Source organism: Balaenoptera musculus, chromosome 1 (assembly GCF_009873245.2).
Source record: "Balaenoptera musculus isolate JJ_BM4_2016_0621 chromosome 1, mBalMus1.pri.v3, whole genome shotgun sequence".
NCBI lineage: Eukaryota > Metazoa > Chordata > Mammalia > Artiodactyla > Balaenopteridae > Balaenoptera > Balaenoptera musculus.
The window spans coordinates 73,346,374-73,602,390 of NC_045785.1; the positions used below are offsets into that span (position 1 = coordinate 73,346,374).

A 256,017-nucleotide genomic window follows, 5' to 3' on the forward strand; every position below is an offset into this window, starting at 1 on the left:
TCTTTTGTGTTTCCATACAAATTGTGAAATTTTTTGTTCTACCTTTGTGAAAAATGCCATTGGTAGTTGGATAAGGATTGCATTGAATCTGTAGATTGCTTTGGGTAGTAGAGTCATTTTGACAATGTTGATTCTTCCAATCCAAGAACATGGTATATCTCTCCATCTGTTTGTATTATCTTTAATTTTTTCATCAGTGTCTTACAGTTTTCTGCATACAGGTCTTTTGTCTCCTTACGTAGGTTTATTCCTAGGTATTTTATTCTTTTTATTGCAATAGTAAATGGGAATGTTTCCTTAAATTCTCTTTCAGATTTTTCATCACTACTGTATAGGAATGCAACAGGTTTCTGTGCATTAATTTTGTATCCTGCTACTTTACCAAATTCATTGATTAGCTCTAGTAGTTTTCTGGTAGCTTCTTTAGGATTCTCTGTATAGTATCATGTCATCGGCAAACAGTGAGAGTTTTACTTCTTCTTTTCCAATTTGGATTCCTTTTATTTATTTTTCTTCTCTGATTGCCATGGCTAAAACTTCCAAAACTATGTTGAACAAGGGTGGTGAGAGTGACCCTCTTGACTTGTTCCTGATCTTAGAGGAAATGCTTTCAGTGTTTCACCATTGAGAATGATGTTGGCTGTGTGTTTGTCATATATAGCCTGTATTATGTTGAGGTAGGTTCCCTCTATGCCCACTTTCTGGATAGTTTTTAGCATAAATGGGTGTTGAATTTTGTCAAAAGCTTTTTCTGCATCTATTGAAATTATCATATGGTTTTTATCCTTCCATTTGTTAATATATGGTGTATCGCATTGATTGATTTGCATATATTGAAGAATCCTTGAATTCCTGGGATAAACTTCACTTGATCATGGTACATGATCCTTTTAACATGCTGTTGGATTCTGTTTGCTAGTATTTGGTTGAGGATTTTTGCATCTATGTTCATCAGTGATACTGGTCTGTAGTTTTCGTTTTTTGTGACATCTTTGCCTGGTTTTGGTATCAGCATGATGGTGGCCTAGTAGAATGAGTTTGGGAGTATTCCTCCCTCTGCTATATTTTGGAAAAGTTTGAGAAATATGTGTTAGCTCTTCTCTAAATGTTTGACAGAATTAGCCTGTTAAGCCATCTGGTCCTGGACTTTTGCTTGTTGGAAGATTTTTAATCACAGTTTCAATTTCAGTGCTTGTGACTGGTCTGTTTGTATTTTCTATTTCTTCCTGGTTCAGTCTCAGAAGGTTGTGCTGTTCTAAGAATTTGTCCATTTCTTCCAGGTTGTCCATTTTATTGGCATAGTGTTGCTTGTAGTAATCTCTCATGATCCTTTGTATTTCTTCAGTGTCAGTAGTTACTTCTACTTTTTCATTTCTATTTCTGTTGATTTGCGTCTTCTACCTTTTTCTCTTGATGAGTCTGGCTAATGGTTTATCAATTTTGTTTATCTTCTCAAACAACTAGCTTTTAGTTTTATTGATCTTTGCTCTCATTTCCTTCATTTCTTTTTCATTTATTTCTGATCTGATCTTTATGATTTCTTTCCTTCTGCTAACTTTGGAGGGGTTTTTTTTGTTCTTCTTTCTCTAATTGCTTTAGGTATAAGGTTAGGTTGTTTATTTGAGATTTTTCTTGTTTCTTGATGAAGGATTGTATTGCTATAAACTTCCCTCTTGGAACTGCTTTTGCTGTATCATAAAGGTTTTGGGTCATTGTGTTTTCATCATCGTTTGTTTCTAGGTATTTTTTGATTACCTCTTTGATTTCTTCAGTGATCTCTTGGTTATTTAGTAGCGTATTGTTTAGCCTCCATGTATTTATATTTTTTACATTTTTTTTTCCTGTAATTGATATGTAGTCTCATAGTGTTGTGGTCGGAAAAGATGCTTGGTATAATTTCAATTTTCTTAAATTTACCGAGGCTTGATTTGTGGCCCAAGATATGATCAATCCTGGAGAATGTTCCATGTGCACTAAAGAAGAAAGCGCATTCTGTTGTTTTTGGATGGAATGTCCTATAAATATCAATTAAGTCCATTTGGTCTAATGTGTCATATAAAGCTTGTGTTTACTTATTTATTTTCATTTTGGATGATCTGTCCATTGGTGAAAGTGGGGTGTTGAAGTCCACTACTGTTATTGTGTTACTGTCGATTTCCCCTTTTATGGCTGTTAGCATTTGCCTTATGTATTGAGGTGCTCCTATGTTGGGTGCATATATATTTACAATTGTTCTATCTTCTCTTTGGATTGATCCCTTGGTCACTATGTAGTGTCCTTCTTTGTCTCTTGTAATAGTCTTTATTTTAAAGTCTATTTTGTCTGATATGAGTATTGCTACACCAGGCTTTCTTTTGATTTCCATTTGCATTGAATATCTTTTTCCATCCCCTCACTTTCAGTCTGTATGTGTCCCTAGGTCTGAAGTGGGTCTCTTGTAGACAGCATATATACAGGTCTTGTTTTTGCATCCATTCAGCCAGTCTGTGTCTTTTGGTTGGAGTATTTAATCCATTTACATTTAAGGTAATTATCAATATGTATATTCATATTACCATTTTCTTAATTGTTTTGGGTTTGTTTTTGTAGGTCTTTTCCATCTCTTGTGTTTCCTGCCTAGAGAGGCTCCTGTAGCATTTGTTGTAAAGCTGGTTTGGTTGTGCTGAATTCTCTTCTTTTGCTTCTCTGTAAAGGTTTTAATTTCTCCATCGAATCTGAATGAGATCCTTGCTGGGTAGAGTAATGTTGGTTGTAGGTCTTTCCCTTTCATCACTTTAAATATGTCCTGCCACCCCCTTCTGGCTTGCAGAGTTTCTGCTGAAAGGTCAGCTGTTAACCTTATGGGAATTCCCTTGTATGTTATTTGTTGCTTTTCCCTTGCTGCTTTTAATATTTTTTCTTTGTATTTAATTTTTGGTAGTTTGATTAATATGTGTCTGGGCATGTTTCTCCTTGGATTTATCCTGTATGGGACTCTCTGTGCTTCCTGGACTTGATTGACTATTTCCTTTCCCATGTTAGGGAAGTTTTTGACTATAATCTCTTCAAATATTTTCTCAGTCCCTTTCTTTTTCTCTTCTTCTTCTGAGACTCCTATAATTCGAATATTGGTGTGTTTAATGTTGTCCCAGAGGTCTCTGAGACTGTCCTCAATTCTTTTCGTTCTTTTTTCTTTATTCTGCTCCCTGGCAGTTATTTCCACTATTCTATCTTCCAGGTCACTTATCCTTTCTTCTGCCTCAGTTATTCTGCTATTGATTCCTTCTAGAGTGTTTTTAATTTCATTTATTGTGTTGTTCATCACTGTTTGTTTGCTCTTTAGTTCTCCTAGGTCCTTGTTAAACGTTTCTTGTATTTTCTCCATTCTATTTCTGAGATTTTGGATCATCTTTACTATCATTACTCTGAATTCTTTTTCAGGTAGACTGCCTATTTCCTCTTCATTTGTTTGGTCTGGTGGGTTTTTACCTTGCTCCTTCATCTGCTGCATATTCCTCTGTCTTCTTATTTTGTTTAACTTACTGTGTTTGGTGTCTCCTTTTTGCAGGCTGCTGGTTTGTAGTTCCTGTTATTTTTTGTGTCTGCCCCCAGTGGTTGAGGTTGGTTCAGTTGTTGTTGTGTAGGCTTCCTGGTTGAGGGGACTGGTTCCTGTGTTCTGGTGCGTGGGGCTGGATCTTGTCCTTCTGGTGGGCAGGGCTGCTTCTGGTGGTGCGTTTCAGAGTGTCTGTGAACTTAGTGTGCCTTTAGGCAGCCTCTCTGCTAATTGATGGGGTTGTGTTCCTGTCTTGCTAGTTGTTTGGCATGGGGCATCAAGCACTGGCACTTGCTGGCTGTTGGGTGGAGCTGAGTCTTAGGGTTGAGATGGAGATCTCTGGGAGAGCTCTCAACAATTAATATTACGTGGGGCCAGAAGGTCTCTGGTGGTCCAATGTCCTGGAATCGGCTCTCCCATCTCAGCGGCTCAGGCCCAACACCCAGCGGGAGCACCAAGACCCTGCCAGCCGCATGGCTCAGAAGTTAAGGAAGAAAAAAAAAAAAAGAACAGATAGAACACCAAAACAAATGGTAAAAGCAAAACTAAACAGACAAAATCACACAAAGAAACATACACACAAACCGTCATAAAAAGAAAACAAACAAACAAACAAAACAAACAAAAATGAACAGGCAGAACCATAGGACAAATGGTAGAAGTAAACCTAAACATACACACACACACACAGAAAAAGATCAAAAGGAAAAAATAAAAGGGAGAGAGCAACCAAACCAATAAACAAATCCACCAATGATAACAAGCACTACAAACTAAACTAAGATAAACATAAAACCAAAAACAAATCAGATGCAGAAAGCAAACCCCAAGTCTACATTTGTTCCCAATGTCCACCGCCTCAATTTTGGGAACTTTTGTTGTCTATTCAGGTACTCCACAGATGCAGGGTTTATTAAGTTGATTGCGGAAATTTAATCTGCTGCTCTTGGGGCTGCACAGAGAAATTTCCCTTTCTCTTCTTTGTTCGCACAGCTCCTGGGGTTCAGCTTTGGTTTTGGCCCTGCCTCTGCATGTAGGCCACCCTCAGGCATCTGTTCCCTGCCCAGACAGGAGGGGGTTAAAGCAGCAGCTGATTAGGGTTCTCTTGCTCACTCAGGCCAGGGAGAGGGAGGCATATGGTAGCCATAATTGGAATGTGGGGTGAGCCTGTGGCTACAGAGGCCAGTGTGACATTGCAACAGCCTGAGGCACACTGTGTGTTCTCCCCGGGAAGTTGTCCCTGGATCACAGGACCCTGGCAGTGGCAGGCTGCATAGGTTCCCATGGGGAGTGTGGGTAGTGACCTGTGCTTGCACACAGGATTCTTGGTGGCAGCAGCGACAGTGTTAGTGGTCCATACCTGCCTCTGGGGTTTGAGATGATAGCTGCAGCTCGCGCCCGTCTCTGGATCTCACTTAAGCCAACTGTGGGCACACAGAGCAGGAAGCCCCTCTCCGCGTGCACCCCAAAACAATGGTCTCTTGCCTCTTAGGCAGATCCAGACTTTTTCCTGGACTCCCTCCTGGCTAGCTGTGGTGCACAAGCTTCCTTCAGGCTGTCTTCACGTAGCCAAACCCAGTCCTCTCCCTGGGATCTGACCTCCAAAGCCTGAGCCTCAGCTCCCAGCCCCCACCCATTCCGGCCGGCGGGTGAGCAGACAAGCCTCTCAGGCTGGTGAATGCTGGTCGGCACCAATCCTCTGTGCAGAAATCTCTCCGTTTTGCCCTCTACACCCCTGTTGCTGCATTCTCCTCTGTGGCTCTGAAGCTTCCCCCACCACCTACCCCCTGTCTCCACCAGTGAAGGGGCTCCCTAGTGTGTGGAAACTTTTCCTCCTTCACAGCTCCCTCCCAGAGGTACAGGTCCCATCCCTATTCTTTTGTCTCTGTTTTTTCTTTTTTCTTTTGCCCTACCTAGGTACGTGAGGATTTTCTTGCCTTTTGGGAAGTCTGAGGTCTCTTCCAGTGTTCAGTAGATGTTCGGTAGGAGTTGTTCCACAGGTAGATGTATTTTTGATGTATTTGTGGAGAGGAAGGTGATCTCCACATCTTACTCCTCCACCATCTTGAAGGTCTCTCCTCCTCTGCTTTTTAAAACAGAATTATGGGAGTCATTTTTGTGAGTTTTACTATTGAAGGATTGCAGTTTTCCTTTGAAAAAGAATCCCTATTTAAAATAAAGGAATGAATAGCATTTATATATTTAGATCTTAATGTCAGAAAATGGAATCCTCAAGTGTGCAAAATTTTATGAAGATTCCGATCAAACTGGTAGACTTAATTAAAACTATGTTTTGTATCTTTTAAAGTTGTTGTGTCTCCCCCCATTTAAAGAGGAAAATATCATACTATTCTTTTAATCATGAGTTGGTAAACATGATTACCAATATTCACTTACTTATTATCTACTGAGCACCTATCTTATGCCAGACACGATCCCTTTCCTAAGGAGTTCACAGCCTGATAGAAGCGATAAGATATATTCATATATAACCTTATTGCATGGTAAAAGGTGATGATCCATCCATGAATTATAGGTAAATTATTCTGGAGCTTGAGGCAGGATTATCATCTCAGTCTCATTCACTGGAGGAGTCTGGGTTTGGTCATGTGAGGAAGGAAGAGGGATGTGAGAAAGCTTTACATGACAGATTTTAATTGAGGTGGTCCTCCAAGGATGTCTAGGAATTGGCCATGTAGGGAAGTAGGATACTGGATGTTGCAAAAAGAAGGTAGTGGCACATTAAAGCCACAGGGGCAGAGAAGGGACTTATGGGAAGCACTAACAGTAGCTGGTAGACATTCAGGTTTACAAGGTGGTTAGACTGGATCATAACTACTAGTAAAAGGAAGTAGGAGAGAAGTCAAAGGCAGACCAATCAGTGCCGCTATTTGCAAATTTGGTTAATCCTCAGTTTTAAGAAATTCCGACTGAGGTGGCCTGGGGTACAGCATTTGAATCTATAGCTATAATGATCCACAAGTGATCCAATACTCAACCAAGTTGGGAGCCACTGGCTACTTTCAATTTCCTCTCATTCAATATGTCTCTTCCTTTCATACCCACCCCCACTGCCCACCTCAGGTCCTCGTTATTTCTCACCTGGACGACTGTAATAGCCTCCTGCCTCACTTTCTCATTACTGCTAGGATCATATTCCTAAATTGTGTGTATACTCCTCACCACCCTACTTCAACACCGCTGATGGCTCCATATTGCCTATTAAACAAAGGACATGGTATGTACTTGGTTAGCCAGAAGCAGACCCATAATCTACCTTTTATCTGCTTCCAACACAAAAGTGCACACACACACACACACACCCCCTCCCAACATTTCCTAAAGCCCATTCAGCCTCTGTTGCAATGTGCTGTGCTCCCCTTCTCTCCCAGCAGAAATACTAATGACATTTATCATTTTGTTCCAGGGAATCTATTCTAAAGGAATAGCCTAAAATATTAAACTGTCTCTCTTTAGCCCTACCTCTGTCACTTCCCACAGCACTCTCTAGCTCCAGCTGTAAGGAACTACTGGCAATTCTCATTGTCTTTTGTTAACAGTCTCCCTCTACTTAATGGCTTCCGGCTGGCTGACTTTCCCCCTTGCTTTTCACTTCTCTGTATTTCATCCTTAAAGAACAGTTCCAATGCCCCTCCCCTGACGAGTCTTCTCCATTCCGCTAAGCAGTTAGCTCTTCCCCAGACTCCATAGCAGCTTGTGTGTCTCCACTTGTGTGTCTCCACTGTGTCTCCACTATCACACTCATCCCATTGCATTGCAATGATTTACTGATGAGTCCATTGCTCTCTAAACCACAAGGGCCCAGAGAACTAGTAGCATTTCTTATCTAGCTGGGTAGGCTTTATCACAGGCCTTTCTACATTTGTGAATAAATCAATAAATGGTTCAACTCAGGAGTAATAAAGTCTTAAACTAGGGGTGTTTTGGAGGCTGTTGCATAGGCTTGTTGCCTGTTAAACATGAATGATACAGCTATGAAGGGTGTCAAATACAAGGTCAAGCCTAGGTGATGGTGAGGATGATCTTGCAAAAGAAATCAGAAAACACGGGTTAGGATGAGTAAGAAAGTAAAAGAAAAATGTTAACGATTTCAGGCTGGGGCTTGAAGAAGACGAGGAGAGAGAGAGTTCAGGGTTCCAGGCACAGACACAATGGACATGCATGTCAGCCCATGCATACCTCTCTGTGAGCTGGGGAATCGGAGCCTCTCCATGTTCTGCTTGGGATCCTCCGTCTTCTGGCTTTCATGCTCGGGATGCAGTGTGGGTTGCTATTAGTCATTGTATGACTACATGAGAATCAATAGATGTGTAACCAGTCTATTGAAAGGACTGAACATACTGAGTACAAACAGGAAGCAGCTGTATCTTCCTCCTACCACTGCCTTTCAACATGCCAGATTCCCCTCTCCCATACCTGAATGACATTTTAGGCAGCTTCATTACTTTCTAGTCATTTTCAATAACAACAACAAAAAAAATAGTCCCATTTCAGTAATTATGACACACTTCCAGATAGTAAAAGGTTCTCTTAAATTTGAAACTTGAGGCCTTTCTCACCTTCTGAGATGGTCCACACTCTGTCTGTGGAGTGTGCTTCTCTCTAAATAAACCCACTTCTTACCTATCACCTTGTCTCTCACTGAATTCTTTCTGCGCTGAGACATCAAGAGCCTGAGCTTCATTAAGTCCTGAAACCAGATACTGAAACCCCCACCAGGTGGGAGAGGTTAACTGTGTGCTGCCCACAGGCACATAGACCCCAGGCCGGCTGGAACCAGCAGGCTGATGATGTTGACTCCTGCTTACCTCCCCACCAACCAATCAGAAGAGTGTCCACCAGCTGATCATGCCCTCCTCTTTGTACAATTACTAGGAAACTCCTCACTACCCCCTCCAGGTTGGGACACACAGTTTTGAGGGCATGAGCCTGCTATGGCCCCCTTTGCCTGGCAAAGCAATAAAGCTATGCTTTTCTACTTCACCCCAAAAAAAAGAAAAAAAAAATGAAACTTTAACCTCACATCTCATTCAAAGCTTCTCTTCTCCCCCCAGTACGGTTCAGGCCCAACCTGAGTCCAGGATCCTGTAGCAGAAAAGCTGGGCATTGTCTGTTCCTCTCTCCCACTCTCTCCCCCACCAGCTACTCTGGCTTTTCTAGAGTCAGGACAGGGAGAAGGCGTGTCCGGAGAAAGGGACAAAATATTGTTACTTAGACAATAATGCTTATAGTTCTATACTGGCTGTTCCTGATGCTTTACATGCCATCTGTGTATTCACATGTTAGCTTTTCTGTGGGGGCCATTTGTGGGTACATCATACCCCCTATTTAGCTGATGTGAGCATGCCCCACCTAACTTCTTATGACACACACACACACGCACACACACACACACACACACACACACACACACCAGGGTCTCATCAAAGCAGATGGAGCCCAGTTACATTAAGAACTTGCTCTATGGAAAATACATATCTGTGTGACCCCAGCTGATGGGAGCAGAGACCTGCCTTAATGCTGCCACTTCTCCCTGCACAGGTGGCTCCATAAGCCCCACAAACTCTTGATGAACTCATCACTCAATAATGAATAGCCTTCTTTGTCTCTGGGAGATCAGCCTTGTTATAACAGGAATGAAAAGAGAGAGAGAAGAGAAACAGGCAGTGCTCAGTTTTTATTTTTTATTTTTTTATTTTTTAACATCTTTATTGGAGTATAATTGCTTTACAATGGTGTGTTAGTTTCTGCTTTATAACAAAGTGAATCTGCTATACGTATACATATATCCCCACATCTCCTCCCTCTTGTGTCTCCCTCCCACCCTCCCTCTCCCACCCCTCTAGGTGGTCACAAAGCACTGAGCTGATCTCCCTGTGCTGTGCGGCTGCTTCCCACTAGCTATCTAGAGTCTGTCATACAGAGTGAAGTAAGTCAGAAAGAGGAAAACAACTACTGTATGCTAACACATATATATGGAATCTTTAAAATAAAAAAAAGAGGTTCTGAAGAACCTAGGGGCAGGATAGGAATAAAGACGCAGACGTAGAGAATGGACTTGAGGACACGGGGAGGGGGAAGGGTAAGCTGGGACGAAGTGAGAGAGTGCTCAGTTTTTAAATTTTAAAGTAGATTTGCGAAACTGATAGCAGAGAGCAAAGTGTGAACGCTGAAGTTTTTCCTTGCAAGAACCAGGTTATTTTGCAAGAAAGATTTTTTTTAATTCGAAAGCATGGTTTGGGGAATTGGGTAAGAAATAAAAAGGCAAATCACTGTAAGAACTTGGGACATAAAGTTTATGCCATAAACACTAATTGGAAAGACCAAAAGAGAGCCAGGTTACTGCACTCCAGAGGAGATAAAGATTCAGGGGGCTGGAAGAGGAAAGACAATAATGAAAGAGGATGTGACTAGGGGAAGAGGTCCCTGAGGCCCAAGATGGGGGCCTGAGCCTGGAAGAAAAACAAAATGCACCCAGAAACTGCCCAGCCTTTGCCAGAGCAATAGGTACGTGTTACGAGCATCAGAGAGGCATAGAAAACCGTCTCATTGTCCCATGTCCATTCTAAGAGCATCCAATGGACCAGTACACATCATTGATGCTAAGAAATTCCATCAGCTTTTCTTTTTATTACCATCCAGGAATTTACTATTCACTGCAGTCTACTTATCACCTGGTGATCATGCCTATCTGTTTCAGTCCTATCTGAATCGTCCTTTATGGACAATCTACTTCCTCCTACTGACTCTCTGGAAGCTCAGGACACTTGAAAGTCTCCAACAGAGTGCACTGGAGTCTTAGTGTGGTGGTATCACAGTAGAAGGAGAGGCCACCAGCCCCCAGCTTCTGTACATGGGTTATGTTGAGTGATTACTCCCACCCAATGCCCCTAGCAGCCCCCATGCCAAAACACCACAGTTATCATTGTTTCTCCTAGGATAAGGTCTAAACATGCCAAGGTTTACCTAGGAGAAAAGCATAACAACAACAGTAAAACCTGACAATCTGAAAAAAGCAGAATACAGCAAAGCAAGTTTCCATCTTACTACAAGTTATCACACCAGCTATTCTTACTTTCTCAACTAGAATATGTGGGAAAAATGGGCTTTCCTGGATAGCAGGGCTTCAAACCACTTTCTCCCATGGTCTCATATATTAAGAGCAATATAACAAGAATATTTTATTCTTTTCTAAAAACTCTAAGTTATGTCAAATAAGTTTCTTATTAAAAGAAAACAGAGAGGAAGGAACATATGCAGAGGTGGTATGGCTATGAGGAATTCTAAAGTCAAATCAACACAGGCATTTAAAGACACTCTACGCTGAATTCGAATATTTAATTTTGAAAACTGTATACTCAGTTTTCAAAATTAAATACCTAAAATGTATCAGGTCATAAAAAATGTTCGTGGTGCATTCCACATTTCTCTAGATATTCACAAGCAAGTATTTCTTTCAACTTCTTAGAAATTTTTTTGGTGTCTTTTGAAATGTATTTGTATTGACCATTTCAGAACATATCAGTGTTGACCTCAACAATTATAAGTCATGACTCCTTCCTTCCATTGCTTTCCATATCAATAGGCTAAAGCATAATGGAAAACCTTCAATATTCAGTGAATCTCTTACAGTCCTTGGATGAGTGACTACAGTTTATATATTCTGTTCATGCCTGGAGTTGCAAAGTACCTTTGTAGGCTACAGGATGAGCTATTACTCAATAAGAAATTGTTTTCTCTGTTTTTTCAACATTTTAACAAACATTTACTAAGAACCTACTTTGGTGTACTAGGAGCTGAAGACACAAAGATAAATGAGAAACAAGCCTTGCCTTTAGGGAGTTCATAATCTCTTTTATTTAGTGTATTTATATGGTGTTCTCTTCTTTTTTTCTATTCAATTTATCTAGATAAATGGGGGGTGCCTGTTAAACTTTGTTTTCCTACTTGTGTTGCTGTGTTTGAGGGGAAGTCTGATTCTCCTTCCCTCTCTTGGTAGCTGTCCACACGAATGTCAGAAGTCTCTTTCTTTTTCTGGTCCTCTCCCTCCTTCCACCTCAAACTTCCTTATATTTCTTCTCCCTTCCTTAGTGAGTTAAGTGACAGTATACTTTATTTTATATTTGTTAGATTTGTTAGATTTTTATGTTCCCTGATCTCAAATCCTAATTTTTACACTTAAAATGTCTCTTTACTACTTAGGTAGCCTATATTTCTCCCTATATATGTCAGTAGAACTCAACAGCAAAACAAGTTCTTGACCTTCTGAGCTGACAACTTTGAGGTTCTTTTCATATCTAGATGCTTCGATTATATCCCAAAACAGTTCCTCATGAAATATCATGATAATAATAAAAACCCGTAAATGATAGAAGGTGATTACATTCATTTCTCATTTCTACTCATTGTCTGATACCAAGTGTCTCACTCTATGATTTTCATTAGACTTGACCTCATTTCTTTTATGTTCTTAGTATGTGGGCCAGAATAAAGCTATTTAATTTGAGAGCAATAAGAAGTGCCCTTAAAAGAAATCCAAAAATGAACAGATTACGAGAAAGAAGAAAAATTCCGTCACACCTAGAAAGTAACATATGAACAAACCTGGCTCAATCATCATTTTACTTTATTTCATGCCCTTACATAATCAACTCCCCCGTACAAAACAAGATCAAGTTTACTTGTATATTAAGTAAACAACATTTTGTGAAACTCCAACATTCTAAAGTCAGATTATTCACCTTATTTATTCTTATTTGGGGACTCTTTATTATTAAGCCTTACCCTTAATCTTAGCTCAAAGTACTGAGTGAATATATCATCAACTGTTTTCTCCTGAAAACTTTGCCTCCGCCAGTCCGCTTTATGAACTCCTGGCCACAGCTGTAGACTGCTGCAGCTCCCTGTCTCTCTAACACTGCACAACAAACATGTCTGAGTTCTCTCTGTAGGGACCTTGGATCCTTTGTTCTGACAGCTGCCTTCTCTCTATGTTGTGTGATGGGAGAAGTTTTAAATCTCTTTGGTCACGTGTCTGCATTTGGCGTTTAAACTGAAAGTGGATTGCACCACTGCACTGCTGCCTAAAGCATCTGTGTAGCCCCAGTGTTCCCTGCCCTCTCCTTCCCCCCACAGCAGTCCTCACTGGCTTCATGCTCCACTCACACCGTGGGACTAAAGTAATTCAACTCGGTCAAAATGTTTGGGATACGTACTCTATGCTGCACAATCTGATCGGTGTTTAGAGATAAAAAATGAAAAGACAGGAACCCTATTTTAATTAATTGGCACACAATTTACTAGGAGGGAAAAATGTGAGTAATCACAAAAAAAAGTTTTAATGCAACTTTCGAAATGCATATAAGCCTTAACATAAAGGACCGGGGCAGTTAGTAATGAGGACGTTAGGGGCAGGTGGAGATTTCAACCGATTTCAAGTAAAGGGAATAGCATTTTACAAAAGGAAAAGCAAGGAGGTAACCAGCAGAGCCTCTTCCAAGAATTGCATGAAACAAACATTATGGATAAACAAAGAGCCTCAGAGAAGCTTAAGATAAAAGAGGCTTAAAAGCTCTTGTAAAAGTCTTAAGATGACAGAACTAGTATCAGATTTAGAATTAATACTCAGGTCTGACTCCAGAGCCCATGCTCTCCACATTATTGACCCAAACAGAATGCAATTCACTGTCCAGATTACACATATGTCACATATGTAGCAACATGAGATACCTTCTTAATTCCTAATTCCGTGTCGGTATTGTGCTTCCCATAATATGGTCAACCTAATTTAAACTGGCTTCCTTCCCTACCGCTCTATTGAAAGAGCTCTTGTGAAGGTCACAACCTGTCCCATGTTGACCAATTCACCTCTTTCCTCATCTCACTCAATGTCCATGCATCTTTCATCTGCTTGAAACAATTTCTCCTCTTGGCTCCTATGACCCTTCCTACCTCTGGTTTTCCTCAGACCTCAGTGGTGGCTCTTTTTCAGTCTCCCTTGCTATCTTCTCATCTCCTTCAACACCTCTAATGCAGGAGTGTACAGGCATGGCTGGGAGTCTTTCTACTCCCTATCTATCTACCTTCTCTTCCAGAGGGAGCTCCTTCCAACACCATGATTTTAAAAATCTCCAACCCTGAATGCCAAAATGACAGAGCAGTGGCTTAAAGAGTAGACTCTGGAGCCAGACTTCCTGGATGGTAACCCTAGCTCCACTGACGAAACTAAGCTGGATGATCTTGGGTTAGTTGCTTAACCTTTCTGTGCCTCAGTACTCTCATTTGAAAATGGATATGAGAATAGTAGCTATTTTTATATACAACTATCTTCCTAATAATTCCACTTGGATATCAAATTTAACACATCAAAAGCGAATTCTATATTCCCCAGCCCCTCACAAACCTTTCCTCCTCATGTCAATAAATGTCAATAAACCATACACTCAGGTGTTCACGTCAAAAAATCTAAAAACATCCTTGATTCTTTCCCTTTACTGACCCCCAATACCAGCAAGTCTTATGCTCTACCTCCCCAATATTTTAATTTCTCCTTTCTTCATCTTCATCGTCTCTTTCACCCTCATCAAAGCTACTAACATTAGTAGCCTCCCAAATGACGTTATATTCACTCCTTCCACCCTACGATCTGTCTTCTGCATAGGAGTAAGAAAGGTCTTTCTTCAAAGATATAGCAGCGTCTCACTCTTCTGCTTAAGAGTGTGCAGTGGCTTTCCACGGAACTTAAAAAATCCAGCCTCCACACCATGGCCTAGCAAGCCCATGTGAGTAGCTCCTTCGTCTCCATCCTCATCTGTGCCGCCCTCCCTGACCTACCACAGGCCACCCCTCCCTCTTGTCACAGCCTCTCTCTGTTCCCTAAACTTGCCATCTTGTACTTTTCAAGGACTTTGAGCTTTGGTGGGATGTCCTTCCACTGGCAGAGATATTTTACCTCTGGATCTCTAGTACTCATCAGACTGCCTGGAACATAGTGTGTGTTCTGTAAATATCAATAGCTTTTTGATTGATTGATGGCCCTTTAAAGTCTACAAGTCAAAATTTTATTCATTTAATTTGTATTTTAAACTCTTTAGGGGAATTTTCTATATAAAGAAACCGGAAGTAAAATATTATTAAATGTGCAGAATAATTCCTAAGTTACAACTTTAAAATTGAGATCTTGCAGTTATAAGTATACGAGTGTGTGTGTGTGTGTGTGTGTGTGTGTGTGTGTGTGTGTGTGTACGTATACATGATCTGAGGATTTTTTTGCAAAGTAGGTGGCTCACTGAATACATGAAATTTGTTATATTCTGAGGTAACTATGTCTAGTATAGAGTTAGACCCAGGATGTTAAATATAATTACTGTTTTTTCAAAACTAAGTAAAATATGAAAGGACAAGAGCAGGACCAGACCTCAAGGGTACAGGGCAACGCCTCCTTGTGGCATTAACATTCCTAACACACGCCTGTCAACATTCCCAGCAGCAAGCTACAGAAACCATGCAAATATTTACACAGAATTTTTTAAAGCCACAAGCTTCTTCCTATAAAGACTTCTAAAAGTAAATCTTTTAAAAATAAATGCTTTAGGTGTATTTTTATTTTTTCTGAATTTTCCTGAATTAAAGTAACATGAAAGTAACTTTCCTAAAAGCATAGATCTGATGAATTTATTTGCAGCCATGACCGTTTTTTTTTTCTTTTTCTGCCCTCACCTGGTAAATGCACTCCCAGAGGTTGACAAGTATCTAAAGATCCATAAAACTTGAATTTAAAAGTATAATAAATCACTTGTCACTGACATTTTTAAGATTCGGCCTTATCGAGTTTTAACTGATATGTTTTGCAGGTAGTCCTGCTGTTATATGGAAGCAATATAAGTTTAATATTTAGTTACTACAACCTAAAGACACTGTCTTACTAAAGTATGAAAACCTTAAGAGGAAATTTTGTCCCTGAAGTAATTAAGGCAAGACTTTGAGACACAAAATCCAGCAAAATGTCCAATTAAAGTGAATCACAATTAATTCTTTGAAAGTTCAAAATTTATTGGTGACATCTTCACACTTCCACTTTACGGTCAAGTGTCAGTTGTTTGTATTCAGAGTTGCCATTCCATTTAATAGAACTAAGATCTCCCTAAAGAAAATTTCCAGACATACCAGTTCTCTTAAAGTTGGATATTACACACCTTAATTATTTTCAAACAATACAAAAATTAAAAATCCACCACTCCCACATTGAAAACTCCTGCAGTTTTACTTAACTTCATTATATCAGATAGAGAAAATATATCTTGTTGAAAACCATTTCTGACAGGACAAACAGTGTCAATATTCAGAAACTTAAACATGCACGATAAATGAAATCGTAATGAAGAAACATATTGTGCATAGAAAAATATCTGAAGGCAAAAATATGATCTTTATAGAGATCGTCAACTGCCATAACCCTAACTAATCACTGCACCTCATCCATCATGTTCAGAGGCAGGTAAAGTAATAGGTTCCTAAGTAGAGCTCGGACACGGTTCTACCACTTACAGTGTAAAATGGCCACTTAATGTATTTTTGTAAAGTGTGCCTATGTTGCTCTCTCTTGGTGAAAAGGTAGTACTGTTCAGATTGATTGCCACCGATTTTTTAAAACTTTGTTTAAAGGTTTTCTTGTTAAGAGAAACAGTCTGTTTCAACACAGCATTTTCAGTGCCATTTGCACAAATTGAAGTGCTAATTGCTAACCTTAGAACAGCTAGAACTGCTTTAAATAATTCCGAGTTTCTAAATTGACATGAATTAAAAGCCAGTTGGAGCACACACTTAAACGTTTTCATTTATGGCCTGCCAGGAAATTTCACTTTGTAATAAACAAAGTACCAAAGAAAATGAACAGGAGGGTACTAACTACTTAAGAAATTCAGCTTTGAGAACCTGATTTACTGAAAGGTGAAAGTCTTTGCGGTTTCCTAAGTGCTCTATCCATTTACATATTTGCAGAAACAAATTATGAACCATTTGAAAAGAAAACTTACTGTATAAACATAAGTAGTAGCAAAAGTCCAAATGATTAATTAAAAAAAAATTGTGTGATTACCAATTTTAAAATCAGAGCCAGTGGTTTGCTGGAGCCAGCTATTACCAACTTGCAAAAGCTGACTGTGAAAATAATGTCCCAACTCCTCGTTCATGGACATAATTTTGATATTAGACATCTGTCATGTGGGAGTATTAACACTACAGAAATTGGCAAACACTGTAAATCAGGGTTTTGTTTTTCTGTATGTGTGTGTATTTACCAGCACACCACTAGAAATGTCAAAAAGCATGCCAAAAAGGTCTTTCCCACTGGTTAATGGCAATTGATATATAATTAACAAATTAACAAAAAACAAAATTTTTCCTATTTACAATGAATATAAATACTGAATAAAGAACCAGGGGAAGCCATTACCTACTAAACATTGTGTAAGTGAAAATACAACTAAACTGAGTGTAGAATCTTGGAATAAACAGGCATCTTTTCCTTTCTCTTTAATTCACTTATAATTCAAGCAACATATAGCATTTTATTGTCAGAACAGAAACTTCACAATTAACTTTTCCACATTTCCTCTCCTCCAAATCAAGAGTCTTTTCAGAGAGGCATTCCAGTCATACTTTAACCAGTTCTCTGCATTAGTCAAATAGACCTGACTAACTTTTGGGAAATTTAGCTTACCAAAATACCACACTCAACCAACAAAGTGAAAGACTGTTTTGTATGCTTTAGTATTTTAAATACGAGACTGAATAAAGTGTATGTTCAATCACATGAATGAAGACACGAAAGATGTAAGCAAAAGTTTCTTTGACAAAGACTTGAAAATGGTATTCCATAAGCCAAGCCCCTCCTGTGCTCACTGGGTCATCTTTGGAAGGCAAGACTCAGGGACTTTACAGAGTTTTCCTTTCCCTTGGAAGACCTACCCATAAGTTTAGAGAAATAACCTCAGGAAACAAGTGTTATGGTGTTTAAAACAGAGCAGGACCTTCTATTCTACAAGGTATGAAAACTTGACTTCTGAAGTGTCATAGTCTTCTGCAGCTCACAGATGTCAAAGGCAATGCAAGGAACTCACAGCGCACGGTCTGGTAGCTTGCATCTGCATTAAGGACAGCTCACTGTGTAGGGAGGATTATCGAGTAGAGGTTTAATTATTATTATTCCAGTTCTGCCTCTTCCCCCAGGATCTGCTTGAAGATGTTATACCACACGGTGACTATTTTATTGAAAGTAATATAATATTAATTAATTAATGATTCCATATAAATAATGGAAAGAGACTAACTGAGCAATAGTTCAGTTAAGTAGCTTAACAATGTCACTAAGAGTGACAGCAGAGCTGAGCAATTGATAAACAGTACCAGATACTGAGGGCAGAAACAGTGTCTTTTAAATTAATCTTTCCATGTATTTCCTCCTAATGAAAACCAATAACAAAAGCACATTTTAGATGAAAAGATGTTAGAGAATATATAATCACTAAAGCAGCAAGAGTTGTCTCTCTATCATTTAAACCTCAGAATAGAATATCTAGTGATATAAGGTTGTTGCTAATATTATTGACAGACAAACAGGAAGATCATCATATCAGTAACGTAGAAAGAAAGAATTATCACACTGCGAAGAACAATCAATGGGAATGCAATTTGCACTGTTATAAGTCATTCAGTTGAAGATATGTGAGAATCAAGTTTTAAATACAACATATAATCAGAATCTATTGTGAAACCATATAATAAAAATAACTTTAAAAACTGCATCAAATCAATAAGGTATTTACTTAATAAAATAAAAGCCTGACCTCTGGTACAGCTATTTTGAAGGCTATCTAGCATAAGGAATGAAATGCATCTCCTCATTGATGACTTCAGAAATGCACAAAAAATCTTCATAACCACCCTATCAACACTGTCATTATTATCCCCATTTTACACATAAGGAAAATGAGAAACAGGGTATTCAGGTCAGACTCTTAGGAGGTGGTAGGACTGGGATTCAAATCCTGACAGTTTCACTTCTGAGTCCTGCCTCCGAGCAGCCGCATTACACACCTCTCATCATTTGGACTAAAGCTGAAACTGTAGAAAATCCAGGAGTCCTTTCTGAAGAGAAAGTTTAACTGTTTTTTTTTTTTTTTTTTAACCTCTTCCTATTATGTGCTCCTATTTCTAATCTAAATATTAAGCATCAATTCCGCTTTCTGTTAAGCAAATTACTCATTGTACCTGGATGCCTATAAGGGCAATTCCATCTGGCAACCAGAGCTAAGCCCTCACATTATAGAGGTCCTCCATGTTACCAAGAAGAGAACATTTTACAGAGTTCCTTACATATCTCTCTGTTATTTATGTTTAGTATCTTTTACTATAGCGATCTGTGTAGATGACTTTTTCCTCTGCTGGAATTGCAGCTCATGGAAAGTGAGCATGTTGTCTTATGAATCATTTGTTTCTCTGGTATCTAGCACAGCTCCTGACATACAGCTGATACTTGATACATGTTTGTCAAAATGAAATTACATGCCTCAGCCAACAAAAGCAGGCTTGAAAGGAACAACTTCAGCCTGCATATTAAACACACATTTTTTACACTAAATTTTTCACAATAATTTTTTAAAAAGTAGACAATCCCTTGATCTCTCTCCTTCATTCCTCATATAAAATAGATCCAAAGGTCTGAAGGATTCTTCCTCAGAAATGTCTCTTGAGTCTGGATCCACCCACCTGAGTTGAGGCCCTGGTCCTAACTCCAGTCCTAACTAGCTTCCTGCCGCCAAGCCCAGTCTCCCTCCTCCTTCCACCAGGCCAGCATAGCCAACTCCATAAATCGCAGACCCCATCTCCTTATTACTTGATTTTTTTTAATGCCCATCGAGTCCAGTGTGTAAAGGGTCTAATCCAAACTCTTAACTGTAGCATCTAAGGATTTTGCAGTTTGGGCTCAACCTGCATCTCTTCATCCACTCCACACCCCAACCCACGCTGGGCCACACGGAGTTTCTCGGCTCTGTGAGTCGGGCCCTCTCACCTCTGATATTCCCTGTATCTGGAACCCTCTTCTTTTCTTTTGAAATCCTGCTCATATATCAAGACCTAACTCCACTGCTGTCTTGTGACACTGTTCCCAGTTCTCCCAAGCAGGATGCTCGTGGTTTCTGCTGTTCTCGCACAAAACCCTCATATTGGCTTCCCTGGAGGCGCAGTGGTTGAGAATCCACCTGCCAGTGCAGGGGACACGGGTTCGAGCCCTGGTCTGGGAAGATCCCACATGCCGCGGAGCAACTAGGCCCGTGAGCCACAACTACTGAGCCTGCGCGTCTGGAGCCTGTGCTCCGCAACGAGAGAGGCCGCGATAGTGAGAGGCCCGCGCACCGCGATGAAGAGTGGCCCCCGCTCGCCACAACTGGAGAAAGTCCTTGCACAGAAACGAAGACCCAACACAACCAAAAATAAAAATAAAAAAAAAAACAAAAAAAACCCTCATATCTCCATTGTGCCACCTGCCTGCATTACTGCTACCTAGCAGTGCCTATGTATCTCCCCACCCAGAATGTGAGGTCTGTATACCCCAGAGCTCCGTTCAGCAGTGCTTGGCAGGTAGGAGGCCTAGTGCTGTTTGTGGTGCTGACAGCGTACATCAAGCCCTGTTGAGCAAAACCAAGAGCAGCCCATAAAAAGTTTTCACTTATTATGATTTTTCTTTACACCTTCTTGTTTCAGAAAAGGCATGTGCATGGTAATTCTGTGATGTTTATACTTAGCATTTCCTAAGAACAAATACGTAAGTCTGTTCCTTACAGAACACTCTATTTTCCTTTCTATTCAGTGTATTCAGAGATCTTGATGGTTACAGGAAATTTTGGGGAATTGAACAGACACATTGTTCCCTTGACCAAAACTGACCTGCTTCAAGAGGAGGAACGAGCTAGACAGCAAGGCTGGAAATATGTGACGGGAGGACCTGGAGCATGGCCCAGAGTGCCGTGACGGTTTGGGGAGCTCTCAATCCTAAAATATCACCACAGAATTGTGCTTCTCTGGGATGGTGGAGAAAGGCATCACGTGGAAATAAAATAACAGCAACAAACATTTATTGGGAGGTACACACCAGGCTCAGAACCTTGCATAGAATAGTCCAATTAGTTCCAACACTATAGGGAATGCCCTATTCTACCATGAAGAAACTGAGGCTCAGAGTCATTGAAACCCAGGTCATCTGGCATCTGAGGCCACTCTTTCAACCAGCATCTTACTTTACTAAGAATAACAAAATCTACGAATTTTGGTTTTGCTTTGTCTAAAATCCCTGGCTGTGTAAATAACTTTTACTTGTGATCTTGAGACTGAATTTAGTGGGTATATGTAAGGTGTTTTTAGAGAATGGGTGAAGATGATCACCACCTGGTAACAAGTTTCCTTCGTCTCATTCTTACAGATCCTGACATCCTGATGATACCCCGACAGACTCAGAATCACAAAGAAGAGTCTTCTGATCATCGGTGAGATTTTTTTTTATATACAATGGGGAAATGACACTACTTTACTACAGAGACTAGTGCTTCCTATTTTCCTCACAACACAATTCTCATATAGACAAAGTTGGTATTTATTTTTAAGAAACGAAGACCCTGTCCCACCCAGGTAGTTCATAGCAGAACCAGGATTGGAACACACATCATCTGCTTCCTATTCCATTGGATGTTCTATTACATAAGAAAAGTAAAAAAGACAGTAGATGAGAGATAATAAGCTAAGGAAGGTAATAAAGCAGACTCCAATCTTTATAAAGAGCTTCCTTTTATTTTCCCAAAGCCTTGGGATTACTTAGCAAGGTGTTACGGTGCCATGGAGTTCTCTAGAAATCTGTAATCCCCTATTTAAGTACCTAGGTCAGATGTGCAAACTGGTGTGGAAATTTCTAGCATGTATAAGAAGCAAGATCGATATTAGAACATTTCAGCTCTAGAAGTGAGCTTCTCCTGGTTTATCAGGATGTACATTCTCAGGAGATTCTAAGCCACACAACTTAAGAGAAGTGAAACCATTTACCTGTTTCTCAGAAAAAATGGATACTATGTGGACCAAAATGCTGGAAAAAGTATTAATCCAAAAGTGTAGACAATAATGCAGAAGTGGAATCTGCCTTTGCACTTTGTATACATTTATAAGAACTCAATGTTTTAGTTAAAACAACCAAAATAGGCAATGATTATTTAGTATTTTTAGAGTGAGAATAATGTGGTAATGCTTCACATGGTAATAAGTGGAACCAGAGGAGATGAAATGCAGAAAATTAGAAATGGTCAGGAAAAAAATTCAAAAACACAAATATAAGTAATCTTTGGCTGAGAAACCTGAGGCTAAAATACAAAATCTAGCTAACTTCTGAGGAATCTACTTATTCTTTATTTGCAGTAAATGTTTCATGACAACAAGACTATTGCTTCAGTTTGGAAGAGTCAAAAACATAATGGGATTAGCTAAATTTGTTTTAAAAATAATCCCTTCATTTTCTTCCACAAATTTGAGTTTTCCTTTGTACATCACATTATGATGTAGAACATTTACTGAACAAATACCAATTTGAGTTTAAATGATATTAGGTTTTCATGATCTACCTATTTTTAGACTAAGGACTATGAGATTTTCTGAATTCACATTTTCATCATTTTAATGAAAATGAGGTAATATGTTGAAATTGTATTTTCTTAGATTGCATTAAGGTTTATATACTCTGTATTTTTCACACACACTGTCATATATTTTCCACAAAATCAGATATATTATAAACATGGCAATATATTAACGTTTTTACTGCTAACAGCACACTGTATTGCCATTTTAAAAAATAAATTTTATTATGTTTCTTGACCTTTTAAAAGTTATCTTATTCTATCACTAGCAACAGCAGCATCTGTAATAGAACAGAGCTTGGCTAAATTTACATAGTTTTGTTATTATCCTTGAAGGTTTTTGTTACAACGGTGCCAATTTATGTGGTTTATGTCTGCTTGTACCTGTTCTTAGGACAAAATTTGGAATTTGCTTACTTTCACTGTATATTTCTACTTCTATATAAAATATTGAAGGCTGCCTTGCTATAGTTATAAAAATGGTGTCATTTCTGCACAAAAGTCTAGACACTACTTTCCAAGCCAAAATTTTAGTATTTTTGATAACTATATAAAATAGTTCAGTTTAGGTCATTATAGTACCATTCAGTGTATAACTCCCTAAATATACTGAATAGCAGTATTTTTCCTATATTTTTAAAAAGGGAGACTAATTTGGCAATATTTCATAAGGACAAATAGAAATGAAAGACGAAACTTCTGAAGGCTCCCAAAGTGTCTAACATACTGCTTAAGGAAAACTTAACCACAGGAAAAAAATTGGCTCACTAGATTTTGTCTCTCACAAATACAACAAACTTTTAATAAATTCCAGCTTTGAAGGAAATTTATCAGCCACAAACAGGCCTTTTTGTTTATATAAGAAGAGTCTTTCAGATGGCCAGCAAGGGCATCTAGATATATTGTCTGTTATACAAAGCTCTTATCATCTGCTGATGGGTGACATTAGACTCTCATTAAAGACAAACTTTTATCATGTTAGACCCAATACATCATTAATAGTTTTTCATAAGGGCTTGAACCACATTCTGTCCACATCTTAAGCATTTTATATTACTTTGCATATCATGATTATGTTTCAAATATCTAATATAACTCATGTTTACCATTAAGACTATTTATCTGCGGTCATCCTTCTTGGGTCAAGACATTCCTGCTGAAACAGTTGTTCAAATATTCCTCTGGAAATGACCAAATTCTCAAGCAACAAGTGCAAGTAAATTCTTGCAATAGATTTGTCAGTGTTCATAATTATACCAGTTTATATTAAATTTATAAATACCTTGATTCCTTTATTAGTGAATGACTTGGTGTAGTTAGGTGTTTTCCAAACCTTAGTCAATAGAAGACTAGTCCTGGGAGATGCATTTCAATAAGATACCATAGTGAAATTAGTTTAGGAACTAGTGTTATTTCCCAGTCCCTCGCTGGGGACTCTCAAAGCATCTTAGAATACTAAAGACTCTTGATAGGTCCTGAAAGTTGAAGGAAACACATTCCAATTTATACATCCAATGTTTTCCACATTTACTTGACCGTGGTGATGGACATTTTCGTCACTATATTCTATATGTACATGAATAATCACTAAGAGATTACTCTCTGCAAATTAAAGATCTATTATCTTACTTTCTACAAAAGAGCTAAATGTTAATCTTGTTTTAAGGCACTACAAGAAGTTTTCTAACTCTTGAGATTATTTCAGGATGATTTATTTATAGTTTTAAAAGATTTTCAATCATTTACTATATGTATATTTATCTTACAAATTATTTGATAAAATAGGGAGATACTAAACTACCCACATTGGTCTCGTCTTTATCTGTCACTGAAAAACTTCAAAAATTCAAAGTTTAAAGCTTTTATAGAATATTTTTACTTTATAAAATAACAAATCTTTAAAAATACATTTAAAAAGTCAATATCTGTATCACTTGTTGCTGAGGTATAAGCTCCAAAGAGCTTCCTTCCTTTAAAGGAAAAATATTCAATTTCTTTATATACAATCATCTTATAGACAATGGTAATAGTGGCAATAAGACTAGGATATGCTTCTTATTGAGGTTTAGTATATTTTAATAGTGATAAAATTATAAATTCCTGAAAAAAATGTCATAGCTGAGATGCTGACATATTTCTATTCAGATTAGTAATACTACTGTTATAATGATGCTAGAAAGATATAAAAATGTCATTTCTAAATTTTAGACCAGTCTACCTTCCAGCTAACTAAGAGAGGAATTGACACCAATTCTGTTTACTCAACCTGACTTTAATAGCAGGTAAAGTTATCCCCACAGTTCTACTGCTGACTCTACAGCAGAAGAAAATTACTGTGAAAATATATTTCATCACCCTGAAAGCTTAATTGAGAGCCAGTCTCTTCTACTACTAAAAACAGTGTGTGTGTGTGTGTGTGTGTGTGTGTGTGTGTGTGTGCGGGGGGGGAGAACAGAAATAACCATTTGATGACATATGTAGCTTTCTTATATTAAACATCTTTTATTATAGTAACATATCTGAGTAATTGAAATAACTTCACCATACAGATATCACATGCTGAAGCATGACAATGCAATACTAATTGCACATTGTGTTGACATTTCAAGCATATTTTCTGTAACAACATTTGCATTCATATACAGGTAGCAAAACACATGGCGATAATTTGAGTCATGATTCATGGTAGCAAATGTATTGCTTTCAAGCTAATCCTCAAACCCAGAATCTTCAGCAAATCTATTAATACTCAATGTAGTAGCACATACATTAGTTATTGTATGAACCAACCAGCTCAGGACCAAAAACTGTCATTGTTAGCCTTTGAAAGCGAAATATCAGCATTATCTGATTATTTTTGTAAGGTAAGTCTTCTTACTAATTTAGAAAATATTAGTGCACTGAATGATGATTTTACCAATAGTTTTCAAATTAGCAGGTGGGGATAAAATAAAAACTTTATGTAGCTCTTTTTAGGTAATACAGCCCAGTTAATGCAGAATGTTTCACCTGAATAGTTTTCCTTCAATACCCATAACAAGGCAAAAAAGCACCAAAAAAGGGCAAGAATCGCAAAGTGTGCAATTAGTTTTAATTTAACAATTTTTGGTCGCAAGACTGTTATTTGTGGCCATTATCTTGGTTCATATGGATCCAGACAATTAATGCTTTTCAGACATTGAAACTTCAACCTTGTTCTTAAAAATCTCAGCAGAAAAACTGAACTTGATCCAATAACACATCTTATAAGTTTTATTGTTGCTGAAGCAAAAATACACCACCATAAACCAATGTTTAAAAGGCAGGATTTCTCTTTTCTTGAATTTGTCCATGCAAAGGTCAAAACTTCAAATGGAACTTAAAGTTTAAAAAAGAAGAAGAAAAGAAAGAAAAAACAGTTGTAAGGAGTAAAATTTTCATCATCAAAATACTTTCAAAATTTTAATTTATTGGTAAGTAGCATTAGTGCAAAATATTTAGATAATTAATTCAGTTCTTGAAAGCTTTATTAAATTTCTCAATTTAAAGAGAAAAGAAATTTTCAAAAATCATCAGGTCACAGGAACACAACTAATTGTACTTACACTTTTTATTATTTAACCCTTAGAACCAAGTAAACTGAGACTCAAAATGTAAAACAGCATTACAGAACAGAAAAGGAAAGTATTTATTGTCACTCTTCTCAAGGTATTTGCTATTATATTCTAAAGAATATACGTTTAAGAATGAATCAATGCTTTATAGAAAACTAGAAATAATAGAGTTTATGCAACTATCAATTTTTTGGTACTTTTGAAAATAAGTAATGTGGAAGTTTAGATTTAAAGAGAAGTTTTAAATGGAATGACTTTGTCATGCTAAAGAAGAAAGCATTTGGATTAATTTATATTAAAACGTGAAATTTAGAGTTAGATAACAAAATTCTATAATCATATACTTTCCAAATTAAAAAAAAGAATTAGAATGAAATCTTTTTCTTGATGTCTAGAAGCCACTATCATCTAGCTGTGTGTAAATGTTTAGATGAGAAGAAGATCGGGGTTTCTTGCTTGAGTTTGGTTCATTTTAGTTCTGCGGGGAGGAATTAGTAGAAAAATTGTGTGTATTTAGACCTAATTCAGATATATGAAAAAATCTGTATAGATCTTTGCATCTGATAGAGGTTACCATTGGCATTTCCATATTTGATCCTGTTATAATTTCATTTTTACACATGCAACATGAAATAAAATTTGTTGCTAATAATCATAATATGAATCACAAATAGTTCCTTCAACAGAATACATAAAGCAAATGGTAATTATTACAATGCTGGATTATTACAGTGAAAACTAATCTGCAATCTCATACAATGTTCATAGATGATAATTTAACATTAAAAGGTTACTTCTTGTACAATTCTGGAATCATTCCAAACATATACAGTTCTGGAAAGCATTAGTCACAGAATGAGCAGGGATATATTTTTTAATAACAGAATGAAAATATGCTTTCATCATAAGTAAACCAAATTCCCTATCAAAATCTCTTGGTAAGATTGAATAGCTTCTGAGTTTTTCAGATAGTTATTTTCTCTCCTAGAAGAGAGAGAGTCAGACCCATACTATCACTTATACTGTTACATTTTAACTCTATGAATAAAAAATTTATAATAAAAACTAAGGAATATTTTATATCACTAAAATATTTCTATGGCCTCTAAAGACTTCCACGGTTTATTACTGTATCTTCTTTTCTTAGTTTCTCTTTAGGGAATAAGCATTAACACAACCGTAGTCCACAGCATACCAGGTAGTATACATAAATAATGAGCACATGGCTTTTATTCACAACTTCATCATATCAGACTAGATCAGGATAAAGAGGCAAATGTGGGCAATAAAATTCTAGCACTCAAACAAAGGCAGACTTAGGTAGCTAGAGGAATGAAAATGAAATTTGCTCATCAGTAACTAACTGGGTAGTTTCATCCATTTAAATTTACTTTTTTTGTATTTATTTTTCCCCAGGGGGAGACATGTTGGACATTCTTTTTTTGTTTTAAATAAAATTTTCACTTTTATACAACTAAGAAAAGAACTTCCAAAGTACCCACTCTAGCAAATTAAGTCACCATTGTGATTTAAGCTAATGCAAGTGAGTGGCCAACAAACTGGGTTGATATCATATATCAGACACTTGAAATTGTGTCTCATTCATGAACAAATCATGAATTTCAATGAAAAATGACTAAAACTGCTCCATGAAAAGGCCTACTTGATGATCATTCTTATAATAATTTTGCTAATATCCCAATTTTTGCATTATTTATTCCAAAAAATTCTAAACATATTTAAGAATTCACAAAATGGCGTCATAAACACTCAGGGCTACACTGCAATTTCCTTCATCCTGACATCCTTATCCTCTTTTCCCACAAAGACAATAACAAACTCTTCTTTGGGATGCAATTAGCAAGGAAAAGTATCCACTGGAATACGGATGGTAGGTAGTCATAAAGGATCAAGTAGCCATCAATAATTTAGGGAAGGACCTATTTTATCCTAATACAGCCTCAGGACATGGCTTTAAAAGCACAATATATCAACTTACAACTTTGGGTTGCCAGTTATCCAGCTTGTGAATTAAAGCAGGCCAGTTTGCCCCTCTCAGTTCTCCTTCTGCTTTGGGACCATTTCTCGATTTACTGGAAATAGCTTTCAGGATAGTAAAAGGAGGTAAAACACTCATGAATGTTGCAAATAATTACCATCTGTGAGAAAATAAAACTACTGGGAGAAGTTTAAATAAAATTCTAAACGGTGAATATTGCAGTCTCTAAGGATATCCATGGTACTATTTATATTTGTATAGAAAACTGAAAGCTCACTCATTGTTTTTGAAACTGTAAGCAAAAAAAGGAAGTAAACTGCTATGAAACTTACACATAATAACTTTGGACAAGAAGAAAACTTCAAACTCTATTTTGATTTTTTTTAAATTCTCAAGGGCACATCGATGACTAATAATATTTAGTAATCAGAATCTTCTATTTGCAATAATTTAGATTATTTTCTATGGTGCAATATGAAACTCTGTATTAGTCTTTGCAATGTAAGTTGGTCTCAGCATTGAGAGACTTATAAAATAAGTGTGACACATCATTCTGTAACACTGAAATAAGTTTAAAATATCAGCTCTTTGAACAGAAGAAATTGTTTTTGACCATATGTACTCATCAGAGATATACTTTCCAAAAAAAAGTGAGTGGTAACAGTGGTAAGAGATACAAAAATCATATGGAACGATTTTGTCATTACCACCATTTTCTGTTCCCTTTATGTGACTCCCAATAAAAAGTAAAAATACAAGCTAGTAAGTTTTGTTTATTTTTAACCCACTGGATTGTCTTCCATTTTAGATCATAATATGACCTTACTAGATCCTTACTGAAAATTTACATTATCACTTTCACAAGTAGCTAAATTTCCACACTGAGAGATAAAAATCTTGGAGAATCTGGTTGGGATTTTTATAGTACTTTACAGTGTGCTATAGTAATGACAAACCTGTTTCATACTTAATCCTATCATCAAGCAACACCAGGCTTCTAATTTTTGTTTTCATTTTAAATAGCTACTATATATGAGAATTAATAAGGTAATTTACTATTAATGCTTTTTCAAGTCAAAAGACATATTACCTAGAAAATAATTTAAGACTGTAATGGGATCTTCAAGATCAATTCTGTTTTATATACTCTGCAGCAAAAATAACATTTCTAGTAGGAAGGTATTAATTATAAACCTAGCAAATTCTAGACATTCACATATTTGTGTAAACAATTTTAACATGGTTTATTACATTTCCAGAAAGGTTAACTCTTATATCCAGTTTCCTGCTAATTCTTCCTTCATATATTATAATAAATATATATGTTATTTGAGTGCATGTGTGAATATAGTTTCACACACATATGTGTCATATATACATAAAACAGCACTTAATGGTCACCGTCTTTGCAATGTTAAGTTGGGAAAAATATGAATTGCTATTATGCATAACCCATGGCGATCTTCCCTCTGTTTCACAAATGGCCATACCGGGATGTAAACAAAACATTGGAGCGAGCCATTCCAGGTGAACTGTATTTCAAGTCGTAGGTTGGCGTTCTCATGAAGAATTGTGTACTTCCTGGTAGTAAATACCTAAAAATGATAGTTAAAAAATTAGACTTTACAAACTAATATTAACATCTCTCACTAAAATATTATGTGGTTAATAATTTGTACATCTTACATGAGAAATGATACTATAACAATGCAACCCACATAAAAAGACTTCCTCTCCTGAGTTGAGGAGGGGAGGCAGGGAGAGGGTCATAAAGCCTCACCCAAAGAGTTGAATATAGATGTAACATGTGATCTTAGTGTCCCGAGACATCCCATAAAGAGCCATAAACTCACATGCTAGGAGACTGTTTATATGACTCATGTTAATTTGGAATTCATCATTCACCTCTGTAAATAATGTGTGTAACCAAATAATTCTTAAAAACATGTGACATGAGAATTTGGCTAACCAATTAAAATAATTGTTTCAAGGATGTTGAAACCATTGATTATAATTTAATAAATATATCATTGATGTGTTATGACTATAGGTAATCTAAAAGAAAAAGTTAAAGATTAACATTTATAACTAGATTGTAAATTTTATATTCTTGGACTACTGGGTGCTTGTGATTACAGAAAACCAAAAACAATCATAATTACAGGTTGCATGCAACCTTTGCAGCCAAATATATTTCAGAATACATAAATTTTCCAGATTTTAGGACACTATAGTATATATATTATATATAATGTAACATCATCAGGGTCTTGGGGCAGCATCCTGTAAACAAATCATTAATATTTCTGTAGTGAAATAGAGAAATATTCACAATAAATTGGATAAACAACTTCGTGTCAATTCAGATGTGCCAATAAATGGGTTACTTTTATTTTATTTTTATTCGTTTGAGTTTTCAGAGCTTTGGGATTCAGTAATTGCAAGTAGGAGTGTGTGCCTGTATAATCTATTTTCTCTGGAAAACCTCTGATTAGCATTAGGCCAGTCCAATCTATATGTAGAGAGAGAAATGATCAAGGAAATCCACATGAGCAAATGCAAATAAGCATCACTATTAAAAGCGTTAAGTCCTGGTAATGATGAGAAGGACATGCTAGAAAGTCAGGACAAAGCTATCTATAAAAAATTCCAAGAGCAGAAGTAGCAACAGAAGGAGATTTACAATTAGTCTTGAAAAAAGAAACGAAGGTAGAGCATCAAATCACTTATTTTCTTCACTTGACTTTAGCATCTTCCAGCCACCGTATCATACTTCCAAAGACACATGAAGAAATTGAAGGCCAAGGATTAGCTACCTATTCTATATGAAATAATGTTGGTAACTACTAACCTCTGTGTCAATGGGAAATTACATTTATAGTTGTGTTATATGAATTTTGTAGAAGAATATGAATTCATTATGATCAAACTGCATACAACATTCAGATTAAAATGGCAGAATTCTCCATAATATTCATAAACATCATTTCATCATGAATTATCTGATAATATCCCCTAAATCTATTACTTAATATCACGAACTATAAATAATTGCTCAAATCATTAAGTTAATAGAGCAGTTAAATAATATACAACAAGCTAAATTAAATCAAAATTGCCCAATGGGTGATGAATAATGAAACAATTGATTTCTCACATTACAGATTATATAAATTATTTTCTTGATATCACTTAGGTAATTTATATGGATTAATTATTATGTCAAGAGCTAGTGGAGTCATGATGATTGATCTGATATCTTCTGCCAGGAAAAGGCTACCCTTCCTATCTAGGGCAAAGGGGCAAAAGAAACTAAAGTGTTTGTTTGGTCAAAAATCACTATTCCATATTAGTTGAGAGTTATTCTATCTTCTACTGAAAATACATTCTGATTTCATTGATAATTATTATAGTAAACAGTAACTTTTGCCGACTTTCTTTTGAAGAATTTCCAAGCAGTAGTTACTACTGACATTACGATAACATTCACATAGCCTTCTGAGCTAAAGATCTCCATTTTCACAGATGAAAAAATAAAAGTACAAAGTCCAGGGTTACAGCTAACTTATACTATTTTCTTTAACACTATTTTGTATTTTAAAAGTGTTTTTGTGTGCCAGGACCATTATAATTGATTTAAAAATATTAGTTATTTCTAATGATTCTCTATGATATGTATTATTATCAGCTCCATTTTAAAGATGAAAACACCAGAGTGCACAGGAGTTAAATGCCTTGCCCACAGGCACGTAGCTAGTAAGTGGCAGAGCCAGGATTCAAATCCATTTGGTCTCACTCAAGAACCAGTGCTCCCAGCAACTATACTATACTGTCATTTCTGTGTGAATCTCAATTTTAAAACTAAAGGATATAATGATTATACTAATTTTTTTCAGAAATATAAAGTATAAAAAACCTAGAAAGTAGAAAAATATTATATATCCGCAAACGTAAACTTTTTAATAGAAGCAGAAAAGGCTAAAATAAAACTTTTTTAAAGACTTAGAAAGGAAAAGAAATTCAGTGTGAACTAGAAAAAGCATATAAAATCACATGGGAAGAAACACTTTGCTTCCCTAAAGCAAGTGCTGTGGGATATTTTAAAGCATTACAGGGAAACACAATGGATTATTTGCCTTAATATCTCCATTAGTATCTCTTGGGAGATCCCACACTAGCTGAACATCAAAGATTATTTTTGAAATGTTCTTTGCAATGAAGTTAAATAATACAATTTGATTTTTTTAGCAGGAAGAATCTCTAGAAAGTGGATCTATAGACTGTATCTAAAGAGTTTGTGCTAAAGCACCAAAATATGTGAAGTTTCCAGCTTTATTTTTATTGTAGCTTACCCTCAAAGTACAAAAATAGCTAACTCGTTGCTAACTCATCCCAAGGAGAAACACCTCAGACTACCCTATTGGCTTCACACACATACCCTTACTCCTCATCTCTGAGACTAGCTAGGCACATCTTCACATATCTATCATATAAATGTAAAACATGCATTTGTCTAATTCCTCCTTGAGATAGAATTGTTTGGTTTGTCATGTACCAACTTACTGCTGCCCATGGAGAATCTCTAGAACGTGAAGTATTTCGAGAGTGGTAAGTTAATTAGGCTTGAAAGAAGCTACACCCACCTCTGAGATCTTCCTGGAGGAAGACCAGGACCCCCAATCCTCCTAGAATAAACTCAGCTTCCTCGTTTGGGGAACACAAGGTAAATAAAGTTCATCGCCATATCTGGGCTGTGTTCTTTTTAATTTTTTTAAATTGTGGTAGAATATATATAACATGAAGCTCCTTACCGTTTTTAGGTATGCAAGTTCAGTGCATTAAATACATTCGCAATGGTTGTGTAACCGTAACTATGATCTGGTTCCAGATCTTTTTCATCATCTCAAACAGAAACTCTGTATCATTAAACACTACATCCCCATTTCCTCCTCCTCCAGTCCCTGGCAGTCTCTATTCTGCTTTCTAACTCTATGAATTTGTCTGTTCTAGGTACCTCATATAAGTAGAATCATACTGTATTTGTCCTTTTGTGTTTGGCTTATTTAACTTAGCATGTTTTCAAGGTTCACCCATGTTGTAGCATGTATCAGAATTTCATTCCTTTTTATATAGGCTGAATAATATTTTATATTTATAAATTTTATATAATATTATGTAACAGTATTATATTTATATTTATAATTTTATATAGGCTTAATAATATATGTATATACCACATTTTATTTATCCATTCATCTGTTGATGGACATTTGGGTGGTTGCCACCTTTTGACCTCTGTGAATAATGTTGCTATGAACATTGGTGTACAAGTATTGGTTTGAGTCCTTGTTTTCAATTCTTTGGGGCATGTACATAGGAGTGGAATTGCTGGGTCATATGGTAATTCTATATTTAACTTTTTGAGGAACTGCCACTGTTTTCTACCACAGTCACACCATTTTATATTCTGAACCAGTGCCAGCTTCTCAATGTCCTTACCAACACTTATTGTTTTGCATTTTAAATATAATAGCCAGCACATTGTATTGTGGTTTTAACTTTGATTTGGGGGGAAGCCCTAGTTTCAAGTCCCACCTCTTGTCATATGCTAGCAACGTGGATTTCGATGAGCCATTTAACCTCTTTGGGCCTCAGTTTTCTCACTGGTGAAAAGAGCCCAATAGTTTCTGCCATGCCTGTCTCACAGAGTATGGAACCAATTAAACAGTGCACATAGGTGGAATATTATTATTTATGTGTTATTAACATCAGCCTTATTAGCCACGCCATGCCTGTTTTAAGATAGATGTATCAAGCTATCTTAGCCTAAGATCAAAATGGTACCATGTATTTAACTTGACTTTTAAAACTTTTTAATCTTAAAATATAGCACACATTCAAAAAGTGCATAAAACATAAATGTCCAGTAAATGAATAGTATAAAGTGATTACTTATGTAACCGCTACCCAGGTTGAATGACTGAATATTGCTAGCACCCCAGAGCCCTGTATTACAGCACCCTCCCTCCCCATAAAGTTACCCACTATCCAGACTTCAGTGGTAATTACTTCCTGTTTACCACCTAAGTACACATTCTGTAAACACTATAATTCCGTTTTCCCTGTTTTTTTATTTAAAAATAAATAGAATGAAGTATGTATTCCTTTGGATCTGGCATCTTTTGCTCAACTTTCTGTTTGAGACTCATCCATATTGCTATGTTTACATGCAGTTTGTTCATTTTTGATGCTGTATAACATTTCATTGAGTGGATATTACAAAAAATGTGTCCACTCTTCCAGAATAGACATTTGGGTTATTTCCCATTTTTAGCAATTATAAGTAATGCTGTTATGAATAATTCTAATTATGCTCTTGATGCACATGGGCATACATTTCTGCTTAGAGTTACTGGGAATAGAAGAGCTGAGAAAATGGTAAACCTTAGTAGGTGATGCCAAACTTTTTTTAAAAGGTAACAATTTTCACTATCATCAGCAGTGTAAGAGAGTTCCCATTACTCTACATCCTGATCAACTCTTGGTCTGAAAGATGTGTTTCGCATTTCCCTGAATATGAGCTTAAACAGTTTTTCAAATATTTACTGTCTTTAAAAAAAACTCTTTTGTGAAGAGGCTCTTCAAGTATCTTCCCCATTTTTCCATAGTGTTCTATTTTCTTCTTAGAAATCCGTAGGAGTTCTTATACAGTCTGTATAACAATCTTTGGTAGGTTATATGGGTTGCAAAACCATATTCCATCTTGAGGCTTGCTTTTTCACCTTCTTAATGGGGTCTTCTGATGAACATATGCTCCTAATTTTAATATAGTAAAATTTATCTTCTCATTGATGATCTGTACTTTTCAGCCTGATATTTTATAATCTTTGCATACCTCAAGTCATGAAAATATTCTCCTATATTATCTTCTCAAATCTTTAGTTTTGCCTTTCACATCTGTGTACTCAATTCTTTGGAAATGATTTTGTATATGGCGTAGGTAAAAGCAAGTTTCTTTTTTTACTATTATTTGGAAACCCAATTGCCCCAGAACCATCTGCTTAAACAAACTTTTTTCCCATTTGTTATAAGTTAAGTGTCCTTTTGTCATAAATCAAGTCCCTACATATGCCTGTATCTATTTATGGCCTTTCTGAATGGTTCCATTGGTCTATTTGTCTATCCTTTTGGCACTATTACACTGTCTTAAATTACTATAGCTTTATTATAATTCTTAGTACACTGTAGTTAATAAATTCTACTGTTTTATTGTTCTAGTTCAAGAATGTCTTATCTATTGTTGACCCTTTGCTTTTCTGTATAAATGTTAGAACATGCTTTGATCAAATTCTGCACCCTCCAAAAAAAATTGTTGGAATTTATATGAGGATTACATTGAATTTATAGATGTGAAGAACTATTTGAGAAGAACTGACATATTCATATCGATTTCAATGATGAATAAGGTATAACTTTCCAACTTTTACATTTTCCTACTTAAAAGTCTTACACATTTTTGTTACATTTATTCCTAAGAATTAGTTATTCTTTGATGTTATTGAAAAACGATATTGTATCTAAAATGTCATATTCTAGCTGTTTGTTATTAATATAGAAAAAATACAATTGATTTTATCCCAACTTTGATTTCATCAAAATTGTTAAATTTACTTAATAATTTATCTGTAGATTTACTTAGATTCTGTGAAAACAATCATATTCTGTGAACACAATCATATCCATTAGTAATGAGTTTTAGTTCTTTCTCTCAAATCCAATGCCTTTTACTTCTTTGGCATGCTTCCTTGAACGAGCTAGGTCCAATACAATGGTAAATAGAAGTGGTAATAACAGGCAATCTTGTCTTGTTTCTCATCTCAGAAGGAAAGCCTTCAACATTTCACCATTAAGTATATGATTGTAGGGTTGTTGTAGTTATCCTTTATTAGATTAAGGAATTTCCCTTTTGTTTCTTACTTGCTAAGCATTTTTTAAGCATGAATGTAATATACTGAATTCTAACAAGTGACTTATCCATATATTTTTAAATGATTTTTTATTCTACTAAAATTACATTGGTCACTTTTTAATGTTATTGTACCATTAAGTTGATGCAATAAACAAAAGTTAGTCATGATACATTATCCTATTTAAGGTTTCTGGGTTTGTTTTGCTAATATTTTATGTAAGATTTTTCCATCTATGTACAGGAGTGAGACTAAACTGTCATTGTCCTTTGCCATAATGTCCTGGTCAGGTACCAAAGGTATGGTAGCCTCATAAAACAAGTTAGAGAACATTCCTTCCTTTTCTCTCTTCTCTGGGTGGGTTTAATTAGATAGAATTAGATAGTAATTCTCTCTTCTCTGGGTGGGTAGAATTAGATAGAATTAGATAGTAATTCTCTCTTCTCTGGGTGGGTAGAATTAGATAGTAAAGACGTATGAATCTGGACTTGTCTTTGTGGGAGGGTTTTTATTTATTGATTCAATTTTTTCAATAATTAAGAGTATATCTTCGGGCTTCCCTGGTGGCGCAGTGGTTGAGAATCTGCCTGCCAATGCAGGGGACATGGGTTCGAGCCCTGGTCTGGGAAGATCCCACATGCTGTGGAGCAACTGGGCCCGTGAGCCACAACTACTGAGCCTGAGCGTCTGGAGCCTGTGCTCCGCAACAAGGGAGGCCGCGATAGTGAGAGGCCCGCGCACCGCGATGAAGAGTGGCCCCCACTCGCCGCAACTGGAGAAAGTCCTCGCGCAGAAACGAAGACCCAACACAGCCAAAAATAAACATAATAAATAAATAATAAAAACTAAAAAAAAAAAAAAAAAGAGTATATCTTCTTCTCACTTTTGGTAATATGTGTTTTTCAAGGAATTTGTTAACAATCTAAATTACCATATTTATCAGCATGAAATTATTCATATTTCTTATAAAATTTTCAATATTTGTAATATCTGCAGTAACATCTCTATTTCTATTCTTGACATTAACTATTTTTGTCTTTTATATTTTGATCAGTCTCACCAGTTGTTTATCAATTTTATTAGCCTTTTAAAAAACCCACTTTTGCCATTTTGATCTTCTTTATTCCGTTTGCATCATTATATTAATTTCTGCTCTCATTTTTATTATTTCCTTTTTCTGTATTCTTTGGGTTTACTTTAATATCATTCTGTCACCATTCAGGATGGTTGCTTAGATCATTTAATTTTTGCCTTACCCCTCCTTAATATGTTCATTTAAGTCTATAAGTATCCCTATAATAATGATTTATGTACATACTGTGTTTTTATTTGTAATATTTTTGTTATCATTCAGTTAAAAATATTTTCTTACATTCATTATGATTTCTTCTTTGATTCATGGGTTATTTAAAGTGTATTTTTCAATCTTTCCAAAGTATGGATTTTCTGGATATTTTGTTATTTTTAATAGCATGTGATGAGAAACAATACTCTGTGTGATTTCAATTTTTCGAACTATGTTTTATTATTCCACTATATAGTTGATTTTTATAAAAGATTCAGATATGCTTCGTGTATGGTATTCTGAGGTCACTGAATTCACTATTATGTGACAGTTAAATCTGTTAATCATATTGTTAAAATATTCTTTGTCTCTAATTTTTTGAGAAGTATATATTAAAATCTCCCTCAATGGTTGTAGATTTGTCTATTTTTCCCTGTAATTCTGTCAACTTTTGCTTTGCAAAACATCTGGAACATTGTCACTTGAAGGAATCTATGGTGTTTTTCAAGGCCCCAATCTTTGACAGGCCCTGAACTCCTACGTTTTTCCCTTAGGGCCATGAGTCTGTCAAAAGCATTATTCAGTACTAACAAGTACTCACTAACAAGTACCTGGTTTTAACTCTCTGATGTCTTCAAGCAAATGTTTTGGTATTTTGTCCAGCTTTTCTTCTTGTCATCAGAGGGAGGATTTGTCCAAATACCTAGTGCTTGCTCTATTACCAAAGGCAGAAGCCCTAACTCAGTGGTTTTTAAAAAATGTTTTTAGCCACGGAAATGAGCTTACATGGAAGCTCAGTACATGAAAGATAGAAATACAGAGATGCTGAGACTGAAAATTGTTTGGTGATCCCAAAGCTTTCCATATAAGACTAGTTACAGTGAAATATTGAGCTGGTCCCAAAGACTCTAGTATCTTGGAGATATGGGTATAGATATAGATATAGATATGTATATAGAGACAGAGGTAGATGGAGATAGAGATAGAGAGAGATAGAGATGATAGAGATAGAGATAGAGATGACCATCTGGGTGTAAATATCAATTATATTTGCTTAGTTATGAGTCTACCTCTGAGAAATGGCTTCTCAGTTGGTGTGCCTATTAAATTGTTATTTCTGTGAGGCTGCAAGTTTGAAGGCCACTCTCTTCCATGTAATAGGTGACACATACACTTTTAAGCCTTTTAAGAAATATCCTGCAGATATGTGGTCAAAATAAAGATGGTACATGAACCTGACTGATGTTAGCTCTATTTTCTTCTCTTTTAATTTTACAGATAAATTAGCCAAATATATATCTCCTCATAAAATATTTAGGTATACCTTACACATTATTTATATTAGGCATATTTATATTTACTTATAAATATAAATTTATAAGTTACTAGGCATACTTCAAAAATGAAATTTATCAATCTATTAATAAATATGAAATTAATTGACTCCTACATATAAAGTAAAATGCTATAGGTTCCTAATCTACAAGGGAAAGAATATATGGCCACTTTTTCCATGCTTTTAAATTAATGTGACATTGACTTGGACTTTAATAGCTAGATATTAGGAGGACATGTTTCTCTCTCTTCTTTGTTTCCAAGTAAAACTTTCACCAATATAAACTTTCTGGCCTCTTACCAGAAGTGAGTTATCTAATTTGCAGGTTTAAAAGAAGGAACCAGGCAGGCTTGGCTCAGCCCCTTTCTCTTTTTGGGTCAGCCTATCTGCAGAAAGAATGCATTTTTACTTGCTCTCCTGCCAACATTAATAGAATTAGACTTCATGGGATAGTGCTAGTGGAAGGTTTGGGTTGATCCAGCTCTGTCTTTGACTGGACAGGTACATTTAATTCTGGAATTCAATATTAGAAAACTCACTTGGCTCACATCTACTCCATGTCCCTCAATAGCTTTCCTCAGTAATGAAGGTACATTTTGATGATCACCTGTCTGACTCCTACATTTCTCTCTCAAATGGTTCTGAACTTGGGAAGGAATGAAAGACTGGCCCACCCCTCCCCTAAAATGCTTATAATCACTACACTGGGGTCATAGTGAGTGTTTACCAGAGTCCGGAACTCAAAATTCCAAGCTGAGGAATATTTCTTCTGACCACTAGAAAGGGAAGAAAATAAAAAGGACTGAAGCAACTGTAAAGTATAATTTCTCCCTACAGAATAGCCAGGAAGACTCATCCTATTTTGCTCACCCACAAAAGTTACAAGATCCCTCAACAGAAAATGGGTTATGAAATCTGGAATTGCAAGAGGATATTAAAGAGTTTGAAACCATCCTTCCTAGACTGGAATTTAAGATTTTCCTGATCATGCTCCCAGAGTTTCATTCCTTGAAGAGAAGGCTCTTCATTTATATGTTGTAATGTCTTAAAGATGGCCATCATTCTTTTAAATCATATGAGAATATTAATGAAAGTAATGTAAGCTTTATTCAATAATTTGCTTCAGTCAAACCATTAAAACTGTAGAATACAGCTTTGGTATTTACATATTTTAAATATTAATGTCTAACTTTACCTCTACCATTTTTGTGATCAATCAGCTTCCGTTGGCAGGGGGAGAGTTGAAATAGGTTAAAGGTACTGCATTATACTACAATAGTATAATGACAGAATACAAGACAAACAAACATTAAAAATATATCTCTCAATACTTTTTGTGAAAAGTGTTCCAAACCATTCTGCTGTTGCAGGTCAATTTTGTAGAAAGTTAGCTATATTATAATCCCTGTGATCGTTTTAATAAACAGATCAATTTCTAGACGTTTCAAAAAGAAAATCCAAGTTATGGTAGTTTCATTTTCCTAACCGTCTATTCGACTGTTAGCAGATCCTATTATCTTTTGACTATCACTTAGTTTTTCAAAGTCATGGTTTATTCTCTTCTATCCTGAGAGTACTACAACTTACACATACTAAAAGTCACATATTCATCTTTAATTCTAAATGGAACTACGACTGTCTTGAGAAGTGCTAAAATGTACTTCCTGTTTATTCGTGTATCTTTGCAGCTTAAAAACAATATTTTCATACTTTTGGAAAGCTACCTATTTTAACTGGACAATATTTATAAAAATCCAGTTTTTAAATGGAATTTAAAATCCACCTCCCACAGATCTGTTTGGTGATGAAGGGAATAGTAGAGGCATACTGAACAATAAAAATTAAACTAAAGGCATCTTCTCAACTATATTAGGATAAAAGACAAATGTTGAAATACCCCTATTGGGGGAAAAATTAAATTTATTACCCTTCTGTATGCTCTTTCTTGGCTTTGAAAGCAAAAGTATATAAGTTAAATAATATCATCTCCATGTAGGTTATTTCTGTCACCTCCGGGTTTGTGATTGCTGTCCTTGTTCAGTCCTTTAAAGGTAAAGATTGTTCAAATTAAAAGAATCTTATAGGGCTTCCCTGGTGGCGCAGTGGTTGAGAGTCTGCCTGCTAATGCAGGGGACACGAGTTCGAGCCCTGGTCTGGGAAGATCCCACATGCCACGGAGCGGCTGGGCCCGTGAGCCACAACTACTGAGCCTGCGCGTCTGGAGCCTGTGCCCCGCAACGGGAGGGGCCGCGATAGTGAAAGGCCCGCGCACCGCGATGAAGAGCGGTCCCCGCACCGCGATGAAGAGTGGCCCCCACTTGCCTCAACTAGAGAAAGCCCTCGCATGAACCGAAGACCCAACACAACCAAAAATAAAAAAAAAAAAAAAAAAAAAAAAAAAAATAAAAAAAAAATAAAAAAAAAAAATAAAAAAAAAAAAAAAAAAAAAAAAAAAAAAAAGAATCTTATAGATAATAGCATGTATGAATTTTTAGTCTTTAGCTTTTCCTCTAGCCATAGAGACAAAAAGAGACTTTCAATTTCAAACTGCATTGTGGCATTACTTTATATAAAACTCATAGGGTCTAGGAAATGTAAGCAAGTACCTGGAATTACCCCAATTGGTACCAATGCCTGAGAGTGATCCTCTTGAGTCAGTTGCGTATTTGTAAACCACTAGCAGGCACTGTTTACAAAGCTCGACCAGGCGCTGGCAACATTGCAGCTGCAAAGGAGTCACCACCTCCGGGCTTTTACTGAAAATACTCTCCCAAGAGGATCTGTTGGCATGGAAACAGACATGACCTCATGTGGCTGTTAAAAATGGCAACCAACTATATCACTTACCTAGCAACAAGCCCATTAAAATAACGTAGAAATGGCCTCACACATTTGAAGTGACTACAGATGGTTGAGAGGTATAAAGTAAATATATAAATTTGGAAATTAATCTTTACATTAAAAAAAACACAACATAGAATTCATATCTTTAAAGACTTCACTGCTGCTAGCTCTAAGTAACAGGATGGTTTCCCAACACCTCCTAAAAATAGAGTTACTCTACATTAAAGTAATTGTAAAATACTGAGCTAATTTCTCACAAGTTAGGTATCCTAGGAATTTACGTTTTCTAGGAAGCTACATTTATTTTTATATTAATAATGATCCCACAAACAAATTAAAAAGTTGCAGCAACTTAATTTGTCATCTCTTAATTGTGATCTCTCAGATTCTCTCTGAGAATTTAAGTTAATCCTTTGCTTATGACCACCCCTTTCAAAACACTTTCATATGTAATTATGTCCATGATATTCCTAGAGCACAGGTTCTACACTGTAGAAGTAATGTAATCTCCACAAGTCCTGCCCTACTGCAGTTCCAAAGGCAGTGTCTTCCCTCCTTCAGTGCACTCAGCTTAGTGCACAGCAGGCAGTAGTACATACTGTCTTGGTAAATTTAAATGCGTGCATGCACGCGTGCGTGCGTGTGTGTGTGTGTGTACACATATATATGTATTCACAGTTTCTAAGCTGATTGTCATGGCCCAAATCAGGAAACATCTTATCACCCTACCACCATCGAGAAAGAGAGAGAGAGACAGAGAGAGAGAGAGACTTACTTATTTCCTTAGTGTAACTGAAACTCCTTTCAAGCCTCAAGGGGAAGGTTTGCTTTAAGACTTGGTAATGGTTCAAGTCTCATTTTACATAAACCAATTCGCTTAACCCACAGAGAGAGAAAAGACTAGATTTTCAGAAAGAAAAAAATATTAAGGAAAATATTTTTCTGAAGAAATGTACTTCCCAATGGGAAATTCAAAGATTCCATTTTCAATCTTCTGTGGATATTCGATATCTTTGGAATTTTAAAAAAATGCTTTAGAAACTCAGAAAGGTATTTTTTAGTAGAAAGACTACTGTTTATTTTTTCAGGAGAAACATGGGCCCAAAAAGACAGCATGTCATCAGTGAATGACAGATTTTCTTAAAGGGAATAAGATTCAAATAAGTAGATTGAAAGGAATAAATTTTCTTCCACGTTCTAAGATGTTGAGGGCTAAATACAATACTGTTTTTATTATGTAAAAAGGATTAAAAGTTACTTTCATTCAAGAAACAGTAATATGTTAGTTAAATTAACTCTAAAAATTTAAATTATTACTAAATATAAGAAAAACTAGATATGATATGCATGTGTTTATATCTCTATATTTGTGTGTATATAGATATATCTCCAATTTACTTAATGTAAGCAAGAAAAACAGGAGAACACCAATTAATAAGGGAATATGTTTATAACTAATAAGTCTTGATCTAGCAAGGCTTACATGCCTGGGCCCAGAGAAATCAAAATTTCATACAAACGTAAATACACAAAGAAAACAGTCTGACTCTCTGACTCTCAGCTGAGCACTTTTACTTTCTCTCCCCTGGGATTCTGGGTATTTCTGTAAAAGCCTACCTCCATCACCACCCTCCCCCCTGAATTTGAATATATTTATATTTTGATACTTTGGAGCCATCTGATTAGATTCACTATCAGGTTACTCACATCACAGTAATTTTTCTTTCGCTGACTTGGAGTACAGACGTAAGAAAAGAACACATAAAATGGAGGAAAGGCAAAGGACCTTCTTCAAATAACACCTTAATTTGATGTAACACTCTGAGTAATATGTGACTTATAATATGAGCAGCTTTGGCCTCTCATTCTCTCATTGTTCCTTAAATATTTAAAATAAACATATGAATCAAGATTCTCTACCTAATTTTGGTGTGTATGTTCACCACCACTGACCAAAGACCACATTCTACTCTATTAATCCCTATTTAAGTGTCAACACTCCAGAATCACTCATAAAGAAAAAAGAAAATGACCAGGACTTGCTTTGTTTGGTACTAGGCTAATGGCACCCCCTCTGCACAAAAGAAACCTATTCTTCAACCTGAATGTTTTTGAACCGTGTCCCCTCCCTCCTACCCACTACCTGGCACAGCTGAGTAATATGAAATGCCTCTAGAACACTACAGTATCTCAATTTTCAATACTAACACAAAAAATTTTAAGAAGCTGAAAGGATGGAGAAATAATTTAAAATACCAGTGCCTTTATCAAGGAACCCAGGGTCTTATCTGCCTGCTTTCTAAATCTAAATTCCAAGGAAATGGGAGGGCCAAAATCTATGAATTCAAAAACAAAAATTAAATGGTTAAAAAGTTCTCTCCAGTACTCCCTAATCCTCAGAGAAATATGAAAAGAAATGACTTCAAATGACATTTTTAATAATATAACAATAAGATACAGAATACTGAATAACCTCCCGGTAACAAAGGGGAATGATTAATGAAATCCAGAGACTTGAAAAGCCTCATATTATCCAGTAATCCAATAATTTTTACCAGCTTTTTCATCAAAATATTTAATAAAGCAGCTATCTAAAAAGTGAAACATTCATTTCTTTCTCCTCTGGTAGAAGCCCTAATGAATGACTGAGTAGCCCAAAGAAGAAAGGAAAGTAAAAAAAAAAAAAAAAAAAAATCTGGACTACACCAACTTGACAGTCAGCAACAGAAAGATTAATGAGCTGAAAAGTATGAACAACACAACATCCAGTTGAAAGTGATATGAGAACAGTAAGATTCACATCATTTTAAGTAGTCTATATGATATGCATACATTTTCAGGTAGGCATATAATTCAGCCTAGAAGCAGACTGCTGCCTTAGAATATTCCTTACAATTTCTTCTTTCCCCGAGATTGTAAAAGAAAAGCTTATCTATGACAAACTTCCATAGGAAAATGTCTTTGGCTAAAGGGTCTAAACTAGACTCTTTTCTTTGGGGTTTACATATCAGGAGTTTGAGTGGAAAGTGGGCTTTTCCAAATAATACATTCCTTCTCCCATAGTCCCCCTGCCTCCTCCTCTTTGCTTTACCCGGCAAATTCCTCTTCTTCCTCATCCTGCAAGTCTAAGCTGAAATGTTACTTCCCTTGGCCACCCTTCCTGAGCTCTGTGGCCTGAGTTTGAGTCCCATAACACCTAGGCTTACCCTAGCTCGGTAAAACATGGTGGATAATTTTATGCATGAAAATTCCAAGAGCTATTCCCCTGGAGAGGACACATTCAGAACGTGGAGCATCATTCTGAATAGCACTCCCAGGAGGCTGCATGTGATAAAAACGGTCACTGAGCATGGGCTTCAGCAGCCTGGAAGAGCAAGAGATGGCGGGGGGGGGGAGAGGGTGTTTTCTATCTGATGCATCAGCAAAACCCCGGGGCCAATTCTAGGAAAACCTATGACAAACATCTACAATATTCTTTGAAGTTTCTGGACGTGGACAAGGAATGGTTTATTCATTTTGTTTTATTATTGAGATGTTGACAGGCAGAGGCAGGAATCAAGGTGGCCCAGAGTTATTTGGAATATTTTTTCTAAGAGTTTTACACCTAACTGTGAAAGACAGCTGCACCTTTTATTAAAATCATTCCTTTAGAAATGAGCTAAGAGTAGATTTTTACCTAGACCGCTAGGCTGTTAGATCAAAGGTTAAAGGAGTATACATTGACTAGATATGATTGAAAGAATAAGCAGAACTATTCTGGGTCCAAAGTGACAATCAAACACACACAACACTATGTGACTTCACTAAATTGAAGAAGCCTAAGAATGCCATTTGTAGAGGTACAAAAAAAAAAAAAAAAAAAAAAAAACTGATGTAAAACTCATCTCTACAAGCCTCCAAGTTTTTAAAGAAATGGATGGAGAGTGGAGGTCAAATTGGACTCAAAGCTACTCCTGCAATGGGCTGGGGATTGGGCTAATGCCATGGGGCCTGCAGTATAGCAAGCTTGGCAACCGTGGGCAATGCCGCTTTGAGAGGACTGAATAAAGCATAGAGTTAAGAGCTTGGGCTCTTGACTCAGACAACCTGGGTTTAAATCCAGGCTCACTATGAAAACTTGGGCAACTTATATACTTTATGCTTCAATTTCCTTATCTATACAATGAGAATAATAACAATAGTTTACTCAAAATATTATAGTGGTAATTATAAAAATGTTTAATATGAAAAACAGTATCAGGCACTTAGTAATCTTTCAATAAATGTTATTTACATTCTTTATGATTACTAGTAGTAATAGATACCACCGGAGAAATCTGGGGGGGAGTAGTGTGCTAGGTACAAGAGAAAAGGATTCTGAATGGAGTCAGAGTAAATTACCAAAATAGTGTCATCAGCACCAATTTCAGTAGCAGACTATCTCACTGCCTTCCATTTGTGAAGAGTAGCTGAAATCCATGTTCAACATTCCAACCAATGGCTCAACAAACAGACAAAAATTCTAATTATGACTTTAGGTTAAGAGAACTTCTACAGACAGCCATCAACTAAGGGCCATGGAGTACAGTTCAAATGTTTCACTTAAGTCTCTGTAGAAATAATTTATGGCCAAGATTATTCTCAGATTTCATCACAACCCAGAGCACCTCATGAATTCTCCCTGTTGGTGAATGGTAGCTGAGGGAGATTATGGTGGTGAGAATAAGTCTGCAAATGGTATAAATGATTCAGTACTAGATGACTAGAATATTTAAATGGAAGACATTCAGAGATCATGTCAGACTAGAATAGTCTGTTAAGGTTTTACCAAAAAAAAGGGCATGGTCTGGGTCTTTACATAGGATTTAAATAATGGATTGGAGAAATGGGGTTGTAGAAGGCAGCCCAATCAGCTACTCATTGACACTAACAGTTCGGAGGCAGAAAAGGACAAATTTTTAAGATATTTGAAAAATAATGAATTTGGTTTTGGGGAGCAAAGTTTAAGTAGGAGAGTAATGAGAGAGAAGACTGGAGAAATATGAAAGAATCAGCATATTAGAGAGTCTTATATCTCTAGATAAAAAGTCTAGACTTTAATGATAAATGAGGGAAATCATTACAGATTTTAGGAAATGACTCTGACAGTAGGACGGATAAGGGAAACAAAAAACTGGAGGCAAAAATGCCTGGGAATCTGTTAATTTCACTTAGCCTTTCTACCAAAAAGGCTCCTCTTCTCTGAAATCCTACAATAACGTATCTGTCATCTCCTTCATAATCATGACTTTTGCATGTATCTTATTTTGTCTATTAGAGACAGCAGAGTTTTATTGGTTAAGAGCATGAAGTCTGGGGCCAGGTTGCTTAAGTTCAAATCCCAGTTGCACTAGGTCCTTAGCACCTATCTGTGCCTTGGTTTCCTTATCTATAAAATGGAAATTACCATAAAACCTGCTTCAAAGTGATGTTATGTGGATTAAATTACTTAATACATGTACAGTGCTTAGAACAATGCCTGGCACATAGTATAAGTGGTATAGTGTTAGCTATTATCATTTTTAAGTTTCTTCAGGGCAGGATCTATGTCAGATTCAGCTTTGTATCTCCAAAAGTATTTAAATTATCAAGTAAATACTCGATAATTGTGAAGAACAGTGAAGAACAATCTACAATTAAATAATTGATAATTGTTAAGAATAATGAAAAACAATCTAGAGTAGCCACAGTGGGGATGTGACAGAAAAACTAACAAGATTTAGCACATGACTGAATAAAGACGATGAAAGAGAACAAGGTTGCAGATGCCCCTGAGATATCAAACCCATATGATTGGGAGAATAACAATGGGATTTTGGGAAGTCCAGAAGGGAAGCCATTTCTGAAAAAAAGGGAGGTATGGAACATTTGGTTTTAGATATCTTGAAGACAAAATGACAGTGAGTCACAACAGCTTTGACAGGACTGAAAGTCTGGAGAGGAGCAGGAGTGTAGCCATGATTTTGGAAGTCTGCTACATAAAGGCAACAGCAGAAGAGCTGTAAGGATACAGATTTGTAACTGAGATTTTTCATTAATTAAGACTACTTTCTCTCCACTGAATTCAAATTTGTTGGGTGGTGTTGTGTTCATATCCATCATCTCATCTACATCAGCTTAAATGCTATAAATTATAGTTGAGTACTGAAACTTACATGCAGTTACAAATCCACATTTTAAGAGATTAAAGAAATTCAGCCATTTTATTGAACTAACTTTATAACTAAATAGTAAAATATTAAAAATGACAATAATAAAAGATAACTTAAAACTTACCCTGAATCACAGAAACAGTTCCACAGTCCTTGGCCATGACTCCAGAGTAAGCGATTAAAAACTCGGTTGAAAATCCGATATAAATTTACTTCCTCGACATCAGGTACCTTCCAGATGCGTGGAAGAACTGTACGGACACTTGTTTTTACTATGTCCAAAACCTAGTGGAAAAACCAAAATATTTCAAAATCTAGGTGTATACGTGTGTGTCTGAAATTCAAAGAGAACATATATAATTCAAAAATGAATACACACACACTCATACTCACTCACTCACTCACTAAATACATACTCACTCACTCACTCACTAAATGACAGCACAGAATAAAAAGTCCAGAAATAGATCCAGTATTTATGAAACTCTGGTATATGACACAGGTGGCAAACCTGACTCATTGGAGTAAGAAGAGATTAAATTTAAAAATTAAAGTTAAGTGAAATTTAAATTAAATCAATAAATGGAGATTTTTTAAATAGTAATCTTCATGGAAAAAACAGATGGAGTTGAATCACTCAATTCACAAAAATCGACTCTAGAGTGATTAAGGTTTTAAGTTTGAAAAATAAGCCATTAAATATCTTAGTGAAAAGTATTAGTGAATATCTTTTAGACCTTGGTTTAGAAAAAGGTTACTTAAGTAGCAAAAAAGTATAGAACATAAAAGATTAATAGGTTTCCCTTATATTAAAATTAAGAACTTCTGGCCATCAAAAGATACCTTAAAGGAAATAAAGATCAAGTTACAAACTGGGAAAATACATTCAAAACATACACATCTAACAAAAGATTAGTATCAGGAATATATAATGAATGCCTAACCAATTGTTAAATACACACCAACAAATTAACAGAAAAAAATGGACAAAAATACATGAACAGGAATTTCACAAAAGAGGAAATAAATATGCATGATAAACATAAAGAATAAAAATTAAGACTATAATAAGACATCATTTTCTATCCATTTAATTGATAAAAATGAAAAGTCTGACAATACCAAGTGCTGGAGAAATATGGATCTATAGCATCTCTTAGACATTGTTGGCAGGAGTACAAATTGGAAAATAGCTGGGCATTATCTCCTAAAGTTGAAAATGCATATACCCCAAGACCCAGCAAGTTTATTCCTAAGAGAAACTCTCTCACAGGTTAAAAACAAGAGCCATGTACAAGAATGTTCAAACAGCTGTTCACAATTACAGACACCTTGAAAAATCTAACTCTCCATCAATGGGAGAGTGAATAAATAGTCGTATACTCATTCCCTTGGACTTTTATACAGCAGTCAAAATGAATGAAATAAAAGGACACACAACAACATGGAGCATCTTAATTATTAATGGTTAAGTTTTTAAAAAATACATATCAGTCATTACATACAGTATGAAACTCTTTTAATAGAGGTAAAGACAATTAAATTTTAAAAATACTTAGGAGGAATACACATAGATATAATAAGAATATATAAAGAAAGAAAGCAAGGGACTGGGGAATACTGAATTTAAGAAAATGTCTACCTGAGACATGAAGGGCCAGGGGGATGGAAGGTAGTCATTTGATAAGATAATAGATTATTGCCAAGATACTTGATTTGGGTGTTGGGTTCACAAATGGTACAATAACTTAAAAACACGAACTAAATAAAAGCAGACCATATATGGACCAATAATGAGAAAGTATCATGAAACAAGGCCTAGGATTAATCTAATTCTGGGAAACTAAAATCCTAGAGGTTCTGAAAAATTTATAAATCCCAAAAAGCTACTTTGACTAATTCAATGGTTTTATTTATTTATTTATTTTTAATTAATTATTTATTATTTATTTATTTTTTGGCTGTGTTTGGTCTTCGTTTCTGTGCGAGGGCTTTCTCTAGTTGTGGCAAGCGGGGGCCACTCTTCATCGTGGTGCGCGGGCCTCTCACTATCGCGGCCTCTCTTGTTGCGGAGCACAGGCTCCAGACGCGCAGGCTCAGTAGTTGTGGCTCACAGGCCTAGTTGCTCTGCGGCATGTGGGATCTTCCCAGACCAGGGCTCGAACCCGTGTCCCCTGCATTGGCAGGCAGATTCTCAACCACTGCGCCACCAGGGAAGCCCAATTCAATGTTTTTAATACTTTTGCAATTCAGGTATTTGCAAGGAAACACTTTTTTAAAAAAGTAAATATGAACAAATACAGTTATCCTAATTTCAGTTCACCAAAGTAGATTTTTCACTTCTGATTTCATCTAATTAAAGGAACTCCTTGTAAAGATGAGAGTGAGAGACGAAAAGAGAAAGACTTTCAAACATAAAGACTGAATGAAGATACAATTTTTCTCCATAGGCACACACGTATAGAAAATTGGAGGCATATAAAAGAATAATTTAATTTGTTTTGCTTTAAAACAGCCATATTTAAAGAAGTGATATTAGTTCTCTCTGATAAAGGCAAATTTAGAATAAACATCTGTTTAAAAATCAATTTAGGGAAAAAATTTCAAAATAACATTTTATTTATAGAAGAATATCAACTACAGCTTCTCACAGTGAATTGTGTAAGCAGCATGATTCCTTCCTTTCCTGCACCAGCTTCTTTCACTGTGAAGTGGGAACAGTACGTAAACCCTACAGGCGTCAGGGGTGTGTGGGCTGAAGGGGAGGAGAATGAGGAGAGATAATGCAATCTGTTATAAAGTAGCTTGTGAAAAAAATTGTCCTGGAAAAGCTTGTTATTACAGATAATGAAAGCTTAATTATGAAGAGGGATTTAAAAATTTTTGATATGAGTTGTTCACAATAATACTGATATAATTTGGACATCAGACATTAATTCATACCTATTATTTTTTTCTGATTTTCAGTTAAGCTAATAGTTTAACCTTTTATATTTTTAATGTAGAAAACAGGACTCATAATTGATGTGATACAAGAATCAACACTAGCAGTAAACGGTAAATTTTAATCAATTCTCTTCTCAATTTCCCTTCCTCCTTTCTATGTATTAGTGAGTAATAACAGGCCAAAAGTCATAACGCAGGAAGAATTTAAAAAGCAGCAAAGATAACCCATAAATTGGTTTCAAGAATAAATACGAGTTCTACATAATAAATGAAATTAAAATGTTAACAATACTGGAAATTTTAACATTATCTTCATTACATATTCTATTATTAAATAATTATTCAGCTTTAAAGTGACACAGCATTTGAGATGATGGATTATTCGTTATTTCCTTCTGAATATGCGCACAGGGAAATGCATACGATGGGAAAGAACCAAAGAGGAGGGCAGCTCACATGAACTGGCTGCCTGCTCCGTGCCAAGCACTGCTCTCGGTACATCACTTAGAGAGGCTCTCTTGGCCGCTACTCTGTATATGCTTTATTCTTAATTTCGAGGGAATTTTAAAGCATGATGGTCTAATATACTAGCCTACACATGGCTAAAAGCAGCAACTTCGGAAAACGGCCCAGGAGTTAGGGATAGGGAATGCAGCTGCTCCACTCCTAATGTTTCCTCCAACATGGAGATGGATAAATCTTCAGGCCTCTTGCAACCCAGCAAACAATTCTGCCTGAGGAGTGATCTCCCAGATTGTGAGACCAGCATGGTCTGGGCAACCCAGAAACTTGCTCCTTCTTTGCCAGAGCACCTCCTGGGAAGATACATTCTCCTTTGCTTCCCTTCATCTTTCAATTTCAAGCTCTGGTCCTGGAGAAAGGAGTGGGTTAGAGAGACCTGTAATTTGGAGGGTACAAGGGCATATAAACCAAGGAAGCAAGAGCCCAAACCCTTCATCTCTCGTCTGAGTCTTCACATAGCCTCTCTCCTCTGCCTGGAACAGTCTTGCCCCATCTGTTCACCTGGTGAACTTCTATGTTTTACCTCAAACATCACTTCTTCAGGGAGACCTTTACCTGCCACTAAACTATTGTATGATCCCTTAACGCCCAACTCTTCCCCTATTAATAATTATCTCACTTTATGTTAATTTCCTGTTTAGTTAATGGAGACTGTTAGCTACATAAAAAGAGGAATTATACCAGTATACCTACCATGTCCCCAAGGCTCAAAAGAGGTCTAGCACTTAGTAGGTGTTTGTCTTAGTGAAAATGCTTCTTGCAAGAAAGTAAAACCTATGCAAACAAGGTAAAAATCAGAGCTAACACTTATTGAGGGCTTACAATGGACCAAGCACTGTTCTAATCACTTTTACATATAGCAATTCATTTAATCCTCAAAATAAAAACATTGAGATAGATAAAATTGGTCCACAGTCCCTTTCCAAAAATCTTCAGTCTAGATTTCATAATCATACACATTACTACTTCCACAGGAAAACATGTGAATATTCAAGCCAAGAGACAGACAAAAATAACAAATAACTTCCTGTAGGGTCATTGTCTCCAAATGAGTTCCAGTGGGTTAGGTTTTGCTGCCTAATGGTTATGAAAAATGTTTGGTTTTGAAAACATTTTGGATCTCATTTTATGGATGAGAAAACTCAGGCATAGGGCAGATAAGTAACTTACCCAAGATTGCACAGTTAGGTAATGGATAGCTACGTAGCCAGACCCATGATCTTAACCACTACCCGACAATGCCTCACAATTAATTTGATCTGTCCTGGTGCCAATAGCAAAATCCTAGAAGAAACTGTCTCTTCTTAGATTCAGATTTACCTCTAGTCAAGTAATACTTGGGAAAATGGGTGGAGTCACTGTGTACAAACAAGGTTGCCCAGGCACCCCCTCCAATAAGGCCACGCAGTCCATCAGGAACCAGTTTGCTTAAAAGGCCACGCAGATGGGGAGACAATGCCTGTACCTCTAGCAAAACACTGGCTGAGTAATTTTAGGAAGGCAGAAAACAGGCAAGAAATCAGACTGGGATGAGGTAAAGTAGTGTCAGTTCTATCTGCAATGCTATTTGTATTTCTGGGTGTTTTGGGGTTAGAAGTAAACGCATGGGAGATGAATAACCTGTGAAACACAAAAACAAATAGTCAGCAAGGTGCCCTTTGTGTTTATCTGTGGACTCACGTGAGGCTAACTTATACAATATGGGTATCCATTTCCTGACATTGTGACTTTTAAAAGCATCCCGAGCTTGATCCCAACATCAAGCTCTCCAAGGGAAAAAATAAATGGGATATTCAGTCAATGAAAGCATTAATAACATGAAAAGATTTATCTTTTCCATATGAAATATAGCACATTTGAAGGCATAAAGCACACAGACAAATTCATATTTTGCAAGAACATACAGATGCTGAATGACAAACTACTCCATGTGGCTGAACAGTTGGTCCTAAATTAAAATAATGGCATGAGGTGAGGGAGGTTTACAAATAACATTAAAATCACTACATGCTGTACTAATGATGCATGCAGCAGTCATGACTATAGGGCAAAGGCATCTTTGCTGATGGAAAATGAACAGCCCTGTACAGCATCTATGTCAGCCCAAATGAAAAAGAGATGGAAAATAATAACATCAAAATTCATGCAGAAGCAGCTACAGTAGGTATTTTAAAAACTGCTATTTAGAGAAGAAATACTTGATAAACAAGGATTTCTTAGAACCCTAAAATAAATGCAAATATTGTACAACCTTATTATCACCACTTATTTCTCTTCCTTCTTCAATCTTAGTTTATGCCTAGATATCAAAGAATAAGCTTTTCAGAAAATTTGGCATTCTTCACAGCCCACCATCGCTGCGATATTTTCATACTTCAAATATATTCCTTACAAACTATATAAAGCAACTGCATTCTTAGCAGAAAGCTGAATTATGCTAGTGTGGAGTTACCACAACATGACAGTAAGTAAGATTAGCTGATTCCATTTTCACCTGGTGAGGATTCCTTTCAGTAGTTCAGTCCTACATCGTTGACCTTTAAATTTTACACCCATCAAGGAAAATTTGAAATAAGACACGTGTAAGAGTTTGTGTGTGTGGCATTCTAATCTTAAGAGTTTTGCAACATTCAAATGAGCAACTAGCAAAAGCTTCGATACTGGAGCAGAAAAAGTGAGATACACATTTCAACAATGGTTTCTAAATGGAATTAAGAGATTTAAATGAGAGTCTTGTGCATTCCACATCTAGAATTCTGCTTGGGACGTGGTTGTCTCTCAATCAATATTGTTGAGTGCATGTTTTAATGAGCAAATAAATAAATGAATGAATAAACAACTCTCAAAATCCCCAATAGTGCCTAGTATAGTTCTTGTACAAAATTGGCAACCAATAAATGTTTGTCAAATTAAATTGTATCACACACAACCTTTGTGGTAGTCATGGAGACATGCTATTTGAATCAACCAGCTTCTAAGAGTGCAGTTAGCTGACAGCGTCCATCCCCATGCAGGATCCGTTACAACAGTCAAGCCAAGCTTATACTCTCCCCAGACTGCTCCCGGCCAAGGATTGAGCATGGTTGGGATACCAGAGGGGGGCTATTTCTGCCCAGTGTGATCCCTCTAACAGGCAATCTGTGTTCTGGGCTCCCCATCAGCCTGACAGGCCTTTCTCAGAACTTCACTAAAGTCTGAAGATCTTCCTCCCCAGTCCTCCTGCCTTCCATTCACTGGTGTTAGAGCAATATTGTAGGTGGAAGGCTCTTCTACCTGGTCAAACTCTCTCTCCCCTTTATCCTTCTTGGCTGTCTTCTCTCATAAATGTTTTTCACTTCTAATTCTGTCTTATGTCTGCTTCCCAGGGAACTGAACTGACATAGTCATCCAATGATTATTGACTATCATCATAGTCCAAAGGATAGATCTGATTAATCCACATCTAGATGTTAAATTAGTTAAGTTCTTGGCCTTCTAAATGGGTAACTTTTAATAATACCTAATTCTACATTCTAAAGCTGACCCACATTTCTAGGTTTCTTTTTTGTCTTGGAAGCAGTTTCTAGCTTAATAAAGCAATAGCACAGGTTTCAAACAGATAGTCAAATGAAGAGTCAACATGTTACAACCCAACAGAGAAATTTTTATACTTCATTTATACATATTCTACATAAAATAATTCTACACATGAAGAGTTCTTAGTAAAATAAAATACATCAGAGAAACAGCCTGGCATGAAGATCCTTAGAAGGAAAAAAAGTCACCTGCATTTTACACCTTCTAAGCCTAGAGCACCTTGCCATATGATGGCTTACCTCCTCACAAGAACTGTCCAATACTTAATGCTACGAACCTCAGAGAAGTTGTGAGAAGTTACCTGCCCCCGCAAAAAGGGCAAGGGCAGTACTCAACCCAAGTCCATATGACTACAAGTCCAGTTCCTCTTTCCACTACCTATTATTGCCCCTTTAGTTTAATATCAACATATAAAAGCTTTAAAAAATTTTTTCAATACACTTTGCAGCTAATTATTATATTGGCTCTCTTGTTGTCAAGAAAAAAAATATTCCAGTCAGTCAGTCATTCTCTGATCCCACTTTACCTCTGATTTCATCTGAAATAAACAAGGTAGGGAATAATGTATAATATATACATTATTATAAATATATAAGGACGTCTCATCCATCGCTATATATCTGGGAAATTAGAGTCTGTTTTGGGGGAAAAAAAAGCCTTTTAAAGAACAAAATGGTTGATGAAAGAACAGGAAACAGAGTAATCGTAACAACTGCAAGAGAAGTTGCTACAGATAAGTTGCACACTGTGTAAATACTGGGCTTCCTCTTCTCATCATAACCTACACCTAGCATCCCTCAGCCACCTTTCCGGACCCTCCATGAACCTGGGCAACTTAGCAAGATAAACTTATTCTTGTTAAGATCAGCCCTTATGCTTCTCTGAGAGTCAAAATTCAAGCTATGAAATAATGCCATTTGCAGCAACATGGATGGACCTAGAGATTGTCATACTGAGTGAAGTAAGTCAGACAGAGAAAGACAAATATTGGGTTGGCCAAAAAGTTCATCCGTAAAGTGTAATGGAAAAACACGAACAAACTTTTTGGCCAACCCAATATCATATGATATCGCTTATATATGGAATCAAAAAACAAAAGGGTACAAATGAACTTACCTAAAAACAGAAATAGAGGCACACATGTAGAAAACAAACTTATGGTTACCAGGGGGTAAGGGAGGAGGAGGGATAAATTGGGAGATTGGGATTGACATATACACACTACTATATATAAAATAGATAACTAATCAGGACCTACTATATAGCCCAGGGAACTCCACTCAATACTGTGTAATGACCTATATGGGAAAAGAATCTAATAAAGTGGATATGTGTATAACTGATTCACTTTGCTGTACAGCAGAAACTAACACAACATTGTAAATTAACTATACTCCAATACAATTTTTTTAAAAATTCAAGCTATGAATTCTTCTGCCCAAAATAGAACTGTCTATTAAATTACCTTGTAGAAGAATGACTGTAACTGCTTGGGTAGCTTTGTGTTGGAGATGGGACATCTTATCACTGATAACAAGCACAAAGGAAATATAGTAGCTTTGATTAATGCCAAAATGGAAGATGCAACAAAGGAGCTCAAAGAAAAGGTAAAAAGGTGTTTAAGTTGTAATAAAAAACATGCCCTCTCTCATCAGTGCTCTCATTCCCTTAACATAACAGGGTATGATGAATACAGAGATGTAGCTGCACATCTGAGAACTGGAGGGAAGGATTACACAAAGATGACTTACTCCACATATTCTTAGAGTAAATCAGTATAGCAGAAGTCACTATACTGACACAAGTACTTGCTAGTAAATTTATAAGCAAGTATTTACTTTTACTCGAAATTTATAAACACAATTGAGCATAACAACCCTAAAACATGAAATAGATTATTTCTTCTAATTGATAAACATTATTACTATGCATGCACATCATTTGATCACCCCATACAATGTTTTATCAGACCTTCTCATATCACATGTTAAAAAAAATAACAGCATTATCTTAATTTGTTGATGTTCAGATAAATACATAGCACTAGTAAAGAAACAAGGGTAAAGAAAGAAGAAGCTAACTTGCTCTTGACAGAATCCACAAAAGAGTCTAGATTTGAATCAACTGAACAATGTTTATAGAAAGCCTACAGCTGACTACAAAGTAAGACGCACCTACCCCCCTCACCCCTGGCTTTTAGAAAGGTGGAAAAATTAATACAGAAACCTCTCAAGTCAGATCATAAGTACAACTGAGTATGAAGTACTGGGAGGATTTAGAATAGGGAAAGATAATATCTAGTTATGGGGGAATACAGACAGGCCTCACAGAAACGCCTGTGTCTCCCTGTCATTCTTTCATTTCTAAAAACATTATGTTAACTTGAAAAAAACAGAGATATACAAAAACAAAAGGAAACATGACACCAAATATTACCACTTTCCTTCCTCTGGCTCAGTAAGTCTATCCTCCAGAAATAAAATATCTTAATAATTCGGTACTTTTATTTTTAAAATTTTTTAACACTAGATATATATTTTTAAAACAGTAAAAATCACAGTGGTGATTTAAAGTAGGGCAACACATATTACTGTATAACTTGTTTGTTTAATTTACTATCTTGGTATCTTTGTAAGATGGCATATGAAAAGGAAAAAGGCATTCTCTCTTTGAGATGCCCAAGGCAATGGTGACCTTAATGGACATTCTTGCAAACCCTCTGATAGAATTTCTCAGCAGGAAAATAACCGAGAAGGTTCTCATCTAAGAACTTAGAAGGCTACACGTGGTCTGCCTAGATCCACGCTCTTAAATGCAGTAGCCACTAGACACATTTGGCTATTTACATTTACGTTAATTAAAATTAAAAGTTCAGTTCCTTAGTTACAATAGCCACATTTCAAGATCTCACTCAATGGCCACATGCAGCTAGTGACCACCGTATTGGACATCACAGATACAGAACATATCCATCATTGCAGAAAGTTCTATGGGACAACACTCATAGTAAATAAACCTGGTATTTTTATTTCACCTGGCTAGAGAATGGATTGGTCACAAAGACTGCATGGGTAACTAATGAAGAATAAAGATGAAGGCCACCCAAATCTGGAAGGCTCCCTCAGTGCCAACGTGAACCACACTTAGTTGGCACTCATCACTCTGAACCAGAATGCTTCCCATATGTGAGAAGAGATGCCTGAGGGCTGATGGACTCATGGCCTCCCAGAAACCATGCACTTGGTGGCTGCTTATCGCTTATATTCTTCACTCATGATTAGTAAAGTCTGGCTAATTTTACCAATGTACATATGTTGCATACGTCACAAGTCATAATCTTGTGCTATATCTCAAGTTAAGGTCTATGATTCCAGAATAGTACTCAATTTAACACAACTGAATAGTATGGATGTACTATAATTTATTTAACCATAAATCTACTGATAGATATTTAGGCTGTTTCAAGTGTTTTGCTTGCACAAATACCACTGCAGTGAATGCTTATGTGCATAAATCTTTTACACATACGTTTTATACAGATTATTATTCTGTAGGACAGAATGCTGGAAGTGGTTTTGCTGAGTCATAAGGTTGTGAACATTTGTAACTTTAATAGATACAGCAAGCTACCTTTCTAAAGAGCTGTACCAATGTGTTCTCTCTCTAATAGTATAATAAAGCCCCTTTTATCCAGACTATTTCCATCACTGGATATTATGTCTTATTAATTTTTGCCGATATGATGTTTTTTACTTGCTTTTCCTTCAGCATTAGTGAGGACAAGATCTAGTTACATGCTAATTGGCTCTTTGAAGATCCATAAATTGTCTTTTCATGGCTTTTTTTATATGCTTTTCCATTTTATTTATTAACTTTACAAGATAGTATGTCTTCTGCTGATTGATTGGTAGGAAGTATTGGTTTACTTGTGCTAGTTTGTGTTTTATGTGCTGCAAACATCTGTCCTCTTCAACATCCACCCCTTTCCCCTGCCACCCAATTCTCCTCACCACTTCTGCCTTTTAACCTGGTTTAAGACACCCTTTGCCATCCATTAAGTTTTTATGTCATCAAATCTGTCGTTCTTCTCCCTTATGATTTCTGGGTTCTAAAACCTAAGTCTTCCTTAAGAAGTTGTTTCTTCATTCTAAGATTATAAACATAGCTTTCTGTATTTTCTTTTAAACTTTTAATATTTTTTTACATATAAAACTATCATCTATCTGGAATTTATTTCTGCATATGGTAAGAGGTAAGGCTGCAACCTAATTTTCTTACAAATAGGTAGTCAATTGTTTCAGTATCATTTAGGGGAAAAAATTATCTTTACTTCACTGATTTGAAATGTCACATTTATCAAGTATTAATATCTTATAAGCATTTTAATCTGTTTCTGGGTTATCTATTTTGTTTTAATTACCAATTTAGCTAAATTCTTCTATCTTCTAGGTTACAAAAAGTACACGGACTTGAAAAGATTCAGGGTTCCAATTCCACTAAGAGGTCCTTATTTTAATGAATAAGGCCACAGTTAGTGACTTGAGAAACAGGAGTTCTGAGCTTACAGTACGTTTTCAATCTACTTCTGTTACCAGCTTTGTTACACCCTCCTCAACAGCAGCACAGTGTTTGGCACATGACAGGACACTAAGTTGTCCTTTGTTGAATGAGTTAATGCTTAATAATGAGTTCAGTTTACTCAGAGGAAAGTACATAACTTCAAAGTCATTATCTGATCCGTGTCAACTTTCAGCTTACTAGCAATAAATCCTAGAAAGGGGAAGTAATAGTTTGCACTATTTAGGAATACAACAGCTTCACTAAAGCTACTAAAATAGCACATCTCCCCCCAGATAATGTTGCAATGCATCTATGGGCCCCTCGGGCTGCGGGCCACTCTCCTCTCCTACTCTCTGAGATGTTGTACTGTCTCTGCAAATCTCCAAAGCCCCTCCCCATTGGAGGAAAACCTTCACATCTTCCCACCACAATGCCACAGACTCTACCTTCCCTCCTATTAGAATAAGTGCTCCTGGTTAGGACAAACCTTCCCAGCTTACTTACTTCGAGGATTTTCTATCACCTCTCTTTCCTGTACCATTCCTCTCTTCTAGATCATTCTCATCAGCAACTAACAAGTGTAAATAGCTTCATGTTAAAAAAAAAAAAAAAAAAAAAAAACACCTTGTCCTTAACCCACATCCCTCTCCAGCTACCATCACATTTAACTTTCCCCTCTATAGCAAAATTCCTTGAAAAAGTGCCTGGACTAGCTGTGCTTTTTCCCATATCTTGAACCTACTCCATTCAAGTTTTACTCCCCACCATTCCCCTGAATTTGTTATGATCAGGTAACCATTAACCTCCAAGTTGTCAAAAACAACAGTCAGGTCTTGGTGTTCATCTTATAACTCCTATCAGCAACATCTGACTCAGTTGATCACTCCATCCCTGAAATAATTTCTTTACTTGGTCTCAAGGACCCCAAGTTCCCATGGTTTTTCATACTTAACTGGCTGCTCCTTCTCAGTCCCCTTAGATTAATCCCTCCGCCCCATCTCTCTGATTTCTATACATAGAAGTGGCCCAGGGCTCAGTCCTCAAAACTCTTCTCTTTTCTAACCACACTTACTCTCTAGGTAATCTCATCTAGTCCCAAGGCTTAAATATCCTAGTGACCCTTAAATTTTGTATCTCCATATGCAACCTTAGCTCTGAACTAAAAAACTCTACACCTACACACTCAATATCTTCAGTTGGATGTCTAACCAATATATCAACCTTAGCAGGTCCAAAATCAAAGTAAAACAAAACAACAGGAACAACAAAGCCCTGCTCTTTCTCCAGCATCCACCCAATTCAGTTACCACCCTAGCTAAGCAACCATGAGCTTTTGCCTCAGTTACTCTAAAAACCTTCTACCTGGTCTCTACTTCTTTTCTGCCACATTCCCTCTCCCCTAGTTCTATTCTTCACAAGTAGCTCTCATGAACCTTCTAAATTATAAACCAGACTATGTAACTCCTCTGCTCAAAGTTTTCCAGTGGTTTTTCATCACTTGGAATAAAACCCAAAGACTGTCCATGGCCTGTAAAGTTGTGATCTGACCCCTGCTTATCTATCCAACTGTCACCTCCACATCACTCACTCTTAACCAGCACAAACCAATTATCCTGTAAGTAAGGAAATAAATGGTGTCTCCTGTCTCATGGATACATCAAGCTAACTTCTACCCCAGGGCCTCTGTATCTGCTCTTCCCTCTGCCTGATGCATTGTACCTACAGATGTCTGCATAGTATTTTTCTCATTTCATTTAGGTCACCTTCTCTCAATTTTTTAATCCTGATTTATTTTTCTTCATAGTACTTAATACTACCTTACCTTCTAGTATATATTGGTTTATTGTCAAACACCTTAACTAGAATATAAGCTCTATGAGACCATGGAATTTTTTTTTAATCTACTTGTTTGCCCTCAGAAGCTAGAACAGTGCCTGAAACATAGTAGATACTCAATAAATATTTGTTGAGGAAATGAGTAAGCAGATGAGCATTTATATAGTTTGATTATGAATGTGGCTTAATGATCTTAGCTTAATACATAATCCAAAAGAGCAAACCTGTTTTTGGGTATTCATTACTCACTTTTCGTTGCTTTACAGAGTCCAATTTTATGAGCCAATATGAAGCCACTTTTGTTTTATGATACTTCCAGTTATCAATGATCTGTTTTGGGGGAGAAACATTAAGAAATTTAATCTAATTAATTTGTGAAATGAAAGCACTATAATACTATTTGCAATAAATGTCTACTTTCATAAAAAGACATGTGAAAAGACTTTCAATGTAATATAAAGAAGCCATCTGAATTTAAAGCTTTTCTCTTCTTGCTGTAAAAAGCACACAATCTCTAATGATTGAAAGTCAAATGTCTTCAGGAATATAAGGTTTGGAAAGAAGCCCAAAACATAGATTTTTCATTTTAATTCCAAGAACTGTATTTACAACATCATTCACAGTAACAAAATATTGAATAACACATTAGAAGATAGCCTATATTTAATTAGGATTCCATTATCCCCCTATTTTGTTTTTTGTGCAAATCTGCAAAATTACTGAATATATATTCTAGTTATATACGTTATAATAAATAGATTAAAATAGTTGCTGCATAAGTAAACATATAGTAAATAATCTAATGTCTTGTATAATTATTAATATCTTTTATCAATTATATAAGCCTATATACATGTTCTTTATAGAACAATCACAGTAGCCACAAATATTAGTTCTACTGTCAGATTATCTAATTTTTCATCTAGCTGATTCAGAAAGGTATTACATAATTTATATCTCTAAGAAACAGAAATAAAATGTCTGGTACAAAGACGTCCTACTTTATTGAATAAGATAACATACGTAAATAAAAATATATCTAGCATAATGCTTTATAACTAATGTTCATTTTTCTTCCTCTTCCCCTGATGTAACAAATAGCACCTCATTTGCAAACAAGATACCATTTCACTTTTTAAAAAATACATAACAAATGCAAAGCATAATATTTGGGGATTTTGGTTATAACTATGTTATGACTACTAAATACAAATTGCCATTACTGATTTGTTAACTAAGAAAGTCTTTTTTATTATTGTTTTTTGTTTGTTTTGTTTGTAGACAGCGCTTTAGACAGGTCTAAAGTAAAGCTAAAAAGTGAAAAAAGTCAAATGTATGGCTGTGGTTTTTATCCTACAACTGGCCACTAGATGGTGCCTTCTCCTCTGGATAAAAAAACACAAAAAACAGGGAAACCAGAAAACAACGTTCTATTCTGAGGAATTATCTAAGAATGACAATTTGAAAAGAATGCTTGAATGAAGAAATAGAACTTTGAGTGAAGAAATGCTCTTTCACCAAAAATATTCGAATAACTTGGACCTTCTTTCTAAATTAGGAGTAAGTCATTGACTTTAATGTGAATTTTAGGACTCTGACATTTTAGAACCTTCCACTGGGTGGTGCAAAGGCTTGTGTAACAAGAAAACACACACAACATAAGCCATTTCAAAATCTGACTAACACCATGCAAGGTGTCACATTCAAATAGTCCTGACACTTTATGCCCATGGCCCCACTTTTTTCCTTATTATCTCATTCCATATTAGATCTTTCTAAATAGTTATAGAAGCAGCCTTAACTCGATGTGTCTTTAATCATTAAGAACAATAATTATTTAACACTAATTATTTTCACTTGATGAAGCATCATTAAAATAGAACTATACACTAAAAGATATTTTGCATTGCTGATTATAAATGTGATCTCATTGCTCATGAATCATAACAATTAAAATAACCCCTGTATCTTCTAAAGCTCGTGGAGGTTGAAAAGAACATCAATTAAGTTTACTATGTCACTGAGGATAATGCCATCAAGCAATAAATTTTAATATTTTAAGAAGAAGAATAAAAAGGTATGAGCTCCTTGGTATTTTATATACATCAAATACTCACATCTTCTATCAGAAGTAATGATTCTGCATCTGATTTTCCTGGAAACCGGATCTTCATGTCCTTGAGAACAAATAAGGTCTGACTTGTTAGATCGTCTTCTTGTTCTTTTGGTCTCAGTTGCCGCAAAGACTCACTCTTAAATTTGAAAGAATACAGATATTTGGAGGGGGTCTTATTTCATTGTGCCACTATAATCTGAAAGATATTTCTAGGTAAAAATCATGCACTTTTAATTGGAAAAATAACAATGAAAAAGGAAGAAAATAATGTTTTTACATTTATTCTTAGCATTAAAATCTTAGGATTAAAAGGGTATGATTTCCCAAGAGTGTCTTTCACACTTCCACACAGTTGTATTTTATGTAGCTCAAAATACTAAAACAAAAATACAAGTGTTTAAAAAAGACTTCCTGGTCAGTTTCATTTTCTACATATACCTTAGGCAATTCTTGATTAGAAAAAAAAGCATTCATTGTTACCCAGTGAAATTCATTCACTTATATTCTTCAGACTCTTCCCTTTGGAAGCAACATCCACATTAAATAAACAAATTAAATAAGTCCCTGGTCTATGTGAAGGTACATGGAGATATCTATTTGAGCATTTACAAGTAAGCCTGGTTGCAAAATAAATTCACTGACTTCCTCAATACTGAATCTCTGGGATTTATGCTAAGACATATATATATATATATATATATATATACACACACACACACACACACATATAAACATAAAACTAATACTATATGTTAACTTAATATACAGAAAACATTATAAACAATGCCATACTTCAGTGCTCTAAGGATAATTTACCAATAGTTTATTTTTGTAACCTATTAATCAATAGTCCCATTAAGGAAAATTTTCCATACAACAAATTTCCCCAAATTTACAGATATACTGTACAGTACACTGCAAAATCACATATTTACTCAGATGATCTTCAACAAAATTATCCTACTCCATCAGCAAATGGAAAATAAAATACTATTCTCAGTGTTCATCCTCAAGTTCTGTGATACAGTGAAGTCTGCCTTTTAAGAGTCCATACTCAGTTATAGGTGAAGAAAGATGAATAAACCCAAATTCCAGGAGACCATGAGTTGAATTATAGAAAGGATCTAAAGTTCAATCTGTCCTCCTCCTAGCTAATCTCTTTGCCACTTAAATCCTAAGTACAGCGCTAATCTCAGAGGAGCAAAACAGAAGACTTACCATCGGAGAGTCAGTAGAGCTGGCATCATTACTTTGAGGCAGATGCCTCATGTAGGAGGAAGCACGGTTTAAAGAATGTGACCGAGACCCTGAAGCTGACCGGGATGATGATATCACTTGTTGAGCAGAAAAGGGGCGGTTGTCTGCACTGGATGATGATTGAGAAGAGATGGACCGAGGGCAACTGACTGAACGCCTTATGGAGCCTATGGATGATGGAGAGGAGGGATCGCACAGTAGCAGAGTTAGTAGAAGTTCTCCACTGTATTGGATCTATACAGAGTAATGAGTAGCAGGGTGGCAGTAAATGTCAAAGCATAGGCATCATCGTGAGAATATGAGTTTCGAGTTAATTCTTCAATTTAAGCAGTGAACTTGGTGCAGAACCCCTGTCATGTATAAAGAATGGCTATCATGAGAATAATACTTAAACGGTACTTGAATGTTCTATTCTCAAAACATGACATAAAAGGAACAAAAGAAAGGAATGCTAACATGTATGGAGCACCTTCTATAAACCAGGCATCATGCTAGGTGCTTCACTTTTATTTTTGTTCTCACAGAAACCCTCCGAAATACAAATCTCCATCACCTGGAGACTCAGAGAAAGAAATTTCTCAAGGTCACATGACAAGAAAGTTACCAAGTTCAGATTTAAATCCTGACTTAATGGCAGCAACCTCCCTCTTTCTATAATGTCATGATGCCACCTACTATCTTTGGACTAGACTGGTCACTTATTAGAATCTGTGTAGAGGTTAGAAATAGAATGTTTTACAGCAGGATTCATAAGGGGAAATGGATAGGAGTCTATAGAATGGCCAGGATAAATGGATGTTATAAAATTTAGGGCCCATGAGAATAAAATAATGATAATAAAACAGAAGAAAAACAAAGATTACCCTAATGAAGTTTAAATATGTAACTGGTTATTATAAGAGTAGTACTAGACAGATAAGTCTTCTTATTCACAGGACAGAAGAATTTTAAAAATTAGATTTACATTCCTATAGTAAAAGATTTAAGTGAAGAAAAATGTCTGGATCAAAAGGGTTGTTATCAGAACAACTAGGGAAAACCAAAGAACATCTTCCTCAGGGCATATTGAGAACATTTCAAAAAGAGAACCAACTATTCCAGATAAATTTTAATTCCTGACACAGAGAAATAGAATATCACTCAATATTATCAACATTTATATCTTTTTTAGTACATATATTCTATATACCCTCTGTTGTATATTCTCTCTCTGCTTGGGAAATATATCAATCACTCTTCATTAATTAAATAATTTAATAAAACTCACATGAAGGCAGGTTGAATACCCAAATATTTCTCTTCATTAGCTGTTGAAAAAATTTAAACCTTTATAAAGGCAATGGACATGAACCTTATATTTAGGGAAGTATTTCTAAAGAATATTTTGAATTGATGACAAGTCTAATAGTCCTCTTTTGGTTCTGGAGAGGACCAAAAAAGTATACTTATTCAAGCTATAAAAGATGTTAAAAAAAAAAAAAAAACCTTCCATTTGTTCCAACTATTAACCTCCTTCTGAACCTGAAAGTCACACTATTTTTTTAAAGAACGGTGCTTCCAAAAAGGGCTGTGTGGGGTACATAACACTGGTCAATCTTCTACTAAGAAATACCCATAAGCATGTACTAATACCTACACCTTGGCCCTGCTCTCTTCAAGGGCTTACGATGATGGGTTTGGACATATATAATCTGATCATAGCTGCAGAAAGAAATATCCTTTCTCTTGAGTCACCAGAGATTTCCATTTTTTCCTCTGCATACACTAGAATTCAGACAGAATAACTAAATAGCTACACATGCCAATGATACTTAGGTAGATTAACAAAAAATGGTTGAAACTTGCATACACAAATTATCTGAGAAAAAAATACTTCATATAGTTTTGCGTAGGACTACCATATATCAAATCTAAATATATCCTTTGGTACTGTAACAAGTTTAAATTGCCTAAATTAACTATCTACAGCAGAAAGCATTGTACATAATCTGGATTTTTGTCCTCGGTTATCAACATCCCTTTGTAGAGAAAACTCAAGGAGTGTTTGTGGCTAAAATATTCCTTAGTGTAAGATTAAAGAGGGAATATAAAACAAATTGAAACCCTTGCTGCAATTCTTAATGACTATAAAAACAAATAACCAATAAGGAAAAAGATATTAATTGAAATAGACTAGCTTTAAAATGTGAATTTATACTTAAAAACATTTCTAGTATACTCTTTGTCTGATCTCAATTTATTAACCTATTGGTCTGAGAAGAAAGAAGAATCTCAGAGCTATAGGAGCCCTAGCAATTTTTTCTCACCCCTACCCTTATCCTCTGTCAGTCCCTGCTGCTAAGGATACACACATTAGCCAGTAGGAAAGGGGCTCCAAAACTGACAAAATCTGGGCAGAACAATGTCAGCTTCCAAAAGAGAAACAGAGCCATACTTACACAGAGAGGCACTGAAAGTACTTAAGGAGTCTTTAAGAAAAAGGGAAATAATAGATAAAACAGCTTACAAACTCTGGAACAGGTGCTCAATAAACATATATTAAAGGAGTAAATAAACAAATGAAATGGAACATAATACATCGTTTCCCCTCCAAACACATAAGCCCTCAAAGACAGGAACTTTAGCACGTATCTTTATGGAATAATTTGGAAGTAAAAGAAAGACCATTAAAAATCTTCAACTATTATAGGTCTGCATTCCTTATGCATTTTCTCATAAGTCTGGAAGGCCAGGTTTAAAACATACATATTATCAGGTAACTATTAAACCATTGCTGGAGATAGAGCAATAAAGGCTCAGAAATGTGTTTATAGCGTGATTGGACCGGTCCCTTTGTGGAGCCCTAGGATGAGGGAGGACAAGGCAAACAGAGAGATGAGAAACAGAGGTTAAGAAAAGTCCTGCTTTGGAGGCAGCATCAGGAAGGGGTATCCGACTGAGCCTGGGCAACAGCAGTACCACACTGGACATCTGGGGATGAAAGAATAACAGACACAATAGTGGACATTTGGGATCGAAGAAGGAATGAAAGACAGGAGAATGGAAGAGAGAGAAAATGGGAAAAGGAATAAAAGATGAAAGAGGAAAAAGGCAGCAGGAAAGGAAGGAGACAGAGAAGCTGGTTGGTTCCTCTCCTGAATACTTCCTTCCTATACACCGAAGCCCTGACTGAAGTGCTTACCCGTGACGAAAATGGGAGGGAACAAAACTTCAACTATTTCACAATTGTGTGGCTCACAGATACATTCAAGTCAAATGCCTAGAGAGATACACACATTTTTAAAAACAGGCGAGAATATGAAACAAAATGAGTGCCAGAGTGGGGAATACAATGAGAGAATATTTGAGCTTAAAAGAGAATGCACTCATCAGATCAACCATGAGGCACATTTTATACAATTCATGCAGAAATCTAGGACTTAACAAAAACTTTGAAATATAGAAGAATGGACTGTAGAGATCCTTAAGTCAACTCTTTTGTTTTCTATTTGCAGACCCCGAAAAGGGTTGTGGGATCCAGACCTAATCAAGTTCTGGTTGGAGAAGGAAGTGGGAGAGAATCCAGGTCTCCTCACACACAAGGGTTCATTTGGCCCAAGATCTTTTTATTGAGTTCAGTAATTTCAGTTCCATAATTTTTCACATAACAACTAAATTAGAAGAAATTAACTTACTGGATGGTTGGATTAATCTGTAGTGGTTGGACTGTTTAAGATTATATGTAACTTGATTTTCTGTTTTCTTATTTTGGGACTCTTCTTTTTCATTTTCCTCTGATTCTGAGCTGCTGCTACTACCATAGCTGCTGTCACTGCTGTAGTACTTCTGTCTTTTTGTGATCTCGGTACTCTCGGGCATGGAAGACAGAGGCTAAAATGGAAGGAAATGTGATATTTTGTTAGAATTCAAAAAGGCTCATTCACATGATTAATTACTATTTTTAATTTCCCACTTATGATTGCTGCTTTTCACTTAAGCCTGAAAAATCCCCCCAAAGTACTATTGCTCTAATGCTATCCACTAATTGTTCTGTTTCTGTGAAATATTCTTTCTTAAATAATACAGTTCAGTCATAATGAGGAAAATGCTGTTTATGCACGATTCAAATGAAGGACCAAAATATCCACAAAGAATAACAGAATAAAGAAAAAACATTTGAGATAAAAACATAAAAATCAAACATAGCTTTTCTTCATTCCATGCAGAGTGATTACTCATTACTCATCAAGACTCAGAGGTATACCTCTGTTGTATCCCTAATGTTCAAAATCACTCAACAAATGCGTATTTGTGTGTGTGTGTGTGCACTTGTGAGAGAGAGAGAGAGAGAGGAGAGGAGGGGAAGGAGGGGCAAGAGAGGCAAAAGTAAAATAAAAAAAGGAAGCAGCAGCCAGATAAACCACTATAAGTAAAATAATCCACTATCAATAAAGTAGGCCACATCTTAAAACAGAGCCTACGAGCCTATGATGCACTCAGATAATATGCAACAAGAAGCAAGGTATTCCTCACATGTCTAATTTCTCTTTGGACATTTTTAGAAATAAAAATTTTTGTTAATTATCCACTTTTCCAAATTGGCCATGCACAAACTCACAGCTTTTCTTGGAGGATTCCTACCTCTGTTACATAGGATCTGGCCATAATGGAGCAACATTACTTTTCATTGCCCACACTACATTTTCAAAAAGGGATATAATGTAAAAATCAGTATGGCATAAATTTTTTAGAGGATAAGTGCCATGTAGAAGGGTAAATCTGTAAAGATTTAAAACGCCAGGCTATCATGTTCCAATATCTCCATCAGAATCACTTGTCTCCGAATCTCCCAATCAATGTGTTTCCAATGATGCCAGCTGAAGGAATAAAAGATAAGGAAAGTGGGACATCTTCACTTCAGAAAGAATGTGCACAACCAAGAGCACGACAGTTTTGTAACTTAGTTATTTTAAGAGACAATTACACATGCCACATGCCTCTTATTCCTCCTGGGGAAGGTTCCTGCAGTTGTATACTAGTTTCTTGTTCTCTGTTAAATCAAACAAAAATGCTTTGATGTTAGGATATACCATAATGAAATCCTTGGTTACCCTGAGATTTCACTGAAATAAGGTATATCCTCTCATGGAACAGTGTAGGATGAAAGACAAAGAAAGAAATAGCGTTTCACGAAGTGCCTGGAATACATAGTAAGCCAAAGCATAATGTTCTTAAAGTTACTGTCTTAGCAAAGGATGAAAAATAACCAAAGCAGAGAAGTAGTTTAATACACTAAGGTACCAACTTGTGTTTAAAAATATGTTCGCCTTTTGGTAGTCTAATATTTACTGAGCACTAACAATGTTCAAAGAGATATGCATAAAAACATTTACCAGTAACACAATCATCAAGCATTTTGATAGTCTTAGGGAATATGAATTCTAGAGGAAGGATGTTTCTTCAGAAGTCTAGCATACCCAGAAGAAACAGTGGCACAATCAGGCTTGCTAGTAGTGCCTTCCTTCAAGTAGGCAAACAGCTTTAAAGTTTCTTAAGGAGCTTGACTACATAATGAGTTACTCGATCCTATAAAGAATCACAAAGGGAAACGGATAGTTGAACCTTTGTGTCATATATGCATTTGGGATTTGTTAACCAATACACTGTTAAAGCAATAAGTAATAAGAAGTCACAGCAACATAAACTCCAAACAGTGCCGTAACTACAAAATGGAATTTGTAAACCGGTGTTGAGTTCTGACACAAACCATACCATCTATTTTTATGTCCAACTGTATTATGAACTGGTTTATATATTAAAATATATATAAATGGCACAAAGAATAATAAAACAAATACCAAGTACCTAGCACCTAGCTGAAGAACAATGTAATACTTTATGTGATATTATTTACATAGCTAATTAATACTTCTTAGATTCTCGAATAAGGGAAAGTTATTTCTCCCAAGTTTAATTTAACCTTGATAACCTTCAATTATTCTACCAGTTAAGACACTGGAAATCAGTGTTTGACATATGATAACAACCCTCTAAAAAGGAAAGGCTGCTTTGAAGTTTGGCTCACTCCAGACCCTCAGTATACCTAAGGTTAGAAGTTATAAAAATACTTTTACTTCAGACTGATCATGCAGTTTTCAACACTTCGAAATATTTCTGGTGTTAATAACTATAGGAACTAACCAATTCATTTCATTTCAACGAATACATTGTTAGTTCCTACTATTTGCCTGGAATAAGAGGGGTTGAAAAATACACAGTGTGAGTTCTGCCCTCTAGGAGGTTATATTTTTATTTGGATGATAAGCCTTATTTGATGAAGCAAAGGAAAATATAAGACAGTAGAAGACTGACTTAGAGCCTTTGCATTTGCCAATCTGCCATGAATATTGTGCCCACAGGTTGCCTCACATGTGGTTTGCCAAATTGCTAAATAATCAATATACAAAGTTTAGAGACTTTCCAATGTTTTCCAAAATGAAGCAATAACTCATGAAGGTATTCACTTTTACAGATACTCTAAAAAAATATTTGTTCCAAAGGAATTATCAACAACATCTTCTACAGTTCTTTGATATAGAATACATAATTCAGAAGAACAGTGCCTGACATTCAAGGTCTCTGGTCTTCATCAGATATGTATCTTTTACCAGGTTCATCTTGCACCAATTTACTCTCCAAGAACCTTCCACCTGAGTCATACCAAATTCCTTGTCATTTCTCCAACACCCTAGGCAGCATCATACCTCCATGTCTTTGCCTTTAATGTTCAATTCAAATGGCACTGCCTTTATGAAGCCATCCATAATCTACCAATCCCTTTCTTCTCTATGTTGCTGTAGCACTTCCCACTCCCTTAATTACAGTACTTGCCACAATATACCCTGGTTTTTGGTTCACCTATCTGCCCTTCCACTAGTCAGTGAGGTCCTTGTGGACACATTCAACAAATTTAACTAATGGTTTTGAGAACCTACTAAGTGCCAGATGCTGTGCTAGGTGCTAGAGATGTAAAGATGAAATACACCTCCTATCCTCAAGGAACTTACAAGCTCATACTAAGGCAAGCATGCAAACAATTATTTGTCACAGCTGCTCTATAAAAGTGTCATTTGTGGTACAGCAATAGAAGGAGGGGACAGAAGATCTATGTCCAACTAGGAGAATGAGGGAAGATTTCACAAAAGCAGCAATGGTTCAGCTGGATTAGGAGGGGGGTCTCTAATCAATCAAGTAATGAATCAATTATTCTTTTAATAGGCAAGCATTCCAGGCGTATAGAAAAAGCATGAAAGCATGACAGAGCATGATGTATGTGAGGACATAGTAATAGTTCAGTATTGCTGAAATGTAAAGTGAAAAAAAGCAGAATGAAAAAACTTTCCAAGACTTTACAAATTCAACTCTTTCCTACTCTACTAGCAAGGACTTTGACATATAACAAAAGAACATGTGGATGTCATCACCACAGAGCAGATGAAGGTAAAGCAAACACCTGCCTATTTTTGCCAGCATGACAGCTTTCTATGTCTTCCTAGAAACTGTAACTATTTTTCCTTACAAAATTTCAATATTGCCCTGCCATCAAAAGATGGGGCTCCCCATTAGGATCTCTGGAGTCATGATTTGCCTGATCTATAATGCTACTCTTCTCTGATAATCATATGTTTGGAGATAGGAAAACATAACACTGAGTAAAGAATGAGGGTACCAGTTCTAGGTTCTACTTGGCCCTGACTCACAAGGCTTTCACTAGATGAGGGAAAGAGTTAGAAAATGAGGAAAACTATCAAAACAAAACAAACTTCTCCTGAGTATAAGAAAACATGATCTTCCCAATTCTATCTTTACTGGAAACATAGTCCACAGAGTTCCTTGAAAGTGGCATCAGTCATTCTTACAGTGAGAAATACGAAGGGAAAATCAACTGTCCTTAGTAGAGTCTACTATGATATTAAGGAAGATAAAGGTACTGCACCTTTGGTCCTCGAGACTTGGCAGTTTTGCCCATCAACTTTTCGTCATCAATTTCACATTGTTCCAGAAGATCCAAAATATCTTCCTCCTTAAAAAATATTTAATTAAAATCGTGATCACTAATGGACTCCAGAATTAATTAAAAGATTATTAATCTTGTGTACAAGGATTCCGAACAGTATTTAACAAAGATTGCTCAGATCAAATGAGAAATAAAAGTTCATGGCAAACCCTCTTAAAGAAACTCTCACTAAAACCTGGCAATAAAAATAATACTTAGCTGAAATCTATTATGTATTGATTACCATAAACAAATATATCCTTATGTTCTAGTATACTATTAAAATCTTAGAATACAATACTTCAATAAATTAGCCTATTGGACACTTTAAAATTTCTAAAAGTTCACTCTAATTTTTCCAGACCACAATTTCATCAATCATTGCTGTATCAATTAGTGCAAAATAATATTACAACTGCAGACAGAACACTGATGATTGGCCTAATAGTTTCATTTAGAACAATCTAATGTTAGTATTTAGGTAATAGGCACAATTTAATAAAACTTTAAAATTTTTAACTATTGCACACAAGTATCTTTAGATCTTTATGAAAGGTTTTCACTCTATAGGCCTAACACCTTTTCTCATGCTCTTCTAGAGTCACTTTGAGGTCAAAGGGTAAAGTTATAAAAGCATACACCCAAGTGGATGTTGAGCAAACCAGAGCAATAGGAGTACAACAGCTTTACTAAACGAGGTAGAGTTAACTGCTTTCATTGTGTTATTTATTCAACCTATAAAAATATCACATCTTCATTTATATATTTATGATTTATATCTGTGTTTCTTTTTTTAAAACAAGGGTTTCAGAGAAACTAGAAATCTCACTATGCAGTGGAAATTGGTAAAATAGGTTACTCTTCATCCCAATCTAAGATTTAGCTATTAAAATATCAAAAGACTCTTAATATAAAGTTTGATTAATCAATAATCCTACAAAGGATTCCAAAGACAGCAGCACAAGACAGTTGAAAAGTAAGGAGTTTTGCTTCTGTTTAGGAGAAAGAAGGTCATATAGACAGCATTTTCATCCTAAGAGCTAAAAAAAGATAATCATATTTTTTAAGACATTAGGAAGCTGTGGATAAAAGTAGTGTAAAAGGAATTATACCAGAGAGGGAAAAGTTCTCCCTAGGTGAGCAGAGATAAGTGGCCACTTTCTACTTTACATTCATTTGTCAGGTCTGGACACATATGAGCAGAGATTATGTCTATAATAGAGAGATTCTGTGGGGGTAAAGAGAATCCAATGGAGTTTTCAAAGGTCACGTGGGCTACTGAGACATCTAGAAGAGCCCCACAGAGCTGGTTCTCTTTGCCTGCTGGGTCTTTCCAATAGCAATTTTAGGTGAGTATGTAGTAGAATAGGAGGATAGAAGCATGGATGGAAAACCAGAACTAAAGAGAAGCTCACGCGCTGCAACAAAGAGCTCCCGCTGCAACGAAAGATCCCGCATGCCTCAATGAAGACCCACGTGCTGCAACTAAGGCCCGCCGCAGCCAAAATAATTAATTAATTAATTAATTAAATATTTAAAAAGAAATTAAATAAATAAATAAAACTATAACCATCGCCTGTAGTGTACACATTATTTTCAAGTAGACTTGGACATTCACTAATATAAGTACCATATTGAGTTAAAGCAAGTCTCAATTTATTTTACAAGACTGAAATCAGAATATGTTTTCTAACACCAATGAACTACACTAGAAACTTTACCAAAAATAAAACTAGAACTTTTTAAATGTATGGAAATTAAGCAACAAACTTCTAAGTAACCAAAATAAAAATCAAAAAATAATTTGAAATGCAGTTAATAAAAATACAATATATAAAAATTATAGATATAAGGGTAATATACAAAAATAATCAGGTGTTTATATCCTGGCAACAAATTAAAAATAAAAAAATTTACAAACAATATTACCAACAACAGCAGCAAAAACATCAAATACTTAAAAATAAATTTAATGAAAGATGTGCAAAAACTATAAACTGAAAACTACCAACATAGCAGAGTTATTAAAGATCCAAGTAGATGGAGAGATATGCCATATTAATGGACCGGAAGACTCAGTATTGTTAATTCCCCAGAAGTTGTTTTGTAGATTCCTCAGTCCAAATTAAAATCCCAGCAGCCTTTTTTTGTAATTAAAAAATTAATCAAAATTTAGAATCAAACTGATTCTAAAATTTGTATGAAAGCATAAAAGGACCTAGAAAAGCCAAAAGAGTTTTAAAAAGAATAAATTTGAGGACTCACACTACCTAGTTTTGAGACTCATTATAAAACAACAGTAATGAAGACTGTGTGAGTGTTATATAAGAAGAGGCTCCCAGATCAATGGAATGGGGCAGGCAAAGTGGTGACATTTATACTAGATTTTGAAGAATCAAATTGAGACTTGAAGCCTATTTATTATGTGCCAACGTACTTTAAACAGACTATTTTAATTAACCTCAATTTTATTTTCACAACCTGTCAAGTATAATTTTAATACTACTATTTTAGTGATCTGACTGATCAAATAGGTTAATATAAGTTTACAAAATTAACATGTGGGGGAGCTGGAATTTGAATGTAGGTCTATCTGGCTCCAGAATCCTTAGGATTTCTAGGAGCAGAGTGATGGGAAGATGCAACAGAGGCTGCATCCAGAGGAGAGAGAAATGACATTGTAGAACAGGTAGAGGAAAAGGAACAAAGGTCTCTCACTGTCTGGGGTCAGGAAAAACAAAAAGACCACAGAATATAATTCTAATGGTGGAAATACTTGCATATGTCAAAAGAGGGAAATTTAAAGGAAAAGAGCATTGGGGTATATAATATTCCTTCTGCTTCTGTCCCTTAGGCCTAGCCAGCTTGAAAATGGCTTTATATCCTCCTGTTGCAGAATTTTAGTGAAAAGATCATAGCAAAATCTATCTATAATAAACTTTATCATGATTTTTGAATCACTCAATATAACAGGGTATCCAAGATACTGGAGGTATCACTCTAGGGAGATTTCCAGTAATATAAAATATAAACAATTTTAATAGGTCTGTGTGATGGAATGAAGAACACAAGAAAGGGTAAGTATGTGAGTAAATATGAATACTTAGAAAACTATTAAAGACCACTGACTGTTTAGACAACAAATAAAAACTTATTTGTCCAATGGAACATTAGCAAGCATGATGCTAGCAGAGGCTTGATTAGTTCCTGCACTCTGGGCTTGTCCTCTTGAAATGCTCCATTTTGGAACCCTGAGCTATCATATTAAGAGATCCAGTTACCCTCCTTACATGGTCATGTAGAGAGAAAGAGACACCCAGCCTGCTCCCCAGATGTTCCAGCTATCTCATCTGATGCACCAGACACAGGAGTGAAGCCTTCTTGGATTTCCATCCCCAGTTGAGTTGATAAATGCAAATATGTGATTCACACCAAGCTAGCTCAGCAGAAGAACCACTCAACTGAGCCCAGCCAAGACTGCGGAATAATGAGCACATAAACGCAATGGCTTATTATACTGCAAAAGATAACTAACAGACCTTTTAGTAAGGCAAATAGATTACCTTGTGTGTGTGTTTCAATTACTTCTCATATGCCAGGTCTATGCAGTATCAGGAAAAAATTATTGTATAACTTTAGTTACAATCTAACTATGTAACAATATAGTTACATAGTTAACTATATTGTTAACTATGTAACTCATAATTATATCTCATTCTCAAACAATGAGAACATCACAAACCACTAGGTTATTTCAATCTATTTTTTTATTCAGTTATGTATACATAACTGTAATAAAACATTTATTACAATAGATTACAACATAATATCAACATTCTCTACTGCTTAACTTGTCTTGTTAAAAGACATCTTATTTATGAAATCATTTGGTTGGTTATGAAACATTACCAACTGTTAAAATGGAAGGAAAGTGCATCTTAAAAGTAAAATGTTTTTATATGTGGAACTAAGATGGGTTGTTTATAAAGACATATTGTGTGGCTTCATTCTTTTATTTCTTTATAAACATTCATTCCTTTACCTTCATCCTTTTCAAAGGATTATTCAGCTCTCGCTGGAATGAAGCTGCTCTTCCTGAAAGGAAGGTCTGAAAGGCAACAGCCAACAAATTTTCATACTTTTCAAGTAGTGTTTCATCTTCAGGAGGATAAATTCGCCTACAATAAAATCAGATAAACCAGCTTGTTTAAAAAAAGCTACCATAGCACAAGAGTTAAGGTCAACTACATAGATAATTCTTGACCATCTACTCTGTCAGTCACTTTACTAGGTGCTAGAAATAAAGATGAATATAGTTACAAGAAATCCATAAATTTTCGTTTGTTACCAATACAAACTGAAGTTTATCTAGAGAATTATCATTAAACAATGCAGTTCCAGAAGGCACAGTATAAAGGTTTGGTCAAGGGCAGGTGGCTGAAGAAGAATTGCAATTGGGCATATTGAGAAATATAGAACTTTACTGGAGAGAATTTAGGTGATGAGGGATAATTTGAGAAGTTTTAGACTCAGTGTGATTATTGATGTATACAAGAATGTAGGGATTAATCCTAATGATCTTTTGAGGCGTGGTGGAATTTGTCTCTCTGGTGGAGAGAATTAGGTAGACGTAGGGTGAGAGGAATGTGTTCTCATCATCACTGTTGATAGTGTTAAGGCCGGAAAGAACATCTTACCAGGAGTGCGGGAAGCTCTATGACATCAAATCCTCCTAATTCTGCTGGGTCAATGTCAAAGCTTGGGAGGAGGGGCTGTCTTTCCAAGAACACAAAGAGCTTAGGGGGTCCCCTTTTCTCCTGTCAAAGGTGATACTGTGGAGGAGGTACAGTTCTGTACAGTCCAAACCCCTTTCTATTGTCTCACACCTGCCTCCTCCAAACATTTTCATTATTTGCCTGGTTCCTGATATATTTGAACTTAAAACAAAGTACAGCAACCACTCTGAACTGACAGAAAGAATACTAAGAGACCTGAAACCTGATTTTTTCAAAATAGTGCATTATAATTAAATAAGGTCACACGATAACATCAGCCTGAAAAGACTTCACACAGCCACCCCAGGAGCTCTCCCCAAATCTGAACCATCTACTTGCTAACTATCTTTTCTTTCTGGAAATAAATTAAACAAAAAGCACTTTCTCAGAATGAAATAAACAGTGCTTAAAATAAGCCTAAAAGTTAAAAAATGCAGACACTTCTGTTTTGACACTTCACTTCTTCAATCTATTAAAAAACAAAAGCACAGTTACCTGTAATTCCCCATGTGTCGATTTTCATGTTCTTCTTTCGAGATCTGCTTCCGTACCTGAGCGAGTCTCTCCTTCTAGAAATGAAGAGATTTTACAAATAAAACCTGAAAAATGAATTATGCAATTCAAATTGCAGGTACATTGTTAAATTTTCCATACCAACTCTTCTTTCCGCTTCTCCAACTGATGTCTCTGCTGTTCTGAGTCTGAGGAACCTGGTAAAAGCCTTTTGATTGAATTTTGACCATAAAGCCTCCTTTGAGCCTCAGCTTTTTGTTTAGCCAAGTTTCTCCTTTTATCACTGGTCCTAAAATATAGAACACAAGACCATATTCAAGAATTCAAATAAGCTCTAACCTTATCCCTGTGAGAATCAGCAGAAGAGGGGAGCCAGTGGGGATAAGAATCAGTGTTTATTAAATTTATATATTCACATACATTATATTCACCTAGTCATTCATCAAATATGGATCTCCATACAGTAAATAGAAGTTCTGAAGGTAACAAGATAAAATGGAGACAGTATAGCAACTTACTATCAATACAACCTTAGGTCAATTAACTGCTGGGTCTGTTTTCCCATCCATTAAATGCTAACAGTATCATTTCCCTCCTAGAGTTCTTATAGAGATTAACTTGGGGTAACATTAATAGGTCCTTAATAAATGTTGTTTCCTTTCCCTTCCTTCAACCAGTGCCCTTTATGTTTAAGCATTCTCATTTATACTGACCACTCTTCAGCACATTTTCAATTCAGATTGAAATCTCAGCTGAACAATCATTGCTTAATTGAAAGCATCTGCAAAGTCCTTCTCGTTTTTGCCCAACAATGCAAATTTACTCATAGCGGTCTGGTTTTTATTGGAAAATTCCTGTTGTGAGATTGCTTTCCTCTGAACTTGTTTTCTCTCTCTTCTCTCCCATGTAGCTGGTACGATCAGATAAGCCTGAGGTCTCCTCTCCTCTCTCCCTCCAACTTACACTCTTATATACCAATCTTAAAGATCTAGCAGGAACAGGGTGGACTCTAGAGAAAAAAGGAAAGGCAAAGCCAATTTTGCCCTCAGCCATAGGAAAAAATAGAGTTCTTATTCTTGAGCTTACATTTCCATGCCTTGCAATGTCATTAGCCTGGTAGGGCCCAGATGAAGGTGTAAACCAAAGGAAAGGGTACAAGAAGGCCAACTGGCCAGCTTCTAGTGTGCAGAGGTAAAACACACACTTAAGTTTACAGGTAGTCCCATTCTATTCAATAAGGGATTGCACTGAGAATACTGGGCCAAGGCCCTAGATAATAGAGAGTGTTCTTTTGCCTCAAGTATGTACCACCTCACAACTTGAACTTGCAAGGGTGTTAGGAAACTGATCTATTATCTTTCATAACAACATTAAGGTTTGAGTGGCAGGAGTTCAACAAGTGAACAGGATAGAAGGAATAATTTGAGAAAAGGAATAAACATGTCCAGAAAATTGTAAGTCATTTAGTATGTCTGGAGCTATGGGTGAATGCAAGAAACTCAGCTAATTAAAGCCTTCTAGCTTTAATACTATGTTACTGAGTCTCAAATTGAACTTTAGGCAATGGGGGAGGGGAGAGAGTGAGTTTTAAAAGGAGAAGGGCATAATTATATTTGCAGGTTTTAAACATTATGCCTTGGCAGCAGAAGCAAGAAGAACTACAATCCTGCAGCCTGTGGAACAAAAACCACATTCACAGAAAGACAGACAAGATGAAAAGGCAGAGGACTATGTACCAGATGAAGGAACAAGATAAAACCCCAGAAAAACAACTAAATGAAGTGGAGATAGGCAACCTTCCAGGAAAAGAATTCAGAATAATGATAGTGAAGATGATCCAGGACCTTGGAAAAAGAATGGAGGCAAAGATCGAGACGATGCAAGAAATGTTCAAAAAAGACCTAGAAGAAGTAAAGAACAAACACCTAGAAGAATTAAAGAAGAAACAAACAGAGATGAACAATACAATAACTGAAATGAAAAACACACTAGAAGGACTCAGTAGCAGAATAACTGAGGCAGAAGAACGGATAAGTGACCTGGAAGACAGAATGGTGGAATGCACTTCTGTGGAACAGAATAAAGAAAAAAGAATGAAAAGAAATGAAGACAGCCTAAGAGACCTCTGGGACAATATTAAAAGCACCAATATTCGCATTATACGGGTCCCAGAAGGAAAAGAGAGAGAGAAAGGATCCAAGAAAATACTGGAAGACATTATAGTCGAAAACTTCCTAACATGGGAAAGGAAATAGCCACCCAAGTCCAGGAAGTGCAGAGAATCCCAGGCAGGATAACCCCAAGGAGAAACACACTGAGACACAGAGTAAGCAAATTGACAAAAATTAAAGACAAAGAAAATTTATTAAAAGTAACAAGGGAAAAATGACAAATAGCATAGAAGGGAACTCCCATAAGGTTAAGAGCTGATTTCTCAGCAGAAACTCTACAAGCCAGAAGGAAGTGGCATGATATATTTAAAGTGATGAAAGGGAAGAACCTAAAACCAAGATTACTCTACCCAGCAAGGATCTCATTCAGATTTGATGGAGAAATCAAATGCTTTACAGACAAGCAAAAGCTAAGAGAATTCAGCACCACCAAAACAGCTCTACAACAAATGCTAAAGGAACTTCTCTAAGTGGGAAACAAAGAGAAGAGAAGGACCTACAAAAACAAACCCAAAACAATGAAGAAAATTGTCATAGGAACATACATATCGATAATTACCTTAAACATGAATGGATTAAATGCTCCAACCAAAAGACACAGGCTTACTGAATGGATACAAAAACAAGACCCATATATATGCTGTCTACAAGAGACCCACTTCAGACCTAGGGACACATACAGACTGCAAGTGAGGGGATGGAAAAAGATATTCCATGCAAATGGAAATGAAAAGAGAGCTGGAGTAGCAATATTCATATCAGATAAAATAAACTTTAAAATAAAGAATGTTACAAGAGACAAGGAAGGACACTACATAATGATCAAGGGTTCAATCCAAGAAGAAGATATAAGAATTATAAATATATATGCACCCAACATAGGAGCACTTCAATACATAAGGCAACTGCTAACAGCTGTAAAAGAGGAAATCGACAGTAACACAATAATAGTGGGGGACTTGAACACCTCACTTACACCAATGAACAGATCATCCAGACAGAAAATTAATAAGGAAACACAAGCTTTAAATGACACAATAGACCAGATATATTTAATTGATATTTATAGGATATTCCATCCAAAAACAGCAGATTACAGTTTCTTCCCAAGTGCACACGGAACATTCTCCAGGATAGATCACATCTTGGGTCACAAATCAAGCCTCGCTAAATTTAATAAAATTGAGTATCATATCAAGCATCTTTTCCGACCACAACGCTATGAGATTAGAAATAAATTACAGGGGGAAAAAATGTAAAAAACACAAACACATGGAGGCTACACTGTATGTTACTGAATAACCAAGAGATCACTGAAGAAATCAAAGAGGAAATCAAAAAATACCTAGAGACAAATGGCAACGAAAACACGATGACCCAAACCTATGGGATGCAGGAAAAGCACTCCTAAGAGGGAAGTTTATAGCAATGCAATCCTACCTCAGGAAACAAGAAAAATCTCAAGTAAACAATCTAACCTTACACCTAACGAGAGAAAGAAGAACAAATAAAACCCAAAATTAGTAGAAGGAAAGAAATCATAAAGATCAGAGCAGAAAACAATGAAATAGAAACAAAGAAAACAATAGCAAAGATCAATAAAACTAAAAGCTGGTTCTTTGAGAAGATAAACAAATTGATAAACCTTTAGCCAGACTTATCAAGAAAAAGAGGGAGAGGACTCAAATCAATCAGATTAGAAATGAAAAAAGAGAAGTTACAACAGACACCACGGAACTACAAAGCATCATAAGACACTACTACAAGCAACTCTTCACAAATAAAATGGACAACCTGAAGAAATGGATAAATTCTTACAAAAGCACAACCTTCCAAGAATGAACCAGGAAGAAATAGAAAATATGAACAGACCAATCACAAGCACTGAAATTGAAACTGTGATTAAAAATCTTCCAATGAACAAAAGTCCAGGACCAGATGGCTTCACAGGTGAATTCTATCAAACATTTAGAGAAAAGCTAACACCCATCCTTATCAAACTCTTGCAAAAAATGGCAGAGGAAGGAACACTCCCAAACTCATTCTATGAGGCCACCATCACCCTGATACCAAAACCAGACAAAGATACTATAAAAAAAGAAAATTACAGACCAATATCACTGATGAATATAGATGCAAAAATCCTCAACAAAATACTAGCAAACAGAATCCAACAACACATTAAAAGGATCATACACCATAAGCAAGTGGGATTTATCCCAGGGATGCAAGGATTCTTCAATATACGCAAATCAATCAATATGATACACCATATTAACAAACTGAAGAAGAAAAACCATATGATAATCTCAATAGATGCAGAAAAAGCTTTTGACAAAATTCAACACCCATTTATGATAAAAACTCTCCAGAAAGTGGGCATAGAGGGAAACTACCTCAACATTATAAAGGTCATATTCTTGGATTGGAAGAATCATTATTGTGAAACTGACTATGCTACCCAAAGGATTCTACAGATTCAATGCAATCCCTATCAAATTACCCATGGCATTTTTTACAGAACTAGAACAAAAAATTTTTTAAATTTGTATGGAGATGCAACAGACCATGAAGAGCCAAACCAATCTTGAGGGAAAAAAACCGAGCTGGAGGAATCAGACTCCCTGACTTCAGACCATACTACAAAACTACACTAATCAAGACAATATGGTACTGACACAAAAACAGAAATATAGATCAATGGAACAGGATAGAAAGCCCAGAGATAAACCCATGCACCTATGGTCAACTAATCTATGACAAAGGAGGCAAGGATATACAATGGAGAAAAGACAGTCTCTTTAATAAATCATGCTGGGAAAACTGGACAGCTACACGTAAAAGGATGAAATTAGAACACTCCCTAACACCATACACAAAAATAAACTCAAAATGGATTAAAGACCTAAACGTAAGACCGAACACTATAAAACTCTTAGAGGAAAACATAGGCAGAACACTCTATGACATAAATCAAAGCAAGATCCTTTTTGACCCACCTCCTAAAGAAATGGAAATGAAACCAAAAATAAACAAATGGGACCTAATGAAACTTAAAAGCTTTTGTACAGCAAAGGAAACCATAAACATGATGAAAAGACAACCCTCAGAATGGGAGAAAATATTTGCAAATGAATCAACGGACAAAGGATTAATCTCCAAAATATATAAACAGCTGCTCATGCAGCTCAGTATTAAAAAAACAAACAACCCAATCAAAAAATGGGCAGAAGACCTAAACAGACATCTCTCCAAAGAACACATACAGATGGCCAAGAGCCACATGAAAAGCTGTTCAACATCATTAATTATTAGAGGAATGTAATTGCAAAACTACAATGAGGTATCACCTCACACCAGTTAGAATGGGCATCATGAGAAAATCTACAAACGAATGCTGGAGAGGGTGTGGAGAAAAGGGAACCCTCTTCCACTGTTGGTGGGAATGTAAATTGATACAGCCACTATGAAGAACAGTATGGAGGTTCCTTAAAAAACTAAAAATAGAATTACCATACGACCCAGCAACCCCACTACTGGGCATATACCCAGAGAAACCCATAATTCAGAAAGAGTCATATACCACAATGTTCATTGCAGCACTATTTACAATAGCCAGGTCATGGAAGCAACCTAAATGCCCATTGACAGAAGAATGGATAAAGAAGATGTGGTACATTTATACAATGGAATATTACTCAGCCATAAAAAGGAACGAAATTGGGTCATCTGTAGAGATGTGGATGGACCTAGAGACTGTCTCATTCAGAAAGAAAAACAAATATCATATATTAACACATATATGTGGAATGTAGAAAATTGGTACAGATGAACCGGTTTGCAAGGCAGAAATAAAGACACAGATGTAGAGAACAAACATATGGACACCAAGGGGGGAAAGTGGGGGTGGGTGGTGGTGGGATGAATTGGGAGATTGGGATTGACTTATATACACTAATATGTGTAAAATTGATAACTAATAAGAACCTGCTGTATAAAAATAAGTAAATAAAATTCAAAAAAAAAAAAGATTATCCCTTGGCAATATGTACAGTGGCTTTGAAGTGGATGAGAAAAGCAGCAGGCTGTTAAGATAGTCTATGGTCTGAATGTTTGTGCCCCCCCCCAAAACCCATATGTTGAAATCTTAACTCCCAAAGGTGATGATATTAGTAGGTGCGGCCTCTGGGAGGTGATTAGGCCATGAGGGTGGAACCCCCTTGAAAGGGATTAGTGTCCTTACAAAAGAGACTCCAGAGAGCTCCCTAGACCCTTCTGCCATGTGATGATACAATAAGAAGTATGTGACCCAGAAGCAGGCCTCACTCAACCATGCTGGCACCCTAATCTTGGACCACCAGCCTATAGAACCATGAGAAATAAATCTGTTTTTTATAACTTATTAAGTCTGTGGTATTTTGTTATAACAGCCCAAACAAATTAAAACAAATGGAATGCTAGTTCATTAGCAAATATAAAATATGACAGCCTGGACCAGGGAAGCAGCAGTCAGATTAGAAAATAAGGAAAGATTTGAAGGATTATTTTAGGTATTTAAGGATGAGTTGACAAAAATGTGGTATATACATGCAATGGAATATTATTTGGCCTTAAAAGGGAAGGAAATTCTGACACATGCTACAACATGATTGAACCCTGAAGACATTATGCTAAGTTAAATAAGGCAGTCACAAAAGAGCAAATACTGTATGATTCTACTTATATGAGGTACCTAGGCAAATTCATAAAGGCAGAAAGTGGAATGGTGGTTGCCAGGGGCTGGTGGCAGGGGGAAATGGGGAGTTGTTTAATGGGTACAGAATTTCAGTTTCGCACAATGAAAAAAGTTCCAGAGAAGGATGGTGGTAATGGTTGCATAATAATGTGAATGTACTTATTGCCACTGAATTGCACACTTAAAAATGGTTACAATAGTAAATTTTAAGTATATTTTACCACAATTTTTAAAAATGAATCAACATTCACCAGAGGAACAAAGCTAAGAGAAAATTTAAATAAGAATACACACAAAACCATGAACACGTGAAACAGCATCGCACGAGAGTTCTTAGAAAAATTAATTCTAAGTCAGGGAAAAGAGAAGAACAAAAAGTGATCAGATTGGCGAGATATGCAAGGGCCAGATCAAAAGAAGTCTTGTATCTAAAGATCAAAAACACTTTGTAGGCAATGTTTAAACTTTATCTGATAGTGTGGAAACAATCTGAGCAGAATATTAGAGTTTATAAATATCTCTTTAAATGTTGGCATCCCTCAGGCTCTGCCCTTGCCCCACTTTACTTCTCAATATATACACTCCAACTGTATGTTCTCATCCACTGGATTCAACAGCAATCTATACACAGATGTCAATCACATAGATGTCTCTATCCCCTGGAGCCCTGTATATCAAATCTCCCACTTAACAATTCTGCCTGGGTGTCTCAAAGCACTTCAAAATCAACGTGTTTAAAACTGAATTATCTCTCATTTCTACCTTCCCCCATCACTTCTAAGCCCGTTTCTTGTCTTAAAGCTCTATCTAAATAAAAGACATACTGTCAAACAAGTCATCCAAGGCAGAAACCGAGACTCTGAACTCCCAGCACCTACCCCTATAGTAGCGGGCACTCAATAAACACTTGTTAAATGATTTGCAGAGCAACAGAGTGGACACTGCAAAACAGGGTGAAGGTTAGTGCTGAAGGAAGGAAGGAAACCAATAAAATAGCCCAGGAGAGAAATGAGAAGTCCCTAAACTTGAAAAGGAGTCTAAGAAATTAAACGGAAGTCATACATTTGACAGGACTACTTAAACAATATATATGCCAAAAAATGTATAGGCATATTGCTTAAATAATCTAAAATACCTGATACACTTGTATAAGCTAAATAAAATTTTCCCATTCTACATTTCTTTCCTTTCTATTCATTTCCTTTAGAATAATTGAAATATCAGTAGAATTTAGGCAAATCATTCTTTGATCATACAAAAGAAGGGGCCATATGAAAATTTCTGAACAAGTTTATATGTCAATCTTTTTTTAATAATGCCTTCCACATAAATCTACTTCGTAATCAGGCATCTGCTAAACGCTTGAAAACATTTCAAATAAATAAATTGCTTGGAAGTATCCCACAACTCTTTTAGAGTTCTTGAAATGACAATTAGAACCAATTGAGATCATAAAATTCCTGAGCTTAAATGACCTCAGAGGTCCTTTAATCTAATACCCTAAATGCTATTTGTTTTTTTTTTTTAAACACACACACTGTATTTTATTTTTACAAGAGATAAATAAACTGACACCAAGCATTGTAAATGGATGACCACAACAAAAGCAACAATGATTGCAATTACCAAACACGAAACACACTCATACTATGTCACAGTATTGACATTCAGTCCAGTAATCCTCTACTGTAACAGCTCCTTTACTTTGCAGTAAAAATTGATTTGTATATTTTTTGCTTCTGAGTCCTTGTGGGAATTTTTTATTTTAATTCAAACAGAAAGTCACAAAAATTATAATCATCCTCATCAGTTCACTCAGTCCCATGTAATTAATTTTTTTTTCATCTTGATCTTTTGTTAGCACTTTTATGAATTCATCAGTTTTCCATTACAGTTCTGAAAATGCTTATTCATTCAGTTCAGCAGTATAGTCAGTTACCAGAAACCTGTACTTGTCAGAGTCTTTTCCATGAATTCCTTGAAGATGAAACCCTTTTATAGGAACATTTTTGCAAAAGCATCAGAGTACACCCAGAACTGTCTGTAAATGACAAGACTTAAAAATGACCACGGTTAAAGATTTGATGAAAGTTCATAATAATGCAATTGACAAGGAAATTTAGTTATTTCTGAGAGATACATTTTAAAGTAATAACTAGAATTATGACTTATAACATTATACCAGAACATATAAGATTTTTAGAAATTTCATGTAACGTCTGAAACATTTATATTAACATATTTCCATACAAATAACCCAAAGAAAGTTTAGTATTTGTTCTTTTTTATTGGTTTGTTTCTCTGGTTTTTTTATACTGCAGGTTCTTATTAGTCATCAATTTTATACACATCAGTGTATACATGTCAATCCCAATCGCCAATTCATCAAACCACCATCCCCACCCCATCACGGTTTTCCCCCCTTGGTGTCCATACGTTCGTTCTCTACATCTGTGTCTCAACTTCTGCCCTACAAACCTGTTCACTTGTACCATTTTTCTAGGTTCCACATACATGCGTTAATATATGATATTTGTTTTTCTCTTTCTGACTTGCTTCACTCTGTATGACAGTCTCTAGATCCATCCACGTCTCAACAAATGACTCAATTTCGTTCCTTTTTATGGCTGAGTAATATTCCATTGTATATATGTACCACATTTTCTTTATCCATTCGTCTGTCAATGGGCATTTAGGTTGCTTCCATGACCTGGCTATTGTAAATAGTGCTGCAATGAACATTGGGGTGCATGTGTCTTTTTGAATTATGGTTTTCTCTGGGTATATGCCCAGTAGTGGGATTGCTGGATCATATGGTAAGTCTATTTTTCGTTTTTTAAGGAACCTCCATACGGTTCTCCATAGTGGCTGTATCAATTTACATTCCCACCAACAGTGCAAGAGGGTACCCTTTTCTCCACACCCTCTCCAACAGTCGTTGTTTGTAGATTTTCTGATGATGCCCATTCTAACTGGTGTGAGGTGATACCTCATTGTAGTTTTGATTTCCATTTCTTTAATAATTAGTGATGTTGATCAGCTTTTCATGTGCTTCTTGGCCATCTGTATGTCTTCTTTGGAGAAATGTCTATTTAGGTCTTCTGCCCATTTTTGGATTGGGGTGTTTGTTTCTTTAATATTGAGCTGCATAAGCTGTTTATATATTTTGGAGATTAATCCTTTGTCCGTTGATTCATTTGCAAATATTTTCTCCCATTCTGAGGGTTGGCTTTTCGTCATGTTTATGGTTTCCTTTGCTGTGCAAAAGCTTTTAAGTTTCATTAGGTCCCATTTGTTTATTTTTGTTTTTATTTCCATTACTCTAGGAGGTGGATCAAAAAAGATTTTGCTGTGATTTATGTTAAAGAGTGTTCTTCCAATGTTTTCCTCTAAGAGTTTTATAGTGTCCGGTCTTACATTTAGGTCTCGAATCCATTTTGAGTTTATTTTTGTGTATGGTGTTAGGGAGTGTTCTAATTTCATTTTTTACATGTAGCTGTCCAGTTTTCCCAGCACCACTTATTAAAGAGACTGTCTTTTATCCATTGTACATCTTTGCCTCCTTTGTCATAGATTAGTTGACCATAGGTGCGTGGGTTTATCTCTGGGCTTTCTATCTTGTTCCATTGATTTATGTTTCTGTTTTTGTGCCAGTACCATATTGTCTTGATTACTGTAGCTTTGTAGTATAGTCTGAAGTCAGGGAGTCTGATTCCTCCAGCTCCGTTTTTTTCCTTCAAGACTGCTTTGGCTATTCAGGGTCTTTGTGTCTCCATAAAAATTGTAAGATGATTAGTTCTAGTTCCGTAAAAAATGCCATTGGTAATTTGATAGGGATTGCATTGAATCTGTAGATTGCTTTGGGTAGTATAGTCATTTTCACAATATTGATTCTTCCAATCCAAGAGCATGGTATATCTCTCCATCTGTTGGTATCATCTTTAATTTCTTTCATCAGTGTCTTATAGTTTTCTGCATACAGGTCTTTTGTCTCCCTAGGTAGGTTTATTCCTAGGTATTTTATTCTTTTTGTTGCAATGGTAAATGGGAGTGTTTCCATAATTTCTCTTTCAGATTTTTCATCATTAGTGTATGGGAATGCAAGAGATTTCTGTGCATTAATTTTGTATCCTGCAACTTTACCAAATTCATTGATTAGCTCTAGTAGTTTTCTGGTGGCATTTTTAGGATTCTCTATGTATAGTATCATGTCACCTGCAAACAGTGACAGTTTTACCTCGTTTTCCAATTTGTATTCCTTTTATTTCTTTTTCTTCTCTGATTGCCGTAGATAGGACTTCCAAAACTATGTTGAATAGTAGTGGTGAGAGTGGACATCCTTGTCTCATTCCTGATCTTAGAGGAAATGCTTTCAGTTTTTCACCATTGAGAATAATGTTTGATGTGGGTTTGTTGTATATGGCCTTTATTATGTTGAGGTAGGTTCCCTCTATGCCCACTTTCTGGAGAGTTTTTATCATAAATGGGTGTTGAATTTTGTCAAAAGCTTTTTCTGCATCTATTGAGATGATCATATGGTTTTTATTCTTCAATTTGTTAATATGGTGTATCACATTGATTGATTTGCATATATTGAAGAATTCTTGCATCCCTGGGATAAATTCCACTTGATCATGGTGTACGATCCTTTTAATGTGTTGTTGGATTCTGTTTGCTAGTATTTTGTTGAGGATTTTTGCATCTAAATTCATCAGTGATATTGGTCTGTAATTTTCTTTTTTTATAGTATCTTTGTCTGGTTTTGGTATCAGGGTGATGGTGGCCTCATAGAATGAGTTTGGGAGCGTTCCTTCCTCTGCAATTTTTTGGAAGAGTTTGAGAAGGATGGGTGTTAGCTCTTCTCTAAATGTTTGATAGAATTCACCTGTGAAGCCATCTGGTCCTGGAGTTTTGTTCATTGGAAGACTTGTAATCACAGTTTCAATTACATTACTTGTGATTGGTCTGTTCATATTTTCTGTTTCTTCCTGGTTCAGTCTTGGAAGGTTATACCTTTCTAAGAATTTGTCCATTTCTTCCAGGTTGTCCATTTTATTGGCATAGAGTTGCTTGTAGTAGTCTCTTAGGATGCTTTGTATTTCTGCAGTGTCTGTTGTAACTTCTCCTTTTTCATTTCTAATTTTATTGATTTGAGTCCTCTCCCTCTTTTTCTTGATGAGTCTGGCTAATGGTTTATCAGTTTTGTTTATCTTCTCAAAGAACCAGCTTTTAGTTTTATTGATCTTTGCTATTGTTTTCTTTGTTTCTATTTCATTTATTTCTGCTCTGGTCTTTATGATTTCTTTCCTGCTGCTAACTTTGGGATTTGTTTGTTCTTCTTTCCCTAGTTCCTTTAGGTGTAAGGTTGGATTGTTTACTTGAGATTTTTCTTGTTTCTTGAGGTAGGCTTGTATAGCTATAAATTTCCCTCTTAGAACTGCTTTTGCTGCATCCCATAGGTTTTGGATCATCGTGTTTTCATTGTCATTTGTCTCTAGGTATTTTTTGATTTCCTCTTTGATTTCTTCAGTGATCTCTTGGTTATTTAGTAACATATTGTGTAGCCTCCATGTGTTTGTGTTTTTTACTTTTTTTTCCCTGTAATTCATTTCTAATATCATAGCATTGTCAGAAAAGATGCTTGATACGATTTCAGTTTTCTTAAATTTGCTGAGGCTTGATTTGTGACCCAAGATGTGATCCTAAATGCTACTTGGACACTTATAATAGCATACAACTCACTACCTCATTAAGCAGTTCAGTTAAACTTCTAACAAATTTCTTTCATAATGAGACAAAGCTTCCCACATAATAACATTTCAAATATTTGACATCCATGATTATGTACGCTGCAACCAAATTAATAATATTCTATTGATCCAGCAATCCTAGTTTTCACTATATATCCAAAGAAGTTGAAATCAGGATTCGACTGATCCTGTTGAACCAGGATTCAACTGATACCCTGTGGGTATCTGATCTAAAGATACCCACATTCCCATGTTCACTGCAGCATTATGCACAACAGCCAAGACATGGAAACAACCTAAATGTTCTGCAATGGATGAATGGATTAAAAATGTGGTATATATAAGATGGAATATTATTCAGCCTTGAAAAAGAAGGAAATCCTGTTTATGCTGTTCAATGGGAAGGTTAACTCTCACTTAACTGCTTCTCTTTTCTTCTCTGTTTACCCAGGCAGCATGATACAGGGGAAAGACCTTTGGACAGAAAGATTGGAAATGTATTTTTGAGGTTTTTTAACTCCCTGAGTGAACTTTGTGCTTTAGTTTCTTCTTGTGAGGTGAGGAAAACAGTCTAGAATGTTTCCTAAGGTATTCTCCAATTCCACCCCATAGTCTGTATTATACCAACAATGCAATTTAAGCATATTTACTGTAGGTTCAAATCATATGGGGAGAAGAAGAAGCAGAGTTCAGGAGAAGAGGAAAAGATATTTAAAAAGAAGAAAACTAAATGGGTTTGAAGAATGGAATCAAGAAATTCACAATACAAAATACTAAAATTACAAGACAATTCCACTTACAAATGATTGTTCTATGCCAAATATGGTGAAAAAAATTCCAGAAGATGGAGGAAACACTTTACCTGATATTTAGTAGCTTCAGTGCATTTAACAGCACTCCCCTTTTTACATCATAGTCTATTTTCTGATCAGTTCCAAAGCTTGGAGCTCGATTGATCTGAAATTTACAAAGAAAACAATGAGTAAACAAATGTTGTTAGGTCAATAAATATGCAGTACAAATTTGTTAATTTAATGTGGGATCCCCAACCAGTAGAAGGACTCTACAATAAATATCAAAGCACTATATGGTAGATGACCCGGTCACCATTGCCACACCTCCCTTCCCCAACACCTTAAGTCAAGGAGTTGCAAGGAATTGACTGTCATCACTGCCCCTTCCCCCTGCTGCCTTAGCTCCAGATTTTCACTCAGCATATCAGCCCTCTCCCTCCTCTCCACTCTCTCCAATCTATTACCCCATGAACTCTAGGTCTTAACTTTAGGAAGTTAAAGTGATTCATCCAGACAAAAAGGTTGGAGGACCAGTAATAACAATAACAATAATAAAAATGGAACAAAAAATAATAGGGATATTACCACTATAGTAATAATTATATTCATGTATGTATTTCCCATATTGAAATTATCAGTGCCCTCTTCTCACTGCTTTCAGACCTTCTGGATGAATATGTCTATTGTTGCCTGAAAAATAAATTTTATTTCTTTCTACCTGGGTCAGACAATAATTCATCAATTTTCATTTCATTTCATTGAAATTACTCAGAGGATACCATTAAAGGTAGCTGCAAACTAACCTCTATGAGCTTTTCTAACTGTTTAAGGACTCATGGGAATAACTGAGCCATTTGTGGCTGTTCTTCTTTCCCACATCATTTCTAGGATTTCACTAAGAAGAAAAATAAGAAGTAACTACATATACCCTGAAATCTAGTGTACAATATATTACCACTTCAAGAGCTGGAGTGTTTGTTTTTGTCTTTGTTGTTGTTGGGTTTTATTGTTGTTGTTGTTATGAAAATATAATTGCGATAGCAGATGTTTAAGAAAATTACTTACTCAAATAACTTAACTGGTGAGAACACTGCTGAGTTCAAAACTACAGCTTAGCTTCATGACTACCAACTAACTCCACAGGCTATCTCAAAAAACATGCATGCTACTCCTCATAGAGGAGGGTCATCTTATTCAAAACCATCACCACAAAAGACAAGATAACTGACAGCATGCATTTTGCAACTGGCAGCTGAAGGAAATGCCACATTACACTTAAGAAATCATCCAGGAATATAAATACCTCTAATTATAAATGTGGCACAAGATCACTGCAGAAAAATTAGAAACAGAAGCCAAACAAACAACAGAAAGATCACCTGCAATTCCACTACCTTGTGTCTTGTTAATCATTTGATAAATGGTGTTCCAGATATTTGCTATGTATACATTTTATAATATTCATTTTGCCTTCCAAATATATCTCTATACTAAATATACTATTTTATAATCCAAGGTTTTCTCTTAACAATGTATCGTGAAAATCTTTCATGTCATCATTTTGATGGTTACCTGGTATTCCTTGTATAGAATTATGGCAAACTGTATTTTTTTCAATAGAGAAATGCCTTACTATATTATGCCTTTGCTGACTTCTGATTTAGAAGGTGATGAACATATTCTTGTCTGTGTGATGTGGTCTCAAGGGGAAGAGAATAGCTTGGTAATTGCAAGAACATCCATTTATTCCAGGTAAATTTGAAAAAGGAAGTTTATTAATCTACTACTTCAAAGCTCCAAGTATTTCCTCTTACAAGTGCAGAGAAAGGGTAAAGTAATATTTTTATGAAATAAAATATTTCATATTTTATATGAAAAAAGTTTCAACCATTCAATATTGATTCAAATCTCTGGAATTTGCAAAACAAAGACAGTTCTGCTACTACATGTAACGGGATTATTTTTAAAAAAAACATTTTTGAACTGATGATTAAGTGGTTTACTGAAATGTTATCTATCTTTATAGAATTCCTTAGTGCTTCATTCTAAAACTGCAGTCTGGTATTCTGCCAAGCATATGCCTCCTCCAGGATGGTAGGCAGTCTTGGTACAACATAATCTCAGACCCTCTCTCTTTTCTATTTCAGATTCTTCACTCTACTCTCATGTAAGAGAAATTGGTCTATCAAGAAATGTACCTACACATCAAATAAACTAATACATGGAAAGGTAGAAAAACTTAATTCAATTAACATTTTGGATTTTTTTTTAAGTTTTATGAGAAAGGTAAAGAAAAAAATAAAAGAAAAACCACAAATGGCTGACAGAAGAAATGCTGAAAATTAGGGTTCCATCCAGCCCAAGTTCTACTCTGTAACGTGGATGGCTTCTTTGGTTCTCATTTCCTAACCCAATTGTAAAACAAACAAAACCCACAAGTGTTAGAATCTTAAAGCTCAGCAGCTTGTAAATGCGTGCAAAAAGGAAAATTATTAGAAAGCAAATTAAATTAATAAATACTATTTATTAACCATCCAAATCACAGTTTTATTATCAATATAAGCACAATCATTTCATGCACACATAAAAGTTTCCATAATAGATTCTGTGCTCCTAAATTAGTGCTGTTTCCTCTGGCCAGTAACTTCTCCCAGCCCCAACCCCTACCCCACTTTCTACCACCTTAAATACTCTGCTCAGGTTTTCCCTCTTCTGCAAAGACTTTTTTTTAAACTCTCAAATATACACATGTACACAGAGAGATTAATCACTCTGTTTGTGCTGGCTCCTTATTCCCTACTTATACTTGTAAATACTACCATAAACACATATCTGAGTCCCCACTAGACCAGGACAACCTTATTTTTCTTCTATCTCCACCATCTGGCCCAATGATTTGTTGAAATTAATTCAAGGATACTTAAAATATTAGCATTATATTTATACTCCACTCAATTTCCATGTTTTTCCCTAAAAATGTTTTCTATGATTGAAAATTTCTGCAATTTGCCACTAAGAATCATTGCCTGCAATTATTCCAGTTAACTAAAAGTTAACATGCTCAGAGGCACTCTCTACCTAATTCCACTTGATGGCGCCAAAAGGTTTTTACCAATGTATATTAGAAGTACTATGATTGCAGCTGGGAGAAAATACAAAGGAAGATCTAAGTAAGATTCTTTTAACTGTTTTGATATAATAAATGTTCATTACCCACAGCTGTTGGTTATTGCAGAGTTTTTAAATGGTTATGATTGATCTGAAAATGATGAAAGAATGAATAGAAAATGAAGTTATTGTGGAGTTTTTTAGTGGTTCTTATTGATCTGGAAATGATGGAGAAAATAAAGTATAAAGAAACATGAATGTAAACAATGGTATTTTTGAGCCTTTAAAAAATACACAACCATTTAGTCAATTCTGATCTACCAAGCTAATGGTAAGCTCCAGTTAAGCAAGTGCTTTTAAAAACAGGTAAATAAGATATCTATAAAATCATTATTCCTTGCTATCCTTTCAGTTCTACTTCATGCATGCTGCCTTCACTTCTTTCCCACCCCATCAAGGCTAAAAGACAAGCAGCAGGGGCAGAAAAAAAATACAGGTAAAAACAGGAAAGAAAGTAAGAACAGGAAAACAGCAAAAATAAAGGAAGAAAATATTGGGCCTTAGGTGAAGGGCCATAGTCCAGAGTCAAGTGCTTTCATATCCAAGGAACAGAGGAAGCAAAATGATAAGCAAAATTCTTCATATTTATCATATGTCTAGGACACAGGCAGAAGCAAAATTTGAATACCTGACAGAACTGTATTTGTTTGGAAATATAATACACATTATTTGCTCATAGTAGATTCAACACACACACAAATGAAACCAGTAGCCCTCAAACTGGAAAAGTGTTCTTTCCTAAATATATATTTTGAATGTCTTGATCTCACCTATCACTCATTCAATTTGCTTTTGCAAACCTTGATATTACAGATGTAACTTCTAACTTCTAAATCATTAACAATAAAAGAGATAACCAACTTAAAAGGACAGGTAGTTGTTGATGATATCTTCTATAGTAATATTTTCCTTAAAATGTAACTAATCTAGTAAACACTGTTTAGGTAGGTGTTATTTTCTTGACAAAGTTTCCTAAACACAGTATTCTGTGGCCATGTGATCTATGACCGTGGAGCTCGATGATCAGAGCCAGATGCTCTATGATCAGGGAACTTAAGGGAATTGCTGGATGTGGTACTGTGTGGCTTCTAAGGTTTCTTCTGTATACAATATAAATACAAACATGACTGAAAAGGTACAAAAATCTTAGACGTCATTTTTATTTTTCCTTTATATTATTCTATATTTTCCAAATGATCTTTTATAATGGAAGAAAAATAATGACGACTCTGACCAAACCAGGGTCTGGCAGCAAACCCAAAGGCACAGTTGACAGGCTAGACATGAGGAGAGCCCCAGGCACATAATATGGCCTTAAAGGAGAATTCATGTCACCTGGGGTGTTAAGTATTAACTACTGATTAATGAACTAATTGGAGCCTCTCTCCTCTTGGAGAGTTTGAAGGGGAGACACACTGAACCCAGGGAGCTACAGTTCTGCAGCCTAGGCACCCACAGAGAGGAAAGACAACAACCAGAAGTCACGAAGTGGTAGAGCTGTGAGGCTGAGAAAATAGTGGAGAGAGTAAACAAAAAATCAGTAAAAGCAGATTCATGTGTATATGCAAAATGCCTAACCTAGAAATTCACCCAGTGCTAATTTGGGAAAAGTAAAATCAAATACACTGACCCACTCTCGGAACTGTTCTACTCCCTGAATGCTCATTCTCTTCCTCCCACATACTCTATTCAGGCTTCTTTCTGCTCAGTTAATGAAACAACTGTGCCAAGTACACATGTAAAAAACATTTGTTTTAGTACACAAGAATACAGATCACAGGGGCCCTGAACCAAGATGGCAGAGTAGAAGGATGTGCTCTCACTCCCTCTTGTGAGAACACAAGAATCACAACTAGCTGCTGGACACTCATCAACAGGAAGACACTGGAACTCACCAAAAAAGATACCTCACATCCAAAGACAAAGGAGAAGCCACAATGAGATGGTAGGAGGGGCGCAATCACAGTAAAATCAAATCCCATAACAGCTGGTGGGTGACTCACAGACTGGAGAACAATTACACCACAGAAGTCCACCCACTGGAGTGAAGGTTCTGAGCCCCACGTCAGGCTGCCCAACCTGGGGGTCTGGCAATGGGAGGAGAAATTCCTAGAGAATCAGACTTTGAAGGCTAGTGGGATTTGATTACAGGACTTAAACAGGACTGGGGGAAACAGGGACTCCACTTTTGGAGGGCACACACAAAGTAGTGTGTGCATCACGACCCAGGGGAAGGAGCAGGGACCCCACAGGAGACTGAACAAGACCTACCTGCCAGTGTTGGAGGGTCTCCTGCAGAGGCAGGGGGTGGCTGTGGCTCACTGTGGGGACAAGGACATTGGCAGCAGAAGTTCCGGGAAGGACTGCTTGGCGTGAGCCCTCCCAGAGTCTGCCATTAGCCCCATCAAAGAGCCCAGGTAGTCTCCAGTGTTGGGTTGCCTCAGGCCAAACAACCAACAGGTAGGGAACCCAGCCCCATGCATCAGCAGTCAGGCAAATTAAAGTTTTACTGAGCTCTGCACACCAGTGCAACAGTCAACTCTACCCACCACCAGTCCCTCCAATCAGGAAAATTGCACAAGCCTCTTAGATAGCCTCATCCACCAGAGGGCAGACAGCAGAAGCAAGAACGACAATCCTGCAGCCTGCAGAACAAAAACCACATTCACAGAAAGACAGACAAGATGAAAAGGCAGAGGGCTATGTCCCACATGAAGGAACAAGATAAAACCCCAGAAAAACAACTAAATGAAGTGCAGATAGGCAACCTTCCAGAAGAAGAATTCAGAATAATGATAGTGAAGATGATCCAGGACCTCAGAAAAAGAATGGAGGCAAAGATCGAGAAGATGCAAGAAATGTTTCACAAACACCTAGAAGAATTAAAGAACAACAAAACAGAGATGAACAATACAATATCTGAAATGAAAAATACACTAGAAGGAATCAATAGCAGAATGACTGAGGCAGAAGAACGGATAAGTGACCTGGAAGACAGAATGGTGGAATTCACGGTCATGGAACAGAATAAAGAAAAAAGAAAGAAAAGAAATGAAGACAGCCTAAGAGACCTCTGGGAAAACATTAAACGCAACAACATTCGCATTGTAGGGGTCCCAGAAGGAGAAGAGAGAGAGAAAGCACCAGAGAAAATATTTGAAGATATTATAGTCAAAAACTTCCCTAACATGGGAAAGGAAATAGCCACCCAAGTCTAGGAAGTGCAGAGAGTCCCATACAGGATAAACCCAAGGAGAAACACACCAAGACACATAGTAATCAAATTGGCCTAAATTAAAGACAAAGAAAAATTATTGAAAGCAGCAAGGGAAAAATGACAAATAACATACAAGGGAACTCCCATTAAGGTAAACAGCTGATTTCTCAGCAGAAATTCTACAAGCCAGAAGGGAGTGGCATGATATACTTAAAGTAATGAAAGGGAAGAACCTACAACCAAGATTATTTTACCTGGCAAGGATCTCATTCAGATTCGATGGAGAAATCAAAAGCTTTACAGACAAGCAAAAGCTAAGAGAATTCAGCACCACCAAACCAGCTCTACAACAAATGCTAAAGGAACTTCTCTAAGTGGGAAACACAAGAGATGAAAAGGACCTACAAAAACAAACCCAAAACATTTAAGAAAATGGTCATAGAAACATACATATCGATAATTATCATAAACGTGAATGGATTAAATGTTCCAACCAAAAGACACAGGCTCACTGAATGGTTACAAAAACAAGACCCATATATAAGCTGTCTACAAGAAACCCACTTCAGACCTAGGGACACATACAGACTGCAAGTGAGGGGATGGAAAAAGATATTCCATGCAAATGGAAATCAAAAGAAAGCTGGAGTAGCAATACTCATATCAGATAAAATAAACTTTAAAATAAAGAATGTTACAAGAGACAAGAAAGGACACTACATAATGATCAAGGGATCAATCCAAGAAGATATAAGAATTATAAATATATATGCAACCAACATAGGAGCACCTCAATACATAAGGCAACTGCTAACAGCTATAAAAGAGGAAATAGACAGTAACACAATAATAGTGGGGGACTTGAACACCTCACTTAAACCAATGGACAGATCATCCAAAATGGAAATAAATAAGGAAACACAAGCTTTAAATGACACAACAGACCAGATAGATTTAACTGATATTTATAGGACATTCCATCTATAAACAGGAGATTACACTTTTTTCTCAAGTGCGCACGGAACATTCTCCAGGATAGATCATGTCTTGGGTCACAAATCAAGCCTCAGTAAATTTAAGAAAATTGAAATCATATCAAGCATCTTTTCTGACCACAACGCTATGAGATTAGAAATGAATTACAGGGAAAAAAACGTAAAAAACACAAACACATGGAGGCTAAACAATACTTTACTAAATAACCAAGAGATCACGGAAGAAAGCAAATAGGACATCAAAAAATACCTAGAGACAAATGACAATGAAAACACGATGATCCACAACCTAGAACTGCAAAAGCAGTTCTAGAGGGAAGTTTAAAACTATGCAAGCCTACCTCAAGAAACAAGAAAAATTTCAAATAAACAATCTAACCTTACACCTAAAGGAACTAGAGAAAGAAGAACAAACAAAACACAAAGTTAGCAGAAGGAAAGAAATCATAAAGATCAGAGCAGAAATAAATGAAATAGAAACAAAGAAAACAATAGCAAAGATCAGTAAAACTAAAAGCTGGTTCTTTGAGAAGATAAACAACATTGATAAACCATTAGCCAGACTCATCATGAAAAAGAGGGAGAGGACTCAAATCAATAAAATTAGAAATTAAAAAGGAGAAGTTACAACAGACAACACAAAAATACAAAGCATGCTAAGAGACTACTACAAGCAACTCTATGCCAATAAAATGGACAACCTGGAAGAAATGGACAAATTCTTAGAAAGGTATAACCCTCCAAGACTGAACGAGGAAGAAACAGAAAATATGAACAGACCAATCACAAGTAATGAAATTGAAACTGTGATTTAAAATCTTCCAACAAACAAAAGTCCAGGACCAGATGGCTTCACAGGTGAATTCTATCAAACATTTAGAGAAGAGCTAACACCTATCCTTCTCAAACTCTTCCAAAATGTTGCAGTGTAAGGAACACTCCCAAACTCATTCTATGAGGCCACTATCACACTGATACCAAAACCAGACAAAGACACTACAAAAAAAGAAAATTACAGACCAATATCACTGATGAATTTAGATGCAAAAATCCTCAACAAAATACTAGCAAACAGAATCCAACAACACATTAAAAGGATCATACACCATGATCAAGTAGGAATTATCCCAGGGATGCAAGGTTCCTTCAACATACGCAAATCAATCAATGTGATACACCATATTAACAAACTGAAGAACAAAAACCATATGATCATCTCAACAGATGCAGAAAAAGCTTTTGACAAAATTCAACACCCATTTCTGATAAAAATTCTCCAGAAAGTGGGCATAGAGGGAACCTACCTCAACAAAATAAAGGCCATATACGACAAACCCACAGCAAACATCATTCTCGATGGTGAAAAACTGAAATCATTTCTTCTAAGATCAGGAACAAGACAAGGATGCCCACTCTCACCACTACTATTCAACATAGTTTTGGAAGTCCTAGCTACGGCAATCAGAGAAGAAAAAGAAAGAAAAGGAATACAAATTGGAAAAGAAGAAGTAAAACTGTCACTGTTTGCAGAAGACATGATAGTATATATAGAGAATCCTAAAGATGCCACCAGAAAACTACTAGAGCTAATCAATGAATTTGGTAAAGTAGCAGGATACAAAATTAATGCACAGAAATCTCTTGCATTCCTATACACTAATGGTGAAAAATCTGAAAGAGAAATTAAGGAAACACTCCCATTTACCATTGCAACAAAAAGAATAAAATACCTAGGAATAAACCTACCTAGGGAGACAAAAGACCTGTATGCAGAAAACTATAAGACACTGATGAAAGAAATTAAAGGTAATACCAACAGATGGAGAGATATACCATGCTCTTGGATTGGAAGAATCAATATTGTGAAAATGACTATACTACCCAAAGCAATCTACAGATTCAATGCAATCCCTATCAAATTACCAATGGCATTTTTTACAGAACTAGAACAAAAAATCTTAATATTTGTATGGAGACACAAAAGACCCCGAATTGCCAAAGCATTCTTGAGGGAAGAAAACGGAGCTGGAGGAATCAGACTCCCTGACTTCAGACTATACTACAAAGCTATAGTAATCAAGACAGTATGGTATTGGCACAAAAACAGAAACACAGATCAATGGAACAAGACAGAAAGCCCAGAGGTAAACCCACACACCTATGGTCAACTAATCTATGACAAAGGAGGCAAGGATATACAGTGGAGAAAAGACAGTCTCTTCAATAAGTGGTGCTGGGAAAACTGGACAGCTATATTCAAAAGAATGAAATTAGAACACTCTCTAACACCATACACAAAAATAAACTCAAAATGGATTAAAGACCTAAATGTAAGACCGAACACTATAAAACTCTTAGAGGAAAACATAGGCAGAACACTCTATGACATAAATCAAAGCAAGATCTTTTTTGACCCACCTCCTAAAGAAATGGAAATAAAACCAAAAATAACCAAATGGGACATGGAACTTAAAAGCTTTTGTACAGCAAAGGAAACCATAAACAAGACAAAAAGACAACCTTCAGAATGGGAGAAAATAGTTGCAAACAAATCAACGGACAAAGGATTAATCTCCTCAATATATAAACAGCTCATGCAGCTCAATATTAAGAAAACAAACGGGGCTTCCCTGGTGGCGCAGTGGTTGAGAATCTGCCTGCCAATGCAGGGGACACGGGTTCGAGCCCTGGTCTGGGAAGATCCCACATGCCGCGGAGCAACTAGGCCCGTGAGCCACAACTACTGAGCCTGTGCGTCTGGAGCCTGTGCTCCCCAACAAGAGAGGCTGCGACAGTGAAAGGCCCGTGCACAGCGATGAAGAGTGGCCCCCGCTCGCCGCAACTGGAGAAAGCCCTCGCACAGAAACGAAGACCCAACACAGCCAAAAATAGATAAATAAATAAAAATTTAAAAAAAAAAAAAAAAAAAAAAGAAAACAAACAACCCAAACAAAAAATGGGCAGAAGACCTAAACAGAGATCTTTCCAAAGAACACATACAGACGGCCAAGAGCCACATGAAAAGCTGCTCAACTCACTAATTATTAGAGAAATGTAATTGCAAAACTACAGTGAGGTATCACCTCACACCATTTAGAATGGGCATCATCAGAAAATCTACAAACAACAAATGCTGGAGAGGATGTGGAGAAAAGGGAACTCTCTTGCAATGTTGGTGGGAATGTAAATTGATACGGCCACTATGGAGAACAGTATGGAGGTTCCTTAAAAAACTAAAAATAGAATTACCATATGATCCAGCAATTCCACTACTGGGCATATACCCAGAGAAAACCATAATTCAAAAAGACACATGCACCCCAATGTTCACTGCAGCACTATTTACAATAGCCAGGTCATGGAAGCAGCCTAAATGCCCATCGACAGACGAATGGATAAAAAAGATGTGGTACATATATACAATGGAATATTACTCAGCCATAAAAAGGAACAAAATTGGGTCATTTGTTGAGACGTGGATGGATCTAGAGACTGTCATACAGAGTGAAGTAAGTCAGAAAGAGAAAAACAAATATCGTATATTAACGCATATATGTGGAACCTAGAAAAATGGTACAGATGAACCGGTTTGCAGGGCAGAAATAGAGACACAGATGTAGAGAACAAACATATGGACACCAAGGGGGGAAAGCCACGGGGGGGTGGGGGTGGGGGTGTGATGAATTGGGAGATTGGGATTGACATGTATACACTGATGTGTATAAAACTGATGACTAATAAGAACCTGCAGTATAAAAAAATAAAATAAAACTCAAAAAAAAAAAAGAATAGGGATCACTTCTCTTTCTTCTTAAAGAAACGCCTTACCTCCAGAAGCCATGGCTTTAGTTTTCTATCCAACAAAATATCAAATCCCAGGACTTCGAAGCAGACACTTTCACTTCCTGGAGGTTGACCAGGTCTGCACATTCGATATGCATGCAGGACATGAGGTTCTGCTACAATCAGAGTCTTTACCACCAATTCCTGTAAAGATTGTGATTTTTAAAAAGAAGATGAAAAGCCTTATTTCTTTGTATCTCATTTACATACATGGAAATCAGGCCTGGACTTACAAACTAGCATCCTGGCCAGGTTCACAAAGCTCTGTGGCATCTAACCCCTGCCACTGCTCTGACTTCATGTCACCCAACTCTCCCCCTGCCCACTGTGCTCCAGCCATGCTCCCCTTCTCTAGGACTCTCACACTAGGTGATCCCTCTTCCTGGAACACACTTCCCCCAATATTCCCATGTCTGGCCCCTTGATACTCAGAGAGTCCTTCCCTGACCCCTGAAGTAGGGAAGGCACCCATACATCAAAAGTAGGCACCCATACATCATTCATTACTGTGTCACTACACAGCATAGGACCAGCTGACCTTTTCCTTTTTTTTTGTTAAAACAGAGTCCTTGTCTGTATTATTTACAACCCCATTCCCAGTGCTTAACAATAGTGCCTGGCATTTAGTAAATGCTCAAGATCATCTGTGAACAAATAAAATTTTATGAATGCGGCTTGTATTTGTTAAATAAGTAAGGTAGGATCACATGCTTGCCTTCTCAGAAACCATACAGAAGGCGAGGGGATGGGAGGGAAGACAATTCCAAGGAGAGTAAACTATTTCACAAACAACATTATAGAACCTCCACTTAGACAAAGCCTGAAAGACCAAGAGGACAGAATCTAGGAGAGTTGGGTTTCTCTGTGCAGTGATGATTCTGTTGTTCATAAGGTTTATCTGAAATCAGAGTACTGCCAATTAACAAACTAGTTGTCAACATTTTCTGTGAGAACACATAATACTACTAGGGTGAGTTACTAATGCTAATAAAAGAAAAAGTTGGCTTACCGAAGTTTGAGAACAAGCTATGGATTGTGGAAAAGCTGTCTCGCTGGTTTTTGCTTAGAATATACTGTCTTTTTAACTCCCATTCTACAGGTATAGGCAATATAGCATGGCAGTTTAGAAAATGGCTCCAAAGTAGACTTTCTGGCTTTATCCCAGGCTTTGCTACTTGTTAGATGTGCACCCTCAGTCATGTTGCTTAAACTTTGTGAGTCTCATTTTTCTAAAATGTAAACTGGCAATAGCAAAAATACCTGCTGCAAAAGACTGATGGAAGGACAAAATGAGACTCCATGTAAAACTCTTAGCATAGTGCCTAGAACAGAGTAAACCATCAAGAGGGGTTAGCAACTTAACTACTATTGTTATATTTATTCTATTATTCTTCTGGAATTCCACCTCATATATCTGGTCAGACACAAACATTCAGTTGCCTGGTGGGAGCAGTATTTATTATATGAAAGAAAGAAATGGAAGATGAAGTTAACCTCACTGTTACCAAGAATCCCAACCCAGAACGTATTTGGGGATATCAGAGATGCCACAAGAGTCTGTTCTTAGAAAATTCTATTCAAAATAACAAAGGCATGGTAGCACCACAGTATATGAGGATAAAAAAAAAAAGTCCACGTTATATAAATCTTAAGATATTACTGAAATCACCTGGGTAGGAAAAAAAACTTAAAACCTTGACTAGTAAGTGTCTATGTGAAACAAGATAGGTGGGGGGATGGGGGGACAGGGTGAGGGGGAATGAATATTTAGACTCTGAATTACAAATCTGTGTTTTCTCTACATAAAAAACAGCACACTTTTAGGAATGCAGAGGCAAGATTGCAGGTATATGGGAAATCAGGAATGATACAACCAAACACAAATTCCACTAATCAAATCAAATTCCACTAATGCTTTTGAGAATTTCCAACATTGCTTTGAAAGATGATTTTGTAGATTTGTACCTAAAGTATATAAAAAGCATTCATTAAGGATGATTTTATGAGTGATTATAGTCATTTTTAACCTCCATGGCCTGCTTTTCTATTGATTTATTTATTCTTGACCAGCACAAAAGCACATGTATCTGTTCTTCATAGAAGGTATTGCTGAATGTTAGTTTTCATATGCAGACAGCTACTTTTCAGAGAAATTACCATCAATAAAGTAGTCACCAAAAAAAGTTCTAAGTTAAAGTCATGAAATTTGTAAACTATTAAGATAAAAATTTATTGCACAATTGCCTTCTTCATCTCCTCTTATTCTCTTTTTATACTATCCCATTGATTCACCTTCAACAGACATCTGTAAGTACATGCAATTCTTAACAAGGAAGGCAAATTTTAAAAGAATTACATAAGTGCAAATAGTTTGACAAGATAATTGTAAGAAGGTACTTGGAAAAGTTAATGTTATTAATTATTTATTAATTGGTTACTTATAGATTATTAATATACATTTTAACTAATGTAGGCAAGAATGATGCAAAATTTACCCATTTATAGAAAAGATCATGCAATGTATCAGAGCTTAATAGGCCCGCAATTGCTATGTTCAGGTCATATCTGAAAATTATATTTTAAGCTCTAACTGAGGAGTTAATTTCCATACTCTTATTAGTATTAGTCTTAGTTGTATACCTTGTCCTAATTCAATTATGTGGGGAAAGTACCACTTAAAACTAATGTCTGTAAAGCTAATGATATCCATTTTTCTCTCTGACTGATTCTCTCCGTACATTCCTCACCAAGGCAACGCAACAGGTTCCACCTTTTCACAAAGACTTCCCTGAACAATCAAACTCATAAGAAGTGAAGAATCTGGTAAAGAAAAAGAACACCAGAGGGCATCTAAAACTTTCTTGGTCTCACTGAGCTAGTCACCAAACGACCCATTCATTAAATCATCCAGGTATCACCAAGTAGATCTTCCATCATTGAGCTATTGTATCAAAATTGAAAATTTTACCACTTTGATGTTTCTGACCCACATGATAGTAAACTATCATTATTAGAATATTTTTTGGAATTTCCAAAAAACTGGCCTTGATAAAGTAAATAGATAAATAAATGGCATTGTTGGAATCAAATTTCTTGTTTGGATGTATCAATATTTAGTCTCTCAGGAAGATATAATAGAAAGTTAACAAGTTCGTGAGAATCTGACCAAATCCAAATGACAAACTTTAAAATTTGATGGAACCCCTAAATTTTTAAAAATTTTGAATTTGTTGCTAACATTTATAAATCAGGAGACTTAGGGCATCTATTGACAAATTAGAGAATAAGGCACACTGGGCCCAAAATACCACATGGCATCAACAGGCTGGTGTTGAGTGGTAATCTATCCCCTTTAGACCTCTTATGCTCCTCAAATTACCACCATTCTCAGCCTGCCCTATTTTCTTCTATACAAACTACTTAACTCCTTTTTATTTGTCTGATACCTAAAGATCTTCGGGTTTACATTCTGTGACACAGAAAATAAGATTTTAAAAAAGATTTAAACCAACAAAACACTAAGAAAGGGAATAAATATAATGATGCTGAGTTTTTCTCTGATTTACTCAAGAGAACCAAGTTCAACCAACAATGAACTTTCACGTCCATTTTCCATGATATTTTTGTTTAAATATACATTATTTGTCCCAGAAGTCAAATTGTATAGCCCTAATCATGTTAAGTATTTTCAACATATTCTTCTTAACTATGAATACCATTTTAATATTTCTGCTAGGATTAATAAAAGGGTCTGTTTCACCAAGGTCATCTTCTCATATGTGTTTCCTTTTCTCTCTTTACCCTTACCATTTGGAATTTCATCTACTGCCATGGCTTTAATTATCCATTACACCTCATACATACACTTTTAACTGCCTGCTCAGCTTTTCTACCTGAGAGAGCATTTCAAGTTTAACATATCGAAAGTAGAATTCATCATAGCCTCATGGACTTTTAAAAAACTGAGTTCAGGTGTCAATGCCTCCAGGAAGTCCTGCTATGCCCATCCACTCAAAGCTACTATATGTGGTCTTCCTCTACAACCCCACAGAATCCAATGTATGCCTCTGTTTTTGTACTTGCTACATTGCATTTCATTAACAATTTATGTGCAAGTGTTCCCTACCAAACTCTTGAGTTTTTTGAGGCTTGGAGCTGTATCTTATAAATCCTCAAATTATCAGCCAGGGACAGGCTTATATTATGGGTTCAATAAATGTTTACTGAATAAATGAATAAATGAACTAGCAAATAAGTGAATAGAACTCTTTTCTCTCATCTGCAAAACTAAGCTCTACATCTCAAAATAAATTCCTTCCTATTCTATTTCAAATAATGCCACACCCATTCTCCTTATAATTATTCCTCAAAACTGCAGAAGAATATGAATACTTCTTCCCCCCTCCCCATTCTGAACATTCAGTTAATCTCAAGGTCTACTTCATTGTCACCTCTTTTATTGTGGTTCAATTCAAGCCATTCTTTTCCCTGAAGCTACTCCCAAATGTCCTCCTCTACCTACTTCTGGTCTTCACTCTAACCCATCCTATACCCATTGTCAGATTTATCTTTCAAATGCATGGTCTTTGGCCTTATTACTCTCCTCCCTTAAAAACTGAATGAATCCTTACTGCCTACCAAGTGAAGCCTTGATTTTCAGACCTAAAACTTGGCTCCACATATCTTTCCAGCCATTAAGTCCTCATGAATCTCCCACAAATACGATATGTGCCAACCTGGGCCACTTTGAACTATTTTCATACCTCCATGCCTTTACTCACGCTTTTGCCTCCGCTTAGCATTCCCTCTTTCTGAGCCTAGCAGTAAAAGTACTACTTATCTATTAAGGTCCATGACAAATTTCACTTTCTTCATAAAAGCACACTTTATCTGCCCAATCTAATGTAATCCGTTCTTTATTTAAAATGGTTGATGATCCTTTCAATTAATATGAGGAAAGACAGTTAAAATTGTAAAATGGTATAATCTTACTGAAATATCACTCCAAAACTTAGCAACATCATGTTGATTTGCTTGTAGGAATTCTGTAAACCATTTGATGGAACGTTTGCTGCCTTTGTTTTCAGTTTCATCCCTTTCAAAATGTTCATTGTGCTTGTTCACAGAGTAGTTTGTCAGATGCATGAATAACTGGGTCTGTAACAAGTCAGAACCAAAGTTGTTATCACCTATGAGACTCTAGAACCATGAAGTTTCACAGAAAAGAAAGCATCCAAAGAAGAAAGACAATCTTAAAGTTTAAAATATACATATTCATAATTTAATGATTATAAAGATAATTTTCAAAATGCAATGGCACATTTTTCTAAAAAAGGTTGTGAAAGTAGTTACCTACAAAGTTACTTTGTATATTACTGAAAATATATCTACCATAGAAAGTATGAAAATAATAAGGATATATAGAGTAATTAAATGAAAATGTGAAACTACATATTGCTAAGCAAGAAAAATGCTGTAACTTTGAAGTTTGTTTTTCTTAGTTGGTTTGTTTTTAATGTTTTTCTAAAATTTTCATCCTAACTTGTTTTGGGAAAGGAATTTTCTGAGAGAGAGTATTCTATATCTTCTCAAACAAAGATTTAAAAGTGAAAGCTCAAGTAAGTAGCAGAAACCTAGAGGCAGGATACCAACCTCAACCTCTGCCCTCCCATCCTGACTGGAAGATCACTGTAACTTGTTAACAAGACAGAGTGCACTCACAGTCAGCAGACAGAAGCACCACACGATGCTGTACAAATGTCTAAATGATTAACAGCAAATTTATAGCGCTCCATACTGGAGTTCTTAGGTCTTAGTCTCTTTATATTCTTATGTTTGTTGACAACGTTATCCTCAAATAAACTTGAAAAAGAATACAAAATTTAAAATTTCTCATAATTGTCAATTAATATACATTAATAGCTCCTTATCAATCTATCATAAACATTCATGAGGTCTGTAAATCCCACCCTCATGATCCTACTCCCATAAACCACTTTAGATAGCAATGTTGCATCACAATGAATACATACTTTGGGTACATCATTACTATTCTGATTTGTTAATAACCAATGATATTGATATCATATTTTATTTTCACTGCAGTTACTTAAGTCTACAGTATTGAAATCTTTGAAGCAAATATGCAGAACTGATCATATGAGCTACATGTTGTTTATTAATCCATATGCCCACCAGTAATTAAGAATTTTTTTTGTTCATTGAACAATATTTAAGGAGCACCCACCACTGGCAGGAATGTGTGCTGTGCACTGTGGACACAAAGATTAACAAGGCAGACATAGTCCCTACCTTCATGAAAATTATCACTTTAAACTAAGTGATATTTAAAAGAAAGAGCATAACCTTATACTTGTCTAATTTTACGTGCTTGATTTAAAGAAAAAAGGAAACTAATCAAACTATAACATTCCTTAGTTTCCAAAATAGAAATTATTTTTGTTTGGAAAATAATTTTTTGAGGAGCTCTCCATTTGGCAGGAATTTCTTAAAATAAATACTAACAGCAGTAATAAAAACTCTAGATATCCTAGTGGAAAAGTGAATAAGAAATGGAACTTTGCATTTTTCTTAAAACATTATCTTTATATGTAGCATTGGAAATTCCACAATTTCACATCTACCTTGACAAAAATCCCCTTCTAAACAGTTCATTGTCAGTTGGACATTTGCCATAAGGAGAAGTGATGGCAGCTCTGAATCAAATAGCAACCTGCAACGCATGAAAAGTATATAACTATTCTCCACCCTATTTTATAGTGTATAGGCTCCAAATAATGAATTGGAACATACAGAACCTTTCAAGGATTGACTGACTGCTACACGGGGTGGCAAAAAAATTTATGTTTATTATATTTCAATTTCTGAAATTCTCTCTTATGATTTCCTTACATGTAGCTTATCAATATACAGCTCATGACAAAATGCACCTATTTTAAAAATTGGAAATACGAAGGAAAAAAATATGAAGCAGTCTGCTGTCCAAAAACAACCAATGGGAGCATTTTGGTTTATTTTTTCCACCTTTTTTCTTAAACTTATCTTTTACATAAGAGTGATCTCACTTTAGATAAAGTTTTGCACTTCACTTTTAAAATTTTTCATATCTTCATGTAGGAATTCAATCATAAAATTTTAGAGATATATGAGGAACACTGATGTTTATACAGGAGAACATCATTTTTCATACATGTGAAAACCAAAGCCAGGAGATTATGTGACTCAAGAGCACTTGGCAAAGTGAAACCTAGAGGCCACGTTTCCTGACTCCCAATCTTTCAATATGATTTCCTAACCCAGTGTACTTAAGCAAATCACATACATCCAACTTAAGAAATTAGAATAAATCACTTTATCACCTAAATGAGCTTTCAAGTCTTACCCTTTCCTATCTCTTCCCTTACTCTTTCCTCTTAAAACATGACTATCTGCCTTACATATATATAATCCAGTCTTACCCACTCCAACTATTTTAATTATAATCTATAAACTGACAAGCCCCAAATTACGCCTGTAGATCAGTTCTCTCATCTAAGCTTCAGACCTATACTGTATATCCAAATGCCAATAGTATAGATCCATTTGGAAGTCACACAGGCATCTCAAATCAAACACATCAGCTTTCTGCAAAACTTTAAAAGCTCCTATACTCCCTATCACAGAGAATGTCACCATCCACCCAACTGCTGTGCCAAAACTCTTTTGAGTTTTATCCTTAATTTCTCTCTCTCTTTCCCTTATTCTACAAATCAACCTGTCGGTATATCAGTGTTACCCATGGTATCGTAAATATATCTGAAATCTGTGCTCTTATTCATAGTCCTGTCCTACTATCACTTCAAATTAAGTCATCTTGTCTCTCACATGTGGTTAGACTAGAATACAGCTTCTTGTCTCCCTTACTCTAGTCTCTCCCATCCATCTACAGCCCCATCTCACATTCCCCACACTATAGACCAGGTGACCTTTTTAAGACAAAAATCTCATTCCTTCTTTCCCTTGTTTAAAATCTTTCAATGCTTCCCTTCTTCTTAGGTTAAGTTCCAAAATCCTAGCCATGATCTACCAAGATCTGGCCTCTGGGACTCTCCATCCTGATGTCAGAACACCCATCCTTTCTTAGTCTGTACTTTAGCCATATTGAATGTGTGTGCTCTCTCCAGACGTATCACTCTCCCTCCTACCTCTGGACCATTCTTCTACTTGGAGTCTTAACCCATCCCACCCCACCTCTAACTTAGCTAAACCCTCACTCTTCAGATTTCACTTTACAAACTCCCTCTCTAACTGTATCTCCAAATGAGTTAGTTAGATGTTCCTGCTATGCACTGCCATAGCATTCTCAGTTTCTTAAACCATTACACTTACCACTGGGTATTATAATTGCTTATTTATTTTCTGCCTCCCCACTAGATTGTTGCTTTTGTGAGATCAAGTACTGTATCTGTCTTGGTCACCGTTTTTCCAAAACCAGCACAATGTCTAGAATGCAGTAGAGTTCAAACATTTCTTGAAGATTGGATGTATTCACACCTTATGACCTTTGAAGAGATGATTCTTTCTTTTATCTTCCTTTCCTGTAAAAACTTTGACAGTTCCCTTATTCTTCCTTAGCCAGGTTTACAACATTTCTTAGTTAATTGAACGTAGCAACATTTATGATTAGTCATTTAATTTTGGAAAATGACCACTCAATGTAGTCATTTATGTGCATAATATTATAGAAGAACAATAACCAGGCCTTTGACAAAAATGGGAAACAATCCTTAATTAGGTGTAATTTTTACTGTAATTAGTAGATCCAAAAATAGAGGTAGAGGTTAACTAAATTTTTAAGTATGGATAATAAACTACAGTTTGTCTCTCATAAACTATAAATTACATTTATGACTTTCATGATAAATTATGATAATAAATTACAGTTTGACCTTCATAAACTACACAGTTATGACTTTCATCAATATGTTGTGGCTACACAAAGATAATCTTAATGGAAAAATACTAACAAAAATCTCCACTTAATAGAATTAAAAACGTACTATGAAACTGCCAATTTATGCCTCTACTTCACAATTGATCAACATAAATTTAAAATCTTCTCTTTTGTTCCAACAAAAAATAATAACTCTACTCTCTGATAACTTTTGCTTTCTCTGTTTCATGTACTTTCTCCCACATTCTACATGTTTAAACCATACCTTTCATACAAAGCCTGCTCAAATACCACCTCTCCCATGAGAAGCTGAACAAAACCTATTCCTACACTCAATTCTTTAACACTTTATCTGTATTTCTCAATGGCATATTATTTTAATTTGTATTTCTGTATCAAACATTTCTATCCAGGACCACTACACACATATATATACTTCGAAATCCATCCTCATGCTCACAGCACCCAGATGGGGTGTGTTTTCCTAATTAGCCTACCTGGAGCAGCAGGCACTTTTTTTTCTAATTTCCACAAAGCTGTCTTAAATTAGAGGCAGTCTTATTTACGTATATAATTCTTCTAGACTATAAAAGCCTGAGAGGAGGAACTTTGTTCATTTAACATTTATACACAATGGGTGTTTTAAAAAATAGATGTTGAATAAATTAATAAAATCATAGTGTCTGGTATCACTTACCAAATTGGTCTCATTAGGTGGAATGTACTTCTCTGTTCCCATTCGCACAAGTCCATCATGGTAGAGAAATATTTTTAGTGGATCACACGATGTTACCAGAATATAAATTCGTAAATCAAACTTGTAACCTTCCATTAGGAAAGGTTTTTCAATGTATTCTTGAACAATCAAATGATCCTGAGATGGAAGTTTGTCACCATTTCTTATCAAAGAAATCCTAAATTTAAAGAAAAGATTAAAAGAATAATTTGTTATGGAGTCAGGATTTTAACAAAGTTATAGGTAATACTCAAGAGGAAAGTGGTCCCATCACACACACACAAAAAAAACACAGCATAAAAATACTGTCAGAAGCAACTTTTTTAGAACCATGGATACTAACCAAGGAACATGTAATAAACAAAAAAAAAAACAGCTGAATCTGTGTAAAACAGATTCCTAGCATTTTAACTTACTCTGGTACCATCCCCAACCCCCAGCTCAGCAGTGGCCTTGAGCAGTAACCCGTGTTCCCAGTACAGGTACTGGTTCTAGAGGCAGCAGAACAGACCTATTCTTGTGGTTGTTTTGTTTGTTTGTTTGTTTGTCTATTTGTTTAAATCAGTTCTGTGGTTCCCTGGACAATCTCAAAGGTTTTCTTTTATCTTGTCTAACTGCGAACTCTCCCAGTGCTGAGGCAGCTACTTGGGGGGGTGGGGGGGGGTGGGCGGAGACAAATGTTGAAAACATTTAAAGACAAATGTAGCAGTCCCTGCTGCCTGGGGCAACAAATAGCAGTTGGGAAAAACAACAGACTAACTGCAAAGATTGGGGAAAAAGACAGGAATGACAATCTTTGGGGAATAAGGGCTTTGAAAAACTCTCACATATTTATGGGATTCTAGAAGGCCATATGAATGCCCAGGGCTAAGTGCATGCTCAGGAGAGGCCTGAGATGGCTCTAAACTCTTACGTCCAGCTAACCATCAAGCTCTGGACAAGTAGGAAGTGAAGGCTAAGGCAGAGTTATAAACTACCTAGCTAAGTGTTGAGGGCATGCTCCAACACACACACACGCACACACACCCCATCTGCAAGGATTGGGGGATAAATATATATCTATACCTATATCTATATATACACACACACATATACATATGTATGTGGGTGTATATGGATATAGGTATAGATATAGATATTTGGTTCCCAGTGTTTAAGGAAATCTCTATTCAATTACTAATGGATTGAACAATTACACTGACCACTGACCTAACAGAACAGGAACTTCAGAGGTCACACACAATAAAAAATACAAACTTTACAAAATTATTTCAGAAAGGTCACTAAACAAATAAACATCAATGGTAACAAAAAACCCTGTAGAGGAGAGAGAATCTAATTGTCAGAGTTGCTACATTACAATACACAAAATGTCCAATTTTCAACAAAATATCATGAGTCATTCAAAAAAGAAGAGTATGACCCATACATAAAAAAAATTCTCAATTAATAGAAACTATACCTGAGGAAACCCAGATATTTGACTTACTAGACAATAAATTATTTAAATCAACTATTTTAAATTTGTTCAAAGAGCTAAAGGAAATCATGTACGAAGAACTGAAGGAAACCATGGGAATAATATCTCACCAATGAAGAATATCAGTAGAGATAGAAATTACTTTTAAAGGTGGTGGGGTAGGTGGGGGGAACCAAACAAAAATTCTGAAGTTGTAAAGTACAATAACTGAAACAAAAATACATTAGAGGGGCTAAACAGATTTGGGAAGGCAGGGAAAGAATAAGCAAACTTGAAGATAAATCAATTGAGATTAGTCTGAAGAACAGAAAGGAAAAAGAATGAAGAAAAATGAACAGAGCTTAAGAGCCCTGCAAGACAACATCAATAATATCAACACACTCGTAATGGGTGTCTCAAAAGGAGAAAAGAGAAAGGGGCAAAAAGACTCTTTGAAGAATTAATGGCTGAGAATCCCCCAATCTGATGAAAAATATTAGCCTACAAATCAAGAAGCCTAATAAACTTCAAGTAAGATAAACTCAAAGAGAGCCACACTAAGACATGTTCTAATCAAACTGTCAAAAGCCTAGAGAAAGAGAGAAAAAAGTAGCAAGACAGGCCACTCATCACATCCAAGCGATCCTCATTAAGATAAAGAGCTAATTTCTCATCAGAAACAATGGAGGGCAGAAGACAGTAAGATGACATATTCAAAGTGCTGATAGAAAAAAAAAAAAAACTGTTAACCAAGAAATCTATATCTGACAAAATATTCAAAATTGAAAGAGAAATTAAGACATTACCAGATAAACAAAAACTGAGAGAGTTTGTTGCTATTATACCTGGCCTATAAGAAATGCTAACGACAATCCTTCAGGCTGAAGCAAAGGGACACTAGGCAGTAATTCAAATCTACACAAAGAAATAAAGAGCACCTGTAAATATTACTACATAGGTAAAAATAAAAGTCACTACTAGTGTAGTTTAGGTTTGTAACTGCTTATTTTTCCTGTATTATTTAAAACACAACTGCATAAAACAATTATTATAAATCCATTTTGATGGGCACACAATATATACAGGTGTAATTTGTGACAAAACATCATAAAGGGGGAAGAGGCAAATAGAAGCAAAGTTTTGTTGTTGTTTTTACCGTTAAAAGTAATGATACTAATCCAAACTAAGTTGTTATAAATTGAGATGCTAATTGTAACCCCAAAGCAACCATTTAAAAAATAACTCAAAAAATATATAGTAAAATAAATGACAATGAAATTAAAATGGTACACTAGAAAATACCCATGTAATACACAAGAGGGCAGAAATGGAGAAATTGAGGTATGAAAACTATATAAGACATAAAGAAAACAAATAGCAAAATGTCAAAAGTAAATCTTTCCTTATCAATAATTACATAATAAATAAGAATGGATTAACTCTCCAGTTGGAAGACAAGATTTGGCAGAATGTATTAAAAAATATGGCCCAACTACATGCTGTCAACAAGAGCCACACTTTATATTCAAAGACTTAAATAAGCTGAAAGTGAACAAATGGAAAAGATATTCCATGCAAACAGTAACCAAGAGAGAACTGAAGTGGCTATACTAGTATCAGACAAAATAGACTTTAAGACAAAAAGTACTGCAACAGACAAAGAAAAACAGTAATATAATAATTTTTAAAAGTCAATGCATCAAGAAGATATAATAATTATAAACATATGCACCTCACAACAGAGTTCCAAAATATATGAAGCAAAAACTGATAGAATTGAAGGCACAGATAGACAGTTCAACAATAGCAGCTGAAGTGTTCAATGCCCCCCACTCTCAATAATGAACAGGACAATTAAACAGAAAACCAGCAAGGAAATAGATATATTCTACAGATGAGAGAGGTGTACTTTACCTATGTACTTCTGCATTGCATGAGATAAACCCTGGCAGCACAGTATGTATAGTATACTTTTCAGCTATTTTATTACTGTAGTCAATTCATATTATTAACTATTTACACTAACATTAAATATATATAAAAATGAATTTTTAACATAATTTTTAACATTAAAATTGAGAAAATGTGAACTTCAATTATCCCCCCAAAATGTTTACCTTGATACTAACATATAGTGAACCAAATTTACATTAAACAATTAATATACAATTTCCACTAACACTACATGTTGTTTGTCTTTTAAATTACTAAACCACAGTTTAAAATAATGTCTGATTAAATTATTAAATTATGATTAAAAGTTAAAAGGAAATGTGTTGAACAGTAATTTACCTGGCAGCTATATTTCCAAATATCTTTTTTCCCCACAGCACTCTAAATCAAAGATAAAAATTACTTGTGTTTTTATTAAAAGTAGCCTCAGCCACATTTTCTTTGAAAAAGTAAACAGCAGAAAACTAGCATAAGAAAGCAAAAGTAAACAGGAATATTAAGTTGTATAATCTATCCCCAGCTAACAGGTCTAGTTCTCAGCACTTTAGCTTAAAATGTGTTCTACTCATCTTCAATCCAATTACCATGGCTACATAAAGAAAAAAATTATTTGTAAAGCAAAGAAAATAGATATTTTGTGCTTAAATTTTTTTTTAAAGATGAAAACAGTAACACCCTTTCCATTTCATTCACCAACTCAGTTTAGCTCTACTGTATCAACTGATTTTCCTCTCCAAGCTTACTCTAAAATTATGATGAATACAAATTTTATGTTTAAGAAAAAATTTAGAAAATATTTACTTTTCTCTATTTTGTAGTCTCCTATCAAAGTCTCACAACCTGCTGATTAAATTTTTAGATTGAATTATTGAAGCCTCCAGGACAGGGTAAAAGGGCTCATTAAATATTTAGTTCCAAAAAAGCAAAAGTTAGAAAGCTATTTTATTATTTTTTTCATATTAGTACTCAACCATGAGCAAATGGTCACACTTATTCTTTCCCCCAATTTTTTAAAATTTTTATGTATTCCATATGAAAAATACCTACCCATGACCCATTGCACCATTAGCTGGTTTTACTATAAAAGTCTTCTGCTTTCTTTTTTTCTTTAATTCTTTCATATAATTCTGAAATTGTGTATATTCAGCAGGGAAGATCCATGTTCGAGGAACAAAGGTATAATCCAGAGGCCGGGACTTGATCATTCTGTAAGTTAGAGATAATATGAAAAGTAACTTCTATTCAAACTTATCTAAACTTTCTTTCTCTGTGCTGCTGACATTTACTACAAGGATTTAAATTCCCTCCATTTCTTCATTTATTGATCCATTCATTAATTTTTTAAAATGCCTATTAATCACCTACTATATGTTAGGCACTATTCTAGATACTAGGGATACATTAGTGGAAAAAATAGACTAGAATTTCTGCCCCATGTACTAACTTACATATTAATAGATCAAACATTTGAGTATATACTATGTGTTGGGCACTGAGGATTAACATGGTCTCTGTTCTAAGGGATTTACATATAGGCTATTAATTAAATAACAGTGTGATAGGTGCAATAAAGCTGTATAAAGCAAGGTAACATGTGGAAGGCGTCATTAACTCTGCCTCCAGGATGGGGTTGGTTAGTATGGTTCACAGCCAGGTGCCATTCATATTGCTTCTTAAAAGATGATTTGGAGTTTGCTGGGTCATCCATAGGGAAAAATTTTAGATTGCCTTTTACCCCGGTGTTTTCTGGAGTTTTACTACTTTTGTGAGAAAACCATTGAAGCCTCTGAGTCAGGTTTTGTTTATATCAACTACATCTACCTATACATGTAGTTTTATGGCTACAATGTATGGCCTGACATTTTTGTATTTGCTATAAATCAGGCTGCCTATTTGGTACATAACTTAGGGATATTGATAACAATACTAGGTATAAAATGTTTGCTTTTGATTAATCCAAATGCTAATTATTTGGTACATATTGATTTCTATAACAATTTTTAAATTCTTAGAAATATTTTAAAATATTACCTATTAAAGAAAATCTGATTGTTTCAAAAAGTCTTCTTTATAAATGTATGCAAGTCTTTTATAGATGAGTAGTTACTGTTTCCAAATGGGACCATAGTATATAATATGCACAGAAGCAGGGCCTATACTGTAAGACTAGGGTGTGGAATATATAAGCCACCTGGCTTCCACAACTGGAAGGTCATACAGTTATCATATTTCAAGTGCTCTTTCAAGAGAACCCTATAAAAAAAGTTATGTTTCCACTATGAGAAGGAAAATAATCACCAACTCCATCTGTCAAATCCAAAAGAAACCAACCAGGTAAATAATCTCAGTACAAAATAGGCTAACGTTGACTGCTTTGAAACACACACACACACACACACACACATCTAAAGGAAGCACAATAACAGTGCTAATGTACTTGTTTTTATTTCCAACACCTTTACATGTATTTATTATATTTTAACAATAATGTGAAATTAGATCAAGTTAAAGCTTTAATAGAACAATACACTTTAAAACTAACCATGAGGTGTTTATGAATGATACCATTCTTTGTTATATTTAGAAAAAAATCCAAGCATACAGTTTATCAACTTTCTTAAAATAAAAAAAAATCTAATCAACAGAAATATAAGCTGCACAAAAATTCTGCAGTATATTCAGTATAACACTTTACCTGTTAACAGTTTTTCCCATGAAAGCAGATTATTACTCTAAATAATGGTCTCTGACATAAATATGTGTGCATGTATCCCCGGGTAGGAACATGTACATGTGTGTATGCATATATGTGTGCACACAGGCACCTATTACAGTGCCTGGCACATATTAGATGCTCAATAACCAGTATTCTGAACACACACATACCCACAGGCGGGATATAATGCAACAACTTAGTTCCTGCAAGGTTTAACTGAAAATAATTAAGTATATATTGAATGCCATGTACAGAAAACTTTTTACATTTAAAAGAAAAACTTATGCTGCTAGAGAGACAGCAAGTTGCAGTGAAAAGAACCCTGAAATTCTGGAGACCAGGTTTCTACTCCAGCTCTGCTGTTAGCTATTTGACTTTGTGCAAGATATTCATGTCTCTGACCCTCAATTACCTCCTCTGCAAAGTCAAAGAATAGAACCAGGAAAATTTTAAAACACCTCCAGCTCTAAAATTCTATCTCTTCCAACAAAATATCATTTCAAATCAATATAAATTTGTGAAAGATAGCACTATGACATTCAAAATGTAATTTTTGAACAGGTCTTCTCTATTACAAGAAAATGAAGATTACTTGGTCATATTTCTTGCTAGGAAATCCTTCCTACAGATCTCCCCCATTCCTGGAAAATGGTTGATCCTCTGGAAAATAAAAAGGTCAACATTAATATTTTCATTAACTTAATGAATATATTCATTTATACTATAATACAGTTACATTCATTCTTTGAGTTTAATTTTTTTTAGTAAAAAACAAAAAAAACTGATGAAAATGGACTAATTTGTTGCCTACAGTCAATTTTGTATAACCCTCTACACTAACAGGAAGAACTATTCAAAATCTCAATTGTCTAAAATTCCATGTATTTGGCTTTTTTATTTTTTATATGTTTGTATTACATTCCAGAAATAAAATAATGAAGCCAAATTACACATAGCTGACATTACAAGGGATATCCGTATTCAGATCTCTTTATGCAATCTACTCCACATCGTTCATCTTTAAGCATAATGCAAAGCACCAGCCTAGGAAGAGTTTTCCTCTATTAATTCTTCCTTAAAGATGGAAAGAGGTTAAAAGTTAAATTTGAGAGGATGCAGTCTTCAGGCAAAAAGTCAGTACAACCGGACAGCAACAAAACAGGCTATTCAGGTAAATTAGAACTGAAATTTAATACGTCAACATATTAAGAGCCTTATGTAAAGAAAATTATAATGGAATTCATATAACTTTCCTACTAACCAAAAATTGGTCATGATTAATTTCCCACCTGGTAATTTTGCAGCTCTGCAATCTTCTCCTGCTGAACAGCTGAATCACACCATATAAGGTTACTTGTTTCATCCTCATCTGGCGTTTTCATAAATCCCATTTCATCTATTACTAAACGAACTGCAAGTAAACAGTTAAGTTAAACCAAAATTAAAATACTTCTGAAATCCATTCATTATGAAAATCTTTTTTGATATATATCCATTTTAGCTCACAGTATTTCACTCGTAAAATTTCCATTAGTTATAGCATAACCTTATTTTTAGCTACAACAATTTAATGCCAAATTATACTCAATAGCAACAGAGAACTGTTTTTAAGTGGCACCCAAAATCCTTAGTTTCAATTTTCTGAGATTTAACAGGTACACAACACTATTAAAGAGTTCAGTGATTATTCATAGCATAGTGAAAATACACACACAGCTGACAACACATCTACTCAGGAAAATGTACTTTTATGGCTTTTTCATGACCTTGGGTTAGGTACAAAAGGGAAAAGATAAAAATAGCCCCTGATCATTAGACCTATCCTATATTTTCCACCTCCCTAGTTCAAATTATTTTTAGCAGTTAAAACCAAGTCAGCTATATTGACACAGGATACAAAATAATGAAGCAGAATTACAGGAGAGATTTGGAAACTCTGGCCCTCTTATCTGCTCCCAACCCTCTTATCCTATGGAAAAAATTTATGCTCAGAGAAAATCTTGTTTTTTAGATTTCACAATCAACACATTGATATCACAATTACACAATTAACATATTGATATTTTTCTTCCAATGAGGTTCAAATTTAGAATAAAGATCAGCAAATACTTAGGATAAATTTAGGTTCCAACAGAATTTGGAGTCTTAATAGAATGGTGTAACAAATTAGCAGCGCTTCGATGTTTATTTTTAAACATTTTCTTTATACTGCCCTATATATGGGGAGATACGGTAAAAAGGGATTAATTGTCTGAATGTACTTGGCTCAAGTATGAAACTGATGACCAGACACCTGCTGGTCTCAAGTCCTAGGGACTCTTGATTTCTTTCTGGCTGAGGAGAAAGAACGGGCTTGTTATGCACTAATGCCTGGAACACAGGCATAATAGAAGAAGACAGTGACTGGAGACGGGTGAGGTCGGGGAAGGGACTGTTGAGGTGAAGCTGCTTTTATCCATGAGAAGCTTGATAAAACGCGGGGCTGTTCTGAAGGCCTAGGTGACAACGTACAGTACAAGAATTTGGGGAAAGGGCTGTTCCGCTCTCTGCCGCAGACCACCATGCAGTGTTGGCGTCCTGAGGGCCCAAGAGCTTCTGTGTCATCTAGAGCTCGTGGGGAGGGCAAGGACCATAGTGACACAGCCTAGGAGAGTTCTTTCAGTGGCTCACAAGCAGAAAACGGTGACAAGGCCAGAACCGCAGCTCAGGGGCAGACCCATTTCTGAATGCATGGAAGTCATTGCCCTGGGCCTCTCAGAAATAACTGGGAAACCCCTGAGGAGAGAAATGGAACTGGTGGCAGTTACGGACGGAGGGAGTATAATGAGCTACTAAAATGTGGGTATTAATGTACACATGAGCTAGTGAGGCTGGGAACATTCAGGGTACATAACAATGGTGGAAAAGACCCATTCTTTCTTTAGATTCTCAAAGTCAAATTTGTAAGGTCGGTCATATATAAATCTCTCTTATTACGAAATTCAAAGCTTGGAGAGCTGACAAAGTTGAACTTCAAAGAAAAATACAATGTAGGGTATTAAACTGTCACTTTTTTTTTCAGCTAAGCTAGTTAATCATATTTTTGTTTGAATTGAAGTTTTAGAAATCAATTGGCATCTTTTTAAGTATACCATCCTCCACTGCACAGAAAAGAACTTCCTTTAACATGTCAGTTCCAAATAGAAGGCTGTTGGCAGTCAAAGCCTAAATCCGTGCTTTTAAATGTTGGTCTTTTAGGAGCTCTCTTTACAAAAAGAAGTGAAGTAATTGCCTCAATATTGAATTTCTAACAAACCAAACTCCCCGTTGGTAAAATAGAGATAACCACACCAACCATTTTTCTCACATTTCCCCTTGCATAATTAAGTACCCCCTTCTCCAATCTGTCTTGTCCCTATTTAATGAAAATTACCAAAAATACATTCCTCACAAATTTGTCCTACTTTTTTTTGCCTTGACCCATAGAGCTTCCAGAGGCTGTTCAGGAGTTTTAAAAATAGGAATCCATGCAACAACTCTCTGAATTTTAGATGCAGAGGACACCTTAATGTTCCTCAATTTAAATTTCAATTCATATTTTATTTAGGCAGTATGATAGAGTAAAAAGAACACTAAATTTGGAAGCAAATTAATTCAGATTCAAGTTCTACTTTTGCCATCTGTACGATCTTGAGTAAGTTGCTAACTCTCAGTGAGCTTCAGTTTCTTCAACTGTGCTAAGGGGCATTTTAAAAAGTAATAATTAAAATTTCATAATGTATTAATTATAGGACTACTGTGAGAATGTAGTTCACCATTCCACAACGTGTCTCCATGAGGAATTATGGGAGAAATTTCTCTCAAGACTCGGAAATAGAAAAAATTGCATTTCCCTTGAATAACCAGTATGGTTTTATCTTCTGGGCACCGTGTATTCTATAGCTGATTATGTTTCGATTATTTGCTTTGCTTGCTAGGAAGCTCAGAGTCAAACCCATGCACATCTCTAACTATACAGGATTTCATAGAATGCAGTTTGTATTCTGATCAGCCACAAGATTCATCCTATTTTACTGTTTTTATTTTTCCTTATTTATTTTCTTATGGCTGTTAGCCACTTCAAATTCACTATTAGAGTGAGGAAAGTCAGGGAAAAGGACAACAAGGGAGTAATGCAGCCTATTTGACAGGGTTACTGGAAGATTAAATGAGGTAATTCATGTGAAAATATTTGGTCCAGGGTTATAAAAGAATTAATATTAAGACCAGTAGTGATCAAAGTATTCTACATGAGGAAACAGGCAACACCAGGGACAAAACACAAGTGCCCTGACTATGGCTTAATTATCTTTCTATTATATAATTCAACCTGTCAAAGGAGCAGTAATTAAATTACAAGAAGTAATCTGTTGCATATCACAAGGTTAAATAAGGGAAAGCAAGGTAACACTTTCTCCTGGACACACAGCCAATTGTCTCTTTCCCTCCCCTATACTTAGCTTTGTATTCTCCCAGCAGTCCCTGGTCCAAGTCTCCAAGCCTGATCTAGCCAGGGCTTTTGCTAAACACAACTGAGCAGGCTCAGCAAAGAGGTCTGGAATCAGTGTGAAGCAGCCTAATGCAACTTCAGCCCTTAGAAGTGAGAGGGAACTACAGTTAAAAACACTCTCCTTTGGATCAAGTTGCTTATAAACCCCACCAGGACCTTAAAAGCAAACAGGAGGATAGGTTGACACCACCCATTAATCACTTTGACAATGGTTACTCTTGTTTTTTCACTCTAGAAAATACGCTGCAAATAATTCACATCTCACCCTCCCACATTAACTCGCCCAAAGTTTTTTCCTCTGAGGAACACTTGTTGAAATAGAGTATTAGGGGACCTCGATTCCTATGAAATATTCCATTGATTGCTGATGAACTTTGGTGAATTACTGTAAGTGGAAACACGACCCTCAAAGGTTAAAAAGAGTAAGAATAATTAACATCCTTGAGATTCACATGGTTTCCTCAACTCTTTTAATGCAAAATTATTTTTTAAAAAGAGGAAGATGTTTTGAGTACTTGTAGTAGTAATGAGTTTCTCAGTGCCGGGCAAAAGTATCTTAATTTAAAGTAATTAATTCTTATCTATTCTCTCCACTGCAGATACTGCTTACATATAAAAACTAAAATTCTATTAATAAAAGGCAACAGTATCATCAAAATAATTTTTAAAGCATAGAGAGAAATATGTTCTTACTCTATTGTCAGGTTCTCATTGTTTAATATAAATCTCAAATTCCGCACTTTTCATTTTACATTTTTAATCTGTTTTAAAAATGATTTACAAAATAATGAATGTTAAAGGGTAAACATAATTTTAGCCCCAAGTGAAAAATGCATTAGAATAATACAATTTTCCTAAGCACATCTGTATTTAAAGATTAAAGCTAGAACCATTGGTTTTACTGCTCATATTACTTTATATTTGATTTAAAAACTAAGTATTAATCAAAATCATATATATTTAATCCAATCCCATCAATAACTAAAGCTTTTTAGTTTACAGTGATGTTCTATTTGATTACTGACATGTTAAATATCTCATAAAAAAGAAAATTTTATAGAAGGCATTCAAAAATCCATTACATAGAAGATAATTATCTCTGAATTTCTATGTTGTTTTCAACATCATATTAGTTTTTCTGACAATTATGAAAATCTCATGATTCTGAGGAGACCTACCAATTTCAAACTTTGTCCCAGCAACATTTGCTGTAATGGTTCCCTTCTTTTTCTTCTTTCTGACTTTCCTTTTCATCGTGCTTTGATAAGGCAATTCTGTATTCAGCTCCAGGGGAGAGGGTCCCTGAATAACTTTAAAAGAAATGTAAACCAACCAAACATCACTGAAATAACAAAAACTCCATACCAGAGAACATAAATGCCCCCCACAAGGTAAAATTATAAATTCTGATTCTTTGAGTCCCCAATTAATTTTTAATTCTTAAAAAAATTAGCAATGATGATCTATAACACAGCCACATAATAGGTACAGATGATTAAATCAAGCTGCTTACCTCTTTCTTGAGGCAAAGATGGCATTCTTGCCTGTGCCGATTAACAAGCAGTGTGCGCTGCTGCTGTACAAGCTCTTAGGAAACCTGGAAGGCCCGCATTAGTCTAAGTAGGATATGGCTCCAAACCACTGAAAGTTCCTATCATATTATCTTGGTGGAATCCTCAGATTTCAGGACATTGAAATTATGAGATAAGAAGGGACCTGCAGGGATTTTAAAACAAGGGCATTTAGAAAACAACTTTTACGACATTTTTTCGATATATGCCAATACCCTTCTTTTTAAAAGTCAAGGAGAGATGAAAGTTAATGTAGTTAATCAACAAATATTAGTTAATTTATTAAACCTTATGTAAAAATGCCAAGCAATAGTCCCCTGTTTTTAAAGTGCACAATCTAAAGGAGGAGGTTGTAAGTCATGTATCATATTTACATACAGTAAATAACACGCTTTACACAAACAAGAACAACAATAACAATATTCACTACCATTTGTTGAATGTTTACTATCTCAGGTCACTTATACCACTTAATCTTTCAACAAAACTATAACGTAGAAGCTTTTATCCCCATCTAACAGATAAGTAAATTGAGCTCAGAAAGGACAAATCTTCACAAAGAAAGTAAGTGACAAAGTAGAGATTAAAATAACATCTCTCTGATGTTAAAACCAGTACCCTTAACCAGGACCCCATACAACCTTCAACCCAATGCCTGTAACTTAGCTGCAGCCCTGCTTTTAATATGAAACAGTGAAATAACTGCCAGTGCCAGGGTAGAGATCACATGCTGACAGAATGGAGAAAAAAGAAATTCCCTTTTAAGTTGTGTGAAGGGGAGGGGTGACTTCATCAAACAGACCACATTTGAATTACGCCTTTAAAAATGAGAACAATTTTGAAAGGCAGAAAATTGGAGTCATTACCATGATGATCTTATTTGGGCACACAGAGGAACACAGTAAACGTTTTGTAATGAATGAACTAATTAGTTTGGCTACGCCTCAACATGGCCTATTACACTTCACTTATATTTTCATTTTGTATGTATGAACCTAGGGGTTGTGCCCTGACTATACTATACTGCCCAGGCTATACTATCAACTTTCTAACTTCTTCCTTCACACTTCAAGAATCTTCAAGTTCTTGTAAAATGTCTCTAAACATGATGAAAGTTATAAAAACTACCACAATAAACAAAGGTATGACATCAACACCTTTATCAAGACATTATCAGGTTTATGAGAAGTTCAGAAGTATTTAAAAATTCAGCTACATAAAATGTGACTCATATATACCACTCCCAACAGTCATTATTAATAATAAGATTCATTATTAAAGAAAATATAGAACTTAATTTGTTCTCAAGTATCATTTTCACTAGAATAATCCTCTAGAATAATTCAATATCAAAACCAGGGAACTATTATTTATTACAGACCAACTGTGGGCAGGCACTATGTTAAGAATCTAAACTATTTTACCTCATTAACAAACTTGGAACTTAGGTATCATTTCCCCCAATTTTCTAGACACGGAAACTAAGGCTAAATAAGTTAAGTAAATCAAGGTAATACAGCTTATAAATAGAAAACCTGGGCTTTGAACCCAATTTTGTCTGATTATCTGTTCTATTCACTGAGCCCCACTAGTTTCAGACAGCGTGCTAATATGCTACATAGATGTACAAGAAGTTTGTGACCCTATTGCAGTCCATACTGCAAGATATGGGCGTATCTGGGAATTCACGATACTTCAAACCCAACAGTGAAATCACAGTAAACATCCCTAACCTGACGACAGCTCCCAATTCCAAGCTGGAAATAGACTAGATCATTTTTCAGAATAAAAGAAAGGAGTAGTCTATGGCTCAGTTTGGTTTCCTTCTGGAAGGTCTGATACCTCAGGGAGGTAACTATTTGAGTTTACAGGTCCTTGTGCAACACCTTGTTACTGGAGTAAACAAAGATCCTCTTATGGTAATGGAGTACTTATTATATTGAAAGTAGGTGACAAAGTCAACAAGAGCTTGAGAACAATGTTTGCCTATACTAACAATAAATTAATAATTGTTATAGGCTGTAAAAACAGATTTATTAATTTCTGACTTACATAATGAGCCTAACAACTTCGATTTGTATAGAGCTCAAAACAAGAACTGTTATCCCTTCCCCCAACCACACAGAATTTAAAGGCCTTAAACTTATTCTCTCCATAGATTATGCTTAATTCCATTTATGGTTTGGTGATTAACAATAAAAGTGCTCTAACAAACTCCAGGACCTCATTCTGCCATCCAATTCTAACCATTTCACTTTATTCTAAACAAGAGATTTGAGATGTCAGATTGATCACACCACTCAGATGAACCATGGTTACCTACTTTCCAAAAGGAGAAAGCATGTTTTGGTTACCTCCCAAATAAGCCAAGTTTCGCTGCAAAGTAAAATCACCTGAGGCACTTTTGAAAATCCTGGTACCCAGGCCACACCCCAGACCCAGGTGGGGCTTAAGCATCAGCATTTTTAAAGCTCTCCAAATGATCCTAGTGTACAGCCAAGGTTGACAACCTCTGCTGTAAGCACATAACTGCACTAAAGCAAATAATAGTTAATTACAACATACACATATCAAATTATAAGAAAAAAGTAAAACAAAGATGAAAACTCTTATAACTGAATGAAAAGGGTCAAATAGGTAGAAGTCATCTATAAAAATCCTCATATCTAGTTCAAGTAAACAAATTAGAAGAAAAAAGAATTAGGAGATCAGCAGAAATTGATTTCTAAGACAAACAATTTCATTTTGCAAGTAAAGAAGCCATTTCCAAAAGGAATCAATTTACTAAAATGTCAAGCAAATAGTATCCTTAAATGTAGAACTTCAAGTGCTACCATGCAAAACAACAGCTGCATAAGACTGAAACAACAACAAAAATTCTAATATATTCGTGATGGAGTACCCTTTCTTTCCAGTTCTTCCTGCTGAATTTCTACCCATCACTTAAAATCCAAATATATTTCCACTTTTTCCTTAAAGCTGCCTCTGATCATGTCTGAAGAAATTCATTTCTCCCTCTTCTGGCCTATCCTAGAGACCACTATTTGTACCCCTATCATATCACCAATCACAAACCAAGAAACTAAGCTCTGTGAAAACAGTGGTTTTCTTCTATCTTGTTCACTCTTCCACTCCCAGAGCCTAGAATAGTGCCTAACACAGTGCTCAATAAGTGTTTGTTCATGAATTTTTAAAAATCAATCAACTAACGACACCTGGGAGTAAGAAGAGGTGGTTATGGAGCTCTGAGAAGCAAAACACATGTATATATTACTTTCACATTTTTAAGTGAAAAAAGCAAAGTACATAAAAGTTTACATTTGTGTAAAATGATAGGTGAATACGTGGATATATGCACAGAGCAGTGGTGGCCTTTTGTAGCTGGGGGCAGAGCTAAGGGAGGCTAACTTTCATGTATACCCTTTAGTGACCCAAGCATGTATCACCTATTCAAAAAGTTAAATATATGTGATAAAAGTTTGTGTCAACATTATCATGTTGACAACAAAAACCATAAAATTGTGTATTTCATTTAGATGAAAATAATTTAATCTAGATGAAAGTATAATATGGTAGAAAGAGCACTGAACAAGAAGTCAATTAGAACTCTTACCCTTTACTCTGCCATTTACCAAATAGATGACTTAATTTCTTAATATGCAAGAGGAAGGAATTGATTCTTTCCAGCCCTAAAGTCTAAAATGTCAACCAATGAGGATAGCATTGTTGATATTTTGGATGACAACAAGATGAAGACAAAACTACTTTTGTGTAAAAAAACAGGGAAACTCAGAACTTCTCCAACAATCCCCCCAAACCCATGCCCTGGTGAATGGTATATGGGCTCTTTGTACATACTGAAATTTTAGCTTACCAAAGATTACTAAAATAATCTAACAAAAGGTCATGGGAACCAAAATTAGAGCTAAATTGAAAATATGTGTAATAAGATTAAATAGAAATGTAATAAAAGCTGTTTTTCTGGTGATGAGAGAAAGGAGAAGGGACCCAAATAAACCAGTACCTACTGTATACTAAGCACTTTTACATAACTTTATGTGTATTTAGTCCATACAAAGCATTTTTTATTCTAATTTTACATATGGTAAAATTTAGATTCCGTGGATAAGTAACTTGCCCAAAGTCACACCTTAATAGGTGACAATGAAGTGATTTCTCTCTAAAGCCCATATTCTTTCCCACTTTTTGTGCTACCTTCAAAACTCAGTCTTTAAACATGACATATTAACGATTTCACAAAGAAGCTTAATTCTGCTTGACTGGAACTATTTTAAAAGCTAGGGAATGAAAGCAAGAGAATAACAGTGTAATTTAAAATGTGCTTGAGATCACAAAGTTGCATCAGCTTTAGTTTCCCCTCTTGGAACACCTAGGCAGCTAGCAGGATCCAGATCATCTTCCCAGGTTTCTCCTTCATGAATGTTCTGCAATTCAACAAGTACTGTTATATACCAGGTACTGTTCTCAGTAAACAAAATAGATAAAAATTTTCTTTCTCCACGGTGCTTGCATTCTAGTTGGGGAGAGACAAACAGTAACAGTAAACTACAGAAATTTTCTTAGGTCACTCTTCCAAGGCAATAGAAATAAAAGCAAAAATAAACAAATGGGACCTAATGAAACTTACAAGCTTTTGCACAGCAAAGGAAGCCATAAACAAAATGAAAAGACAACCTACGGACTGGGAGAAAATATTTGCAAATGATGTGACTGACAAGGGCCTAACTTCAAAAATATACAAACAGCTCCTACAATTTAATAACAAAAAACCCAGTTGAAAAATGGGCAGAAGACCTAAACAGACATTTCTCCAAAGAAGACACATGGATGGCCAATAGGCACACAAAAAAGATGCTCATCGTTGCTAATTATTAGAGAAATGCAAATCAAAACAACGAGGTACCGCATCACACCAGTCAGAATGGCCATCATTAAAAAGTCTACAAATAATAAATGCTGGTGAGGGTGTGAAGGGAACCCCCCTATACTGTTCTTGGGAATGTACATTTGTGTGGCCACTATGGAAAACAGTACAGAGGTTCCTCAAAAAACTAAAAATAGAATTGCCATATGATCCAGCAATCCACTCCTGGGCATATACCCAGACAAACTGTAATTAGAAAAGATACATGCACTCCTATGTTCATAGCAGCACTATTTACAATAGCCAAGACATGGAAGCAACCTAAATGTCCATCAACAGATGAATGGCTAAAGAAGATGTGGTATATATATACAATGGAATATTACTCAGCCATTAAAATGAATGAAATAATGCCATTTGCAGCAACATGAATGGACCTAGAGATTATCATACTAAGCAACGTCAGTCAGAAAGAGAAAGACAAATACCATATGATATCACATATATGGAATCTAAAATACGACACAAATGAACATGTGTACAAAACAAGAACAGACTTACAGACATAGAGAACAGATTTGTGGTTGCCAGGGTGTTGGCGGGGGGGGAGCAAAGAATTGGAAGTTTGGGATTATTATAATCCCAAACTCCCAATTATATATATTATATATAGGATTTGCTATATATAATAGCAAACTATTATATATAGGATGGATAAACAACAAGGTCCTACTTCATAGCACAGGGAACTATATTCAATATCCTGTGATAAACCATAATGGAAAAGAATATGAAAAAGAATATATATGTACAACTGAGTAATTTTGCTTTACAGTAGAAATTAAAACAACATTGTAAATCAACTATATATGTCAATAAAATGTATTGACATAAATTTTAAAAATAAGTAAATAAACTAAAGAATATGCTAAGTTCTATGGGCAAAAAAAAAAACAGAGCTAGTAGTTAGGATGTCAGGAGTGTGGGGGGGAAAGGGTGAAGGTTTGCAATTTTAAGTACTGTATCCAGATAGGCCTCACTGGGGATGATATACTAAGGAGGGCAATGATTTGTAATCACAAGTGGAGTTGATAAAAATATTATGCAGGGGCTTCCCTGGGCACAGTGGTTAAGAATCTGCCTGCCAATGCAGGGGACATGGGTTCGAGCTCTGGTCCAGGAAGATCCCACATGCTGCAGAGCAGCTAAGCCCATGCGCCACAACTGCTGAGCCTGCGCTCTAGAGCCCGCGAGCCACAACTACTGAAGCCCGAGTGCCTAGAGCCCGTGCTCTGCAACAAGAGAAGCCACCACAATGAGAAGCCCGCACACCACAACGAAGAGTAGTCCCTGCTCGCCACAACTAGAGAGAGCCCGCGAGCAGCAACAAAGACCCAACTCAGCCGTAAATAAATAAATAAATAAATAAATTTTTTAAAAAAATATTATGCATATGTGAGCATATGGGCATGTAAGCATGTGTGGATGTGAACATGTACGACAGGGAGGAAATGGGGAAACCTACTACCTTCTGGGTACTGAACAATCTTTCAGCCCTTCAACATGATTCTTCTTCCTAAATCCTAGTTTTCCTATATCATTTTCTACATTGATTTTTATATTTCTATTTTCACACTGGCAAGGAGTAGAACAGATATGTTTCACGATGTATGTAGTTTTGTATACTTTTGATAGTGTATCACTTTTCTGAAGGAGGGAGGCACCAGAAAGATCCCAACCACTCCCTCCACCTTGTGTCCCCTGTACTGACACTAGATTGTGACACACTCCTAAGGACTCTCTTTGGTTCTTGGGCTCCTAGCAAAAACTGTGTAGTTTTTGGCATCTAGCTCACTCTCAGCCCACTTCCATACTTTCAGTTTTCAAAACCCATCAAAAAATCTATATTAGTCAGTACAAGCTATATAATGCTGCAATAATAAACAACCCCCAAATCTTAGGAGCTTTAAACAACTAAGGTCTATTTCTTGATCATGTTACATCTCAACCATGGCAGGGGTGCTCCACATATCATAGTCACACAGAAACCCAAGCTGTCAGAACAGCCATCATCCTAACAATAACCAGTCACTGTGCCAGAGGGAAAGAAAGTTTTGGAGGATCTTATCCCAGCAGCTAATGACACACACAATTTCTGCTCACAATTCAATGGCCTCAAGCAGTCACATGACCCCGGCCAACAAGAGTTAGGAAGTGCAATCATATCAAATGACTAGTAGGACAAAAAGCCAGTAAATAACACTAACAACCATCACAGACTCAGACCTTGATTACTCCCTACATGAACCTAGTTTCTAGCTCTCCGCAGCTCCACTTTATAGTATTCTCCCCTGCCTGGAAGAAAAATTGCTGAGATCTGTATTGGGTCCTCTCTACCTCTCAGCTTTACACAGTAGATAGTTAAATTTCTCTATCCCGAGCTGCTATGGAATGAAATAACGATGGTGAAGAAGAGGAAGAAGACAAGGAGGAAGAGGAGGATGGGGTTGACACAGTCATTTACGTAAAACATACTATGTGCCAGGCACTCTTCTAGGTTTCTACATATAAAACTCTGATCTTCCCAACCCTAAATGGTATCCCATTATTATTATCCCCACAGACAGTTGTTTAAAGAAAAGAGGTATAATGAACAATGGTATTAAAACACAAATAAAATTTTTAAGTGATAACGATTTTGCAAATTTGCCTCAAGATAATTCTCTCTGGATGTCAAACTGTTATCATCTGATGAAAGATGTTTCGACTACTACTTCAAGAAAAATGAAAAATAATAAATATAACAAAAATTATATCCAATTAAGCTTTTACTTGGTGGGGAAAACACTCTCCATACACATAATATATTAGTTGCAGAGAGGTTATTGCAAGTAGCAGTCAGGAATCTATTATTTCATGAAAATCATCAAAATAAGGCAGTTGGTTTTTTAGGTAAAAATAGTAATATTTCCAAATATCAGGTCATAAATACAATTTTGTCCATTGTTGTGTTTTAAAACATCATTAAATTTCAGCAGTTGGTCCTCAAACCAAATTTGATATGTTATTTTTATTTTCCAAGAAATGACACATTTTCTTACATAAAATAAGATAATGAAAGTAAATGAATCATGTGCTACTTTTTAAACATTAAAATTTGAAGTGTTTCTTATTTGTTTTAAATATTATCAGGATCAGATTTAATGTGAGCCTTAGACCACCAACTTCAATTTTAATGTGCATACTAATCACCTGGGTATGTTATTAAAGTTCAGATTCTGATTCATTAGGTCTGGGGTGAGGCCTGAGAGTCTGCATTTCTAACAAGTTCCCAGGTGTGTTGGTCTACAGACCACACTTTGAGTAGCAAGGCTCTAGACAACCACAATGCTTAATACTATGCTGATAGAATTTTTTTAACTTAAAGCCTTTCTTTATAATATGTAAAAATTATGAAATTATAAAATGATTTTTTTAATTTTTTTTAAATTTATTTATTTTATTTATTTATTTTTGGCTGCATTGGGTCTTCGTTGCTGCATGTGGGCTTTCTCTAGTTGCAGCGAGAGGCGGCTACTCTTGGTTGCCGTGCGTGTGCTTCTTATTGCGGTGGCTTCTCTTGTTGCGGAGCACGGGCTCTAGGCTCACAGGCTTCAGTAGTTGTGGCTCGCAGGCTCTAGAGCGCAGGCTCAGTAGTTGTGGCGCACGGGCTTAGTTGCTCCACAGCATGTGGGATCTGCCCGGACCAGGGAACGAACCCATGTCGCCTGCACTGGCAGGCGGATTCTTAACCACTGTGCCACCAGGGAAGGCCTAAAATGATTTTAAAATTCATGTAGTGATGTGAAGTTATGTATTAATATTAAATGGGTCCATAAGTCAAAAGAATTAAAATAAAATTTAAAAGGTTAGGAAATGTTGACCGAGAACAGTGATTCTCAAAGTACGGTCCTAGGAACAGCAGCATCAGCATCACCTGCAAACGTAAGAGAAATGCATATTCTCAGACCCAACCTGAGATCTTCTGAATCAGAAATCTCGGGGTGAGGCCCACCAGTAGACAAGCTCTCCAGGTGATTCTGATGTAGGCTAAAGTCTGATAACCACTGGACTAGAGGGCCAAGGGCCAGTGACATGCAAACCCCATGAAAGTAAGGGACGCCACTACTGGAGCCTCTTCTCTCCTCACTGGTCTTTTGAAGCAAAGCCATATGACTTAGAAATCACCTGGCCAAGTAACAAGTAGAGGAGAACGCACACGCCATGCAGGGCTCTGAGCAGCTGTGAAGGAAGGCATTTGCGACAAAGGATCTCATTTACTACTGCAGACAGCCCTGCTAAGTGAGGTGAGGTTTTGCTAATTTAGAAAGACAATTTATACCCCTTGCTTGAGCCCGAGGCAGATGCCAGTGCTGACCAACAAAGACATTCATTTTAAAGATAAGCAATCTACCAAAAATAATTATTTGAAGATTAACAGCAACCACAGAGATCAATTACATACCCTCTACTCCCAAGTACTGGTCCAGGAGCGTGGGAGCTTGATCTGAAAAGGTCATGGATAGCAGAAAAATGGTGGCGGAGGGGATGAAACGAACATCAACAGGAGAGTGCGTACATTGTGGTACACTCATACGGTGACAGTACTATACACAAGTGAAACTAAATGAACTAGAACTACATGATGAATCTCACAAACAATGCATATCAAAAAAAGTTGAGGAATATACACAGCAGTACATTATTTACATGAAGTTTAAAATTATTAAAACAATAATATATGATAAACATTGAGATATACATATAGATCTCTTAGAAATTAATGCATCTGAAATAAAAGTGTAAAGAACTACATGGGGATGATAAACACCCCATGATACCTCTTGAGAGGAAGGGAGAGCATCTAATAGCCAGTCCTGTTTTACAGAAAGTGAGCAGCTATGCTCCTATACATGCCAAAGATGTAACTCTTAATGTAAAGAATGAATATACCAGGGCTTCCCTGGTGGCGCAGTGGTTGAGAATCTGCCTGCCAATGCAGGGGACACGGGTTCGAGCCCTGGTCTGGGAAGATCCCACATGCCGCAGAACAGCTGGGCCTGTGAGCCACAATTACTGAGCCTGCGTGTCTGGAGCCTGTGCTCCGCAACAAGAGAGGCCACGATAGTGAGAGGCCCGCGCACCGCAATGAAGAGTGGCCCCCGCTTGCCACAACTAGAGAAAGCCCTTGCACAGAAACGAAGACCCAACACAGCCATAAAAATAAATTAATTTTTAAAAAAAAAGTCCTTCCCCAATCTTAAAAAAAAAAAAAAAAAGTTTAAAAAAAAAAAAGAATGAATATACCCTTATCATTTTAGCCTTTTGAAAGAATAAGTAGAAATGAAATAGCCAAAATACTTTTGTTTGAACCACTATATGTCTCCTTGGAAGTATTCTGTTTTAAGTCACACTGTTGAAAATGTAGGTCCAATTCTCAATCATTAGCAATATGGTGGAGTCACTGAAGGATTTAAAGAGGAGTAACATAATACAAATTTCTTTTTTATAGATTACACCAGCAGTTATTGTGGGGGCTGGATGGGAGAGGGGCAGGAGTGAACAGAGAGTCTCAAGAGTTGCACAAGTCCAGGAGAGAGAGGGTAAGAGTTTGATCATGGATACAAGCAACAGACACAGGGAGAAAGAACACGGTAACTATGGAAGAACAGCAGAACTTAGTGATCAAGAAGGAAAAAGTAATCTTGGATGACTTACAGGTCTCTGCCTTAGGAGAACTGGGTAGAAGACAGCACCATTCAACAAGAGAAGGCAGAAGGAAAAGTCATTTTGAGGGATAAGATGATTTCAGTTTTATATTTGCAGAAAAGGATAGATGGAAAAAAATAGACAATAAGACAATGGAATTAGTGATGACTGAAGATAAGGAAAACCTCCACTTTTATAAATAAAATGTTTTTGGTTAAACACAGAAAGGTCCTTTCCAAAGCATAAATGCTCTTATCTCTGTGCTCTCTGCCAAGAAACGGCAACAGATTTTCAACTTGCCCAGCTGCCTGACTGGTGAACAAATGACATCACCCAAACAACTGTCACAGTGATACTGCTTTGCCACCACTCATTGTGTGTACAAATTAAAAGGGTTTTTAGAGAAGCTACTTACTTCCTGAACACAGAAACTTTTGTCTCCCTTTCCCAGACTGGGTATACTCTCAAAAGCTAGATCCGTAGTGTTTTCCAGACCTTAAAAAAAACCATTTGATCAACCACTTGTAAAGACCCAATAGGAAGCCAAGTGTGACATTACATAAGAATAAACAGAAGAACTATTTATTCATTCTAGCAACAATTAATATTTACCTTGAGCAACAGTAGCTCCCATGAATGTACTGCTTATTTATATTTCAAGTTGCCTTAGACTGTTTAGCATTTGTTCAATGTTTATAATTAAATTACAGCACCCATACAAAATTCCACTAAGCTCTGTGGAATTTCTTGTCTTTGGAATTTAGTGTAGTATCACATGAAAAAATAGGGATTGATAAATAAGTAATGATAACAAAGCATAGCTTGAAGGCATTTTTTTCCTTATTAATAGCTGTATTTCCAGTACTTAGGATAATGAAAAATACCCAACCCATGTCTGACTCCACAAAGACCTCTCTTTTGTTCTAAGTTATAGAATTGGAATTAAAGGTTCTTTGGACCCAACTTTCCATGATTTTCAGGAACCTAGATCACAAGTTGAAAGACAGGGACTGAGGGAAGTGGAAAATTTCTAAAGTATCTAGTTCTCTGTACTCTGCCAGAAAATGCACAATAGATATCAAAGTGCGCAGCTGGTGAACAAATGACATCACCCGAAGGTCATCTGATGCCAGCATTTATAGTTTTCAATGTCCAAAACTTAACTCTTTAACTTCTGCTGAAAACCTGGCATTCGTCTTATGTTCCTTATCTTAGGCAAAGGCATCACTACAGCCAAGTATTCAAGAGACAGATAAGTCAGAATCATCTTTAACTCTTTTTTTGACCTCCTTGTTTGATACTCATTCAATGCACACCCTGTTACTAATTTTAGGGTATATATTAGTTCCATTATTCATCTTACCATCTACCTCTAAAATGTATTTTAAGTCTTAAATGTATAAAATGCATTGGGTTGTTAAACCTCAGATGGTATCCATATCAGTTAATAAGTTAACACATGTAGAAAGACCACTAGCTATCTACCTAATAGCCTTTCACTAGTTCTTGCTTACTAACAAAACACCTATTGAGTTATTATTAGAGGTGGCATTGTACCGATCTAAATAAGTACATTTCCCAGACATCCTTACAGGTATACATGGCCATGTGACCAAGTTCTGCCCAGTGAGGTGTAAGTAGAAGTTGTTGAGCAGGACTTTCCAGTAAAAGGGAGGTAGACAATTGATGGACACTCATTTATTTGCTTTCTTCCTTCTATCCTGGAATGCAAATGTGACTGCAGGAGCTGCAGCAATTCAAAGTGACGTTGGTTTTGTCATGGAAATGCTAATTCAGTCTTGGACTGCCTACCTGGGGTGAGGGGGCCTCCATCTTGTTAAGCTACGGTTATTTTAAGTTCCTGTCATCATCAGCTAAATGTGCCTTCTAATGGACATGATACTCCAATAGAAATTATGGGTTTTGTTTCTGAAAAAGATAAACCAAATGCAAAGTCACTGGCACAAGTGACTTTAGGCATTTATCGTTTTTGCCACAGCTTACATTTACCCATTTTCTGTGAACAGTGATCTGAATCTCCTGTGAAGAACTATTCCCCCTGCTTTCATTCCATGTGCCTTCATGGGGTTGATGCCAATCCCAGCTCCAAGGTTAGGCAAATGACTCAGATCTAAAGTGATTGTAGAAGTCCATTCCCTCGACCATGGAACTGGTTCAGAGAGGAACATGGGATCCAACTAAGACCGGCAAGAATCAAGCCTAGAACTCGTCTTCAGACTCTTAAAGAATATAGGTTCTCTTCTGAGCTGGATTTGAACCTGAGAGGATCTGCATTGCCGGTCCTCATCTTGCCTCTACACAGAGTCTGAGGATAAAGTCAACGTGAAGGAGGCAGAGACAAAGACAGAACATATTCCTGAACTTTTCAGTAACATAACCTAAAAAATTCCTTTTTTGCTTAAAACAGATTCCTAACCAATGGAACCTAACCAACATAGGTTCCATTTTTAATTTTGATTTTAAATAAAGAAAGTTATTTCTAAATGTCCTTGCATAAAATGCCACAACTCAAGTGAAATAAGAAGAGGCTTCCTTGCACGTTTCCTCCATGAGACAACTGGCTCCAAGGCAAAAGCTTTAGAAAAAGTATTTTAATTTACGTATTCTTCAATCTCACACACACAGCCTGGAACATAGAAACTAAACTGCTGAGCTTCCATATCAGAGGGATGCAGTTCTGTAGGAGGTTTTTGAATTTAAAATAAGAAAGCAGACTCACAGATATAGAGAACAAACTAGTGGTTACCAGTGGGGAGGGAGGGGTGGACAATATAGGGGTGAGGAAGTGGGAGGTATAAACTACTGAGTGTGAGATAGGCTACAAGGATGTATTGTACAACACGGGGAAGATAACCAGTATTTTGTGATAACTGTAAATGGAGTGTAACATTTAAAACTATATAAAATTTTTTTAAATTTCCATTGTATTAATTTCTATCAATAGAATCAGATAAATTTGTCAGTTTTCAAATCCCTCTAATTAAATTAAATCCCAGTAAAATTAAGCCATGGTCTTAGAGTCATGCAGTCTAAGTGTAGAAAATCCATATGGAAAAAAGGAAAATGCACAGGCCTAGTTCATATAATGCTCTGCATGCCCCCATCAGCTAGCTAAATTAAGCTGAGTATGTCACCATAAGATCCTAAGGAGGGAAGGAGTAATAAGACTACTTTGTTTCTAGACCGTTACACTAGGTGTAAAGAGAATTTACAAGATCAGCTTTTGGAAAGAAGTAAAATACTAATAGCTTTTATCTAACAGGTCCACTATTAAGAAAACTAATTAAACTTAACTATATTTTAATAAGTTTAGCTCATTTTAAGATAAGAATCTTTCCCCAAAGTCATTCCATACCTTTAAAAACAGTGTATCTATCTGGCACCACAATCTTTGCTGTGAAACCAGTCCTTTTATAGAAATGCAGAAAAAAGAATTATTTTTGTCCTTCATTCTAAAAACAATAATGGAATGCAGAATAGAATTAGTGCCCAAAGTTAACCAGTGCTCAATAATATAATATCCACAGATACTAAACGCTCAAACAATACAAATTTCTTTTTTAATAGTTCTTTCTTCTCTTAACCTCTACCTTCCCTTCTCACACAGAGTAAATAAATACTATTAGGATGTATCATCAATCTGTTTGAAAGTTTAGTTACCCTCCATTATTTCATTACATTTCTAATTAAGGCAATACACATTTTTAATGCTCATCATTTTATTAGGTGCTCTACTGAGAAAAAAAATATGCATCCTGCCTTCAACATACACATTTATCTTTGAGAGAAGTAGCTAAGCATATCCAAAACTACCTAAAAAACAAGAATTCATCTAAAACAGACTGACATACTGATTATATCAATAGAAATATACTTAAGAATGAAAGTAGACCCTAAGTATCTATAAAATTATACATGCAACCATATATCCACAACATGTATCTCAGTGTTATAAATTAACTACTATATAAAATCAAGAAAGCTGATTTTCAGTTGTGCCTCATGGGATTTACATTTACTGTTTTCTAATCTTACCTAGTATTCAAAGTTATCCATATACAGGAGATCAAGATGGCAATGTAAGAGGATGTGGAGCTCACCTCCCCCCACAAATACATCAAAAAAACAACTACAAGTGGAATAACTCTCATGGGAAACTAACTGGAAACCTGCAGCAGGACTCCTATATAACCAAGGCTGCAGGAAAGATTTACACAGAATTGGGTAGGGTGGGAAGAAAAGCATGGGGTCGGGAAATGTGCCCCTAGGAAGGGATTAGGAGGAAAAGGGACATCACACAGGCAGACATTCCTCCTGGGGAATGAGTGGGTCCAGCACAGACTGGGTGTCCCAGTCCTGGGGTCCAACGTATAAGAGAAAAGCCACCTTGACTGCTTGGAGAACTGCTGGGACAGATAGAAAGACTGGGGAAGCCTAGACTCCACTGGTGAGAGAGCACCGGTGCTGGCTTGCCTCCAGGCAGGGCGGAAAGAGGTCTGCCCTAGCAGCTACCGACTCTCCGCTTCCTAACCTGAGCCAAGTGAACACCCCAGCCCCCCTCACTCCATGCCACAGCTTGATGCTGGGTCTATAGCAGCCAGGACCTGGGAAAAGACTTGATCTAGGGATGCACAGGTGACCCAGGGGCCTAGGGTGTGGTCCAGGCAGGGCAGCAGCAGCAGCGCTGTTAGCGCTTACACAAACAGCACCCCAGAAGCAGCCCAAACTCCTGGCACCATGGCCACCAGAATTCCTGAGACCACCTTCCTTACCCAGTGCTAACTGAGCAAATGCTCCTGCCCCACCCACCCAAGATCGAGAAGATGCAAGAAATGTTTAACAAAGACCTAGAAGAATTAATGAACAAACAAACAGAGATGAACAATACAATAACTGAAATGAAAAATACACTAGAAGGAATCAATAGCAGAATAACTGAGGCAGAAGAATGGATAACTGACCTGGAAGACAGAATAGTGGAATGCACTGCTGCGGAACAGAATAAAGAGAAAAGAATGAAAAGAAATGAAGACAGTCTAAAAGACCTCTGGGACAATAATAAACACAACAACATTTGCAATATAGGGGTCCCAGAAGGAGAAGAGACAGAGAAAGGACCAGAGAAAATATTTGAAGACATTATAGTCGAAAACTTCCCTAACATGGGAAAGGAAATAGCCACCCAAGTACATGAAGTGCAGAGAGCCCCATACAGGATAAACCCAAGGAGAAACACACCAAGACACATAGTAATGAAATTGGCCAAAATTAAAGACAAAGAAAAATTATTGAAAGCAGCAAGGGAAAAATGACAAATAACATACAAGGGAACTCCCATAAGGCTAACAGCTGATTTCTCAGCAGAAACTCTACAAGCCAGAAGGGAGTGGCATGATATACTTAAAGTGATGAAAGGGAAGAACTACAACCAAGATTAACTTACCCGGCAAGGATCTCATTCAGATTCGATGGAGAAATCAAGATTTACAGACAAGCAAAAGCTAAGAGAATTCAGCACCACCAAAACAGCTCTACAACAAATGCTAAAGGAACTTCTCTAAGCGGGAAACACAAGAGAAGAAAAGGACCTACAAAAACAAACCAAAAACAATTAAGAAAATGATCATAGGAACATACATATTGATAATTACCATAAACGTGAATGGATTAAATGCTCCAACCAAAAGATACAGGCTCACTGAATGGTTACAAAAACAAGACCCATATATATGCTGTCTACAAGAGACCCACTTCAGACCTAGGGACACACTCAGACAAAGTGAGGGGATGGAAAAAGATATTCCATGCAAATGGAAATCAAAAGAAAGCTGGAGTAGCAATACTCATATCAGATAAAATAGACTTTAAAATAATGTTAAAAGAGACAAGGAAGGACACTATATAATGATCAGGGGATCAATCCAAGAAGAAAATATAACAATTATAAATATATATGCACCCAAAATAGGAGCACCTCAATACATAAGGCAACTGCTAACAGCTATAAAAGAGGAAATAGACAGTAACACAATAATAGTGGGAGGCTTGAACACCTCACTTACACCGATGGACAGATCATCCAAAATGAAAATAAATACGGAAACATAAGCTTTAAATAACACAATAGACCAGATAGATTTAATTGATATTTATAGGACATTCCACCCAAAAACAGCAGATTACACATTCTTCTCAAGTGCGCACGGAACATTCTCCAGGATAGATCACATCTTGGGTCACAAATCAAGCCTCAGTAAATTTAAGAAAATTGAAATCATATCAAGCATCTTTTCTGACCACAACACTATGAGATTAGAAATCAATTACAGGGAAAAAAACGTAAAAAACACAAAACATGGACATTAAACAATACGGTACTAAATAACCAAGAGATCACTGAAGAAATCAAAGAGGAAATCAAAAAATACCTAGAGACAAATGACAATGAAAACACGACGATCCAAAACCTATGGGATGCAGCAAAAGGAGTTCTAAGAGGGAAGTTTATAGCTTTACAAGCCTACCTCAAGAAACAAGAAATATCTAAAATAAACAATCTAACCTTACACCTGAAGGAACTAGAGAAAGAAGAACAAACAAAACCCAAACTTAGCAGCAGGAAAGAAATCATAAAGATCAGAGTGGATATAAATGAAATAGAAACAAAGAAAACAATAGCAAAGATCAATAAAACTAAAAGCTGGTTCTTTGAGAAGATAAACAAAATTCATAAACCATTAGCCAGACTCATCAAGAAAAAGAGGGAGAGGACTCAAATCAATAAAATTAGAAGTGAAAACGGAGAAGTTGCAACAGACATCACAGAAATACAAAGCATCCTAAGAGACTACTACAAGCAACGCTATGCCAATAAAATGGACAACCTGGAAGAAATGGACAAATTCTTAGAAAGGTATAACCTCCCAAGACTGAACGCAGAAGAAATAGAAAATATGAACAGACCAATCACAAGTAATGAAATTGAAACTGTGATTAAAACTCTTCCAACAAACAAAGGTCCAGGACCAGATGGCTTCACAGGTGAATTCTATCAAACATTTAGAGAAGAGCCAACACCCATCCTTCTCAAACTCTTCCAAAAAATTGCAGAGGAAGGAACACTCCCAAACTCATTCTATGAGGTCATCATCACCCTGATATCAAAGTCAAAGATACTACAAAAAAAGAAAACTACAGACCAATATCACTGATGAAAATAGATGCAAAAATCCTCAACAAAATACTAGCAAACAGACTCCAACAACACATTAAAAGGATCATAAACCATGATCAAGTGGAATTTATCCCAGGGATGCAAGGATTCTTCAATATACGCAAATCAATCAAAGTGATACACCACATTAACAAACTGAAGAATAAAAACCATATGATCATCTCAATAGATGCAGAAAAAGCTTTTGACAAAATTCAACACCCATTCATGATAAAAACTCTCCAGAAAGTGGGCATAGAGGGAGCCTACCTCAACATAATAAAGGCCATATATGACAAACACACAGCAAACATCATTCTCAATGGTGAAACACTGAAAGCATTTCCTCTAAGATCAGGAACAAGACAAGGATGTCCACTCTCTCCACGATTGTTCAACGAAGTTTTGGAAGTCCTAGCCCTGGCAATCACAGAAGAAAAAGAAATAAAAGGAATACAAATTGGAAAACAAGAAGTAAAACTGTCACTGTTTGCAGATGACATGATACTATACATAGAGAATCCTAAAGATGCCACCAGAAAACTACTAGAGCTAATCAATGAATTTGGTAAAGTTGCAGGACACAAAATTAATGCTCAGAAATCTCTTACATTCTTATACTCTAATGATGAAAAATCTGAAAGAGAAATTAAGGAAACACTCGCATTTACCACTGCAACAAAATGAATAAAATACCTAGGAATAAACCTCCCTAGGGAGACAAGAGCCCTGTACGCAGAAAACTATAAGACACTGATGAAAGAAATTAAAGATGATACCAACAGATGGAGAGATACACAATTTTCCTGGATTGGAAGAATCAATATTGTGAAAATGACTATACTACCCAAAGCAATCTACTGATTCAATGCAATCCTTATCAAATTACCAATGGCATTTTTTACAGAACTAGAACGAAAAATCTTAAAATTTGTATGGAGACACAGAAGACCCCGAATAGCCAAAGCAGTCTTGAGGGGAAAAAACGGAGCTGGAGGAATCAGACTCCCTGACTTCAGACTATACTATAAAGCTACAGTAATCAAGACAATACGGTACTGGCACAAAAACAGAAACATAGATCAATGGAACAAGATAGAAAACCCAGAGGTAAACCCACGCACCTATGGTCAACTAATCTATGACAAAGGAGGCAAGGATATACAATGGAGAAAAGACAGTCTCTTCAATAAGTGGTGCTGGGAAAACTGGACAGCTACATGTAAAAGAATGAAATTAGAACACTCCCTAACACCATACACAAAAATAAACTCAAAATGGATTCAAGACCTAAATGTAAGACCAGACACTATAAAACTCTTAGAGGAAAACATAGGAAGAACACTCTTTGACATAAATCACAGCAAGATCTTTTTTGATCCACCTCCTAGAGTAATGGAAATGAAAACAAAATTAAACAAATGGGACCTAATGAAACTTAAAAGCTTTTGCACAGCAAAGGAAACCGTAAACAAGACGAAAAGACAACCCTCAGAATGGGAGAAAATATTTGCGAACGAATCAATGGACAAAGGATTAACCTCCGAAATATATAAACAACTCATGCAGCTCAATATTAAAAAAACTAACAACCCAATCCAAAAATGGGCAGAAGACCTAAATAGACATTTCTGCAAAGAAGACATACAGATGGCCAAGAAGCACATGAAAAGCTGCTCAGCATCACTAATTATTAGAGAAATGCAAATCAAAACTACAATGAGGTATCACCTCACACCAGTTAGAATGGGCATCATCAGAAAATCTACAAACAACAAATGCTGGAGAGGGTGTGGAAAAAGGGAACCCTCTTGCACTGTTGGTGGGAATGTAAATTGTTACAGCCACTATGGAGAACCGTATGGAGGTTCCTTAAAAAACTAAAAATAGAATTACCATATGATCCAGCAATCCCACTACTGGGCACATACCCAAAGAAAACCATAATTCAAAAAGACACATGCACCCCAATGTTCATTGCAGCACTATTTACAATAGCCAGGTCATGAAAGCAATTTAAATGCCCAACGACAGACGAATGGATAAAGATGATGTGGTACATATATACAATGGAATATTACTCAGCCATAAAAAGGAACAAAATTTGGTCATTTGTTGAGCCGTGGATGAATCTAGAGACTGTTATACAGAGTGAAGTAAGTCAGAAAGAGAAAAACAAATATCGTATATTAACACATATATGTGGAACCTAGAAAAATGGTACAGATGAACCGGTTTGCAGGGCAGAAATTGAGACACAGATGTAGAGAACAAACGTATGGACACCAAAGGGGGAAAGCCACGGGGGGTGGTGGTGGTGGTGGTGGTGTGATGAATTGGGCGATTGGGATTGACATGTATACACTGATGTGTATAAAATTGATGACTAATAAGAACCTGCTGTATAAAAAAATAAATAAAATTAAATTAAAAAATTTTAAAAAAAAATGTGACACAGACACTAAGTAAGCAAATGCTGTTGGAAAAATGGCACCAGTAGACTAGCTCCATGCAGGGTTGCCACAAACCTTCAATTAAAAAAAAAAAAAATACAGTATCTGTGAAGTGCAATAAAGTGAAACAATAAAAAAAAAAGAAAGAAAAAGAAAAGCTAAAAGCCTTCTCACTATATTCAGGAACAAGACAGGAATGCCCACTCTCACCACTTCTATTCAACATAGTATTAGAAGTCCTAACAACAGCAATCAGACAAGAGAAAGAAGTAAAAGATATCCAAATTAGAAGGGAAGAGGTAAAATTATCACTATTTGCAGATGACATGACACTCTATATAGAGAACCTCAAAGTCTCCATCCAAAAAATATTGGCACTAATAAATGAATTCAGCAAGGTTGCAGGATACAAGATTAATATACAGAAATCTGTTGCATTTCTCTACACTAATAATGAAATATGAGAAAGTTTTTAAAATCCCCTTTAAAATCTTATCAAAAAGGAAAAAAAAAAAAACTAGTAATAAACTTAACCAAGGAGGTTAAAGACCTATACTCTAAAAACTTTAAAACATTGATGAAGGAATTTAAAGATGATACAAAGAAATAGAAAGATATCCCATGCTCTTGGATTGGAAGAATTAATATTGTTAAAATGGCCGTACTACCAAAAGAAATATAGAGATTTAACATGACACCTATCAAAATACCCATAACATTTTTCAAAGAACTAGAACAAATAATCCTAAAATTCATATAGCACCACAAAAGACCTTGAATTTCCAAAGCAGTCTTGAGAAAAAAAAACAAAGCTGGAGGTATAAACCTCCTAGACTTCAGACAATACTACACAGCTACAGTAATCAAAACAGCATGGTACTGGCACAAAAACAGACACAAAGATCAATGAAGCAGAATAGAGAACCCAGAAATAAACCTATGCACCTATGGTCAATTGATCTACAACAAAGGAGGCAAGAATTTACAATGGAGAAAAGACAGTCTCTTCAACAACTGGTGCTGAGAAAACTGGACAGCCACATGTAAAGCAATGAGATTAGAACATTCTCTCACACCATATACAGAAATAAACTCAACATGGTTTAAAGACCTAAATGTAAGAGCGGTTTGAAACCATAAAACTCCTACAAGAGAATGTAGGTGGAACACTCTTTGACATAAATTGTAGCAATATTTCCTTGGATCAGTATCATAAAGCAAAATAAATAAAAGCAAAAATAAACAAATGGGACCTAATTAAACTTAAAAAGCTTTTGCATAGCAAAGGAGACTATCAACAAAATAAAAAGACAACCTATGGAATGACAGAAAATATTTGCAAATGATGTGACTGACAAGGGGTTAATATCCAAATTATACAAACAGCTCTTACAACTCAATATCAAAAAAACAAACAACCCAATCAAAATATGAGCAGAAGACCTAAATAGACACTTTTCCAAAGAAGACGTGCAGATGGCTAACAGGCACATGAAAATTTGTTGAACATCACTAATTGTTAGAGAAATGCAAATCAAAACAATGAGATATCACCTCACACCTGTCAGAATGGCTATCATCAAAAAGTCTACAAATAATAAATGCTGGAGAGGGTGTGGAGAAAAGGGAACCCTCATACACTGTTGGTGGGAATGTAAGTTGGTACAAACACTATGGAGAACAGTATGCAGGTTCCTCTAAACACTAAAACTAAAGCTACCATATGATCCACCCATCCCACTCCTGGGCATATATCTGGAAAAGATGAAAACTCTTAATTCAAAAAGATACATGCACCCCAATGTTCATAGCAGCACTATCTATAATAGCCAAGACATGGAAGCAACCCAAGTGCCCATCAACAGATGACTGGATTATAGGATGTGGTATATATACATATATATATGTAATATATGCATAATATGGAGTATAAAATAGAATATTACTCAGCCATAAAAAAGAATGAAATACGGCCATTTGCAGCAATGTGGATGCACCTAGAGAGTATTATGCTTAGTGAAATGAGTCAGACAAAGAAAGACAAATACTCTATGATATCACCTGTGAAATCTAAAAAATAACACAAATGAATGTATATGTAAAACAGAAACAGATACACAGATATAGAAAACTAATTTGTTACCAAAGGAAAGAGTGACAAATTAGGGGTATGGGATTGAGAGATACAAACTGCTATATATAAAATAGATAAACAACAAGGATATACTGTATAGCACAGGGAATTATACCTATTATCTTGTAATAACCTATAATGGAGTATAATCTGCAAAAATACTGAATCACTATGCTGTACACCTGAAACTAACATAATATTATAAATTAACTATACTTCAATAAAGAGGAGAAATTTTAAAAAGCTAACCATATATTATACAAGTCTGACTATAAAAATGTGCATTCTTTAGAACAATTCTAATCAAGGTACTGGAAAACTGTCATCTATTTCTGTCTTGGGCTGGCTTTGGTGATCATGCCACATTGCTAGAACTTATACTAACAGATTATTTTTTTAAAGCTTCATTTATATCTTCACAATCAATCTATTAAAGAAAAAAGATTTGCTTTCTTTAAGAACATGGAAAAGATGAATCTTAAAACAGCAATATACATTTGGTGTGCAATTTTAAATACTGTCTCTACCTACATTATTATTTTCTGCCATTATTTAGTTATTTAAATACTCACTTTAATGTCTTCTTTAACTAGAATATAAGCTTCTGTACAGTATATATATTCTGCATTCTCCACAGCACTCCGCATGTTCAAAATGTGGGTGGGCCTCATTCAATTAGTTGAAGGCCTTAAGAGCAAACACACTGAAACCCCAAAGAAAGAGGGAACTCAGCCTCAGACTGTCTTGGACTTGAGTTGCAACATCAGCTCTTCCCTGGGTCTCCAGATTGCCAACCCTGCAGATTTTGGACTTCCCAGTGGCCACAGTCACATAAACCAATTCATATTCATTGTCTCTTTCTCCCTCTCCCACTCCCTCTCCCTCTCCTCCTTTCCACTCTATATATACTATTGGTTCTGTTTCTTTAGAGAACCCTGAGTAATACATTCATTATTCCACAGCGTCAGCTACATTTCATGAGACTAAAACCATGATCTAACATACTCTTTAAGGCAAAAAGGTTCTGGAGGAAAAGATATACCAACCTAAATATAACCAAGGCCTAAACTAAGGATGTTAGATTATTATAAAAAGGATGGATGAGGACAGTTGTATAAAGAACAATCTACAGGATTTATCTCAATAGAAGTGAGAAAAAGAGTAGATTATATAGACTATTTCATAATTACCACCATATTTCTTTGATTCTAAGCCATACTGTTTTGTTTTTTAACATTCAAAAACATATAAAATTGTGATGCATCTTACAATCACTGCCAGCCAGGCGGCAGTCCTGGCATAGTGATCACTGCCTGTGCATTTACATCAAAATTCGCAGAACCAGTGTCAGAGACAGAGAAAAATGCAGATATGATAATGGAACACTCTTTTAAGAAATGTTGCATCACCACCTCTTGATGACAGAGAGGATAATGTGGTACAGAAAAACATGGACAATGAGGGCTCTAAAGAAGAGATTCAAAAGTGTCTGCCTTTGAACGTGAAGAAGTTTAAGGAATGCCTTGATCAACTTATTTGACTTATATTTTTCCTTTTCTTGTTTGCATGAAAGTGATGTGACTTTTGAAAATTATCTTTAAGAGCATTTAAAATAAACGCTCTTCCAGTGTGTATAAAATAAAATTGTAGTACTAAGAAAGTGTCACTTCATAGTTGAAATTGCAGAGGGTTTTTTTTTTTCCCAAACTAATAAAACAACAGTGTGTCTTACAATGAATGTGATCATAACTGCAATGAAAAATAGCAGCATACTGGCTATCAGAATCTCAAGTGTATAGAACTAATGACAACTCCAACCACCTTTTGAACCTTTACTCTACACCAACAGTTCTCAAACTTGAATGTGCATCAAAATCTCCTGGAGGGCTTGAATAAGATCGCTAGGCCCCTTCCCCAAGCTTTTCGCTCAAGGCAGCACAACTCATGTCAGACCTACTCCGGCAAGGCTGCGAAACCTCATATACTCTTGACCTGGGCAGGATTAGCTCAGGGCAAAGGGTTGAGCCTGCAGAGAAAGGGTATCAGTACCTGCAGCTGCACAAAGGGAGGGGAAACAGTGACTGACACAAGAGTGATCCATTTCCAAATCCAATTCTGACACCAACAATCTGTGTGATAACTGCACAAGGTACTAACATTTCCAATTATTAACCTGAAAAAAAAGGAAGTAGAACTAAGACCCTTTCTAGCTCTAAAATTCTAAAATCTTTGTCCCAAGCAAAGAAAAAAAAATTATAATCTAGGTCATTCATGATCTGGATAGGCTTTCTACTCAGGCCTCACTCAAAATATAACTTTTAACATTCCAGTTAAAACTAGATTCCAGATGCAGAACTTCTAAAGTAGTGAAGTGAAAAGTTCAGCAATTCTTCTCCTCAAAACAATGAAAAAACTGCACAAAACTGTCACAAACAACCATTCCAGGACTCTGGAATATAAGAAATTGAAAGGCTTTCATTCAAGAAAAAGTACTGAACTTGGAGGAAGAACAGTGGGAGTGGCATTTTAGCCTGGAGCCATCCTCATACACCAGTACCCTCCAGCTCCATCAGTACCAGGGCTGGGCAGGGCATGAAATGCAGCAGCTTTGCTGCTGAATGGACCTGACTTGATTTGAAGCAAAGTGTGGAAAAGCACCATGCCCATAGGCATTATCAAAAAGAATAGCAAACTTGGTGGCAAATAATCAGGGAAGGCCAGCATCACAGTTGCCTGTGGTTGTGATCCTGTCTATACCATTACTGGACCAGAAAAATACTGGAGTCATAAGTACCCACCCTCCGTCACACCTAATCCCAAAATGAAGAGTGGCCTGTCATTTTCTCTGCCCTCTTTACTCATCACCTCCACTCCTTACCCACCCCTAAAGAGGATAAGAACTTAAGCATGGAATCCAAAGACACACAGATTATATCTAAATTCACGTTTTCAATGAAGACATTACTCCCCTCTGGCTAGTGAGAAGTCAATTATATCTGCCTCTTGACTCTCAGCTGGGTTCTAGTTAGATGAGACGTATTACAATTGAGTTCCAAGGAGAAAAGGTTTTATTACAAACACTGATAAAAGTCAGCTAGGATATTGGCCTGGAAAAGTATCTTTTCTTTTGCCCTCTTGTAACGCTAAGGTTAGGAAATTGACATATCTTTCTCAACTTATGAGTCCCTAATGTTTATCCCCACAACACAGTTTCCATCTTATGCTGTCAAAGAAAAATGGAAATGCTGACTTTATAATCTCAATCTATATAACTGTCAAATGGAATTTTCCTTCACCCAAGGAGGTGGTAAGTTGTGGTGAAGATATTAATAATAAATGTAGAAGTTGTCTATAGGAAGTCTCTCTGTCTACCCTTTATTTAAATTTATATTTTATTTATTATTTTTTTATACAGCATGTTCTTATTAGTCATCAATTGTATACACATCAGTGTATACACGTCAATCCCAATCTCTCAATTCATCCCACCACCACCCTCACCCGCCGCTGCTTTCCCCACCTTGGTGTCCATACGTTTGTTCTCTACATCTGTGTCTCAATTTCTGCCCTGCAAACCGGTTCCTCTGTACCATTTTTCTAGGTTCCACATATATGCGTTAATATACGATATTTGTTTTTCTCTTTCTTACTTCACTCTGTATGACAGTCTCTAGATTCATCCACGTCTATACAAATGACCCAATTTCGTTCCTTTTTATGGATGAGTAATATTCCACTATATATATGTACCACACCTTCTTTATCCATTCATCTGTTGATGGGCATTTAGGTTGCTTTCATGACCTGGCTATTGTAAATAGTGCTGCAATGAACATTGGGGTGCATGTGTCTTTTTGAATTATGGTTTTCTCTGGGTATATGCGCAGGAGTGGGATTGCTGGGTCATATGGTAAGTCTATTTTTAGTTTTTTAAGGAACCTCCATACTGTTCTCCATAGTGGCTGTATCAATTTACATTCCCACCAACAGTGCAAGAGGGTTCCCTTTTCTCCACATCCTCTCCAACATTTATTGTTTGTAGATTTTCTGAGGATGCCCATTCTAACTGGTGTGAGGTGATACCTCATTGTAGTTTTGATTTGCATTTCTCTAATAATTAGTGATGTTGAGCAGCTTTTCATGTGCTTCCTGGCCATCTGTATATCTTCTTTGGAGAAATGTTTATTTAGGTCTTCTGCCCATTTTCGGATTGGGTTTTTTTTTTTAATATTGAGCCACATGAGCTGTTTATATATTTTGCAGATTAATCCTTTGTCCATTGATTCATTTGCAAATATTTTCTCCCATTCTGAGGGTTGCCTTTTCGTCTTGTTTGTAGTTTCCTTTGCTTTGCAAAAGCTTTTAAGTTTCATTAGGTCCCATTTGTTTATTTTTGTTTTTATTTACATTACTCTAGGAGGTGGATCAAAAAAGACCTTGCTGTGATTTATGGCAAAGAGTGTTCTTCCTATGTTTTCTTCTAAGAGTTTTATAGTGTCCGGTCTTATATTTAGGTCTCTAATCCATTTTCAGGGTATTTTTGTGTATGGTGTTAGGAAGAGTTCTAATTTCATTCTTTTACATGTAGCTGTCCAGTTTTCCCAGCACCACTTATTGAAGAGACTGTCTTTTCTCCATTGTATATCCTTGCCTCCTTTGTCATAGATTAGTTGACCATAGGTGCGTGGGTTTATCTCTGGGCTTTCTACCCTGTTCCATTGATCTATATTTCTGTTTTTGTGCCAGTACCACACTGTCTTGATTACTGTAGCTTTGTAGTAAAGCCTGAAGTGAGGGAGTCTGATTCCTCCAGCTCCATTTTTTCCCCTCAAGACTGCTTTGGCTATTCGGAGTCTTTTGTGTCTCCATACAAATTTTAAGATTTTTTGATCTAGTTCCGTAAAAAATGCCATTGGTAATATGATAGGGATTGCATTGAATCTGTAGATTGCTTTGGGTAGTATAGTCATTTTCACAATATTGATTTTTCCAATCCAAGAGCATGGTATATCTCTCCATCTGTTGGTATTACCTTTAATTTCTTTCATCAGTGTCTTACAGTTTTCTGCATACAGGTCTTTTGCCTCCCTAGGGAGGTTGATTCCTAGGTATTTTATTCTTTTTGTTGCAGTGGTAAATGGGAGTGATTCCTTAATTTCTCTTTCAGATTTTTCAGCATTAGTGTATAGGAATGCAAGAGATTTCTGTACATTAATTTTGTATCCTGCTACTTTATGAAATTCATTGATTAGCTCTAGTAGTTTTCTGGTGGCATCTTTAGGATTCTCTATGTATAGTATCAGGTCATCTGCAAACAGTGACAGTTTTACTTCTTTTCTGATTTGGATTCCTTTTATTTCTTTTTCTTCTCTGATTGCCGTGGCTAAAACTTCAAAAACTATGTTGAATAATAGTGGTGAGAGTGGGAAACCTTGTCCTTTTCCTGATCTTAGAGAAATGGTTTCAGTTTTTCACCATTGAGAACAATGTTGGCTGTGGGTTTGTCATATATGGCCTTTATTATGTTGAGGTAGGTTCCTTCTATGCCCACTTCCTGGAGAGATTTTATCATAAATGAGTGTTGAATTTTGTCAAAAGCTTTTTCTGCATCTACTGAGATGATCATATGGTTTTCATCCTTCAATTTGTTAATGTGGTGTATCACATTGATTGATTTGCGTATATTGAAGAATCCTTGCATTCCTGGGATAAACCCCACTTGATCATGGTATATGATCCTTTTAATGTGCTGTTGGATTCTGTTTGCTAGTATTTTTTTGAGGATTTTTGCATCTATGTTCATCAGTGATAATGACCTGTAGTTTTCTTTTTCTGTGACATCTTTGTCTGGTTTTGGTATCAGGATGATGGTGGCCTCGTAGAATGAGTTTGGGAGTGTTCCTCCCTCTGCTATATTTTGGAAGAGTTTGAGAAGGATAGGTGTTAGCTCTTCTCTAAATTTTTGCTAGAATTCACCTGTGAAGCCATCTGGTCCTGGGCTTTTGTTTGTTGGAAGATTTTTAATCAGTTTCGTTTCAGTGCTTGTGATTGGTCTGTTAATATTGAGATCTTATATTCACCACTTACCTGCTTTACATGTCACATTCCATTTGTTTTTGTTTGTTTGTTTGTTTTAACATCTTTATTGGAGTGTAATTGCTTTACAATGGTGTGTTAGTTTCTGCTTTATAACAAAGTGAATCAGCTATACATATACATATATCCCCATATCTCCTCCCTCTTGCGTCTCCATCCCACCCTCCCTATCCCACCCCTCCAGGTGGTCAAAAAGCCAAGCTGATCTCCCTGTGCTATGTGGCTGCTTCCCACTAGCTTTCTATTTTACATTTGGTAGTGTATGTATGTCCATGCCACTCTCTCACTTCATCCCAGCTTACCGTTCCCCCTCCCCATGTCCTCAAGTTCATTCTTTATGTCTGCATCTTTATTCCTGTCCTGCTCCTGGTTTTTCAGACCCTTTTTTTTTTTTTTTAGATTCCATATATATGTGTTAGCATACTGTATTTGTTTTTCTCTTTCTGACTTACTTCACTCTGTATTACAGACTCTAGGTCCATCCACCTCACTACAAATAACTCAATTTCGTTTCTTTTTATGGCTGAGTAATATTCCATTTTATATATATGCCACATCCTCTTTATCCATTCATCTGTCAATGGACACTTAGGTTGCTTCCATGTCCTGGCTATTGTAAATAGAGCCACAATGAACATTGTGGTACATGACTCTTTTTGAATTATGGTTTTCTCACGGTATATGCCCAGTAGTGGGATTGCTGGGTCATATGGTAGTTCTATTTTTAGTTTTCTGAAATTTCAAAATACTTTAAAGCAAAGATACAAAAATCATCAATTATGAATTATATGCCAGGATGAACTTTACTATGCAGTATTAATAAAAACCACTTAAAATAAATCTATAAATTGGCTACTTCCAAAAAAAGACTGATTCATAAGTAGTACACAAGGATTATGATTGTGAATTACAATATTGTGTTTATTTTGGTACTTGAAACATTTTCTAAACTACCTCAGACTTTAACACTTCTAGAGTAAATCAAAATGTAAACTAAGTGATCCCAGATTCCAGGAATTCAAGCCAAGACTTAGATCATCAAGTAAAAATATCTAGCAATGAAGTTACAGTACAAGTTATACTTGTTTGAGGTTTTATTCACATTGCAACTCAGAGAAAATTAAGAACACATAGCAATACTGAACTCACTTAAAAATTTTTCCATTTAGAGATGAATAGAAAATAAAGCAAAATCTTAGAAATCTTCTTTCCCTAATCAATCTGGGAGCAGTGTGCTTTTTAAGTTCTGATTTCAGTTTGACATTATCAGTGGGATGTCCGAGTAGAAATGCCAGGAAGCAGTCAGAAATCAAAACAATTGCTAATCAAAAAAAGTAAATAAATAAGATGTAGTTCTTCACTTGTCTACCTTTCAGCTGGGAATATTACGAAAGAGATCTGCCTTAGTTTGAGATCTCCATAAACAAACCCTAATATTAGGATTCAGATACAAGTAGTTTATTTCAGGAAGTACAGGAAATCCTGTTAGGGGAACTGGGAAGTGAGACAGGTAAGGGAAGGAAGCCAATCAAGCCAGTCAAAGCCAGCTACACTATAGGTGGCTGAAGCTTAATCCCTGAGGAAACTCTGAGAACCAGGGTAAAACACCATGCTTCAGAGTTAACCCACCCAGGGATCAATCATTGGTTGACGGCTGCTGTAGGGGACAGATGAGTATTAATTCCCTAGCACTTTTAGCCCTCCTGAGGGGTGAGAGTGGGTGTGGGGAGATGAGGCCTGGAAAGGCAAGGGGCCTGTAGTTCCATGGCTTCCAGAAAGGTCCTCAAAAGCCCTAAGGGAAAGTAATGCAGATGTTAGCAAGCAGGTGGAAGTAGGGAGAGCATAATGAAGTGGTAAACTACCAAAGATATGGGCAGGACACTGAGGGCTTTTAATCAACAGCTATCCGTAAATTACAATATTTGTGTCCAAAACTTAATTATCACTTACCTGATGATGGATCCATTCTACACTATGATTTAAATTCAACCAACAGACCATCTATCGTGGCCCAGCTATCATATAAAAACAAGTTAAAATATCAGCACCAGTTCTTAGCAAGGTCTAAGATCCAGTTTCTATATGGAGGACTTAGGAATAACAATCTGGTTTAGATGGGTGTGCTAGGAGATTTGATATTGCACATCAAGTACATTATAGTTGCTTATATTGTTTACTTGCTGTATTTGCATAGTACATATTCTATATTAATTAGATTGGGTTTTGTGTGTGTGTGTGTGTGTGCGTGTGTGTGTGTGTGTGTGATTTTGAAGTTGATGTAGAGGTTCTACATATGTGGTTCACATCCACAGGATACACCTCAGTGGCCCACTGCTGGAACCTTTCATTCTGTCAACTCCACTGCATGCACTGGAGTTTGCTACACTCCTGGTTCTGTACCCCATCCTTGAATTTTTCTTCTGGATCCTACAGTTTTACTGCCTATTCAGACTTACCTTCTAGTTCTTGGCATATAGTCCTTGGTTCTCTTTGCTGTTAAGGTATTAATGCCTCTGTTATCTCTAATAATAAACTTCCCACTCCAGTCCCCCTGCCCCGTAAAAACCAATCCTAAAAATATAAGGTACGAGGAAAAAAAGGAAGAGATGGGAAGAAAGGATTTACACCATTTAAACCTCTAGTTCCTAACTCTCCTTTAAACTCCAGATTCTATAACCAAAGCTTTTCCCTCTGACATTTCAAACTTAGTAGCATTTTCTATCTTAAAACTTCAATAATCCCAGTAAGTAACACATCCCATATGTCTACCAAGAGACTTGTATGAGAATATTCATAGCAGCTTTAGTAATAATAGGATGAAACCAGAAACAACCCAAATATCAACTAAGAGTAAAATGAAGAAATAAATTGTGACATATCAATACAATGGAAAACTACATATTAAAAAAGAATGAACTACATCTAGTCACAACAACATGGATTACTATCACAGCATAATGATGAGTGAAAGAAGCTGGATATGAAATAGTATGCCCATATATTCTGTATGATTTCATTTATATGAGGTTCAAACACAGGAAAAACTAAATCTACACAATAATCAAAACAGCATGGTACTAGCACAAAAACAGACACATAGATCAATGAAACAGAATAGAGAGCCCAGAAATAAACTCATGCACTTATGATTATTATTCTACAACAAAGGAGGCAAGAATATACAATGGAAAAAAGACAATCTCTCCAATAAGTGGTGCTGGAAAACTGGACAGCTACATATAAAAGAATGAAATTAGAACACATTTTCATACAATGTACAAAAATAAACTCAAAATGGATTTAAGACCTGAAACCATAAAACCCCTAGAAGAGAACATAGGCAGAACGCTCTTTGACTTAAATAGTAGCAATATTGTTTTTTATCTGTCTCCTAAGGCAAAAGAAATAAAAGCAAAAATAAACAAATGGGACCTAAAAACTTAAAAGCTTTTGCACAGCAAAAGAAACCACCGACAAAAAGAAAAGACAATGTACTGAATGGGAGAAATTATTTGCAAATGATATGACTTATAAGAGGTTAATATCCAAAATATATAAAATGTTCAAACAACTCAGTATCAAAAAATAAATAAACAACCCGATTAAAACATGGGCAGAAGACATGAATAGACATTTTCCCAAAGAAGATATACAGATGGCCAACAGGCACATTAAAAATGCTCAACATCACTAATCATCAAAGAAACTGCAAATCAGAACCACAATGAGATATCACCTCATGCCTGTCAAAATGGCTATTATCAAAAAGTCTATAAATAACAAATGGTGAGGATGTAGAGAAAAGTGAACCTTAGTACACTGTTGCTGGGAATGTAAACTGGTGCAGCCACTATGGAAAGCAGTATGGAGGTTCCTCAGAAAACTAAAAATAGAAATACCATATGCTCTAGCTATTCTACTCCTGGGTATATATCCAAAGAAAATGAAAAACTAATTCAAAAAGATACATGCACCCCAATGTTCATAGCAGCATTATGTACAATAGCTAAGATATGGAAGCAACCTAAGTGTCCATTAACAGATGAATGGATAAAGAAGATGTACACACATATACACACATGCACACACAGACAGGGATACTACTCAGCCATAAAAAAAGAATGAAATAATGCCATTTGCAAAACTGTGGATGTACCTAGAGTGTGTTATGCTTAGCGTAATAAGTCAGACAGGGAAAGACAAATACTCTATGTTATCACTTATATGTGGAATCTAAAACAATAAGACAAATGTGTATAACGAAACAGAAACAAACTCACAGATATAGAGAACAAACTATTGGTTACCAGTGAGGAGAGGAAACAGGGGAGGCGCAAGATAGAGGTATGGTATTAAGAGATACAAACTACTATGTATAAAATAAATAAGCAACAAGGATATACTTTATAGTACAGAGAAATAAAACCATTAGTTTGTAATAACTGTAAATGGAGTAGAATCTATAAAAATATTGAATTACTATGTTGTACACCTGAAACTAATATAATATTGTAAATCAACTATGATTCAATTTTTTTAAAAAACCTAAATCTAAAATGATAGAATTCAGAATAAAGGCCACCTCTGGGTAGAATCAGAGGTCATTCACTGTGATCAGTCATGAGGGAAACCTGGGATGCTGGAAATGTTCTATATCTCTACCTGGGTGATGCTTACACAAGTTTAAACATACTTAAAAATCCATCAGTCCGTATCCTTAATATGTGTGCTCTTTACTCTATATATGTTACATATATTTGTGTGTGTGTGCATGTGTGTGAGACATCAATTTTTAAAAAGGTAGTGATATATAACCATCAGAGATAGGAGGAGAATAAGGAGACTCCAGGGTCACAGAAGTCAAAAGGAGAACAGGGTTTCCAAAAATGTAAGGTATGATCAACCACATGAGTACTACAGAAAGAAAAATCAAAAAGAAAAACGACCAAGAAGTAGTCACCTTATTTAGAAAAGTGGAGGTTATGACTGTTTGGGGGACAGCAACAGGAAAAGTCAGATTACTGAGGGTTTACTAGATAAAAGAAGGAAGAGATGACCTTCAAAAGGGAATGGGAAAAGAAAGATGGCATGTAGTTTAGGGGAAAGAAGGTCTAAAGGAAAGTTGGGTCTTTTTGGAGGTGTGTAGTAAGAGAGGGATATGAGAGAAAAAACTTGAATATGTCGAGCCAGTGAGTTGAAAATAATTAAAAATAAAAAAGAAATGAAATGCCTAATGGGCTAGGCACAAGGATCTAACTACAGCCCACAGGCCAAATCCAGCCTACTGCCTATTTTATAAATAAATATTTAGTGTAACACAGCGACCCCCTATTTGCATATTATTGTCTAAGGCTGTTTTTGCCCTAAAACGGTAGGACTGAATAGTTGCAATAGAAACCATCTGACCTCATACAGAAAAGTTTACTGACCCCAGAATGAGGGTTCTCTAAGAGCTAAAAGGAGAGTTAATAGACATAGAGAGGTTAACTCTCTACAAGAGTAGAAAATGTGAGATTTTGTCAACAAATAGTGGTCGAGAGAGGGAGGGATATAAAAAAATTAGTCCTGTTCTATGCCAGGGAATGAGCAGTGCACTGAGTGTCCATATATAAATTAGAAATGGTTTCAGGCCCCCAGAAAATAAGTCAACTATAATAATGTTAACAACTACTACTGATGGTTCTACTACTACAGCAATGACTAATATTAATATCATACTGCTTACTGAACATTTCCATCTGGATATTCTCAATGTCACCACAAACTCAAAACCAAACTCATAATCTTGGAATCTTCCTCTCCCTACCCCCTAGCAATTCCATGCTCAAGTCCTGCTTTGTTTACCCCCTGATTATTTTTGGAACCCATCTACTTGTTTCTGTCCCCTTCACCTCCACATCTAGTCCTAGCCACCATCACTCTTTCACTTGAACCACTACACTAGGTTCCTAATAGAAATACTCATATTTATACTCTTAGTCCCCTCCAATCCATTTCCTACAAGGCAGATTCCAAAATACAAATCTGATCACAATCTTGTCATGTTACTCTCGCACTTCCCTTCCCCCCGTCATCCTAGCTGGCTTAAACCCCTTTGACAGCTTTTCAGTGCTCATCTGATAAAACCCAAAAGCCCACTCATGGCCCAAAAAGACCTTTCCCAAAAAGACCTGTGGTACTAGTCAATTCAGCTAAGCTAACAATATTTCCTAGATATCCCTTCCTTACATAGTTTCAGGTTAGAGTTAGCCACAAGAAGAAATCTGCATGCAATTTTGAAGGCAGAAGTAAAAAAGTAGCCTTTGTGCTCCAAAGGTCAGTACAGGGGCGCCATGCACTGTTGCGCATGTTGACACTAATCTGCTGGCTCTCCCTGTTGGTATAGAGCAGCATCTGAGCCTGCAGCTGCTCCAGATCTTCAGCTTCTCCAGATCCTGGCACATCAAGCCTTTCTGGACCAGGCACACGTGCAGCTCCATGGCAAAGAACAGCACCTCTTCCTGGAGGTCACCCACATTGTCAAGACTAAAGAAGGCAAGAGTCAGATATACGTTCCAGTTTGTTCTTATGGGTTCCAATCTGTTCTAGTAGATTCTAGTTCATATTAGTTCTTTCCAATTTTCAGCCCTGCTGACCCAGCACCAGATGCAAAATTATAAGCCCTCTGTAAGCTGCTTTTCATCTTTATAATAAATATTTAGTGATTCTGCTTCCCTGATGGAACCCTGAACAGATGCAAGTGCCGATTAGCCTGCCTGTCTTTCCAGCCTCTGAGCCACCTTCCCTTTCACTCTCTGTGCGGTGACCACCCACTGCATGTTCCCACTACCTAGGCTTTATACATGATACTCTTTCTGACTGAAATCCACCTCCATCTGTCCCTGGCCTTTGCCTAGTTAGAGCCCACCTTCCCTGACATTACTCTCAGAACATTGGGTACTTTTCCTTCATAGCACTAATAGTAATAATTATACATTTATTTTTAATCAATTCCATCTCTGTCACTGGCCTATAAACTTGCAAAGAAATGCGACTATGTTTGGTTCTGCTCACAGGTGTTTTCCAAGCACCTAGAAAAGCACCTGGGACATGATAGGCGCTCAATAATGAGTGAATAAATGAATGAATATTTGCTCTGTACAAAGCACTATGTAAAATGCTTTATATAGATTATCTCATGTAATACTTACAAAAACGCTATGAGTCTGGAACTATTATCATTCCCATTTTAAAGATGAATAGATGAAGTTACATTGCTGTAAGTGGTAAGACTGGTACCTTATCACTTATGCACAAAGAACAGCTTTACTCCAGCATTCACACTATCAATCCCTTTGCCCTTCACAACACTATAAGGCCAACTTAATAAGATTTTTCTTTTTCATTTGACAAATGAATAAGCTGAAAGTTAAGAAGTTAGTTGACTTGCCTAAGGCCATGCTAGGTACCAGCTAAGGCTAGAGCCCAGGTCCAACACCAAATTCGTTGCTTTTTTAAAAAGAAACTTAATCCCGCTACCTCTCTACAGCCAGGCACAAAATTCATCCTTATACTGTATCCATTCAGATTCACCAAATCTCTCCTTCTGTGACTAACCTCCACAGTAAACTCTCTATGAGCACGATCTTCTTTTCAGAAATTAATAAACTTAATGGGAAGACATAGCACAGCACTTTAAACAACACAGTTGTATGCTAATGTCATACAATGCCATGGCTTAGTTTCCGTTAGCATCATTTTAACACATCCTAAGACCTTTAATCAAAGGGAATATAGAATGGGGGGAAATGTATATCATAGCATATTTATATGGAAATGTTTTTCAAAAGGATGAAGTTAATTTTTCATAAGGAAAAGGAAGTAAGGAAGAAGAAAGAAATAAGAGTAAGGGAGGGCTTCCCTGGTGGCACAGTGGTTAAGAATCCGCCTGTCAATGCAGGGGACACAGGTTTGAGCCCTGGTCCAGGAAGATCCCACATGCCGCGGAGCAACTAAGCCCGTGTGCCACAACTACTGAGCCTGCACTCTAGAGCCCACGAGCCACAATTACTGAGCCCGCGTGCTGCAACTACTGAAGCCCACGCACCTAGAGCCCATGCTCTGCAACAGGAGAAGACACCACAATGAGAAGCCCGTGCACCGCAACGAAGAGCAGCCCCTGCTCGCCACAACTAGAGAAAGCCCACGCGCAGCAACGAAGACCCAACGCAGCCAAAAATAAAAAAAGAGAAAAAAAAAAAGAGTAAGGGAGGAAAGCCAAGGGAAGAGGGTGGAAAGGATGGGTTGAGAGTTAAATTTTTCTTCCTAACAAAATTAAGCCATTTTTTTCAGTCACATAGGAGTGTATGATTTCATTTGCCTCTACAAAATATGCTTAGTCATTAATTCTAAGTAAATCACATGGCCTCTGACAATGGCTGTCCTGTGTGACACATTCTAGATTTCAACTGTCAATCACAAGAGACTCTAATAGTTCCACAGTGTCAAAGGTAATAATTTGAGAATGATGACAGCAGAGTGAGAGCACATGGCAGATAATCATACTGACAATACATATCAATCTTCATAAGACTCAACTCAATGGTTTAGATACTTCTCACAAATTCTAGAGTCCAATCCAAGTGGATTATTCCTAGCTTGGGTTTTACCATATTGGAATGCTCTGGAAACAAATAATCCTTCATTCAAATCCTACATTCAGAAAATGTTCTTCCTTTCTCTACTAATACTTCACCTCAAAACTGTTCTACTGCTATCAAATGAATTTAATTTTGTGCCTACAAAGGCTAACAAAGTAAAGGATTAAGCCCTTCTTTAGGCTTAAAATTCTTCAATTTTCTTGATATCCTCAATAGCAAAGCTTTTTAAACTAAATCAGCTGTAAAACCTTAAAAAGCTAATTTTCCTTCCTGAAATCTGACACTTCAATTTTAAATACCTAATTTCAGCTTTGAATACATGATGCCTGTTGGTATATCAAGCATTTCATTTTCAGGTGCACTGACAAGCAGAAATACCAACTTTTATTCTCAGTCAGAAAGCATAAAGTTCTTCAACTTCTTTTGCAAATATCTGACTCTACCATGATACACTTTTGCATTATGCATTTTTGTAAGTCACTGCCAATAAATAATAACTAACATATAGTAAATGCTTACTAAGTACCAGATACTATTCTAAGAACTTTACATCTACTAACTCATTTAAATTTAAGAGCATATGTACCCTACAAATGCTTTAATATGTGAATAGGTTGAAAGAAAATGCACAAAGAAAAAGGTAAGACAAGAATGCATTTTATCTAAACAAAGTTGATGTAGCAACTTACAAATCCATTTCCTGGACACAAAAAAATGTTTGTTTTGTTATTTGAACATTATTAAGTATAAGGAACACATACATCCATGAAAAATGAATGCTTTCTCAGTCACCATTATGGAAGCTGTTATTGAAAACTAAGAAGCAAACTAAAGATTATGACAAGAACTAGTAAATTCTTATTTAAATGCAAAGGCAACTAATAAATTATATATTTTAAATAAATCATTCAGATATTCTTTTTGAAGCAATTATATTATAGAAAAATCATACTGAAAAATAATTATAATAAATAAATAAGCTTCCTAAGACCAAAATCAAAACAAACAACAATAGCAAAAAGCATACCAGAAGACTACTAAGTATATCGACTTAATACAATGGAAAATATAGACCTTGTTAATAAGCACACAAAAAATATTCCAGTCATCATGACATTAAGCATAACAGATTTTGACATCAAGTGGCAAAAGCATTTGTAGGTTAATACTCACTTTTTTGTACTTTCTAGAAAATATACACCAGACACAATCCACTATATAATATCAATACATTTCTACTAAAATTAGAATACTTATGTTTGAGATATTTATCTGAATCAAACTGATCTGCTATACCTGTGTAAGTATAAGTCACTGTGTAAGTCTAAAATATTTTTTAAGGTATCCAATCTATATTCTTGAGGCTGTTCAGTGAAAGACAATTCTATAATTCATTGAAATAACTGCATGGGTAACTCAGCTCCTGATGATAAAAGTAGCCATTTTCCTCTCTAGTAAGCAGTGTTCTCCCTTTTTTTCTCAGTCATATGCTATTCTATTGTTTGACAGAACAAAAACAAAACATAGTGTTTTCTACATGATATGAAAAGCGCTTATTTAGCACAGTGCCTAAAACATAGTAAGCACCACAGAAGGGTTAGCTATACATTACTGTTGATGTTGTTAATCAAGGAAACCAGACATGTATCAAATGCCTACCATATTCCACACATTGCACTATAGGCTTCACAGTCAGGCATTTCAACATACACTGCACCAGAGGAGGTTTCAAAAAATACTTATGCCTATACAATACTTAGGAATAAGCTTAACTAAGGACGTGAAACTTGTACACTGAAAACTACAGAACAGTGACAAAAGAAATCCTAAAAGGGCCAAATAAATGGAGAGACATCCCACGTTCATGAATTAGAAGACAATACTGTTAAAATAACCACACTACCCAAAATGACTTACAGATTCAATACAATCCCTACCAAAATCCCAATGACATTTCTTATAGAAATAGAGAAAACAATCTTAAGATTCATATGGAACTACAAAGGACATCAAAAAGCCAAAACTATTTTGAGAAAGAACAAAACTGAAGGTAACACACTTCCTAATTTCAAAATATATTACAAACTTATAGTAAGTATAATAGCATGATACTGACATAAGGGTAGACACACAGACTAATGGAACAAAAGAGAGTCCAGAAATAAACCCACGTAAATATGGTCAACTGATCTTCGACAAGGATTCCAAGCATAAACAGTAGGGAAAGGATAGTCTCTTCAACAAATGGTGTTGGGAAAACTGTACATCCACATGCAACAGGATGAAATTGGACCCTATCTTAACACTATATGCAAAAAATCAAAATGGATTAAACACTTAAATGTAAAACCTGAAACTGCAGAATCCTAGAAGAAAACAAGGGAAATGCTTCATGATAGTGGTCTTGGCAATGATTTCTTGGATATGACACCAAAAGTACTGGCAACAAAAGCAAAGATAGACAAGTGGGACTACATCAAACTAAAAAGCTTCTGCACAGCAAATGAAACTGTCAAAAGAGTGAAAGGATGACCTTCAGAATGGGAGAAAATATTTGCAAACCATATATCTGATAAGGGGTTAATAGTCATAATATATGAGAAACTCCTTCAACTCAATAGCAAAACAATAAACCAATTAAAAAATGGGCAAAGGAGTTGCATAGACATTTCTCCATAGAAGACTTGCAAATGGTCAACAGGCATATGCAAAGACTCTCAATATCACTAATTATCAGAGAAATGCAAATCAAAACCACAATGAGATATCACCTCACACAATTAGACTGGCTATTATCCAAAAAAAAAAAAAAAAAAAGATAACAAGTGTTGGTGAGGATGAGGTGAAACTGGAACCCTCTCACATTGTTGGTGGGAATGTAAAATGGTGCAGGCACTGTGAAAAACAGTATGAAGTTTTCTCAAAAAATTAAAAATAGAACTACCATATGATCCAGCAATTCCACTTCTGAGTATTTATCCAAAATAATTGAAATCATGATTATGAAGAGATATCTGCACTCCCAGGTTCATTCCAAGACATGGAAACAACCTAAATGTCCATCAGTAGATGAATGGATAAAGAAAATGTGGTATATGCACATAATGGAATATTATTATGCTTTAAAAAAGAAAGAAATCCTGCCATATATGACAGTATGGGTGAACCTTGAGGATATTATGTTAAGTGGAATAAACCAGTCACAGAATGACAGATATTGCATAATAACATTTTTATGAGGTGTCTAAAATAGTCAAACAAGGAGAAACAGAAAGAAGAATGGCAGTTGGCAGGAGCTGAAGGGAGGGGAATATGAAGAGTTGCTATTCAAAAAATATAAAGTTTCAAAAAAGAAAAAAAAAAATACTGATGCTTGCCTGGGTCCCAGCCCCAAAAATTCCAATTTAATTGGTCTGAGTTACAGGCTGGGCATTGAAATTTGTTAAAGCTCCCCATTTGATTTAAACATACAGAAAAGTTTGAGAACCACTATTTAAATAGATGTGTTATTTCATTTGATCCTCATAGATTGTTTTATTAATTCCATTTTATAGATGGGAAAACTGAGATTCAGAGAGATTCACTAACTTGTCAAAGACTTGGACAGGTCTCCTCAACTCTCAAAACCTTCGAACTATACCATGTTGCCTTCTGAACTGCAAATATGCTAAAGCCATCATGTTTCTCACAATCTTGAAACCCTGATGAGAAAAAGCCAAATAGTTCCTTTGTAAACCTGCATATTGGGTATGAAAGGGTCCTCCCTATGAATTCTGAACTCTAGTACAGGTTTTTGCTTATTTGTTTTTTAAATACAGACCATGACCTATAGAGGGTCATGCAATCAATTTTTTGAGATTCAATCAGCATTTTTAAATGAAAGAATAGAACAGATGAAAATATAAGAGAGACAGACTGCATTGCACGTAGGAGGAAAAGTAAGTACTGAGTCTTGACATTTTTCTTTCTGGTAGGGGGCGGGGGGAACGCATGGGTGTGTTTGGGTGTATGTATACTATGGCAAGAAATAAATTGTTATTTCTTCTTACCATGAGTTGCAGCCAAATATGTCTGAAAAATATTCTAGCTAGAGATAAAAGCATGAGATAAAAAGACGATCCTGAAAATGGTATTCATTTTCTAATTTGCATACACTTAACCTGTGTTTTTCTCTAATCCTGGAATGTTCTCCTTCACCACCCAACATTCAAGCACAGCTTAGATGCCCCTTCTTTTCCTTCTATCTCTTAGGCAGAATGGTCTGTCCTTCACATGAACACTGTTACAAAATCTACCACATTGTATCATATTTTTAAAGTATTTGATTTAAAGTTCTTTACTGGAAAAGGCAGTGGCTCTCATTCTGAGCAATATGAACAAAACACAGAGCCTGATACATAGTAGAGCTTAATGTGTTTGTTTGGGTTTTTTTTAATTAGGTTGCAGCAACTCTGCATTATTTTACTCATGAAACTTTGGTGATACAAAATATAAATTAAGAATGAATCACATCTTCCATCTTTCTAAATAATCACAAATATTGTGACTTTAATATCTGGCTTATCGACACCTAGTCTACATGACACCCTTTCTCTGCCAAGGATTACATCAAAGAAGCAGGAAGACAAACTTTGACAGTATTTCTATTGCATTAGCCTACATTGTTTATACCAGCCTACTCTCTTATCTATTTTAATATTAAATAGACTTTTCCAATTTCTGTTTTCATACTTGGTTTTAATTAAACAGATTTACTGAACACTTACCAAACAAAATACACTAAACAGGTTATGTTTTGTTTCCATTTTACAAATGGTAATGGGGAAAAAAAAATTTTTAATAAAAGGCAAATCAAAACGAAACAAATAATGATTTATTCTCTCTTAATCTTAAATTCTTAACTCCACCAAACTCTTTTTATCATCTATGTTCATCTAAATAAAGGTATTTTATTATGTCTTTCACATTTCTTAACTTCACTGAAATACTGGCACTATTTGATTATTCAAAAAAAGTCTTTTAAAAATATACATTATATATATATAAATATATATACAAATATACAAATATGCGGTTTTAATATCTTATATCCCTGATCAGTCAAAAGTCCAATATTATCACAGTGATCTGAATAATTAAGACATTTAACAGATATCATTCACCATATCTAGTAAGCACCAGTTAATAGAAGCTATAGAAATTTAAATAAAACAGAACTCAAATTTATTTAGTATTAGAAGAAAGTAATTTAAAATTATAATAGGATATAAATGAGAATTAAAACTGGAAGAATGCCAGAAAGCATACTCCCTAAAAATCTACTTTAGGAATCCATGTGAAAATTTCTGCCAGTCTTTCTGCAAAGTTAACCTTCAAAATTTCTACTTACAAACTTTTGCAATCTTAAAACGTGAAGAAGAAAATCACATACCATTCTTTGCTTTCAAATTTTTGGCCCAAATCAAATGGCTTTATGACCTTCTACTTTATGTAGCTTCACCTAACATTATGGGCCCAACTATTAGAATGAACAGACAGCCATGGCTGGAGCTGACTGGCAGACAGCATCGCTGATTCATCTCAGGAAGAAGCAGGCTGCAGCGCCCACAGTTCTGATGATGTCCAAAGAGGGTAAAGTAATGGTCATAAGCCAAGTATTTCCTCTTGGAGCACAGACAGAAGGACTGGAAGTAGACAAAACTCTGAGCTCGCTACATTTGAATTTCAATTTAAATGTGGTTCCTCTGGGCCAGAAAAGGGCAGTGGGGAGGTAAAAGTAATAATTTGCAGAGCTATACTGTGATCCCAAGATTGGACAATTTAAGTATGTTTTTAGAATACAGTAACGTTTTCCTTTTTCACGTAATTTCGTTAACAAGAGTTATATGACTATTTCACCGATACTCTGCTAAGTATTTAGCTTGTACTTTATAACCTGGAGGTAACCTATAACAAAAAAAATGAATTTCCTATTTTCCCCATTTTAGTCCATTAGAATTTATATAACAGCTATCTCACCTACCAAATATATACCTAAACATTTTAGAGCTAAAATAATAACCCTTCATCTATTATATTATACAATCTGAGACAACTGCTTAAGAAGACCATCAGGATAAAAATGATGCAGATACCAGTCATAGAGATTGAGTTACAAATGTGCCCTGGGAACTATATGCACCAGAGAAGCTTTTCTTTCTCAGCTTCCCAGTCCATTTATCTGGCTCCTCACAGACCAGAATCCACTAATTAGAGGAGATGGACTAAGGGACCCTAAACCAGAACCACATCCAAAACTCAAATGAGACAGATAAATTATAGTCATAGAAAGAAAGGAAAGGAAAGGAGAGGAGAGGAAAGGAGAGGAGAGGGGAGGGAAGCGGAGGGGAGGGGAGGGGAGGGGAGGGGAAAGGGTAGCTCTCGTATTTACCCTCTAGAATGACATCCTGCAGATTTTCCATAATATAGAGAAGAAATGCTCTTTGCCAAAAATTAAACATTCATCTAGTTTTCCTATGAGAAACTGCAAGTCTCAACCATGAAAGCAAGACTAATAAATAGGTAGCATAAATCTAATAATTAAATATTTTTATATTTTTATAACTGATTTTTGTAACTCATGGTATAACTCATTTTTTAAGGATCAGTTTAAGTCAAAATTAAATCAAACTATACAGAAGACTTTCCAATAAAGCAAGAGGTGTTTTGGTATTTGGAAAAGGAAAACTGAATGAGAATTATAGTTTATTATATTATTATAACATATAATACTATATATTAATAATCATTTATAATTAATAATAGATTATGTTATTTTTATATGTTACAAATAAATAAGCATTTATTTAAACCCCAAAACTCTAATCTGGCAGTGAGGAAAATGGAAATTTCTAATATGATGGAAATTTGGCTATGTTATAATCAAATTAGTTGCTTAGAATTTCAAAACAATCACTGAGGCTAGGATATAAAATTGAGTCTAATTCATTCATTAGCACATGTTAAAAGTACCTAACTGACTCCAAACCTAAGATCATGACCTTCCCACTGATTTAGTATGGACAAGAAGGATCTGGGCCCTCCTTTCTCTTGTGGGCCCTGGGAAGCAGAGAGGAGCCCGTGCTCTAGCTTCAGCCGCCTGCAGACATCACAGTGAATCTGAGTTAGTCCACCGTGGGCAGCCCCAGAAGGCTTTAAATGATGTGGAAAATGTGTACAGATTGTAGGACTTACTTAAGGCAAATTCTCAAGGGATTACTAATGAAAGAAAATTAGACTCAAATGCTCAAAAGATTTTTAAAAATCAAATACCCATTACGTTGATCTGATAGTTGACTTTAAAAGACTACTGCTTAAGGAAGCAAACCAACCTAAAATGCTCATGCAATTACTACAAACTAATTTTACTCCTCTATTCAAAAAAGTCTGAGGCCTAATTCAACTTTTGCTAGGTGAGAATTTTCTAAACCCCAACAATTTTGTTTTCACTTTCTCTCCATAGAAACTTAACTGATCGTTTAAAAAACACTCCAGAAAAAATATTTTGGTCTGAAGAAAAAAATTACACTTCTCTGCAAGAGAGGCGGAAGTGGTAATTCCAACTATTTTATCTGTACCTGAAACTGTTCTAGCTGAAATGGGCATTTGGAGCCACATTCCATGTCATAAATTTAGGACTTCCAACACCTACTCTTCTGTGTGTTGGAACAAATGCAAAATTGATTTTGGAGGAGATTTAAACCTGTCTAAGATCATTACTTTAGCCCATTTGCTGCAGAGGAGCTGTGGCCTTCTATTTAGGTATATACATTTGGTAAAGTCCTATTACTCGGTCCAGCTGACTCTCAAATCATGGAATTCTTTACTTGACTGAAAAGAAATAATAGCAGGTAATTCTCAGGGAGCAAAACCTCAAACGGATTGCTCCTTAACATCTCAGCTAAGAATAATAATGTGTATGAAGGAATTCCTAAAAGATATGCAGAACTTTCTTTGAGACACTGTAACATCCATTCCTAGATTAAGCCAGATCATCAGAGAGCTACATACCTGGACCACACTACACTGCTGGTCACAGCCACCCTATAATAGAAGAATAGTTATCATTTATTGAGCACAGACTATAATCTTCACCTATATCACAATGCTCTCAAGGCAGATATTATTCTCATGTTAGAGAAGAAAATAATCAGATCTTTGGAGGTTACTTCCCCCAAAGACACAGATTCACATCATGGGCCCATTGAAGGACATTATAAAAAATAGCCCAAGGAATCCTACTGAATTCCACTGTAAGGATGTTGAAGACATTTTGCATTACACTATACTGAATCCACTTTAAAAGAAACTGTAGCATAAATTTCACTTTGGATTCTACATAGGAACAACTTTGTTCCTCTTAGGCAATTGGTTTGTTTTTCTCTTTGATTAGCTTTTCAATTAATCATTAAACTTTTTGTATGTCCCTCTTTGCCTGGAAGTTAGAAAGCTTGAATTAAATGTGTGCCCAGCTCTCAGTGCTTTGCGACCACCTAGAGGGGTGGGATAAGGAGGGTGGGAGGGAGATGCAAGAGGGAGGGGATATGGGGATATACGTATGCATACAGCTGATTCATGTTGTTATACAGCAGAAACTAACACAACACTGTAAAGCAATTATACTCCAATAAAGATGTTAAAAAAAAAAAAAGTGTGTCCAGCTCTAACAGACATGCAGGATTTCATAACATGGATATTGTGAGCTAATGTCTCCCCTAGCTCACTTCATCTTATTTTTTCCCTCACTGATATTCTAAGATTTTTTTATCATCTCATCTTGCATGTTCATTCTATTACAAACTAGGTAATTTCAAACGGTATTACCAAAATCTTATAAAAACTCTACAAGGTGTACATTTTGCTATATACAAATTATACTTCAATGAAGTACTGGGGAAAAATACAAAAGAAAAGCCATTTACAATAATCAAAATCAAAAGACAGTAATGTAAATTTTTCTTGTACTATCTTTTAGTCAATTCTTGGTAAAACATTCTAAATTACTTCATCCTTGCATAAGTTATAACTGAATTAATATTTCTATTATAATTTGTAACTTAAAATATAGTTATAAGTCTGTATAAGACATTTGTTAAAGTTAGGGTGGAGATAATTTTGAGGGATTTCATTTTGTGAAGATTACATTATGGACTTCTATTGGTCTATTTATCGTATTTTTTCCTAAGAGATTAGCATACATATCAATGAATTGATGTGGAGGAAAAAAGCATCTTTTTGTGAAATAAAAATACTAGCAGAGAAAGAGGAAAATGTGCACGTGTAACAACTTATTTAAACCAATGCCAAGTGTGAGATGAATATGCCCATGCCTCTGGCTTCACTTTTCTCCTTGCCTTGGTCGTCTTAGTAGTGCTTCTCAAACTTTTGGTGCTGGAACTCTTTATGCTCTTTCAGTTTTGTTGAGCTTTGTTTTTGTGGGTCATATCTATCAATATTCACCTTATTAGAAAGTAAAACTGATAAATGTTTAAAATACTGATTCATTCATTTTAAAATAACAATAATAAAACCATTACATGTTAACAAAAACATACTGTATTAAAAAATAACCACAGTTTTTTTAAAAAGGAGTGAGCAACAATGTTTTGTACTTTTTCAAATTCCTCTAATATCTTTCTTCAAGAAAATAGATTCTCATACCTGTTTCTGCATTCATTTTGATAAGTTCTTCTGGTTGAAATATATGGAAAAAATTGGCCTCACAGAGATATGTGGTTGGAAAAAGGAGTATATTAATACCCTTCTCAGGTTATTATAGATATTTGAATTTGATACAACACCAAACTCAACAAGCGGTAGTTTCTTAGTACCACATGAGGCCAGTAATATTCTAACAACCAAACCAAATAAAGGAAGCACAACAAAAAGGAAACTACAACCAATATCTCTCCTGAAATTAATAGCAAAAAATATTTAACATTGTTGGCAAATTGAATACTACAATAAGCATGTATATGTATGTGTGTTTGTATGTGTGTATGTATGTGTGTGTCATGTATACATGACCAAATGGGATTTATTCCATGTATGCAAGGCTGATTCAATATTTAAAAAATTAATCAATACAGTCCACCATATCAATAGGCTAAGGGAAAAATCACATGTCCATATCAATTGTTGCATAAAAAGCATTTGATGTAATTTGATATCCATTCAGGATAAAAAGTCTCAGTACACTAGGAACAGAGGGGGGAAATGCCTCAACCTAATAAAGAACATCTACAAAAAAACATACAGCTAACATCATACTTAATTGTAAAAGACAGAATAATTTTTCTCTAATATTGGGAAGAAGGCAAGGATGTCCACTCTCACCATTCTTATTTAGCACAATACTAGAAGTTCTAGCCATTGCAACAAGGCAAGAAAAATAAATTAAAGGCATACAGATTGAAAAGAAATTGTTTCAGTTTGCAAATGACATGATTGCCTACATTAAAAAAAATCAAAGGATCTACAGTCCTAGATCCAAAATGTAGAGTCCAGTAAGGTTTCAGGATACAAGACCAACACAAAAACCAATTGCATTTCTATATATTGACAGCAAAGAAATGGAAACAAAAATTTTTAATGCAGTATCATTTACGGTTGCTCCAAAGAATATGAAATACTTAAGTATAAATCTAACAAAACATGTGCAAGATATGTGTAATTAAAATTATGGTATTTTGATAAAAGAAATCAAGGAAGACGTAAATACCTGGAGACACATAGCATGTTCACAGATTGGAAGAATCAGTGTAGTAAAGATGTTAATTCTAGACTTCCCTGGCAGTGAAGTGGTTAAGAATCTGCCTGCCAATGCAGGGGACACGGGTTCAAGCCCTGGTCTGGGAAGACCCCACATGCCATGGAGCAACTAAGCCCATGGGCCACAACTACCATGCCCACGTGCCACAACTACTGAAGCCTGTGTGCCTAGAGCCCACGCTCCACAACAAGAGAAGCCACCGCAATGAGAAGCCCTAGCACCGCAATGAAGAGTAGCCCCCATTTGCCGCAACTAGAGGAAGCCAACACACAGCAACAAAGATCCAATGCAATGCAAAGGGAAGAGAAATGGGAACATATTGTATATGTATAACTGATTCACTTTGTTATAAAGCAGAAGCTAACACACTATTGTAAGGCAATTATACTTCAAAAAAGATGTTTAAAAAAAAAAAAAAAAGATCCAATGCAGCCAAAAATTAATTAATTAATTAATTTTTAAAAAATGTTAATTATCCCTAAATTAATGTACAGGTTTAACATAATTCCTATTAACATATTAGTTAAATTATAGCAACAAAATTCTACATTAAACAGATTAAAAAATGGATCTTCCAAAAAGAAAAAGTTAATCAAAATTAAGTATAATTTGTTAAATAATTACATCAGGCATCATAATTGCAAAGTCTCAAAAATAATCTCATGGACTTCAAAGAATAAAGAGGAAAATAATAAACAACAACTTGAAACAATTCTATCAATACATTTTTAAACTGCTAAAAATAGTGCTACATAGGCAATAAAAGCAAAACTAGACAAATGGGACTACATTAAACAAAATTTTTGTGTACATCAAAGAACACAATCAATAGAGTGAAAAGGCAACCTATGGAGTGGGAGAAAATCATTTATCTGATATAAAGAACTCCAACAACTCACCAACAAAAAATCAAATAACCAGATTTAAAAATGGGAAAAGGATTGCATAGACATTTCTTCAAAGATGATATAACAACAATCCCATTTCTAGCTATATATCAAAAAGAACTGAAAGCAGGGTCTTGGAGAGATATTTGCACACCTATGTTCATAACGGCACTATTCTCAATAGCAAAGATGTGGAAGCAACCCAAATATACATCAACAGATGAATGGATAAACAAAATGTGGTGTATATACAATGGAATATTACTTGGCTTTAAAAAGGAAGGAAATCCTGTCATATGCTACAACATGGATAAAACCTTAGGGCATTTTATTAAGTGAAATAAACCAGTCACAAAAAGACAAATACTGTATGATTCCATTTATATTAAGGTATCTAAACTACTAAAACTAATAGAAACAGAAAGTAGAATGGTGGTTACCAGAGACCTGGGGGAAAGGGAAAGGGGAGTTGTTGTTTAATGGGTATAAAATTTCAGATTTGCAAAATGAGAAAGATCTAGAGATCTATTTCACAACAATGTGAATATATTTAGCAACAATGTGACTATATTTAACACTACTGAACTATACACTTAAAAATGGTTAACACGGTAAATTTTATGTTATGTGTTTTTATCACAATAAAAAATACAAAACATTAACTGAAAGAAAAAATTGTTGCATTTGTGGAATGCCTACAAAATATCAGAAATCACCCAAATAATTACATAAATCACAGTATTTTTATACTACTCTGGACTTTTTTCTTCCAGAAAACATGAATATCACTTGCATATTACCATAATATGTATAGTTATACCAAGGGGAGAAAAACGCTTGGATTACCATTAGGTAATTTTACTTGGAGATCTAAATATCTATTCACAGGTACTGCTGAGTGTATTTGTTTAATTTTGTTCTCAGTAGAAGCTATACTTTAGGACCTTCACTTCATCCTATATTTATTATTCTGGTTCCTTATGAATTCAAAAACAAAATTCACAGATACGCTTTCAAGCACATTATGGAAGTAAATAGGCCATACTATAACTAATGAAAAATACATTTAACTTTTAATTCCTTAGTCAAGGATGAAAATAGCTCTCCACACATACCCAAGATACATTTTTAAAAGAGGAAATGCCTCCTATTCCAAAATGACAACCTCCTAACATATGTAGCAGCAAACTTTTCTTTCTGCCAGAAATGCCCATTCGGCACTGACTTCTGACAAGTGAAAAAGTTTTCCACATATGTATAGTCCACTTGATTTTAAGAAGCACTGATCCCTCCCTTTAAAACTTTCCTGAATATTAAAATGTCTGTTTTCCTTTAATTTTTGCAGCAAATTCCAGAAATAACTTGTTTACATTTTCCAAAAATAATGGATTGAAGTATGTGTGTGTTGACTAAGGGTGAAACTGACACGGACTAAAAGTAGACATCAGAGATTAGGAAAAAGTATTCAATGGATTTGATGAGTTATTTTTTTTTCTCAAATACTGTAAAAGTAGTAAAACCATTAAAACTATCTAATAAATGAATGAAGGTCATCCCCTTTTTTACATATAACCGTAAATAGTAGCACCTATTGTCAAAATTAGTATTAAAGGGGCAGCTGTAGACCAATTTCTAATCCTACGATGATTCGGCATGCATTTTGCCTGTTTTTTTTTCCCCCTGCCTAGCTCGATTTCTCACATCATTAAAACGGAGGAAGTAATGTCTACCAATCTTTAGGATTCTAGATTGAGAGATGCTAAGTAATTAAATACAATATTATCGTCTTGGATGTGATCAAACCTACAGCTAAATGAAAACGTCTGCATCTGGTTTCATGTGAACTAAGCTGATTGTAGAAAATGTTCAATTTCTATCTTTCCTCTCCATAGAGTAGCTAGCACATATTTGTTTGGGTAACTGCAGACAGACCGATTCTAAATATAAACTGAGACGTGTGCTAAAATTATTGTCCTGATTTTTCAGCAATCACTATGAATGTCACACATGATTACAGATTCTATTTATTAAATACTTGGAAAAAATATATTTTAAATAATTGCAATGACAAAATTACACATGAAAAATCTTCCCATCAAATGCAATGATGCAAATTAAATCCACAGTTCCTGACTTTTCCTACCAATACACCACACATACAACCATTCATATCACAAAGCCAGTCAAACATAGTACTAGAATCACATCAATTAGATTTTACACAAATTTTAAGTGGGCTCTCTTCTCTTACAAAAGAAAGACAGTACTACCTTAAATGAGAAGTATACCTAAGCAGCCCTAAAATTCTAATCCAGCAAAGAGCATAGAAATAATCTTGAAGCTGCTGCCTGGATTACTCCTGATCCATCTTCCAAATCTACAAATGCTCAATTTACTGTAAAAAGTCAACTTCACTGCAAATAAGCTCAGAGGAGGGAGGAGAATTTTTATAAAAACAAGCTACTGCCGCCTTGCTGAATTAGATGTGTCACCAGTTCAGACTTTGCAAAGTAGTGGGTAAAAGAGATAGAAATGTTCAAAATAATCTTCTATCAAACATAATGTTCCATTTCACATAGCTACACAGAACAAAAATAACACAGAAGTTTGGAAGCTCAGGTGCCATGACACAATTTAGAAAAACCAAACAATGTGGACAGTTCAGCATGCCCAGTGGACCAAAAATATCATCAATTTCAAAAGGAAGGAGTAATCAGCCCCAGGGGAGACGCAGTGACCACTTGACCACCTACCTCTAAACCTTCAAAGAAGTCAAAGAAACACCGGCCAACTAGTTGCTTACAAGTAAGAAGTGAAAGAAAAAAGAGAAAATTGGATTTATCACTCAACTCCCAGAGCCTCAACAATCCCAACACCTTGGCTTTGTCAACTATCGTGTGTACCATGGGTGGGAATGTGTTAGGTAAATGTCAAATGGGAACTAACGAAATAAGGGTAGTGGAGAATAAATAATAATAATAAATAAATTTAAGTTTTTAGCTTTAACTTAAACCTAGGGAAAACTGTTGACTAAGCCCAGTTGAACTCAGAAATAATGCCTGGGAGGAATGGAAATAGATTTACCACATTCTAATAGCTTAAGCAAACTGTTTTAAATAGTAGGTCCCAACTAAGCACACGACAAATTCTGCCCAAAATATTACTCAGCCTACCTCAGTGCCCAACTTCCACCAGAAATCATCTGTCAGGTCCTAAAAAGACGGGCCCTATTTTTGGTTTGTAAAGTGATGCTTCAGTTTTCATTGTTTCCTTTCACATCTTCCCAAACTGATGATATATTCCAAGTACCTGCCTCTCTGCTACCTACTTGTGTCCTCGAGGCACTTTCGTATCCCTAACTCCCCTTCCACTGGTTCTCAGAGACACTTCATGGCCTCCCTGCCTCAGTGGCTCCCTGGCCTCAAATTCCAAGGAGAATGGGGGCGGGATCCAGAGGAAACCCAGGTGAGAGCCTGGGGGAGCAAGGCAGAGGCCTGGCCAATGCACCTGTCCAAGGAGGTAGTGTCATGTAACCCTACAACTGGTGGGGCACTGAGGCACACTGTCTCTCCTCAATGAGGGGAATTTCCTCTGGTCGAGGAATACTGGGAACGAGGGGAGGGCAGCACCCGAATGCCGGCAGGGGATATTGGAAACCTTAGGCGCCTCCCCAGCGGCTGCTGTTCTCAAAGGCCATCTCTGGCTATGTGCACGGGGGAGAGGGCGAGAGTCTTCAATGTCCACCAGACACTCTTGCACCTTGTAACCTGGGCTTCTGCTGACATCTGAAGGAGGTCTGGAATTCCTGCGCTCACCTATGTGGATTCTCCAAATTAGAACGCGAGAGCGAGTTCATAAGCCTTGCACTGCCGGGATACTGAAGCTGAGACCTGGGAACCTCATACAGGAGGGTGGAAGAAGTTTGAAAGAGACAGATATTGTGTGGAGGATAGGGGTGGATTCCTGAGGGAAGGGCACGGTAAAGGAGAGAGTTGACATCCACAAATACAACACCAGGACCAGAAAGTAGTCTATCACACAAGCCCCTTCTCTGGCTACAAACTCTTGCTCACTCTCACCAAACCTGTCCTCCATTATTTACATCTTCTCTCTTCAGTGGCCCCAACTGCCTGCCTTTCTCCCAGTACCCATGATTTAACTAACCTTTCTAATCAAAAGACAAGTTTGCCTGAAATAGTATAATGTGAGGAGCCACAGCCAGGAGTGTTATTAATTAATATGCAAATATCCTATACTTAATATGCTAATGCTCCAAAGAGAACATACAGAATCCAGTAGAGTTTTAAAACTTGCATAAAATTTAGTCAAAGTAAGCATCACAAAAAAAAATCTGTAACTATGTGTGGTAATGGATGTTAACTAGACTTACTGTGGTGATCATTTTGCAATATATACAAATATTAAATCATTACATTATATACCCAAAACTAATAAAATGTCATATACCAATTATAGCTCAATTTTTTTAAAAAAAGTCAAACAAGAACTCAGAACCTTTTAACCCAGAACTTTTATTTCTGAGACTCTATCCTAAGGAACTAATTTCTAAAATTTAGAAAAGAGCTTATGAACAAAGATGTTCATCACAGTGTTATTTATTATCATCAAAAATACAGTGACTATGTATTTGTATAACAGATTCATTTTGCTGTATACCTGAAACTAACACAACATTGCAAATCAATTATACTGCAATAAAAATTTTTTTAAAAATACAGTGACAATGAGGAGTGATTAGAAATTTATGGCACATCTACCTCATGGAAAATTATGTAGGCATTTTAAATGTTCACTGCCAAATTGTAATTAAGTGAAAATTACTGTTATAAAATTTAAAGTAAAAATGTATAAAAAGTAATATACACAGCATGATTAAAACTATGCACAGAAAAAAGAGTGGAAGGAAACACATCAGTATGTTAATAGTGGTTGTCTTTAGTTAGTAAGATTACAGTGATTTTTTTTATATATTCTTAGTTTCCAAATTGTTTGTAATACTATAATGAAAGGGGAAAAGCTTTTAAAAAGGCAAACCTCCTTGGAAGAGGAAAAATCTTACTTGCATAGAAAACTTTCTGGGTTTAGTGCTTTTAATATCAGTACCCAGGACACATAACATTTTCTCAAACGGCACTTGGAACAAGGAATATGGAGAATGTGAGCAAGACAAGCCAAAGAGAAACTTGGCTTGCTCAGCGACCTACACTAGTTCCCTATGATTACCCAACAAGGAGCAGATTTCACTGCCTGATATGCAAGGTTCTTCATAATTTGTCACCATGCATCCAAACAGTACATGACCACTTCTCTGCTGAACTTCTTCATCTGACTTTCTCTTTCCTACTAAAAGCCTTCCCATCTCTCACAGAGTGATTTAATACACTTCCATCCATGAAGACTTTCCTGATCCTCTTATGACCCTAGCCATTACTATTTCTCCGTCTTCTTAAGGTGTTCATATGGCACTTAAGTCTGTACTACATTTTTCCGGTATTAAGCCAATTCTATCTATTTGGTTAATTGCTCGTATGTAGGTAAATATTTTCCCAGCTAGACTTTTAGTTTCCCCAGCTAGACTTTTAGAATTTAGATGGTCTGCAGATAGTAGTCATTCGACAAACACACACACACACACACACACACACACACACACAGAAGGGAAGAGAGAGAGAGAATACAGTTCTAAAGCCAAGTTGGTATTATATTCATACTCAGTGATGTTATCTAAATAAAGTGTGTTGCATCTGTTTTAAAATGTTCCTACTGACCCTCCAACGCTAGAACATGCACTTTCCTTTTTTTTTAAATAGCAGTGGGATTGTATTTTTGCTTATTCATTCATACCAATTCTGCTGTCTCCTTTGGGATTAAACAGATTGGACCACAAGAGCCCTCACTGAGGTCAGGGCATGGTCTATAGCCATATAAAGAACAAAAAGAAATGACCTCCTAGAAACCAAACTTAAGACTCATCTCAAGACTCTACTTCTCTTAACAGCCTTGTCTGAACAACAAATGTAAATTTGTGTCTCCATTTTATCCCTTTAGTCTATCAATATCCTCATCAACTCAAAAAAGAATTCTCCAATGCAAATGGTTAAATACTTTAGGAATGATGGACTAAGATGACTATGTTCCTATCTGCCCTCATATACTAGCCCAGTACTTGGAGATAATGAGCATTCGTACTATAGCAACCTGCTTCCTGAAACATCAACAAGAGTTGCATATCTTAAGAGAAAATATATAAATCATAAATGAAAGCAAATCAAATGGCCAAGCAAGGAACAAAGAAAAACCTAGCATCCATTGTTGTTATAGAAAGAGCATACAAGGTCAATATAGCTGTTGACTCTGAAGGGCAGGGTAAAAACAAATCAATACAGTTTCCCACTGTACAGAGCTACACTTTGCTACAACACATGTTTTGTGTAAGAGTCAATGCTTGTCCAGATTCCACCACTAGCTAGCTGTGTAATCTTGAACCTTCTCTGTATTTCAGTTCCTTCGTCTGTAAAATGGAGCTATCACCTGCTATGCCAAAGCACAAAGCATTCACCATCTATCACTGCCAAAAATGTGTTGAACAGCTCCTGTTATGACCTAGCTCTCCTATGCAGTGTGGTCCAGATACTACTTTTTGGCATATGCTTTCTAAGAAAATAGTATGTTTTTTCAAATAATTCAAAGAATGCTCCTACTTTTATACTAAAAGAATGATAATTCCATACACAGGAAGTTTACAGGTTGTTGCTGTTGTTTGAGGTTAATTCTATGAAAATTAATACTATGTTTAATATGTAATAAATCATATATATGTACATATAACTTGGACACACTTGGATACACAACTTCTTAATACAGTGGAAGGTTCGTGGGCTTTGGGATCAGGGAATCTTATATCCAAATACCTATGCTGTGACCTTGAGCACGTAATATAACTTCCCCGCTCTTCACTTTGCACATTTGGTTCTGAGTTGTTGTCATGATTTAATGAAATTATTTATATATATATATATATATATATATATATATATATATATATATATATATATATACATGTGTGTGTATGTATATATAAAGTGCCTAGGCTCTGAAAGTATTATTTCCTACCTCCCTTAAATCTGTTCCTACTATGTCAAGAGCAATCAAACCCACTCTGAATACAAGACAACTTGGATACAGCATCTTTCTCACACGTTAGCGGGGGATGCAACGCGATGTGAAGTTGAGCGAATGATGGCACGAATTGGGCATCCAACCGAGGAAGAAGTAGGGAAAATGACAGGTATAGAAAAGGGCCCTAGACTTCACTCGCCTGTGCGAAAAAGACACACTGAATACTGCACCGCACACTCACGGAGGTCTGTACCGTGATGTGGGAAAAGGACAGAATCACAGAACAAGCCAGCAGGGAGCCTCCTAGCTCCCCCCACCCGACCTCGCCCGCCGGGGTCGTTCATCTGGAACCCAGAAGCTGAGGAGAGGAAGGCAACTGACCTCGGCACCCCCCCCACCCTCCCCCATTCTGCCCAAATCTCTCAGGGCGCGAATGGTGCTGAATCATTAGCACCAACAGCAGCAGCTCCCCGTGCCGCTGCTCCCGCGGGGGCCAGTGTCCCCGGAGCAGTGACCGTCCGGGCGGGGGCCGACACCTCGGGGGCGTGGGGACAGGGAAAGGGGGTCAGGGAGGATCGGGGCAGCAGGTACTCACCGGGGTAAGGAAAACCCAGCCCGGGTCCTCGCCTCCGGGCTGCGGGCGGTCCCTCCGCGGCTCCCGCGCGCCTCGGCTTCCCACCGCGGCCGCCCCGGGCCCGGCAGCCTGCGCTGAATGTCGGCTGCTCCCCTCCGCCCGCCCACCCACCCACCGCCCGCGGCAGCCACAGCTCTGGGCGCCGGCGCTCGACCCGGAGCAGCTGGAGCAGGGGGCGCAGCCAAAGGGGTGGTGGCTACCGACGGGCCAGACCATTCGCGGGCGGCGACCGGGGGTGCGCGACGTTCGCGGCGGAGCGGGAGCGAGGGCGCCGGGGCCGGCGACGGTTGGGAGGAACCAAGGACGAGGGGGCTCCTCAGCACCCTGCCCCGCGCCGGGATGGCTACGGGCGGGAGGGGCCAACCGAGGAGCGTCCTCTTTTCCCGACTGACGACTGGAGAAGGGGCTTTAGCTTTTCCGGCCCCCCTCCCGGTTTGCTTTGGTCCCGCTCTGGGTTCTTTTAGAAGCCGGCAAACAGAAGACCTAGCAACGCGGGCGCCTGGGCGGTGTCCCCTCCTAAGGAGATGTGAGAGGGCGCTGGCCCGGAGCCCTGCCTTCGTGCCCCTGCTGCTCCAGCGCGGGCCCCCGAGGCGCCAGTCCTGCTGCAGAGCTCACCACTGATGTATTACCACCAGGCAGAGCGGGCCGTCTGGAGCCCTTGACGGGACTCTTCAGATCTTTTATCCAAGCATCTCTGTGGAGCAAAAAATAAAAGGGTATTTATCCAAGGCCAGCTTGAAAGTTAGAAAATAAAATCAAGTGGTTCCCCCATCCTGTAGGTGCTTTGTAGATACGGAGAAGTGAGCGACAGTTTGGAATCCGTTTTCCTTTCCTCCGCAAAGGTTGAACCACAGCAGCTGGAAAATGTAGATTTAGGAAACCGTTTTAACATATAGATCTATACAAGATGATTAAAGAAATGCACAACTATTTGAGGGTCATTGTTCACCATTTTACAGATTAGTGTCTTGGGAATGGGGAGGGAATCGTATCTTCATATGAAATGAACTTTATGTAACTGGAAAGAGACACCCCACACGTGACCTCCCTTAGACTTTAGTGAAAGCACTTTTGTGGTCCCTGCCCCTGACACAACCAGGCTGAAACAAGTTCATGTCAGACCATGGTGGAGATGGAGACAAGTGTATTGTTCTCCTTATAGAAAGAAAGAGAACAGAGTTGGCAACTACCTATAAAAATATGATTTAAGGGAGCCCAAAAAAAGGCCCACCAAATTCTTCTCAAACAATATGAAATTCCACAGTTAAAAGCCGTTTTCTCTGGATTAAGGTTTTGTTCTCTTTTGAGTAAATTAACAAGACTTTTTAACATAAATTGAGTACCAGCTATGGACCAAACACGGTGCATGAGGGATCTTAGTTCCCCAACCAGGGATCAACCTGTGGCCCCTGCAGTGGAAGCATGAGGTCTTAACCACTGGACCACCAGGGAAGTCCCCATATTGCTGCTATTCTTCAAAAAGAGAAGCTGGCCTCAGAGTTTGTTGTGCTGGGTTCACATATCATAAAATAAGTGGCAGAACAGGCATTGCAGCCTGGAGTTTTTGACTAACTCCTTTCCACTAGAATGCCTCTGGGAAACACAGGCTAAGCCTTATCACACCCGATTGGCACTTGAACATGAGTTTGTTTATCCTTCCCTTGTGAAAACTAGGTTTCATAGTGGAGAAAGGCATACTTAAGTATCTAAGGTGGACATCACCCTGAGATTAGGAATAAGGATCAGAAAGAAGAAGCTGGACTTCATCCAGAACTAGACTGAAAACATCTATTTCAAAAACGCATGATTAGAGTCATGTGAAGGTGAGGAGGAATTCTTCATTATTTTTTCGTTAATCGCTATATGGCACTTTACACAACACTTAAACAATTGTTACTCTATTACACTTTACGCTATTCTTCTTCCAATCCCAGGAAGGAGCAAGAGTTTTTTAATGGGCCTAATGTCATTATATACCTCCTTATATACCTTACTAGAATTTAAAGAAGTTAACAGGGCATTAACAACTTTCATATCACCTTAAAGAAGCTTTCTGGGAAATAAGAAATTAAGTTGTTAACCTTATATTGTGCCATTGTTATTACATTAACTTTTGTTATAGATGTTCATACATCAGTACCAGCGCAACAGAAATCCCCAGAGCTCCACGTTGCTGAGAAGCCTGGGTACTAGATCCCCAGTGAAGCCAGGCAGCTGTGACTCAGGGCCATGATGGCCTCTGCCTCAGAAATGTGTGATTCTTCTCTCCATGCACAGATGTTTCACTTTCAAAGGAGACAACAAAGGAACAGAATTGGAGTAGACAAGATGCCTTTCGAATTAGAATTCTCTGTCTGGTTGACAGGGATATAAGAAAGGAGGATAAGGTCTTTGGTGGGCCACCTGAGACCAAACTGGGGTTTAGAACCTTATCATCTATAAACCCGATGGACTTGGCAACAACTCCAGCCATCTGTTCGTATACGTTGATGATCTTGGAGCATATGTTTCTGAATAAAGAAGGATGGAGAAATTTTGTGCCAGAGGCCTTGGGAAACTGTCAAAAGAAATGGAGGGAGTGATGTTGTGCCTGCATTCCCTGCTCTCCCACAGAGTCTTTGAAGGGTTTTAAGCCCCCTGGGGAAAGAACTTAGGGCCAGAGACTGAGGAATCATTTTTGCAAATGACTGTGGGATTTCAGATTTAAGAAGTATTACTTTGGGCTCTGGTGACAAAGTATAGCACAGAACTGGAGAGAGGGTCATTCTCTCAACCCAGTCTGCCACAGACCTCTGTGTACCTTGTCACCAGTAAGGAAGGGCTCTACCCAGAGAAGGCATATTCTCATAACGGACACTAGTGCCCAATCCAGGGTCAAGATAACTTGATGAGGAGCACAGACCAGTAGAACAGGAGTGGAATTGTTCCTGAGCATCTGAGAGAAACAACTGAAGATTTCCAGTCCTAAATGGTGGAGCCCGTGTAGAGGGAGGTGATTGATAAAACTTATTTAGGCAGTGATATTAAGGTGAATTCATTTGTATTCACAAACCAGAATCACATGGGGATGTTCAAATGATATTACACTTAAAATTATATTAATAAGAAGAGAGCTAGAGAGAAAGAAAATACTTAATGCCTTTGATAAAAGTACAGTGTGAGCCACACAATGTTGAAACTTGATTCAAGAATATTAAGTACCTACTATGTGTTGGCCCCATACTAAGGTGTATGGTGACATTAACCTCCCAAGCTACTCTTGCTGAGGAGAGTATTTACTAGCGTTATTGAGGCAGGAGATAAATGGATTCCAGTTGTGTAATTTACAACTAGCCTCCTATTTATACTTCGGATAGAAATAACAACAGGAACAGGATGAATAGCTGGACTTTGTCTCCTGTGAACACTTTAAGATAACAGTAATGGCAGAGGCAGAGAGGGGCTAAGCCCTGCTTGGGTAAAAGATAAGGAAGTCACATCTTTCTCATTGTTGGGGTCAGGGAGACCTCCCAAATTACACATGCACGGAAAGTTTCCTCAGGAGAGGGGGTACCAGACCATAATAAGTTTTGCTAACTTCCCAGAGACCCTCAAGTTGAAATCCATCTTGGCTAAAGGATGCGCGTGCACATACGGAGGGCCCTGAGACAAATCAGGTACAGGGTCAGAGCAAGACAATTGACCAGAGGAAAACAAAGACCCGGAAGACTGCCCCCTTATAAATGATCTAAACTTCCCAAAGGTGCAACTCTTACTGAGCCCACCCATGTGTCTATCCGCACGTATTCCTCTCTTAAAAAACACTTTACCTGCTTGGCTATTTTCCGTCTCTTTGTTGAAATTCTTTCCCAAAGGGGCCGAGACCCAAAGCAGTGCCGCCATCCAGGTTCAATCCCTGGTCGGGGAACCGAGATGCCACTTCAAGTCCCCACAGCCGCGGCCACCCTCCAGCTCCCCTGAGATCATTATTTCTGTTTATTTGCTTTTAGCTAACACTTTTTAAATCATTATTTTTAAAGTAAGTACTATTATCCTATGAAGTACTATTTTCATCCTCATTTTTTAGATGAAGATACTTAAAGATTAATTTGTCAAAGGTAACACAGCTGGAAAAAAGCAAAGCCAGGTTTCAAACTCAAACCAATACATGACGTTACTGTCTACATACTTTTACTGCCTCCTGCTACACAGAAAGCAAGTTTCACATCGTATGTTTGTCTACAATGGAAAATCTATTTTCTTTTTTTTTAATCGATTTTCAACTCTCATACTTAAAAGGAAATGAATCATTTATCACAAAGAGGATTTAAATGAGAGTCCTCCCAGTGGAAATACTGAGTACCCTTTTCTATGGACTGTTTCAGTGGAATATTGGGTAACCGTTAGGTTTCTGTGCTCGAAATAGAAACCCTGAAACAAGAAGTGATCATTGCAGCATAGACTTAACCAGTGATTTCTACACTTTTGCTACAGATTCTGATTGCAGGAACTCCTGGGTGAGACCCTGGAATCTCTACTTTTATGAAGCACCATAGGTGATTCTAATGCACAGCCAAGTCTGACCAGTCCATACAAACAAGAACAGCTTGGGGCTCACAAAAACATCCAGTCTAAAAAAAAAAAAAAAAAAAAATCCAGTCTCCTAGACTTGCCCCTTAACCCCACCAATTATTGAGAAGGAAATGGGAGACTAGTATTTAAAGCCTACTATATATAATTTCACATTTATTGTACTGAAGTATATTTATTAAATTGTTTAGAGTCTTTTTCAGTATTGTTTTGATCATTCTGAAAATTCTTCAAAAAGCCTTAAGTTAAAGATTATGCTCACTCACAATTACTATTATATGTAGATACCTGGAACTTAAGACTCTTTTCAATTATTATATGGTATTTTACGTGTGAGGAAAAAAAGAGTCCAATTAGCACAGTGTCAATTTATGTATTACTTTTTGGAGAATTGACATGTCTGTAACAATAAGTCATTCCATCCAAGACGATAATGGACTTTTCCATTTGCTTATATTTTGTCATGCATTTCCCAAGAATATTTTCGTAGTTTTGTTCATATATGTTCTGCACCTACTGAACTTACACCAAATTATTTTCTAGCATTTGTCCTTTGAGTAAAATATTCTTCCCATTTCCTTTTTTAGGTGCTTTTGCCTGAACAGAGCTAGACTGGTTACTTCTGTAATTTATTTTGTATTCAACACACCAGATTCTCTTATAACTTGCTTTTTCATGAGAGTCTTCCGAGTTTTCTAAAAAAACAGTCATCTTATCAGCATCAGGAAATTTATCTCCTTTTCCATTATTTATACTAGTTATTTTACTTACATTTGCTAGAATCACCAATACAAGTGATTACAGTGTTGCCTGTCTGATTCCTGATTTTAAGTGAAAGATATATTTTTTGGCATTTAAGATAATGTTTATTTGTGGGCTTCTCTTTATTATAAGTAATTTCCTTCTATTCCTATTTTGCTTCAAGTTTCCCTTGGCATTGGTTGCTTGACCTTTGTCTGATGTCTTTTGACCACCTATTGATAATGGTTGGGATTTTTTCCCTTTAATTTTTAATGTAATCAATATGTAGGTAGACTTCCCGGAATTGAACTGCCCTTTCATTCCTCTAATAAAGACTATTTTGTCATAGTGTTTCACTCACTTGATTCACTCCTCTATTATGTTCTCTAGTATATTATTTAAACATTTGGCATTTATAGTCATAGATGAAATGGCCTGCACTTTTTTTGTTGTTGTTGTTGCATTCCTTCTTTGGCATCAGTATTGGAGGTGCTCTGGTCTCATAAAACTAACTGGAGAATTTTCAATACTTTTCTAAGACCCACAATAGTTTAAATAATATTGGAATTATCTATTCTTTAATGGTTAGATTAAAAATTCACCTGTGAATCCATCTGCCTGCTGCCTTTTTTGATAGGAGGTCATTTATCACTTTTCCAATCTTTTCTATAATAATTGGTCTATTCAAGTTTTCACATCTATCTCATTTGTGATCGTGTATATTTTCCTAGGAAAGTATTCATTTCTTCTAGGTTTGTTTTCTTTTAATACTGCTTTAGAGTCACTGTATTTACTTGGAATTCTTTTAAGTTCTTTCTACTTTCACGTTATTAATCTTGTCTAATTTTTATTGCATTCTCTTCTCCTCATCAGGCTCACATTGTATTTATCTATTTTATTGGTCTTTTTAAAGAATCAATCTTTGATTTTTTTATTCTTTTCTGCTATTTCATCTATTTTAATAATTTCAGCTTTTATCAATATTAATTCTCTCTTCAAAGTTTCTTTTGTTTTGCTTTTATTGACGTTCGTATCTGGATTTATTAAGATAAGTACTTAATTCTTTTATTTTTACATTTCTGCTTCCATACTTAAGGGTAACACATTTTCCTCTAAGTTCACTTTTGCTGTTCCCCATCATTTTAGTACAAATTGTTTGTTTTTCCATTGCTTCTACAGTATGAACATTTATGTCCCCTCCCAAATTCATATGTTAAAATCTTAACCCCCAAAGATAATGGTATTAGGAGGTGCAGCCTTTGGGAGGTGCTAAAGTTATGAGGGTGAATCCCTCATGAATGAGATTAGTGCCTTTATAAAAAGAGTTCTAGAAAGATCCTTAGTCCCTTCCACCATGTGAGGACACAGTGAGAAAGTGCCTGCTATGAACCAGGAAAAAAACCCTCACCAGAAGTGATATTGGACTTCCAGCTTTCAGAACTGTGAGAAATAAATTTTTGTTGTTTATAAGCTACTCAATCGGTGATATTTTGTTATAACAGCCCAGAGAGACTAAAACAATTATTTAATTTTCTCTCTCATACCAGGCTTATCTCATTGTGTGTTTCTTAATTTCCAATTAACATTATTGGACTGTGATGAGAGAACATAACCTGTAAGCTCTCTACTCTGAATTTGTTAAGGTTTTCTTTTTGCCTAGCACATGATTCATTTTTGGAAATGTTCTGTGGAAACATGTTTTTATATATCCTATTCAAGAAATAACATTTTCTATATTAATATGTTAAATCAAGTTTATAAATTGCATTATTCATTTCCTCTATATCCTCTCTATAGCTTCTGGGGGGGGGAGTCTATTAAATTATTCAAATTCTTGGAAATACACTGAAAAATTCAGTACAATTGTATTTTTATCATGTTCTTTCATTTCTTTTTTTTTCATAGAAATAAAATGTCCCCTTGTAATCCTAAAAGTTTTGTTTGTATATTTAGTTTCTTGTTTTATTTGCTAAAAACAGTGCATTTAATCAATTTGTAATGTCTGTCCTTATCCTATTTGGTGCTTTTATCCTTCTATTCCACTTTGTCTGCCATTAATATTTCCTCTCCTGATGTCTTTCTATGCATTTCCAATGTTTTGTTTGGTTTTGGTTTTTATGGTTCTTTTATTTTCAAATCCCTTTTATTATTGTATTTTAAGTATGTATTTTGCAAAGAGCAAAATTCTGCTCTTTTTTAAAAAACTGTAACAGATTTTTGTAATAATAGAATTTGAGTCTATCACATTTTATTTAATGCTTTACATGTATCACATTGTTCTTTCCATCTTATTTTTTACTTACTTATCATACCACATTATGATAAGTGGGATAAGGGGAAACCTTTACCTTGTTTATGCTTGCTTGTCTGATCAAGTTTTATTCATTCCTCTTTCCCCTTGTTTATTTGCAAGTTATACCATCTTTTAATTTTTTTTTCATAAATGGTTATCTCCCCTTCTCTTGTTCTCATAATCAGATAGTATTACTGGGCTATTATATGAGAGCAAGATATTAATTACTTTCCTTACCAAGATTCTATTATCCTCCTTTTACATTTCAATAAGGTTTAGAATACTTTCACTTTCTTCCTCTTTCAACATTCTTTCTCTTTCAACATTCTTTCTCTCCTACGCTCCAGTTCTATTTCTGTCTTTATCTTTTTCCATCTTGAGATTTCTATTCTGGCCTGTATCTTATTTGGTTAAAGCCTTTGCTTGTAGATTTGCCTCTGATGAAGTGCATAAGTTGTAAACTCTTTCTTGTATATCTTCAAATACCTTTCTTTCATACTTGTCCAGGTATTGAATTCTTTGGTTCTGGTCCTATTCTGAGAGAAATCTACAGATACTAGTTCATTCTTGTTTCTAGCTCCATTGTTGCAAATAAGAAGTCTGTCGCTTTTTTTTTTAGGTAATTTGTTCATGAGTGCTTGGAAACTTGTGAGATTTTCCCCTGTATCCTTAGCATTTGTGGATTTTAGCAGACTTAGGTCTTAAAATAGGGAAATTTTTATACTGATTATTTCTACTTATTGCCTTATCTCCAATTGTTCTTTCTTCTCCCTTTGAAATTCCATAGGTGTTAGGTCCCTTGGACCTGACTTCCATTTCCTTTTGAGGTTCACTTCGCTTTGACTTATGCTTTGAGATATTTCTTAGCACTTGATGTTTCAGACCACTTATTCAGTTTCATTAGAGACTACCCTCTCCCACAGTTCCTTTCCTGAATTTTTTTATTTTGGAAGCCACGTTTTCAATTCTAGGAAGAATTTTTTTATCCTAGTCTTGAATCTCAATTCAAAATGTCACCATCTCCTTCAACAGCACTCTATCAGTGGTGTGTCTGTTCTAATGACTGCTTTTCCCTCAGCTATTGGGTGGGTTATTTTTCTATGTCAACTCATTGGAGCTCAGATGCTAAATGAAAAGACTCTCACAGACCTTGAAAGATGAAGCTATCTCTAACTACAGGAGCCTACCAGACCCTGCTGCTGGTCTTGAAGGAAACCTCCTCCCTGCTCTCAGATCTCCCACAGCCTGAGGAACAGGGAGATCCAGTCTTCCTGCACAGCTTTGGCTTGGCTGTGTAAAGGTAAGAAGATCTGGGCCAACATTGTCTTCTGTCTGGAGAGTTACAGATCTCTGACCTCCCAGCATTTCCGAACATCCACTGACGATGTTGCCCTTCCCATAAGGGAAAAAGCATCAGACTAATTTCCCTCTGCTAGAACCTCAAAAGAGCCTGAGACCTAATGTCTCCCTAGCTTCCCATGGAAGCCAGCAGCCATTAGGCTCTTGAAAGGCAGAGAGCTTAGAGCTGAGGACGAAGGGAAGAGGAGCTGAGTTCATGCCAACATACCACCAGCATCTCCCTTAAGCCTGTCTTTTGTTTTCTTTTTTAACATCTTTTTTGGAGTATAATTGCTTTACAATGGTATGTTAGTTGCTGTTGTATAACAAAGTGAATCAGCTATATCTATACATATATCTCCATATCCCCTCCCTCTTGCGCCTCCCTCCCACCCTCCATATCCCACTCCTTTAGGTGGTCACATAGCACCGAGCTGAACTGCTGTGCTATGCAGCTGCTTCCCACTAGCTATCTATTTTACATTTGGCAGTGTATATATGTCAATGCTACTCTCTCACTTCGTCCCAGCTTACCCTTCCCCCTCCCCATATCCTCAAGTCCATTCTCTACATTTGCGTCTTTATTCCTGTCCTGCCCATAGGTTCATCAGAACCTTTTTTTTTTTTTTAGATTCCATATATATGTGTTAGCATGTGGTATTTGTTTTTCTCTTTCTGACTTACTTCACTCTGTATGACAGACTCTAGGTCCATCCACCTCACTACAAATAACTCAATTTCGTTTCTTTTTATGCCTGAGTAATATTCCATTGTATATATGTGCCACATCTTCTTTATCCATTCATCTATCGATGGACACTTAGGTTGATTTCATGTCCTGGCTATTGTAAATAGTGGTGTAATGAACATTGTGGTACATGTCTCTTTTTGAATTATAGTTTTCTCAGGGTATATGCCCAGTAGTGGGATTGCTGGGTGATATGGTAGTTCTATTTTTAGTTTTTTAAGGAACCTCCATACTGTTCTCCATAGTGGTTGTATCAATTTACATTCTCACCAACAGTGCAAGAGGATTCCCTTTACTCCACACCCTTTCCAGCATTTATTGTTTGTAGATTTTTGATGATGGCCATTCTGACCGGTGTGAGGTGATACCTCACTGTGGTTTTATTTGCATATCTCTAATGATTAGTGATGTTGAGCATCCTTTCATGTGTTTGTTGGCAATCTGTATATCTTCTTTGGAGAAATGTCTATTTAGGTCTTCTACCCATTTTTGGATTGGGTTGTTTGTTTTTTTGATATTGAGCTGCATGAGCTGCTTGTATATTCTGGAGATTAATCCTTTGTCCGTTGATTCGTTTGCAAATATTTTCTCCCATTCTGAGGGTTGTCTTTTCATCTTGTTTATGGTTTCCTTTGCTGTGCAAAAGCTTTTACGTTTCATTAGGTCCCATTTGTTTATTTTTGTTTTTATTTCCATTACTCTAGGAGGTGGGTCAAAAAAGATCTTGCTGTGATTTATGTCAAAGAGTGTTCTTCCTATGTTTTCCTCTAAGAGTTTTATAGTGTCGGGCCTTACATTTAGGTCTCTAAACCATTTTGAGTTTATTTTTGTGTATGGTGTTAGGGCGTGTTCTAATTTCATTCTTTTACATGTAGCTGTCCAGTTTTCCCAGCACCACTTATTGAAGAGACTGTCTTTTCTCCATTGTATATCCATGCCTCCTTTGTCATAGATTAGTTTACCATAGGCACGTGGGTTTACCTCTGGGCTTTCTATCCTGTTCCATTGATCTATATTTCTGTTTTTTGTCCCAGTACCATACAGTCTTGATTACTGTAGCTTTGTAGTATAGTCTGAAGTTTGAGAGTCTGAGTCCTCCAGCTCCATTTCTTTCCCTCAAGACTGCTTAGGCTATTTGGGATCTTTTGTGTTTCCATACAAATTTTAAGATTTTTTGTTCTAGTTCTGTAAAAAATGCCATTAGTAATTTGATAGAGATTGCACTGAATCTGTAGATTGCTTTTGGTAGTATAGTCATTTTCACAATATTGATTATTCCAATCCAAGAACATGGTATATCTTGCCATCTGTTGGTATCGTCTTTAATTTCTTTCATCAGTGTCCTATAGTTTTCTGCATACAGGTCTTTTGTCTCCCTAGGGAGGTTTATTCCTAGGTATTTTATTCTTTTTGTTGCAATGGTAAATGGGACTGTTTCTTTAATTTCTCTTTCAGATTTTTCATCATTAGTGTATAGGAATGCAAGAGATTTCTGTACATTCACTTTGTATCCTGCTACTCTACCAAATTCATTGATTAGCTCTAGTAGCTTTCAGGTAGCATCTTTAGGATGCTCTATGTATAGTATCAGGTCATCTGCAAACAGTGACAGTTTTACTTCTTTTCTGATTTGGATTCCTTTTATTTCTTTTTCTTCTCTGATTGCCATAGCTAAAACTTCCAAAACTATGTTGAATAATAGCGGTGAGAGTGGATAACCTTGTCTTTTTCCTGATCTTAGAGGAAATGGTTTCAGTTTTTCACCATTGAGAATGATGTGGGCCGTGGGTTTGTCATATATGGCCTTTATTATGTTGAGGTAGGTTCCCTCTATGCCTGCTTTCTGGAGAGTTTTTATCATAAATGGGTGTTGAATTTTGTCAACAGCTTTTTCTGCATCTATTGAGATGATCATATGGTTTTTATCCTTCAATTTGTTAATATGATGTTTCACATTGATTGATTTGTGTATATTGAAGAATCCTTGAATTCCTGGGATAAACCTCACTTGATCATGGTGTATGATCCTTTTAGTGTGCTGTTGGATTCTGTTTGCTAGTATTTTGCTGAGGGTTTTTGCATCTATGTTCATCAGTGATATTGGCCTGTAGTTTTCTTTCTTTGTGACACCTTTTTCTGGTTTTGGTATCAGGGTGATGGTGGCCTCGTAGAATGAGTTTGGGAGTATTCCTCCCACTGCTATATTTTAGAAGAATTTGAGAAGGACAGATGTTAGCTCTTCTCTAAATTTTTGATAGAATTCATCTGTGAAGCCATCTGGTCCTGGGCTTTTGTTTGTTGGAAGATTTTTAATCACAGTTTCATTTCAGTGCTTGTGATTGGTCAGTTCGTATTTTCTATTTCTTCCAGGTTCAGTCTTGGAAGTTTGTGCTTTTGTAAGAATTTGTCCATTTCTTCCAGGTTGTCCATTTTATTGGCATAGAGTTGCTTGTAGTAATCTCTCATGATCCTTTGTATGTCTGCAGTATCAGTTGTTACTTCTCCTTTTTCATTTCTAATTCTGCTGATTTGAGTCTTCTCCCTTTTTTTCTTGATGAGTCTGCCTAATGGTTTATCAAGTTTGTTTATCTTCTCAAAGAACCAGCTTTTAGTTTTATTGATCTTTGCTATTGTTTCCTTTATTTCTTTTTCATTTATTTCTGATCTGATCTTTATGATTTCTTTCCTTATGCTAACTTTGGGCTTTCTTTTGTTCTTCTTTCTCTAATTGCTTTAGATGTAAGGTTAGGTTGTTTATTTGAGATGTTTCTTGCTTCTTGAGGTAGGATTGTATTGCTCTAAACCTTCCTCTTAGAACTGCTTTTGCTGCATCCCATAGGTTTTGGGTCGTTGTGTTTTCATTGTCATTTGTTTCTAGGTATTTTTTTATTTCCTCTTGATTTCTTCAGTGATCTCTTGGTTATTTAGTAGTGTATTGTTTAGCCTCCATGTGTTTGTATTTTTTTACAGTTGTTTTCCCGTAATTAATATCTAGTCTCATAGTGTTGTGGTCGGAAAGATACTTGATATGATACCAATTTTCTTATATTTACCAAGGCTTGACTTGTGACCCAAGACTTGATCTATCCTGGAGAATGTTCCATGTGCATTTGAGAAGAAAGTGTATTTTGTTTTTTTTGAATGGAATGTCTTATAAATATCAATTAAGTCCATCATGTGTAATGTGTCATTTAAAGCTTGTGTTTCCTTATTTATTTTCATTTTGGATGATCTGTCCATTGGTGAAAGTGAGGTGATAAAGTCCCCTACTCTGATTGTGTTACTGTTGATTTCCCCTTTTATGGCTGTTAGCATTTGCCTTATGTATTCAGGTGCTCCTATGTTGGGTGCAGAAATCTAACTGTGCTTTTCTGTAACTCACATTAACTTTTACTTAAGTTTCTTGCTCCATCAGGTAATAAAGATTTAATCTCAGTCAATTCAAGATCCTGTTTTTTTTTCTCTGGAGCAGAATCCTGATTCTAGAGTTCTTATGTGGTGCTGAGATGTTTGGACAGGAGAAGTGGGTATCTGGTCTGAGTCATGTATCCATTTTGCAAACTCCACCTGTGTAGAGCCAAACTGTGTTAGTTATTATTACATGTTCTAACACCTATTTCATGTTATAGAAAGGACAGATAAATGACAATGAAACTAGGGTTCTTGGCTGAGCTCAGGTAGCCCATGCTTTGAAGCTCAGTTAGGGCTTGTCTACAAGACTAATGTCTGCCAAGAAGATATTTCAATGAGAGACTGGGGAGTATTCTGGGGGAAAAAAAAGTCAGGTTCATAAGCTTGTTTCAATAATTACACCTCTGTGCTCAGTGCCAGAATTTGAGTGCAGCTAGGTATCTTTTGCTCACATTGAGTTCTAGCCCAGTTCTCAGGTTCAAGTCCTAGGAAAATGAGGGCTCAAGAAAAACTGTTTTACTGAAAACTCAGTAAGACACTGAAAACATAAAACAGTAATAATTAGGACCTCCATGACAAAAATGGGTGGGAGTTTTTTGTTTAATTTTGGCGTTGTTACTGCCTGTTTGTTATCCTAATATCAGCTGTGGCCATTTTGAGGACAGTCACTTATCACACACAGGCATCAGCAATACCAGCAAACTGGGGTGAAGCTGTACCACAGGCAGCAACAGACTGTGATTTCCTGGAAACTCAAGCAGAGGGAAAGGAAATGGCAAGTGCTCTAAGATAACTGGACATCTTAAGTTCTCAGGCAACTCTTCACCAGTCCCATTTTTCTCCCTGAAATAACAGGAACACTCTGAGTAAAACTCAAGGTACCTCACACAATGATGGGGGGAAATCCTAGGAAACATGGGGAAAGAAAACAGGAATATTAATTGTTGTAGTTATTGTGTCTCTGTTTTTACCCACAGCTGCTGATGTTTGAGGAAACACAATTTTATAATCAACGCTTGACAGAGTAGGAAACTGAGTCACATGATCACTTGCCAGAGTCACATAAGAAATTAAAAATGGGTCTGACTAAAGCCTAGTTTGTCTAGTTTTTAACCCATGATGTCAGTCCCCTTTCATTTAAGGAAGGAATGATTCAAAGTAAATCACAACAAAGCAGACAAAATATAAAAACCCTCAAATATTTGTCCCACTGATTAATGGCTCTATGATTTTATAATTGGATTTGAGAGACTACAAACTTGTCAGGCCTTCAAGCAGTGAGTGATCTTCAGTCTTATGCAAGGTTCCTACACAACAGTGATATGTTTTGAAGAAGGAATTTGGCCCTTCCTACCCAATGCAACCCCACTTCTTCACTCTGTCAAGGATGTAGCTTAAGGTTTTCTGTTTGCTGCTCCCAGTGACAGACACCTTTCTTCTTATAATTGTAATTTGCACATCTGGTTATTTAAAAGTGAGACTGTATGTAATATTTCTGATTGATAATTATAGTAAATCCATGTGTTAATAACAAGATTTCAGTGTATCAAGTTCATTTCCAGAATAAATTATAAACAATTCAATATAATCATCCAGAGAAGATACAAGCCTAGTAGATTATTATGGTAAGAGAGCTAATAATAATAGTACTTTTTTATTGAGCTTTCAGTAAGTAAAATACACTATACTAAATACTTCATTTAATCTTCATTTAAACTCATGAAAAGACCATGTTATTCCCATCTTATAGATAAAGAAACTGAAAATGTAAAGGAATTAAATAACTTCTGGAGTGTTACAAAGCTAGAAATTGCCAAAGTGGGACTTAAATCCAGGTTTGTGTAAATCTAGCTCGTTCTGATTCCTGAGCTCCTGTCCCATTCTACTGCCTCATTGAGGAAAAGAAGCTAGTATATTTTATCCCATTTGTGGACCCAAGTATCCCAGACTTAGCACATTTTATCATCAGGCCAATTCCTTAGGAAAAGCCATTCCATTTGCCAGGCAAATAATACAAAATTAAACTTGCACACCACTTGGCCCATTCTCAGATTCCAAGAAGAGTAATTTCCTTAGAAGTACAAGGAATGAAAATCTCACTCACTATAAATAATTCTATCAGATGTACTTCTGTACTGCCTCTGGCCTTGCCCTTTTGCCTTAAGTCACTGCCAAAACTATTAGATCTCATAATATTTTCAGGATATAGAGAATAATTATTGAAATTCATCTAATTATACAAAGATTTTTTAAAGTATTTTTGATACTAGACAGAGCATTTCTCTTCTAAAGGCTATTCTATCTCTTAAAGTATCATGCAACAATCTGAATGATGATTTCACATTTTCAGTGAGTAAAAATACATTCCCTAGTACTATTGTTTACTCTTCCCCTGTAACTCACTTCCAAAACAAAACAGATTCGAATTTTACATACTCATGATTATCTAAATATTCAAGAATAGAACTGAGAACATGGAAGCAAGCAAAATCATTCATATATATCACAAAATTAATAATTTAATTAATTAAATGTTCCTTATTTTGGGCTCATTTGCACATAATTCTAACAAGAACATTGCCTTGCATATAATAAATATTTGGTAAATATTTATTGAACAAACAAATGAATGAAATCTTTATAACAGATCGAAATCAGTAAATCAGGAACCCCTATAGGCATAGTAGGAAATTGTTTTTCTTCCCTATCTAGAGTCCACTCACCCTATTCCAGTGATATAACACCTATTTTGGTACATTCCTATCTTCCATTTGTATAACCACTGTTTCTTTTTAAAACTAAGAGGAAAGCATGAGGACCAAACTGACCAATTAGAAATTTCCCCAAGGCCAAATCTCGAGAACCTAGGACAGCTGGAATTTGTTCCTTCCTGTAAAGGTACCCTGCCAAGAGAGCTAAGTGGTCCTTGTTGACTGGACCCTTGGAATCACCCTGGTTCTTGTCTAATTTGAGCTTTGTTCTTTACCTTACCTGTAGATTTTGTTAATTACCTGGTATCAATATAATAAGATGTCTTTTCTGCTTTAATTAGCTAGAATTAATTTCTATTACTTAAAACTGAAGAACACAAAATTTCAGCTCCCACCTAGGATGTACAAACTTGTAAAGATTATCACATTAAACCTAAAAATGAGGGGGAAAAAAAGGTAGTTAACCGACAAAAGCAAAAACTTTCCTTGAGCATTTCAGAGCTGAGATCACAAGGCAACTGCATAACCTGAATTCTAAGGAGGGACAAAATCCTTCAAGGACAGATGGAACACGTGAGCCTTTCAACCTGTGGCAGAGTAGGGGAAAAACTGGTGGCAGCCATACAAATAAATGGGTTGGGAAAAAATAGCTAAAATTTTAAAAATATATATTAAAGACACGTGGGCTGTTGCATCAGTTTGGGATAGCTGAACCTCCTAGAAACAAGGGGAGATTGTACTCACCTGCAAGTTTTTTCCCACAGGCTTCCACAGGGTACTCACAAAGAGACTGGGGACTGGGCAGGAGATCTGAGAGAGCCACCTCACCAATGCAGGTATGAAGAAGTAATGGACGGCTGTTAGGGGATGGGCACAAGGCTTTACTTGCTCCCTTGTTTTCTTCTCCCCTATGAAGCAAAGGCCTTAGTCTCTGCAAGGAAGGGCAGCAAACCCTCTTGCTTACAGGGTAGAGGCAAAGACGCCTTGCATCTAAGGAGGAAGTAGAAGCAAAAAGCCACCTGCTCTGGAAGAGAGGCAAGAAACCATCTTGGATCTTGAATCTTACCAGAGCGCTGCCACCAGTGAGGGAGAGGCAAGAAACTCCTGCACAAGACCAATCCCAGATACAGGACAGAGTCTGGCTGCCATCGACAGGATGTGTAGACATAGTGAGAAAGCTCCAGTCGGCTCAGGTTCCCAGTGCCTCCCCCCGCCCCCTGCACCCCTCCCCGTCTCCCACATCAGGCAAAGTTGAGGTGACCCCAGCCCCAAACAGAGGCTGCCCCTCTCACGGCCCCAGTGCTCCACCCCCGGAGCCCATGGCTCACCGCGCCCCTTCCCACCTCCTCCCCGAAGCCGGAAGCCCTGCTTGCCCTCTGCATCCCCTTGGCACATCCAAGGAGTATGAAGCGTCCCTGATCAAGCTCACATAGAGAGAGGCTTTGTTTTGTGATCTTTGACAGCTGGGCAGGAGCAGAAATGGCCAAGAATGCATGGAAAGGTATTCACTTAGATCCCAAGAATCCGTAGATCTTGAGGGTAGAGTTTGCCAAAGCCAAGAGGGCCAAGAACAAGCTAATGGCTACACCAAATTCCACCAACGCCCACCCCACTCTAGGAGCACACTTCATCGCAAGGGCCCCTATGACCTGATGGGGACCACTCTAATCCCCACATCCCCAGAGGCCTGGGCCTCCTACCCTCTGTACCCCACAGAGCTGACCCCCAGCCATCTCACCTGCTGCCCTCACCTGCCCAGCTGCCACTGCTGCTGCTGCCTCCGCCCTGCCTGTTCTGCTGCGTTGGCCCCCTTACTCGGACACCACCCAGCAAGGATGGAAATATTGTCAGTCCTGTTAGATCTTCAGTCTTGTCACCACGGCTTGAAGCCCCCGTCCCACTAGGGAGGAAGACTCCCTGAGCGCCCCCTGCCCCCAAGTGGCCTGTGCAGAGCTGCTGCTTCCCTTCAAAGACTGTGAATTTTAAGCCTGACTCAGTGGACTGCTTCCTGTTTCCTTTTTCTCCTCTTCCTCAGCCCTGCCCTAAATCCCCTCTCCAAGGCCTCATGGCAAGATTCAGGGGCCTTCTTGCTGGGCCACCCAGATCCAGCTGAGTGGCCTCTCTGGGACTGAGCAAGGCCCGACCTCCACTCCAAACTTGCTTCTGTAGCTCCAACTCAGAGAAACAAGGCCTTTCATTTTCCATGTTTTCTGACATGAATTAAGACACAAACTTGTGTATATGTGAGTGTACAGCTTGTTCTCACATTGTGTCGCCATAGCAACAGGTCCTGGCCACTAATAGTTCATCATTCCTGGTCCCTCCCCGTACCTCTCCCTTGTACCCATCCTGCTTCAGTGAGGGCCAAGCCCTGCGGCCTGTTTTTCCCCAGGGGGCCAGCACTCCCCACTACCACACACACCCCCAGGCTGAACAGGAAGGACCACCCAACACAGAGAGCGTGTTTTCTTTGTCGTTTCAAATCAGGGTCCTCCACGTCCTTCTCCTCAGACAGGCCAACACCCTTTAAGGAAACTCTTTCTCTGCCCATTTTGCTTACCTCTTCCCAGGGCACCCCACCCCTGCCATGACTCCTCATTCTTTCCAAAATTCAAAACCAACCAAAAAGCGCAAGTATTTTTGTACCCTGCATAATGAAATATTTATGAATCATAAAGAGTTTTTCATGTGTGTGCAATTATTGAGGAGACCTTGTTTGCCTGTCAGATAAGTTTTTCAGATAAGCTTTTGGTGTTTTTGTTATTGTTTTGGTTTGGTTTTGGTTTTTCTTTTTTTTTTTTTTTTTTGCCACACCATGCAGCTTGAGGGATCTTAGTTCCCCAACCTGGGCCCTCAGCAGTGAAAGCATGGAGTCCCAACCACTGGACCACCAGGGAATTCCCCCACATAAGTTTAACATTGGGTTTGAGGTGTGAAGAAGAAAAGGGTTTCCGTTCTCTAGCAGTGAGCCTTAGTGTCAGCCTTTACTTTAAGAAAAATAAGGAAAAAGTACACCATTTTTTGTTTCATGAGCACATCAGTGCTTTGCCTTTGGCCGCAGCTGTGACTTTCTTGCTGTTTTCAGACTTGGGAGACGAGGAGGCTGTTGGAACTGCTGATCCTGTGAGAATGTGAAACTGGATAATATATGAAATGCAAAGTACAAAAAGCATCCAAAGGTAAAAACAAGAGAAAGAGAGAGAAAGCTTCACTTCCAAGGCCCAGCTGCACAGGGCTTGCCAAAGAATAAGGCTGGAACAGGACAACAGAGAGTTCCCACTGCAACAACATTCTACCACTGGGGGGGAGGAGGGGACGGGCGGGAATGTAGGCGGATACTGACAGGTGAGGGAGGAGCAGAAACAGCGAGAGAAACCCTCCAGCACTCAATCTCTCATTCCAAGCACAAGAGAGTAGTAGCCCAACTGCTAAAAGAATCTGAAGCCTGTGGTGCACAGAAGACAGCAAAAGCAAAACAATACCCAAGCCCAATTCAACTCCTGACTATGTTGACTCAACCCCACACTAATGGTCTGACAGAAGAAAAGGTATTCCCATATCCAGGACTAAATACTATTTACCTTAGTCTCTACTGTCCTACACATGATATTCAGCAGTCAATACAAAATTATAAGACTAACAAGCAAGAAAAAACAACCCACTGAGAGGAGATAAAACAATCAGCAAAAATAGACTCAGAGATGACCCACATATTACAACTATCAGACAGAATCTTTAGAATAATTATGCTTAATATACTAAAGGATCAAATGTAAAAGTTGGAGAATGTGCAAAAATCAATGAGGAATTTCAACAGAAAAATAGACCGAGAGCCTTCTAAATTTTTGAAGAAATTATATTGCTAAAGAGATTATGGACTCTGACTAAAACAACATTTAACTATTTGAGATTTAACACAACCTTCAGGCTCCCAAACTTGCAACCAGAAAAAAGGAGCAGTGAAAGCCGGACAGAGCTGTCCAGAAGGATTTGCTTATGGATTGGATGTGGGGTGTGAGAGAAAGAGGGGAGTCCTGACTAATCTGATATATAGAATGGAGATGCATCAAGTGATCTGCAGAAGTGTACTGAGGTAGAAGGTTTGGTGATGGTGCGGGCAGGGTTTGGGGGTGGCAACAAGGAGTTCCATTTTAGACACATTAAGCTTGATTTGTTTATCAAACATCCGAAGTGGAGAAGTCAAGTAGAAAGTTGGATGTCTGAGTTTGGAACTGGGGAAAGATATCTGGGCTTGAGAAATAAAATTGGGAGTTAAAAACATATAGATGAGATATAAAGCCATAAGTCTAGCTGAGAGTACTGTGAGAGGGGATATTCATAGAAACAGAAAAGGCCCAAGGACTGAGCCCTAAGACATTCCAAACTTAAGAGGTTGAGAAGAAGAGGACCCAGCAAAGAAGACTGATCCATTATCCCTAGACACACCTGATTGTATGAGTGGTTGTATTAATCCCGACAGACTGACAATTATCCCTGAGCCATGTTTGACTGGTCACCCTGAAGATCCGGAAATATGAATTTTTTTAATGAATAGTCATAATATTCTTTTACTTGCACCACATTTTTGAGCTTTTTGGGGGGCAAGGCTAAACAATTTGGTAGGAAAAATGTCATTTTCTGTTCATATAGTATTTTTTAAAAGGTACATAGTAGTTAGTTTTTAAACAAGTTGCTTTTAGCCAGATGTCATGCCATTATATAAATCTATGAATGTAACAAATGACATAAGAAAAGTATAAATTAAAAGTTTTACAGTATTTATACTTATACTGGAACTACTCCAAATGGTACTAAAAAAAGTAAATTTGCAAATAAAATGAAACTATGGCTTCTACATACTGAGAACTTCAATGTTTTTCAGGGTTTTGTTTATTTTCAATATGAATTTTGTCCATATTTTTATGTACTTTTATAACTTTTTCTGTTATGAAGTATGACATATTTCTGAGTAATAACCATGTTTTCTAGTTTCTGTATTTTGATGTTTGACATCTGAGGTCTTGCTGAACCAGAGGGACTGCCCCTCCCAGAGATAGTTAATTTCTAGAGCTAGCAAGCAACTCACCAGCCAGCGTGTCTTTCACATGCAAACAACCCATCCAGAGCCCACACCCCTAACCCCTTCCTCTAATGGTCTCTCACACTCAGGGCCACTATTACCCTGCCCTATCACCCCAGGGCCAGGGACCAGACAACCAGCCCCTGTTCCCCACAGCCTGCTGAAATTCTTGAAACTAGCCTATTCCAAACCTGCTCACCCCGCCTCACCTGTTCCTTCCCTCAGAAACCACAGTAAAGTTTCTTGCCTGCATTTTACCCTCTCCCTTTTATTCCCTGTGTGGCCCTGTGGCACATGCTGTGCCTTCTCTCTCTAGGGATCAGTGAGCGTAAAGCTCCTTCATGACAACCATTTCTGTGTCTGCATCTTACCATACAGGACTAAAGCAAATCCCGGGTGCCTGATTAAAACATTTTGCATTTCACCTCACAACAGGACCTTTACTATATAACAACACCCTAAAACAAAACACCAAAAAGCAAACAAAAAAAACTAGCTCAGAAAGGGCAAAATCCTCCCAATTCTTGTTTTTCATAATGTCTGGCTGGCTTCTTCCTCTAGGGAACAAGCAATACATTGTCATTTCTGGTTTGCTGCAGAGAGTGTTAACTAGGAGAATAAAGCTTTCCGTTTTCGTCATGAAACATAACTGAAGATCTCAAAATATAAGGTTTTCAGGAGATAGAAGTTTTGTTGCTTTTCCCTTTTTCTTTCAGCAAATTTGTTATTCATCTTTGAAATTGTTCAGAGCTTGCTCTGGTACTAACATATTTTCCAGTTTTCTGATAATTCTGTGCAGCCACTTTATTTTTACCCCTCTTAAATAGATCTCAAATTAATGCCAGTTGAGTCTTATTGAATTGCTCCTTTGACATCCTTTTATTGAAGTCATTAATGGAGAGATTAATGACATTTTTCTACAGGGAAAGGGATATGGAGAGCTTTTGCCCTTAGCTCATCTCTTGTGAGATGGGATTACAGGCAGCTTGAACGTTTATCTTTTGTGAGTGGGTTTTTCATGATGACAGGACTTACAGGCTATTCTTTTTTTCATGTGCTTACGTTCTGGCATCACTCACTGGAGCAATTTGCCCCAAGATCATGAGAGGAGATATCCTAAGGCCCCAGAGGGTTTGACTGCCATGTCTGAGGACCACTCTGGTGTGTCCTTCCAGGGCCTCTGCCGCTTCCACCTCAGAGTTGCTGAAACGGTGTGGTGCATCTCCATAGCTGGAGGATTCCCGAGTGTTCTTGCCATGCCACGCCATGCTCTGACTTGTGTTCAGTGAAATGCCAGGAGTTAGAATCATCAAATTATGCTGGTTTCAGAGTGGTTTGGATTGAAAACTTTATGAAGTGATAGATCAGAAATAGCAATATTAATAATAATATTAATAACATTATCATTTGGAAGTTCAGAAAGAGATTGTCTGAAAGTAGCCAAGAAAGGGATGCTATTGTTCATACTGGGCTGAAGACAGAATAAAATTCATCAACATATTAGTTTTTATTTTATTATTAATTTTATAATACATTCAGATTTATTATTAATTTAAAGAGTTCTCTGCCAAGTGGTTGGGACCTTCTGTGGAGAAGATATGACCAAAAGAATACTCAAATCATTGAGAAAATATAGATTGCAACTTCTTTTTCCTATGAAGAGATTGATGTATATAAATGATAACGATTATCTGTTTCTAATCAGTTTAGATTCTGAATTACGTGCTGGGCTGATGTCAACCCCTTTGTCATTTTGAACGTTAAGACACTAATTCTGGAGTGAATCATAGCTCCTCCCAAACTTAATCATATTCTGCTGTATGATTATCATACCATATCATGTCATATCATATTATGCCATATGAGCCAAAGCTGATAGACAGACATTTTAGGCAACTGAGGCTTTTTCAGAGTAACGAAGGATAGGCTGTCAAGGAGGCTAGAAACATCATGAAGAAGGGCTGGAAATATAGCTGCAGGCACCTCATTGTCTTACAAACAGGAATGTCTGCCTGCAGAGGTGTGGGAGCAGCTGGGAGAGCGTGCTGTTGGCTGACTTGGGTGGAATACAACATTCTCTGATCTAGTTATAACTGAGCCAAAAAAGCTTTCTCTTGCCTCTCATGGAAGTCTTTGTGTCATTCCTTTTTAAGTTTGTTCTGTTTTGCCAACTCATATTCTTTGGATCACTGTCAGAAATTAAACATGTCATGACTGACCATAGGTTTATATTTGTGTTCAAATTATATCAAGTGTACATCTTGCTGGAACAGCAATTGGGTGGCTGCAGGTCCACGTCCATCAGGCTGGGCTCTGGAACATATGCTGGAGCTCCCCCAAGAGAGGCTTGGGTAGAGACGTGGGGGCAAGAGCTCAGGGAAGCTTTATGAAGCCCCGTCTTGGATGTTTCTGATAAACTACAGATTGCTTGCCAGTTTGCAAATTTAAAAATTTCTCATGCCACTCAGGACTGCTTTACTGATAACAGGATTCTTGGGGACAGCGGGGAGATTGATATCAATGCTTGACTAGACCCAAAGACACACAATACTCTTCATTAATGGCAATTTTAATGGTAGTTAGTATAATGATTGTGCTAGGCACACCACTATCTCATTCAATCCTCCTAACAATCTCATGAGGTAGGTACTATCATCATCCCCATTTGATGGCTAAGAAAACTGGTTTAGAGAAGTTACCCAAGATGACACAGTGTGTGGCAGAGTTGGGATTCAACCCAGGTGTACATGGCCTCTGAGCTCTACTTCCATACAAAGGAAATGGTCATTTATTCCCCAAAAGTCATCCTCAAAATTTACGTCTCTTGCTTTATAACATCACTGTCTCCTACACTGATTATCCTAAGCCCACTAATTATACACTGCCAAAGCCTTCTCTACTTCTCCCTCAGAACTCTCATCATGCATGTTATTACCTTTTTTTTTTTTGATATCTACCTTTCCTGAACTCTGTAGGGGACAGGACCATGTCTGATTTACTCCCCACTCTATCTCTAGCACTTAGCAGTCGCTCAATAAAAGTTTTTTGAATATTTTTAAACTCTCATAATTTTGGAATTTTCATTTTAAAACATATTCAAATATATGATGCATACACTCTCTCCACAAAAGTCTGCCTTTACATATGTTCCTCAAGAGCTGAATATGCTAAAACAAAAATTTAATTCCATGTAGATAGAATGCCTCTTAAAACATAAGTATGTGTAGAATCACAGAACATGGCCATTAGGAAACCAGTTAGTTCTATTCTTTCATTTAAAGATTAGGACCCAAAATGATTATGTGACTAGACTAAAGTCACAAAGTTATGCATAGCAGAGCTAGAACCAGAAGTCTGACTTCTAGGTTAGTGACCTTTTGAAGTCCACCTGTCATTAATTCAATTGACAGCTTTCCATTTATGGAAATATAAATGCAGGGGTTTCTTGATTGCAGGGGAAAAAATCTGGTCAGTGGAGTTTCAGAGCTCCTAGTATCATGTGTACATTTAGAGAACTTGGGAGATGAAAGAAGTATCAGAATAATACTAGCTGAATCCTCTGATGTATTTAATACATTCGATGTCAAAACATAGTGAAGAAAAGACCAGGTGCTTGGATGGGAGTGTCTGTAATAAGCCAACCAAAGAAACGTGGCCTTCTTTGTGAATAGAAAAGTGCTTTTCCTCATTTTGACTTTGCGTTTATCTTCCCTGCAGCTTCAGTACTATGGCCATCATTGCATTATGCAGCTTGAAACCTTTCCTACACATTCAGTATACCTGATGTGGGAGCAGACTTCATGCCTTGTCCGGACAAAAAAATAGGGGTCCTGTTGGTGCTGGTACCAAGACAAATACCCTGTGGTCTGATTTCTGAGGACTGAGAGAGCCATAACCCTCACAAAGAATGTGAATCTTTAAAAACATACTTGAGAATCCCCTACTTTCACTCACAATGTATTCATTCACTCAAAAAGTGAAATAGCCTTGAATGTGTGAAATTCAAGCAATAGACATGCACAATACGGAAGTGTGATGACTTCTGTACCCAGAGAATTAAAACTTAATTATAGTCACATTTTAGACACCATCTTTAATCATTTAACCTTTTTAAAGTGTGTTTTTTAAATCATTTACATTTTAATCATTTAACCTTTTTAAAGTGTGTTCTTTTCTTTTATAGTTGATTGGCACTGTACCAGGCATTTTATTTCATGTATTACACTAAATTGCTATAAATGATGAAGAGACTCAAAAATTCAGTGGCTGAAACAAAATGGAAATCAGTAGTCTCCCATGTAAGAGGCTGGAGGTAACTGGGCTATTAGTGGCTTTGCTCCACAAGGCCATCCAAGTCCTTCGGGTTCTTTATCTTTGTTTCCCTTGTTTACATGGTTGACACTCACTCAATTCTCATGAGAAAAGGAACAAGAAAGTGAAGGGCAAGGCGCTTCCTCTCAAGAATGTGACCTGGAGGCTGCACTTCCCACTCATACTCATATCCTTGACCAGATGGTCACATGGCCAAAACTTGCTGCAGAGTGGATTGGGATATACAGTCTTTGGCTGAGTCTAAAGTTAGGGAGTTCTATGACTAAGAGAAAGAAGGGGAGAATGAATATTGAGGGATAAATAGAAATCACAGATATCATTCATTTTATGTATCCAGAGTAAATGGATACAAACATATTTTTCCAGTTTGACTTTTCCCTTTTGATTTTTTATGTACCTCAAGAAATCTTAATAGTCTTTGTCAAGACTTCAATTGGCCATCTATCCTTCACCATCCTCCTCATCGTCACATCACAAAAGTAATAGCTTTTGTTGCTTACAATGGGGTGGGCAATCAGTATTAGGGTGGTATTAAGGCATTAAGGTTAAGTACTCTGTGATTCATCACTAAAGTATTGGGGTTTATAATCATAGTTGATCCAAAATTTTAAAAATGTACTGCCTACTTTCTAGGTAGTTTCCTTTTCTGTTAAACAAACCACAAATCCTTAAATGTGTCACCATTCCTCCCTAGTGGATGTGTAACATCTATACTAATTCTGAGTACTGAGAACCTGGAGTTGGGTGAAGGCTCCAGCTCTAAGGCATCTAGTAAGGAACTAAAGAGAGAAGAAAAGCCTTCAAAGATAAACATTTGTGAGGTCAACCTGAATTGACACAGTGGCCAGATGAAAGTAAAGGTTTTTAACATTTAGAAAGCATTTTTTAGAATATCCATTTTGAAGCAAGACAAGAGACATTCATGCTCTGTTGTCCATGTGGCCTATCCATTCCAGCAATAAGATGGCAGTCTAGATGGCAGACTGGTCTTTCTTAACATGTCCCCAAGTCTCCAAAGTGCCTTAGAGGGTCTCTGAAAGCTGGCACTGGTCACAGTGTGTAACTTCTCACAATAGTTCTATGATCGGAGTATTATCACCAATTAAATTTTACAGAAGAGGAAATGGAGGCTGACAAGATAAAATAACTTGTTCAAGGTCACAAATCTAAGAAGTAGCAACAAGGGCTTAACCCTAAGCCTGCATTTCTATACTTGCCCAGCTTCACCAAGCCCCAAATTTGGCAATTGTCAGAGTCCTCCTTCTCATTCAGCCTTCTCATCCATCAGTCACCAAGACCTATTCTTTTTTTTCTCTATAATAGTTTTCCATTTGTTCTCACTTTTCTATTACTAGTACTCTGGCCTAGTTTCAGGGTATTTCACTTATAGCCAACATTACTCTAATTATAATAATTACTTAGCCTTGTCTCAAATTTTGTTCCATTTCCAATCCACCCTCCATATTATTGTCTGAATAGTTTTGATCCTGTCTCTTCCCTGCTTAAAAGTCTCCCTTAGCTCTTTATAGCCTCCAAAGTAAGTCCAGACTATTAGTTTGACATAAAAACCCTTTGGATATCTTCTGTTTTCTTATCTCTTTCATTCTGGTCTAATGCCAACACCAGCTCCTCTACCCAGCTGCACAGTCCCCACATGAAACAGAGTCATATCTGCCATCACCCAAACAGTTCTCGTCATGGACTTACAGAGAATTCTCGATCTCTGTGATTAATTATTCAAAATTTTATTTTTAAAGTACAAAGGCTTTATCAACTACATGTAGGTAGCCATGAATATTAATATTTCTGAAAGGCAATGATGATGGAATAAATGGAGATGATTTCTTCCTGCAACTCTGCAAGTATACCTGTTATAAATGCCTGGGAGTTCCATTTTCTCTTTCTGCAGTGAAATCGGTAGTAGGTTTTTAGATTACTCTGCCTTTTAAGGAAAAAGCACTTCCAAAATATATGCTACAAAAAAAGGTTTTTCTTACTCCCTAGAGATCATTTATTTCATTGTGTGGAATTGTCAAATGTCAAACCATGACTACAAGATTTGATGTAGTACATTTAAATATAGCTAAAATATTTCCTCCCTTTCAGGGCCATCCTTCCTGCCCTTTTGATGGCAGGCTTAGCCAAATGTCTTGCTGTGACCAAAGAAATGGAATAGAAATGGTGATATCAGCTCCAAGAAGTTTTAATAGCCTCCATGTGGTTCCATAATTCCAGCAATGTCTAGATACAGGCTTCTTTTTCAGCCTGGACTCCAAGAGGAGAGTGGTCCAGACTTCAGTCAATCTTCAGCTAACATGTAAAGAGAGTAAGACAGAAATCTTTATTATAGTAAGCCACCACGATTTGGGGATTGTTTGTAATTCCAGCATATCTTAGCCAAAGTGAACTGATACCCTGGGGCTTTGACATTTTCCTGCTCCATACTCCACCGTGTGGATTATTTACACACTCTCATCCATAATCATTTAAGCATCTTGGGTTGGCTTCCATACATATGCATATATCTTCAAAATTCAAGGAGGAGGACATTGATTCTTAAAAGTCTCAGGTTTGGGAAGGACCCTAATGTCATTTGGTCTGATTCCCTATACAGTTGGCCCTCAACATCTGCAGATTCAACCAAGCTCAGCTCGAAAATATCCCCCCCAAAAAATTCCAGAAAGTTTCAAAAAGCAAAACTTGAATTTCTGCACAGTGGCAAGCATTTACACAGCATTTACATTATATTAGGTATTATAAGTAATCTAGAGATGATTTCAATTATATGAGAGGATGTGTGTAGGTTATCTGTAAATACTACACCATTTTATATGAGACTTGAGCTTCCCCGCATTTTGGTATCCAGGGGGATCCTGGAACCAATCTCCCTCAGATACCGAGGGACAATTGGATAGCACTTGAATATTCTATTTGATATCTGTGACAAACTTCTGCTTAACCAACTGTAGTGGTGAGAAACTCACTCCTTCACAAGGCAGCCCACTTCATTTGAGACAGCTTTACATGTTAGAAAATTCTTTCTTACTTTTACTTGAATTTAATTTTCCTTTAACTTCATATAGCCAGTGGTTCTAATTCTACTCTCTGTGGCTGCTCCCATCTCTCTCTTCCTCTGCTCTCCTCCTCATGATCCATGAAAAAAATAGTTGATAACCTGGACTTCATTAAAATTAAAAACTTCTGCTCTGCAAAAGACAAACTTAAGAGGATGAGAAGACAAGCCACAGACTGAAAGAAAATAACTGCAAAAGACACATCTGATAAGGGACTGTTATCCAAAATATCCAAAAAAAAAAACACAACTCTTAAACCTCAACAATAAGAAAGCAAGCAACCTGATTTAAAAATGGGCCAGGGACTTCCCTGGTGGCGCAGTGGTTAAGAATCCACCTGCCAATGCAGGGGACATGGGTTCGAGTCCTGGTCCAGGAAGATCCCACATGCCCCAGAGCAACTAAGCCCGTGAGCCACAACTACTGAGCCCATGTGCCACAACTACTGAAGCCTGTGTGCCTAGAGCCCATGCTCCACAACAAGAAGCCACTGCAATGAGAAGCCCGCACACCACAACAAAGAGCAGCCCCCGCTCGCTGCAACTAGAGAAAGCCCGCACGCAACAAGGAAGACCCTGCGCAGCCAAATAAATAAATAATAAACTAAAAAAAAAATAATTTAAAAATGGGACAAAGACCTTAACAGACACCCACCAAAGAAGATACGCAGGTGGCAAATAAGCATAGGAAAAGATGCTCCACATTATATGTCATCAGGAAAATGCAAATTAAAACAACAATAAGGTACCACTCCATATCTATTAAAATGGCCAAAATCCAGAGCGGTGACAACACCAAGTGCTGATGAGGATGTGGAGCAGCAGGAACTCTCATTCATTGCTGGTGGGAATGTCAAGTGGTATAGCCACTTGAGAACAGTTTGGCTGCTTCTTACAAAACTAAGCATACTCTTACCATACAATGCAGCAATCACACTGCTTGATATTTACCCAAAGGAGTTGAAAACTTATGTCCACACAAAAACTTGCACATAGATGTTTATAACAGCTTTATTCATAATTGCCAAAATATGGCAGCAACCAATATGTCCTTCAGTAGGTGAGTGGATAAATAAACTGTGTTACATCCAGACAATAGGGTATTATTCAGCACTAAACAAAAATGAGCTATCCAGTCATAAAAAGACATGGAAGAACTTTAAAAGCATACTACTAAGTGAAAGAAGCCAATCTAAAAAGGCTACATATTGCATGACATTCTGGAAAAGGCAAAACTATGGAGACAGTAAAAAAAAAAAGGTCATTGGCTGCCAGTGGTTGGAGTTGAGAGAGAGATGAATAGGCAAAGCACAGAGGATTTTTAGGGCAGTAAAAATACTCTGTACGGTACGATAATGATGGATATGTGTTGTTATACATTTATCCAAATCCATAGAAGGACAACACTAATGTAAACTCTGGACTTTGGTTGATAATGATGTGGCAATGTTGGTTCATTGATTGTAATAAATGTCCCATTCTGGTGGGGAATGTCGAAAATGGGGGAGGTTATGCATGTGGTGAGGGGGGCGGAGATATACAGGAATGTCTGTACCTTCCTCTTAATTTTGCTGTGAACTTAAAACGGTTCTAAAAACATAAATCTTTAATTAAAATAATATTTTATTCGGGACTCAATTCCCACATCTATAATATTTACCACAAAGGATTGTTGACAGCTTATTTCTTCTTCTTCTGGTATGCGCATAAGTGTGTGTAGGCAGCACAGGTAGAGGGTAGGGAACGGTGGGGTTGGAAGAGAAAGGAGTATGGTCAGGTAAATGAAAATAAGCAGGACTACTAGTGGCTTCCTTATTATTCAGTTTTCTGAAGCAGGTAAGAAGGCTAGGCAGGTCCCCACCTCCTCTCCCCCGATAACCTAGTGTAATAACTTTGAAAAAAATTGGTGTTTTAAGAATCTATACTAGTGAATTAAAGTTTTATTTTATGCCTTTCCACTGAAATATGCCATGCTCTGATAGTGGTTGACAAAATATCAAATGAAATTAAATGGAATAACTTACCAGCATTTATAACAATTTTGGTTAAAAGCTTTTAAATAAACTGAGGAATAAGGAAAAAATGGAGAGGAATACTTTGCTTGATTTGAATGGCTAGCTTAGAAAAGAAATGGTCATAACCAAGCAAATATAGGGACTCCCCAGGGCAAAGGAAGTAATCCAGGTGAAACTGGAGCAACAGGCAGGGATGTGAACTATCATGGACTAAATATCCACGTGTCCCTCAAAATTCATATACTGATGCCATAACTCCTGGTCCCCCAGTGTGTCTGTGGGGCCTCTAAGGAAGTATTTAAGGTAAAATGAGGTTGTAAGGGTAGGGCCCTGATCCAATAGAATTAGTGTCTTTATAAGAAAAGATAGAAGAGCTCGCTCTCATGCACTCTCTCCCTCTCCCTCTCTCTCTCTCTCTCTCTCTCTCTCTCTGCACCAAGGAGAAGCCATGTGAAGACATAGTGAGAAGTTGGCTGTCTGCCAGCGAGGAAGAGGGCCTTTTTACCAGACACCAAATTGGCATTAACCTTGATTTTGGACTTCTAGCCTCCAGAACTGTGAGAAAATATATTTTTGTTGTTTAAGTCACCCAGACTCTTGAATTTTGTTATGGCAGCCCAAGCAGACTAATACACCAGGTAGTAGGCAAGTGGTAGCAGCAAGGGCCAAAAGTATACATTATAAGGCAAGCAACCAATATCAGAAAACTACAGCACCACTTTAAAAATTCAGTGCCAGGAGTGACCATTGGGATAAAGCAGACACCTGGAATTTTGGTATAAGACTCCTGGGTAGAGAACCATGAAAATCTGCATGGTGGGACGGATATTGTTTTTATTGTATTATTAAGTATTCTATAAATTTACAACAAAAACAATTGTAAATATTTATAGAACGCTTACTATGTGCCAGAGGTTTATATGTGTAGCAGTGTCATATGTGTACAGATGAGCAGCAGTGTAACCACTTTTATTTCTTTGTAACTGAGATTAACTCACTCATGTCTCCCCTGCAACTCCCGCTTATGTCAGTCCAGAGGAAAACACTCAATCTTGCCACTAAGTATCATAACACATTGGTTCCCTGACTTGTAGAGTGAGAGCCATTATGGTAGGAAATGCCAAGTAGCAGCTACTAGAACTGCCTCTACCTAGGAAAATAGTAAACCAAAAGCAATAATATATTCTTGGAGTAATTGCAGAGATTAGTGCCGCCATCGAGGACTTGAAGGATGCAGGGGTGGTGATTCCCACCACGTCTGTATTCAGCTTGCCTATTTGGCCTGTGAGGGGACAGACAGATCTCAGAGAATGAGAGTGGATTATTGCAAGCTTAACCAGGTAGTGACTCCAATGGCAGCTGCTGTACCAGATGTGGTTTTATTGCTTGAGCAAACTAACACACCCCCTGGTAACTGATATGCGGTTATTGATCTGGCAAATGCTTTTTCTCCACCCCTGTCAATAAGGCCCACCAGAAACAGTTTGCTTTCGCTTGTCAAGGCCAGCAATACACCTTCATTGTCCTACCTCAGAGGTATATCAACTCTCTGGCACTATGTAATCCTTTAGTTCACTGGGATCTTGATAGCATTTCCCTTCCAAATGATATCACATGGGTCCACGACATTGATGACATTATGCTGATCGAGCCTAGTAAGCAAGAAGTAGCAATTACTCTAGAATTATTGGTAAGACATTAGTATGCCAGCGGGTGGGAAACAAATTTGATAAAAATTCAGGAGTCTCCGATCTCACTGAAATTTCTAAGGGTTCAGTGGCGTAGGGCATGTGAAGACATTCTCTTCTAAGAGGAAGAAAAACTTGTTACATCTGGTTCTTCCCACAACCAAAAAAGAGTCACAATGCCTAGTGGGCCTCTGGTTTTTGGAAGCAATATATTCCTCATTTGAATATGCTATTCTGGCCCATTTACTGTGTGACCCAAAAAGCTGCTAGATCAAAGTTCTCTGAATGGGAAAAATATGGGGAGGTATTTGTGTATTTGTGTCCCATGTGAACGCTCGCTATAGGATGACTTCAGCAGAGGAGGATTTTAGTAATCAGGTGAATAGGATGACTCAATCTGTGCCTATCAGTCAGCCTGTTTCCCCAGCCACCCCTGCATCACCCAACGGGCTTATGAACAAGGTGGCCATGATGGCAGGGATAAAGGTTATGCATGGGATCAGCAAGATGGACTTCCACTCACTAGGGCTCACCTGGCTACATCCATTGCTGAGCGCTCAATCTACCAGCAGCAGAGTCTAACACTGAGCCCTCAATATGGCACCATTCCCCAGGGTGATCAGTCAGCTCCCTGGTGGCAGGTTGATTACATTGGACTGCATCCGTCATTTTGTTTTTATTGGCATAGACACTTTCTCTGGATACAGATCTGCCTTCCCTACACATAACACGTCTGCCAAAACTACCATCCAGGGCTTCCCTGGCGGCGCAGTGGTTAAGAATCTGCCTGCCAATGCAGGGCACGTGAGTTAGAGCCCTGGTCCGGGAAGATCCCACATACTGTGGAGCAACTAAGCCCATGTGCCACAACTACTGAAGCACACACACCTAGAACCCATGCTCTGCAACAAGAGAAGCCACTGCAACGAGAAACCTGAAATCAAGAGTAGCCCCCGCTCACTGCAACTAGAGAAAGCCCGCACACATCAATGAAGACCCAACGCAGCCAAAAATAAATAAATAAAATAAATAAATTTTTAAAAAACAAACAAAAAAACTACCATCCATAGACTTACAGAATGCCTTACCCACACAGCATTGCTTCTACTCAAGGAACTTACTTCATAGCAAAAGAAGAGTGGCAATGGGCCCATTCTCATGGAATTCACTGGTTGTATCATGATCCCCACCATCCTGAAGCAGCTAGTTTGATGGAACAGTGGAAAGGCCTTTTGAAAACTCAGTTATGGCACAAGCTAGGTGGCAATACCTTGCAAGGCTGGGGCAAGGTTCTCCAGAAGACTGTGTATGCTCTGAATCAGCATCCAATATATGGTACCGTTTCTCCCATAGCTAGGATTTATAGATCCAGGAATCAAGGGACAGAAGTGGCAGTAATAATGGCGCCACTCATTATTACCCCTAGTGACCCACTAGACAAAATTTGTGCCTCCTGTTCCCAGGACCTTATGTTTTGCTGGCCCAGAGGTCTTAATTCCAAAGAAAGGAATGTTTTCACCAAGAGACACACAATAATTCCATTGAACTGAAAGCTAAGACTGCTGCCCAACATCCTTGGACTCCTCATGCTGCTGAATCAACAAGCAAAGAAGGGAGTTACTGTGCTGGCTGGTGTAACTGATCCTGACTGCCAAGGGGAAATTCGACTGTAACTCCACAGTATAGGCAAGGAAGAGTATGTCTGGAATACAAGGGATCTCTTAACATGTCTTTTAGTATTACCATGTCCTGTGATTAAGGTCAATGGAAAACTACAACAATCCAATCCAGGTAAGACTACTAACGGTCCAGACCCTTCAGGAAGGAAAGTTTAGGTCACTCCACTGGGTAAAGAACCATGAAATGCTGAGGTGCTTTCTGAAGACAACGGGAATACAGAATAGATAGTAGAAGAAAGTAGACGTAAATACCAACTATGACCATGTGACCAGTTAAAGAAATGAGGACTGTAATTATTACGAGTATTCCTCCTTATTTTGTTATAAATATGTTTGTGCAAGTATGTATTTATCTATATATATACATATATATATAAAGTAAGTATCTGGTTTTTTCCCTCTCTTATTCCCTTATCATGTAACATAAGATGCACTGACTTATTATCACAGTGTTTAAGTATTATTAACCTTACATCATAGTATTTAAGTTATGGGATATCAAGGATGAAAGTAAATATCACTTAAAGACATTAGCTCCTTTTCTGAGAAAGGGTTAGTGCATTTTCAATTGTATGCAGAATAGTTGTGTCATGTTAGGCGAAATTATGACCTTGAGTTGTCTTTACTTGGAGATTAAGTATAATTTAAGGAGGTGTGTATGGATGCCAAGTTGACAAAGGATGGACCTGTGATGCTTAATTTTATGTGTCAACTTGACTGGGCTAAGGATTCTCAGGTAGTTGTTAAAACGTGATTTCTGGGGCTTCCCTGGTGGCACAGTGGTTAAGAATCTGCCTGCCAATGCAGGGGACACGGGTTCGATCCCTGGTCTGGGAAGATCCCACTTGCCACAGAGCAACTAAGCCAGTGCGTCACAACTACTGAGCCTGTGCTGTAGAGCCCGCGTGCCAAAACTACGGAAGCCCGCGTGCCTAGAGCCCGTGCTCCGAAACAAGAGAAGCCACCGCAATGAGAAGCCTGTGCACCTCAACAAAAAGTAGCCCCCTCTCGCCACAACTAGAGAAAGCCCGCGTCCAGCAACGAAAACCCAACAGAGACAAAAATAAATACAATTAAAAAAACAAAAAGTGATTTCTGGGTATGTATGTGAAGGTGTTTCTAGATGAGATTAACAATTAAATTGGTAGACAGTAAGGAGATTGCCTTCCCCAACATGGGTGGGCCTCATCCAATCTGTTGGAGGCCTGAATACAACAAAGGCAGGGTATGGGAAAATTTGCTCTCTGTACCTAACTGTATGAACTAGGACATCGGTCTTCCCCTGCTTTTGAACTGGGACCTATACCATGGCTGTCCAGGTATCAGGCCTTTGAACTCAGAATGGAATGATAACACCAGCTTTCCTGTGTTTCCAGCTTGTAGACAGCAGATTGAGGGACTTCTCAGCCTCCATAATTATGTGAGCCAATATCTTATAGTAAATCTTTTTATTAAAAAATGTATATATGTGTGTGTGTGTTATGCACATGCTCAGTTTCTCTGGAGAATCTTGACTATTTGGGACAATTTACTTCAGGATGTAAATTGAGTTTTCTTTTTTTCTTTTTAACATCTTTATTGGAGTATAATTGCTTGACAGTGTTAAGTTAGTTTCTGCTGTATAACAAAGTAAATCAGCTATTTGCATATGTATATCCCCATATCCCCTCCCTCTCGCTTCTCCCTCCCACCCTCTTTATCCCACCCCTATAGGTGGTCACAAAGCACAGAGCTGATCTCCCTGTGTCATGCAGCTGCTTCCCACTAGCTATCTATTTTACATTTGGTAGTGTATATATGTCAGTGCTACTCTCTCACTTCGTCACAGTTTACCCTTCCCCCTTCCCGTGTCCTCAAGTCCATCCTCTACGTCTGTGTCTTTTTTTTTTTCTTTTTTAATTTATTTATTTATTTTCGGCTGTGTTGGGTCTTCGTTTCTGTGTGAGGGCTTTCTCTAGTTGCGGCAAGCGGGGGCCACTCTTCATCGCGGTGCGCGGGCCTCTCACTGTTGCGGCCTCTCCCATTGCGGAGCACAGGCTCCAGACGCACAGGCTCAGTAGTTGTGGCTCACAGGCTTAGTTGCTCTGCGGCATGTGGGATCTTCCCAGACCAGGGCTCGAACCCGTGTCCCCTGCATTGGCAGGCAGATTCTTAACCACTGCACCACCAAGGAAGCCCTACAACTGTGTCTTTATTCCTGTCCTGCCCTTAGGTTCGTCAGAACCGTTTTTTGGTTTTTTTTTTTTGATTCCATATATATGTGTTAGCATATGGTATTTATTTTTCTCTTTCTGACTTACTTCACTCAGTATGACAGACTCTAGGTCCATCCACCTCACTACAAATAACTCAATTTCGTTTCTTTTCATGGCTGAGTAATATTCTATTGTATATATGTGCCACATTTTCTTTATCTTCTTTATCTGTTCATCTGTCAATGGACACTTAGGTTGCTCCATGTCCTGGCTATTGTAAATAGTGCTGCAATGAACATTGTGGTATATGATTCTTTTTGAATTATGGTTTTATCAGCGTATATGCCCAGTAGTGGGCTTGCTGTGTCATATGGTAGTTCTATTTTTAGTTTATTAAAGACACTCCATACTGTTCTCCATAGTGGCTGTATCAATTTACATTCCCACAAACAGTGCAAGAGGATTCCCTTTTCTTCACACTCTCTCCAGCATTTATTGTTTGTAGATTTTTTGATGATGGCTATTCTGACCAGTGTGAGGTCATACCTCATTGTGGTTTTGATTTGCATTTCTCTAATGATTAGTGATGTTGAACATCTTTTCATGTGTTGGTTGGCAATCTGTATATCTTCTTTGGAGAAATGTCTATTTATGTCTTCTGCCCATTTTTGGATTGGGTTGTTAGATTCTTTGATATTGAGCTGCATGAGCTGCTTGTATATTTTGGAGATTAATCCTTTGTCAGCTGCTTCATTTGCAAATATTTTCTCCCATTCTGAGGGTTGTCTTTTCGTCTTTTGTATGGTTTTCTTTGCTATACAAAAGCTCTTAAGTTTCGTTAGGTCCCATTTGTTTATTTGTGTTTTTATTTCCATTTCTCTAGGAGCTGGGTCAAAAAGGATCTTGCTGTGATTTATGTCATAGCCTGTTCTGCCTGTGTTTTCCTCTAAGAGTTTTATAGTGTCTGGCCTTATATTTAGGTCTTTAATCCATTTTGAGTTTTTTTGTGTATGGTGTAAGGGAGTGTTCTAATTTCATACTTTTACATGTACCTGTCCAGTTTTCCCAGCACCACTTATTGAAGAGTCTTTCTTTTTTTCCACTGTATATTCTTGCCTCCATTATCAAAGATAAGGTGACCATAGGTGCGTGGGTTTATCTCTGGCCTTTCTATCCCATTCCATTGATCTATATTTCTGTTTTTGTGCCAGTATCATACTGTCTTGATTACTGTAGCTTTGTAGTATAGTCTGAAGTCAGGGAGCCTGATTCCTCCAGCTCCGTTTTTCTTTCTCAAGATTGCTTTGGCTATTCGGTGCTTTTGTGTTTCCATACAAATTGTGAAATTTTTTGTTCTAGTTCTGTGAAAAATGCCACTGGTAGTTTGATAGGGATTGCATTGAATCTGTAGATTGCTTTGGGTAGTATAGTCATTTTCCCAATGTTGATTCTTCCAATCCAAGAACATGGTATATCTCTCCATCTATTTGTATCATCTTTAATTTCTTTCATCAGTGTCTTATAATTTTTTGCATACAGATATTTTGTCTCCTTAGGTACATTTATTCCTAGATATTTTATTCTTTTTGTTTCAATGGTAAATGGGAGTGTGTTCTTAATTTCACTTTCAGATTTTTCATCATTAATGTATAGGAATGCTAGAGATTTCTGTGCATTAATTTTGTATCCTGCTACATTACCAAATTCATTGATTAGCTCTAGTAGTTTTCTGGTAGCATCTTTAGGGTTCTCTATGTATAGTATCATGTCATCTGCAAACAGTGACAGCGTTACTTCTTCTCTTCCGATTTGGATTCCTTTTACTTCCTTTTCTTCTGATTCCTGTGGCTAAAACTTCCAAAACTATGTTGAATAATAGTGGTGAGAGTGGGCAACCTTGTCTTGCTCCTGATCTTACTGGAAATGGTTTCAATTTTTCACCATTGAGGACGACATTGGCTGTGGGTTTGTCATATATGGCCTTTATTATGTTGAGGGAAGTTCCCTCTATGCCTACTTTCTGGAGGGTTTTTATCATAAATGGGTGTTGAATTTTGTCAAAAGCTTTCTCTGCATCTATTGAGATGATCATATGGTTTTTATCCTTCACTTTGTTAATATGGTGTATCACATTGATTGATTTGCGTATATTGAAGAATCCTTGAATTCCTGGGATAAACCCCACTTGATCATGGTGTATGATCCTTTTAATGTGCTGTTTGATTCTGTTTGCTAGTATTTTGTTGAAGATTTTTGCATCTATGTTCATCAGTGATATTGATCTTTGTGACATCTTTGTCTGGTTTTGGTATCAGGGTGATGGTGGCCTCATAGAATGAGTTTGGGATGGTTCTGGGATGGTTCCTCCGTGTGCTATATTTTGGAAGAGTTTGAGAAGGATAGGTGTTAGCTCTTCTCTAAATGTTTGATAGAATTCACCTGTGAAGCCATCTGGTCCTGGGCTTTTGTTTGTTGGAAGATTTTTAATCACAGCTTCAATTTCAGTGCTTGTGATTGGTCCGTTCATATTTTCCATTTCTTCCTAGTTCAGTCTCTGAAGGTTGTGCAATTCTAAGAATTTTTCCATTTCTTCCAGGTTGTCCATTTTATTGGCATAGAGTTGCTTGTAGTAATCTCTCATGATCCTTTGTATTTCTGCAGTGTCAGTTGTTACTTCTCCTTTTTCACTTCCAATTCTATTGATTTGAGTCATCTCCCTTTTTTTTTTTTTTTTAATTTATTTTATTTATTTATTTATGGCTGTGTTGGGTCCTCATTTCTGTGCGAGGGCTTTCTCCAGTTGCGGCAAGCGGGGGCCACTCTTCATCGCGGTGCGCGGGTCGCGGCCTCTCTTGTTGCGGAGCACAGGCTCCAGACGCGCAGGCTCAGTAATTGTGGCTCACGGGCCCAACCGCTCCGCGTCATGTGGGATCTTCCCAGACCAGGGCTCGAACCCGTGTCGCCTGCGCTGGCAGACGGACTCTCAACCACTGCACCACCAGGGAAGCCCTCTCCCTTTTTTTCTTGATGAGTCTGGCTAATGGTTTATCAATTTTGTTTATCTTCTCAAAGAAACAGCTTTTAGTTTTATTGAACTTTGCTATCGTTTCCTTCATTTTTTTTCATTTATTTCTGCTCTCATCTTTATGATTTCTTTCCTTCTGCTAACTTTGGGTTTCATTATTCATCTTTCTCTAATTGCTTTAGGTGTAAGGTTAGGTTGTTTATTTGAGATCCTTCTTGTTTCTTAAGGAAGGATTGTATTGTTATAAACTTCCCTCTTAGAACTCCTTTTGCTGCATCCCATAGGTTTTGGGTTGTCGTGTTTTCATTGTCATTTGTTTCTAGGTATTTTTTTATTTCCTCTTTGATTTCTTCACTGATCTCTTGGTTATTAAGTAGTGTATGGTTTAGCCTCCACGTGTTTGTATTTTTTACAGATTTTTTCCTGTAATTGATAGCTAGTCTCATAGTGCTGTGGTTGGAAAAGATATTTGACATGATTTCAGTTTTCTTAAATTTACCAAGGCTTGATTTGGGACCCAAGATATGATCTATCCTGGAGAATGTTCCATGAGCACTTGAGAAGAAGGTGTATTCTGTTGTTTTTGGATGGAATGTCCTGTAAATATCAATTAAGTCCATCTTGTTTAATGTATCATTTAAAGCTGTGTTTCCTTATTTATTTTCATTTTGGATGATCTGTCCATTGGTGAAAGTGGGGTGTTAAAGTCCCCTACTATGATTGTGTTACTGTCGATTTCCCCTTTTATAGCTGTTAGTATTTGCCTTATGTATTGAGGTGTTCCTATGTTGGTTGAATAAATATTTACAATTTTTATATCTTCTTCTTGGATCGATCCCTTGATCATTATGTAGTGTCCTTCTTTGTCTCTTGGAACAGTCTTTATTTTAAAGTTTATTTTGTCTGATATGAGAATTGCTACTCCAGCTTTCTTTTGATATCCATTTGCATGGAATATCTTTTTCCATCCCCTCACTTTCAGTCTGTATGTGTCCCTAGGTCTGAAGTGGGTCTCTTGTAGACAGCATATATATGGGTCTTGTTTTTGTATCCATTCAGCCAGTCTATGTCTTTTGGTTGGATCATTTAATCCATTTACATTTAAGGTGGGGCTTCCCTGGTGGTGCGGTGGTTGAGAGTCTGCCTGCCAATGCAGGGAACACGGGTTCGAGCCCTGGGCTGGGAGGGTCCCGCGTGCCACGGAGCGGCTGGGCCCATGAACCACAACTGCTAAGCCTGCGCATCTGGAGCCTGTGCTCCACAACGGGAGAGGCCGTGATGGTGAGAGGCCCGCACACCGCGATGAAGAGTGGCCCCCACTTGCCACAACTGGAGAGAGCCCTCGCACAGAAATGAAGACCCAACACAGCCATAAATTAAAATAAATAAATAAATAAAATTTAAAAAAAGACTTAAAAAAATTAGCAAAAGAAAAACAAAACAAAAAACAAAAAAAAGTTTACATTTAAGGTAATTATTGATATGTATGTACCTATTACCATTTTCTTAATTGTTTTGGGTTTGTTATTGTAGGTCTTTTCCTTCTCTGGTGTTTCCTGCCTAGGGAAGTTCCTTTAGCATTTGTTGTAAAGCTGTTTTAGTGGTGCTGAATTCTCTTAACTTTTGCTTGTCTGTAAAGGTTTTAATTTCTCCATCGAATCTGAATGAGATCCTTGCTGGGTAGAGAAATGTTGGTTGTAGGTTTTTCCCTTTCATCACTTTAAATATGTCCTGCCACCCCCTTCTGGCTTGCAGAGTTTCTGCTGAAAGATCAGCTGTTAACATTATTGGGATTCCCTTGTGTGTTATTTGTTGTTTTTCCCTTGTTGCTTTTAATATTTTTTCTTTGTATTTAATTTTTGATAGTTTGATTAATATGTGTCTGGGCATGTTTCTCCTTGGATTTATCCTGTATGGGACTCTCTGTGCTTCCTGGACTTGATTAACTATTTCCTTTCCCATATTAGGGAAGTTTTCAAGTATAATCTCTTCAAATATTTTCTCAGTCCCTTTCTTTTTCTCTTCTTCTTCTGGGACCTCTATAATTCAAATGTTGGTGTGTTTAATGTTGTCCCAGAGGTCTCTGAGACTGTCCTCAATTCTTTTCATTCTTTTTTCTTTATTCTGCTCTGCCGTAGTTATTTACACTATTTTATCTTCCAGGTCACTTATCTGTTCTTCTGCCTCAGTTATTCTGCTATTGATCCCTTCTAGAGAATTTTTAATTTCATTCATTGTGTTGTTCATCATTGTTTGTTTGCTCTTCAGTTCTTCTAGGTCCTTGTTAAAGTTTCTTGTATTTTCTCTATTCTCTTTCCAAGATTTTAGATCATCTTTACTATCATTATTCTGAATTCTTTTTCAGGTAGACTGCCTATTTCCTCTTCATTTGTTAGGTCTGATGTGTTTTTGCCTTGCTCCTTCATCTGCTGTGTGTTTTTCTGTCTTCTCATTTTGCTTAACTTACTGTGTTTGGGGTCTCCTTTTCGCAGGCCACAGGTTTGTAGTTCCCATTGTTTTTGGTGTCTGTCCCCAGTGGCTAAGGTTGGTTCAGTGGGTTGTGTAGGCTTCCTGGTGGAGGGGACTAGTGCCTGTGTTCTGGTGGATGAGGCTGGATCTTTTCTTTATGGTGGGCAGGTCCACGTCTGGTGGTGTGTTTTGGGGTGTCTGTGGCCTTATTATGATTTTCGGCAGCCTCTCTGCTAATGGATGGAGTTGTGTTCCTGTCTTGCTAGTTGTTTGGCATAGGGTGTCCAGCACTGGAGCTTGCTAGTCGTTGAGTGAAGCTGGGTCTTGGCGTTAAGATGGAGATCTCTGTGAGATTTTCATCATTTGATATTACGTGGAGCTGGGAGGTCTCTTGTGGACCAGTGTCCTGAACTTGGGTCTCCCACCACAGAGGCACAGCCCTGACGCCTGGCTGGAGCACCAAGAGCCTTTCATCCAGACAGCTCAGAATAAAAGGGAGAAAAGAAAGAAAGAAAGATGATAAAATAAAATAAAATAAAGTAAAGTAAAATAAAATAAAATAAAATAAAGTTATTAAAATAAAAAATAATTATTAAGAAAAAATCTTTTTAAAGTAATAAAAAAATTTTTTTAAAAATGGACAGACAGAACCCTAGAACAAGTGGTAAAATCAAAGCTATACAGACAAAATCACACACAGAAGCATACACATACACACTCACAAAAAGAGAAAAAGGGAAAAATATATATATATCTTTGCTCCCAAAGTCCACCTCCTCAGTTTGGAATGATTCCTTGTCTATTCAGGTGTTCCACAGAGGCAGGGTACATCAAGTTGATTGTGGAGATTTAATCCATTGCTCCTGAGGCTGCTGGGAGAAATTTCCCTTTCTCTTCTTTGTTCGCACAGCTCCCGGTGTTCAGCTTTGGATTTGGACCCGCCTCTGGGTGTAGGTCGCCTGAGGGCGTCTGTTCTTTGCTCAGACAGGACAGGGTTAAATGAGCAGCTGTTTCGGGAGCTCTGGCTCACTCAGGCGGGGTGGTGGGGGGGAGGGAGGGGCGAGCCTGCGGCGGCAGAGGCCGGCGTGACCTTGCACCAGCCTGAGGCGCGCCGTGTGTTCTCCCGGGGAAGTTGTCCCTGGATCACGGGACCCAGGCAGTGGCGGGCTGTACAAGCTCCTGGGAGGGGCAGTGTGGTTAGTGACCTGTGCTTGCACACAGGTTTCTTGGTGGCTGCAGCAGCAGCCTTAGCGTCCCATGCCCGTCTCTGGGGTCCGCGCTGATAGCCGCGGCTCGCGCCCGTCTCTGGAGCTCCTTTAAGCAGCGCTGTTAATCTCCTCCCCTCGCCCACCAGGAAGCAAAGAGGCAAGAAAAAGTCTCTTGCGTCTTCGGCAGCTCCAGACCTTTTCCCGGACTCCCTCCCGGCTAGCTGTGGTGCACTAGCCCCCTTCAGGCTGTCTTCACGCAGCCAACCCCAGTCCTCTCCCTGAGGTCCGACAGAAGCCCGAGCCTCAGCTCCCAGCCCCGCCCGCCCCGGCTGGGGAGCAGACAAGCCTCTCGGGCTGGTGAGTGCTGCTCGGCGCCGAGCCTCTGTGCGGGAACCTCTCTGCTTTGCCCTCCACACCCCTGTGGCTGCGCTCTCCTCCGTGGCTCCGAAGCTTCCCCCCTCCGCCACCCGCAGTCTCCACCTGCGAAGGGGCTTCCTAGTGTGTGGAAACCTTTCCTCCTTCACAGCTCCCTCCCACTGGTGCAGGTCCCGTCCCTATTCTTTTGTCTCTGTTTTTTCTTTTTTCTTTTGCCCTACCCAGGTACGTGGGGAGTTTCTTGCCTTTTGGGAGGTCTGAGGTCTTCTGCCAGCATTCAATAGTTGTTCTGTAGGAGCTGTTCCACCTGTAGATGTATTTCTGATGTATTTGGGGAGAGGAAGGTGATCTCCACGTCTTACTCTTCTGCCATTTTGAAGCTCCTCCCCCCAGTTCGCCATCTTGACTCTGCCCCCGAAATCATTTTCAAATTCAAACTCCCATCTTGCTTTTCATTCCTCTAAAGGATTTTCTCCTTATTTCTCCCTTTAGTAGGGTCTGGATACATAGGGATTTAAACCCTGAATCTACCAAATTCTAGCCATATGACCATAAATTTTCTGCATTTTATTGCCTCATCTTTAAAATAGAGATAATAACACCACCAATCTCATAGGTTGTTACTAGAATTAAATTAAATAGGCATGTGAATGCTAAAAACAGGTTCTAACACATAGTAAATTCTCAGTAAATATTATCCATTATCACTGTAGTGGAAGAGGGGCTTCTGGTTCTCTTGATGCCCTCTGGTCCTTACTCGTCTCCCCCACTAATAAAGTAGCTTGTTGTTTGATGTCTGGGATTGAGTAGGACTGGATGATTACCCCAGGCATCACTCTGGCTCTCACAGGCTTGCTGATTCTTTGAGACTCAGCTGAATCCTCCCTTTGGACCCCTTTTGGGGTGGTCTACCTGTAGCTTCTGCTACAGGGTTCCCTTGCCTCCTGCTGTAGTGACTCCCTTTAGCTATACTGACTTTTTGATTGTCATTTATTTTCTGTGCTTCCTCTAAGGGGCTAATATTGTACTCTGTATTTTGCCCTACTCAACATTTATCTTTTATAATATCTGTGCTCTAGTCCTGCAGGCTCTAGCTTTGATGATCCAAGCCAAATCTTTTTAGAAATCAAAACAAACAACTTTCCTCTGAAGTCCTAGCCCTTGCAAATCAAAAGCTCTTTGGTTTCAGACTGTGTGCCTGCTGAGTGTTTAAAAAATTCCACTTAACATCTCTACAAACATCTTTGTTGTAGAACTTTATCTGCTTTACCCTGAGGCAATGAATATTAGTCGAGTGGGTGGAGAATTTAGGAACAAAGAAAATAATTTCAAGGAAAGAAGAAAAACTCCCAAATAATAGAAATGTGGTAAATATGATGAACTGATCTGACATGGAAGATACACCATGTACATGCTTTAAACACATAGAAACACTGCAAAAAATATATTTTTAAATTTTTTAGTGAACTCAAAATTAAGAAAAGGAAAATCCAAAGTGCCAGAAATAAGCAGGAAATCAAAGTTAGCATGGTGAGTAATAGCTTATAAGCTTATCAGAACTGAATATAGTCCTTAAAGGCAGAGAGCTGGAATTTTAATGTTTGTGTGAGGAAGCAAATCCAGGTCATGGGTGTCATGCATGGGTGACAACAGAATTGAGGGAGCTACATAAAGCTGGGGGAAACTATACACTGTCTTCTCTAAGGACTTCCCAGTGGTTTAGGGTAAAACAAAACAAGCATTCATATGGAACAGACATATGGAACCAAGTGAAAAACTCAGAAACAGATGCATGAATATATGGAACCTTGGTAAGTGACAAGGGGGGAATAAGAAATCATTGGTGAAATGATGGATCTTTAAATAAATGTTGCTGAAAAAAATTGCTACTCACATGAAAAAATTCTATATTTACTTACTCCATATATTCAAAATAGAGTAAATTCACTAAGGGAGAAAAACCCTTAAAATACTTGAAAGAAAACATAAAAATAACACGAGGTGTTTCTTAGGCTGAACACCAAAGGCTGAGGCTGAAGATTTTCGATTGTGTCCTGTAGGCTGAGGGAGACATTGGAGTGTTTCAAGCAAAGGAATGACATGACGCATACGGAAGATTGATGGACCTCGGAGAATGACAGTGGATTATTGTGAACTTAATCAGATGTTAGCTTCAACTGCAGCTCCTATTCCATACGAAGTTTGTTGCTGGTGCAAATCGACATATCCCTGATGCCTTGCATGCAAGCTGTTCATCCAGCTTATGTTTTTATTCTCTAAACCTACTAGGAAAATTATCAGAAATAGTTTCTTTTTAACTACTAGGGCCAACAATTCTCCTACCTCAAGGTTATAGTAATTCTTCAACCCATGCCAAGATTTGGTCCTCAAGGACCTTGACTGCCCCTGCATTCCATAGGATGTTACTATGGTCAATTTCGTTGACGATATCATGATGATTGGCCTGGTATGCAGGAAGTAGAAACTCTTCTAGACATTTTGGTAAGATGCATGAATGTCTGGTGGTAAGAAATAAAGTCACAAGGGACTTCCCTGGTGGCGCAGTGGTTAAGAATCAGCCTGCCAATGCAGGGGACATGGGTTTGAGCCCTGGTCCAGGAAGATCCCACGTGCCATGGAGCAGTTAAGCCCGTGCACCAGAACTACTGAGCCTGCGCTCTAGAGCCCACAAGCCACAACTACTGAGCCCGCAAGCCACAACTACTGAAGCCCACACGCCTGGAGCCTGTGCTCTGCAACAAGAGAAGCCACCACAATGAAAGCCCATGCATCGCAACGAAGAGTAGCCCCCGCTTTCTGCAACTAAAGAAAGCCTGAGCAGCAATGAAGACCCAATGCGGCCAAAAATAAATAAATTTATAAAAAGAAATAAAGTCACAAAAACTCAGAGGCCTGACACCTCAGTAAATTTCTAGGGTTCCAATGTTCAAGGCACATTAAGCTACCCCTTCCAAAGGGGTAAAGGACAAATTGCTGTATCTGGCCCCTTTACTACTAAGAAAGAAGCATAACAATTAGTGGGTCTCTTTGGATTTTGGAGGTAATACATATATTCATTTGGGTATACTATTCTGAAGTATTTACAGTGTAATTGGAAAAGTTGCCAGTTTTGATGAAGTGTAGAAGAAATAAAGGCTCTGACATGGGCCAGGCTGCCATGCAAGCTGCTCTGCCACTTGGTTCATATGACCCAGCAGATGTGATACTTAAAGTGTATGTGGCAGACAGGGATGCTGCATGAAACCTTTGACAGGTGTCTATAAATGAGTTACAGGGCAGACATTTAAGATTTTTGAGCAAAGCTATGCCACTCTCAGCACATAACTATACTTCTTCTAAGAAAGAACATCCAGTTTGTTACTGAGCCCTAGTAAAGATAGAATACTGACTTACCCTGGGCAAGAAAGTAACATGCAACCTGAGCTGCCCATCATGAACTGAGTGTTGTCTAATCCACTAAGTCATAATATTGGGTGTGCACAGTTTTGCTCTATTCTAAAATAGAAGTTGTGTATATGAAGCTGGACTTGAGAAGGTCCTGTAGGTACAAATAAGTTGTGTGAGCAAGTAGCCCAGGTTTCCAAGGCCCCTCTTGTTGCTACAGTTCCTCCTTCTTATGGAGTGTTTTCCATTGCCAGTTAACTTAGGGAAAAAAGAGTTTAATTTTACATTCGGTTCTGTGTGATATCTGACACCGCAAAAGTGAACTGTGGGTGACTTAGCACTACAGTCCCACTCTGGAGTGGTCTTGAAGGGAAATCCTTCCAGTGGGCAGGACTTCAACCAATCTATCTGTTTTTTTATTTTTCCTGGAATACCAAAGGTAGAAATCTACTCTAAGTCATGGACAAAAGCTAATAATTTGGCTGGATTGTCAGAGAATTGGTAGGAACACAGCTGGAAAACTGGTGACAAAGAGATCTGGAGAAAGGGTCCATGGATAGTTGTTTCTGGAAGCAAAGATATTTGTGTCCCAGACAGATGCTTACCAAAGAACAAGCTCAACAGAAAGAGCTGTTAATTATCAAGTGAACAAGATGACCAATTCTACAGACATCAGTCAACCTCTTTCCCTAGCTACCTCATCCTTGCCCAATGCAATCATGACAAACTGTCCAAATGGAGGTTATGTATTTGCTTAGCAATACAGACTTCTAATCACTAAGGCTGAGCTGGCTACGTAATCTACTAAACATATGGGACCATTCCGCAGGGAAATCAGAGAACCTCCTGACTGATTTCATTGCCTATTTCTGTCATGGAAGATAGATCACTTTGTTCTCATTGTGGTAGACACTTACTCTGGCTGTGGATTTGCTTTCCCTGCTTACAGTGCATCTGCCAAAACCATCACCTGTGAACTTAGAAAACGTCTTATTCACCATCATTATATTCCACACAACATTGCTTCTCACGAGGAGTTCACTTTATAGCAAATGAAATGTGGCAGTGGGCCACATCAAATCACCCTGAAGTAGCAAGCCTGATAGAATGGTGGGATAGCCTTTTGAAGACTCAGTTAAAATGACAACACCTTGTGAGGCTGGGGTAATGATCTGTAGGATGCAGTGTATATTCTAAATCAGTGACCAGTATATGATGCTCCTCCTCCCATTTCCAAGAATTTATACATCTGGGAATAACTGGTTGAAATGGGAATGCTTCTTCTCAGTATTGCCTCTAATCAGGGCCAGAATTAAGATGAGATGAGTGAAGCACTCACTGATGGTGCAAAATTTAACTAGGTGCCAAAAATGTAGTAATCAGGGTCAACAATATTTTAATGTAATATTTTAAAATCAAAATTAATACAAAAATCATGATAAATGATAACACAAAAATTTTTAAAATAACATCTTTGTTTGCCTTGTGACTGTTATTATGCAAAGGGGAGCAGTCATTTCCCATCAGATCTGAGTTCCTAGTCCATATGGTCATCACACCCCTACCAGGCAGATTTACAAGGTTGAGAAGGGCATCCAAACAGATTAGACAAGCTGGGGCTATGTATATAGTAATGTTTTTAAATTATTTTAATTGTTGCATATTTTTCTTTTTTACACAGGCACTTCCCTTTGTGATACTCTATGAAAAGTTTTGCTTCCTGTGTCCATGACTTTGGGCTCTGCTGGTCTAGCGTTCCTAGTTCTTAAGGATGGCATATTTCCATCCAGACACAGCAATAGTTCCATTAAAGTAGAAGGTGAGATTGCTACCTGCCTGCTTGGGGTTTATTAAACCTGTGAATCAACAAAGAAGAGAGTTAAATGTATTACTGGAGTGATTGATCCTGACTATCAAGGGGACACTGATACTATACAATGAGGTAAGGAAGAGCATGTCTGGAATGCAGGAGATCACTGTGAGCAACTCAAAAAACTTTCATGTACTGTGATATAAGTCAAAGGAAAAAAATACTGATATATACTACAATATGGATGATCCTCAAAAATATTATGCTACTTAAAAGAAGCCAAATGCAAAAGATCACATACTGTACAATTTCATTTATATGAAATGTCCAGAAAAGGCAAATCTACAGAGTCAGAAAGTAGATTAGTTGTTTCCTGGCTCTGAGGGTGGGAATGGGGATTACTTTCCAAGGAACACAAGGGATCTCTTTGGGATTATGGAAATGTTCTAAAACTGAAGAGTGATGATGGTTAAACAAATCTGAAAATTTACTAAAAATCACTGAACTGTGTTAAATGAGTGAAAATTATAGACATGTAAATTAAACTTCAACAAAGCTTTTTAAAAATAAGTCGGTGGAAAACTACAACAACCCAATATAGGCAGGGCTCCTAATGACTCACACCCCTCAGGAATGAAAATTTGAGTCACCCACAAAAGAAGTAACCATGAGCTTCCAAACTACTTGCTGAGGGCAAATAGGTAGCAAAAGGAGATGTTACACAGCTACAACTACATGACTAGTTGTAGAAAGAAACAGTATAACAATTATAAGTATCTGGTCCTTGAGTTTGATATGAATATGTTTGTGTATACAGTAACCAATCTTTCCCCCTCACCCATTTCTCTCTTATCTAACATAGGATGTGTTAATAATAGTCTGATATCTTAGAATTTAAGTTATCGACTATCAAGAGCATATGCGATTCAGCTAGAAGAGAAATGTACATGATCTATCAAAATATATACGGGGAGTTTGTATCTTCTTTGGAGAGAGGGTTTGAATGATTTTGGTTATGTAAGAGATATTTGCATCATGTTAGATGGATGCTTGATTTTGCTGTCATCTGTACTTGACCATTAAGTAGAGTTCAAGTAGAGTTTTAAAGAAGTGTGTACAAATACCAAGTTGACAGGAGGTGAACTGTGATGGCTTTTTGCTGTTTCAGCTTGGCCAAGCTGGGTTGTTTCCCATAATCCCCTTTCCTGTGTAGTCCCATGTTAGGGTTGGTCACAAAGAAATTTGCTCAAAATTTTTATGGCAGAAACATTTTAAAGCTGCCGTTTTTGTGTTCTAAAATTTGGTGTCGGGTGCCAGGCAGTATGGCAACTCACACTTGTTGCTGATCTTCTAGTTAACCTTGTTGTGTGGGATACCACCAGGGCTCACATCTTCTCCAGCTCCCCCCAGATCTCTTCTTAGTGTCCCAGGCTAGGTATATATGAAACTCCATGGTAAAGAACACCAGCTTCTCCAGTAGGTCCCTCCCACCACTGAGGTTCCAGGTATCCTCATGGAATCCAGTTTGTTATCATGGGTTCCCTTCATCATTGCAAGATGTAGCTTGTCCTTGCTCCCCGCTTCCCCCTACCGCACCCCCAACATTCTCATCCAGCTCTCTTCAACTGCCAGCCCAGCTAACCTATAGTGAGCTTAGCCCCAACACCAGGTAAAAAGGCCACCTAGTCTGGCATAGATTTCTTGACTAGCTTCTGCATTTGTGTAAGGTCCATATGATCCACATAATAAATTCCTTATTCTATGTAACTCATAGTGGCTTTTCTTCTCTGAATGAACCTGGCTGGTACAGAAACTATAGCAACAATGCTGGCAAAATGTAACCAACATTTTTATTTAGCATTTACTTTGCATCATATGCTATGCTAAGTACTTTGCATGGTTTATCCCATTTTAATCTTTTCAGCAATATCATAAAATAGGCACTAATTTCTCCCATTTTATGATGAGGGAAATGAGGGTTAGACAGTTGATGGAATAGAAATGCAGAGCATCTGATCCAGCACAAAGACTGGCCTTGAAAGCAGTGTCTGTGTCTTTGTCTCCAGAGTTCCAGCTCTAAACCTATGCTCCACTCATCTGCACGTTTCTCTCGTCATTTTCTCCTTTTTAGTAAACTTGAATTACTTCTGAAATTTCCAGAACTAGACATAGCCTATGATTGTGTGCCTTTAAAGACTTATTTTGAAGAATACTTTACCCAGCCTTCCAGATATTATCAAGCTTCTTTAGGTCCTGGCCCACGGGCTACCCCATGGTCATCCCATCTGCTACCCCAGAAATGTAGTTGTTCCAAAATACCATCTTAAAAGGATGCATGAACTAAAAATTCATGAACCTGACCTCATTCTCTTTATTTCATAAAATGTTTTTATACAGTTACTGAGTCTGTATGGAGAAAATTACACATAATGCCCTTTCTAAAGACAGAATGCTTTTCTCTAATTGAATTATAATGTTCCAGATATGTTGGTATATTCACACTTTTCCTTGCCTTGGTATTTCTAGAGAAACAGATTTATTCAGATCCTCTTACTTAAAGTCTAGAAAATGTTATTTTTCTATTTTTCCCAATTATTTCGGCCACTTTCATTCTCTAAAGATAAAAATGGAAACTTTTGGTAGTTTTAGAAGAACAAGAAAAACTATACAAGGTACTTACATGCTCTGCCAACTTATTTCTCTAAAACTAGAAAAAAATGAACTTAGAATTCAGAAATTAGACCTAGAGAGTCCAAGAAATCACAAAACTCCCACTGTGGATCATCTTTCTTATAAATATTATGTGTCTTTAATTGAAGAGAACTCTTGAGCTTGTTAAGCCCAAAGAATATATAAATTTTATTTCATTCAGAAACTATTTTTCAACATTAAAGCAAAGCCTTTGAGAGTATTATGAAAATGCATGTTGTTATAAATTAGCTAATGTGATACTGCAACGGGAACTTCAAATGCATTTTGTCCTAGTTAACTTTAACCAGTATCTACATTAACTAAAGCCAAAACCCAAAACTTTCTTGCCCTTGTAATTGTCCTCAAAACCTAGTATCACACATATACACGCACATACACACACACATTCCGTGGAGGATGACTAAATCAATCTTCATTCTTATTTTTAAGCTTCAGAGAAAATGTTATTTAAAAAGTATCCCAGGGCATAAGTCCAGGAAAGACATTATATTGATTGTTCACTATCATATTCTGTGTGTTCCCTCACTGAGACTATATACGAGGTTTCTCAGTTCATCAGAACTGCAGTACTAATCAAAAGAAATAGATATATGGGATTAAACTAACTACAAATGTTTCTTGGTGTTTCTGATTTACTTTACTAAATTGGAAGCCTCAGAAAGATAGTACAGTCTCTGGACCAACCTAACCTGCAAATTATAGTACGAATCATATTCCTAAAGGAGAAGTTTTATCATTGTATTCCCCTTTTCAGATGCCATAAAAAGCTCTCCGAATACCAGTTCAAGTCAATTAATATACCTAATAAAAGCCTTATAGGCCCTCTAGAATTGAATCCCACACAACTTACTTTCTTCTGTACTCTAGCCTATGTTTTGCACTCCAGTCCCAGATAGGTTTGCTTATCAACTGTTCAGGCTGTTCCCACCACTGAAAGTTCTCCCCTAACCCCGTCCCCTTATATAACCATGTCCCCAGTCATTTCAAAAACATCACTCTTGAATCTTCTTCTCTGTGGTGCACCAAACACTAATATTCCTGTGCAGGCTGAAATGAGGCTATGGAGTTTGAAGTTGTTTTTATAATCAGTGAGAAAAACAGTAGAGGTAATTAAGCAAGGGAGTAACTTAATATGCTTATAAATTTCTGTCTTTACTGTAGTGGCATGACAAGTAAAAGGAGACATTTCTGAGAAAAGTGATTTAAATTCTGAGCTAAAGTAAATAAATAAGAATTTGGTCTAGATAATGATTTAGACCATAAGAAAAGGTCGTTTAAGCAATCTTATTGGGAATGCAAGGCAAACTCTGTATTTAACTATATTACCAATTTTCTTATTATGACTGGTTATTTCTTAATATAATATCTACTAACATTCTAGCAGTATTTATCAAAGTAAAGTTTTGACTGAATCACAATGAAAGTATTGAAAGAGGAATCAGTGGAATAGTACTGGCATGAGAATTTAATCTTAGTAATTTCCCTGGACGAGTAATATATATCAAGGTTAGGTGTAGGTCTTTGGAAGGATTATATTCTTCTAAAAAATTTACTATTTGCCTTTTCTTGTCCCTATTCTACTTGGTAGGTGTCATGCTGGTTCTGATCCAGCCTCTTTTGAGGAAGTATTGTTCAACGAAAAAGACATTACTCCATTGTTAGGGTCAGTACTTGCCTCCTCTTGAGGAATCAGGAAGCAGGACACAAACCTTCTTTTTATTTCCTAGGGAGTACAGCAGATGGTGAAGAAAAAAAAAGAGGAGAGAGGAAAGAGAGAGATAGAAGTAGAGAGAAATTTTGGTCTGTTGACAGAATTTGAGGGTGAGACATTAATTTTGGGTGCAGCATGGACTGAGATATCTCCTGAACTATCTTCTAGACAAGTGTTTCAGGGAACCCGTGCCAGGTTCTTAGGTGTAATGATAAAGTCCTGTAAGAGACCTGTACATTAGGGACAATTATAGCTCTAACCTTTCACCTGAGCTCCAGACTCCCATATCCAGTTGTCTCCTTGACAACTTGACATAGGGTGTTTAATGGTCATTTCTAAACTTAATGTGTCCAAAACCAAACTCTTGATTTCCACTCTCCTCAATGCCCTCCAGCACTTCCCCCTCCCCCTCACTTCCCTTGCCTTAACACATTTCAAATTTTATTCTTTTGAGTAGCACTGTCTAAAAAAGCTATGTGTCTTCCTTGGTTCCATTCTTCCTCTCACATCATACAACCAATTCGTCAGCATATACTATCATTGATTTCTTGTTTCATACTATTGTGATCGGAAGAGATACTTGGTATAATTCACTCTGCTTAAATTTGTTAAGACTTGTTTTGTGATCAATTATATGATCTGTCCTGGAGAATGTTCCATGTGTACTTGAGAAGAATGTGCATCTGCTGCTGTTGGATGGAATGTTCTATTTTGTCTGTCAGGACCATTTGGTCTTACATACGGTTCAATTTCACCATTTCATTGTTGATTTTCTGTCTGGGTGAGCTATCCATTGTTTAAAGTGGAGTATTAAAGTCCCTTATAATTAGTGTATTGTTGTCTATTTCTCCCTTCAAATCTGTTAGTATTTGCTTAATATATTTAAGTATTCCTATGTTGGGTGCATATATGTTTACAATTGTTTTATCTTCTTGATAAATTGACCCTTTTATCATTATGTAATGACCTTCTTTGTCTCTAGTTACCGTGTTTGGCTTAAAGTCTATTTTGTCTGATAAAATTATAGCTTCCTCTGCTTTCTTTTGGTTTTACTTCCATGGAATACCTTATTCTATCCCTTCACTTTTTTTTATTAATTAATTAATTTATTTATTTTTGGCTGTGTTGGGTCTTCGTTTCTGTGCGAGGGCTTTCTCTAGTTGCGGCGAGTGGGGGCCACTCTTCATCGCGGTGCGTAGGCCTCTCACTGTCGCAGCCTCTCGTTGCGGAGCACAGGCTCCAGACGCTCAGGCTCAGTAGTTGTGGCTCACGGGCCTAGTTGCTCCACGGCATGTGGGATCTTCCCAGACCAGGGCTTGAACCTGTGTCCCCTGCATTGGCAGGCAGATTCTCAACCACTGCACCACCAGGGAAGCCCTATCCCTTTACTTTTAACCTATGTGTGTCCTTAAAGCTGAAGTGAGTCTCTTGTAGGCAGCATATAGTTGGGTCTTGGTTTTTTTAATCCATCCATCCACTCTATGCCTTCTGATTGGAGAATTCAATCCACTTATATTTAGAGTAATTATTGGTAGGTAGAACTTCTTAATGCCATCTTATTAATTATTTTTTGGCTGTTTTCTAGTTTCCTTGTTCCTTTTTTTCCTCTCTTGCTGCCTTTATGAATTGATGATTGTCCATAGTGGTATGCTCTGATTCTCTTCTCTTTATCTTTTGTGAATTTACTGTAAGTTTTTTGCTTTGTGGTTACCACAAAGCTTACATAAAACATCTTATATATATAACAGTTTGTTTTACACTGATAACTTAATTTCAATCACATACAAAAGCTGTATCTTTTTACCCCCTCCTTTTCTGTTTTTGATGTCACAATTAACCACATTTTATATTGTATATTGATTAACAAATTGTGTAGCTATAGTTATTTTTAATCCTCTTGTCTTTAACCTTTCACTAGAGTTGACACACCACCATATTACATTATTCTGAATTTGACTATATACTTACCTTTATGAGTGTGTTGCACACTTTCAAATGTTTTATGTTATTAATAAGCAACCTTTCATTTCAGCTTGAAAAACTCCTTTCACCATTTTTTACCTCTTCCTTCTCAGTTGCCAGCTTTATTCTTCTTTCTTTTTTTAATTTTTAAAAATTGAACTATAGTTGATTCACAATATTTTATTAGTTTCAGGTGTACAGCATAGTGATTCAATATTTTTATAGATTATGCTCCATTTAAAGTTATTGTATAATATTGGCTATATTCCCTGTGCTGTATATTGTATCCTTGTAGTTTATTTATTTTATACATAGTGGTTTGTGCCTGTTAACCCCTCACCCTTATCTTGTCCCTCCTCACTACCTTCTCCCTACTGGTATCCACTAGTTTGTTCTCTATATCTGTCAGTCTATTTCTGTTTTGATATATCCATTCATCTGTTTGTATTTTAGATTCCCCACATAAGTGATAACACAGTATTTGTCTTTTTCTGTCTGACTTATTTCACTTAGCATTATATCCTCCAGGTCCATCCACGTTGTTGCAAATGGCAAAATTTTATTCTTTTTTACAGGTGAGTAATATTCCATTTTATATATATATATATATATATAATTGAATATATATATGTATATACACACACCACATCTTCTTTATCCATTCATCTGTTGATGGGCACTTAGGTTGCTTCAGTATCTTGGCAATTGTAAATATTGCTTCTATGAACATTGAGGTGCATGTATGTATTTGGGTGACTGTGTAAGGTACTGGCACAAAAACAGACACATACATCAATGGATCAGAATAGAGAGGCCAGAAATAAATCTATAGACTTATGGTAAAGTAATCTATGGCAAAGGAAGCAAGAATATACAATGGGGAAAAGACAGTCTCTTCAATAAGTGTTGCTGAGAAAACTGGACAGCTATATGTAAAGAATGAAAATAGAACATTTTCCAACACCATATACAAAAATGAACTCAAAATGGATTCAAGACCTAAGTATAAGACCGGAAAACCATAAAACTCTTAGAAGAAAACATACACAGAACAATCTTTGACATAAATCATAGGAATATTTTTTGGATCTGTCTCCTAAGTCAAAGGAAACAAAAGAAAAAATAAACATATGGGATCTAATTAAACTTTAAAACTTTTGTACAGCAAAGGAAACCATCAATAAAACACAAAGGTAACCTAATGAATGGGATAAAATATTTGCAAACAATATGACTGATAAGGGGTTAATATTCAAAATATATAAACAGCTCATAAAACACAATACCAAAAAAAAAACCCCACTAAACGATCCTATTAAAAATGGGCACAAGGCCTGAACAGATATTTTTCTGAAGAAGATATACAGATGGCCAAAAATCACATGGAAAATGCTCAACATCAGTAATCATCTGCAAACCAAAAACACAATGAGATATCACCTCACGCCTGTCAGAATGGCTATCATCAAAAAGACCACAAATAACAACTGTTGGCAAGGATGTGGAGAAAAGGGAACCCTAGCACACTGTTGGTGGGAAAGTGAATTGGTGCAGCCAGTTTTGGAAAGAGTATGGAGGTTCCTTAACAAACTAAAAATAAAACTACTATATGATCCAGCAATTCCACTCCTGGGTATATATCTGAAGAAAATAAAAACACTAAAATTCAAAAAGATACAGGCACCCCAATATTCATAACAGCATTATTTACAATATCCAAGATACAGAAGCAATCTGTCTATCAAGAGATGAATGGATAAAGAAGATGTGATGTACATATATATGTGTATGTCTATACACACACACACACACACACACACACACACACACACATTGGACTATTACTCTGCCATAAAAAAGAATGAAATTTTGCCAATTGCAACAATATGGATGGGCCTAGAGGGTATTATGCTTACTGAAATTTGTCAGACAGAAAAAGACAAATGCTGTATGTTATCACTTATGCGTGGGATCTAAAAAATAAACAGATGAATGGATATAACAAAACAGAAAGACACTGACAGATATAGAGAACAAATTAGTGGATACCAGTGGGGACAGGATAGCAGTAGGGGCAGAATAGGGATGAGGGGTTAAAAAGCACAAACTACTATGTATAAAATAAATAAGCAACAGGATATACTGTACAGCACAGGGAATATAGTCAATATTTTATAATAGATTTAAATGGAGTATAATCTATTGAAATATTGAACCACTATGCTCTACATCTGAAACTAATGTAATATTGTAAATCAACTATACTTCAATTTTTAATTATTAAAAATTAAAAAATAAATAAGCTTTCTGCCCCCCCTTTTTCTCTTCTCCCTCTGGAAGTCCAATGATTTGAAAATTGGCCATTTTGATGGTATACTATAGATTACACAGACTTTCATTATTTTTTTTTCCCCTCTTACTAAACAATTTAAAAAGTCTTATCTTCAATTTCAATGATTCTTTCTTCTGCTTGATCAAGTCTGTTGTTGATGCTGTCTATTGCATTTTTTATTTCATTCACTGAATTTTTCAGCTCCAGAATTTCTGTTTGGTTCCCTTTTTATGACTTACACCTCTTTGTTAAATTTCTCATTTTGTTGATGTACTGTTTTCGTGATTTTGTTGAGTTGTCTTTCTGTGTTTTCTTGTAGCTCATTGAGTTTCCCTCAGACTATTTTGAATTTTTTATTGGGTAAATGATAGATCTACGTGTCTTTGGGTTCAGTTACTGGAAGACTACTGTGATCCTTTTGTGGTTATGTTTTCTTGATTTTTCATGTTCCTTAGAATTTTGTGTTGCTGTCTTTGCATATGAATAGCAGTCACCTCTTCCAGTCTTTACTAACTGCTTTTGGGTGAGAATTACCTTCCATCAGCCCTGCTAGAAATTTTGAGGCTTTCTCAGACCTTCTATGGTTACACCTGCTCCCTCTTGTGGCAGAAATCTTAACCTGTATGCCTTCTCTCAACCCTGCAGTGCACCAGGTGGAGTGCCTGACAGCCTCTCTTTTGTTTTTCCAAAGCTGGTGCTACAGCTTAAGTTTGTGGTCTCTTCCTGACCCAAAGATTCGGACCTGCTTTCTGTGCATGCTCACTAGCCATCCTCTAAAGCTTGTTTTTGCTCACCACCTTTGGGATCATGTACAGTGTGCTGGCTGCAGAGTGGAGAGGGTGTGTGGGTAAAGCACAGGATGTGCTGGGGTTGCCCGTGGCCCAGTCAGGGGTATCCACAAGTGGGGCTTCCTCAGTATTTTGTGGGCAGGCTTCTTGATGGAGTCTATATTTAGTTAATAGGATCAGTGTCAGTTTAATGCTCTCCAAACATTCTATGTGTAACTTTCCCAGACTCTTCCTGTCCCCCAGCCATGGAGCTCTTCATTTAGTTTTGTAGATGGGGTGAGGGAGAAGTGAGCCTCTTTGGAAGAATCCACACAGCTGGGGAAGCTGGGTTCTCACTCACATGCTCTCCTTTTCCCCCATGGGAGAAACCATGGACCAAGGAAGAGTTCTCTTAATCCTAAATTGTGCCTCCCTTGGGGGAGGAGTGACTTGGGTAAAATCAAACTGTTCCTCTTACCCACACCAATGCATCCAAACTCAAAACTCATATTTTTTTCTCCAGTGGCATGTTGGATCTTCTCCTCTGGAAACCTGGACTTCAGCAAAGTTTCTCTCATCCATGGGTAATTGCCTAAGTCAGTGTTCCCCTGGGGCTTCCAGACTGCTTGAGAGGGGCTAGAGCTAGTATGTGGGTCACATCAGTGTCCACAGCTGGAACCAAGGTCCCTCTGCCTATATTACCTGATGCATGGGTGGGTGAGATTCCTCCTGTGTGCGTTGGTCCAGGACTGTGGTGCTGGACCCCCAGCTCCCACAAAGTCACTTTTATTCAACAAATTCAAAGAATATTTGTTGTTGGTCGGGGGGTGGGCACGTTGAACTCTCAGCCAACTGCTCTATAACTTATGCCTGAATGAAGCTTATCTAATACACATTTTCTCAGTAAAGCCCATCACACCTTTCTTGCACTTAGGAACACTTTTTTCCCCCTAAGAGCTGAAGAGAATTCTCCCCACCCTACTTTTTAACAGTATTATGGGTGGGGAGGGGAAGCAGGCTCTCAGGAGATTTTCCTATCCTGAGTGAATCACCTACCCCCAGGGTCAAGCATGACTCAGCTTATCCTGACTAAGACACTATCACCAGTACTGAAGTCTGAAACAATAACAACTTCAAATTTTGTACCAATTCCATTCTCTAATCCAACACTCTTCCCATGAAGGGACTGGAGGGTGGAATATCAGGAAACCTCATTAAGAGAGATGGATAAAGAAGAAAATGACTTTAAATGGTACCAATATTTTTTAAGCTCAAATCATACCACTGCCCCCAAACTGGGACAAATTAAATAACCCAAACAAGTGGTCATGGTGCAGGTCAAAGGGAACTGATGCTGTCCCCTTTGTTGTTTGTGTGGGGGGGGGGGGGAAGAAATGACCACGGTGGTCTTATGCTGTCATGATGCTGACATAACTCTACCTTGGCTTTAAAATATATTTTAACATCTGATAAAGAAAGCTAGTTCTCTCTCAGTTACTTTTCATTTTTAGAATTTTTCTGGTTATTCTCTCTTATCTGTGGTGGATTGTGATTGGGAAAGGGTGGAAATGAAAGACAGCATTGGGTTATAGGATAGACATGACATTTGAAAATTATGGGACCAGCGATAATTATAAGGATTGTGGAGTTGCTGCAGGCTTTCGTTAACTCTTTTAAAAGCTTGAAGAAGAAAAAGACAAGCTCAGGTCATCCAATTCTTAATCCACATATTTATAACTTAATAGTAGTGTTTAAGGTAATCCTTATTTTCTGCAGGCTATATAAGAATTAGACTCAAGATCTGTTTGTAAGAGTGTCAGTGCTATGATTAAGATGGAATGCCCAGCCCTTCCAGGTCTCCAGCATCAAAGACAGGGACCTGATAGTAAAAGGATGGAATCTTAAGACCCATAGGCAAGCCTGAGACTAATACCACCAGAATATGCTGAACAGCAGAACAGACTCCTGCCTCTTATTAGAAAGAAGCAGTCTCCCCTTAGGTAAAAATCTTGCAAGAACCTCAATTGAGACATGTTCCTCAAAGACAATGCTTGTCATCTTCAGGATCTACTTTCTCCACTCCTCATTGCCTTGAACAGGGAGACGTAATCCCTGCTCGAGGGGAAAATACAGTTGATCCTGATTATTCATGAACTCCATATTTGTGAATTTGTCTACTTGTTAAAATTTATTTGTTACCCTAAAATCAATATTCACAGCACTTTTGTGGTCATATACAGAGCTCAAAAGATTTGAGCCACTTGTTGCATGCATACTCACCTGAGGTCCAACAAAGCCACACTCAGCTCTCACGTGATAAACAAGTGCTCTTTTTCCAGTCTATTTAGTGCCATATTTTTCACAGTTTTGTGGGGGGTTTTTTGGGCAATTTTGCTATTTAAAATGGCCCCCAAGGGTAGTTCTGAAATTCTGTCTAGTGTTCTTAAGTTCAGGAAAGCTGTAATGTGCCTTATGGAGAAAATATATATGTTAAATATGCATCATTCAGGCATGAGTTATAGTGCTGTTGGCTGTGAGTTCAATGTTAATTAATCAATGATATATATTAAATAAGGTGTCTTTAAACAGAACCACACATAAAACAAGGTTGTGTATTGATCAGTTGAGGAAAATGTTGTGACCCAAGGCTAGCAGAAACCTAACCCTGCATTTACCCTAGGAGTAAGGGTTCAGTGTCTTTATAGAACATAACTACCTCAAAGTTGACTGCACTTTATACACAAAAGGAATTTCAGATCCTGGCTAAGAAGTACTTGAAGGAACTAGGAGTACACCTGTGGGAGTAGATTGGTGGAAGTGAAGGTGGAGAAATATAAGACTGGATAAGGGAAATTTTATTGGCATGGGGAACATCCTCCCATTACCTTGTGATTCAACATTCTGGCAAGGACTACTGGAGCCAGTCTTAATATGGTTTGAGGCGGCATTTTTGAAGCTTGGACCTGATGATGCCTACATAAAGGAAGCAAGGATACTAGAAATGTTTTGGAATAGTATTAAAGAAATGCTCAGAAGGCTCCAGATGTGAGAATTTTGAACAGATATTTAATGTGAGACTAGAGAACCCACCACCTGACTCTTTCCTGGGAGAGCCTAGAGGATATTCTCTTCATTAAGGCAATGAAGAATCTACAAAAGAGTGAGCTCAATAGCTCAGGGATGACAGGAGGAAATACTGCTGTGGAACTGATTTTCCTACTAATTAGTGGAAAAGCTTGTTTCATGCGGACTTTTAACATGTACAACATTTGACCACGTAACTGTCCATAAAGTCCCTCTAAACAAATTCATAGAGTGATATAATGCAGAGAATGTACTCTGACAACAATGCAACAATCTAGAAATCAATAAAATTTAACTAAAGAATCTCTTATAGTTTTAGGTTTTACATTTGTATATATGATATATTTTGAGTTATTTTTTCTATATAGTGTGACATATGGATCAAAATTCTTTTTTAATATGGATGTCTAATTGCTGAGGAACCATTTTGTTTAAAGACTATCTTTATCCACTGAATATGCAACTTATCTTTTTTGTCTTTGTTAAGAATCAATTGAAAAAAAAAAATATATATATACACACACACATAGGTCTCTTTCTGGATTCTCTATTCTGTTCCATTAACCTACTTGTCTATCTTTATACCAATAGAACATTCTGTTGATTACTGTATATGATGGTTAATTTCATGTTTCAGCTTTACTGGACTAAGGGATGCCCAAATAGCTGGTGAAACATTATTTCTGAATGTGTCTGTGAGAGCGTTTCCAAAAGACATTAGCAACTGAATCAATAGACTGAGTAGAGAATATCCACCCTCACCCATGCAGGTAGGCATCAGCCAATCTGTTAAAGGCCCGACTAGAACAGAAAGGTGGAGGAAAGGTAAATTCTCTTGAGCAAGGACGTCCATTTTCTCCTGCCTGCGGATGACAGAGCTCTTGGTTCTCAGGCCTTGGGTCTCTGTACTTACACCAGCTGCACTCCCCACCTCCCCAGGCCTTCATACTGAGACTTACACCATTGACTCCCCTGGTCCTCATGCCTTCAGACTCAGACTGAGTTATACCACCAGCTTTTCTTCTCCTGCTTGCAGATGCCCATTGTAGGACTTCTTGCCTTCAGCCTGTATGAGCCATTTCTTATAACAAATTTCCATATATTTATATATATCTATATGTCTCCTATTAGTTCTGTTTCTCTGGAGAACCCTAGTACACCATAGTTTTACAATCTTTAAGCCAGGTAGGGTAAGCCTCCCAAATTAGTTCTTCTTTTTCAAAGTTGTTTTAGCTATTACAAGTCCATATGAATTTTAGAATCAGCTTGTTAATTTTATAAAAGACTTACAGTAATTTTGCTTGGGAGTCTATTGAATCTGTAGATGAATTTGGGGGAGAACTGACATCTTAACAAAACTGAGTCTTCTGCTCCATGTACATGCAATATCTCTCCGTTTATATAGTTCTTTAACTTATGCAGCAATTTAATAAGTTTCAGTTTGTTGGTCTTGTACATTTTTGGTCAGATTTATTCCTAAGTATTTAACATACTTGATGCTACCGTAAATTGTAATTTTAAAATTTCATTTTCTAAAATCTAAAAATACAGTTGATTTAAAAATCGTGACCTAGTATTATGCAACCTTGTTAAATTCATTTATTAGTTCTAAAAGTTTATATACATATGTATATAAGTTCTGTTGTATTTTCTGCATAGACAATCTTCTGCAAATAAACAAAATATTACTTCTTCCTTTCCAGTCTGGATGGCTTTTTTTTTTTCTTAATTGTATAAAGTGTTGAAAAGAAGTGGTGAGATCAGCCATCTTTGCCAAATTTCTGACCTTAAGGAAAAAACATTTGAATTTTCACCATTGAGTGTGATGTTAGCTGTAGGATTTTTGTAGATGTCATTTTATCTGGTTGAAGGAATTCCCTTGTCCTAGATTGCTGAGAGGGTTTTTGTTTTTTTCCCAATCAGAAATGGAAGTTGGATTTTGGCAAGTGATTTTCTGCATCTACTGAGATGATTGTATGTATTTTTAATTTTTTACTCTGTTAATATGTGAATTACATTGATTGATTTTCAAATGGTAAGGCAAACTTGCATTTCTGGGATAAGCCCCACTTGGCCATGATGTATTATCCCTTTTATATATCATTGGATTTGATTTTTTAAATTTTCATTTAGAATTTTGGCGTATATGTTTACTATTGATATTGGTCTGTAGCTTTTTTTTTTTTCCTTATAATGTCTTTGCCTGTTTTTGGTATTGGAGTAATGCTGGCCACATAGAGTGAGTTGGAAAGTATTTTCTCCTCTTCAATTTTTGGAAAAATTTTGTGTAGAATTGACATTATTCTTTTTTTCTTGTATGTTCTGTAGAATTCAGGAAAAACTGGAAACAATTTAAATGTGGATCAATAGGTGTAAACATAACCATATTTTAAAATACTATTAAACAATTAAATTAACTGTTAATACATGAAACAACATGGATTAATCTAAAAATTATTATTCTAAGTGAAAAAAGTCAGACAAAAAGAGTACATACTGCATGAGAACATTGCATAAAATACTATGAAATGCAAACTAATCTACGGTGACAGAAATAACATAAGTCATGACTGGAAATGGGCAAGGAGGGGCAGAAGATAAGGATTACAAAGGGGCATGCCAAAACTTTTGAAGGTGATATCTATGTTCATTATAATGATTGTGATGATTTTTTCTTGAGTGCGTGTTTATGTATTTTATTTTTAAAATTTTATTGTACATTAAATATGTGCAGTTTATTATATGTCAATTATTCTTCAATAGAGCTAAAAATTAAATACATAAAAATACTGTAAAGAAAGTAAAAAGTAAAACTATAAGTGGAGAGAAGATAATTGCCACATATTCAGATTACAGAGGATTAGGATTCAGTAAATATGAAGAGCCCCTAAAAATCAATAAGAAAAAGGCTAACAATGCAATATAAAAGTGGGTTAAAGTAATGAATGGAAATTTCACGTAGGAGGATGCATAAGTGGCTCTCAAACATACGAAATTATTCAATTTATTTGGTATGAAAATTAAAAGCATTTTCCAGATTGATTAAAATTGAAAAGTTAGATGAAATAAGTATATAGAAGGATGTGGAACAATAGGAATTGGATATAAATCGGTACAACCACTTTTGAAAACAGTTTTCTGTTACCCAGGAAAATTTAACATGCTTAAATTCTACAAGCCCCGCAGTTCCACTATGAGCTATATACCTAAATAAATTGTCAAATGTGTGTTTATAAGCAAGAATAAGAAACATTGTTCAAAAAATTATAGAAGCAGTTGAAATATCCATTAACTGCATAATGGGTATATAATTTATGGTATATTCACACAACAGTATGAACAGACCCTTGAACAACACAGGTTTGAACTGCATGGGTACACTTATATGTGGATTTTTTTCAACAGTATATACTGCAGTACTACATTGTCTGAAGTTGGTTGAATCTGTGGATGCAAAACCACAGATACTGAGGAAGTGCTTTATGGAGAGCTGACTATAATAATACACAGATTTTCCACTATATGGATGGTTTGTGCCCCTAAGCCATATGTTGTTCAAGGGTTAACAGTGTTCCTAAGATATTACAAACATGTAAAATGAATGAATTATAGTACATACATCATGATTATATCTCAAAAAAATGTTGGGTGAAAGAAGCAAGTTACAGAAGAATTCTTATGAATTCTTAAGGCAGGCAAAACTAAAAACTGTATTTTAAGAGCTATATACTTAGGTAGCAAAATAAGAACAAGAACAGAAAGCCCCACAATAACTATAAAGGGAAGCAAGAGAATCTTTAATTCAGGGTACTGCTTATCTTTGGATGGGGAAAATGAATGAGAAGGTCTCAGGATGCATCTGAGGTATGGTAATATTCTGTTTCTGGTCTGGATATGGATACATGGATTTTGGTTTATTATTATTACTATTATTAATGAATTTGCACTTTGTATTTTACACACTATTTGTTAGATATGATCTCTTTAACAGTTGAAGAATATTTAATAGAAGAGATGGGAGAAAGAGGGGAGACGGGGTTAAGAGACTGGTTATAATACCAACCAGGGTTCTTGGCCTTCCCCAATCAATAGAAATTGACTAGAGGACAGACAAGAAATTCAGGCAAAGCTTTACTGGGGTCTCTGCTGCAGCAGGGGGTAGTGAGAACAAGTAATAGGTTGCCTTGCTTGCTTGCTCGCTCCCTGAGGGGGGGCAAGCTTGTTCCTTATATGTGGTGAGGGTAGGGGTGGGTCCAAGGGTCAGGCTGGAGGGGTGGCTTAGGTGGTTGGCCCACCCCTTTGTGGTGTTGAGTGCAGGGGGCATGCGCAATACCCCGGTTTTGCTGCCCCCACCCAGTTTTTGCTCCCAGCTCTTCAGAAGTGACAGCTGGGCCTTTTTGGTGTTTTTGTATCTTTTGTCCAGAATTTGCCCTAACTGCGCATGCACGTAGTTATTTTTAGTCCCTTATAGTTTCTTTGTATTTTGTTGTTCAAGGAGAGGTTTGTCACGTGTAAACATTGCAGCACTGCAGCAAGGGGTCCCAGGTCCCATCCTGTCTCAATTATAAGACTAATGAAGTTATTTACACAAAAGAAATCTGAAGACCTGATGTTCTGTATTATCTGGAAGTTGGGGTGGTAGGTAGCTTGGATAATTATTTGGCATTAAATGAGTTTATGTAAGTGTTTTGCACAGTATAGGGCCCAAAGTAAGACTCAATAATTGTTAGTTTTCTATCTTCAACCCTTTTCTCACTGATTCCCCATATTGTATACACGTATAAATAGATAGCAAAGAATGAGTACACTAGATAAATTTTCAGTACCAATACTAGAAGTTCAGTACTATCCTAAGTATTCTCAAGGGTGTTGAACAACCTGTGTTAGGACTGTTAATCTAGGGCAGTTAAGACTTTGAATGCAACACAGTAGGGTAGGGTAGTGGTTCTCAAACCTAAGTACGCATAAGTCTCACACTTAAACACATCAGGATTACACATACACACACACACACACACACACACACAAGGATTACACTTTGTTAAGAAGTAGACTAATTAGAACCCACACAAATGATTCATATTTAATAGGCTTGGATTGGGTCCAGAAATCTGCATTTTTAAAACAAGCACTCCCCAATCATAGTAATGCAGATGGTCTGGACCAGACTTTTAGAAATGCTGAGTTTACTGATTAAAGTTCTGGGATGAGACCAATCTGGATTCAAATGAAGTACATCTAGTTCTTCATTTCCTAGGTGTAAAATCTTGGGCCAGTTACTTTATCTCTCTATGTCTTGTGTTCATCTCGTGAAATGGGAATATAATAGTTTCTACTTCATGGGATTGCTATGTGAATTACATGACGTAATGTATTTTCAGGGTTTAGTGCAGAGCCTGGTACATAGAGAACCTTCTATACTTTTTAGTTACAATTACAAATGTCGTCGTTGTTGGTGGTGGTGGTGGTGATGGTGGTTGTGTAGCCCATCCAGCTACTTAATTCTCTACAAAACATTGATTCAAATCCATTACATGGACTGTAGTATCCAAAGCCCTCCTTATAATATTGTACAGACTTCACATTGGCTTATGTTTTCATGGACTTGTCTGGCTTCGATTTCCTGCCTCTGAGGAATTTTTGTTCTTTGCTCTACAATAGCTTATGGCTATTCACTTTTCCACCATAATTTAAAGTCAAAGGCAAAATTTTCCTTTGTACTTTATCATTTCCTTCAGAGCAACCACAAATACAAAGCTATTTCATGTAGCAGAAATTTAGTTTAAGATCTGGGGACTACCTTAAGTGCTACATAGGAAACAACTTAAGAGTCACGTTAGAGCTTTTAGCTGCCATTGTCTGCACCATTCCATATAAAAACCCCAGTCTCCTGACATCTTGCTAATTCTTCCTTTCCTATCTCTCCTCTTCACTCCCTTCCTCCTGGATTACTCTGGAATTTTGAATTATCCCTTAATTAGACTGAGCAATTCACTTTCCCTAGCCACTCATAAACTTGCATAATTATTCTTTAAAAAAAAATAGCACCCTTTATTTAGCAAGAGTCAACATTTCTTAGAGAGTAATTGTGGTTATAAGTAGTACACAGTATAAGCTAAAACATTTGGAAATGAATATTGAGAAGGGTGGTTGCCAGATTTAAAGTAATAAATAAATAGATAAATAAATAAAAATCACCTTAATTTCCAACCATGGTTCTGCCACATTTCACAGATGTTATTTAAATAACCCCTTAAACTTCCAGATCAGAGAAACTAAGTTTTATTTAAACTTCATTCTCTTTAATTAGACACTCAATAGTTATTTAACAGAATAATTTAGAAGGCAATTAAACTTCCTTTTCCTTCTTTATCCTGTTTCCAGGAAATCAGTGTTTCCAAATAATGACTTTCAGTGGTAAGAATTTCTAACACCTCTGTGTGAAGTGCAATGAACACTGGCTAGAATCTAGAGCCTGGGTTTCAGTCTTGACCATTTAGCAAATTATTTAACCTAACTCTCTGTTTACTCTATTTTTAAAATGGTGTGGGGTGTCTTAATTTTCTATTGCTGCTGTAACAAATTACCATAAACTTAGTGGCTTAAAGCAACACAAAATTATTATCTCACAGTTCAATAAGTCAGAAATCTGACCTGGGTCTCACTGGGCTCAAGATGTCAGCAGGGCTGGATTCCTTTCTGGAGATTCCAGGAGAGAATCTGTTTCCTTGCTCTTTCTAACTTCTATTGGCTGCCCACATGCCTTGACTTTTGGCCCCCTTCCTCCGTCTTTAAAGTCAGCAATGGCACTGAGTCCTTATAACATCATTCTGACTTCTTCCCTCTTCCACTTTTTACCTTTGTGACCGCATTGGGCCCACAGGGATAGTCCAGGATAATGAGTTTTAGTGGAAGAATTTTTTCCAGCTAATTAGCAACCTTAATTCCATCTGCAACCTTAATTTCCCTTTGTCATTCGAGGTGACATATTCAGATTCTGGGAATTAGGACATGGACATTTCTGGGAAGGGCATTATTCTGCCTACCATATCAGGAAACAAAATATTTCTGGTATATTTAAACAAAAAAAATCTATGATTTTATGATAAAGTCCAGCACATTTTTTGGAGGAGAGAAAGGGTAGTCCATTATAACTCCATTGAGGGGAAATATTTCTCTTTACGAACACTGTTTAATAAATCCTCTGCAGGGGACACTGTTGTCTTATTGAGTGCTCAGCTTCTATTCCATCTTGTTTTGGTTCTGGGAAATTTCTGCTTCCCCACTGATGTGTTCCATGGGACTGCTAATCAGTTGCCTTGTTCTGAGGAAGAAGCAGAAACTTAACCCAAGGTAGCAACCGAATTCGCTCCTTAGAAACTAAATTGTGGGAAAGGAACAAGACTGAAAACAGTATATTTTTTGTTGTTGTTCCGTTGGCTATTTCAGGGGAAAATGTCAAGCAGCAACTACTATTTGATTCTGTGGGGCTGCCTGTTTCTTGAGTGTGCCAAGCCTGGTTCTTTAGCTTTCTTTTCCTTCCTACAAGCAACTGCATATTCTTTCAATAAATTTGTTTGCTTACATTAGTTAGATTTCTAGTATGCAGAAAGTCGATTTCTAGTATGCAGTCAATCAAATTGATAGCCCACTTTCTTTCTTCACTTGTGTGACTGCATTTCCTGGTCCTCTTTCCGCTTGTCTGTCCACTCCAGGGTCCTACCACACCAGGATTCTTTTAGCATTCCTCTTTCTTCTTTTTCTATAACTGCCCATTCCTAGCTGCCTTTTTCTGCCCTTTATATTTTCCCTCTATGAGATTTCATTCAGAGCTGTGGCTTTGACTCTCATTTTTACACTGAATTTACGACTCCTGCATTGATCTAACGCTACATTTGCCCGCTATTCGTTATCCCCATATAGATGTTACACGACCAACTCAGACTCAGTATGACCCGAATCACACATCTCTCATTAATTTAAAAACTAGTTTCCTCTCCTTCATTCCTGATGTCTGTTATCCAGTCACCCAGGATGGACGATTGACTGAGAGTTTTAACTCTTTCTTCTTTTCACTGTATTGAGCATCTGTTGTTTTTGTCTACTCTATATGACAATTTCTTCTAGAAAATTGCACTTCTCTCACTCTATGTCAATCATGGTACCCTGCCTCCTTTCTTCACAGGAATGGTCATGTGATCTATACAGAACAAATATGTATAATATATTTATAATAGATCAATATTGGGAAAGAGAAGGCATTGTTCTTTAAGCTGCTAAGCTGGGAGAATGTAAACCTGTCATGTGGAGACAGCCTATTTAGCAGAATACACTCAATATATAAATAGAATAGGATGAATAAGTGGAGTACATAGCCTTGAACCTAAGCCTAAAACTATGTCCAATCTAGACTTTCCAGTTCTTTGACCCAATAAATTTTGCTGACTTTTTCTTAAGGTAGTTTGAATTGGGCTTCTATCATTTGTATTATGCTAAAGAGCCCTAATATTGGGTTGGCCAAAAAGTGTCTTCGGTTTTTAAATAAAAATAAAAGGAACATTTTTCCTTTTCACCAAGAACTTTATGGAACAACGTATTCACACTTTTGTTCCACTACCTTTTGCCATTTTTCAGGCAACTTCAAAATTTCATCTTCCCAAAACCTTTTATCTTTTTGAGAAAAGAACTCTTCCAGGTGCCTTTTACAGTCTTGCAGGTAATTGAAATTTTTTTGCATTAAGAGAATTTTGTAAAGATCTAAATAAATGGAAATCCGAAGGTGCAAAATCTGGTGAATATGGCAGATGAATCAGAACTTCCCAGACAAACTGTAACAGTTTTTGCCTGGTCAACAAAGAAACATGTGGTCTTTTGGTATCCTGATGGAAGATTATGTGTTTTCTGTTGACTAATTCTGGATGCTTTTCATCAAGTGCGGCTTTCAGTTGATCTAATTGGAAGCAATACTTGGTGGAATTAATCGTTTGGTTTTCCGAAAGGAGCTCATCATAGAGGACTCCCTTCCAATCCCACCATATACATAACATCACCTTCTTTGGATGAAGACCAGCCTGTGGTGTCGTTGGTGGTGGTTCATTTCGCTTGCCCCACAATCTCTTCCGTTCCACATTATTGTACAGTATCCACTTTTCATGGCCCGTCACAATTTGTTTTTGAAACAGAACATTTTCATTACGTTTAAGTAGAGAATCGTATGTGGAAATACGGTCAAGAAGGGTTTTTTTGCTTAACTTAACGTGGAACCCAAACATCAAAGTGATTCACATAACCAAGCTGGTGCAAATGATTTTCAGCGCTTGATTTGGATATTTTGAGTATGTCGGCTATCTCCCACGTGGTATAACGTAGATTGTTCTCAGTTAATGTCTTGATTCGATCACTATCAGCTTCAACTGGTCTACCCAGTTGAGCATCGTCCAGAGAGAGATCTGCAGCACGAAACTTCGCAAACCACTTTTGACATGTTCGATTAGTCACAGCACCTCCTCCATACACTGCACAAGTCTTTTTTTTTTGCGTCTCAGTTGCATTTTTACCTTTTTTGAAATAATAAAGCAGAATATGCTGAAAATCTTGCTTTTTTTCTTCCACCTTCAATATTAAAATGGCTATACAAAAATTCACCAGTTTTGATGAGTCTTTTTTTAAATGCATGCTGATATGACAGCTGTCACATACAATCTAACAAAATTATTTTGAATGAAGTTAAAGACAACTAAGTGCTACTAGAGCCATCTTATGGAAAAAAACAAATGAAGCTTTTGGCCAACCCAATAATTTTTTAATCCTGTTACTCTTACATTCAAATGTCTCACATGCATCCTTTCTTTTCTCTTCCACTGCTGCTACACCACTCAATGATTTCATGTCATTCTTCTATTACAACTGCTACCTTACACGTCTGCTTGCTGACAGTCTATTGATCATCTAATATATCCAACACACTGCTATCAAAGTTAGCTTACTAATAAAATGTGGATTATATCACTCACTTCTTTAAATATCTTCAGAGTTTATTGCATAGTGAACGAAGTCCACATTTCTTAAAAGGCATGTAAGGTTTCCCCAAATGAGCATGATCTTAGTCTGAAACTACAATTCATTCACTTATGAATAAGCACCTACTTTTTTTTCAGACATCACTCTGGATACAGTAGATATAGTGAAGACAAAGTAGCTTATATTCCGGTGGGAAGGTTGCAACTCTTACAACTCCTTCCATAGCATCTTTTGATCTAAGGACAGTCATACAAACCCCTGCTCTGAGTTTGCTGTTCTTAGTTTTCAATGATTTCCCCCACTTGTTTAAGAACAAAATCCAATGCTAAATTCTCTATGTGGTTGACCATTTAACAACACTTTTCTTATGTTTCCTCAGTGATTTATTTACATTATAGTACAAAGTTAATGAGTCTTGCTTTACATAATTGCTTAGTTGCTTAAGCAGTTTCTTAACTGCTTAATGTGTCTTTCTTGCCTTAAACAAAAACTTCTTGAGGGCAGGGCACAGATTTTATTCACCTTTGTAGCCCATCATGCTTTGCATATAGTAAGGACTCATTAAATTTGTTGTAATCATATTTGTTGAATGATTGTTATTGAAACATAAATGCAAGAAAACATAGAATGTTATTGGATTATTGTACCTATTATACAACAAGTTATCCTAGGTGCTTTTCATAGGTGATTTAATTTAATCCACATAACTTCACACTTTAGGAAACTAAGGCAAAGGGGAATAAAGTAATTTATGTGAAGGTCTCAGATAGCGGCTGTACCAAAAGATGTACTCGGATTTTTCTGACTACAAAGCTCAAACCCTTTCTACTTTACTACATACCACTCTGGTTTGTCGCTATCAATAATATGAATATAGTTTTAATTTAGTGGGCCAGATTCACCTTGGTCACAGATGGGCTTCAGTTGTAAAAGCTGAGATTTCATGAAAGTTCATGCCCCATCTGTTTGGTGATTTCATAAAGAAGAAAAAGTTTTGTAAATTTGAGTGTTATTTTTTGATCGAGTTACTCTCTAAAAATGCATAGTGCCGAACTGAAAGAGCAGAAATTTAGTCATAGTTTTGACAAAACACACTGGTAAAATCAGAATATCCCAAACATATACTTTTCTGAGTGTATTACATATTAAGAAAGGAAAAAAAGTTGTTGGTTTTGTTCTCCCCTCCAGGTTTTCTCTTTTTTCCTTAACATTTTCAGTTTGTATTCTAGTCCCTATCCAAGAAATAAGCTATAACTCCACTCTGGTACAAGTTCATTTTTGTTGACTTTGAGCAGGTTACTTAACCACAGTCAACTATTTTAGTCACCTCATCTGTAAGGGAATACCCAAAAAGGTGAATATCAAACTTCAGATAATAAATTTGTTTATGAACAAAGGGATTAGGATTATGCTCAACTGGAAAACTTTGCACTGTACTAGAATGATTTGAACAATTATCATATTTGTAATTTATTAACTATAAAATTACTTCCTCACTTTGGAAGTACTATTCTGCCCTTTGATACTTAATGTGGTATCATTAGGTCCAGGACATATAATACTGTATAATAATGAAATATTAGACTGTGTGGATTACTAGTTATCTTTCAAAATAATCATTATTTTATGATGGTTAAATAAATTCTCATTTGCACTTACTTGATGTAAAATACAATATAAAAACAAAATGACCTGGTCATATTTTCCAACGATTATCAATTTCAGTTTACCTGTCCTGGTGATTGTAAAGGAAAAACAAGTATTTTTGACATACATTGTTTTTGAGGGTGTTTACTTTTTAAAAGGACTTGGAAATCTAGTTGATAGTATAAGTAAAAACTACAAAATAAATAGGAATAACAATTTACTAATTTTTCCCCACTTTCTCACTCTTTTCTGAAAAGGTGACTCTAGGAAGAATACAGGACCTAGACTCTTTGTTCCTAAGGCTCAGTTTTCTCATCTGCAAAATGTGGATAATAAAACCTAATCTTAATGAGATTGAGATTACACTTGTTTCACACATTAATGGTATATAACCTAGTGCTCTGTCACTTACCATTTGAGTGAACTTGGCCCAGTTACTTCACTTCTTTGAACTTTTTTCTCATTTGTAAATTGTGGCTAATATAATCTTGTCTTGCTCATGTAGGTTTGTTGTGGGATCAGATAAAAAATGGCATGTGAAAGTGTTTTCATAAATTACTAGAAAATGTAAGGATAATTATTTCCAAAGCAACTACCACTGGTCCAATTTTCCCTGCTACATAGTGCTGTATGTTCTTAGATAAAATATTATACAGAAGGGAACTCAAAGTCTTTTCTCCGTATCACTTCCTTTTTTCTGCATCTGCTTTCCTAGGGAAACAAGATTTAGTTCTACCTTTGTGCTTGTCCAGGTTATAGAAAAGGCATTAGTGGCAAAGGATAGCAGTTGCCCCATTCTAGCTCCAGTTATTCAAGAATAACTGTACAGTTAATGAAATTTCTGCCCTTTCTAGGTGTAAATAAACAATTCTTGATACATAGTCTTTTAGATGCTATATAAACAATGGATTCCTAAAGAGAACTCTTCTCTAATAATGAAAAAGCAACTTGTATATAATTACAACTAGATGATTGTTAATGTTTACTAATTGAAGACGATTCATGAAACTATACTCTTGAAGTATAGTCTTCCTTGAATCAGAGCAGCAGTGTAAGTTAATATAAAAAACCAGAAATAATAGTATACGGAAAAATACCCAAGATATTTCCAATTGTTGATGATCATTTTCTTTCTTAACAATTAATTTAATTTCTTAAACAATGAATGATAAAGTTAAATTGAGAAAGGGAGAAATTTGTAAAGCTGAATTTTTTGTTTATTAATTTTCTAGGATGTAGTTATAATGTATCTTAACTCTGTAATCCCTGTCAACTGTTTCTTCTGCAAATTAATCATTTACAAAACAGATGGCTACCCTCTTGTTAGAGAGCTAGAATTCAAAATTATGTTAAGGATAGGGACAAATTATGCATATAACCACTCTTTTATTAAAGCTGGTCTCTAAAAAGGAATACATTTTAAAACTTACCCCAATGAGGGCAGTATGAGTCTTCCAGGATTCTAGAAAGATTCTATCCAGAATAAAGTATATAAAAAAGTTGTTTTTAACTTGGTATATGGCTTAATGCTATTTATTGAACTTCCTATGTATGTAGGGCAAAACATCGCATCCACCACACAAAACTAAATGTGATTGGAAGGATGTGACATTGTTGCAACATTGTTGCATGCTGACACAATACCTCACAGCTAGTTTAAATCCTTCCTTCTCTACAATTTTTATATTACTTGGATTTAATGGAAACCCAGAAAACAATAATGAACTTCCCCAAGAAATAAACTCATTATGCATCCATCTTTTCAAGTCAAGGTAATTTTAAATGGAGAGAAAGCTGTTTACCATAACATCTACATAACATTATGGACAAAAAGTCAGACTTTAGAGCCCAACTACCTAGGTTCAAATCCTGCTTCAAAGAGATAATAGCTGTGTAATCTAGGGTAAATTGCTTAACTTCTCTGTGCCTCAGTTTGTTCATAAGTGAAATAATTATAGTAAAACTCCATATCTCATAGGGTTCTTGAGGATCAAATGAGTTGCTACCTGCATGGTAGTACTTGGAATACAGTATACATGATATAAACCTTTGTTAAATTAATTTAACAGAAATAGTAATAAGAAACAGCAGGAAGAACTTACTGAGAAACGTCTACAGTTACCACTCTGTTTTTGTCAGTAATGAAAGCTATTTCAAAAAAAAATTCTGAGAGATTTCCTCTGCTTACTTTCAAGTCATCAAGTATCCATTAAATACCTGCTGTGCCTGGTGTCCTGGGGACACAAAATAAATTTAGTAGTCTCTGCCCCTCGGGAAGTTACAGTCTTTCTACACTAAATTTAGAATAAATGCTCACGGCGCAAAATTCAAAGAAACATGCAACAAAAAATACTAGAGTGCTGCAAAAAATTAACCTGGTAAGTAAAACTATTCACAAATTCAAGATGTATATTAAGAAAAACGCAGTTACCAATTGGGAATGCATTTATTTTGACATCTACACAGAGAGCTGCTAACTACAATGATTCACATCAACAGACATTGTGTAGAAATAGTAATACTTTCCTTTCTCTCTGGGGTATTTGACAAAACCTGAGAGCGATCCCGCAAAACCACAGCGAATGAAAACTGCACTGGGAACATTAAAGGGCTTGTGACTGGTGCCTAAGAACCAGGAGGACAACGTGGTGGGCTCGGTGAACACCCGGATCTGTGAGGCAAAGACAGGCTCGGAATCACGATCAGGATTAGGGACGAGCTTGTTCCCGCGGCTGATACCGACCAGTCCGCAGAGCCCAGTGGCGCGAACCAGGGGGCTCCCTTCGCGTGCGATCTCCAGGGCGTGGG

At 36.9% G+C, this 256,017-nt stretch overlaps 1 protein-coding gene across 6 annotated transcripts; it reads right to left on the minus strand.

Annotated features, from left to right (window-relative positions):
* Positions 1-24,721: 24,721 nt before the first annotated feature.
* On the minus strand, positions 24,722-180,894 carry TTLL7 (tubulin tyrosine ligase like 7). Of its 6 annotated transcripts, none has more exons than XR_005022097.1 (22): positions 180,771-180,894; positions 124,092-124,294; positions 123,757-123,888; positions 119,340-119,461; positions 118,643-118,710; positions 116,382-116,540; positions 111,884-112,100; positions 107,226-107,390; positions 102,219-102,377; positions 91,079-91,173; positions 77,702-77,849; positions 77,543-77,616; positions 76,315-76,450; positions 72,213-72,299; positions 67,912-68,107; positions 64,199-64,404; positions 62,982-63,116; positions 61,114-61,194; positions 47,549-47,709; positions 41,017-41,190; positions 27,823-29,417; positions 24,722-25,587 (listed from the first exon to the last, which is right to left on the minus strand). XR_005022097.1 is itself a non-coding variant. In XM_036870835.1 (22 exons), the coding sequence occupies exons 2-22, from the start codon at positions 124,114-124,116 to the stop codon at positions 27,914-27,916; spliced, it is 2,658 nt and encodes an 885-aa protein (XP_036726730.1). In that variant the 5' UTR covers positions 124,117-124,294; positions 180,771-180,894; the 3' UTR covers positions 24,722-27,913. The 6 variants fall into 6 exon arrangements, 5 of the variants coding, with proteins under 5 accessions (XP_036726730.1, XP_036726732.1, XP_036726729.1 ...); XM_036870835.1 differs by having other exon boundaries at positions 24,722-27,926; positions 29,313-29,417; XM_036870837.1 differs by lacking the exon at positions 41,017-41,190 and having other exon boundaries at positions 24,722-27,926; positions 29,313-29,417.
* Between the last annotated feature and the right edge of the window lie 75,123 nt (positions 180,895-256,017).

Excerpts from the sequence above, each read along its gene's own strand:
- TTLL7 (XM_036870834.1), bottom strand. The coding sequence starts at position 124,116 with ATGCCATCTTTGCCTCAAGAAAGAG. Across the intron at positions 123,889-124,091 it reads ATCTTTGCCTCAAGAAAGAG|TTATTCAGGGACCCTCTCCC; the intron begins GTAAGCAGCTTG and ends TTTCTTTTAAAG. Across the intron at positions 63,117-64,198 it reads GCTCTACTGACTCTCCGATG|AGTGAGTCTTTGCGGCAACT; the intron begins GTAAGTCTTCTG and ends TTCAAATTTAAG.